At 49.1% G+C, this 242,038-nt stretch overlaps 1 protein-coding gene across 1 annotated transcript; it reads left to right on the top strand.

Annotated features, from left to right (window-relative positions):
* Window positions 1-17,733: 17,733 nt before the first annotated feature.
* On the top strand, window positions 17,734-227,758 carry LOC139239227 (cation channel sperm-associated auxiliary subunit gamma-like). Its single transcript, XM_070867911.1, has 8 exons — window positions 17,734-17,759; window positions 127,081-127,228; window positions 142,151-142,280; window positions 157,447-157,540; window positions 159,777-159,932; window positions 207,961-208,132; window positions 221,547-221,684; window positions 227,200-227,758. Exons 2-8 carry the CDS (start codon window positions 127,123-127,125, stop codon window positions 227,274-227,276), a joined length of 873 nt encoding a protein of 290 aa, XP_070724012.1. The 5' UTR covers window positions 17,734-17,759; window positions 127,081-127,122; the 3' UTR covers window positions 227,277-227,758.
* The last annotated feature ends 14,280 nt before the right edge of the window (window positions 227,759-242,038 follow it).

The raw sequence follows: 242,038 nt of genomic DNA, 5'->3' as shown, positions 1-242,038 counted from the left end.
GCAAAATAAAGCAGCTGAACAATTCGATGCAAACTTAGTCTCGTCTAGAGTCAACTTGGGCTGCCATTAGAGAGATTGAAGAAATACATGTGCAAGTGATAGATATCTTGCTCAGTTGATGAAGGGGTTTCATTTTTCCATCTGAGTCCCACAGTGTGAGCCAGTTCCCCTAAAAGTAAAATATTTATGGAGAGTGACAGACTAGTCCTCCCAATGCTTCAAAACCCCTTTTCTAGTCCTGGACTGCAGATGCTTTCTCCTTCTCAGACTGCCTTCTGCCTTTCCCATTCCCAGCTATCATCTTTCTCAAAACCAAGATTGTATTCTCAGTAGGCCATGTTCACTGGACTACCCCTAATGCTCCCAGACCATTCCTTCCTATCGTTAGTGCTCTGAGTCCACGTCCGCTCATCCAGTGAGTTCAGATTCCTGGCTATTCTCATTGTTCCCAGATCCCAATGCTGATCCCCAGTGCTGATAAGTTTCCCTTGGAATAGAGCTAGGCATAAAACTCCTGTAATAAACATAGTGAGAGAGGAGGTATTCAGGGGTTAAGCAGCTTTGAAAGTAGATAAGTCCCCAGGCCCGGATGAAATGCATCCCAGGTTGTTGAGCGAAGTAAAAGAGGAAGTAGCAGAGGCCTTGACCATCACTTTTCAGTCCTCTTTGGATTTGGGCATGGTGCCGGAGAACTGGAGGACTGTTAATGTGGTAGCCTTGTTTAAGAAGGAAGAAAGGGATAGGCCGAGTAATTCCAAGCCTGGATGCATTTCATCGGAGACTGGAGACTTATTACTTTCAAAGTGCGTAACCCCAGAATACCTCATCATCCTAACCTACCTGGAGTTGCTATTAAGAAATTAAAGCAAGGAAAATTAGGGACAGTCAGCACATTGGATCTGGGAAAATTCAGGAAATCAATGGATGAGGGTAGTTGTGTACTGTTATGTAAGTATGTAAGACTTACCACTAGGGGCACACCTGTGGGAGACCTAAGGGTCACCTGTGCATCCTGGGCAAGCAGGTAATCCACCATGCTGCTTCCCCACTCTGGAGTCTGAATAAAGAGACCAAGGTCACAACAGTTTGAGCTTACAATACAGTCTTGTGGGGTTATTCTGAACACAACACTTACGATGTAGTGTATATGGACTTTAGCAAAGTGTTTGATAAGGTCCCACATGTTAGACTAGTCACGAAGGTTAAAGCCTATGGTATCCAGGGCAAAGTGACAAGTTGGATCCAAAATTGGCTCAGAGGTAGAAAACAAAGGGTTGATGGATGTTTTTGTGACTGGAAGGATGTTTCCAGTGGGGTTCCGCAGGGCTCAGTACTGGGTCCCTTGCTTTTTGTGGTATACATCAATGATCAGAATGAGCAGCGTGCGGCAGAAGGGCCCGGAAGTCGGCGTGGTCCCGGCCTGCAAGACCGCCAGCAGGCTGGGGCCATTAGAGGGAGCAGCGCGTGCTGCTATAGGAGGACGACGGCTGACTGCAGTGCGGGTAGGTACAGCAGGATCGGCGAGGTCAGGGCGAAGGAGCGGTAAGAGTTCGTAGAAGGATGTGATTGCGGCCCAGGAGAGGCGAGAGTTCGGGGCTCAGAATAGCTGAGGGCCCAGGGGCAGCCTAGACTGTGATATGTGTGCGCGCTAGGTCCGTGCAGCAGGGCAGGTCTCCAGTCGTCCTGGTTAATCCTTGCCACTAGACCAAGACCTAGCTCTGTTAAGCCCGTGTGGTGACTGGTGTGCAGCGGCCACCACACGTTAAAAAAATCCACGCACAGGAATCTTCCATGCTTCAAGATGTAGTTCAGGATCCAGAATATTCGGTCTTTCATTGAAACACCTGTGAACTCATCCTTTTTCGGCGTGGAAGCAAATTATCCTTGTTTCAAAGGACTGCCTATGATGAGATTTGAATATAGGAATTATGATTAAGAAGTTTGCAGCTGACACTAAAATTGTCTTGTGTGGTTGATAATGAAGAGGAAAGTCATGGATTGCAGGAGGATTTCAATCTACTGGGCAGAACAGTGGTAAATGGAATTTAATTCACAGGAGTGTGAAGTAATTTACTTGGGGAGGGCGATTAAGGAAAGGTTATACACATTAAACGATAGGCCACTTAGAAATGAAGATGAACAAAGGGACCTTGGAGTGCATGTTCACAGATCCCTGAAAGTAGCAGGCCAGGTGGATAAGGTGGTTAAGAAGACATAAGGAATGCTTGTCTTTATTGGCCGAGGCATAGAATTCAAGGTTATGCTTAAAGTGTATAATACTCTGGTTAGGTCACTGCCAACTGCATGCATTCTGGTCACCGTATTATAGGAAGGATGCGATTGCACTAGAGAGGGTGCAGAGGAGATTTACTAGAATGCTGCCTGGAATGGAGAATTTAACTATGAGGTCAGATTGGATAGGTTGGGTTTGTTCTCATTGGAACAGAGGATGCTGAGAGGAGACCTCTTTGAGGTGTATAACATTTTGAAGGGCCTGGATATAGTGGATAGCAAGGGTCTACTTCCCTTGGAGGGGTCGATTACGAGGGAGCATAGGTTTTAAGGTGGTTGGAGGCAGGTTCAGAGGGGATTTGAGGGGAAGCTTCTTCACGCAAAGGCTTGTGGGAGTCTGGAACTCACTGCCTGGAAGGGTAATGGATGCAGAAACCCTCACTACATTTAAAAGGTGCTTGGATGGGCACTTGAAGTGCCGTAACCTGCAGGGTCACGGACCTAGAGCTGGTAAGTGGGATTAAACTGGATAACCTCTTAGTGGCTGGTGCAGATATGATGGTAAGTACTGCAGGGAATCGAATATGGCCAGGGTGATCTCCTGGACTAGTTTCATTTGCCTGGATGAGTCGGAGAGGAATTTTCCCAGATTTTTTTCCCCAATTGGCCTGGGTTTTAAATGTTCTTTTGCCTCTCCTATTTATAGTGGAACAGATCCATAGAAGTGTATCAACATTTTTTTTATTCAAATACAATTGTCCACATTTGTCACTCTAGCTACCCTATGGCCAGTAGACGGTGCTGTTATACTTTCCTCTAATCTTCCAACATCAAGCATACTTCTCTACATAGGGCTCCCAACTATGACACAGAACTCAAACCAACATTTTTTGTTGTTGAAATACTTTTCTTCACTGCTAAAATAATTTTTTTAATGTTTTACTAAGATTAGTATCATTTTGGAGTCTTTTTTTGCTTTCATTGTTTCTACATAGTTGGTCAGGACATTTTGGGCAAGTGCTCTGGTATTGCCTTTTTTGATATGTGCACAAGGGTTTCTCAGTGCAAATCCCGCTTTCCTTAGATGTTTTTGAAGGAAGAAGAGGAGCAGTTCCACTGACAGACAAGTATATCTACCTGGCAATGACCATACTATTCAGGTTCCAAGTCAGCAGACAGTCAGATAGAATCATAGAAATTTACAGCACAGAAGGAGTCCATTTCCGCTCTTCGTGTCTGTACCGGCTGACCAAGAGCTATCCAGCTCCTATTTCTTATGTTCTTAACGTTTCCAGCTCTTGGTCCATAGCCCTGTAGGTTATGACATTTTAAGTGCACATCCAAGTATTTTTTAATTGTGGTGAGGGTTTCTGCCTCTACCACCCTTTCAGGCAGTGAGTTCCAGACCCCCACTACCCTCTAGGTGAAGACATTTCCCCTCATATCTCCTCTAAACTTCCCCCCCAATTTCTTTAAATCTATGACCCCTGGTTGTTGACCCTTCTGCCAAGAGAAACAGGTCCTTCCTATCCACTCTATCCAGGCCCCTCATAATTTTATACACTTCAATCAGGGCTCCCCTTAGCCTCCTCTGTTCCAATGAAAACAGACCCAGCATCTCCAATCTTTCCTCATAGCCAAAATTCTTTAGTCCAGACCACATTCTTGTACATCTCCTCTGCACTCTTTCCAGTGCAATTATCTTTCCTGTAATGTGGTGACCAAAACTGCACACATTACTCCAGCTGCGGCCAACCCAGTGTTTTATTCAGTTGAAGCATAATGCGCTTGCTCTTGTATTCCATGCCTCGACTAATAAAGGCAAGTATTCCATATACCTTCTGAACCACTTAGCTACCTGGCTAGCTACCTTCAGGGCTCTGTGGACCTGAACTCCAAGGTCCCTTTGTTTCTCTACACTTTTCAGTGTCGTTCCATTTAATGTATTCCCTTGCCTTGTTAGACCTCCCCAAATGCATTACCTCACACTTAGCCGGATTGAATTCCATTTGCCACTGTTCTGCCCACCTGACCAGTACATTGATATCTTTATGCAGTCCGCAGCTTTCTTCATTATCAGCCACACAGCCTATTTTAGTGCCATCTGCAATCTTCTTAATCATACCCCCAACATTTAAGTCCAAGTCATTGATACATACCACGAAAAGCAAGGGACCCAGCACTGAGTCCTGCGGAACCCCAATGGATATAGCCTTCCAGTCACAAAAGCACCCATCAACCATTACCCTTTGCTTCCTGCCTCTAAGCCAATTTTGGATCCAACTTGCCACTTTGCCCTGGATACCATGAGCTTTTACTTTTGTGACCAGTCTGCCATGTGGGACCTCATCAAAAAGTTTTGTTAAAATCCATATAAAATCCAATAATTTTCCCATCACTGAGGTTAGGCTGACTGGCATGTAATTATTCAGTCCATTCCTTTCTCCCTTTGTAGGTAGATATGAGTTTGCCGGAATCTGAAAGGACAAATGCAATGTTCATTCAGATCCTCTTACCTTTCCTGCCTTTCAAAATGCTGCAATTCTGTCCTCTAGGGGATGGTACATTGAATGGCAAGCAAAGCCAATGTCCTTGATAGCGCCTCAGCTGAACCATTTTACTTCACGGTCATCATTTGGCTGAAACTTAGAAATATAGAAATTAGGTGCAGGAGCAGGCCATTTGGCCCTTCGAGCCTGCACCACCATTCAATAAGATCATGGCTGAACCTCAGTACCTCTTTCCTGCTTTCTCTCCATACCCCTTGATCCCATGGGCCATATTTAACTTCCTTTTGAATATATCTAACGAACTGGCCTCAACAACTTTCTGCAGGCAAATGCATGGCAGGTTAACCACTCTCTGAGTAAAGAAGTTTCTCCTCATCTCGGTCCTAAATGGCTTACCCCTTATTTTTAGACTGTGACCCCTGGTTCTGGAACTCCAGCAACGGGAACATTCTTCTTGCCTCTAACCTGTCCAATCCCATCAGAATTTTATATGTTTCTATGAGATCCCCTCTTATTCTTCTAAACTCCAGTGGATACTAGCCCAGTTGATCCAGTCTTTCCTCATATGTCAGTCCTGCCATCCCAGGAATCAATCTGGTGAACTTTTGCTGTACTCCCTCAATAGCAAGAATGTCCTTCCTCAGATTAAGGGACCAAAACTGAACACAATATTCCAGGTGTGGCCTCACCAAGGCTCTATACAACTGCAGTAAGACCTCCCTGCTACTATATTCAAATCCTCTAGCTATGAAGGCCAACATGCCATTTGCCGCCTTCACCGCCTGCTGTACCTGCATGCCAAACTTCAATGACTGATGTACCATGACATCCAGGTCTCGTTGCACCTCCCTTTTCCTAATCTGTCACTATTCAGATAATATTCTGTCTTCCTATTTTTGCTACCAAAGTGGATAACCTCACATTTATCCACATTATACTGCATCTGCCATGCATTTGCCCGCTCACCTAACCTGTCCAAGTCATCCTGCAGTCTCTTAGCATCCTCCTCACAGCTCACACCGCCACCCAGCTTAGTGTCATCTGCAAACTTGGAGATATTGAATTCAATTCCTTCATATAAATCATTGATGTATATTGTAAATAGCTGGGGTCCCAGCACTGAACCCTGCGGCACGCCACTGGTCACTGCCTGCCATTCTGAAAAGGACCCGTTTATTCCGACTCTCTGCTTCCTGTCTGCCAACCAGTTCTCTATCCACGTCAATTTATTACCCCCAATACCATGTGCTTTAATTTTGCACACTAATCTCTTGTGTGGGACCTTGTCAAAAGCCTTTTGAAAGTCCAAATACACCACATCCACTGGTTCTCCCTTGTCCACTCTAGTTACATCCTCAAAAAATTCTAGAAGATTTGTCAAGCATGATTTCCCGTTCATAAATCTATGCTGACTTAGACCGATTCTGTCACCGCTTTCCAAAAGTGCTGCTATTTCATCTTTAATAATTGATTCCAACATTTTCCCCACCAGCGATGTCAGGCTAACCGGTCTATAATTCCCCCGTTTTCTCTCTGTGTGGTGTTATATTAGCTACCCTCCAATCCATCGGAACTGATCCAGAGTCAATAGAACGCTGGAAAATGATCACCAATGCATCCACTATTTCTAGGGCCACTTCCTTAAGTAATCTGGGATGCAGCCTATCGGGCGCTGGGGATTTATCGGCCTTCAATCCTATCAATTTCCCTAACAATTTCCTGACTAATAAGGATTTCCTTCAATTCCTTCTTTTCGCTAGACCCGCGAACCCCGAGTATTTCAGGAAGGTTATTTGCGTCTTCCTTAGTGAAGACAGATCCAAAGTATTTGTTCAATTGGTCTGCCATTTCTTTGTTCCCCATTATAAATTCACTTGATTCTGTCTGCAAAGGACCTACGTTGGTCTTCACTAATCTTTTTCTCCTCACATAGCTATAGAAGCTTTTGCAGTCAGTTTTTATGTACCCTGTAAGCTTCCTCTCATACTTCATTTTCCCCCTCCTAATTAGACCCTTTGTGCTCCTCTGCTGAATTATAAATTTCTCCCAGTCCTCAGGTTTGCTGCTTTTTCTCGCCAATTTATATGCCTCTTCCTTGGATTTAACACTATCCCTAATTTCCCTTGTTAGCCACGGTTGAACCACCTTCCCCTTTTTATTTTTTTACTCCAGACAGGGATGTACAATTGTTGAAGTTCATCCATATGATCTGTAAATATCTGCTACTGCCTATCCACTATCAACCCTTTAAGTATCATTTGCCAGTCTATTCTAGCCAATTCACGTCTCATACCATCGAAGTTACCTTTCCTTAAGTTCAGGACCCTAGTCTCTGAATTAACACTGTCACTCTCCCATCTTAATAAAGAATTCTACCATATTATGGTCACTCTTCCCCAGGGGACCTCGCACAACAAGATTGCTAATTAGTCCTCTCTCACTACACAATATCCAGTCTAGGATGGCCAGCTCTCAAGTTGGTTCCTCGACATATTGGTCTAGAAAGCCATCCCTAATACACTCCAGGAAATCCTCCTCCGCCGCATTGCTACCAACTTGGTTAACCCAATCTATATGTAGATTAAAGTTGCCCATTATAACTGATGTACCTTTATTGCACATATCCCTAATTTCTTGTTTGATGCCATTCCCAACCTCGACTACGGTTTGGTGGTCTGTACACAACTCCCACTAGCGTTTTCTGCCCTTTGGTATTCTGCAGCTCTACCCATACAGATTCCACATCATCCAAGCTAATGTCCTTTCTTACTATCGCGTTAATTTCCTCTTTAACTAGCAACGCTACCTCGTCTCCTTTTCCTTTCTGTCTATCCTTCCTGAATGTCGAACACCCCTGGATTTTGAGTTCCCAGCCTTGGTCACCCTGGAGCCATGTCTCCGTAATCCCAATTATATCAAAATCGTTAAAATAGCTGCCTACGCAGTTGGTTCATCCACCTTATTATGAATACTCCTCGCATTGATGCACAGAGCCGTCAGGCTTGTCTTTTAACACTCTTTGTCCCTTTAGAATTTTGCTGTAATGTGGCCCTTTTTGATTTTTGCCTTGAGTTTCTCTGCCCTCCACTTTTACTATTCTCCTTTCTATCTTGCTTCTGCCCCCATTTTATTTCCCTCTGTCTTCCTGCAAAGGTTCCCATCCCCCTGCCATATTAGTTTAACCCCTCCTCAACAGCACTAGCAAACACTCCCCCTTGGACATTGGTTCCGGTCCTGCCCAGGTGCAGACCGTCCAGTTTGTACTGGTCCCACCTCCCCCAAAACCGGTACCAATGTCCCAGGAATTTGAATCCCTCCCTCTTGCACCACTCCTCAAGCCACGTATTCATCTGAGCTATCCTGCGATTCCTACTCTGACCATCACGTGGCACTGGTAGCAATCCTGAGATTACTACCTTTGAGCTCCTACTTTTTAATTTACTCCTAGCTCCCTAAATTCACCTTGTCGGACCTCATCCCGCTTTTTACCTATATCATTGGTACCTATATGCACCACGACAACTGGCTGTTCACCTTCCCCCTTCAGAATGCCCTGCAGCCGCTCCGAGACATCCTTGACCATTGCACCAGGGAGGCAACATACCATCCTGGAGTCTCGGTTGCAACCGCAGAAACGCCTATCTAACGCCCTTACAATAGAATCCCCTATCACTATAGCTCTTCCACTCTTTTTCCTGCCCTCTTGTGCAGCAGAGCCACCCACGGTGCCATGAACTTAGCTGCTGCTGCCTTCCCCTGGTGAGCCATCTCCCCCGACAATATCCAAAGTGGTATATCTGTTTTGGAGGGAGATGACCGCAGGGGACTCCTGCACTACCTTCCTACTCCTGCTCTGCCTGATGGTCACCCATCCCCTATCTGCCTTTATAACCTTTACCTGTGGTGTGACAACTCACTGAACGTGCTATCCACTACGTCCTCAGCATCGCGCATGCTCCAGAGTGAATCCATCCGCAGCTCCAGTGCCATCATGCGGTCTAGCAGTTCTCAGTTCTGTGACCAGCCACAAAAGGAAAATGTTTTGAGTGGTTTGGTATGGGACCTGATTACACCAAGTCTCCATCCCTTTTTATGCCTACTCTTCCTTGCTCCTGTCAGAATTTCTGGTGGATCTGGGTGCAGACACATATTATGTTTGTACACAAATGTCCAGGTGTAGTATGATGTAATGAAACATATTTACGCTATAAAAACGCAGGGCATTGGCCATTTGGGATGCCTGTGCATTTCTGGTGTTTGGCATTGCTAAGGGTCCAAGAGGAAATTTAACAGGCCAGTTTTCTCAAGACAATCAAATTGTCTACGTGCAGGAAAGTTCATGTTGCCAGCAATTGGCTTTTGCAAAACATTATTCTGAAAAGGATTTTTTTGCAAAAGTTGAAATCTAAAGTTAAAAATCTTACGCCTGCATGTATTTCCTGGCAAATTTTGGCATTATAAATTCTTGTGTTTATATTTATGATGTAAACTGCCTTTGCAAACTTAGGCCATAATTGTACACTCCTTCCAGTGGACGTACTGCAATACATAAAAAATGACAGAATTTATGCCTTTGCGATGAGGCCTGCGTATCAAGTGTTCCCTGTACCTAACCTCACGTCCTCTGAAAACTACCCTTGACTTCCTCTGTGCATCATCATCATAGGCAATCCCTCGGAATTGAGGAAGACTTGCTTCCACTCTGAGCCTGAGTTCTTAGGCGGCTGTACAGTCCAATACGAGAATCACACTCTCTGTCACAGGTGGGACAGACAGTGGTTGAAGGAAAGGGTGGGCGGGGATGTCTGGTTTGCCGCACGCTCCTTCTGCTGCTTGCGCTTGCTTTCTGCATGTTCTTGCGACGAGACTCGAGGTGCTCAGCGCCCTCCCGGATGCACTTCCTCCACTCAGGGCGGTCTTTGGCCAGGGACTCCCAGGTGTCAGTGGGGATGTCACACTTTATCAGGGAGGCTTTGAGGGTGTCCTTGTAACGTTTCCGCTGCCCACCTTTGGCTCGTTTGCCGTGGACGAGTTCAGAGTAGAGCGCTTGCTTTGGGAGTCTCATGTCTGGCATGCGAACTATGTGGCCTGCCCAGCGGAGCTGATCAAGTGTGGTCAGTGCTTCAATACTGGGGATGTTGGCCTGGACGAGGACGCTAATGTTGGTGTGTCTGTCCTCCCAGGGGAATTGTAGGATCTTGCGGAGACATCGTTGGTGGTATTTCTCCAGTGACTTGAGGCGTCTACTGAACATGGTCGACATCTCTGATCCATACGGGAGAGCTGGTAGACCATGAGCTTGGTGACAATTTTGAGAGCTTGGTCTTCAAACACTCTTTTCCTCAGGTGGCCGAAGGCTACACTGGCGCACTGGAGGCGGTGTTGGATCCCGTCATGTTGATAGGAGGCTCCCGAGATGAGGGAAGTGGTCCAGGGCCACGCCGTGGATCTTGATGATTGGGGGGCAGTGCTGTGCAGCGAGGACAGCCTAGTGGAGAACCTTTGTCTTACTGATGTTTAGCGTAAGGCCCATGCTTTTTGTACGTCTCAGTAATCGACTATGTCCTGGAGTTCAGCCTCTGTGTGCACAGACACAGGTGTCGTCCGCGTACTGTAGCTTGGACCTGGCCTGGAGACAGCGAAGGTTGAATAGGTTCCCACTGGTTCTGTAGTTTAGTTTCACTCTAGCGGAAGCTTGTCGACTGTGCGATGGAGCATGGCAGCAAGGAACATTGAGAAGAGGGTTGGGGCGTTGACGCAGCCTTGCTTGACCCCAGTCCAAACGTGGATTGGGTCTGTGATGGATCCGTTGGTAAGGATCATGGTCTGCATGTCGTCGTGGATGTTATGTATTAATGCTTGGGGGTCACCAGACACCAGAGGCGCCGAGGTCGGAGGTTATCAGGCTGTACGCTTGTGGCATGTGTGCTTGGTCACCTGTATATAAGCTGGGTGTGTTTGTCATGCTGGCACTCTTGGGCTGGAATAAAGATGGATCAGGTTGCACCTGAGTGAGTTTACAGTAACCAGACTCTTGAGTCATTACAATTGGCGACGAGGTAATTTACGAACCTTTGCATGCACACTGGACACTGTTGGAATCCTGGAGAGATTCGTGGAGGGCGAGGATTGGGTGGATTTTGTGACCGTCTGCATCAGTATTTTATGACCAACGGCATGGAGGCGGAGACAGAGGCCTATGCAGTTAAGCGCAGGGCAGTTCTCCTCACTGTTTGTGGTCCGAAAATTTACAGCCTCATGAAGAATCTTCTCTCGCCTGTACGTCCGGCGGAAAAAGGGTACGAGGAATCGTGTACGTTGGGTAACCATCTGAAGCCACAAAAGGGGATCATCATATCACGCTACCGTTTCTACATGCATGTTCGTGCTGAGGGCCAGGACGTGTCAGGATTTGTCGTCGACCTGCGACATCTTGCTGAGCATTGTAAGTTTGGGAACGTGTTGGAAGACATGCTTCGTGATATGCATCAGCTATGATGCGATCCTCCGGAAGCTGTTGGCTGCAGAGACAGTGGATTTGAAAAAGGCCTAGGCATGCATGACAACGGGTGATAATTTGAGGCAGATCTCTGACTAGTCGGAGTTCCACGGCAAATACTGTAAACAATTTTCGTGCAGAGCTGCTTATGCGAAACCGCTGCTCAGAGCCCGCCAACTGTTTCGAACCAGATTTCTCCCTGGCATTGGCATTGTGGGGGCAATCATCAGCCTCATCAGTGTCGATTTCGACAATACCCATGCAATGGATGTTCGAAAGTGGGGCATCTTCACAGGATGTGTCCACAACGGAGCAAGCATGGTGCGGCTCACCACGTGGTTGATGAGGACCAGTTCAGTGATGGCCCAGATACGCAACCTGAGGAGGAAGTGAATGGACTGTATTCGTTCCTGAGCAGGAACCAGCTGATAGTCGTTAATGTGAAGCTGAATGGCATGCCTGTATCAATGGAGCTGGACATGGGTGCGAGCCAGTTGATGATGAGCCAAAGGGCATTCAACAAGCTGTGGGACACTAAGGCTACGAAACCGAAGCTGAGTCCAGTCAATGCCAGGTTGCGTACTTACACTTCGGCAGTGCAACAATCGAGGTGTCATATGATGGTGTGGTTCACGAGCTACCCTTATGGACGTCCCAAGTAATGGTCCAACACTGTTCGGCAGGAATTGGCTCGGGAAATTCAAGCTGAACTGGAATGATGTCAAGATGATGTCTTCGGTGGATGATACTTCGTGTGCTCAAGTATTGAAAAAGTTTCCTTCTTTGTTTGATCCGGGCATTGGTAATTTTACGGGAGCCAAGGTGCAGATTCACCTGGACTCCAATACAAGGCCTGTCTATCACAAAGCTCGGTCTGTTCCATAAATGATGAGGGAGAAGGTTGAAATTGAGCTTGACAGACTCCAGCATGAAGGGATCATATCACCGGTCGAGTTTAACGAGTGGGTTAGTCCTATTGTTCCTGTGTTGAAGAGTGATGGCACTGTCAGGATTTGTGGAGACTACAAGGTTACAATTAACCGATTTTCGAAATAGGATCAGTATCCGTTACCGAGGGCTGATGACCTGTTTGCCATGCTAGCTGGTGGAAAGTCGTTGACGAACTGGATCCAGGAGCTTGTTGACACTTCGAAGAAACTCACCTGAATCAACACCCAAAAAGGACTGTTCGTCTATAACAGGTATCCTTTTGGGACTAGTTCGGCTGCAGCCCTATTTCAGAGGAATATGGAGAGTTTACTGAAGTCCATTCCTAAAACAGTCGTGTTTCAAGATGACGGTCTGGTCACAGGTCGCGACACTGCTGAACATCTGAACAATCTTGAAGTTCTACAACGTCTGGACAAACGCTTGAAGTGTGTATTCATGGGACCTGAAGTTGAATTCCTCGGGAGGAAGATTACTGCTGATGGTTCGAAAAGCGAGGCCATCAAAAATGCACTCAGGCCTCAGAATGTGACCGAGCTGAGTTCGTTCCTTGGGCTACTCAACTACTTTGGTAATTTCTTACCCAGATTGAGCACTTTACTAGAGCCACTGCATGTGTTACTAAGAAAAGTCGACAACTGGGTCTGGGGTGTGTCTCAAGATAGAGCCTTTGAGAAAGCCAAGAATCTGCTTTGTTCAAAGAAGTTGCTTGTTCATTATGATCCGTGTAAGCGTCTTGTGGTGGCCTGTGATGCTTCATCATATTGGGTTGGCTGCATACTCCAACAAGCAAATGAATCGGGCAAGCTACAACCTGTTGCATATGCTTCGAGAAATCTGTCTAAAGCGGAAAGAGCTTGCAGTATGGTAGAGAAAGAAGCTTTGGACTGTGTGTATAGGGGAAAAAAAATTCACCTGCACCTGTTTGGTCTTCGTTTTGAACTAGAAACAGATCACAAGCCACTCATTTCATTGTTTGCGGAAAACAAAAGTATTAATACCAATACGTCGTCCTGCATTCAAAGGTGGGAGCTGACATTGTCTGCCTATGATTGCGTCATCTGTCATAGACCTGGTACTGAGAATTGTGCCGATGCACTGAGTCGTCTACCCGTACCCACAACTGAGATGGAGACGCCTCAACCTGCAGATCGAATGTTAGTAATGGATGCTTTTGAGAGTGAAGGAACCCCTGTCACTGCTCAACAAGTTAGGATCTGGACCAGCCATGACCCTATTTTATCGGTTGTGAAACGGTGTGTACTCAGGGTGATTGGTCTGCCACTATGGAGATGTGCGAGGAGACCAAACCGTACAACCATCGCAAGGATGAGCTGTCCATTCAGTCAGACTATTTACTGTGGGGAATCGTGTAATCATGCCTTAGAAAGGTAGATAAAAATTTGTACGTGAACTTCATAGCACTCACACTGGTATTGTCATGATGAAATCCATTGCTAGGTCTCATGTATGGTCTGGAATTGACTCTGATCTGGAATCATGCGTGCATCAGTGCAATACTTGCATGCAGATTAGTAAAGTACCAGTGGAATCTCCGCTGAGCCTTTGGTCATAGCCATCCAAACCATAGTCGAGGATCCACATTGATTTTGCGGGCACGTTCCTAGGAAAGATGTATTTTGTTGTAGTAGACGCATATTCTAAGTGGATAGAATGTGTTATTATGTCATCCAGCACATCTACAGCTACCATTGAGAGCCTTCGTATCATGTTTGCTGCTCATGGTTTGCCTGATATTGTTGTGAGCGACAACGGATCTTGCTTCACAAGTCTTGAGTTCCAGGAGTTCATAAAACTCAATGGCATCAGACATATGAGATCAGCTCCATTCAAGCCTGCTTCTAATGGTCAACCAGAGCGAGCCGTTCAACCGATCAAGCAAAGTATGAAATGTGTAACTCAGGGCTCATTGCAGAGACGGTTGTCATGTATATTGCTCAGATACAGGTCAAGACCTTAATACGCTTACTGGGGTTCCTCCTGCTGATTTACTGATTAAGAGAAATCTCAAGACCAGGCTTTCTCTTATTCATCCTGATTTGAATGATTGTTGAAAACAGATGTCAAAGTTAGCAATGGTGTCATGATCGTGTTGCTGTGTCACGTGACATCTTGGTCAATGATCCGGTTTACGTACTGAACTATGGTCAAGTCCAAAGTGGATCACCGGCACTGTTACATACAAGGAGGGTAACAGAGTGTTTATTGTCATGTTCAAGAATGGGCAAACATGCAGGAAACATCTTGACCAGGTGATAGAGAATTCAAACAGGCTGCATTCAGACAGGCTGTGAGAATACACAGACTTCCCAGTCAGAGCTGCTATGTGATTGGGAGCATGTTGCATTAAGTCATCAATCAACTTGACATTTTAGGACTTTTGGTAGCGAGCTAATTAAAGGTTAACAGAATATCAATTGAGCCAATAAAGTCAAAGAAGGCGCGTTCTTTTCTGTAAACTGATCAGGTATATGAACAGCCATTTTGACCATGTGTTCTCAGTAAGACAAAGGAACTGGCAATCGGCCAGAAGCTTGTTGCTGCTGCCAGAATAAAAGTTATGTTAAAACTACAATCGGAATTCACATTTCATTGAAAATTAAGAGATCTAACACCAGGTTAAACTGTGGCACACTGATGAACTGGAACCGAGTGAGGAAGATGCAGTCAGTGACCAACCGACCATTGTTCACTCATCAGAGCATTCTGCTGACATTCCTGACTCTGAACCTTCAGTCTCTGATGTGTTCATGACGAATCTCATCAGATTGGCTACTCAGCCCTCAGTCTCAATGGACTCAGAACGCTCGCCCAGAGCCAAAGCTGAACTGAGACGATCAACTCGTGCGAGGAAAGCCCCAGACCGTCTTAATTTGTCTTAAAAGACTGTTAAGACTTTAAAAGGGGGATGTTGTTATGTATTAATGCTTGGGGTCACCAGACACCAGAGGGCGCCAAGGTCGGAGGTCATCAGGCTGTACGCTTGTGTGCTTGGTCACCTGTATATAAGCTGGATGTCTTTGTCACGCTGGCACTCTTGGGCTGGAATAATGATGGATCAGGTTGCACCTGAGTGAGTTTACAGTAGCCAGACTCGTGAGTCATTACAGTGAGCAGGTGAAGGATGGTGACGTACTTTTGGGGGCATCCGAAACAGAGGAGGACACTTCTCATCTCTCTCATCTGGAGGGAGGAGAACATGCTGGGAGATCTCAGAGATGTGATTGTGACCATCTTTAAAAAAGGGGCCAAGTCCGACTGCGGCAACTACAGAGGAATCTCCCTGCTATCAGCCACTGGGAAAGTCGTCGCTAGAGTCCTCCTCAACCGTCTTCTCCCTGTGGCCAAGGAACTCCTCCCGGAGTCACAGTGTGGATTTCGTCTATTCCGAGGCACAGCGGATAGGATTTTTGCAGCGTGACAGTTGCAGGAAAAATGCAGGGAGCAGTGCCAGCCCTTATACATGGCCTTTTTCGACCTTACAAAGGCCTTTGACACTGTCAACCGCGAGGGTCCTGTGTGTAACACCACAGAAAACTGACTAAAATATTAGCTGCCTTTACAAAGACTACTAACATTTCTATCCCTGATTGCATGTTCCTCCCCCGACCCCCACTTCCCAGTGATTTGTGAACACTAGGCCCAATATGAGCCAGGAGCTGTCCATGCTACATAAATATAGCTGACCAGCAAAATCAGGTGAGGACAGCACCATAATGCACTGCCTGACTAACATTCAATTAAAATATCGATCCTTCAGTGTCCAAACCCAACATTATAAGTTTGGGACTTGTCTTACATATTCTCATGGACACAGCAGTGCTGGTTACTCACATTAGCAGTGTGAGCATCTTGCATTTAGGGGTGTGCCTGTACTTCCCAATATGTAACTGTAAGATAAGTTAGCCGAGAGGTATGAAAATAGGTCTTCTTTGGGATCTGAAATGGATGTAATATTCTTTGTATTTACTTTCATGTGCATCTTCGAAGCTTTTTAAAGGCGGACTTTGAAAATACTTGGTGAGATGAGGCTAGGTTATGAACCGTGAAGTCTTTATTTTAATTTTTTTTACAATTAGCAAGTGAACATACAGAGCAACATATATGATTGGACTCTTTTAATTCAATCAGTATAATTTGTCTTTGTGTACTAATACAAAATAATTAACATGCTACGCTTCCCCTCATCAGTGGGTTGCCTTGCTTGACTTAAACAGAATGACTTCTAACTACCCTTGTGCATTCTAACCTAAACCTGGAAGAAAGCCTGCCCAGCAGATTTCTTTATTAAAAACCTAACTGATAAAATGTCTTTCAATGCTTATCTTTTTGATCTCAACTGTTCACAACTAGAGGGGATGGCATATCAGACAACCCCTGCTGAGCGCCTTGGCACCAGGGACTTCCCAGTGAGTTTATCGATTACTGAGATAGGTTGATTGCTTATTGTTTTCCGTCTTTGGCGAAACTTGCTTATTCGCATTTTAATGACCTTTTACATGTGTTTTTTTTAAACTTTAAAAGGCCAACATTTAGATGTAACTCTTTTCCAAATCTTTTCTATGAAAAAATTTGTCAAACGTCCTGAACCGTGAATTTTGCACGTGAACTTAAGATATCAGAAGGCCTCAGCAGGCTAAATAGCACTAATGCATATAATTTAGATTTGCATGCGTGAGGCCTGAAGATTAATTAGTTTGGATTTACTGAGAAGTACTAAAAGTGCAAAAGCAGCTTTAGGGCACATACCACAATTGCACATCATTAAAGCTAATGTGAGCATGTAATGAAGTTGCAGTAATTTTGACTCTTAGATATCCTAGAGTGGCAGATTAAAAATGTGTAGGTGTATCCCCTGCACATATTAACACAACTTCATGGACCCTATATGAAAGACAGTGCCAGATGCTCAAAGAAAAATTATGCTAGTATTGCAGATGTTTTATTTGAACATAGCAACAGAAGTAATTGCTAATAAGTCAACAAATGCAGAAAAATTAAGAAAACTAAGATAGACAGAAATCTGATGACTTCAGAGAGCCCAATTTGCAGGTGAAGGCATTTCTGTTTTCACAAGCATTGACTTTTATAAAATTGCTGTGTTGTACAATCTTGTTGATTTTTATTTTTTGTGACTCTACTTTCTGAATGTTCTGCATATTAGAATAGTGCTGACTTACTTGCATCACGATCTACAAAAAATAAAAACTTACTGTAGAATGCATATTCTCCTTGTAAACTAATGTATTTGTTTGTTTTTATCTGTCCAGAACTTAAACACATAATCATCCCTCTTGATTCTACTGAAATTCTTACTAAATGCAATGATCCAAGTAAAACTGGTGTGTTTGGAAAAGGTTACTGATTTGTTTTAAGATTTGTAACTTCATAGCCCTGTATCTATTTGTAACTTAATAAATGCTCTATTGGACAATCAGCAATTTGTTAATGTGATGTAGCTCACACAATTTAACCACGTTTTCTTTTACTTTCAGCAATATTACGCTTTCCCTTATTTCATTAAGCTAACCTTATCCTGTGAAATAAAGGTACAGTGGCCATTTTTTTATTGTAGTAGAACAACATGCATTTATATAGCGTCTTTAACATAGTAAAACATCCCAAGACGCTCCATAGAAGCTCTAGCAAGCATAATTTGATACTGAGACACATACGGAGATACTAGGACAGATAACCAAAAGCTTGGTCAAAGTGGTAGGCTTTAAAGAGCATCATAAAAGAGGAGAGATGTTTAGGGGAGCATTCCAGAGCTGAAAGCACGGCTGCCACTGGTGGAGCGATTAAAATAGGGATTGTGCAAGGGGCCAGAATTGGAGGAGCGCAGAGATCACTGAGGGTTGTAGGGCTGGAGGAGATTATAGAGATAGGGAGGGGTGAGGCCATGAAGAGATTTGAAAACAAGGAAGAGAATTTTAAATTGAGGCGCTTCTGGACTGGGAACCAAATGATGGGTGAATGGGACTTTGTGTGAGTTAAGATACTGACAGCAGAGTTTCGGATGAGTTCAAGTTTGTGGAGGATGGAAGTTGGGACGCTGGCCAAGAGCGCTTTGGAATAGTCAAGTCTAGAAGTAACAAAGGCATGGATATGAGCAGATGAGCTGAGGCGGGGGCAGTCGGGTGATAATACAGAGGTGGAAGAAGGCGGTCTTGGTGACGGCATGCAGATGTGGTCAGAAGCTCTTCTCCGGATCAAATACGGCACCAAGGTTACAAACTGTGGTTCAGCCTCTGACAGATGTCAGGGTGAGGGATGGATTCGGTGGCTAGGGAACAGAGTTAGTAGCAGGGGCCAAAGACAATATTTAGTTGGACATCTTCCCAATATTAAGTTGGAGGAAATTTCTTCTCGTCCAGTACTGGATACTGGACAAGCTGTCTGACAATTTAGAGACAGTGGAGGGTTGAGAGAAGTAGTGGTGAGGTTGAGCTGGGTGTTGTCAGTGTACGTGCGGAACTTGACATATTTTTGGATGATGTTGTTATTGAGGGACAGTGTGTAGATAAGCAATAGAAGGTGGCCAAGGATAGATCTTTACATGACTCCAGAGGTAACGGCACAAGAGCAGGAAGAAGAGCCATTGCATGTCCGGCTCTGACTGGATAGATAAGAATGGAACCAGGCGAGAGCAGTCCCACCCAGCTGGATGATGGAGGAGAGGATGTTAAAGGAAGATGGTGTAGTCAGTTGTGTTATAGACTGCAGACAGATCGAGTAGGCTAAGGAGGGATAGTTTACCATGATCATAGACACATAGGATGTCATTTGTGACTTTGATGAGGGCCGTTTCGGTACTGTGGCAAGGTTGTTATGATTCAAACATGGAGTTCCGGGAAATATGAACATGGATTTGGGAGGCAACAGAAAATTCAAGGACTTGGAATGGATAGGGAGGTTGGAGATGGGATGGTAACAAGGATAGAGGGGCCAAAGGTATTTTTTTTTGAGGCGAGTGATGATGATAGTACCTGAGAAGAGGGAACTATTAACAATATCGGCTAACTTGGGAGCCAGGAAGTGAAGTTGGGTGGTTAACAGTTTGGTTGGAGTAGGTTTGAGGGAGCAGGAGGTGGCTTTCAAGGACAAGATGATCTTGGGGGCTTGAGGGCTAATTCAGGGCGAGGGAATAGGTGAACCTTAGAGGAAGTTTGGCCCGGTGGGCTAGGGCAAAGGGGAAGCAGCAGAGGCAGCTGAATGGATGGTCTCAATCGTGGTGACAAAAAGCCCATGAGCTCCTTGCACTTGTTGTTAGAGAGTGGAGGAGGCAAGAGAGAGGAGTTTAAGAAGTCGGTTCGTAGTGGAGAAAAGAAGTATAATATAATAGCTTGTAACTAGAAGAAAACTGTTGACATTAGTTAGATTGAATTTTAGGTCATTGCATTTTTTGCTGAAGCTGTATACTAATATCAGGCCATGGCTCAGTTGGTAGCAACCTCACTTCTATCAGGAGGTTGTGGGCTTAAGTCCCACTCCAGAGACTTGAGAACAAAATTCTAGGCTATCACTCCAGTACTGAGGGAGTGCTGTGCTGTAGAGGTGCTGTCTTTCAGATGAGATATTAAACCGAGGCTCCGTTTGCTGTCTCAGGTGGATATAAAAGATCCCGTAGCACAATTTTGAGCAACGGCAGAGGAATTATCCCTGGTGCCCTTGACAATATTTATCCCTCAATCAACATTATTAAAATAGGTCATTATCACATTGCTGTTTATGGGATCTTTCTGTGCACAAATTGGCTGCTGCGTTTCCTACATTACAATAGTACACCTCAAAAGTACTTCATTGGTTGTAAAGCACTTTGGGATGTCCTAAGGTCATGCATTTATCTAGCGTCTTTCAAGTCTTTTACCATTAGAACAAGAAAATGTGTGGGAAAATTCACTGGTTGTGTGCTCTAAGCAGGGTGTCGTAATGTCAGGAAGTAGCCCTATTCCTAACTTTCATTACCTACATTTCTGTTTAGTTTACATTTTGACTCAAAACCTTAATTTGCTGCAGAGAAGATAATTAATTATGGCCCGTAATTTGCGATCAGCGTCGCAATTATGGCCGCTGGCCCTGAAGGAAGCTGCCCACAGTTTGCCTTTTTCGACATTCAATTGATTGCAGTGCTGTGAATAGGGGATAGGGGATTCCTAAGGCGATGCTGCAGTGATGCCAACAAGTTGTCTAAGCAGCCTATCATATTAAAGAATGCTTTATGCGGAGCTCCTTCATGGTAAACGAGCCAAAGGTGGGCAGCGGAAGCGTTACAAGAACACCCTCAAAGCCTCCCTGGTAAAGTGCGACATCACCACTGACACCTGGCCAAAGACGGCCCGAGGTGGAGAAAGTGCATCTGGGTGGGCGTTGAGTTCTTCGAGTCTCGACGCAAAGAGCGTGAAGAGGTCAAGCACAGACAGCGGAAGGAGCGCGCGGCAAACCAGCCCCACCCACCCGTTCCCTCGACGAATATCTGTCCCACCTGTGCCAGAGTCTGTGGCTCTCATATTGGACTGTTCAGCCACCAGAGAACTCACTTTGGGAGTGGAAGCAAGTCTTCCTCGATTCCGAGGGACTGCCTATGATGCTGGTGATGAAAACACCAGTTACACCTATACCAACAAGGTTTAACATTTAATGGGGTATTTAACAGTAATATTACTGCAGAAAAGCTCAAGTTTTTGTCAGTTCCAATGATTTCACTGATTACTAGCTGTGCAGGGGAGTGTTTCCACAGATAGTCTGTTGGAGCAGTGAAAGACTGACCACAACTTTAGGAATTACACATTTAGATGCCATTGCGCTGAAGTTGCAGTCAGTTTCAGGAGTAATGACGGCAAGCGCTGACAATTTTGCCGTCATTACCCACCACAAGTTCCGGGCCATGATCTTTGGATGTGAACTGCTGCCCAGTTTTATTGGGGCTAGCATTGACCCATCTGCAAGCTTCTAGAACCTTGAAATTAGACCCCACATTATTTGGAGATGTTGGTGTCTCAAAGAAAGGATATGTATTTACTTGGGCCTTGAACTTGGTGCACTCACTGCCCGTTGCCGCCAACTGACGACGAGTTTTTTTTGGGCGGTCTCCCCTCAGTGCCAGTTTCTTCTAGGCCTCCCACTGGCGGGAGGGGAGGACTGCTGGCAACCGTCCGCTGGCATGTCAGTGTCCTCCCGCCCACCAAGCTGCCAGTTTGCTCCGGGCGGGAGTCAGCGGCAGCAGGGGGAAGGACTGCTGCATGGAGGCAGGTCTAACCCCAACGGTAAGTATGAAGACCTGCAAAAACAAGTTAGTAAACTTCTTTTATTTATTTTTTTTACAGTGATTCAGGTGGATGGGGTCCCCTGAAGGTTTTCCAGTGGTTTTTTTTGTGTATAAATTTTTAATTTTAGCTGTTCTCCCTCCCTGGGCCCGACTCAATCCTCGGCGGCACTTTGGCGAGGATTGCATTTGCTGCTGAGATTGGGAGCTCCCGCCCGCTGCCACCTACATTCAAAAGTCATTTTTTTGCTGCCAGGCGGTCTTTGCAGATCTTTTTGAGGAATCTCCCGGCCAAAGTACCGCCAGGTCTCTCGGCAGTCCTTTGGGCAGGCCTTAGCTTTGACCAAGTTCAGGCCCTTGGAGTTGAGTAGGAATTTTATGCATTTTCCTTTTCATAGAGGGAAGAGAGGGGTGCCTATTCTATTCTGGAAATTCCTTCATATACTGTGTTGCAGTTGTAGAAAGATATTTTAAAAATGTTCGGAATGAGTTGCTGATTGGCTCTGTTTATGCTCCAATGGCTTTCCATTTCAACTGACTTTGAAACTTAGTTAGTTTGGCAGTCTCCCCATAATTATAGGAGGGGTATTGGAATTTGGTCATGGACAATTAGCTGGATTGCTTTATTCCCAGCCTGCAATTAAACTTCATTTCCTCTATTCTCATTGGTCTATAAGAGGACATGGATGTGTTGGGCTCTTGAGTTCCTGCATTCCACTGACCAAACAGAATGGCTATCCACTTAGCCCCATTCTCCTGACTTTTTCCCATTCTGTTTTTCATTTTTCTTTTTCAAATATTTTCCATTTGTCCTTGGAAAACTATTCTGGATTCTGCTTCTACTGTTGCTGGTGGGGCATTCCAAATGTGTAAAAAAAAATGTTCAACCTTTCTTTCCATTCATTTAGTGATGTATTTATGCTTTCTAGTTGCAAATCACCTGATTTACCTTATTAGAATCCTTCATAATTTGGAAGACATCTATCCGACATCTTCCTTGTTCAAATGAATCAGTGTGATCTTTGTGTGAGCAGGATTGATGCCATTTTTGATTGGCATTAGAATTGATTTTATTAGTATTTCTTACCATTACCTAGTTTGCATAGTTCCTCATATGTGAGATGATATCTTATTGATGGCAATTTGGTGAAGAATTGATTAAATATTAACATTTTGAGATTGACATTTTTCTGCATTTGAATGGCCAGTCTAATTGAGTTGTCACACAATAGGATACAGAAAAGGTAGGGATTGAGACTGCATTATATTTTTTTGACAATGGGGCCGATGCATTAGGACCACTATGTATTGAGCATTAGCTATGCCTGCAGGGCTATAATCTGACCTCTCCCCTTGATGTGAGGTCATCTAATTGAAATATTTAAATGGCACTTCCAGCTCTAACCACATGATGTACCGAAAGAATGCTGAGGCCATGGATGATTTAACAGGTATCAGAAGCTTATAAAGCACGGGTAGCTGCTTTTTCTTCTCAAAAAAACACTTGCTGGAAAAAGGCTCAATTTACAGATCGAACGTTGGAGGCCATTGTGCAAAAGGGTGACTATGTGTGATGGAGGTGGCCATCCATCAATGCAGACCTTTCTTTGTTTTTTTTCAGGCCTCTGGAAGTGCCCAGTGCAAAGAGGAAGAGTCTGAAACGCTTAATACACTCTAGCCACCACAGAAAGTTTGCCTTAGTTACTATAGAAATGAGCTTTGTGCAGTCTCTGTGTGTTGACGATGCTTGGGGTCCACTATGGGTGCTAATTAGGACTTGCACATCAGCACATGATGATGTAAGACATCTGTGTCCATTGTGCATTGTGATTCTTGCCCCACAAATCGATTTATTGGCCTCTATTTCTCTCAACTGTCAAATTTAATTTAATCCCAATTTCAATTTTAATCCTATTGCATTGTTCCAGCTTGATATTTTCAAATCTATATCCTACCAGCCTAATACTGCTAAACTTCTGTTTGGAATTACAGAAGTTGGGAGATAAAGCAAGCCATAACAACAATTCACTTTTCACACTTCTTAATCAGAGATATTTAAGCCATGTAGTGTTAGAAAGCAATATTCCTTCTGATTACTGAAATAGAGCTGAAGGAGTCATCCTTCACTCGGTTACCTCAGCTTTGCTCTAGAATTATGCTTTGATACTCATCATCATCATCATCATCATAGGCAGTCCCTCAGAATCGAGGAGGACTTGCTTCCACTCCCAAAGTGAGTTCTTTGATGGCTGAAAGTCCGATACGAGAACCACAGACCCTGTTACAGGTGGGACAGACATTCGTCGGGGGAAGGGGTTGTTAGGGCTGGTTTGCCACACGCTCCTTCCGCTGCCTGCGCCTGACCTCTTCATGCTCCTTGTGTCGAGACTCAAAGAGCTCAACGCCCTCCCGGATGGACTTTCTCCATCTCGGGTGGTCTGCGGCCAGGGTCTCCCAGGTGTCAGTGGTGATGTCGCACTTTACTAGGGAGGCTTTGAGGATGTCCTGATAACGTTTCCGCTGTTCTCCTTTGGCTCGTTCACCATGAAGGAGCGCCGCATAAAGCATTTGCTTAGGGAAATGGCATGCGTACTATATGGCCTGCCCAGCAAAGCTGATCGAATGTGGTCAGTGCTTCAATTCTGGGGATGTTAGCCTGGTCGAGGACACTGATGTTGGTGCGCCTGTCCTCCCAGGGGATTTGCAGGATCTTACGGAGACATCATTGGTGATATATCTCCAGCGACTTGAGGTGCCTTCTGTACATCGTCCATGCCTCAGACCCATACAGGAGGGCGGATGTTATTATAGCCCTGTAGACCATGAGTTTGGTGGTAGATTTGAGGGCCTGGTCTTCAAACACTCTTTTCCTCAGGCAGCTGAAGGCTGCGCTGGCGCACTGGAGGCGATGCTGAATCTCCGCATCAATGTCTGCCTTTGTTGATAAGAGGCTCCTGAGATATGGGAAATGGTCCACGTTGTCCAGGGCCGCGTAGTGGATCTTGATGATTGGAGGGCAGTGCTGTGCAGCGGTGACAGGCTGGTGAAGGACCTTTGTCTTATGGATGTTAAACATAAGGCCCATGCTTTCATATGCCTCAGTGAATACATTGACTATATCCTGGAGTTCAGCCTCTGAATGTGCGCAGACGCAGGCATCATCCGCATACTGCAGATCAATGACAGAGGTTGGGGTGATCTTGGACCTGACCTGGAGACGGCGTAGGTTAAACAGCTTCCCACTGGTTTTGTAGTTTAGTTCCACTCCAGCAGGGAGCTTGTTGATTGTGAGGTGGAGCATGGCGGCGAGGAAGATTGAGAAGAGGGTTGGAGCGATAACGCAGCCCTGTTTGAACCCGGTCTGGACGTGGATTGGGTCAGTAATGGATCCGTTGGTAAGGATCACGGCCTGCATGTCATTGTGAAGCAGGCGAAGAATGTTGACAAACTTTTGGGGGCATCCGAAATGTAGAAGGACGCTCCATAGACCCTCATGGTTGACAGTGTCAAAGGCCTTTATAAGATCGAAAAAGGCCATGTTTAAGGGCTGGCGCTGCTCCCTGCATTTTTCCTGCAACTGGCGCGCTGCAAAGATCATGTCTGTTGTGCCCCGTAGGGGACGAAATCCTCATTGTGATTCTGAGAGGAGCTCCTCGGCTACAGGAAGAAGATGGTTGAGGAGAACTCTAGCGACAACTTTCCGAGTGGCTGAAAGCGGGTAGATTTCCCTGTAGTTGCCGCAGTCGGACTTGTCCCCCTTTTTAAAAATGGTCACAATCACTGCATCTCTGAGATCTCCCGGCATGCTCTCCTCCCTCCAGATGAGAGACTTGAGGCCATGTATCCACGCCAACAGCGCCTCTCCGCCATATTTTAGCGCCTCAGCAGGGATTCCATCTGCACCTGTAGCCTTGTAATTCTTAAGCTGTTTTATGGCTTTGCCAACCTCGTGCAACGTTGGAGTTTCACTGAGTTGGTGGCGGGTGGCATGCTGCGGGATGGAATCGAAAACACTCGAGTCAAAGGCAGAGTCTCGATTGAGGAGATCTTCAAAATGCTCCTTCCATCGAGCCCTGACAGCCTAGGTGTCCTTGATGAGTGTTTCCCCGTTCTTGGCCAGGAGTGAGGTGGGGCCTTGGGAGTTTGGACCGTAGGCTGCCTTAACTGCCGTGAAAAACCCTCGCATATCGTGGCTGTCGGCCAGTTGTTCTATCTCCTGTGCTTTCTCCATCCACCACCTGTTCTTTAGGTCCCCAGTTTTTTGTTGGACCTGAGCCTTGAGCCGTCTGTATGTTATTTTGCAGCTCCCGAGTTGGACTGTTGGTTGAAGCTCAGAATGCTTTGCACTTGCGATCTATTCGTTCTTCAATCTCCTGATCATTTTCATCAAACCAGTCCTGATGTTTTCTGGTTGAGTGACCAAGTGTCTCTTCACAGGCACTGGTTATGGAGGCCTGGAGGGCAGACCAAGGCTATGGGGATTCAGCATCTCAAGGCACGCCAGATTGGCTGTGAGGCGCTGGCTGTATAGGGCTCTCTTAGCTGGGTCTCTAAGTGCCCCAGCATTAACTTTTTTGCAGAACTGCTTCTGCTGTCCCCTCTGTTTTGGGGCAATGTTAATGTTGATGATGGATCGGATTAGGCGGTGGTCCGTCCAGCAGTCATCAGCTCCTGTCATGGTGCGGGTGATGCGCACATCCTTGCGATCCCTGGCTCGGACGATGACGTAGTCAAGCAGGTGCCAGTGTTTGGAACGAGGGTGTTGCCACGATGCCTTGTATTTGTCCCTCTGGCGGAATACTGTGTTGGTAATGAGGAGTTCATGTTCTAGACATTTTGTCAGGAGTAGGGTACCGCTTTGATACTGGGTTGAGACTCAGGAGCACATGTTGTCAACATAGCTAGTACCACATAAAACCTCAAACTGATTAAGTGTTGGTAATTTGAGAATTCATTGCACTACGCATAGTTAACTGAAGTGCCTCTGTTTTGGGCCCGTGTCCCTGATTTTAACAATTTGCAGGTTGAAACATATCTTTCACACACAAAAGCATTTATCTGAGCAGCAACCTTAAAAATAAAGGGTGGAAGGTCACGGAAGCTGTCTCAAAGGACGTCCTTTGCTCCAATATCTTCTGCTTGAATATTATGCTATTGAGACTGAAGTGAGTTCTCTGCTGGTCCAAATTGAAATTCACTGAGCATGTTGAAATAGATGGGATGTTTATTGGCACAATGGTATGAAAATTAGAATTGAATAATGCAATCATGGTCATTTGCAGCCTCACATTGGGTTTTACATCATCCATTTTAAGATCATTAAGCAGCTTTAAAGCCATAATGAACGTTGTAAAAAGTAGAATACAGCCTCACTTTAGATGATTCGAGCATTTATTTTGCTCGTAATCTCTTATTGATTCCTACTAATAGAGACCTTTTATACCTGCTAGTTTTTTTTCAAAAAAAAGTTGGATGAAACGATTACTTAGGGTAAATTATAGTGATTCAAGAACTATATATTTAAAATTGCAATTGTTTTTTTGGTTTGCGCATATGATGCGGATTTTAGTTGAGGCAAATCCCAGATTCAATGAATAATAACTTGAGGTAGTGAGCACCAAATGGATGATGACAGCCATGCTTTCATATTCATGTAGCACAATAAGAAGCATAGCGAAACCAATTAAAGACATAAAAGTGACACAGAGAACTTGTGACTAGCTGAGATGATGGGGGAGTGGGTAAGACATAGAAATGGAAACATGAGGAGCTGGCACAGTGAAGCAGGCTCTGGGGGCTTAGGAGAAGAAAAGAGCAGGTCCACAGCAAGAGTGCAGACTGCTCAACACCACTATTCTGACGAAGGGTTCCCAGCTCAAGCAACAGCCCATCTCTTCATCCCCCGAAATACCAAAACACCCATCCCACCTTGCTAGCATTTCATGCCCTGGAGAAAGTGAAAACCAAAGTTAACTTCTGAAGTTATTAGTCATTATTAAGGCCAGAGGTTTACGAAGTGCCCAGTAGAATGTTAGTGATATTTCTTGATCTTACATTGAACTCCATATGAACAATGCAAAAAGCCAAAGATGGAGAGCTAAAAGTCAAATGGAATGGGAAATTGAAGTGGCAATGCACAGAGAACTTGGGTTGTACTTGTGAACAGAATAGACATGTTTGACAATACAGTCACCTAATCTGCATCTGGTCTCCACAATGCAGAGGAGGCCACACCACGGGCAATGAACCTTAACTTTAGCTCCTACTTTCTCTACAGCAGGAGGTGTTGGATAATTTATGATAAGTGTGTTGGAGTTTCAAGATGGGGGGAAGAGATAGGTTGAGGCTTGAAGTAGGAAATCTTCAGCAGAACACTGTGCTGGCAGGCTAATTTTCCACCGTTTGTGTCAGCCTGCTTTTTTTCTTCGAAATTCCTGGAGCCTCGTCTGCTTTGCCAGCTTTTCCTATTTTAATTTCTATCCCTCTGCATCCATTGTCTTAGCTGTACACACGCTCTCTTGTGTCTCTTTTATATGCCGTTAATTTATCTCATTACGCTTGCTATTGTCACATGTTAATATCACATCATACATTTAACCATTTCTTTTTTTCCATTTACGCATTTTACAGTTCATTTTACTTCTCCCTCTCTCACATGTATGCTTCCCCTCTTTCTTTAGTTCTGTTCCTTTTTAAATGCTGTTCATCTGTATTTTTTTCCAGTTCTGATGAAGGGCCTGAATCGTTAACTTGCCTGTTCTACTCAACAGATGCTAACTGAGTGCTGTGTGTTTGCAGTATTTTACTGTTTCTGTTTCATATTTATGTCTCTGCAGTTTGGTTTTGGTTTAATTTTGTGATCCTAATCCTCAAATACTATGCCTAAAGGTAGTCCTGATTGAGCAAGACAAAACTTGTAAAAACCTTAAAAGAATTCTCACCCCATCCTCCTCATCTCCCAGTAATTTCCCAGATTAGTTACCTATCCTGCATATAAGGGTAATATGATAAAAAGGAAAGGACAAACCACAACAATAAAGATAGTTGTCCAAAATGGTCACAGTCATATATAAAGAGTTGACTCCAGAGGAATGCCAGGATTTGGAACAGGGCAGGGAGAGGAGGACGGAACTCATGCCCCAAAAACTTAGAGGAACACATGTCCCCCTCATTTCCCTCCCATTAATCGCACCATTGTAAACAGATCTCTTGCTGTGAAATATAGAAAATAGGAGCAGTAGTAGGCCATTCGGTCCCTCGAGTCTGCACCGCCATTCAATATGATCATGGCTGATCCTCTATCTCAACACCATATTCCTGCTTTTTCCCCATACCCCTTGATATCTTTTTTTCTAGAAACCTTATCTATCCCCTCTTAAATATATTCAGTGACTTGGCCTCCAAAGCCTTCTGTGGTAGAGAATTCCATAGGTTCACCACCCTGAGAGAAAAAATTTCTCCTCATCTCAGTCCTGAATTTTCTACTCCGTATCCTGAGACTGTGACCGCTTGTTCTAGACTTGCCAGCCAGGGGAAATATCCTTCCCGCATCCAGTCTATCCAACCCAGTCAGAATTTTATATGTTTCAATGAGATCCCCTCTCATTCTTCTAAACTCCAGTGAATACAGGCCTAGTTGACCCAATCTCTTCTCATACGACAATCCTGCCATTCCAGGAATCAGTCTGGTGAACCTTCGCTGCACTCCCTCTATGACGAGTATATCCTTCCTTAGATAAGGAGACCAAAACTGCACACAATACTCCAGATGCGGTCTCACCAAGGCCCTGTATAACTGTAGGTAAGACATCCTTGCTCCTGTACTTACATCCTCTTGCCATGAAGACCAACATACCATTTGCCTTCCTAACTGCTTGCTGCACCTGCATGTTTGCTTTCTGTTGTGTATGCAATAACTGTTAGACTGAGTACTGTTTAACTCCAAGAGGTATGACCTTGGCTCTCCTTTATTAAGGCCCAACGTGCGTGATACACAAAATGGCTGGCCTTTTATACTTGGGCTGCACACACGTGCGTGCAGCACAATGGCTTCCAACAGTGACGGCATCTAGTGGCTAGTGATCCCAAAAGTACATACATGACAATACTCCCCTCTGAGATATTAACACCGCCTTTTACAAATTGAGACGGTCCGGTGTTTTACGCTCCCAGGTTGACCGTCTCAGTTCAACTTCAGCCTTGGGTGAGTGTTCAGAGTCTGTTGTGACTGGTGGCTGGGTGGCTGACCTGCTGGGAGTGGCAATGGCCATGTCAGGGATTGAAAGTCCAATTTCATTGAACATGTCAGTGATTGAAAGTCCCGCTTCACTGATGACCACTGAGTCCTCTGCTGACTGGGGGTGGGTAGGTTGGTTGGTCGTCGATTGTCTCTTCCTCCAACTGTTCCAGTTCGTCTGTGTGCCGCAGGTTTGTCTGATGCATATGTTTCCTGCATGTTTGCCCATTTTTAAGCTTGACAGTAAATACTCAGTTGCCTTCCTTGGCCATGACAGTATCAGCGATCCACTTGGGTCCCTGAACATAATTCAGAACATATACAGAATCATTTACAGAAATATCGCGTGACACAGCTGCGCGATCGTGATACCCTTGCTGAATTTATCTTCTGTATTCAACATGATTATTCAAGTTAGGGTGTACAAGAGATAGCTTGGTCTTAAGACCTCACCATCATTAGTTCAGCAGGCGAGACCCCGTTAAGCGTGTGTGGTCTTGTCCTTTAACTCGGCAGTATGCATAACAGACGGGTCTGCAGTGACCCTTGGGTTACTCACTTCATACTCTTGCTTTATGATTTGGATAGTGGTATACTCATAATAAAGGATGAAACTGAGTACTGTGTACAATGAGCAAGTGTGACCTTGACTCCTTTAATAAGACTCCAGAGTGCAGGTACCTCGTGGGTGGCCTGCTTATATACCGTGCTCCCATGGGATGCTGGGATCCCTTGGGACTCCAACAGGTAGGCCCTCTGGTGGTAGTGTAATACAGGTTACAAGGGGTTAAATACATAACATCACTCCCCTGTGAAATCAACAATACTCTTATTTACAAAGTGAGAAGATCTGGGGCTTTTCGCTCCCTTGTTGATTGTCTCGGTACAAATGTGGGTGCAGGTGAGTTGGTTAGTTCTTCACTGGGCTGTTGGGTATCCGGCCTTGCTGGGCTGCTGGGGATGGTGAGTTCAGCTTCGTAGTCAGCCATGATGTCAGTTGCTATGTGTGTGTGTTGGCGGGTCAAAGTTGGTGGTGTCTTCTTCGGGTTGTTCGTAGCTGTTAGTGAACCGCAATTTGATTTGGTCCAAATGTTTTCTGTGCACTTGTCTATTGGCCAATTTGACCTGAAACACACTACTCCCCTCTTTGGCTGTGACCGTGCCAGCGAGCCATTTGGGACCATGTCCATAATTGAGCACAAAAACAGCATCATTTTGGATCCAGGCAGAGGCATTGGTGTTAATCCCTTTGCTCTCAGAGAACAGCGATATGAGTGGCTTGTGGTCAGTTTCAAGTTCAAACTTGAGGCCAAATAAGTACTGGTTCATTTTTTTTTACCCCGTAAACGCACGCTGGAGCCTCTTTTTCAATCATGCTGCAGGCCTTTTCGGCCTTGGACAAACTCCTGGAACCATAAGTGACCGGTTGGAAGATCCCCGATTCGTTAGCCTGAGTGTTTATCCCAGGTTGGAAATTACCAAAATAGTTAAGGAGTCCCAGGAACGAACCGAGCTCCGTCACGTTCTGTGGTCTCGGCACGTTCTTCTTGATGGCCTCCGTCTTGGCGTCGGTGGGTCTGATGCCGTCTGCCGCGATTCTTCTTCCCAAGAACAGAGGTCCTATGAGACAAATTTAAGGAGCGAGGAGCTAAATTTAAAAAGTAGGACCTCAAAAGTAGTAATCTCGGGATTGCTACCAGTGCCACGTGCTAGTCAGAGTAGGAATCGCAGGATAGCTCAGATGAATATGTGGCTTGAGCAGTGGTGCAGCAGGGAGGGATTCAAATTCCTGGAGCATTTGAACCGGTTCTGGGGGAGGTGGGACCAGTACAAAGCGGACGGTCTGCACCGAGGCAGGACTGGAACCAATGTCCTAGGGGGAGTGTTTGCTAGTGCTGTTGAGGAGGAGTTAAACTAATATGGCAGGGGGATGGGAACCAATGCAGAGGGAGACAGAGGGAAACAAAATGGAGACACAAGCAAAAGACAGAAAGGAGATGAGTACAAGTGGAGGGCAGAGAAACCCAAGGCAAAAAACAAAAAGGGCCACTGTACAGCAAAATTCTAAAGGGTCAAAGTGTAATAAAAAGGCAAGCCTGAAAGCTCGGTGCCTCAATGAGAGGAGTATTCGGAACCCAGGAGAGGGCTCTGAGCTAGTTAGAGTGGGTGAGAGCTCAGATGAACAGGATCCCAAGAAAGAATGCAAAAGGCAGGAGGCAACAGAGCAGAGTAGCACTGGGGTAAGTGTAAACCACAAGGTGATAGGAAGGGACAATATGTATGATTATAAAGGGGCTGCAGGAGGGGTCAAAACTAAAAGTCATGGTTTAAAAACTAGTATTAAAACACTCTACCGAAACGCACGCAGCATTCGAAATAAAGTAAATGAATTGACGGCACAAATCATTACAAATGGGTATGATTTGGTGGCCATTACAGAAACGTGGTTGCAGGTGGCCAAGTCTGGGAATTAAACATACAGGGGTATCTGACAATTCGGAAAGATAGATAAGGAAAAGGAGGTGGGGTAGCTTTGTTAAAAAAGGATGATATCAGGGCAGTTGTGAGAGACGATATTGGCTCGAATGAACAAAATGTTGAATCATTGTGGGTGGAGATTAGAGATAGTAAGGGGAAAAAGTCACTGGTGGGCATAGTTTATAGGCCCCCAAATAATAACTTCATGGAGGGGCGGACAATAATCAAGGGAATAATGGAGGCATGTGAAAAAGGAACGGCAGTAATCATGGGGGATTTTAATCTACATATCGATTGGTCAAATCAAATCGCACAGGGTAGCCTTGAGGAGGAATTCATAGAATGCATACGGGATTGTTTCTTCGAACAGTATGTTACAGAAGCTACAAGGGAGCAAGCTATCTTAGATCTGGTTCTGTGTAATGAGACAGGAATAATAAACGATCTCCTAGTAAAAGATCCTCTCTGAGTGATCACAGTATGGTTGAATTTGTAATACAGATTGAGGGTGAGGAAGTAGTGTCTCAAACGAGCGTACCATGCTTAAACAAAGGGGACTACAGTGGGATGAGGGCAGAGTTGGCTAAAGTAGACTGGGAACACAGACTAAACGGTGGCACAATTGAGGAACAGTGGAGGACTTTTAAGGAGCTCTTTCAAAGTGCTCAACAAAAATATATTCCAGTGAAAAAGAAGGGCGGTAAAAGAAGGGATAACCAGCCGTGGATAACCAAGGAACTAAAGGAGAGTATCAAATTAAAAACCAATGCGTATAAGGTGGCCAAGGTTAGTGGGAAACTAGAAGATTGGGAAAGTTTTAAACGACAGCAAAGAATGACTAAGAAAGCAATAAAGAAAGGAAAGATAGATTACGAAAGTAAACTTGTGCAAAACATAAAAACAGATAGTAAAAGCTTTTACCGATATATAAAATGGAAAAGAGTGACTAAAGTAAATGTTGTTCCCTTAGAAGATGAGAAAGGGGATTTAATAATGGGAAATGTGGAAATGGCTGAGACCTGAAACAATTATTTTGCTTCGGTCTTCACAGTGCAAGACACAAAAATCATGCCAAAAATTGCTGGTCATGGGAATGTGGGAAGGGAGGACCTTGAGATAATCACTATCACTAGGCAGGTAGTGCTGGACAGGCTAATGGGACTCAAGGTAGACAAGTCCCCTGGTCCTGATGAAATGCATCCCAGGGTATTAAAAGAGATGGCGGAAGTTATAGCAGATGCATTTGTTATAATCTACCAAAATTCTCTGGACTCTGGGGAGGTACCAGCGGATTGGAGAGCAGCTAATGTAACGCCTCTGTTTAAAAAAGGGGACAGACAAAAGGCAGGTAACTATAGGCTGGTTAGTTTAACATCTGTAGTGGAGTAAATGCTTGAAGCTATCATTAAGGAAGAAATAGCGGGACATCTAGATAGGAATAGTGCAATGAAGCAGAAGGGGATTCATGAAGGGGAAATCATGTTTAACTAATTTACTGGAATTCTTTGAGGATATAACGAGCATGGTGGATAGAGGTGTACCGATGAATGTGGTGTATTTAGATTTCCTAAAGGCATTCGATAAGGTGCCACACAAAAGGTTACTGCAGAAAATAAAGGTACGCGGAGTCAGAGGAAATGTATTAGCATGGATAGAGAATTGGCTGGCGAACAGAAAACAGAGAGTCAGGATAAATGGGTCCTTTTCGGGTTGGAAATCGGTGGTTAGTGGTGTGCCACAGGGATCGGTGCTGAGATCACAACTGTTTATAATATACATAGATAACCTGGAAGAGAGGACAGAGTGTAGTGTAACAAAATTTGCAGATGACACAAAGATTAGTGGGAAAGCGGGTTGTGTAGAGGACACAGAGAGGCTGCAAAGAGATTTAGATAGGTTCAGCGAATGGGCTAAGATTTGGCAGATGGAATACAATGTCGGAAAATGTGAGGTCATCCACCTTGGGAAAAAACAACAGTAAAAGGGAATATTATTTGAATGGGGAGAAATTACAACATGCTGCGGTGCAGAGGGACCTGGGGGGTCCTTGTGCATGAAACTCTTTTAGAGTCTACCTGCAAAACATAAAACATTTATCCGTGCCACCCGACCTGGATGACACACCAGACATTTACAAGGCCCTTTTTTTTTTTGGTTTTTTTTGGGCACTAAAACCAAATTTTTTCCTTTTTCCAGTGCCCCTTATAAAAAGGAGAGGGGGACACTAAAAGCACCGGCAATTAAAGCAAATTAAACTTTAAAACGTAAAATCAAATTAAAATTTGGTTGCCGGGCGTGATGATGCACTCCAGTCCCTCCGGTGCCCACCTCTCGCGGAAGGCCGCGAGCGTACCGGTGGACACCGCGTGCTCCATCTCCAGGGACACCCTGGCTCGGATGTAAGAGCGGAAGAGAGGCAGGCAGTCAGGTTGAACGACCCCCTCGACCGCCCGCTGCCTGGACCGGCTGATGGCACACTTGGCCGTGCCCAGGAGCAGTCCTACGAGGAGGCCTTCGGACCGACCCGCTCCCCTCCGCACAGGGTGCCCAAAGATCAGGAGAGTGGGACTGAAGTGCAGCCAGAATTTCAGGAGCAGCCCCTTCAAATAATAAAACAGGGGCTGCAACCTTGTGCATTCCATAAAAACATGGAACACGGACTCTTCCAGACCGCAGAAATTGCAGGCGGCCTGGGAGTCCGTGAACCGGCTTAAAAATTTGTTGCACGGCACTGCTCCGTGCACCACACTCCAGGCCAAGTCCCCAATAGTGGGAGGACCCCTGCGTAGAGTGCCCTCCATCGGGGACCCCCGCCTCCTCCGGACGGCAAGATGGTACGCCATGGCGTGTCCGGACGGCCGGCGAGGATGGCAAAGTTGAGAGTGTGCAGGAGCAGCCCGTACAGGAAACCCCTCCGCGCGGAACTGAAAGGCACGGAGAGGATTTCCCCGAGGCGGCTCAAGTTGTGAGGCGCCGGCCCCCGAGGGAGGTTCCAGGGTTTGGGGCCGATGAGGAATTCCGTCCGGACGGGGGTCAGTTCGGACGGGATCTCCCCACGTGCTTGAGCCTCCTCGATGCACCTAACGGAGTCGGGGCCCAGAGCTGTTTTTAGCGACTCGATGGCATCGGCCGCGTGGCGGATGTTGGCAGAATTTAGGCGCCGTGCCAGCGTGTCTGGCGCCATCCAGCCCGCTCCTCCGCCATCGAGCAGGTCCCTGACCCTGGTCACCTCACCAGCCACAGCCCTCTCTTCCGACCGCCACATAAAACCTCGGCCGTGGAGGTACGGATTCCCGAGCAGCGGTTCCTGCAGGACGGCCGCCACTCCAGCCGGCGGAGAGCTGCGCTTGGTGGAGACTTTGTTCCAGACCCTGATGAGTTCCCTGTAAAAGACAGGCAGCTCCCGGAGGGCGGTCCTGGCACCCCCCAAGTTCACAAACAGGAGCTGCGTAATGAGGTCGCGCTGCTGGCGGAAGAAATACCTCGCCAGAGCACACCACCTAGGAGGGGGCTCGACGTAAAGGTATCTCTGCAGGGTCTGAAGACGGAAAGTCGCGAGCTGGACGCTGACGCACACCAACGACTGACCGCCCTCCTCAAGCGGGAGACTCAAGACCGCGGCAGAGACCCAGTGCTTCCTGTTGTTCCAGAAGAAGTCCACCAGCTTCTTCTGTATCTTGGCGACAAACGCAGGGGGAGGGGTCAAAGTGACCAGCCGGTACCACAACATTGCGGCCACCAGCTGGTTTATGACTAGCGCTCGACCCCTGTAGGACAGCACTCGGAGCAGTCCTGTCCAGCGCCCTTGGCGAGCGGCGACCTTGGCCTCCAGCTCCTGCCAGTTCGCCGGCCAGGCTCCCTCGTCGGGGCTAAGGTAGACTCCCAGATAGAGGAGATGGGTCGTGCTCCAGGCAAAAGGCCTGAGCTCCTCCGGCAGGGAGTCCACCCGCCACTGACCCACCAGGAGTCCGGAACATTTCTCCCAGTTGATCCTGGCGGAGGACGCGGCCGAGTAAATCTCCTGGCACTCACGCATCCTCCGCAGGTCAGCGGGATCCTCTACCGCGAGGAGCACGTCATCGGCGTAAGTCGAGAGGACGACCTCCACGCCCGGCCCTTGCAGAGCCAGTCCCGTCAACCTCGTCCGCAAGAGGCGCAGGAAAGGCTCCACGCAAACGGCGTATAACTGGCCGGACATGGGGCATCCCTGGCACACCCCTCTCCTAAAGCGAAGGGGCGCCGTCAAGGACCCGTTAACCTTAATCAGACACTCCGTGGCGGCGTACAAAAGTCGGATCCGGGCGACGAAATGCGTCCCGAACCCGAAAGCGCGCAGAGTTCCGAGTAGATAGTCGTGATCCACCCTGTCGAACGCCTTCTCTTGGTCGAGGGATAGGAAGGCGACCGACAGACCAGCCTCCTGGGAGCAATGGATGAGGTCCCGGACCAGATGGATGTTATCGTGGATTGTCCGGCCCGGAACCGTGTAGGACTGGTCGGGGTGGATCATGTGGTCCAGCACGGCACCAAGGCGAGCAGACATCGCCCTGGCGAAGATTTTGTAGTCCGTGCTGAGGAGGGAGACCGGGCGCCAGTTCTTAAGGAGGCGGAGATCGCCCTTCTTAGGCAGCAGGAGGATGACTGCCCTGCGCCAAGAGAGGGGCATCTCCCCGGTCGCCAGACTTTCCCCCAGGACCCGCGCGTAGTCGCTCCCCAGGACGTCCCAGAACGCCCTGTGGAACTCCACGGTCAGCCCGTCCAGCCCCGGGGATTTTCCCCTCGAGAGCCGGGCGAGGGCACCGGTCAGCTCCGCCAGGCTTAGCGGAGCTTCCAGATTTTCGGCGCCCTCCAGGCCGACCTTCGGCAGGTCCTCCCACAAAACTCTACGCGCTTCCTCGCTGGACGGATCCGGAGAGAACTGAGCCCCGTAATATTCACGGGCCCTGTTGTTGACGCCCTCCGGATCCGAGACGAGAGAGCCGTCGTCGGCCAGCAGCGTCAAGAGCTGCTTACGGACACTCTGCCTTTTTTCCAGCGAGTAGAAGAAGGGGGAGCCGCGGTCCAGATCCCGCAGGAACCGGATCCGCGACCTCACGAACGCGCCTCGGGACCCGACGAGCTGCAGGTCCTTCAGCGCGGCCGCCTTCGCTTCGTACACCGTCCGCAGGGCCGGGTCCTGGACGACTTGACCGAGACGGGCTTCCAGGTCGAGCACCTCTTTTTCTAGGCGCCCGACTCTGGCCGCCCGCCTCTTGGTCGACCCCCTCGCGTACTCTTGACAGAAGACGCGGACGTGAGCCTTGCCCACGTCCCACCATAGCCTCAAGGAGGGGAAGCCCCCCTGCTTCCTTCTCCAGTCGGACCAGAATCAACGGAACGAGTCCTGGAACCGCACGTCCTCCAGCAGCCGGTTGTTAAAGTGCCAGTACGCGGACCCCGTCCTCGCGCGGAGCGAAGCGAGCTCCGCCCACACCAGGTGGTGGTCCGAACACGGCACCGGCCGCATGGAGGCCGCCGGGACGCAGGAAACGTACGCCCGAGACACGTAAAGGCGGTCGACTCTAGACCATCCAACTCCAGGCCTCACCCAAGTAAAGGCGCTGGAGTCGGGGTGGAGATTTCGCCAGACGTCCACCAAGTCGAAGGACCCGACCAGGTCCCTCAACTTCTCCATCGCCGTCATGCACTGCGGGGCACCGGAGCGGTCCCTCGCCTCGAGGGTGCAGTTAAAATCCCCCCCGAGGACAATGCAGTCGCCGACGTCGACGGAGCCAAGAAGAGCGGACACCTCTTCAAAGAAGCGCGTCTGCTGCGGGCCGGGATGAGGGGCGTACACGTTCACGAGATGGAGCGGCACGTCCCCCAGGCGAACCGTTACGTGCAGCAAGCGGCCTGGCACGGGCTCCTCGACCCCCAAGATCTCCGGCTGAAAATGCGTGCCCAGCAAGATGGCCACCCCACTAGAAATGGCGGTGAGGTGGCTCATGCGGACCTCTCCTTGCCATTCCAGGAGCCACGTGGCTTCGTCTCCCGGAACGGTGTGGGTTTCTTGCAGGAAGCACACCGCATATTTCCCCTCCCGCAGGAGCGAAAAATTGTCAAATCTACGGCGTGCCCCTCTGCCGCCGTTGATGTTGAGGCTGGCTATGGTTATCTTCATGGCAAAAGCATAGTGCAACCTCTACCTTAACCTATTGTGGGGGAGGGAGCGGAGTCTTTTGTTGAACTCCGCTCCCTCCGCAGCCCAGCGAGGAGTCCCTCGAGCTCGCGCAGCTCAAGGTGCTGCTCCTTTGTCAAGGGCCCGCCCGCGGCCAAGGTTTTAACGGCGGCGCGGACGGACCCCTTGATCAGCTCCGGCTCGGACCATTTTTCCAGGGCCAGTCGGGCTTGGTCGCGGCGACCCCGGCTCTGGGCCAAAAAGTCCCGGAGTTCCTTTGCAGGAATGAGGAGGGCCTCAGCGACGGCCGCGAGCAGATCCACCGCCTCCCTGGCGGTGGTCTCTAGTTCTTCTCCCGCGTCCCCCACCGAGTCCCCGTCCTCCTCCGGGAGGTGGCCGCCAGCAGCCGGCCCATCGACCGCACAAGGTACGGCAAATGAACCGGCCGCTCCAACCGGCCCTGGCTCTGCCCCGATCCCACCCCCAGGATCGTCGGCAGAGGAGTCCCCACTGGGCTCTTTTAAAAATGGTGCTGGGTCGGGAAATGACAGCGGAAGGGGTTCCCCCTCCGCCCCAGGAACCGGAGAACAAGGAGAGACCCGGCCATAGGAGATCCCCAGGCTCCCCAAGTGCTCCAGCTCCAAAGTAAGAGGCGAGGGTGGGTGTTCCTCCCCCTCCCCGCTGCCAACCCCCGGCCCAGCATCTACAGTTTCATTAAAAACAGTAAATTGTGTTTCTGCCGGGTCGAGCGTCTCCCGGGGGAAGTTGGGTATTGGCTGGGCGGGCTCAGGTTCGGCCTTTTCGGCCTCGCCCGCCTCAGTCCCCGGGACGCCCGGCCCGGCGGCTACGCATTCCTCCGCGGTCCCCACGCCCCCCACGACAGGCAGATCTTCCACTCCATCCCCGGGAGGCAGAGGCTGGGCAGCCTCAACTGTTTCACCCTCCCCGGGGACAGACTCCTCCCGCCTACGGCGCTGCTTGGGGGCGCTGGTTGGGGACGCGGGACACGCGGCGGGCACCAACTCCTCCACGGAGGGATGTTGTTCCCCCTCCGTCTCATCGGAGCCGTGCCTCCTTTTGTTCCTGGGGGCGCGCGGAGGCAGGGAGACCCCCATGTCTGCCGAGGCCTCCCGCTCCGCCCCCCCCTTTTCCTTTTCTTGCCCGCGCCCGGGCCCCTCTGTGGTGTTGTTCAAGGGCTCGGGCACGGGCTCGGGGCACCACGCGCTCGCCGGTGACTGGGTTGGGCTGAGCGCGGTGGTCAAATTATCTGGCGCACCGAGGGGACCCGCCTCTAGATGTTTTGCCTTCTTCCGCGCCTTCTTTCCGGTCGGACGCTCTCCCTCCCCCCCGCCGGAGGCCCTGAAAACAAAGGCCTCCGTCGATGCCCGCGCACCCATGGCTCCCGGCACGCGGACGCAACTAGGGGGAGGTGTGGCGGCGGCGCCAGCCTTGGCCGCCTTCGGTGGTTTGGCGGCCTTGGAGGCGGGGCAGTTCTTACGAACATGCCCCACCTCCCTGCAGGCATGGCACCGCACGCCGTCCGACGTCCAGAAGACGCGGTAGGCAGTCCCCTCGTGCACCACATTAAAATTCCCCTCCGTCGTGTCCTCCCGCGCCAGCCGGACAAAGAGCTGGCGGCGGAAGGAGAACACGTGGCGCAGGCTGTTCTCCCTGAGGCCGAGCGGTATGGGGTTGATCCCCGACCTTACCTCCCCCAGTTGGTGTAGGTGAGGGAGGAGGAGCTCAGCGGGAACAAAGGGCGGGACGTTTGAAATGATGACCCTCTGCGCGGTGGCCTCGAGAGGGTCCACCGGCAGGAACGTCCCGCCCACCGTGAGCCCCTTTTCAAGGGCCAGGGACACCGCCCGCTCCGACCCCAGGAAGAACACGGCCTTCCCAGACATCTTGGAGGCTGCGACAATGGCCGAGGGGCCGACTACCCCAGCCATCGCCCGCACGCACTCCTCGATGGTCATTGTGGGGTGAGTGTAGCTCTTGACCCCGTGTTTCTTGGTTATTAGTTTGAATGGTGGCAGGGCAGCAGGTGGCGCAGGAGGTGCCGTGGAAGCGGTTGCCACCTGCGCATACGTCCTTGCTGGCCCTGCCACCGGCGTGGATGGGGTCGCCATCACGGGGTCCCTTTAAGGGCTACACCCACCCCAAAGTCACAGGCCTCAATGGTCTTTAATGGCCTCGTATATTAACTGAGCAGAGGAGCCCTTAACGAGGCACCTCTCCCCTCGTTGACAATTGGGGAGAGGCCTTGCTCCCTCTGCTCAGTTGTCTTAATTGGGTTTTGTTTTTTAAAATTAGGAAGAAAAGGGGCCTCAGAGAGAGAGGGGAGAAACAGAGGGTAACGGAGAAAGAGAGAGGGGGGTGGGAAGGGGGGGGGGCTGCGAGGGCAGGTCTCCCCTCGCAGCTGTGGGTGGGTGCACTCCCCAGATGGCAAAACACACAAAAAACGCAGTCTACACAAAAAACACAGTCTTCCTTGTGCATGAATTCCTTGTGCATGAAACTCTTTTGAGTTTATCTGCAAAACATAAAAACATTAAACGGTGCCACCCGACCTGGGTGACACAGCAGACATTTTCAAGGCCCCTTTTTTTTTTTTTTTTTTTGGTTTTTTTTTGGGGCGCTAAAATCAAATTTTCCCAGTGCCCCCTATAAAAGGGGAGGGGGACACTAAAAGCACCGGCAATTAAAACAAATTAAACTTTAAAACGTAAAATCAAATTAAAATTTGGTTGCCGGGCGTGATGATGCACTCCAGTCCCTCCGGTGCCCACCTCTCGCGGAAGGCCGCGAGCGTACCGGTGGACACCGCGTGCTCCATCTCCAAGGACACCCTGGACCGGATGTAAGAGCGGAAGAGAGGCAGGCAGTCAGGTTGAACGACCCCCTCGACCGCCCGCTGCCTGGACCGGCTGATGGCACCCTTGGCCGTGCCCAGGAGCAGTCCTACGAGGAGGCCTTCGGACCTACCCGCTCCCCTCCGCACAGGGTGCCCAAAGATCAGGAGAGTGGGACTGAAGTGCAGCCAGAATTTCAGGAGCAGCCCCTTCAAATAGTGGAACAGGGGCTGCAACCTTGTGCACTCCATAAAAACATGGAACACGGACTCCTCCAGACCGCAGAAATTGCAGGCGGCCTGGGAGTCCGTGAACCGGCTTAAAAATTTGTTGCACGGCACTGCTCCATGCACCACCCTCCAGGCCAAGTCCCCGATGAATAGTGGGAGGACCCCTGCGTAGAGTGCCCTCCATCGGGGACCCCCGCCTCCTCCGGATGGCAAGATGGTACGCCATGGCGTGTCCGGACGGCCGGCGAGGATGGCAAAGTTGAGGGTGTGCAGGAGCAGTCCGTACAGGAAACCCCTCCGCGCGGAACTGAAAGGCACGGAGGGGATTTCCCGGAGGCGGCTCAAGTTGTGAGGCGCCGGCCCCCGAGGGAGGTTCCGGGGTTTGGCGCCGATGAGGAATTCCGTCCGGACGGGGGTCAGTTCGGACGGGATCTCCCCACGTGCTTGAGCCTCCTCGATGCACCTAACGGAGTCAGGGCCCAGAGCTGTTTTTAGCGACTCGATGGCTTCGGCCGCGTGGCGGACGTTGGCAGAATTTAGGCGCCGCGCCAGCGTGTCTGGCGCCATCCAGCCCGCTCCTCCGCCATCGAGCAGGTCCCTGACCCTGGTCACCTCACCAGCCACAGCCCTCTCTTCCGACCGCCACATAAAGCCTCGGCTGTGGAGGTACGGATTCCCGAGCAGCGGTTCCTGCAGGACGGCCGCCACTCCAGCCGGCGGAGAGCTGCGCTTGGTGGAGACTTTGTTCCAGACCCTGAAGAGTTCCCTGTAAAAGACAGGCAGCTCCCGGAGGGCGGTCCTGGCACCCCCCAAGTTCACAAACAGGAGCTGCGTGTCATAATTGAGGTCGAGCTGCTGGCGGAAGAAATACCTCGCCAGAGCACACCACCTAGGAGGGGGCTCGACGTAAAGGTATCTCTGCAGGGTCTGAAGACGGAAAGTCGCGAGCTGGGCGCTGACGCACACCAACGACTGACCGCCCTCCTCAAGCGGGAGACTCAAGACCGCGGCAGAGACCCAGTGCTTCCTGTTGTTCCAGAAGAAGTCCACCAGCTTCTTCTGTATCTTGGCGACAAACGCAGGGGGAGGGGTCAAAGTGACCAGCCGGTACCACAGCATTGCGGCCACCAGCTGGTTTATGACTAGCGCTCGACCCCTGTAGGACAGCACTCGGAGCAGTCCTGTCCAGCGCCCTAGGCGAGCGGCGACCTTGGCCTCCAGCTCCTGCCAGTTCGCCGGCCAGGCTCCCTCGTCGGGGCTAAGGTAGACTCCCAGATAGAGGAGATGGGTCGTGCTCCAGGCAAAAGGCCTGAGCTCCTCCGGCAGGGAGTCCACCCGCCACTGACCCACCAGGAGTCCGGAACATTTCTCCCAGTTGATCCTGGCGGAGGACGCGGCCGAGTAAATCTCCTGGCACTCACGCATCCTCCGCAGGTCAGCGGGATCCTCTACCGCGAGGAGCACGTCATCGGCGTAAGCCGAGAGGACGACCTCCACGCCCGGCCCTTGCAGAGCCAGTCCCGTCAACCTCGTCCGCAAGAGGCGCAGGAAAGGCTCCACGCAAACAGCGTATAACTGGCCGGACATGGGGCATCCCTGGCGCACCCCTCTCCTAAAGCGAAGGGGCGCCGTCAAGGACCCGTTAACCTTAATCAGACACTCCGCGGCGGCGTACAAAAGTCGGATCCGGGCGACGAAATGCGTCCCGAACCCGAAAGCGCGCAGAGTTCCGAGCAGATAGTCGTGATCCACCCTGTCGAACGCCTTCTCTTGGTCGAGGGATAGGAAGGCGACCGACAGACCAGCCTCCTGGGAACAATGGATGAGGTCCCGGACCAGATGGATGTTGTCGTGGATTGTCCGGCCCGGGACCGTGTATGACTGGTCGGGGTGGATCATGTGGTCCAGCACGGCACCAAGGCGAGCAGACATCGCCCTGGCGAAAATTTTGTAGTCCGTGCTGAGGAGGGAGACCGGGCGCCAGTTCTTAAGGAGGCGGAGATCGCCCTTCTTAGGCAGCAGGACGATGACTGCCCTGCGCCAAGAGAGGGGCATCTCCCCGGTCGCCAGACTTTCCCCCAGGACCCGCGCGTAGTCGCTCCCCAGGACGTCCCAGAACGCCCTGTGGAACTCCACGGTCAGCCCGTCCAGCCCCGGGGATTTTCCCCTCGAGAGCCGGGTGAGGGCACCGGTCAGCTCCGCCAGGCTTAGCGGAGCTTCCAGATTTTCGGCGCCCTCCGGGCCGACCTTCGGCAGGTCCTCCCACAAAACTCTACGCGCTTCCTCGCTGGACGGATCCGGAGAGAACAGAGCCCCGTAATATTCACGGACCCTGTTGTTGACGCCCTCCGGATCCGAGACGAGAGAGCCGTCGTCGGCCAGCAGCGTCAAGAGCTGCTTACGGACACTCTGCCTTTTTTCCAGCGAGTAGAAGAAGGGGGAGCCGCGGTCCAGATCCCGCAGGAACCGGATCCGCGACCTCACGAACGCGCCTCGGGACCCGACGAGCTGCAGGTCCTTCAGCGCGGCCTTCTTCGCTTCGTACACCGTCCGCAGGGCCGGGTCCTGGACGACTTGACCGAGACGGGCTTCCAGGTCGAGCACCTCTTTTTCTAGGCGCCCGACTCTGGCCGCCCGCTTCTTGGTCGACCCCCTCGCGTACTCTTGACAGAAGACGCGGACGTGAGCCTTGCCCACGTCCCACCATAGCCTCAAGGAGGGGAAGCCCCCCTGCTTCCTTCTCCAGTCGGACCAGAATCGACGGAACGAGTCCTGGAACCGCACGTCCTCCAGCAGCCGGTTGTTAAAGTGCCAGTACGCGGACCCCGTCCTCGCGCGGAGCGAAGCGAGCTCCGCCCACACCAGGTGGTGGTCCGAACACGGCACCGGCCGCATGGAGGCCGCCGGGACGCAGGAAACGTACGCCCGAGACACGTAAAGGCGGGGTGGAGATTTCGCCAGACGTCCACCAAGTCGAAGGACCCGACCAGGTCCCTCAACTTCTCCATCGCCGTCATGCACTGCGGGGCACCGGAGCGGTCCCTCGCCTCGAGGGTGCAGTTAAAATCCCCCCCGAGGACAATGCAGTCGCCGACGTCGACGGAGCCAAGAAGAGCGGACACCTCTTCAAAGAAGCGCGTTTGCTGCGGGCCGGGATGAGGGGCGTACACGTTCACGAGATGGAGCGGCACGTCCCCCAGGCGAACCGTTACGTGCAGCAAGCGGCCTGGCACGGGCTCCTCGACCCCCAAGATCTCCGGCTGAAAATGCGGGCCCAGCAAGATGGCCACCCCACTAGAAATGGCGGTGAGGTGGCTCATGCGGACCTCTCCTTGCCATTCCAGGAGCCACGTGGCTTCGTCTCCCGGAACGGTGTGGGTTTCTTGCAGGAAGCACACCGCATATTTCCCCTCCCGCAGGAGCGAAAAATTGTCAAATCTACGGCGTGCCCCTCTGCCGCCGTTGATGTTGAGGCTGGCTATGGTTATCTTCATGGCAAAAGCATAGTGCAACCTCTACCTTAACCTATTGTGGGGGAGGGAGCGGAGTCTTTTGTTGAACTCCGCTCCCTCCGCAGCCCAGCGAGGAGTCCCTCGAGCTCGCGCAGCTCAAGGTGCTGCTCCTTTGTCAAGGGCCCGCCCGCGGCCAAAGTTTTGACGGCGGCGCGGACGGACCCCTTGATCAGTTCCGGCTCGGACCATTTTTCCAGGGCCAGTCGGGCTTGGTCGCGGCGACCCCGGCTCTGGGCCAAAAAGTCCCGGAGTTCCTTTGCAGGAATGAGGAGGGCCTCAGCGGCGGCCGCGAGCAGATCCACCGCCTCCCTGGCGGTGGTCTCTAGTTCTTCTCCCGCGTCCCCCACCGAGTCCCCGTCGTCCTCCGGGAGGTGGCCGCCAGCAGCCGGCCCATCGACCGCACAAGGTACGGCAAATGAACCGGCCGCTCCAACCGGCCCTGGCTCTGCCCCGATCCCACCCCCAGGATCGTCGGCAGAGGAGTCCCCACTGGGCTCTTTTAAAATTGGTGCTGGGTCGGGAAATGACAGCGGAAGGGGTTCCCCCTCCGCCCCAGGAACCGGGGAACAAGGAGAGACCCGGCCATAGGAAATCCCCAGGCCCTCCAAGTGCACCAGCTCCAAAGTAAGGGGCGAGGGTGGGTGTTCCTCCCCCTCCCCGCTGCCACCCCCCGGCCCAGCATCTACAGTGTCATAATTATTTGTTTGTATTTCCGCCGGGTCGAGCGACTCCCGGGGGAAGTTGGGTATTGGCTGGGCGGGCTCAGGTTCGGCCTTTTCGGCCCCGCCCGCCTCAGTCCCCGGGACGCCCGGCCCGGCGGCTACGCATTCCTCCGCGGTCCCCACGCCCCCCACGACAGGCAGATCTTCCACGCCCTCCCCAGGAGGCAGCGGCTGGGCAGCCTCGACTGCCTCACCCTCCCCGGGGAAAGACTCCTCGCGCCTGCAGCGCAATTTGGGGGCGCTGGTGGGGGACGCGGGACACGCGGCGGACACCGCCTCCTCCGCGGAGGGATTTTGTTCCCCCTCCGCCTCATTGGGGCGGTGCCTCTTTTTGTTCCTGGGGGCGCGCGGAGTCAGGGAGACCTCCATGTCTGCCGAGGCCTCCCGCTCCGCCCCCCCCTTTTCCTTTTCTTGCCCGCGCCTGGGCCCCTCTGTGGTGTTATTCAAGGGCACGGGCTCGGGGCACCCCGCGCTCGCCGGTGACTGGGTTGGGCTGAGCGCGGTGGTCAGACTTTCCGGCGCACCGAGGGGACCCAACTCTAGATGTTTCTCCTTCTTCCGCGCCTTCTTTCCGCTCGGACGCTCTCCCTCCCCCCCGCCGGAGGCCCTGAAAACAAAGGCCTCCGACGATGCCCGCGCACCCATGGCTCCCGGCACGCGGACGCAACTAGGGGGAGGGGTGGCGGCGGCGCCAGCCATGGCCGCCTTCGGTGGTTTGGCGGCCTTGGAGGCGGGGCAGTTCTTGCGAACGTGCCCCACCTCCCTGCAGGCATGGCACCGCACGCCGTCCGACGTCCAGAAGACGCGGTAGGCAGTCCCCTCGTGCACCACATTAAAGTGCCCTTCTGTCACGTCCTCCCGCGCCAGCCGGACAAAGAGCTGGCGGCGGAAGGAGAACACGTGGCGCAGGCTGTTCTCCCTGAGGCCGAGCGGTATGGGGTTGATCCCCGACCTTACCTCCCCCAGTTGGTGTAGGTGAGGGAGGAGGAGCTCAGCGGAAACAAAGGGCGGGACGTTTGACACGATGACCCTCTGCGCGGTGGCCTCGAGAGGGTCCACCGGCAGGAACGTCCCGCCCACCGTGAGCCCCTTTTCAAGGGCCAGGGACACCGCCCGCTCCGATCCCAGGAAGAACACGGCCTTCCCAGACATCTTGGAGGCTGCGACAATGGCCGAGGGGCCGACTACCCCAGCCATCGCCCGCACGCACTCCTCGATGCTCATTGTGGGGTGAGTGTAGCTCTTGACCCCGTGTTTCTTGGTTATTAGTTTGAATGGTGGCAGGGCAGCAGGTGGCGCAGGAGGTGCCGTGGATGTAGACACCGCCTGCGCATACGTCCTTGCTGGCCCTGCCACCGGCGTGGATGGGGTCGCCATCACGGGGTCCCTTTAAGGGCTACACCCACCCCAAAGTCACAGGCCTTAATGGTCTTTAATGGCCTCGTGTATTTACTGAGCAGAGGAGCCCTTAACGAGGCACCTCTCCCCTCGTTGACAATTGGGGAGAGGCCTTGCTCCCTCTGCTCAGTTGTCTTAATGGGTTTTGTTTTTTTAAAAAATAGGAAGGAAAGGGTTCTCAGAGAGAGAGGGGAGAAACAGAGGGTAACGGAGAAAGAGAGAGGGGGGTGGGAAGGAGGGGGGGGCTGCGAGGGCAGGTCTCCCCTCGCAGCTGTGGGTGGGTGCACTCCCCAGATGGCAAAACACAAAAGTCTTTGGGGTGGTCTTCAGGTGGGGGGAGAAGATGTCTTCACCTGGGGTAGCTGGAGCCACCAGGCACTCTTAACGATCCTTAATTGGGTGATTAATGAAAATCTTCAGCCTGGTAGCTCCAGCTGTCCCAGGCTAGGCAAATGTGGGGGGTGGGGGGGGTTCCAATTGTGGGGGGGGGCCTAGTTGTAAGCACGGCCCCCACGCACACTACCACACACACACACACCCCCCGCGATGTTCCGGCCCTCAGTGGTCTTCTTTCCTCCCCCCACCGAAACAACAAAGTCTGTTTGGGGAAATGCACCCACACCCACCTGTAGAAATGTAGAGTCTCCCTCCTTCCACACCGGATGTTGTTGTGGTTTTTCCCCCTCTCTCCAACTCCTTGCAGAAATGGTAAAGATGTTTAAAGTTTTCTTTTTTCCTCCTCTCCCTCTGGGTTAAAGTGGTGGTGAAGCCCCTTTCTTCCTTCTTTTCCTGGGCTGGTCTCAGGGCTCTGCAGGCAGGAGCTCAAGTTGATGGCTGCTTCCCTCACTGCTCACAGCTCCAACTGAGCAGGACACGCCTCCACTCCTCCACAATTGGTCCTTGTGCATGAAACTCTTTTGAGTTTATCTGCAAAACATAAAGACATTAAACGGTGCCACCCGACCTGGGTGACACTCCAGACATTTACAAGGCCCTTTTTTTCCCCCCATTTTTTGTTTTTTTTTGTGTTTTTTCTTTTTTTTTTTGTTTTTTTTTGGGCACTAAAATCACAATTTTTCCCCAGTGCCCCCTATAAAAGGGAAGGGGACACTAAAAGCACCGGCAATTAAAACAAATTAACTTTAAAACGTAAAATCAAATTAAAATTTGGTTGCCGGGCGTGATGATGCACTCCAGTCCCTCCGGTGCCCACCTCTCGCGGAAGGCCGCGAGCGTACCGGTGGACACCGCGTGCTCCATCTCCAAGGACACCCTGGATCGGATGTAAGAGCGGAAGAGAGGCAGGCAGTCAGGTTGAACGACCCCCTCGACCGCCCGCTGCCTGGACCGGCTGATGGCACCCTTGGCCGTGCCCAGGAGCAGTCCTACGAGGAGGCCTTCGGACCTACCCGCTCCCCTCCGCACAGGGTGCCCAAAGATCAGGAGAGTGGGACTGAAGTGCAGCCAGAATTTCAGGAGCAGCCCCTTCAAATAGTGGAACAGGGGCTGCAACCTTGTGCATTCAATAAAAACATGGAACACGGACTCCTCCAGACCGCAGAAATTGCAGGCGGCCTGGGAGTCCGTGAACCGGCTTAAAAATTTGTTGCACGGCACTGCTCCGTGCACCACCCTCCAGGCCAAGTCCCCGATGAATAGTGGGAGGACCCCTGCGTAGAGTGCCCTCCATCGGGGACCCCCGCCTCCTCCGGACGGCAAGATGGTACGCCATGGCGTGTCCGGACAGCCGGCGAGGATGGCAAAGTTGAGGGTGTGCAGGAGCAGCCCGTACAGGAAACCCCTCCGCGCGGAACTGAAAGGCACGGAGGGGATTTCCCCGAGGCGGCTCAAGTTGTGAGGCGCCGGCCCCCGAGGGAGGTTCCGGGGTTTGGCGCCGATGAGGAATTCCGTCCGGACGGGGGTCAGTTCGGACGGGATCTCCCCACGTGCTTGAGCCTCCTCGATACACCTAACGGAGTCAGGGCCCAGAGCTGTTTTTAGCGACTCGATGGCATCGGCCGCGCGGCGGACGTTGGCAGAATTTAGGCGCCGCGCCAGCGTGACTGGCGCCATCCAGCCCGCTCCTCCGCCATCGAGCAGGTCCCTGACCCTGGTCACCTCACCAGCCACAGCCCTCTCTTCCGACCGCCACATAAAGCCTCGGCCGTGGAGGTACGGATTCCCGAGCAGCGGTTCCTGCAGGACGGCCGCCACTCCAGCCGGCGGAGAGCTGCGCTTGGTGGAGACTTTGTTCCAGACCCTGAAGAGTTCCCTGTAAAAGACAGGCAGCTCCCGGAGGGCGGTCCTGGCACCCCCCAAGTTCACAAACAGGAGCTGCGTGTCATAATTGAGGTCGAGCTGCTGGCGGAAGAAATACCTCGCCAGAGCACACCACCTAGGAGGGGGCTCGACGTAAAGGTATCTCTGCAGGGTCTGAAGACGGAAAGTCGCGAGCTGGGCGCTGACGCACACCAACGACTGACCGCCCTCCTCAAGCGGGAGACTCAAGACCGCGGCAGAGACCCAGTGCTTCCTGTTGTTCCAGAAGAAGTCCACCAGCTTCTTCTGTATCTTGGCGACAAACGCAGGGGGAGGGGTCAAAGTGACCAGCCGGTACCACAGCATTGCGGCCACCAGCTGGTTTATGACTAGCGCTCGACCCCTGTAGGACAGCACTCGGAGCAGTCCTGTCCAGCGCCCTAGGCGAGCGGCGACCTTGGCCTCCAGCTCCTGCCAGTTCGCCGGCCAGGTTCCCTCGTCGGGGCTAAGGTAGACTCCCAGATAGAGGAGATGGGTCGTGCTCCAGGCAAAAGGCCTGAGCTCCTCCGGCAGGGAGTCCACCCGCCACTGACCCACCAGGAGTCCGGAACATTTCTCCCAGTTGATCCTGGCGGAGGACGCGGCCGAGTAAATCTCCTGGCACTCACGCATCCTCCGCAGGTCAGCGGGATCCTCTACCGCGAGGAGCACGTCATCGGCGTAAGCCGAGAGGACGACCTCCACGCCCGGCCCTTGCAGAGCCAGTCCCGTCAACCTCGTCCGCAAGAGGCGCAGGAAAGGCTCCACGCAAACGGCGTATAACTGGCCGGACATGGGGCATCCCTGGCGCACCCCTCTCCTAAAACGAAGGGGCGCCGTCAAGGACCCGTTAACCTTAATCAGACACTCCGCGGCGGCGTACAAAAGTCGGATCCGGGCGACGAAATGCGTCCCGAACCCGAAAGCGCGCAGAGTTCCGAGCAGATAGTCGTGATCCACCCTGTCGAACGCCTTCTCTTGGTCGAGGGATAGGAAGGCGACCGACAGACCAGCCTCCTGGGAGCAATGGATGAGGTCCCGGACCAGATGGATGTTGTCGTGGATCGTCCGGCCCGGGACCGTGTATGACTGGTCGGGGTGGATCATGTGGTCCAGCACGGCACCAAGGCGAGCAGACATCGCCCTGGCGAAAATTTTGTAGTCCGTGCTGAGGAGGGAGACCGGGCGCCAGTTCTTAAGGAGGCGGAGATCGCCCTTCTTAGGCAGCAGGACGATGACTGCCCTGCGCCAAGAGAGGGGCATCTCCCCGGTCGCCAGACTTTCCCCCAGGACCCGCGCGTAGTCGCTCCCCAGGACGTCCCAGAACGCCCTGTGGAACTCCACGGTCAGCCCGTCCAGCCCCGGGGATTTTCCCCTCGAGAGCCGGGCGAGGGCACCGGTCAGCTCCGCCAGGCTTAGCGGAGCTTCCAGATTTTCGGCGCCCTCCGGGCCGACCTTCGGCAGGTCCTCCCACAAAACTCTACGCGCTTCCTCGCTGGACGGATCCGGAGAGAACAGAGCCCCGTAATATTCACGGACCCTGTTGTTGACGCCCTCCGGATCCGAGACGAGAGAGCCGTCGTCGGCCAGCAGCGTCAAGAGCTGCTTACGGACACTCTGCCTTTTTTCCAGCGAGTAGAAGAAGGGGGAGCCGCGGTCCAGATCCCGCAGGAACCGGATCCGCGACCTCACGAACGCGCCTCGGGACCCGACGAGCTGCAGGTCCTTCAGCGCGGCCTTCTTCGCTTCGTACACCGTCCGCAGGGCCGGGTCCTGGACGACTTGACCGAGACGGGCTTCCAGGTCGAGCACCTCTTTTTCTAGGCGCCCGACTCTGGCCGCCCGCCTCTTGGTCGACCCCCTCGCGTACTCTTGACAGAAGACGCGGACGTGAGCCTTGCCCACGTCCCACCATAGCCTCAAGGAGGGGAAGCCCCCCTGCTTCCTTCTCCAGTCGGACCAGAATCGACGGAACGAGTCCTGGAACCGCACGTCCTCCAGCAGCCGGTTGTTAAAGTGCCAGTACGCGGACCCCGTCCTCGCGCGGAGCGAAGCGAGCTCCGCCCACACCAGGTGGTGGTCCGAACACAGCACCGGCCGCATGGAGGCCGCCGGGACGCAGGAAACGTACGCCCGAGACACGTAAAGGCGGTCGACTCTAGACCATCCAACTCCAGGCCTCACCCAAGTAAAGGCGCTGGAGTCGGGGTGGAGATTTCGCCAGACGTCCACCAAGTCGAAGGACCCGACCAGGTCCCTCAACTTCTCCATCGCCGTCATGCACTGCGGGGCACCGGAGCGGTCCCTCGCCTCGAGGGTGCAGTTAAAATCCCCCCCGAGGACAATGCAGTCGCCGACGTCGACGGAGCCAAGAAGAGCGGACACCTCTTCAAAGAAGCGCGTTTGCTGTGGGCCGGGATGAGGGGCGTACACGTTCACGAGATGGAGCGGCACGTCCCCCAGGCGAACCGTTACGTGCAGCAAGCGGCCTGGCACGGGCTCCTCGACCCCCAAGATCTCCGGCTGAAAATGCGGGCCCAGCAAGATGGCCACCCCACTAGAAATGGCGGTGAGGTGGCTCATGCGGACCTCTCCTTGCCATTCCAGGAGCCACGTGGCTTCGTCTCCCGGAACGGTGTGGGTTTCTTGCAGGAAGCACACCGCATATTTCCCCTCCCGCAGGAGCGAAAAATTGTCAAATCTACGGCGTGCCCCTCTGCCGCCGTTGATGTTGAGGCTGGCTATGGTTATCTTCATGGCAAAAGCATAGTGCAACCTCTACCTTAACCTATTGTGGGGGAGGGAGCGGAGTCTTTTGTTGAACTCCGCTCCCTCCGCAGCCCAGCGAGGAGTCCCTCGAGCTCGCGCAGCTCAAGGTGCTGCTCCTTTGTCAAGGGCCCGCCCGCGGCCAAGGTTTTAACGGCGGCGCGGACGGACCCCTTGATCAGCTCTGGCTCGGACCATTTTTCCAGGGCCAGTCGGGCTTGGTCGCGGCGACCCCGGCTCTGGGCCAAAAAGTCCCGGAGTTCCTTTGCAGGAACGAGGAGGGCCTCAGCGGCGGCCGCGAGCAGATCCACCGCCTCACTGGCGGTGGTCTCTAGGTCTTCACCCGCGTCCCCCACCGAGTCCCCGTCCTCCTCCGGGAGGTGGCCGCCAGCAGCCAGCCCATCGACCGCACAAGGTACGGCAAATGAACCGGCCGCTCCAACCGGCCCTGGCACTGCCCCGATCCCACCCCCAGGATCGTCGGCAGAGGAGTCCCCACTGGGCTCTTTTAAAAATGGTGCTGGGTCGGGAAATGACAGCGGAAGGGGTTCCCCCTCCGCCCCAGGAACCGGAGAACAAGGAGAGACCCGGCCATAGGAAATCCCCAGGCCCTCCAAGTGCTCCAGCTCCAAAGTAAGGGGCGAGGGTGGGTGTTCCTCCCCCTCCCCGCTGCCACCCCCCGGCCCAGCATCTACAGTGTCATAATTATTTGTTTGTATTTCTGCCGGGTCGAGCGACTCCCGGGGGAAGTTGGATAATAGCTGGGCGGGCTCAGGTTCGGCCTTTTCGGCCCCGCCCGCCTCGGTCCCCGGGACGCTCGACCCGGCGGCTACGCATTCTTCCACTGGCCCCACGCCCCCCACGACAGGCAGATCTTCCACGCCCTCCCCAGGAGGCAGCGGCTGGGCAGCCTCGACTGCCTCACCCTCCCCGGGGAAAGACTCCTCGCGCCTGCAGCGCAATTTGGGGGCGCTGGTGGGGGACGCGGGACACGCGGCGGGCACCGCCTCCTCCGCGGAGGGATGTTGTTCCCCCTCCGCCTCATTGGGGCGGTGCCTCTTTTTGTTCCTGGGGGCGCGCGGAGTCAGGGAGACCTCCATGTCTGCCGAGGCCTCCCGCTCCGCCCCCCCCTTTTCCTTTTCTTGCCCGCGCCTGGGCCCCTCTGTGGTGTTATTCAAGGGCCCGGGCACGGGCTCGGGGCACCCCGCGCTCGCCGGTGACTGGGTTGGGCTGAGCGCGGTGGTCAAACTTTCCGGCGCACCAAGGGGACCCGCCTCTAGATGTTTCTCCTTCTTCCGCGCCTTCTTTCCGCTCGGACGCTCTCCCTCCCCCCCGCCGGAGGCCCTGAAAACAAAGGCCTCCGACGATGCCCGCGCACCCATGGCTCCCGGCACGCGGACGCAACTAGGGGGAGGGGTGGCGGCGGCGCCAGCTATGGCCGCCTTCGGTGGTTTGGCGGCCTTGGAGGCGGGGCAGTTCTTATGAACGTGCCCCACCTCCCTGCAGGCATGGCACCGCACGCCGTCCGACGTCCAGAAGACGCGGTAGGCAGTCCCCTCGTGCACCATATTAAAGTGCCCTTCTGTCATGTCCTCCCGCGCCAGCCGGACAAAGAGCTGGCGGCGGAAGGAGAACACGTGGCGCAGGCTGTTCTCCCTGAGGCCGAGCGGTATGGGGTTGATCCCCGACCTTACCTCCCCCAGTTGGTGTAGGTGAGGGAGGAGGAGCTCAGCGGAAACAAAGGGCGGGACGTTTGACACGATGACCCTCTGCGCGGTGGCCTCGAGAGGGTCCACCGGCAGGAACGTCCCGCCCACCGTGAGCCCCTTTTCAAGGGCCAGGGACACCGCCCGCTCCGACCCCAGGAAGAACACGGCCTTCCCAGACATCTTGGAGGCTGCGACAATGGCCGAGGGGCCGACTACCCCAGCCATCGCCCGCACGCACTCCTCGATGGTCATTGTGGGGTGAGTGTAGCTCTTGACCCCGTGTTTTTTGGTTATTAGTTTGAATGGTGGCAGGGCAGCAGGTGGCGCAGGAGGTGCCGTGGATGTAGACACCGCCTGCGCATACGTCCTTGCTGGCCCTGCCACCGGCGTGGATGGGGTCGCCATCACGGGGTCCCTTTAAGGGCTACACCCACCCCAAAGTCACAGGCCTTAATGGTCTTAATTGGCCTCGTAAATTAACTGAGCAGAGGAGCCCTTAACGAGGTACCTCTCCCCTAGTTGGCAATTGGGGAGAGGCCTTGCTCCCTCTGCTCAGTTGTCTTAATTGTTTTTTTTTGTAAATTTGGAAGGAAGAGGCCTCAGAGAGAGAGGGGAGAAACAGAGTAGCAGAGAAAGAGAGAGGGGGTGGGAAGGGGGTGGAGGGGGGGACTGCGAGGGCAGGTCTCCCCTCGCAGCTGTGGGTGGGTGCACTCCCCAGATGGCAAAACACAAAAGTCTTTGGGGTGGTCTTCAGGTGGGGGGAGAAGATGTCTTCACCTGGGGTAGCTGGAGCCACCAGGCACACAATCCTTAACGATCTTTAATAGGATGATTAAGAAAAACAACAATCTTCAGCCTGGTAGCTCCAGCTATCCCAGGCTAGGCAAATGTGGGGGGTGGGGGGGGTTCCAATTGTGGGGGGGGCCCAGTTGTAAGCAAGGCCCCCACACACACTACCACACACACACACACCCCCCGCGATGTTCCGGCCCTCAGTGGTCTTCTTTCCTCCCCCCACCGATACAACAAAGTCTGTTTGGGGAAATGCACCCACACCCACCTGTAGAATGTAGAGTCTCCCTCCTTCCACACTGGATGTTGTTTGTCTTTTCCCCCTCTCTCCAACTCCTTGCAGAATGGTAAAAAGATGTTAAAAGAGTTTTCTGCTTTTTCCTCCTCTCCCTCTGGGTAAAGTTGAAGGTGAAGCCCCTTCCTTCCTTCTCTTCCTGGGCTGGTCTCAGGGCTCTCCAGGCAGGAGCTCAAGTTGCTAGCAGCTCCACTCACTGCTCACAGCTCCAACTGAGCAGGACACGCCTCCACTCCTCCACAATTGGTCCTTGTGCATGAAACTCTTTTAGGAGTCTACCTGCAAAACATAAACAACATTAAACTGTGCCACCCGACCTGGGTGACACAGCAGACATTTTCAAGCCCCTTTTTTTTTTTTGGTTTTTGGTTTTTTTTTTGGGGCGCTAAAATCAAATTTTTCCAGTGCCCCCTAAAAAAGGAGAGGGGGACACTAAAAACACCGGCAATTAAAACAAATTAAACTTTAAAACGTAAAATCAAATTAAAATTTGGTTGCCGGGCGTGATGATGCACTCCAGTCCCTCCGGTGCCCACCTCTCGCGGAAGGCCGCGAGCGTACCGGTGGACACCGCGTGCTCCATCTCCAAGGACACCCTGGACCGGATGTAAGAGCGGAAGAGAGGCAGGCAGTCAGGTTGAACGACCCCCTCGACCGCCCGCTGCCTGGACCGGCTGATGGCACCCTTGGCCGTGCCCAGGAGCAGTCCTACGAGGAGGCCTTCGGACCTACCCGCTCCCCTCCGCACAGGGTGCCCAAAGATCAGGAGAGTGGGACTGAAGTGCAGCCAGAATTTCAGGAGCAGCCCCTTCAAATAGTGGAACAGGGGCTGCAACCTTGTGCACTCCATAAAAACATGGAACACGGACTCCTCCAGACCGCAGAAATTGCAGGCGGCCTGGGAGTCCGTGAACCGGCTTAAAAATTTGTTGCACGGCACTGCTCCGTGCACCACCCTCCAGGCCAAGTCCCCGATGAATAGTGGGAGGACCCCTGCGTAGAGTGCCCTCCATCGGGGACCCCCGCCTCCTCCGGACGGCAAGATGGTACGCCATGGCGTGTCCGGACGGCCGGCGAGGATGGCAAAGTTGAGGGTGTGCAGGAGCAGCCCGTACAGGAAACCCCTCCGCGCGGAACTGAAAGGCACGGAGGGGATTTCCCCGAGGCGGCTCAAGTTGTGAGGCGCCGGCCCCCGAGGGAGGTTCCGGGGTTTGGCGCCGATGAGGAATTCCGTCCGGACGGGGGTCAGTTCGGACGGGATCTCCCCACGTGCCTGAGCCTCCTCGATACACCTAACGGAGTCAGGGCCCAGAGCTGTTTTTAGCGACTCGATGGCATCGGCCGCGTGGCGGACGTTGGCAGAATTTAGGCGCCGCGCCAGCGTGACTGGCGCCATCCAGCCCGCTCCTCCGCCATCGAGCAGGTCCCTGACCCTGGTCACCTCACCAGCCACAGCCCTCTCTTCCGACCGCCACATAAAGCCTCGGCCGTGGAGGTACGGATTCCCGAGCAGCGGTTCCTGCAGGACGGCCGCTACTCCAGCCGGTGGAGAGCTGCGCTTGGTGGAGACTTTGTTCCAGACCCTGATGAGTTCCCTGTAAAAGACAGGCAGCTCCCGGAGGGCGGTCCTGGCACCCCCCAAGTTCACAAACAGGAGCTGCGTGTCATAATTGAGGTCGAGCTGCTGGCGGAAGAAATACCTCGCCAGAGCACACCACCTAGGAGGGGGCTCGACGTAAAGGTATCTCTGCAGGGTCTGAAGACGGAAAGTCGCGAGCTGGGCGCTGACGCACACCAACGACTGACCGCCCTCCTCAAGCGGGAGACTCAAGACCGCGGCAGAGACCCAGTGCTTCCTGTTGTTCCAGAAGAAGTCCACCAGCTTCTTCTGTATCTTGGCGACAAACGCAGGGGGAGGGGTCAAAGTGACCAGCCGGTACCACAGCATTGCGGCCACCAGCTGGTTTATGACTAGCGCTCGACCCCTGTAGGACAGCACTCGGAGCAGTCCTGTCCAGCGCCCTAGGCGAGCGGCGACCTTGGCCTCCAGCTCCTGCCAGTTCGCCGGCCAGGCTCCCTCGTCGGGGCTAAGGTAGACTCCCAGATAGAGGAGATGGGTCGTGCTCCAGGCAAAAGGCCTGAGCTCCTCCGGCAGGGAGTCCACCCGCCACTGACCCACCAGGAGTCCGGAACATTTCTCCCAGTTGATCCTGGCGGAGGACGCGGCCGAGTAAATCTCCTGGCACTCACGCATCCTCCGCAGGTCAGCGGGATCCTCTACCGCGAGGAGCACGTCATCGGCGTAAGCCGAGAGGACGACCTCCACGCCCGGCCCTTGCAGAGCCAGTCCCGTCAACCTCGTCCGCAAGAGGCGCAGGAAAGGCTCCACGCAAACGGCGTATAACTGGCCGGACATGGGGCATCCCTGGCGCACCCCTCTCCTAAAGCGAAGGGGCGCCGTCAAGGACCCGTTAACCTTAATCAGACACTCCGCGGCGGCGTACAAAAGTCGGATCCGGGCGACGAAATGCGTCCCGAACCCGAAAGCGCGCAGAGTTCCGAGCAGATAGTCGTGATCCACCCTGTCGAACGCCTTCTCTTGGTCGAGGGATAGGAAGGCGACCGACAGACCAGCCTCCTGGGAACAATGGATGAGGTCCCGGACCAGATGGATGTTATCGTGGATTGTCCGGCCCGGGACCGTGTATGACTGGTCGGGGTGGATCATGTGGTCCAGCACGGCACCAAGGCGAGCAGACATCGCCCTGGCGAAGATTTTGTAGTCCGTGCTGAGGAGGGAGACCGGGCGCCAGTTCTTAAGGAGGCGGAGATCGCCCTTCTTAGGCAGCAGGACGATGACTGCCCTGCGCCAAGAGAGGGGCATCTCCCCGGTCGCCAGACTTTCCCCCAGGACCCGCGCGTAGTCGCTCCCCAGGACGTCCCAGAACGCCCTGTGGAACTCCACGGTCAGCCCGTCCAGCCCCGGGGATTTTCCCCTCGAGAGCCGGGCGAGGGCACCGGTCAGCTCCGCCAGGCTTAGCGGAGCTTCCAGATTTTCGGCGCCCTCCGGGCTGACCTTCGGCAGGTCCTCCCACAAAACTCTACGCGCTTCCTCGCTGGACGGATCCGGAGAGAACAGAGCCCCGTAATATTCACGGACCCTGTTGTTGACGCCCTCCGGATCCGAGACGAGAGAGCCGTCGTCGGCCAGCAGCGTCAAGAGCTGCTTACGGACACTCTGCCTTTTTTCCAGCGAGTAGAAGAAGGGGGAGCCGCGGTCCAGATCCCGCAGGAACCGGATCCGCGACCTCACGAACGCGCCTCGGGACCCGACGAGCTGCAGGTCCTTCAGCGCGGCCTTCTTCGCTTCGTACACCGTCCGCAGGGCCGGGTCCTGGACGACTTGACCGAGACGGGCTTCCAGGTCGAGCACCTCTTTTTCTAGGCGCCCGACTCTGGCCGCCCGCCTCTTGGTCGACCCCCTCGCGTACTCTTGACAGAAGACGCGGACGTGAGCCTTGCCCACGTCCCACCATAGCCTCAAGGAGGGGAAGCCCCCCTGCTTCCTTCTCCAGTCGGACCAGAATCGACGGAGCGAGTCCTGGAACCGCACGTCCTCCAGCAGCCGGTTGTTAAAGTGCCAGTACGCGGACCCCGTCCTCGCGCGGAGCGAAGCGAGCTCCGCCCACACCAGGTGGTGGTCCGAACACGGCACCGGCCGCATGGAGGCCGCCGGGACGCAGGAAACGTACGCCCGAGACACGTAAAGGCGGTCGACTCTAGACCATCCAACTCCAGGCCTCACCCAAGTAAAGGCGCTGGAGTCGGGGTGGAGATTTCGCCAGACGTCCACCAAGTCGAAGGACCCGACCAGGTCCCTCAACTTCTCCATCGCCGTCATGCACTGCGGGGCACCGGAGCGGTCCCTCGCCTCGAGGGTGCAGTTAAAATCCCCCCCGAGGACAATGCAGTCGCCGACGTCGACGGAGCCAAGAAGAGCGGACACCTCTTCAAAGAAGCGCGTTTGCTGCGGGCCGGGATGAGGGGCGTACACGCTCACGAGATGGAGCGGCACGTCCCCCAGGCGAACCGTTACGTGCAGCAAGCGGCCTGGCACGGGCTCCTCGACCCCCAAGATCTCCGGCTGAAAATGCGGGCCCAGCAAGATGGCCACCCCACTAGAAATGGCGGTGAGGTGGCTCATGCGGACCTCTCCTTGCCATTCCAGGAGCCACGTGGCTTCGTCTCCCGGAACGGTGTGGGTTTCTTGCAGGAAGCACACCGCATATTTCCCCTCCCGCAGGAGCGAAAAATTGTCAAATCTACGGCGTGCCCCTCTGCCGCCGTTGATGTTGAGGCTGGCTATGGTTATCTTCATGACAAAAGCATAGTGCAACCTCTACCTTAACCTATTGTGGGGGAGGGAGCGGAGTCTTTTGTTGAACTCCGCTCCCTCCGCAGCCCAGCGAGGAGTCCCTCGAGCTCGCGCAGCTCAAGGTGCTGCTCCTTTGTCAAGGGCCCGCCCGCGGCCAAGGTTTTAACGGCGGCGCGGACGGACCCCTTGATCAGCTCCGGCTCGGACCATTTTTCCAGGGCCAGTCGGGCTTGGTCGCGGCGACCCCGGCTCTGGGCCAAAAAGTCCCGGAGTTCCTTTGCAGGAACGAGGAGGGCCTCAGCGGCGGCCGCGAGCAGATCCACCGCCTCCCTGGCGGTGGTCTCTAGGTCTTCACCCGCGTCCCCCACCGAGTCCCCGTCCTCCTCCGGGAGGTGGCCGCCAGCAGCCGGCCCATCGACCGCACAAGGTACGGCAAATGAACCGGCCGCTCCAACCGGCCCTGGCACTGCCCCGATCCCACCCCCAGGATCGTCGGCAGAGGAGTCCCCACTGGGCTCTTTTAAAAATGGTGCTGGGTCGGGAAATGACAGCGGAAGGGGTTCCCCCTCCGCCCCAGGAACCGGAGAACAAGGAGAGACCCGGCCATAGGAAATCCCCAGGCCCTCCAAGTGCTCCAGCTCCAAAGTAAGGGGCGAGGGTGGGTGTTCCTCCCCCTCCCCGCTGCCACCCCCCGGCCCAGCATCTACAGTGTCATAATTATTTAATTGTTTTTCTGCCGGGTCGAGCGACTCCCGGGGGAAGTTGGATAATAGCTGGGCGGGCTCAGGTTCGGCCTTTTCGGCCTCGCCCGCCTCAGTCCCCGGGACGCCCGGCCCGGCGGCTACGCATTCCTCCGCGGTCCCCACGCCCCCCACGACAGGCAGATCTTCCACTCCATCCCCGGGAGGCAGAGGCTGGGCAGCCTCAACTGTCTCACCCTCCCCGGGGAAAGACTCCTCGCGCCTGCAGCGCAATTTGGGGGCGCTGGTGGGGGACGCGGGACACGCGGCGGGCACCGCCTCCTCCGCGGAGGGATGTTGTTCCCCCTCCGCCTCATTGGGGCGGTGCCTCTTTTTGTTCCTGGGGGCGCGCGGAGTCAGGGAGACCTCCATGTCTGCCGAGGCCTCCCGCTCCGCCCCCCCCTTTTCCTTTTCTTGCCCGCGCCTGGGCCCCTCTGTGGTGGTATTCAAGGGCCCGGGCACGGGCTCGGGGCACCCCGCGCTCGCCGGTGACTGGGTTGGGCTGAGCGCGGTGGTCAGACTTTCCGGCGCACCGAGGGGACCCGCCTCTAGATGTTTCTCCTTCTTCCGCGCCTTCTTTCCGCTCGGACGCTCTCCCTCCCCCCCGCCGGAGGCCCTGAAAACAAAGGCCTCCGACGATGCCCGCGCACCTATGGCTCCCGGCACGCGGACGCAACTAGGGGGAGGGGTGGCGGCAGCGCCAGCCTTGGCCGCCTTCGGTGGTTTGGCGGCCTTGGAGGCGGGGCAGTTCTTGCGAACATGCCCCACCTCCCTGCAGGCATGGCACCGCACGCCGTCCGACGTCCAGAAGACGCGGTAGGCAGTCCCCTCGTGCACCACATTAAAATCTCCCTCCGTCGTGTCCTCCCGCGCCAGCCGGACAAAGAGCTGGCGGCGGAAGGAGAACACGTGGCGCAGGCTGCTCTCCCTGAGACCGAGCGGTATGGGGTTGATCCCTGACCTTACCTCCCCCAGTTGTTGTAGGTGAGGGAGGAGGAGCTCAGCGGAAACAAAGGGCGGGACGTTTGAAATGATGACCCTCTGCGCGGTGGCCTCGAGAGGGTCCACCGGCAGGAACGTCCCGCCCACCGTGAGCCCCTTTTCAAGGGCCAGGGACACCGCCCGCTCCGACCCCAGGAAGAACACGGCCTTCCCAGACATCTTGGAGGCTGCGACAATGGCCGAGGGGCCGACTACCCCAGCCATCGCCCGCACGCACTCCTCAATGCTCATTGTGGGGTGAGTGTAGCTCTTGACCCCGTGTTTCCTGGTTATAAGTCTGAACGGTGGCAGGGCAGCGGGTGGCGCAGGAGGTGCCGTGGATGTGGACACCGCCTGCGCATACGTCCTTGCTGGCCCTGCCACCGGCGTGGATGGGGTCGCCATCACGGGGTCCCTTTAAGGGCTACACCCACCCCAAAGTCACAGGCCTTAATGGTCTTTAATGGCCTCTTATGTTAACTGAGCAGAGGAGCCCTTAACGAGGCACCTCTCCCCTCGTTGACAATTGGGGAGAGGCCTTGCTCCCTCTGCTCAGTTGTCTTAATTGGTTTTTTTTTTATTAATTTGGAAGGAAAGGGTTCTCAGAGAGAGAGGGGAGAAACAGAGGGTAACGGAGAAAGAGAGAGAGGGGTGGGAAGGGGGGGGGCTGCGAGGGCAGGTCTCCCCTCGCAGCTGTGGGTGGGTGCACTCCCCAGATGGCAAAACACAAAAGTCTTTGGGGTGGTCTTCAGGTGGGGGGAGAAGATGTCTTCACCTGGGGTAGCTGGAGCCACCAGGCACTCCTAACGATCTTCAATAGGGTGATTAATGACTCTTCAGCCTGGTAGCTCCAGCTATCCCAGGCTAGGCAAATGTGGGGGGTGGGGAGGGTTCCAATTGTGGGGGGGGGCCTAGTTGTAAGCACGGCCCCCACGCACACTACCACACACACACACACCCCCCGCGATGTTCCGGCCCTCAGTGGTCTTCTTTCCTCCCCCCACCGATACAACAAAGTCTTTTTGGGAAATGCACCCACACCCACCTGTAGAATGTAGAGTCTCCCTCCTTCCACACTGGTTGGTTGTTGTGGTTTTTCCCCCTCTCTCCAACTCCTTGCAGAATGGTAAAGATGTTCAAAGAGTTTTCTGCTTTTTCCTCCTCTCCCTCTGGTTAGAAGTTGAAGGTGAAGCCCCTTCCTTCCTTCTCTTCCTGGGCTGGTCTCAGGGCTCTCCAGGCAGGAGCTCAAGTTGCTAGCAGCTCCACTCACTGCTCACAGCTCCAACTGAGCAGGACACGCCTCCACTCCTCCACAATTGGTCCTTGTGCATGAAACTCTTTTAGAGTCTACCTGCGAAAACATAAACATTAAACTGTGCCACCCAACCTGGGTGACACTCCAGACATTTACAAGGCCCATTTTTTTCCCCCCTTTTTTTGTGTTTTTTTTTTGTTTTTTCTTTTTTTTTTTTTTTTTTTTTTTTGGGCACTAAAATCACAATTTTTCCCCAGTGCCCCCTATAAAAGGGAAGGGGACACTAAAAGCACCGGCAATTAAAACAAATTAACTTTAAAACGTAAAATCAAATTAAAATTTGGTTGCCGGGCGTGATGATGCACTCCAGTCCCTCCGGTGCCCACCTCTCGCGGAAGGCCGCGAGCGTACCGGTGGACACCGCGTGCTCCATCTCCAAGGACACCCTGGACCGGATGTAAGAGCGGAAGAGAGGCAGGCAGTCAGGTTGAACGACCCCCTCGACCGCCCGCTGCCTGGACCGGCTGATGGCACCCTTGGCCGTGCCCAGGAGCAGTCCTACGAGGAGGCCTTCGGACCTACCCGCTCCCCTCCGCACAGGGTGCCCAAAGATCAGGAGAGTGGGACTGAAGTGCAGCCAGAATTTCAGGAGCAGCCCCTTCAAATAATGGAACAGGGGCTGCAACCTTGTGCACTCAATAAAAACATGGAACACGGACTCCTCCAGACCGCAGAAATTGCAGGCGGCCTGGGAGTCCGTGAACCGGCTTAAAAATTTGTTGCACGGCACTGCTCCGTGCACCACCCTCCAGGCCAAGTCCCCGATGAATAGTGGGAGGACCCCTGCGTAGAGTGCCCTCCATCGGGGACCCCCGCCTCCTCCGGACGGCAAGATGGTGCGCCATGGCGTGTCCGGACGGCCGGCGAGGATGGCAAAGTTGAGGGTGTGCAGGAGCAGCCCGTACAGGAAACCCCTCCGCGCGGAACTGAAAGGCACGGAGGGGATTTCCCCGAGGCGGCTCAAGTTGTGAGGCGCCGGCCCCCGAGGGAGGTTCCGGGGTTTGGCGCCGATGAGGAATTCCGTCCGGACGGGGGTCAGTTCGGACGGGATCTCCCCACGTGCTTGAGCCTCCTCGATACACCTAACGGAGTCAGGGCCCAGAGCTGTTTTTAGCGACTCGATGGCATCGGCCGCGCGGCGGACGTTGGCAGAATTTAGGCGCCGCGCCAGCGTGACTGGCGCCATCCAGCCCGCTCCTCCGCCATCGAGCAGGTCCCTGACCCTGGTCACCTCACCAGCCACAGCCCTCTCTTCCGACCGCCACATGAAGCCTCGGCCGTGGAGGTACGGATTCCCGAGCAGCGGCTCCTGCAGGACGGCCGCCACTCCAGCCGGCGGAGAGCTGCGCTTGGTGGAGACTTTGTTCCAGACCCTGATGAGTTCCCTGTAAAAGACAGGCAGCTCCCGGAGGGCGGTCCTGGCACCCCCCAAGTTCACAAACAGGAGCTGCGTGTCATAATTGAGGTCGAGCTGCTGGCGGAAGAAATACCTCGCCAGAGCACACCACCTAGGAGGGGGCTCGACGTAAAGGTATCTCTGCAGGGTCTGAAGACGGAAAGTCGCGAGCTGGGCGCTGACGCACACCAACGACTGACCGCCCTCCTCAAGCGGGAGACTCAAGACCGCGACAGAGACCCAGTGCTTCCTGTTGTTCCAGAAGAAGTCCACCAGCTTCTTCTGTATCTTGGCGACAAACGCAGGGGGAGGGGTCAAAGTGACCAGCCGGTACCACAGCATTGCGGCCACCAGCTGGTTTATGACTAGCGCTCGACCCCTGTAGGACAGCACTCTGAGCAGTCCTGTCCAGCGCCCTAGGCGAGCGGCGACCTTGGCCTCCAGCTCCTGCCAGTTCGCCGGCCAGGCTTCCTCGTCGGGGCTAAGGTAGACTCCCAGATAGAGGAGATGGGTCGTGCTCCAGGCAAAAGGCCTGAGCTCCTCCGGCAGGGAGTCCACCCGCCACTGACCCACCAGGAGTCCGGAACATTTCTCCCAGTTGATCCTGGCGGAGGACGCGGCCGAGTAAATCTCCTGGCACTCACGCATCCTCCGCAGGTCAGCGGGATCCTCTACCGCGAGGAGCACGTCATCGGCGTAAGCCGAGAGGACGACCTCCACGCCCGGCCCTTGCAGAGCCAGTCCCGTCAACCTCGTCCGCAAGAGGCGCAGGAAAGGCTCCACGCAAACGGCGTATAACTGGCCGGACATGGGGCATCCCTGGCGCACCCCTCTCCTAAAGCGAAGGGGCGCCGTCAAGGACCCGTTAACCTTAATCAGACACTCCGCGGCGGCGTACAAAAGTCGGATCCGGGCGACGAAATGCGTCCCGAACCCGAAAGCGCGCAGAGTTCCGAGCAGATAGTCGTGATCCACCCTGTCGAACGCCTTCTCTTGGTCGAGGGATAGGAAGGCGACCGACAGACCAGCCTCCTGGGAACAATGGATGAGGTCCCGGACCAGATGGATGTTGTCGTGGATTGTCCGGCCCGGGACCGTGTATGACTGGTCGGGGTGGATCATGTGGTCCAGCACGGCACCAAGGCGAGCAGACATCGCCCTGGCGAAGATTTTGTAGTCCGTGCTGAGGAGGGAGACCGGGCGCCAGTTCTTAAGGAGGCGGAGATCGCCCTTCTTAGGCAGCAGGACGATGACTGCCCTGCGCCAAGAGAGGGGCATCTCCCCGGTCGCCAGACTTTCCCCCAGGACCCGCGCGTAGTCGCCCCCCAGGACGTCCCAGAACGCCCTGTGGAACTCCACGGTCAGCCCGTCCAGCCCCGGGGATTTTCCCCTCGAGAGCCGGGCGAGGGCACCGGTCAGCTCCGCCAGGCTTAGCGGAGCTTCCAGATTTTCGGCGCCCTCCGGGCCGACCTTCGGCAGGTCCTCCCACAAAACTCTACGCGCTTCCTCGCTGGACGGATCCGGAGAGAACAGAGCCCCGTAATATTCACGGACCCTGTTGTTGACGCCCTCCGGATCCGAGACGAGAGAGCCGTCGTCGGCCAGCAGCGTCAAGAGCTGCTTACGGACACTCTGCCTTTTTTCCAGCGAGTAGAAGAAGGGGGAGCCGCGGTCCAGATCCCGCAGGAACCGGATCCGCGACCTCACGAACGCGCCTCGGGACCCGACGAGCTGCAGGTCCTTCAGCGCGGCCTTCTTCGCTTCGTACACCGTCCGCAGGGCCGGGTCCTGGACGACTTGACCGAGACGGGCTTCCAGGTCGAGCACCTCTTTTTCTAGGCGCCCGACTCTGGCCGCCCGCCTCTTGGTCGACCCCCTCGCGTACTCTTGACAGAAGACGCGGACGTGAGCCTTGCCCACGTCCCACCATAGCCTCAAGGAGGGGAAGCCCCCCTGCTTCCTTCTCCAGTCGGACCAGAATCGACGGAACGAGTCCTGGAACCGCACGTCCTCCAGCAGCCGGTTGTTAAAGTGCCAGTACGCGGACCCCGCCCTCGCGCGGAGCGAAGCGAGCTCCGCCCACACCAGGTGGTGGTCCGAACACGGCACCGGCCGCATGGAGGCCGCCGGGACGCAGGAAACGTACGCCCGAGACACGTAAAGGCGGTCGACTCTAGACCATCCAACTCCAGGCCTCACCCAAGTAAAGGCGCTGGAGTCGGGGTGGAGATTTCGCCAGACGTCCACCAAGTCGAAGGACCCGACCAGGTCCCTCAACTTCTCCATCGCCGTCATGCACTGCGGGGCACCGGAGCGGTCCCTCGCCTCGAGGGTGCAGTTAAAATCCCCCCCGAGGACAATGCAGTCGCCGACGTCGACGGAGCCAAGAAGAGCGGACACCTCTTCAAAGAAGCGCGTCTGCTGCGGGCCGGGATGAGGGGCGTACACGTTCACGAGATGGAGCGGCACGTCCCCCAGGCGAACCGTTACGTGCAGCAAGCGGCCTGGCACGGGCTCCTCGACCCCCAAGATCTCCGGCTGAAAATGCGGGCCCAGCAAGATGGCCACCCCACTAGAAATGGCGGTGAGGTGGCTCATGCGGACCTCTCCTTGCCATTCCAGGAGCCACGTGGCTTCGTCTCCCGGAACGGTGTGGGTTTCTTGCAGGAAGCACACCGCATATTTCCCCTCCCGCAGGAGCGAAAAATTGTCAAATCTACGGCGTGCCCCTCTGCCGCCGTTGATGTTGAGGCTGGCTATGGTTATCTTCATGGCAAAAGCATAGTGCAACCTCTACCTTAACCTATTGTGGGGGAGGGAGCGGAGTCTTTTGTTGAACTCCGCTCCCTCCGCAGCCCAGCGAGGAGTCCCTCGAGCTCGCGCAGCTCAAGGTGCTGCTCCTTTGTCAAGGGCCCGCCCGCAGCCAAGGTTTTAACGGCGGCGCGGACGGACCCCTTGATCAGCTCCGGCTCGGACCATTTTTCCAGGGCCAGTCGGGCTTGGTCGCGGCGACCCCGGCTCTGGGCCAAAAAGTCCCGGAGTTCCTTTGCAGGAACGAGGAGGGCCTCAGCGGCGGCCGCGAGCAGATCCACCGCCTCCCTGGCGGTGGTCTCTAGGTCTTCACCCGCGTCCCCCACCGAGTCCCCGTCCTCCTCCGGGAGGTGGCCGCCAGCAGCCGGCCCATCGACCGCACAAGGTACGGCAAATGAACCGGCCGCTCCAACCGGCCCTGGCACTGCCCCGATCCCACCCCCAGGATCGTCGGCAGAGGAGTCCCCACTGGGCTCTTTTAAAAATGGTGCCGGGTCGGGAAATGACAGCGGAAGGGGTTCCCCCTCCGCCCCAGGAACCGGAGAACAAGGAGAGACCCGGCCATAGGAAATCCCCAGGCCCTCCAAGTGCTCCAGCTCCAAAGTAAGGGGCGAGGGTGGGTGTTCCTCCCCCTCCCCGCTGCCACCCCCCGGCCCAGCATCTACAGTATCATTAAAATCAATTGTTTCATTCTCTGCCGGGTCGAGCAAATCCCGGGGTAAGTTGTGTATTGGCTGGGCGGGCTCAGGTTCGGCCTTTTCGGCCCCGCCCGCCTCGGTCCCCGGGACGCTCGACCCGGCGGCTACGCATTCTTCCACTGGCCCCACGCCCCCCACGACAGGCAGATCTTCCACGCCCTCCCCAGGAGGCAGCGGCTGGGCAGCCTCGACTGCCTCACCCTCCCCGGGGAAAGACTCCTCGCGCCTGCAGCGCAATTTGGGGGCGCTGGTGGGGGACGCGGGACACGCGGCGGGCACCGCCTCCTCCGCGGAGGGATGTTGTTCCCCCTCCGCCTCATTGGGGCGGTGCCTCTTTTTGTTCCTGGGGGCGCGCGGAGTCAGGGAGACCTCCATGTCTGCCGAGGCCTCCCGCTCCGCCCCCCCCTTTTCCTTTTCTTGCCCGCGCCTGGGCCCCTCTGTGGTGTTATTCAAGGGCCCGGGCACGGGCTCGGGGCACCCCGCGCTCGCCGGTGACTGGGTTGGGCTGAGCGCGGTGGTCAGACTTTCCGGCGCACCGAGGGGACCCGCCTCTAGATGTTTTTCCTTCTTCCGCGCCTTCTTTCCGCTCGGACGCTCTCCCTCCCCCCCGCCGGAGGCCCTGAAAACAAAGGCCTCCGACGATGCCCGCGCACCCATGGCTCCCGGCACGCGGACGCAACTAGGGGGAGGGGTGGCGGCGGCGCCAGCTATGGCCGCCTTCGGTGGTTTGGCGGCCTTGGAGGCGGGGCAGTTCTTGCGAACGTGCCCCACCTCCCTGCAGGCATGGCACCGCACGCCGTCCGACGTCCAGAAGACGCGGTAGGCAGTCCCCTCGTGCACCACATTAAAGTGCCCTTCTGTCAGGTCCTCCCGCGCCAGCCGGACAAAGAGCTGGCGGCGGAAGGAGAACACGTGGCGCAGGCTGTTCTCCCTGAGGCCGAGCGGTATGGGGTTGATCCCCGACCTTACCTCCCCCAGTTGGTGTAGGTGAGGGAGGAGGAGCTCAGCGGAAACAAAGGGCGGGACGTTTGACACGATGACCCTCTGCGCGGTGGCCTCGAGAGGGTCCACCGGCAGGAACGTCCCGCCCACCGTGAGCCCCTTTTCAAGGGCCAGGGACACCGCCCGCTCCGACCCCAGGAAGAACACGGCCTTCCCAGACATCTTGGAGGCTGCGACAATGGCCGAGGGGCCGACTACCCCAGCCATCGCCCGCACGCACTCCTCGATGGTCATTGTGGGGTGAGTGTAGCTCTTGACCCCGTGTTTTTTCGTAATTAACCTAAATGGTGGCAGGGCAGCGGGTGGCGCAGGAGGGGCCGTGGAAGCGGTTGCCACCTGCGCATACGTCCTTGCTGGCCCTGCCACCGGCGTGGATGGGGTCGCCATCACGGGGTCCCTTTAAGGGCTACACCCACCCCAAAGTCACAGGCCTTAATGGTCTTAATTGGCCTCTTGTATAATGACTGAGCAGAGGAGCCCTTAATGAGGCACACCTCTCCCCTAGTTGGCAATTGGGGAGGGGCCTTGCTCCCTCTGCTCAGTTGTCTTAAATTGTTTGTTTTTTAAATTAAATTTGGAAGGAAGGGCTCTCAGAGAGAGAGGGGAGAAACAGAGTAACAGAGAAAAGAGAGAGGGGGGTGGGAAGGGGGGGGGGCTGCGAGGGCAGGTCTCTCGTCGCAGCTGTGGGTGGGTGCACTCCCCAGATGGCAAAACACAAAAGTCTTTGAGGTGGTCTTCAGGTGGGGGGAGAAGATGTCTTCACCTGGGGTAGCTGGAGCCACCAGGCACTCCTAACGATCTTTAATTGGATGATTAATGAAAATCTTCAGCCTGGTAGCTCCAGCTATCCCAGGCTAGGCAATTGGGGGTGGGGGGGGTTTCAATTGTGGGGGGGGCCTAGTTGTAAGCACGGCCCCCACGCACACTACCACACACACACACACACACCCCCCGCGATGTTCCGGCCCTCAGTGGTCTTCTTTCCTCCCCCCACCGATACAACAAAGTCTGTTTTTGGGGAAATGCACCCACACCCACCTGTAGAGTAGTTGAGTCTCCCTCCTTCCACACTGGATGTTGTTGGTGGTTTTTCCCCCTCTCTCCAACTCTTTGCAGAATGGTAAAGTTGATGAAAGATTTCTGCTTTCTCCTCCTCTCCCTCTGGTTAAAGTTGTGGTGAAGCCCCTTCCTTCCTTCTCTTCCTGGGCTGGTCTCAGGGCTCTCCAGGCAGGAGCTCAAGTTGCTAGCAGCTCCACTCACTGCTCACAGCTCCAACTGAGCAGGACACGCCTCCACTCCTCCACAATTGGTCCTTGTGCATGAAACTCTTTTGAGTTTATCTGCGAAAACATAAAACTTTAAAGAGTGTCACCCGACCTGGGTGACACTCCAGGCATTTACAAGGCCCTTTTTTTTCCCCCCCTTTTTTTGTTTTTTTTTTTGTGTTTTTCTTTTTTTGGTTTTTTTTTTTGGGCACTAAAATCACAATTTTTCCCCAGTGCCCCCTATAAAAGGGAAGGGGACACTAAAAGCACCGGCAATTAAAACAAATTAAACTTTAAAACGTAAAATCAAATTAAAATTTGGTTGCCGGGCGTGATGATGCACTCCAGTCCCTCCGGTGCCCACCTCTCGCGGAAGGCCGCGAGCGTACCGGTGGACACCGCGTGCTCCATCTCCAAGGACACCCTGGACCGGATGTAAGAGCGGAAGAGAGGCAGGCAGTCAGGTTGAACGACCCCCTCGACCGCCCGCTGCCTGGACCGGCTGATGGCACCCTTGGCCGTGCCCAGGAGCAGTCCTACGAGGAGGCCTTCGGACCTACCCGCTCCCCTCCGCACAGGGTGCCCAAAGATCAGGAGGGTGGGACTGAAGTGCAGCCAGAATTTCAGGAGCAGCCCCTTCAAATAATGGAACAGGGGCTGCAACCTCGTGCACTCAATAAAAACATGGAACACGGACTCCTCCAGACCGCAGAAATTGCAGGCGGCCTGGGAGTCCGTGAACCGGCTTAAAAATTTGTTGCACGGCACTGCTCCGTGCACCACCCTCCAGGCCAAGTCCCCGATGAATAGTGGGAGGACCCCTGCGTAGAGGGCCCTCCATCGGGGACCCCCGCCTCCTCCGGACGGCAAGATGGTACGCCATGGCGTGTCCGGACGGCCGGCGAGGATGGCAAAGTTGAGGGTGTGCAGGAGCAGCCCGTACAGGAAACCCCTCCGCGCGGAACTGAAAGGCACGGAGGGGATTTCCCCGAGGCGGCTCAAGTTGTGAGGCGCCGGCCCCCGAGGGAGGTTCCGGGGTTTGGCGCCGATGAGGAATTCCGTCCGGACGGGGGTCAGTTCGGACGGGATCTCCCCACGTGCTTGAGCCTCCTCGATACACCTAACGGAGTCAGGGCCCAGAGCTGTTTTTAGCGACTCGATGGCATCGGCCGCGCGGCGGACGTTGGCAGAATTTAGGCGCCGCGCCAGCGTGACTGGCGCCATCCAGCCCGCTCCTCCGCCATCGAGCAGGTCCCTGACCCTGGTCACCTCACCAGCCACAGCCCTCTCTTCCGACCGCCACATGAAGCCTCGGCCGTGGAGGTACGGATTCCCGAGCAGCGGTTCCTGCAGGACGGCCGCCACTCCAGCCGGCGGAGAGCTGCGCTTGGTGGAGACTTTGTTCCAGACCCTGATGAGTTCCCTGTAAAAGACAGGCAGCTCCCGGAGGGCGGTCCTGGCACCCCCCAAGTTCACAAACAGGAGCTGCGTGTCATAATTGAGGTCGAGCTGCTGGCGGAAGAAATACCTCGCCAGAGCACACCACCTAGGAGGGGGCTCGACGTAAAGGTATCTCTGCAGGGTCTGAAGACGGAAAGTCGCGAGCTGGGCGCTGACGCACACCAACGACTGACCGCCCTCCTCAAGCGGGAGACTCAAGACCGCGACAGAGACCCAGTGCTTCCTGTTGTTCCAGAAGAAGTCCACCAGCTTCTTCTGTATCTTGGCGACAAACGCAGGGGGAGGGGTCAAAGTGACCAGCCGGTACCACAGCATTGCGGCCACCAGCTGGTTTATGACTAGCGCTCGACCCCTGTAGGACAGCACTCGGAGCAGTCCTGTCCAGCGCCCTAGGCGAGCGGCGACCTTGGCCTCCAGCTCCTGCCAGTTCGCCGGCCAGGCTTCCTCGTCGGGGCTAAGGTAGACTCCCAGATAGAGGAGATGGGTCGTGCTCCAGGCAAAAGGCCTGAGCTCCTCCGGCAGGGAGTCCACCCGCCACTGACCCACCAGGAGTCCGGAACATTTCTCCCAGTTGATCCTGGCGGAGGACGCGGCCGAGTAAATCTCCTGGCACTCACGCATCCTCCGCAGGTCAGCGGGATCCTCTACCGCGAGGAGCACGTCATCGGCGTAAGCCGAGAGGACGACCTCCACGCCCGGCCCTTGCAGAGCCAGTCCCGTCAACCTCGTCCGCAAGAGGCGCAGGAAAGGCTCCACGCAAACGGCGTATAACTGGCCGGACATGGGGCATCCCTGGCGCACCCCTCTCCTAAAGCGAAGGGGCGCCGTCAAGGACCCGTTAACCTTAATCAGACACTCCGCGGCGGCGTACAAAAGTCGGATCCGGGCGACGAAATGCGTCCCGAACCCGAAAGCGCGCAGAGTTCCGAGCAGATAGTCATGATCCACCCTGTCGAACGCCTTCTCTTGGTCGAGGGATAGGAAGGCGACCGACAGACCAGCCTCCTGGGAGCAATGGATGAGGTCCCGGACCAGATGGATGTTGTCGTGGATTGTCCGGCCCGGGACCGTGTATGACTGGTCGGGGTGGATCATGTGGTCCAGCACGGCACCAAGGCGAGCAGACATCGCCCTGGCGAAGATTTTGTAGTCCGTGCTGAGGAGGGAGACCGGGCGCCAGTTCTTAAGGAGGCGGAGATCGCCCTTCTTAGGCAGCAGGACGATGACTGCCCTGCGCCAAGAGAGGGGCATCTCCCCGGTCGCCAGACTTTCCCCCAGGACCCGCGCGTAGTCGCCCCCCAGGACGTCCCAGAACGCCCTGTGGAACTCCACGGTCAGCCCGTCCAGCCCCGGGGATTTTCCCCTCGAGAGCCGGGCGAGGGCACCGGTCAGCTCCGCCAGGCTTAGCGGAGCTTCCAGATTTTCGGCGCCCTCCGGGCCGACCTTCGGCAGGTCCTCCCACAAAACTCTACGCGCTTCCTCGCTGGACGGATCCGGAGAGAACAGAGCCCCGTAATATTCACGGACCCTGTTGTTGACGCCCTCCGGATCCGAGACGAGAGAGCCGTCGTCGGCCAGCAGCGTCAAGAGCTGCTTACGGACACTCTGCCTTTTTTCCAGCGAGTAGAAGAAGGGGGAGCCGCGGTCCAGATCCCGCAGGAACCGGATCCGCGACCTCACGAACGCGCCTCGGGACCCGACGAGCTGCAGGTCCTTCAGCGCGGCCTTCTTCGCTTCGTGCACCGTCCGCAGGGCCGGGTCCTGGACGACTTGACCGAGACGGGCTTCCAGGTCGAGCACCTCTTTTTCTAGGCGCCCGACTCTGGCCGCCCGCCTCTTGGTCGACCCCCTCGCGTACTCTTGACAGAAGACGCGGACGTGAGCCTTGCCCACGTCCCACCATAGCCTCAAGGAGGGGAAGCCCCCCTGCTTCCTTCTCCAGTCGGACCAGAATCGACGGAACGAGTCCTGGAACCGCACGTCCTCCAGCAGCCGGTTGTTAAAGTGCCAGTACGCGGACCCCGTCCTCGCGCGGAGCGAAGCGAGCTCCGCCCACACCAGGTGGTGGTCCGAGCACGGCACCGGCCGCATGGAGGCCGCCGGGACGCAGGAAACGTACGCCCGAGACACGTAAAGGCGGTCGACTCTAGACCATCCAACTCCAGGCCTCACCCAAGTAAAGGCGCTGGAGTCGGGGTGGAGATTTCGCCAGACGTCCACCAAGTCGAAGGACCCGACCAGGTCCCTCAACTTCTCCATCGCCGTCATGCACTGCGGGGCACCGGAGCGGTCCCTCGCCTCGAGGGTGCAGTTAAAATCCCCCCCGAGGACAATGCAGTCGCCGACGTCGACGGAGCCAAGAAGAGCGGACACCTCTTCAAAGAAGCGCGTCTGCTGCGGGCCGGGATGAGGGGCGTACACGTTCACGAGATGGAGCGGCACGTCCCCCAGGCGAACCGTTACGTGCAGCAAGCGGCCTGGCACGGGCTCCTCGACCCCCAAGATCTCCGGCTGAAAATGCGGGCCCAGCAAGATGGCCACCCCACTTGAAATGGCGGTGAGGTGGCTCATGCGGACCTCTCCTTGCCATTCCAGGAGCCACGTGGCTTCGTCTCCCGGAACGGTGTGGGTTTCTTGCAGGAAGCACACCGCATATTTCCCCTCCCGCAGGAGCGAAAAATTGTCAAATCTACGGCGTGCCCCTCTGCCGCCGTTGATGTTGAGGCTGGCTATGGTTATCTTCATGGCAAAAGCATAGTGCAACCTCTACCTTAACCTATTGTGGGGGAGGGAGCGAAGTCTTTTGTTGAACTCCGCTCCCTCCGCAGCCCAGCGAGGAGTCCCTCGAGCTCGCGCAGCTCAAGGTGCTGCTCCTTTGTCAAGGGCCCGCCCGCGGCCAAGGTTTTAACGGCGGCGCGGACGGACCCCTTGATCAGCTCCGGCTCGGACCATTTTTCCAGGGCCAGTCGGGCTTGGTCGCGGCGACCCCGGCTCTGGGCCAAAAAGTCCCGGAGTTCCTTTGCAGGAACGAGGAGGGCCTCAGCGGCGGCCGCGAGCAGATCCACCGCCTCCCTGGCGGTGGTCTCTAGGTCTTCACCCGCGTCCCCCACCGAGTCCCCGTCCTCCTCCGGGAGGTGGCCGCCAGCAGCCGGCCCATCGACCGCACAAGGTACGGCAAATGAACCGGCCGCTCCAACCGGCCCTGGCACTGCCCCGATCCCACCCCCAGGATCGTCGGCAGAGGAGTCCCCACTGGGCTCTTTTAAAAATGGTGCCGGGTCGGGAAATGACAGCGGAAGGGGTTCCCCCTCCGCCCCAGGAACCGGAGAACAAGGAGAGACCCGGCCATAGGAAATCCCCAGGCCCTCCAAGTGCTCCAGCTCCAAAGTAAGGGGCGAGGGTGGGTGTTCCTCCCCCTCCCCGCTGCCACCCCCCGGCCCAGCATCTACAGTATCATTAAAATCAATTGTTTCATTCTCTGCCGGGTCGAGCAAATCCCGGGGTAAGTTGTGTATTGGCTGGGCGGGCTCAGGTTCGGCCTTTTCGGCCCCGCCCGCCTCGGTCCCCGGGACGCTCGACCCGGCGGCTACGCATTCTTCCACTGGCCCCACGCCCCCCACGACAGGCAGATCTTCCACGCCCTCCCCAGGAGGCAGCGGCTGGGCAGCCTCGACTGCCTCACCCTCCCCGGGGAAAGACTCCTCGCGCCTGCAGCGCAATTTGGGGGCGCTGGTGGGGGACGCGGGACACGCGGCGGGCACCGCCTCCTCCGCGGAGGGATGTTGTTCCCCCTCCGCCTCATTGGGGCGGTGCCTCTTTTTGTTCCTGGGGGCGCGCGGAGTCAGGGAGACCTCCATGTCTGCCGAGGCCTCCCGCTCCGCCCCCCCCTTTTCCTTTTCTTGCCCGCGCCTGGGCCCCTCTGTGGTGTTATTCAAGGGCCCGGGCACGGGCTCGGGGCACCCCGCGCTCGCCGGTGACTGGGTTGGGCTGAGCGCGGTGGTCAGACTTTCCGGCGCACCGAGGGGACCCGCCTCTAGATGTTTTTCCTTCTTCCGCGCCTTCTTTCCGCTCGGACGCTCTCCCTCCCCCCCGCCGGAGGCCCTGAAAACAAAGGCCTCCGACGATGCCCGCGCACCCATGGCTCCCGGCACGCGGACGCAACTAGGGGGAGGGGTGGCGGCGGCGCCAGCTATGGCCGCCTTCGGTGGTTTGGCGGCCTTGGAGGCGGGGCAGTTCTTGCGAACGTGCCCCACCTCCCTGCAGGCATGGCACCGCACGCCGTCCGACGTCCAGAAGACGCGGTAGGCAGTCCCCTCGTGCACCACATTAAAGTGCCCTTCTGTCAGGTCCTCCCGCGCCAGCCGGACAAAGAGCTGGCGGCGGAAGGAGAACACGTGGCGCAGGCTGTTCTCCCTGAGGCCGAGCGGTATGGGGTTGATCCCCGACCTTACCTCCCCCAGTTGGTGTAGGTGAGGGAGGAGGAGCTCAGCGGAAACAAAGGGCGGGACGTTTGACACGATGACCCTCTGCGCGGTGGCCTCGAGAGGGTCCACCGGCAGGAACGTCCCGCCCACCGTGAGCCCCTTTTCAAGGGCCAGGGACACCGCCCGCTCCGACCCCAGGAAGAACACGGCCTTCCCAGACATCTTGGAGGCTGCGACAATGGCCGAGGGGCCGACTACCCCAGCCATCGCCCGCACGCACTCCTCGATGGTCATTGTGGGGTGAGTGTAGCTCTTGACCCCGTGTTTTTTCGTAATTAACCTAAATGGTGGCAGGGCAGCGGGTGGCGCAGGAGGGGCCGTGGAAGCGGTTGCCACCTGCGCATACGTCCTTGCTGGCCCTGCCACCGGCGTGGATGGGGTCGCCATCACGGGGTCCCTTTAAGGGCTACACCCACCCCAAAGTCACAGGCCTTAATGGTCTTAATTGGCCTCTTGTATAATGACTGAGCAGAGGAGCCCTTAATGAGGCACACCTCTCCCCTAGTTGGCAATTGGGGAGGGGCCTTGCTCCCTCTGCTCAGTTGTCTTAAATTGTTTGTTTTTTAAATTAAATTTGGAAGGAAGGGCTCTCAGAGAGAGAGGGGAGAAACAGAGTAACAGAGAAAAGAGAGAGGGGGGTGGGAAGGGGGGGGGGCTGCGAGGGCAGGTCTCTCGTCGCAGCTGTGGGTGGGTGCACTCCCCAGATGGCAAAACACAAAAGTCTTTGAGGTGGTCTTCAGGTGGGGGGAGAAGATGTCTTCACCTGGGGTAGCTGGAGCCACCAGGCACTCCTAACGATCTTTAATTGGATGATTAATGAAAATCTTCAGCCTGGTAGCTCCAGCTATCCCAGGCTAGGCAATTGGGGGTGGGGGGGGTTTCAATTGTGGGGGGGGCCTAGTTGTAAGCACGGCCCCCACGCACACTACCACACACACACACACACACCCCCCGCGATGTTCCGGCCCTCAGTGGTCTTCTTTCCTCCCCCCACCGATACAACAAAGTCTGTTTTTGGGGAAATGCACCCACACCCACCTGTAGAGTAGTTGAGTCTCCCTCCTTCCACACTGGATGTTGTTGGTGGTTTTTCCCCCTCTCTCCAACTCTTTGCAGAATGGTAAAGTTGATGAAAGATTTCTGCTTTCTCCTCCTCTCCCTCTGGTTAAAGTTGTGGTGAAGCCCCTTCCTTCCTTCTCTTCCTGGGCTGGTCTCAGGGCTCTCCAGGCAGGAGCTCAAGTTGCTAGCAGCTCCACTCACTGCTCACAGCTCCAACTGAGCAGGACACGCCTCCACTCCTCCACAATTGGTCCTTGTGCATGAATTCCAAAAGTTAGTTTGCAGGTGCAGCAGGTAATCAGGAAGGCGAATGGAATGTTGGCCTTCATTGCGAGAGGGATGGAGTACAAAAGCAGGGAGGTCCTGCTGCAACTGTACAGGGTATTGGTGAGGCCGCATCTGGAGTACTGCGTGCAGTTTTGGTCACCTTAAGGAAGGATATACTAGCTTTGGAGGGGGTACAGAGACGATTCACTAGGCTGATACCAGAGATGAGGGGGTTACCTTATGATAGATTGAGTAGACTGGGTCTTTACTCCTTGGAGTTCAGAAGGATGAGGGGTGACCTTTTAGAAACATTTAAAATAATGAAAACGATAGACAAGATAGAGGCAGAGAGGTTCTTTTCACTGATCGGGGAGACTAGAACTAGGGGGCACAGCCTCAAAATATGGGGGAGCCAATTTAAAACCAAGTTGAGAAGGCATTCCTTCTCCCAGAGGGTTGTGAATCTGTGGAATTCTCTGCCCAGGGAAGCAGTTGAGGCTTAGCTCATTGAATGTATTCAAATCACAGATAGATATTTAACCAATAAGTGAATTAAGGGTTATGGGGAGCGGGCGGGTAAGTGGAGCTAAGTCCACGGCCAGATCAGCCATGATCTTTTTGAATGGCGGAGCAGGCTCGAGGGGCTAGATGGCCTACTCCTGTTCCTAATTCTTACGTTCTTATAACTCGACCACCTGCGCAGGAAAATACACTTCGAGCGTTTCAACCTGAGCCCCACGCGATCCAATCGACTAAGAACTTCTTCCAGATTCATTAAGTGCTCAGTGGTGTCCCGACCTGTAACCAGTATTTGGTCCTGGAAAACCACGGTGCGAGAAACCGACTTTAGCAGGCTCTCCAAGTTCCGTTGGAAAATTGTCGCGGCCAACCGAATCCCGAACGGGCATCTGTTATAGATGAACAGAAGTTTGTGCGTGTTGATGCAGGTGAGGCTTTTCGAAGAATCCTCCAGCTCCTGCATCATGTAGGCCGAGGTCAGATCCAGCTTGGTGAATGTCTTCCCTCCAGCCAGGGTCGCAAATAGGTCTTCTGCCTTGGGTAGTGGGTACTGGTCCTGTAGCGAAAAATGGTTAATCGTTACTTTATAGTCCCCACAAATTCTGACCGTGCCGTCCTCTTTAAGTACCGGTGGCCCACTCATTGAATTCCACCGGTGCGATGATGCCTTCTCACTGCAGCCTGGCCAGCTCAATTTCCAATTTCTCACATATCATGTACGGTACCGCCCGTGCCTTGTGGTGAATGGCTCGCGTACTGGGAACCAAATGGATCTGCACTTTTGCCCCTGAGAAGCTTCCAATGCCTGGCTCGAACAACGATGGGAACTTGCACAGAACCTGGGCACATGAGGCGTCGTTGACAGAAGAAAGTGCTCGGATGTCGTCCCAGTTCCAGTGGATTTTTCCCAGCCAGCTTCTGCCAAACAATGTGGGGCCATCCCCTGGCACAATCCACAGCGGGAGTTCGTGTACTGCTCCATCATAGGAGACTTTGACTTCTACACTACCAATTACAGGGATTAGTTCCTTGGTGTAAGTCCTTAGTTTTGGTGTGAATGGGGCTGAGATTGGGCCTGTGTGGCCTTTTTGCCCCACAGCCTGTCGAAGGCCTTTTTATTCATTATGGGCTGACTTGCACCCATGTCCAGTTCCATAGATACTGGAATTCCGTTCAGTTCAACTTTCAACATTATTGGTGGACATTTCGTAGTGAATGTGTGTACCCCGTACACTTCTGCCTCCTCAGTACGAGTCTCCAATTCAGCCTGATCCATAGTGGATCGACTTTCCTCTGCAAAATGGTGGTTTGCAGCTTGCCTGCACATTCGCTGGAGGTGTCCCATTGTTCTGCAATCGTTGCACGCATATGCTTGAAGCTGTATTGATGGGGCCGATCATCACCTCCACAGCGCCAATTAGGTGTTAACTGCCTCGCATTAACGATTGATGGCAGACTCTGGGTCATATGAGGTCGGGCAGCAGCAGCCGGCGTGTACGTTCTGCCATGTATATTTCTGCTTGAAACTGACGTTACTTTATGCACAGTATTTGCCGAAACTTTTTTACTCTGCGAAATCTGTTTGGTGTTGGTGGACATAAATGCCAGGGCTATCGTTATGGCTTTACTTCGATTCGGAGTTTCTACAGTCAACAGTTTGCAAAGGATTGCCTCCTATGCCCAGTACAATAAAGTCTCTAAGCATTTGTTCTAGGAATCCTTCAAATTCACAATGTCCTGTGAGGCACATTAGTTCGGCGACATAGCTCACCAATTCCTGGCCCTCCAATCATTGACACGTGTAGAACCGATATCTCTCCATTAAAACGCTTTCCTTAGGATTTAGGTGCCCCAGGACCAGCGTACACAATTCCTCATAGGATTTCTCTGTTGGTTTTGCCGGAGCTAAGAGATTCCTCATGAGGCCATAGGTTGTTGCCCCACAGACTGGCGGATCGCCCTTAGTTTGGCAGCATTCTTATCCCCTTCCAGCTTGTTGGCCACGAAGTATTCGTCGAGTCTTTCCATCCCCTTCTGAGAACTTCTCCAGGATACCAACTGTTTTGTTGCATTTTCGCACGGTTGTTGTTACCTCGTCGCCAATTCGTACACTCATAATAAAGGATGAAGCTGAGTACTGTGTACAATGAGCAAGTGTGACCTTAGCTCCTTTAATAAGACTCCAGAGGGTAGGTACCTCATGGCTGGCCTGCTTATATACCGTGCTCCCAAGGGATGCTGGGATCACTTGGGACTCCCAACAGATAGGCCCTCTGATGGTCATGTAATACAGGTTACAAGGGGTTAAATACAAAACTGGCAGCACGTTCTGCTTGCCCATTGGATGCAAGTTTGAACGGTGCTGACCTTACATGTTTGATACCATTGAGTTTCATGAACTCTTCAAAATCCTGACCGGTGAAGCACGATCCGTTGTTGCTAACAACGTCAGGCAGACCATGTGTCGCGAACATGACACTGAGATTCTCAATGGTAGCTGTGGATGTGCTGGATGACATGATTATACACTGTTTTAAAAAAAAAAAAAAAATCTTCCCCAGGAAGGGACCTGCAAAGTCGATGTGGATCCTGGACCATGTTTCGACGGCCACGACCACAGACTCAGCGGAGATTCCGCTGGTGTTTTGCTGAGCTGCATGCAAGTGGGCACTGATGCACACATGATTCCAGCTCAGAGTCAATTCCCGGCCACCATACATGAGACCTGGCAATGGCTTTCATCATTACAATGCCGGGATGTGTGCTATGCAGCTCACGTACAAATTTCTCTCTCCCTTTCTTGGGCATAACAACACGATTGCCCCACAGTATACAATCCAACTGAATAGACAGTTCATCTTTGCGACGAATGTAAGGTTTGGTCTCCTCGCACATTTGCTTGGGTATGGCAGACCAATCACCTTTGAGGATGCAACTCTTCACCACTGATAAAATACGGTCCTGGCTGGTCCCGGTCTTAACTTGTTGAGCCATGACAGTGGTTCCTTCACTCTCAAAAGCATCCATAATTAACAATAGGTCCGCCAGTTGTGGCGTTTCCACCTCCAGTGTGGGCAACGGCAACCGGCTCAATATATCGGCACAATTCTCTGTACCAGGTCTGTGGCGAATGACATAATCATAAGCGGATAATGTGAACGCCCACCTCTGGATGCGTAATGAAGCATTGGTATTGATACCTTTTATTATGTCTTGTATAAAGAATATGACAAGATACTGTGAGCTCAAAGTAACGTGTGACCGTAGTCCTTTATTCAGGTCTCCAGAGTGCCTCTCCAGCCTTTGAGGCCTCCTTTATGTACAGGTGCTCCCAAGGGAACTCTCAATCACTTGGGACTCCAGGGGATGAGCCCTCTGGTGGTTAAAGAAGTTATTTACAGGTTTACATATATAACAACACCCGCCCCCCCAAAGTCAGTAGTGCAACTATTTACAATGTGAGTTGATCTGGAGCCTTCCTTTCCCTGGTTGATCATCTCGGTGCAAATGCTGGTTTTGGTGAGTCGTTTGGGCCCTCGCTGGGCTGCTGCGCAGCTGGCCTTGCCATGATGCTGGGTGTGGTGAGTCCTGCTGGGCTGTTGCAGGTGATGGGTTCTGCTTTGTGGTCAACTGCTGGGTCGGTTGCCACTTGTGTGTGTTGGAGAGTCGAAAAAGGTGGAGTCTATTGTGGATTGTTCTGGATAGTCAGTGAATCTGAGTTTGAGTTTGGTTTGGTCCAAGTCTTTCCTGCAAGTGAGTCCATTTGAAAGTTTGACCTGAAACACCCTACTCCCCTCTTTGGCCATGACAGTGCCGGGAAGCCACTTGGGACTTGTCCATAGTTTAACACAAATACAGGATCATTAATCTCAATTTCGTGTGACACATTTGCCCTTTTCATGAGCAGTTCAGCAGGGAGAACCCCAGTGAGCGAGTAACTAAGCAGTACTCGGGATAGGCGAGTCTGCACTGAGCCTTCAGTTATCCCCTTCAAGCTCTGCTTGATTGTTTGCACTGCTTGCTCTGCCTGACCATTGGACGCTAGTTTGAACGGGGCAGAAGTGACATGTTTGATCCCATTGCGGGTCATGAACTCTTTGAACTCGGCACTGGTGAAGTACGGCCCATTGTCACTCACAAGGACACCAGGCAGGCCGTGGGTGGCAAACATGGCCCGCAGGCTTTCAATGGTGGCAACGGATGTGCTTGCCAACACTATGTCACATTCAATCCATTTGGAGTAGGCATCTACAACCACAAGGAATATTTTTCCGAAGAATGGGCCTGCATAGTCGACATGGAACTTGGACCACAGTTTGGAAGGCCAGGACCATAAATTCACTGGCACCCTGGGTGCATTGCTTAACTGAGAACATGTGTTACATTTGTGCGCGCAGGACTCTTAAGTCTGCACGATACCGGGCCACACCACATCTGGCTATATCGCCGCCTTCATTACAATGCCTGGGTGGGTGCTGTGGACGCCACTAATGAAAGACTCCCTATACTTTTTTGGCACCACCACCCGATTACCCCATAGAAGGCAGTCTGCCTGTATGGACATTTCATCTTTGCACCGCTGGTATGGTTTTATTTCTTCCTGCATCTCTAACTGGACACTAGACCAACTTTCGTGGAGCACACAGTTTTTTACTAAGGACAGTAAGGGGTCCTGGCTCTTCCAGGTGCTAATCTGTCGGGCGCTAACAGGTGATTGCTCACTCTCGAATGTTTCCATTATCATAACTAAATCTGCGGGCTGTGCCATCTCCACCCCTGTGGTGGACAATGGCAGCCCACTGAGAGCATTGGCACAGTTTTCTGTGGCGGATGGCGTAGTTGTATGCGGACTACAGAGCGTCCATCTCTGGATGCGGACCGATGCATTCGTATTTATTCCCTTACTTTCAGAAAAGAGGGATACAAGTGGCTTATGGTTGGTTTCCAATTTAAATTTGAGCTCAAACAGATATTGATGTATTTTCTTTACCCCATAAACACACGCTAAAGCTTTTTCGATCATGCTGTAGGCCCTCTCAGCCTTAGACAGACTTCTGGATGCATTAGCAACCGGTTGCAATTTCCCAGATTCATTAGCTTTTTGCAGTACACACCCGACACCGTATGACGACGCATCACGTGCTAGTACCAAACACTTACATGGATCATACAACACAAGCAATTTGTTTGAGCAAAACAGTTTCCCAGCTTCTCAAAGGTTTCTTGGCTTTTACCCCATACCCATTCATCTCCTTTATGCAGTAAAGAACGCAGTGGTTCTAAACATGTGCTAAGACCCGGTAAGAAGTTACCAAAGTAGTTCTGGTGTCCGAGGAACGACCGCAGCTCCATCACATTCTGTGGTCTCGGTGTGTTCTTTATTGCCTCCGTTTTCGAATCGGTGGGCCTGATGCCGTTCACCATGATTCTTTTCCCCAGGAACTCCACTTCAGGTGCCAGGAAAATGCACTTCGAACGTTTTAACCTGAGCCCCATACGATTAAGTCGACTTAGAACCTCCTCCAGATTCTGCAGGTGCTCGACGGTGTCCCGACCTGTAACCAAGATGTCGCCCTGGAAGACTACAATGCGCGGGACCAACTTCAGCAAGCTTTCCATGTTACCCTGGAATATCGCCGCGGCTGATCGAATCCCAAACAGGCATCTGTTGTAAATGAAGAGACCTTTGTGCATGTTGATGCAGGTGAGGCCCTTCGATGATTCCGTCAGCTCCTGCATCATGTAGGCTGAGGTCAAGTCCAGCTTCATGAACGTTTTTCCTCCCGCCAGCGGCGCAAAAAGGTCGTCAGCTTTTGGTAGCGGGTATTGATCCTGCAGGGAGAAACGATTGATAGTTACTTTGTAATCACCACAGATTCTGATGGTGCCGTCTTCCTTGAGGACGAGAACAATCGGATTGGCCCACTCGTTGAATTCAATCCGCGAAATGATGCCCTCTCGTTGTTGCAGCAGGTCCAGCTCGATCTCCACCCTCTCTCTCATCATGTACAGTAACGCTCTCGCCTTGTGATGGATGGGTCGCGCCCCCGGAATCCTATGGATCTGCACTTTTACTCCTTGAAACTTCCCGATATCCGGTTCGAACAGCGAGGGGAACTTGTTTAAGACCTGGGCACATGAAGTCATCGACTGACGAGAGCGCTCGGACGTTGTCCCAGTTCCAGCGTATCTTTCCCAGCTTGCTCTTGCCGAACAGCGTGGGGCCATCGCCCGGTACCACCCAGAGTGGTAATTTGTGCACCACTCCATCGTAGGAGACCTTTACGATAGCACTGCCGATTATGGGGATCAAATCCTTTGTCACCGGCAGTCCATTTAATTCAACCTTCAGCATTATCGGGAGACACTTTGTGGTAAATGTGTGCACCCCATATACCTCAGTCTGAGGATCTTGTTCGCGTGATCCCCCGTGGATCTGTCCTCCTTTGCAACATGGTGGTTTGCAAGATTAGCAGGGTTTGCAGCTCGCCTGCATATACATTGTTCCACAGCCCTTGCAAAAGTATCCTCTGAGGTGGCATGAATGGAAGCGATGATCACCTCCGCAGCGCCAACAAGGTGTTAATGGCCTTGCATTCACCACCCTTGATGGTGGACTCTGAGACATTTGCAGACGTGCAGTTGCAGGCATGTGAGTCCTGCCCTTTACGTTACGATTCGAAAACAACATTACGTTGTTCACAGTATTTCCAACAGCACTCGTGTGCTGAGAGATTTGTTTGGTATTGTCACTGGTGGTGATGAACGCCTGGGCTATCGCTATGGTTTTACTCAAGGTTGGGGTCTCTACAGTCAAAAGTTTGCGAAGTATTACTTCATGGCCAAAGCCAAGTACAAAGAAGGTCCTGAGCATGTGCTCCAAGTGTCCTTCAAATTCGCAATGTCCTGCAAGGTACCTTAGCTTGGCGACGTAACTCGCCACTTTCTGGCCTTCAGACCTCTTGTACATGTAGAACTGGTACCTCGCCATCAGAATGCTTTCCTTCGGGTTTAGATGCTCCCAGACCAGTGTACATAAATCATCGTATGACTTCTCTATGGGTTTCGCTGGAGCAAGCAGGTTTTTCATGAGGTCATACCTTGGTGCCCCACAAACGGTGAGGAGGATCGCCCTTCATTTGGCAGTGTTCACTTCTTCCAGCTCGTTGGCAACGAAGTATTGGTCGAGTCGCTCCCTGAAGGTTTCCCAATCATCTCCCTCTGAAAATTTCTCCAGGATGCCCACAGTTCTCCGTATTGTTGCGGTGGGGTTCATTATCTGTATCTTGTCGCCAGTTGTTATGTCTTGCATAAAGAATCTGACCAGATGCTGTGAGCTCAAAGTAACGTGTGACCGTAGTCCTTTATTCAGGTCTCCAGAGTGCCTCTCCAGCCTGTGAGGCCTCCTTATGTACAAATGCTCCCAAGGGATTTGTGGGATCCATTGGCACTCCAGGGGAAGAGCCTTCTGGTGGTTAAACAAGGTATTTACAAGTTTACATATACAACACCTTTGTTTTCAGAGAACAGTGAAATGAGCTGCTTGTGATCTGTTTCTGGTTCAAACTGAAGACCAAATGGGTACTGATGCATCTTTTTACCCCCATACACACAGGCTAGTGCTTCTTTCTCTAACATGCTGTATGCTCTGTCCGCTTTCGACAAACTTTTTGAAGCATACGCGACTGGTTGAAGTTTACCCGACTCATTAGCTTGTTGGAGTACGCAACCAATTCCATATGACAAAGCATCACAGGCCAATACTAAACGTTTACATGGGTCATAATGTACCAGCAGCTTGTTAGAGCAAAGCAGATTAGTGGCTTTCTCAAAAGCTCTGCCTTGAGACGCACCCAACACTCAGTTGTTGTGTTTCCTTAGCAGCATGTGCAGTGGTTCTAATAAGGTGTTCAATTTAGGTAGCAGATTACCGAAGAAGTTGAGTAGACCCTGGAACGAATGCAGCTCCCTCACATTGTGCGGCTTGCATGCATTCTTGATAAGCTTGGTTTTCGTGTCCATGAGCCTTTTGCCGTCAGCAGTAATTTTCCTTCCCAGGAATTCGACCTCTGGTGCCATGAAGACGCACTTTGAGCGTTTCAATCTGAGTCCCTCTTTGTCCAGACGATGTAGAACCTCTTCCAGGTTGTTCAGACGTTCCTCGGAGTCACGACCTGTGATCAGGATGTCATCTTTGAACACGGCAGTTCTGGGAACGGACTTCAGTACACTCTCCATGTTCTTCTGAAATATTGCTGCAGCCAAGCGAATACCAAAGGGGCACCTGTGAAAAATAAACTGTCCTTTATGCATGTTAATGCACGTAAGTCTCTTCGACGTCTTGACCAGCCCATGTGTCATGTAGGCCGACGTCAAGTCCATTTTGGTGAACGACTTCCCCCCCCCCCCCCCCTGGCTAGTGTTGCAAACAAGTCATCAGCTTTCGGTAATGGGTGCTGATCTTGTTTCGAAACCCCTGTTGATCATGCCCTTGTAGTCTCCACAGATTCTGACTGTGTCATTACTTTTCAGCACAGGAACAATGGGGCTGGCCCATTCATTAAATTCAGCCGGTGATATGATCCCTTCACGCTGGAGTCTCTCCAGTTCGATTTTGACCTTCTCCCTCATCATATACAGAATTACCCGAGCTTTATGATGGACGGGTCTTGCATCCGAGTCCACGTGGATCTGCACCTTGGCTCCCGCGAAGTTGCCGATGCCTGGTTCGAACAGCAAGGGGACCTTGCCCAGTACTTGGGCACATGTATCTTTTTCCAACGACAATGCCTGGATTAGGTTCCAATCACATCTGATTTTTTTCAAGCCAGTTCCTGCCGAACAGTGTTGGGCCATTGCCTGAGACAATCCATAGTGTTAACTCGTGAACCGCACCGTCATACGACACTTTAATTGTGACACTGCCAATCACCGTTATGAGTTCTTTGGTATACGTGCACAACTTGGCATTGACTGGACTCAGCCTAGGCCTCACAGCCTTAGTATCACACAGCTTATTGAATGCCCTCTGGCTCGCCCACGTGTCCAGTTCCATCGATACCGGCACCCCATTAAATTTCACGTTGATCATTATCGGTTTGCTCTTAGTTAGGAACAATTACAGTCCATCTCGGATTGCGTATCCGGATCCATGTTAGTCTGACCATCATCCTCCACGTGGTGTGTCGTAGCACGCTTGCTCATCTGACACTTGCGCTGGAGATGCCCCACTCTCAGACAGCCTTTGCAACTATATTGCTTAAATTGGCACTGCTGGTGCTGGTGATTTCCGCCACAAAGCCAACACGGAGAAATCGTATGCATTCCCGCTGGTCCTGCCATGTGCCGCTCTGCTGAACACTGAATCAATCATATTTACAGTACAGGAGTGTCTCCCAAAAGTTCACCACCTAGTGGTTAATGTTCTCACGGTGTACAACTTAGGTCAGTTTATACATGGGTTACAATGACAGTTGAATACATGACATCACCTGCCCCCGCAAAGTCTTATTGGGATCACAGGTCAAGTCTCTCTGGTGGTTTACACTCCCTTGTAGAGCGCCTGAGTTGGGGCTCCTGTTGTTGGGCGCTGGCCTGAGTGTCTGCTGTTTGGGGTGCCTCAGGCCTGTACGGACTGCCCACAGTGACTGGGCTCTCCTCCACTTGGTTCCGGTGTTTGGTCACCTGTGGTGGAGTGAACTCGACATCGTGTTCTTCCTCTGCTTCTTCCATGAGGTTGCTGAACCTCCTTTTTGTTTCATCCGCGTGTTTGCGGCAGATTTGTCCATTGGTAAGTTTAACTACCAGAATCTCATTCCCCTCTTTGGCAATCACAGTGCCTGCAAGCCTTTTGGGCCCTGCAGCGTAGCTGAGGACAAAGTCAGGGTCATTGACATCAATACATCTCTCCCTCGCGCCTGCTCTCAACAATTTCTTTCATGGTGGGGTGTATAAGGGATAACCTGGTTTTGTGCGTCCTTTTCATTAGCAGTTCTGCGGGTGGAACCCCTGTGAGCGAGTATGGTTGGGATCTATTGGCCAACAGGAGGCGTGATAAGCAGCTTTGTAGGGAACCCCCTTGGATTCTGAGCATCCCCTGTTTGATTATCTGCACTGCTCGTTCCACCTGGCTGTTTGAGGCTGGCTTGAACGGTGCCGTTCTGACATGGTTAATACCATTTCCTGCCATGAAGTCCTGGAATTCAATGCCTGTAAAGCACGGGCCATTGTCGCTGACCAATACGTCCGGTAGACCATGGGCAGCGAACATTGCCCGTAGACTTTCTACCATGGCAGAGGATGTGCTTGAATTAAGAATGTCACACTCGATCCATTTGGAGCAAGCGTCTACTACAACCAACAAAATTTTTCCCATGAAAGGACCTGCGTAGTCCACATGGATGCGTGACCATGGCTTGGCGGGCTAAGGGAGGCTTCCCTGGACGCATTGCCCAGCTGGTCACACGTGTTGCACCTGCGAACACAAAGTTCCAGGTCTGCATCTATCCCTGGCCACCAAACATGTGACCTGGCAATTGCCTTCATCATGACGATGCTCAGGAGCTCATTGTGGAGTTCTCTGATGAACACCTCTCTGCTCATCTGGGGCATGACTACTCGGTTTCCTCATAGTAGGCAATCAGCCTGAATCGAGAGTTCATCCTTGGGCCTGTCAAATGGTTTAAATTCCTCAGGGCATGCCCCAAACATGGCTGCCCAGTCCCCATTCAGGACACATTTCTTGACTAAAGACAGTAACGGGTCTCTATTTGTCCAGACTTTGATCTGACGGGCTGTCACGAGTGAACCTTCGTTTTCGAAAACTTCCAACAGCCATGACCATCTCAGCAACATGCTCGGTTTCCCCCTCGGTGGTGGCTAGTGGGAGCCTGCTGAGTGCATTGGCGCAGCTTTCAGTGCCCGGTCTGTGCCGAATAGTATAGTCATAGGCGGCTAACATGAGTGCCCAACTCTGTATGCGGGCCGATGCATTTGCATTTATGGCCTTGTCGGCCAAAAGGGACATTGTCATGTATCTTACATTATTATATATAACTGTATCCTAACATGCTATACATGACTGTAATAAGATATGACCTGTAACCACCAGCATACCTTACCAGCAGGGGTGCACTTGCAAGTGACAGGTATATAAGGACAGGTCTCAGGCAAGTGCAGCATTCCAGAGCTGTGAAATAAAGGTGCAGCTCCAGAGTGACCTTGACTTCACGACCTGCCTCGTGTGAATCTGTACTGAGGGGACAGGACTTTACAGTGGCGACGAGTTACGGGATTACAGAATCCACAGAATGGCGAACGGATCAGATGAAAAGTACAATGCGGGAGACAATTGGGAGGACTTTATAGAAAGGCTCCAGCAAAGCTTTGTAACCAAAGACTGGTTGGGCGACGATAAGGCAGACAAAAGAAGAGCCCATCTCTTGACCAGCTGTGGCTCGAAAACATACGTTTTAATGAAGGATCTGTTGCCACCCGAGAAACCAGCAAGCAAGTCGTTTGAAGAATTGAGCACAGTAAGAGACCACCTGAAGCCAGTGAGCAGCCTACACATGGCCAGACACAGGTTTTACAACTACAGACGCTGTGTGGGCCAGAGCATACCCGACTTCGTGGCGGAACTTCGGAGGTTGGCTAGTTTATGTGACTTCTCCGATGAACTGAGGAGAGAAAGGCTGAGAGACTTTTTCATTGAAGAAATAGGCCACCCAGGCATATTCCGAAAGCTCATAGAGACCAAGAATCTGACCTTAGAGGCAGCAGCACTGGTTGCACAGACATTCTTGGTAGGGGAAGAAGAAACGAGGTTGATTTACAATGCAGGTACGACAACTAACGAAATATCAGAACAAGAAGTTCACAGCACTAAACAAGCTGCTACCCCCACACACAGACAAAACCGGGAGAACAGGCTCTCGACAGCAGGCAGAAGCCATCAAGGGCCACAGGAACGGCCGTTCACATCTCATCAACCCACAATGCGAGCAATCGACTACAAACTGAGAGAAGCTCAAGAGAGTTCAGCCAGACGCAGCTCATTCTTTGGGAACACTTTGAACAATGGAACAGGTCTGTGCTGGAGGTGCGGGGGTGGGCACTCGTCAAGGGGATGTCGATTTCAGCAGGCTGTTCGCAGAAATTGTGAATATACAGGGCATTTGGCCCGCATGTGCAAAAAAAGCGGCAGCTCGGCTGGAATACAAATCGGATGGGTCGGAAAGCGGACCAGAAGATGGTGGGGACAGTACCCGGGACACCGACGTACAGCGAGTCAACACGATCCATGGCCGCTGCTCCTACAACAGGACGCCTCCTATAATGATGAGGGTCCTACTCAACGGGATATCTGTCAACATGGAGCTGGATACTGGAGCGAGTCAATCTCTCATGGGCACTCAACAATTTGAACAACTGTGGCCGCATAAAAGAGACACACCAAAACTCACAAGGGTCGACACCAAACTAAGGACCTATACCAAAGAAATCGTACCAGTCCTCGGCAGTGCCATGCTCTCTGTCACACACAAAGAGACAGTGAACCGACTTCCCCTGTGCATTATCCCTGGAGACCCCCCAGCACTGCTGGGGAGAGAAGCTGGTTGGCAAAACTAAACTGGAAATGGGATGATGTCCATGCCATGTCATTAGAGGAATGGACCTCCTGCTCAACAGTTCTAAAGCGATTTGAACATCTCTTTCAGCCAGGTGTGGGCACTTTCAAAGGGGCCAAAGTCAAAATCTACATCACACAGGATGCTAGACCGGTCCATCATAAGGCCAGACCTGTACCCTATGTGATGAGGGAAAAGATTGAACACGAACTAGACAGGCTTCTGCGGGAAGGCATTATATCACCTGTGGAATTTAGCGACTGGGCAAGTCCCGTCGTCCCAGTCATGAAGCCTGATGGATCCGTACGAATCTGTGGGGACTACAAATCTACCATAAACAGAGTCTCCCTACAGGACCAGTACCCGCTGCCCAGAGTGGAGGACTTATTTGCCACATTGGCTGGAGGTAAACTTTTCTCAAAATTAGACCTCACATCTGCGTATATGACGCAAGAATTGACCGAAGAATCCAAGCTACTCACCACCATCAACACACATCGAGGCCTTTTCATGTCCAATCGATGCCCATTCGGCATCAGATCGGTAGCTGCCATATTCCAGCGCAACATGGAGAGTTTGCTCAAGTCCATCCCGGGAACGGTTATATTTCAAGACGACATACTTATCACGGGCAGGGACACCGACTCCCATCTCCGTAATTTGGAGGAAATACTAAAGCGATTGGATTGGGTAGGCCTACGAGTCAAGAAATCCAAGTGCCTGTTTCTCGCACCCGAGGTTGAATTTTTGGGCAGAAGGATTGCCGCTGATGGAATCCGCCCAACAGAGTCCAAAACAGAAGCAATTCGCCTGGCACCCAGGCCCTGGAATGTCTGAGAACTGCGTGCCTTTCTCAGGCTACTCAAATACTTTGGGAACTTTATGCAGAACTTAAGCACGCTGCTGGAGCCTCTCCACGTGCTACTCAGGAAGGGATGCGATTGGTTTTGGGGGGACGCCCAGGAACGCGCCTTCAATAAGGCACGCAACCTTCTGTGTTCCAACAGTGTTTTGACTTTCTTTGACCCAGGTAAAAAGCTAGTTCTCACATGCGATGCGTCAGCGTATGGGGTCGGGTGCGCTTTGCAACATGTCAATAGTGCGGGCAAATTACAACCCATAGCTTATGCCTCCAAGTTACTTTCGCGGGCGGAACGCGGGTACGAAATGGTAGAGAAGGAGGCGCTCGCGTGCGTGTGCGGTGTCAAAAAGATGCACCAATACCTTTTCGGGGCCAAGTTCGCGTTAGAAACCGACCACAAGCCCCTCACGTCCCTCCTATCCGAGAGCAAGGCAATAAACTGCCACGCCTCGGCGTGAATTCAACTGTGGGCACTGATGCTGGCGTACAACTGTGCCGACGTGCTCAGCGGGCTACCCCTGGCGACCACGGAAGGGTCTGACGAACAGTACTGTGAGATAGTCATGGCAATCAATGTCTTTGCATCCACAGGTTCGCCCATGAGGGCTCGCCAAATCAGAGCCTGGACGGCCAGCAACCCCACGTTATCCTTCGTAAAAAGATGTATCCTAACCGGTGACTGGGCAGAGGCTCACGATGCCTGCCCCGAGGAATTAAAACCCTTTCATAGGCGCATGCATGAGCTATCACTACAAGCAGACTGCCTGATGTGGGGCAGCCGAGTAGTCATGCCTCTGCGAGGCAGAGAGGCATTTGTCCGGGAGCTCCACCGCGAGCACCCGGGGATCGTTCTCATGAAGGCCAAAGCCAGATCCCACGTCTGGTGGCCTGATATTGACGCAGACTTGGAGCTCTGCATCCGAAGGTGCACCGTTTGTGCCCAACTCAGCAATGCCCCCAGGGAGGTTCCACTGAGCCCCTGGCTCTGGCCTACCAAACCGTGGTCATGGGTGCACGTAGACTATGTGGGCCCATTCATGGGCAAAATGTTCCTCGTAGTTGTAGATGCATTTTCAAAGTGGATCGAATGCACCATTTTTAAACTCGAGCACAACCTCCACCACTGTGGAGAGCCTCGCAACCATGTTTGCAACGCACGGAATCCCTGACATATTGGTCAGTGACAATGGTCCGTGCTTCACCACCGCAGAATTCCAAGACTTTATAATTGACCACGGCATAAATCACGTCAAGACGGCACCGTTCAAGCCGGCCTCCAACGGCCAGGCGGAGAGAGCAGTGCAAATCTTTAAACAAGGCATGCTTAAAATCCAAGGCCCCACGCTCACGCTGCAGGGTCGCCTGTCGCGACTGCTGCTGGCATACAGATCTCGTCCGCACTCACTGACTGGGATCCCCCTGCGCAACTGTTGATGAAAAGGACTTTTAAAAACAAGGCTCTCATTAATCCTCCCAGACATGCACAAAATCGTTGAGGCAAAGCGCCGTAAGCTGACTGAGTACCATGACAGAAATTCGAGGGGGAGATGGAATGAGATAGGGGGCAAAGTGTTTGTACTTAACTATGGCAGGGGTCCCAAATGGCTTGCAGGGACAGTTACGGGCAAGGAAGGAAACAGGCTACTGGTAGTACAAATGGACAATGGCAAAACCTGCCGGAGGCACGTAGACCAAGTCAAAAGCAGATTTACGAACAACACTGCGGAACCAGAGGCAGACTACAATATGGAACTCGCACCACACCTGGTGGACAGACAGAGGGAACAACATGAGGAAAGGGCAAACCCAACAGACAGCCCAGGCGAGTCAACAACCATCACACCAATTGAAACAGACAGCCCAGGCGAGATACCAGCAACCAAACCCAAAGAAAAACAGACCCCAAGGCAAACAACTGAACCACAACTCAGACGCTCCACGCGAGAGTGTAGACCACCTGAGAGACTGAACCTATAAAGACAATAAGACCTTGGGGGGAGGGTGATGTCATGTATCTTACATTATTATATATAACTGTATCCTAACATGCTATACATGACTAATAAGATATGATCTGTAACCACCAGCATACCTTACCACCAGGGGTGCACTTGCAAGTGATAGGTATATAAGGACAGGTCTCAGGCAAGTGCAGCATTCCAGAGCTGTGAAATAAAGGTGCAGATCCAGAGTGACCTTGACTTCACTACATGCCTTGTGTGAATCTGTACTGAAGGGACAGGACTTTACAGACATTAGGAGTTTGTGATTTGTCTCCAGCTCAAATCTCCTGCCAAACAGGTACTGGTGCTTCCTTTTCTACCTGTAGCCCCTTTCTGCCTGGGACAGACTTCTGGAGGCATAAGCTAACGGCTGTAACTGACCCTTGGCATTGACATGTTGCAACACACACCCGACCCCATAGGACGATGCATCGCACGTTAAAACAAGTTTCTTACATGGGTCATATAGCGTTAACATTGTTAGAGCAGGCAATTTGTTATGCTCCATCAAAAGCCCTTTCCTGGCTGTCCCCACAGACCCAATCGCGACCTTTGCGTAGGAGCACGTGTAGCGGTTCTAACAGCGTGCTCAATTTGGGAAGAAAGTTACCAAAATAGTTCAGGAGCCCCAGGAACGAACGCATATCTGTGGATCGCTTCCTTTTGGGTGCTCTCTGGATCGCTTCTGTTTTGGAAGCAGTAGGTCTGATCCCTTCTGTTGCTACCATCATCCCCAGGAATTCTACCTCTGGAGCTAGGAAGGTGCACTTCGCCTTTTTCAGTCGCAGCCCTACCTGGTTCAGTCTGCGTAACACCTCCTTCAGGTTGTGGAGGTGTTCAGTATCGCAACGCATGATGAGGATGTCGTCTTGAAAAACCACCATCTTTGGAATCGACTTGAGGAGGCTTTCCATATTTCGTTGAAAGGTAGCGGCGGCTGAGCGAATCCCGAACGGACATCTGTTGTACTCAAACAACCCCTTGTGTGTCGTGATGGTGGTCAGCTTCTTCAACTCACTTGCCAGCTCCTGGGTCGTGTAAGCTGAGGTCAGGTCCAATTTTGAAAAAAGTTTGCCACCGGATAGCGCCACAAAGAGGCCCTCCGCTCTTGGTAGCGGGTACTGGTCTTGGAGTGACACACGATTGAAAAAGGCTGAATTTGCAGATTTTGCAGGTATATTGCTGATACCTGCAAGGTCTGGCTGGGTGTTTGCCTCCACACCTCCAACATGAGCCGTTGTTGGAAACAAAAGGTCCATTACCAGTCAATCGTCTCTGACTGTCCTTAAGCGCACCATTGACGGGTGTTGATGGCCCCATTGTCCCTTGCGATGGCATGAATCGCCATTCAGCTCGCCATTGTCTCTGTTGAATTCCCCCTTTGGGTTCAACTACATGCTCAGGCATGTCCGATTGCCCCTGCCTGCCTGGAGAACTGTGTCCCGCGTGAACAATGTTGACTCCCTGTCCGTTTGCTGCATTTAAGCCAAGAATTTTATCAAGCATCACTCTGATCGCTTCCTCCCCTGAGATAAATGTCTGGGCCATCAAAGCTGCCATTTCCAGGGTCAAGTCTTTGGTCTCAATCAGTTTCCTGAAAACCCCAAAAGTCTGGCAGCATCTCCGCTCTGCATGCATCTGGGAACTTACATAGGCTCGCCAGTCACCGGAAGGCTGCCACGAAGTCTGGAACGCTTTGCCCTTCTCGCTGGTGCGTGTAAAACTGCCATGTGCATGCTGCTCGCCAGTTTAAAGTGTTCCCCGATCAACTTACTGAGCTCTTCAAAAGTCTTGTCCGCCGGCTTCTCTGGCGCTAGAAGATGCTTCATCAGAGAGTACGTCCTGGATCACAAACCGTCAGAAGATGAGCCCTGCGTTTGTCGGCTGAATCCTGTCCCAACCATTCCTTGGTGACGAAACTTTGCTATAGTCTCTCAGTAAAAACGTCCCAATCATCACCAACACAGTACCTGTCGTCTGTGCTGCTTGTGGCCATGCTCGCATGGTTTAAATCCCAGTTTCTCGTCGCAAATAATATGTCCTTATTATACAGTATAAATGCACATGAGGCCCATACTTGAGAGAAGGTCACTCTGTGACCAGTAACCTTTATTAGCCAGCACTGAAGTGATGAAGGTGGGTGGAGCTTCCCCTTTTGTACCTGAAAGTCCAGGTTAGGCGTGTCTCCCACAAGCTCACCACCTAGTGGTCAATGTTCTCACAGTGAACAACTTAGGTCAGTTTATACATGGGTTACAATGACAGTTGAATACATGACAGTCTCCACTGCCAGCAGGATCACCTCATGGTTGATGCCGATTACAAAGAAGTCCCGCAGCATTTCTGCCAACACGGTCCCTCTAGACGTCTCAGGTCGGCAACGAATTCCGCCGCATCGCGTTCTGCCCCTTTGAGCGAATGTGCGTGTAAAATCTGTATCTCGAGATGATGATGCCTTCGTCTGGCTTAAGGTGCTCCTGTACCAGTGTACACAATTCTACATATGTCTTCTTGTTGGACTCACAGGCAGGAGTAGATTCTTTATCAGACCATAAAGTTTTGGACCACAAACCGTGAGGAACACCGCCCAGCGCCGATCTACGTCGCCGACCTCCTCCATTTTGTTGGCCACGAAGAACTGGCTCAAACGGCTCACAAAGTCTGCCCAATCTTCTCCTTCCACAAATCGCTCCAACAATCCAATTGTGCTCATTTTTGAATGCAAAGGTTCTTGTTGCCTCGTTGCCAAATGTTGTGTATACATTAACTGTTAGACTGAGTACTGTTTAACTCCAAGAGGTATGACCTTGGCTCTGCTTTTTTAAGGCCCAAAATGTCTAATATACAAAATGGCTGGCCTTTTATACTTGGGGGCTGCACACACATGCGTGCAGCCCAATGGCCTCCAACAGTGACGCCATCTAGTGGCTAGTGATCCCAAAAGTACATACATGACACTTTCAATGACTAGTGTACAAGGACACCCAGGTCCCGCCCTTTGTATATCGACACTTCCCAAGCCATCACCATTTAAATAACACTTTGAATAGTGTGACTCTTTCCTCAGGAAGAGAGAAGACTAAGGGAAGATCTTTAAAATTATGAAAGGTTGCTGTATTGTTGAATCTTAATTGTGAAGGCTGAACTCATGCAGTATAGTTAATTTCCCAGGATACAGCAGTACCATTCAGTCAGCTGGTGTATCGAATATATTCAGCTTCGAGCAATTTCTGCTTAGTTGTATTTCAGAATTACTTGGAAAAAAAGCTGGAGAACAAATTTTGAAAGCTTTACACATGTACAATTTTCCTTGCCTGTTCTAGTCGTTTTACTAATTACATGCCTATTGTAGATTTTCTTTTGCCTTTTATAGACTTCAGAAAGTGTATTAAGCTGAGAGAGACTGGGATCAGAAACTGAGAAGAAGGTGTATGTATGTGAAAGATAGCAACAGATACTATTATAATTTTTTTTTTTAAATCTTCAGTTGGATTTTGAAGCCAAATAATTATCTCCTGTTTTTTTTTTGACAGTAAGAATTGATAAATGCTAATTGCTTACAGCTCTGACACAAAGGGATTGATTTTAACCTCATCTCTGTGCGGTGGGAATGGTGTGGAAGGGCCGGGGGTCCCAAAGCATTCCTGCATGCTACCATCTTAACTGAACTTGAATTACGCCCGGGAGGCCTCTCATAATTTTACACATCTCAATCAGGTCTCCCTTAGCCGCCTCTATTCCAAAGAAAACATACCCAGCATCTCCAATCTTTCCTCATAGCCAAAATTCTCCAGTCCAGGCAACATCCTTGTAATTCACCTTTTCCAGTGCAATCACATCATTCCTGTAATGTGGTGACCAGAACTGCAAACAGTACTCCAGCTGCGGCCTAACCAGTGTTTTATACAATTCAAGCATAATCTCCTTGCTTTTGTATTTCATGCCTCGACTAATAAAGGCAAGTATTCCATATGCCTTCTTTAACCACCTTATCTACCTGAGCTGCTGCCTTCAGGGATCTGTGTATCTACACTCCAAGGTCCCTTTGTTCCTCTACACTTTTCAGTGTCGTACCATTTAATACATATTCCCTTGCCTTGTTAGACCTCCCCAAATGCATTGCCTCACACTTATCCGGATTGAATTCCATTTGCCACTGTTCTGCCCACCTGACCATTACATTGATATCCTCCTGCAGTCCGCAGCATTCTTCTTCATTATCAACCACACAGCCTATTTTAGAGTCATCTGCAAACTTCTTAATCATACCCCAACATTTAAGTCCAAGTCATTGATATATACCACAAAAAGCAAGGGACCCAGCACTGAGCCCTGCGGACCCCCACTGGATAAAGCCTTCCAGTCACAAAAACACCCATCAACCATTATCCTTTGCTTCCTGCCTCCGAGCCAATTTTGCATCCAACTTGCCACTTTGCCCTGAATCCCATGAGCTATTACTTTCGTGACCAGTCTGCCATGTGGGACCTCATCAAAAGCTTTGCTAAAATCCATATACACTGCATCATTCGTACTGCCCTCATCGACCCTCCTGGTTACCTCCTCGAAAAATTCAATCAAGTTAGTCAGACACGACCTTCTCATGACAGATCCATGCTGACTGTCCTTGACTAATCCATGTCTGTCCAAATTGAGATTTATCCTGTCCCTCAGGATTTTTTTCAATAATTTTCCCACTACTGAGGGAGCTGTAATTACTCGGTCTATCCCTTTCTCCCTTTTTAAACAAAGGTGTAACATTAGTAGTCCTCCAGTCCTCTGGCACCACACATGTAGCCAGAGAGGATTGTAAAATGATGGTCGGAGCCTCTGCTATTTTCTCTTGATTCTCTTAACAGCCTGGTTACATTTCATCCGGGCCTGGGGATTTATCCACTTTCAATGCTGCTAAGCTCCTTAATACTTCCTCTCTCACTATCTATGTTTATCTCATCTCATACTTCACAATCCTCCTCCCTCATTGCAAAGTCTGCATCGCCTCTCTCGCTTGTGAAAACGGATGCAAAGTATTCATTAAGAATCCTACCCATGTCTTCCGCCTCCACATACAGATTTCCTTTATGGTCTCTAATAGGCCCCACTTTTTCTCTTGTTATCCTCTTGCTCAATGTATTTATAAAACATCTTTAGGTTTTCCCTGATTTTACTTGCCAACATTCTTTCATGCTCTCTCTTTGCTTTCCTGATATCTTTTTTAATTGCACCTCTGCACTTCTTATACTCCTCTAGAGTTTCTGCAGTGTTGAGTTCTCGATATCTGTCATAAGTTTCCCTTTTTTTCTTTATCTTACCCTGTATGTCACTTGACATCCAGGGGCCTCTCAATTTGTTAGCCCCACTTTTTTTTTAAGGGAACATACTTGCTCTGTACCCTCAGGATCTCCTCCTTGAATGCCTTCCACTGCTCTGATGCTGATTTATCATCAGGTAGCCGTTTCCAGTCCACTTTGGCCAAATCCCATCTCAGCTCATCAAAATTGACTTTACCCCAATTGAGAACTTTTATTCCTGGTCCCCCTTTGTCCTTTTCCATAACTACCCTAAATGCTCTTCCACTGATACCCCTTCCACCTGCCCCTCTTCATTCCCCAAAACCAAGTCCACAACCCCCCCTCCCTTGTTGGGCTTGTTACATACTGGCTAAAGAAGTTCTCCTGAATGCATTTTAGGAATTCCGCACCTTCTATACCACTCACACTACCTTTTTCCCAGTTAATATTAGGGTAGTTCAAATCCCCCACTATTACAGCTCTCTAGTTTTTGCACTTCACAGCAATTTGCCCACATATTTGTTCTTCTAACTCCCTCTGACTGCTTGGGGGTCTATAGTACACTCCCAGTAGTGTGATCGCCCCTTTTTTGTTCTTTAATTCAACCCATCTGGCCTCATTTGATGACCCCTCTAACATATCATTCCTTCTCACAGCTGTAATTGTTTCTTTAATCAATACTGCGACCCCCCCCTCCTTTTTTACCCCACTCTCTATCCCGTCTAAAAACTGTGTAACCAGGAATGTTGCGCTGCCATACCTGACCTTTCAGCCAGGAAGGACATTCTTGCTATTGAGGGAGTGCAGCGAAGGTTCACCAGACTGATTCCCGGGATGGCGGGATTGACATATCAAGAAAGACTGGATCAACTGGGCTTGTATTCACTGGAGTTCAGAAGAATGAGAGAGGACCTCATAGAAACGTTTAAAATTCTGACGGGTTTAGACAGGTTAGATGCAGGAAGAATGTTCCCAATGTTGGGGAAGTTCAGAACCAGGGGTCACAGTCTAAGGATAAGGGGTGAGCCATTTAGGACTGAGATGAGGAGAAACTTCTTCACCCAGAGAGTGGTGAACCTGTGGAATTCTCTACCACAGAAAGTTGTTGAGGCCAATTCACTTAAAATATTCAAAAAGGAGTTAGACATAGTCCTTGGATCAAGGGGTATAGCGAGAAAGCAGGAATGGGGTACTGAGGTTGCATGTTCAGCCATCAACTCATTGAATGGCGGTGCAGGCTCGAAGGGCCAAATGGCCTACTCCTGCACCTATTTTCTATGTCTCAGTAATAGCTATAACATTGTACTCCTAAGTGTCAATCTGTGCTTTCAGCTCATCTGCCTTATATTGCTTGCATTGAAGTATATACTATTTAGTATTGCCAAAATCCCCTGTTCGCTATCTTTTAGCCCTTGTTTCCTCTGTCTTCCAAATTCACTTTCTACTTCTACTTCTCGACTGCCCAATTCCAGCTTTGCTTCTCTCCCCACTATTCTCCGGTTCCCATCCCCCTGACAAGTGAGTTTAAATGCTCCCCAACAGCACTAGCAAAACCTCCCGCAAGGATGCAGGTCCCGGCTCTGTTGAGATGCAACGCATTCAGCTTGTACAGGTCCCACCTCCCCCAGAAATGGTCCCAATCCCACAGGAATCTAAAACCTTCCTGCCTGCACCATCTCTCCAGCCATGCATGCATCTTCTCTATCCTTCTATTTCTATACTCACTAGCACATGGCACTGTCAGTAATCTGGAGATTACTACCTTTTGAGCTCCTGCTCTTTAATCTCACTCCCAACTCCCTAAACTCTGCCTGCATACCTCTTTCTACCGATGTCAATGGTACCGATATGGACCATGACCTCTGGCTATTCTCCCATTCCCCCCAGAATGTCTTGCAGCTGCTCCGTGACGTCCTTCATCCTGGATTCACATCTATGGCCACAGAAACGTCTGCTCCCCTGACTATTGCTCTTGCATTCTTCTTCCCCCCCACCCCACGCCCCCCATGTGCAGCTGAGCCACCTGTGGTGCCGTGGACTTGGTTCTGGCTGCACTCCCCAGAGGCACCATCACCCCCTCCAGTACTCAGAACAGAATATTGGCTGGAGAGCGAGATCGATTTGGGAGACTCCTGCACTACCTGCCGAGTACTCCTCTTCTGTCTGGTGGTTACCCACTGTTGTCCTGGACTTCCCACGTGCCACAGGATGTGCACTCCATGGGACTGATCTACCGTGCCATGCCTCTGGGTGGCCAGAGGATTGGGAAACTTTTAAAAGCCAGAAAGGAACTACTAAAAAAAATAATAGAGGGAAGACAGATTATGAAAGTAAACTAGCACGAAATATAAAAACAGATAGTAAGAGTTTCTACAGGTACATAAAAAGGAAACGAGTGGCTAAAGTAAATGTTGGTTCCCAAGAGGATGAGACTGGGGAACTAATAATGGGGGAAAAGGGAAATGGCAAAGACTTTGAACAACATTTTTGGGACTAAAGGCAGACAAGTCCCCTGGAGCTGATGGCTTCCATCCTAGGGTTCTAAAAGAAGTGACTGCAGAGATAGTGGATGCATTGGTTGTATGCTACCAAAGTTCTCTGGATTCTGGGGAGGTCCTAGCGGATTGGAAAACCGCAAATGTAACGCCCCTATTTAAAGAACGAGGCAGACAGAAAGCAGGAAAGTATAGACTGGTTAGCCTAACAAATCGTTGTGAAAATGCTGGAGTCTATTATTAAGGAAGCAGTAACAGGACATTTGGAAAAGCATAATTTAGTCAAGCAGAATCAGCATGGTTTTATGAAAGGGAAATCATGTTTGGCAAATTTGCTTGAAGACAAATATAGGTCCCTTGCAGTCAGAATCAGGTAAATTTATAATGGGTAACAAAGAAATGGCAGACCAATTGAAGAAATACTTTGGTTCTGTCTTCACGAAGGAAGACACAAATAACGTTCCGGACATACGAGGGGACCGAGGGTCTAGCGAGAAGGAGGAACTGAAGGAAATCCTTATTAGTCAGGAAATTGAGATAGGGAAATTGATGGAATTGAAGGCCGATAAATCCCCGGGACCTGATAGTCTGCATCCCAAAGTATTAAGGAAGTGGCCCTAGAAATAATGGATGCATTAGTGATCATTTTCCAACAGTCTGTCGACTCTGGGTCAGTTCCTATGGACTGGAGGGTAGCGAATGTAATACCACTTTTTAAAAAAGGAGGGAGAGAGAAAATGGGGAATTATAGACCGGTTAGCCTGACATCAGTAGTGAGGAAAATGTTGGAATCAATTATTAAAGATGAAATAGCAGCGCATTTGGAAAGTAGTGACAGGATCGGTCCAAGTCCACATGGATTTATGAAAGGGAAATCATGCTTAACAAATCTTGTAGAATTTTTTGAGGATGTAACTAGTAGAGTGGACAAGGGAGAACCAGTGGATGTGGTGTATTTGGACTTTCAAAAGGCTTTTGACAAGGTCCCACACAAGAAATTGTATTCAAAATTAAAGCACATGGTATTGGGGGTAATGTATTAATGTGGATAAAGAACTGGTTGGCAGACAGGAAGCAGAGAGTCGGGATAAACGGGTCCTTTTCAGAATGGCAGGCAGTGACTTGTGAGGTGCCGCAGGGCTCAGTGCTGGGACCCCAGCCATTTACAATATATATCAGTGATTTACATGAAGGAATTGAGAGTAATATCTCCAAATTTGCAGATGACACTAAGCTGGGTGGCGGTGTGAACTGTGAGGAGGATGCTAAGAGGCTGCAGGGTGACTTGGATAGGTTAGGTGAGTGGGCAAATGCATGGCAGATGCAGTACAATGTGAATAAATGTGAAGTTATCCACTTTGGTGGCAAAATATTAAGGCAGACTATTATCTGAATGGCAGCAGATTAGGAAAATGGGAGGTGCAATGAGACCTTGGTGTCATGGTACATCAGTCATTGAAGGTTGGCATGCAGGTGCAGCAGGCGGTGAAGAAGGCCAATGGCATGTTGGCTTTCATAGCTAGGGGATTTGAGTATAGGTGCAGGGAGGTCTTGCTGCAGCTGTACAAAGCCTTGGCGAGGCCTCACCTGGAATATTGTGTTCAGTTTTGGTCTCCTAATCTGAGGAAGGACGTTCTTGCTATTGAGGGAGTGCAGCGAATGTTCACCAGACTGATTCCCGGGATGGCAGAAACATAGAAACATAGAAAATAGGTGCAGGAGTAGGCCATTCGGCCCTTCTAGCCTGCACCGCCATTCAATGAGTTCATGGCTGAACATTCAACTTCAGTACCCCATTCCTGCTTTCTCGCCATACCCCTTGATCCCCCTAGCAGTAAGGACCTCATCTAACTCCTTTTTGAATATATTTAGTGAATTGGCCTCAACAACTTTCTGTGGTAGAGAATTCCACAGGTTCACCACTCTCTGGGTGAAGAAGTTCCTCCGCATCTCGGTCCTAAATGGCTTACCCCTTATCCTTAGACTGTGACCCCTGGTTCTGGACTTCCCCAACATTGGGAACATTCTTCCTGCATCTAACCTGTCTAACCCCGTCAGAATTTTATATGTTTCTATGAGGTCCCCTCTCATTCTTCTGAACTCCAGTGAATACAAGCCCAGTTGATCCAGTCTTTCTTGATAGGTCAGTCCCGCCATCCCGGGAATCAGTCTGGTGAACCTTCGCTGCACTCCCTCAATAGCAAGAATGTCCTTCCTCAGGTTAGGAGACCAAAACTGTACACAATACTCCAGGTGTGGCCTCACCAATGCCCTGTACAACTGTAGCAACACCTCCCTGCCCCTGTACTCAAATCCCCTTGCTATGAAGGCCAACATGCCATTTGCTTTCTTAACCGCCTGCTGCACCTGCATGCCAACCTTCAATGACTGATGTACCATGACACCCAGGTCTCTTTGCACCTCCCCTTTTCCTAATCTGTCACCATTCAGATAATAGTCTGTCTCTCTGTTTTTACCACCAAAGTGGATAACCTCACATTTATCCACATTATACTTCATCTGCCATGCATTTGCCCATTCACCTAACCTATCCAAGTCGCTCTGCAGCCTCACAGCATCCTCCTCGCAGCTCACACCGCCACCCAACTTAGTGTCATCCGCAAACTTGGAGATACTACATTCAATCCCCTCATCTAAATCATTAATGTACAGTGTAAACAGCTGGGGCCCCAGCACAGAACCCTGCGGTACCCCACTAGTCACTGCCTGCCATTCTGAAAAGTACCCATTTACTCCTACTCTTTGCTTCCTGTCTGACAACCAGTTCTCAATCCATGTCAGTACACTACCCCCAATCCCATGTGCTCTAACTTTGCACATCAATCTCTTGTGTGGGACCTTGTCGAACGCCTTCTGAAAGTCCAAATATACCACATCAACTGGTTCTCCCTTATCCACTCTACTGGAAACATCCTCAAAAAATTCCAGAAGATTTGTCAAGCATGATTTCCCTTTCACAAATCCATGCTGACTTGGACCTATCATGTCACCTCTTTCCAAATGCACTGCTATGACATCCTTAATAATTGATTCCATCATTTTACCCACTACCGATGTCAGGCTGACCGGTCTATAATTCCCTGTTTTCTCTCTCCCTCCTTTTTTAAAAAGTGGGGTTACATTGGCTACCCTCCACTCCATAGGAACTGATCCAGAGTCAATGGAATGTTGGAAAATGACTGTCAACGCATCCACTATTTCCAAGGCCACCTCCTTAAGTACTCTGGGATGCAGTCCATCAGGCCCTGGGGATTTATCGGCCTTCAATCCCATCAATTTCCCCAACACAATTTCCCGGCTAATAAGGATTTCCCTCAGTTCCTCCTCCTTACTAGACCCCCCGACCCCTTTTATAACCGGAAGGTTGTTCGTGTCCTCCTTCGTGAATACCGAACCAAAGTACTTGTTCAATTGGTCCGCCATTTCTTTGTTCCCCGTTATGACTTCCCCTGATTCTGACTGCAGGGGACCTACGTTTGTCTTTACTAACCTTTTTCTCTTTACATATCTATAGAAACTTTTGCAATCCGTCTTAATGTTCCCTGCAAGCTTCTTCTCATACTCCATTTTCCCTGCCCTAATCAAACCCTTTGTCCTCCTCTGCTGAGTTCTAAATTTCTCCCAGTCCCCAGGTTCGCTGCTATTTCTGGCCAATTTGTATGCCACTTCCTTGGCTTTAATACTATCCCTGATTTCCCTTGATAGCCACGGTTGAGCCACCTTCCCTTTTTTATTTCTATGCCAGACAGGAATGTACAATTGTTGTAGTTCATCCATGCGGTCTCTAAATGTCTGCCATTGCCCATCCACAGTCAACCCCTTAAGTATCATTCGCCAATCCATCTCAGCCAATTCACGCCTCATACCTTCAAAGTTAGCCTTCTTTAAGTTCTGGACCATGGTCTCTGAATTAACTGTTTCATTCTCCATCCTAATGCAGAATTCCACCATATTATGGTCACTCTTCCCCAAGGGGCCTCGCACAACGAGATTGCTAATTAATCCTTTCTCATTACATAACACCCAGTCTAAGATGGCCTCCCCCCGAGTTGGTTCCTCGACATATTGGTCTAAAAAACCATCCCTTATGCACTCCAGAAAATCCTCCTCCACCGTATTGCTTCCAGTTTGGTTAGCCCAATCTATGTGCATATTAAAGTCACCCATTATAACTGCTGCACCTTTATTGCACGCACCCCTAATTTCCTGTTTGATGCCCTCCCCAACATCACTACTACTGTTTGGAGGTCTGTACACAACTCCCACTAACGTTTTTTGCCCTTTGGTGTTCTGCAGCTCTACCCATATAGATTCCACATCATCCAAGCTAATGTCCTTCCTAACTATTGCCTTAATCTCCTCCTTAACCAGCAATGCTACCCCACCTCCTTTTCCTTTTATTCTATCCTTCCTGAATGTTGAATACCCCTGGATGTTGAGTTCCCAGCCCTGCTCATCCTGGAGCCACGTCTCCGTAATCCCAATCACATCATATTTGTTAACATCTATTTGCACAGTTAATTCATCCACCTTATTGCGGATACTCCTTGCATTAAGACACAAAGCCTTTAGGCTTGTTTTTTTAACACCCTCTATCCTTTTAGAATTTTGCTGTACAATGGCCCTTTTTGTTCTTTGCCTTGGGTTTCTCTGCCCTCCACTTTTCCTCATCTCCTTTCTGTCTTTTGTTTTTGCCTCCTTTTTGTTTCCCTCTATCTCCCTGCATTGGTTCCCATCCCCCTGCCATATTAGTTTAACTCCTCCCCAACAGCACTAGCAAACACTCCCCCGAGGACATTGGTTCCGATTCTGCCCAGGTGCAGACCGTCCGGATTGTACTGGTCCCACCTCCCCCAGAACCGGTTCCAATGCCCCAGGAATTTGAATCCCTCCCTGCTGCACCATTGCTCAAGCCACGTATTCATCTGAGCTATCCTGCGATTCCTACTCTGACTAGCACGTGGCACTGGTAGCAATCCCGAGATTACTACTTTTGAGGTCCTACTTTTTAATTTAGCTCCTAGCTCCTTAAATTCATTTCGTAGGAACTCATCCCTTTTTTTACCTATGTCATTGGTACCAACGTGCACCACGACAACTGGCTGTTCTCCCTCCCTTTTTAGAATGTCCTCCACCCGCTCCGAGACATCTTTGACCCTTGCACCAGGGAGGCAACATACCATCCTGGAGTCTCGGTTGCGGCCGCAGAAACGCCTATCTATTCCCCTTACAATTGAATCCCCTATCACTATCACTCTTCCACTCTTTTTCCTGCCCTCCTGTGCAACAGAGCCAGCCACGGTGCCATGAACTTGGCTGCTGCTGCCCTCCCCTGATGAGTCATCCCCCTCAACAGTACTCAAAGCGGTGTATCTGTTTTGCAGGGGGATGACCACAGGGGACCCCTGCACTACCTTCCTTGCACTACTCTTCCTGCTGGTCTTCCATTCCCTCGCTGGCTGTGGACCCTTCTCCTGCAGTAAGACCAACTCGCTACACGTGATACTCACGTCATTCTCAGCATCGTGGATGCTCCAGAGTGAATCCACCTTCAGGACTGACATATGAGGAGAGACTGGATCGACTGGGCCTGTATTGACTGGAGTTTAGAAGAATGAAGGGGATCTCATAGAAACAAATAAAATTCTGATGTGACTGGACAGGTTTGATGCAAGAAGAATGTTCCCGATGTTGGGGGAGTCCAGAACCAGGGGTCGCAGTCTAAGAATAAGGAGTAAGCCATTTAGGACCGAGATGAGGAGAAACATCTTCATTCAGTGTTGTTAACCTGTGGAATTCTCTTCCGCAGAGAGTTGTTGATGCCAGTTCGTTCGATATATTCAAGAGGGAGTTGGATATGGCTCTTATGGCTAAAGGGATCAAGGGGTATAGAAAAAAAGCAGGAAAGGGGTACTGAGGTGAATGGTCAGCCATGATCTTATTGAATGGTGGTGCAGGCTCGAAGGACCGAATGGCCTACTCCTGCACCTATTTTCTATGTTTTTGTGAGGATGTAATGGGCAGGGTGGATAAGGGAGAACCAGTGGATGTGGTGTATTTGGATTTCCAGAAGGCATTCGATAAGGTGCCACATAAAAGATTACTGCACAAGATAAAAGTTCACGGGTTTGGGGTAATATATTAGCATGGATTGAGGATTAGCCAACTAACAGAAAACAGAGAGTCGGGATAAACGGGTCATTTACTAGTGAGGTGCCTCAGGGATCGGTGCTGGGGCCTCAACTATTTACAGTCTATATTAATGACTTGGATGAAGGGACAGAGTGTAAAGTAGCCAAATTTGCTGATGATACAAAGGTGATGGGAAACCAAATTGTGAGGAGGACACAAAGATCTGCAAAGGGATATAGACAGGCTAAGATGGGCAAATATTTGGCAGATGGAGTATAAGGTAGAAAAATGTGAAGTTATCCACTTTGACAAAAAATTGAAAAGCAAATTATAATTTAAATGGAGAAAAATTGCAAAATGCTTCCGTGCAGAGGGACCTGGGGGTCCTTGTGCATAAAACACAAAAGGTTAGTATGCAGGTACAGCAAGTAATCACGAAGGCAAATGGAATGTTGGCCTTTATTGCAAGTGGGATAGAGTATAAAATCAGAGAAGTGCTGCTACAACTGTACAAGGTATTGGTGAGGTCACAACTGGAGTACTGCATGCAGTTTTGGTCTCTGTATTTAAGGAAGAATATACTTGCATTGAAGATTGTTCGGAGAAGGTTTACTAGGTTGATTCCGGAGATGACGAGGTTGACTTATGAAGATAGGTTGAGTAGGTTGGGACTATACTCATTGGAATTCAGAAGAATGAGAGGGCTGGACAAGTTGGATGCAGAGAGTATATTTCCACTCGTAGGGGAAACTAAAACTAGGGGACATAGTCTCAGAATAAGGGGCCGCCCATTTAAAACTGAGATGAGGAGGAATTTCTTCTATGAGGGTTGTAAATCTGTGGAATTCTCTGCCCCTGAGAGCTGTCGAAGCTGGGTCATTGAATATATTTAAGGCGGAGATGGACAGATTTTTGATCAATAGGGGAATAAAGGTTTTGAGGAGCCGGCAAGGAAGTGGAACTGAGTCTATGATCAGATCTGCCATGATATTAAATGACAGAGCAGGTTCGAGTGGTCGAATGGCCTACTCCTGCTTCTATTTCTTATGTCCTTGTGTTAACAGACTTTCTTCTCCCTCTTCTCCGAATGGCCAGTCTTTCCAAATTCCCAAATAAACCACTCTGTTTAAGTGCACTCCGTTTAAGACCACTCTGTGCAGACCAGGTTGGGCAGCATGAATACAAGACAGGTAAGAGAGAGACCATATTCTCTGACTTACTGTATACAATGCCATAGGAGATTGATCAGTTTAGGTAAACTTGATGGGTGATTGTTATGGTATTGTTTAGCAACCCAGAGATCATGGTCCCGATATTAACGGCAAGACGAAATGGGTGCGGGGGAACCCGATTGTGGCTGAAGAAGCTAGCAAGGCATCTTAACAGCAGGTCCACATTTAAATAATTCTATACAGTCTCTCGCCCGACAGCCGGCCCAATTGACTGCTTGGCCGCAGGCAGGAGCAGAAATTTAGTGACAGGAAACATCAAACAAGGACCTGTGGGAACGATCCCCGGCAGTCTATTGGTGGGGAAAGCCTCAGGCTGCGATCAGAACGGCGGGAGAAAGAAGGATGTCCATGAGAGGGAAGACTGCTGATGGTAGCATTCGGGAAGGTGCAGCCTGCTGATGGCAGCGATCAGGCGCGTGGGAGGAGAAAGGCTGAGTCGTGATTGGAAGGGGGTGAGTAGGGGGAGAGTGATGATTGCAGTGGGTCAGAACTGATGGTAGTGATGGGGAAGTCGCGACGGTGAGGCCGATGACTTCCTTGTGAAACCTGGTGGGTGCACTTTTGCTCCTCGTAGTCCACAAGGAGCTTAAACCAGGTTTTAAAACTTACCTGTGCCTCTTCTGGCCAGTTTGCTGCTCCTCCATGTTGGTGCTGAAGGGCAATAGACTGTACAGGACTTCATCTATGTTTGAGATTCAAAATAAGTCCTGACCCTGACAACATCACTGGGCCACGACTTGCATTTTAAGTAGGCCCCTGCTGTCTTTTAACTGGAGCCTTGTCCAGAGCCTGAAGCACTGCCGTAAATAATACGGCAATCGATAATGCAGTTGGGTTGTTCGATTCTGATATTTTAAGCACCTGGACCCTCTCCCGCCCACCAGAGGAAGGGGGTTTAAAATCGAGTCCCACAAATCTGAGAAATTGAATTCAATAAATCTGGTAATATATGGTCTAGTACCAGGAAAAATGGCCAGGAAAGCTGCTGAATTGTCATAAAAATCCAACTAGTTCATTAAGGTCATTTTAAGAAAAGAATCTACCCTATCTGACATATATGTGATTCCAGTCCCACAATATGTGGTTGACTGTTAATGGCCTCTCAAGTAAAGCTATTCCTATGAAACAGATTTGTCTTTTATTTCTCTTATTGTTCTATCAGCAATGAGATCTGTGTTGATCAGGAGAAGACTCGGGCAATCCTAGCCTAGCTACTGCTACAAAAATAACAACTTGTATTTATATAATGCCTTTAACATAGTAAAACATCCCAAGGCGCATCACAGGAGTATTGAGATTTTAAAAAATTGACACCGAGCCACATAAGTAGAAATTAGCGCAGATGATCAAAAGCTTGGTCAAAGAGATAGGTTTTAAGAAGCGTCCTGAAGGAGGAAGGAGAGTTAGAGAGATGAAGACGTTTAGCCAGGGAGTTCCAGAGCTTGGGACTAGGCAACAGAAGGCACGGCCACCAATAAATCAGGGATGCTCAAGAGGGAAGAATTAGAGGAACGCCGACATCTCTGGGTGGGGTGAGTTGTGTGGCTGGAGGAGATTTAAAGCTAGGGAGGGCCGAGGCCATGGAAATAAAGAAGAGATTTTTGAAATCGAGGCGTTGCTTAACCGGAAGCCAATGTAGGTCAGCGAGCACAAGGGTGAAGGGTGAGCAGAACTTGGTGTGAGTTATTTGGAGTGAGTTAAGACACGGGCAGCCGGGTTTTAGATCACCTGTAGTTTACGTAGGGTAGAACGTGGGAGGGCAGCCAGGAGTGCGTTGGAATAGTCAAGTCTAGAGGTAACAAAGACACGGATGAGCGGAGACGGGCGATGTTACGGAGGTGGAAATAGGCGGTCTTAGTTATGCTGCGGATATGTGGTCGAAAGCTCATTTCAGGGTCAAATATGACACCAAGGTTGCGAATAGTCTGGTTCAGCCTCCGACAAGTTGGGGTGAGGGATGGAGTCAGTGGCTAGGGAATGGAGTTTGTGGGAGAAACCGAAAACAATGGCTTCGGCCTTCCCAATATTCAATTGGAGAAAATGTCTGCTCATCCAGAACTGGATGTCAAACAAGCAGTCTGTGACAATTTAGAGACGGTGGAGTGGGTCGAGAGAAGTGCTATTGAGGTAGAGCTGGGTTTCATCAGCGTAGATATGGAAACTGATGCTGTGTTTTTGGATGATGTCGCCAAGGGGCAACATGTAAATGAGAAATGCGAGGGGACCAAGGATAGATCCTTGGGCAACTCCAGAGATAACGATGTGGGGGCAGGAAGGGAAGCCGATGATTCTCTAACTACGATTAGATAGGTAATAATGGTACTTAAGAACATAAGAATTAGGAGCAGGAGTAGGCTATTCGGCCCTTCGAGCCTGCTCAGCCATTCAATGAGATCATGGCTGAGCTACCGCAATCCACTTTCCTGCACTATTCCCATTTCCCTTGATTTCCTTGAACCAGGCAAGGGTAGTCCCATCCAGTTGGATGATGATGAAGAGGCAATGGAGAGTGTCAAAGGCTGCAGTCAAGTCAAGAAGGACAAGGAGGGATAGATTGCCTTTGTCACAGTCACAAAGGATGCAATTTGTGACTTTGATGAGAGATGTTTTGGTACTGTGTCAGGCGCGGAAACCGATTGGAGAGATTCAAACATGGAATTGTGTTATGTATGTAATAACTCGATAGACTGAATACTGTAAACTCACTCAGGTGCAAACCTGGCTCAACTTTAATCGGGCCCAAAATGTCCGCATTACATGGTGGTTTCCTTTATATACCTGGCCCGCGCTCACGTGCGTACAGCCCAATGACCTCCGACAGTGGTGCCCCCTAGTGGCTAGTAACCCAAGTATACATACATGACAACATCCACGTTCAAGATCTTAGTATCAGTCTTTTTACAAGTTAAGATGGTCCGGGGCTTTGCACTCACGAATTGATTGTCTCAGTTCAACTCCAGTTCTGGGCAAGCATTCTGAGTCTGTTATGACTGGGGGCTGGGTAGCCAATCTGATGGGAGTGGCAATGACCATGTCATATCGAAAGTCCAGATTCATTGATGACGGCGGAGTCCTCTGATGAATGAATATAGGTTGGTTGGTCACTGATCGTATCTTCCTCAACTTGTTCCAGTTCATCCGTGTGCTGCAGTTTTATCTGATCAAAATGTTTCCTGCATGTTTGCCCATTCTTGAGGCTGACAATAAACACTCTTTTACCTTCCTTGGCTATAACAATACCGGCGACCCACTTGGGACCTTGACCATAATTTAGCACATACACAGGATCGTTAACAGAAATGTCGCGTGACACAGCAGCATAATCATGATACCACTGCTGATTTTGACGTCTGTTTTCAACACGATCGTTCAAGTCAGGATGGACAAGAGAGAGCTTGGTCTTGAGACCTCTCTTCATCAATAGTTCAGCAGGGGAGACCCCGGTAAGCGTATGGGGTCTTGTCCTGTAACTAAACAATGTGCATGACAAGCGAGTCTGCAGTGAACCCTAAGTTACACGTTTCATATTCTGCTTGATTGTTTGGACAGCACATTCTGTTTTACCATTCGAAGCAGGTTTGAATGGTGCTGACCTCACATGTTTAATACCATTGAGTTTCATGAACTCTTGAAACTCCAGACTTGTGAAGCAAGATCCGTTGTCGCTCACAATGATGTCAGGCAGACCATGAGTAGCAAACATGACACAAAGATTCTCGATGGTAGCTGTGGATGTACTGGATGACATGATTATACATTCTATCCACTTGGAATATTCATCCACCATGACAAAAACATCTTATTCAGGAAGGGACCCGCAAAGTCGATGTGGATCCTCGACCATGGTTTGGATGGCCACGACCACAGACTCAGCAGAGATTCCGCTGGCACTTTGCTTAGCTGCATGCAAGTGTTGCACTGATGCACACATGATTCCAGATCAGAGTCAATTCCAGGCCACCACATGTGAGACCTGGCGATGGCTTTCATCATGACAATACCGGAATGAGTGCTGTGTAGATCACGTACAAATTTCTCTCTGCCTTTCTTAGGCATAACAACACGATTACCCCAAAGTAAACAATCTGAATGGATAATTTGTCTTTGCAACGGTTGTATGGTTTTGTCTCCTCGCACATTTCCATAGGTATAGCAGACAATCACCACTAAGGACACAACGTTTTACAACCGATAAAATCGGGTCCTGTCTGGTCCAGGTCCTAACTTGTTGAGCAGTGACAGGGGTTCCTTCACTCAAAAGCATCCATAACTAACAGTAGATCTGCAGGTTGTGGCGTCTCCACCGCCGGTGTGGGCAAAGGCAGATGGCTCAGTGCATTGGCACAATTCTCGGTGCCAGGTCTATGGCGAATGACATAATCATAGGCAGATAATGTCAGCGCCTACCTCTGGATGCAGGACAATGCATTGGTATTGAACCTTTGTTTTCCGAAAACAATAAAATGAGTGGCTTGTGATCAGTTTCGAGTTCAAATCAAAGACCAAACAGGTACTGATGCATCTTTTTATCCCCATACATGCAGGCTAAAGTTTCTTTTTCTACCATATGCTGTAGGCTCTTTCCGCCTTTGACAATCTTTTCGAAGCATACACAACAGGTTGTTGTTTACCCGACTCATTAGCTTGTTGGAGCACACTGCCAACCCCATATGATGAAGCATCACAGGCCAATAGACGCTTACACGGATCATAATGTACCAGCAACTTGTTAGAGCAAAGCAGATTTGTAGCTTTCTTGAAAGCTCTATCTTGAGACACACCCCAAACCCAGTTGTCGCCTTTTCCGAGCAGTATGTGTAGTGGCTCTAATAAAGTGCTCAGTCTAGGTAAGAAATTACTGAAGTAGTTGAGTAGACCAAGGAACGGACGCAGCTCCGTCACATTCTGAGGCCTGGGTGCGTTTTTGATGGCCTTGGTTTTTGAGTCCGTAGGCCTGATCAGCAGCAATCTTCCTCCCCAGAAATTTGACTTCTGGTGCCATGAAGACGCTCTTTGAACGTTTCAGCTCGAGTCCCATTTTGTTTAGACGATGTAGAACCTCTTCAAGGTTGTTCAGGTGTTCAGCAGTGTCACGGCCTGTGACCAGAATGTCATCTTGAAACACAATGGACTTCAGTAGATTCTCCATGTTCCTCTGAAATATGGCTGCAGCTGAGCGAATTCCAAAAGGACACCTGTTGTAGATAAACAGTTCTTTATGAGTGTTGAAGTATGTAAGTTTCTTTGACGTGTCGATGAGCTCCTGTGTCATGTAGGCCGACGTCAGATCCAGTTTAGTGAACGACTTCCCACCGGCTGGCGTTGCAAACAGGTCATCAGCCTTTGGTAATGGGTACTGATCTTGTTTTGCAAATCGGCTGATCGTAACCTTGTAGTCTCCACAAATCCTGACAGTGCCATCACTCTTCAACACAGGAACAATGGAACTGGCCCATTCATTAAATTCGACTGGTGATATGACCTCTTCACAATAGAGTTTGTTCAGCTCAATTTCGATCTTCTCCCTCATCATGTATGGAATAGCCCGAGCTTTGTGATGGACGGGTCTTGCACCCGAGCCCAGGTGAATCTGCACCTTGGCTCCCGTGAAATTGCCGATGCCTGGTTCAAACAACGAAGGACTTGAGCAGACGAAATGTCATCCATCGATGACAACGCTTTGATATTGTTCCCATTCCATTTGATTGTTTTCGAGCCAATTCCTGCCGAACAGCGTTGGACTATTTCGTGGAACGATCCATAACGGTCGATCATGAACCACATTATCATACAACACCTTGACTACTGCACTGCCAGTCAGCGGTATGAGTTCTTTGGTGTAAGTAGACTGGACTCAGCTTAGCTTCACAGCTTGGTGTCCCACAACTTGTCGAATGTCGTTTGGCTCATTATCGACTGACTTGCACTCGTGTCCAATTCCATCGATACCGGCACACCATTTAGTTTCACATTAACCATTATTGGTTGGCTCTTTGTCAGGAACAAATACAGTCCATACACTTCCTCGGGTATGTCAGGTTGCATATCCAGGTCCGCGCTGGACTGGTCGTCATCATCCACGTGGTGAGTCGCAGCACACTTGGTCAGTTGTGGACACATTCGCTGAAGATGCCCCACTTTCGAACAGCCTTTACAGATGTACTGTTTAAAACGACACTGATGATGCCGATGATTGCCCCCACAATGCCAACAGGGTGAAATCGGATTCGTGCCCGTTGCCAAACTTTGAGCAGCTACAAGTTTTGCATACGCAGTCAAGTAGGCCCTGCCATAAGCAGCTCTGCCATACGACGACGCAATCTTGTTTACAGTACTTGCCGTGGAGCTCCGACCCTTTGATGATATCGGCCTTAAGTTATCATCCATCGCCATGCATGCCTGGGCAATAGCGATGGCCTTGCTCAAATCCAGCATCTCAATAACTTCTGGAGGATCACCTCGTGGTTGATTCCTATTACGAAGAAATCTCGCATCATGTCTCCCAATACGTCTTCGAACTTACATGGCCCAGCAAGACGTCTTAGGTCAGCGATGAATTCCGACACATCCTAGTTCTCAGAACGAACATGTGTGAGATAATGATGCCTTCTTTTGGTTTGAGATGGTCATGTACCAGAGCACACAATTCCTCATCGTCCTTGTCCGTTGGACGTGCAGGCGAGCGGAGATTTTTTGAGGCCATAGATTTTCGGACCGCAAACAGTGAGGGAAAACCGCCCTGCGCCTAACTGCGTCAGTAGCTTCCTCCATTTTGTTGGCCATGAAGTACTGGTCCAGGCGATCGATAAAATCCAACCAGTCCTCTCCCTCCACGAATCTCTCCAGAATTCCAATGGTGCTCATTTTGCACGTGAAGGTTCTTGAGTTACATTGTCGCCAAATGTTATGTATGTATAATACTGAATACTGTAAACTCACTCGGGTGCAAACCTGGTTCAACTTTATTTGGGCCCAAAGTGGCCATATTACATGGTGGCTTCCTCAATATACCTGACCCGCGCACACGTGCGTACAGCCCAATGCCCTTGACAGTGGCGCCCCCTGGTGGCTAGTAACCCCAAACATGACAAATTGCAACAAAGCTGGGCATGCATTTGTGAGGTGACAACACATTCAAGGACTTTGGAGAGGAAAGGGAGATTGGAGATTGGACGGTAGTTTGCAAGGATGGAGGGATCGAGGATTGTTTTTTTGAGGACAAGGGTGATGACGGCAGATTTGAGGGCGTGGGGACAGAACCTGAGAGAATGGTTAACTATGTCAGCTAACATGGGAGCCAGGAAAGGAAATTGGGTGGTCATCAGTTTGGTGGGAATAGGATAAATGGAGCAGGAATTGGGCCTCATGGACAAGATGAGCCCAGAAAGGTCATGAGGGGAGATCAAAGAGAAGCGGGAGAAAGATGTGAGGTCAGGGCTAGGGCAAGGGGAATACTTAGAGGATGTTTGGCCTGGTGGGCTAGGGGAAGGAAGGGAAGAGGCAGAGGAAGCCGAATAGATGGTCTCAATCTTGGAGGCAAAGAAGTCCATGAATCCTCACACTTATTGTCGGAGGTGTGGGTGGAGACTGGGGAGGGGGATTTAAAAAGGCGTTAGCACTGGAGAATAGAAGCCGGGATTTATCTTTACATTCCAGAATGATTCTGGAATAGCGAGCGATTTTGGTAGACGAGAGCAGGACCCGATAGTGCTTTATGTGGAAAAGCAGTATCTGGCGATGAATGGCTAAACCAGTTGTTCGCCATATCCATTCAAGTCTGTGTCCTTTGGACTTAAGGGAGCGAAGATCAGGGCTGTATCGGGGGTAACGGTCAGGGTGAGAGAGTAATCGTTTTAACAGGGACTAGGGTATCAAAGGTGGTGTGGAAGGTGTGATAGAGCAAATTGGTAGCTGCAGAAATGTCCTCATCAACATCTGGGGTCTGATGCCCAATTTACCAGAGCTGTCCCACAGAATACTCAAGAACAGCCTGGCACAGTCATTTTTAATAATTCATATCTATCATCCAGCATTCTGGACTCCTCTATTATTATCCATCCCACCAGCAGAATGACCCACCTGAGATAGGGCCAAAGTATATGCAGTTGGGTGGGCATGACCCAGGAAGTTCACAACATTGACTCTAGAGATCATGGCATTGCATACTGTTAGGTCAAGCAAGGCTCAGGAAAGCTCCTGCTGATTACTCTTGCCACTATTCTCTCTTCAACTGACAAATCCCCAGGGCCTGGTGGACTGCATCCCAGAGTACTTAAGGAGGTGGCCTTGGAAATAGCGGATGCATTGACAGTCATTTTCCAACATTCCATTGACTCTGGATCAGTTCCTATCAAGTGGAGGGTAGCCAATGTAACCCCACTTTTTAAAAAAGGAGGGAGAGAGAAAACAGGGAATTATAGACCAGTCAGCCTGACATCGGTAGTGGGTAAAATGATGGAATCAATTATTAAGGATGTCATAGCAGCGCATTTGGAAAGAGGTGACATGATGGGTCCAAGTCAGCATGGATTTGTGAAAGGGAAATCATGCTTGACAAATCTTCTGGAATTTTTTGAGGATGTTTCCAGCAGAGTGGACAAGGGAGAACCAGTTGATATGGTATATTTGGACTTTCAGAAGGCTTTCGACAAGGTCCCACACAAGAGATTAATGTGCAAAGTTAAAGCACATGGGATTGGGTGTAGTGTGCTGACATGGATTGAGAACTGGTTGTCAGACAGGAAGCAAAGAGTAGGAGTAAATGGAGACTGTTCAGAATGGCAGGCAGTGACTAGTGGGGTACCGCAAGGTTCTGTGCTGGGGCCCCAGCTGCTGACACTGTACATTAATGATTTATACAAGGGGATTAAATGTAGTATCTCCAAATTTGCAGATGACACTAAGTTGGGTGGCAGTGTGAGCTGCGAGGAGGATGCTATGAGGCTGCAGAGCGACTTGGATAGGTTAGGTGAGTGGGCAAATGCATGGCAGATGAAGTATAATGTGGATAAATGTGAGGTTATCCACTTTGGTGGTAAAAACAGAGAGACAGACTATTATCTGAATGCTGACAGATTAGGAAAAGGGGAGGTGCAACGAGACCTGGGTGTCATGGTACATCAGTCATTGAAGGTTGGTATGCAGGTACAGCAGGCGGTTAAGAAAGCAAATGGCATGTTGGCCTTCATAGCGAGGGGATTTGAGTACAGAGGCAGGAAGGTGTTGCTACAGTTGTACAGGGCCTTGGTGAGGCCACACCTGGAGTATTGTGTACAGTTTTGATCTCCTAACTTGAGGAAGGACATTCTTGCTATTGAGGGAGTGCAGCAAAGGTTCACCAGACTGATTCCCGGGATGGTGGGACTGACATATCAAGAAAGACTGGATCAATTGGGCTTGTATTCACTGGAGTTCAGAAGAATGAGAGGGGACCTCATAGAAACGTTTAAAATTCTGACGGGTTTAGACAGGTTAGATGCAGGAAGAATGTTCCCAATGTTGGGGAAGTCCAGAACCAGGGGTCACAGTCGAAGGATAAGGGGTAAGCCATTTAGGACCGAGATGAGGAGAAACTTCTTCACCTAGAGAGTGGTGAACCTGTGGAATTCTCGACCACAGAAAGTTGTTGAAGCCAATTCACTAAATATATTCAAAAAGGAGTTAGATGAAGTCCTTACTCCTAGGGGGATCAAGGGGTATGGTGAGAAAGCAGGAATGGGGTACTGAAGTTGCATGTTCAGCCATGAACTCATTGAATGGCGGTGCAGGCTAGAAGGGCCGAATGGCCTACTCCTGCACCTATTTTCTATGTCTATGTTTCTAAATCTCTACTGCTCCATGTTGAATACCACATCGAGGAAGCACGGAGGATAGGAAGGACACAGAATGTACTTTGGATGGGGATCCATCTAGAGTGACTCAATAGTACCACAATTAACCAACTTGGCCAAGTTCTGAAGGATTATAGCTGCCAGTCTGGGACTGCATCAGGTGGTGAAGAAACCAACATGAAAAAATAACATGGCTGACTTATCCTCATCATAGTGCTCAACAAAAATATATTCTAGTGAAAAAGAAGGGCGGTAAGAGAAGGGATAACCAGCCGTGGATAACCAAGGAAATAAAGGAGAATATCAAATTAAAAACCAATGCGTATAAGATGGCCAAGGTTAGTGGGAAAATAGAAGATTGGGAACATTTTAAACGACAGCAAAGAATGACTAAGAAAGCAATAAAGAAAGGAAAGATAGATTACGAAGGTAAACTTGCGCAAAACATAAAAACGGATAGTAAAAACTTTTGCAGATATATAAAACGGAAAAGAGTGACTAAAGTAAATGTTGGTCCCTTAGAAGATGAGAAGGGGGATTTAATAATGGGAAATGTGGAAATGGCTGAGACCTTAAACAATTATTTTGCTTCGGTCTTCACAGTGGGAGACACAAAAACCATGCCAAAAATTGCTGGTCACGGGAATGTGGGAAGGGAGGATCTTGAGCCAATCACTCGGGGGGTAGTGCTGGACAGGCTAAAGGGACTCAAGGTAGACAAGTCCCCAGGTCCTGATGAAATGCATCCCAGGGTATTAAAAGAGATGGCGGAAGTTATAGCAGATGCATTCGTTATAATCTACCAAAATTCTCTGGACTCTGGGAAGGTACCATCGGATTGGAAAGCAGCTAATATAATGCCTCTGTTTAAAAAAGGGGGCAGGCAAAAGGCAGGTAACTATAGGCCGTTTAGTTTAACATCTGTAGTGGGGAAAATGCTTGAAACTATCATTAAGGAAGAAATAGCGGGACATCTAGATACGAATAGTGCAATCAAGCAGACGCAGCATGGATTCATGAAGGGGAAATCATGTTTAACTAATTTACTGGAATTCTTTGAGGATATAACGAGCATGGTGGATCGAAGTGTACCGATGGATGTGGTGTATTTAGATTTCCAAAAGGCATTCGATAAGGTGCCACACAAAAGGTTACTGCAGAAGATAAAGGTACGCGGAGTCAGAGGAAATGTATTAGCATGGATAGAGAATTGGCTGGCTAACAGAAAGCAGAGAGTCGGGATAAATGGATCCTTTTCAGTTGGAAATCGGTGGTTAGTGGTGTGCCACAGGGATTGGTGCTGGGACCACAACTGTTTACAATATACATAGATGACCTGGAAGAGGGGACAGAGTGTAGTGTAACAAAATTTGCAGATGACACAAAGATTAGTGGGAAAGCGGGTTGTGTAGAGGACACAGAAAGGCTGCAAAGAGATTTAGATAGGTTAAGCGAATGGGCTAATGTTTGGCAGACGGAATACAATGTCGGAAAGTGTGAGGTCATCCACCTTGGGCAAAAAACAGTAAAAGGGAATATTATTTGAATGGGGAGAAATTACAACGTGCTGCTATGCAGAGGAACCTGGGGGTCCTTGTGCATGAATCCCCAAAAATTAGTTTGCAGGTGCAGCAGGTAATCAGGAAGGCGAATGGAATGTTGGCCTTCATTGCGAGAGGGATGGAGTACAAAAGCAGGGAGGTCCTTCTGCAACTGTATAGGGTATTGGTGAGGCCGCACCTGGAGTACTGCGTGCAGTTTTGGTCACCTTAATTAAGGAAGGATATACTAGCTTTGGAGGGGGTACAGAGACGATTCACTTGGCTGATTCCGGAGATGAGGGGGTTACCTTATGATAATAGATTGAGTAGACTGGGTCTTTACTTGTTGGAGTTCAGAAAGATGAGGGCTGATCTTATGGAAACATTTAAAATAATGAAAGGGATAGACAAGATAGAGGCAGAGAGGTTGTTTCCACTGGTCGGGGAGACTAGAACTCGAGGGCACAGCCTCAAAATACGGGGGAGCCAATTTAAAACCGAGTTGAGAAGGAATTTCTTCTCCCAGAGGGTTGTGAATCTGTGGAATTCTCTGCCAAGGAAGCAGTTGAGGCTAGCTCATTGAATGTATTCAAGTCACAGATGGATAGATTTTTAACCAATAAGGGAATTAATGGTTATGGGGAGCAGGCGGGTAAGTGGAGCTGAGTCCACGGCCATATCAGCCATGATCTTGTTGAATGGCGGAGCAGGCTCGAGGGGCTAGATGGCCTACTCCTGTTCCTAATTCTTATGTAACCTAGATCTCAAAGATGTCTGTCGATGATAGTGATAAAAATGACCACCGCACAGTCATTATGAAGTTTTGTCCTTATGGTGAAGACACTATCCATCGTGTAGTGTGACACTACGACTGCAGTAAGTGAGATAAATTAAGGACAGATCTAGCAGTCCAGAACTGGGCATCCATGAGACACTGTCGACCATTAGCAGCAGCAGAATTAAATACTGTCACAATCTAATCTCAGGGCTTGACACATCCATTGAACTGGGAGATCAACCCTGATTCAAGTATGAGTGTAGAAGGGTGTGCCAGGAGCACCAACAGGCATACCTTACAATGAAACACCAATCTACTGAAGCTGCAACATAGGGTTATCTCTATGCTAAACACCAAAAGTGGCAAGTTTATAAACCTAACTAAGTGGTCCAGTCCCACAGTGAGTGGATCCAAGCAAAGCACTGTAACCCTACCACATGCAATTGAGAATGGTGGTGGACAATCGTGCAGCTAATGGGAGACGAAGGCTCCATGAACTTACCCGGCCACAACCATGGGGAACCCAGCACATCAGTTGAACAGACAAGTGCTAAATGTTTGCAAGCATCTTCAGCCAAAAGCATCACCTCCCCTGAGATCCTCAACTTCATAGACGCCTATGTCTAGCCAACTGAGTTCTCCACATAACATTAAGAATCGCTGAGTAAACTGGACACAGTAAAATCTATTGAGCTCTGTTAACACCCCTACTGTAGTGATGAGATAATCTGCACAGCAGAACTTGCCATCCCCCTAGCCAAGCTATTCCAGTCCACTTATGACATTGGCATTTATTCAACAGTGAAAATTGCTTTTATCCACAAACAGCAGGATAAATCTAACCTGGCCTCCTAATCTGAGGAAGGACATTCTTGCTATTGAGGGAGTGCAGCGGAGGTTCACCAGACTGATTCCTGGGATGGCAGGACTGACGTATGAGGAGAGACTGGATCGACTGGGCCTATATTCACTGGAGTTTAGAAGGATGAGAGGGGATCTGATAGAAACATATAAAATTCTGACGGGACTGGACAGGTTTGATGTGGGAAGAATGTTCCCGATGTTGGGGAAGTCCAGAACCAGGGGACATAGTCTTAGGATAAGGTGTAAGCCATTTAGGACTGAGATGAGGAGGAACTTCTTCACTCAGAGAGTTGTTAACTTATGGAATTCTCTACCGCAGAGAGTTGTTGATGCCGGTTCATTGGATATATTCAAGATGGAGTTAGATATGGTCCTTGCGGCTAAAGAAACCAAGGGGTATGGAGAAAAAGCAGGAACGGGGTACTGAAGGAATGATCAGCCATGATCTTATTGAATGGTGGTGCAGGCTCGAAGGGCCGGATGGCCTACTACTCCACCTATTTTCTATGTTTCTGGCCAATTACTGCACTGGCTACTTCCTCCTAATCATTAGCAAAGTGGTGGAAGAAGTAATCAATTGTGCCATCAAGCCACACATACAGTAACCTGCTAGCCAACACTTAGTCAAGCTTCATCAGAACCACTTGGTCCTTACTTTATCACAGTCTTGATCCAGATATGGACGGAAGAGCTAAATGCCAAAGGAGAGGTGAGAGTAGCTGCTCTTCACATTATAGCAACCTTTGAGCAAGTATAGCAGCAAAGAGCTTTAACAAAGCTATGGTCAATAAGAAAATCTCTCCAGTGGCTGGAGTCACTTATACCGGACATATTGAAACATGGTTGTAATTTTTGGTGGCCAGTCATCACTGCAGGCATTACTCAAGGCAGCATCTTCGTCCCAACAATAAAAAGTCCAACCGCCTACCCCGACTTTCAATGACTAAAACATCGGCAAGTTCTCTTACCACCATCATGCCCACCCAACTGCATATACGTTGACCCTACCTCTGGTGGATTACCATTACTATTAACTAGAAGTTTAACTGGACCAGCCATAGCAACCGTGGTTACAAGATCAGGGAAAAGGCAAGATACTCTGCGATGAAGGACTCACTTCTCTACCCATCATAATCTCTGCACCATCTGCAAGACTTACTTAATGATGTGCGAAGGAATATCTGGTCGCCTAGATGGGTACAGCTGCAACTACACTCAACAGGGTTAACACCATCCAAGACAAACTATGATGCTTAATTTGCATTCCTCCTACTGAACTTGATATCCACCCCCTTCCCTGCTGTACTATCTTTTGGATGTACTGCAGCAACTCACTAAGCTTGCTTCAACAGCACCTCCCAGCCCTATGATTGCTTCAACAGAAGGTTAAAACCGGCAATCTCATTTGGAATATCACCTCTGTCGCATACCATCCTGATTGGACATAAATCACCATTCCTTCATCGTTTGGTTAAAATCTAGAATTCACTGCTTAACAACATTGTGGGAGCACCATCAGCACACAAGGATTGTAGCGGTTCAGGTAGAAAGCCTACCTCCACCTTCTCTGGGATGTTCAGTAAATATGATCTTGCCAGTGTTGCTTACATCTTAAACAAATTGAAAATTTTCCTAACCTGTATTGACTACATTGGTGACTTCCCTCAATGCATTTGGTACCTATGCTTTTACTGGAGGGTGGCTTTCAATCCAAAATTAGTCACTAGTCTTTGGGCACTTGTCTTCATTCTTCAGTGGCAAACGAAGCAATATTGCCTCCATATGTCTGCTGTGCCAATTTGAGCAATTAGGCATTTTTTCTGTCACCACATTTTCTACCTTTTTCAGTGAGCTGCAGGCCTCTAAAATATGCTGCATCATTGGATTTTGTAATTCGCAGCAAAGTGAGTTACAGGCTAAACTCTGAGCAAGCTTGTAGCCAAGTCAAATTAGATGACTGGTCATATCATAAAATCTGGTGCCACCTGGCCCATGCTACAGGTGTAGGTCTTTGTACTTTGAGCTTTTGCTTCTGTGCAATTATAATTTTTGAAATAAATTTAATTACTAGTTTCAGTCTAAATGATATAGTCCGACAAAGTGCCTTTTCTGCCTTTTTGGATTAGACAGTGTTTTCAAGTTTGTTTGGGCAGTCTGTTATTTCCAGTACGAATTATCAATCCTGTGGCATGCTACTCTGATGACGTGCATAAATGTGTGCGCTTTGGCTCTTGGAGATGTGGGTCTACTTATGGTAGCTGCTGTTTTCTGTGAACATGGATAAATAAATTGGGTGCAAGTTCCAATTTGCAGCAGTGGTTATGTCCAAATTCAGTTCCACTCGATGTATTCTTGCCATATTTTCTACTCGTCTTTAAATAAAAATCGATTGTTAGATCTCTTGCTTCTTATAGTGAGGGCATAACCATTTTGTGTGATTTCCTAAATGCAGCAACATACACCAATAGTTGGGTGAAACAGTTTTTAGCTTTATTATTGGTCTTTTCGGACTAGAACTTCCACTTGCTGGCTGCATGTTTCTTGCCTTGGATGAAGAGATCCCTAGCTCCATGTAAAGCAAGCAGTGATGTAGCCCTTGAGGCTTGATGCTATCCTCTGCTGAAAGAATAAACTTCAGCAAGAACCACAAATCCATCCTGGGAGCAAGAGGGAGAAAAGCGAACGATTTTAATTATGTAAATAACCAAGCAAATTGAGAGAGAATTTGGTGATCGAACAAAGAAGAATTATGTACAACATAATTCTAAAAGGACAAAGAGTGTTATAAAAACAAGCCTGAAGGCTCTGTGTTTCAATGCAAGGAGCATTCGTAATAAGGTGGATGAATTAACTGCGCAGATAGCTGTTAATGGATATGATGTAATTGGGATTACAGAGACATGACTCCAGGGTGACCAAGGCTGGGAACTCAACATCCAGGGGTATTCAATATTCAGGAAAGGAAAAGGAGGTGGGGTAGCGTTGCTGGTTAAAGAGGAGATTAACGCAATAGAAGGGAAAGACATTAGCTTGGATGATGTGGACTCTGTATGGGTAGAGCTGTGGAACACCAAAGGGCAGAAAACGCTAGTGGGAGTTGTGTACAGACCACCAAACAGTGGTAGTGAGGTTGGGGATGGCATCAAACAGGAAATTAGGAATGCGTGCAATAAAGGTATAGCAGTTATCATGGGTGACTTTAATCTACATATAGATTGGGCTAACTAAACTGGTAGCAATATGATGGAGGAGGATTTCCTGGAATGTATAAGGGATGGTTTCCTAGACCAATATGTCGAACCAACTAAAAAGCAGGCCATCCTAGACTGGGTCTTGTGTAATGAGAGAAATTAATTAACAATCTTGTGCGAGGCCCCTTGGGGAAGAGTGACCATAATATGGTAGAATTCTTCATTAAGATGGAGAGTGACACAGTTAATTCAGAGACTAAGGTCCTGAACTTAAAGAAAGGTAACTTCGATGGTATGAGACGTGAATTGGCTAGGATAGACTGGCGAATCATACTTAAAGGGTTGACGGTCGATAGGCAATGGCAGACATTTAAAGATCACATGGATGAACTTCAACAATTCTACATCCCTGTCTGTGTAAAAATAAAACAGGAAGGTGGCTCAACCGTGGCTAACAAGGGAAATTAGGGATCGTGTTAAATCCAAGGAAGAGGCATATAAATTGACCAAAAAAGTAGCAAACCTGAGGACTGGCAGAAATTTAGAATTCAGCAGAGGAGGACAAAAGGTTTAATTAGGAGGGGGGAAATAGAGTATGAGAGGAAGCTTGCTGGGAACATAAAAACTGTTTGCAAAAGCTTCTATAGATATATGAAGAGAAAACGATTAGTGAAGACAAATGTAGGTCCCTTGCAGTCAGAATCAGGTGAATTTATAATGGGGAACAAAGAAATGGCAGACCAATTGAACAAATACTTTGGTTCTGTCTTCACAAAAGAAGACACAAATAACCTTCCGGAAATACTTCGGGGACCGAGGGTCAAGCAAAAAGGAGGAATTGAAGGAAATCCTTATTAGTCAGGAAATTGTGTTCGGGAAATTGATGGGATTGAAGGCCGATAAATCCCCAGGGCCTGATAGTCTGCATCCCAGAGTACTTAAGGAAGTGGCCCTAGAAATAGTGGACGCATTGGTGATCATTTTCCAACATTCTATAAACTCTGAATCAGTTCCTATAGATTGGAGGGTAGCTAATGTAACCCCACTTTTTAAAAAAGGAGGGAGAGAGAAAACGGAATTATAGACGGGTTAACCTGACATCGGTAGTGGGGAAAATGTTGGAATCAATTATTAAAGACGTAATAGCAGCGCATTTGGAAAGCAGTGACAGGATTGGTCCAAGTCAGCATGGATTTATGAAAGGGAAATCATGCTTGATAAGTCTTCAAGAATTTTTTGAGATGTAACTAGTAGAGTGGGCAAGGGAGAACCAGTGGATGTGGTGTATTTGGACTTTCAAAAGGCTTTTGACAAGGTCCCACACAAGAGATTAGTGTGCAAAATTAAAGCACATGGTATTAGGGGTAATGTATTGACATGGATAGAGAACTGGTTGGCAGACAGGAAGCAAAGAGTCGGGGTAAACGGGTCCTTTTCAGAATGGCAGGCAGTAACTAGTGGGGTACCGCAAGGTTCAGTGCTGGGCCCCAGCTATTTACAATATACATTAATGATTTGGACGAAGGAATTGAATGTAATATCTACAAGTTTGCAGATGACACTAAGCTGGGTGGCAGTGTGAGCTATGAGGAGGATGCTAAGAGGCTACAGGGTGACTTGGACAGGTTAGGTGAGTGGGCAAATGCATGGCAGATGCAGTATAATGTAGATAAATGTGGGGTTATCCACTTTGGTGGCAAAAGCAGGAAGGCAGAATATCTAAATGGTGACAGATCAGGAAAAGGGGAGGTGCAACGAAACCTGGGTTCATGGTACATCAGTCATTGAAAGTTGGCATGCAGGTGCAGCAGGCGGTGAAGAAGGCAAATGGCATGTTGGTCTTCATAGCGAGAGGATTTGAATATAGAGCAGGGAGGTCTTACTGCATTTGTACAGGGCCTTGGTGAAGCCACACCTTGAATATTGTGTACAGTTTTAGTCTCCTAATCTGAGGAAGGACATTCTTGCTATTGAGGGAGTGCAGCGAAGGTTCACCAGACTAATTCCCGGGATGGCAGGACTGACATATGAAGAAAGACTGGATCGACAAGGAATTTAGAAGAATAAGAGGGGATCTGATAGAAACACATAAAGTTCTGACGGGATTGGACAGGTTAGATGCAGGCAGAATGTTCCCGATGTTGGGGAAGTCCAGAACCAGGAGTCACAGTCTAAGGATAAGGGGTAAGCCATTTAGGACTTATTCACTCAAAGAATTGTGAACAAATGGCATTCTCTCCCACAGAAAAATTGTTGAGGCCAGTTCGTTAGATATATTCAAAAGGGAGTTAGATGTGACCCGTACAGCTAAAGGGATCAAGGAGTATGGAGAGAAAGCAGGAATGGGATACTGAAGTTGCATGATCAGCCATGATCATATTGAATGGTGGTGCAGGCTCGACAGCCGAATGGCCTACTCCTGCACCTATTTTCTATGTTTCTAAATACTTGCATCATTAGGAAGTACTGCAAATCCTCCATGGGAGTTCGAGCAAAAACTTGTTTATGCGGTGTTAATTTTTGGAAATATGTTTTGGGGAGGGAAGAGCAGTTAGTTACATTTCCAGCAAGTTTTGTAAAGTGAGAGATCAGTAGTGTTGCCAATATATCTGAGGTCTTCATCTTTTGATATTAAATGCATGCAATTTTTTAACCTTCTTAGTCATTCGTACTTAATTAAATGTGCTGTATTACAGCAATGTGAACCAAAGTGTTACTGGTAAGCATCAAAAGCTATACTTAGCTTGTTGACTGACTGACGAACTCCAGAGGAGTTTGCATTCTAATGTGTGCATTCTAATGTGTGCTTGGCATAAAATTGTTTTTTTTTAAGTTGTATTTGATTTCAGTTCCACTCATTCATAACCTGTAGCTTCTTGTTTTGGATCAACTTCTTCCCTTTTCTGTTCATATGATAGGAAGATGAAGTAATAGCTGCTCGATCTGCATACCTTCAGGGAATGCATCCGATTATGAATATAATGTTTCAGCAACCTGTGCATTCAGTTTACAATTTGCCAGAATTATTGGCGATTACCACAATAGCAGTACCAGTGGCTGACAATGGTGAGTGTGCTGTATTAATGTCTCAAGCAGGTATATGAGAAGGAGGTGTAACAAAATTGAAAGAAATAGAACACTTCTGGCCACAATTGTTCAAACATATTTGGATATAGAAGTTGTGCCAGAGGACTGGAGGGTTGCCAGTCTAATTTCTCTGTTCAAAAAGGAAGAGTGGGATAAACCAGGTAAATATAGACCTGGTTAGCTTAAAATCGGTAATGGGTAAGCTTCTAGAGGTCATAATACGGAATAAAATTAGTATTGACTGGAAAAGATTTGAGTTAATTAAGGACAGTCAATATAAGTTTGTAAAAAAACAAGTGGTTTCTGACAATGTTAATTGCATTCTTTGAGAAACTGATGAAGTGTATTATTAAAGGAAATGCTATGGGCATTACGTATATATGAATTTTCTGAAGTTATTTGATATGGTACTGAATAGGAGGTTTCTGATCAAATTAACGGAAACAGTATTAAAGGAGTGTGGCAGCATGGATAGCAAGATGGCTAAAGGACCGAAAATAGTGGTTAATGGATGATTTTAGAATAGAGGGATGTAAACTAGTGTCCTTATAGACCAATATATAAATGACCTCTCCGATGAAAATCCCGCCAAAAGTACGTCGGCGGTCCTTTGGGCGATATTTGGTTGGGCGGAGGCCTTCATCAATTTTGGCCTGTAGAACAGAGACGTTAAGATGCATAAATTAAGTAAATATAATTACAGCATAGAACAGGCCATTCGACCCAACTGGTCTGTGCCCAATGTTTACACTGACCTCGAGCCTCCTCCCATTCTAATTGCCTCTTCTCATCCTGCCTCCCACCCCCAATCCTGTATTCCATTCTCCCTTGTATATGTATCAAGCCTCCTGCTATTTTCTTTAACCACCCCATGTTTGAGCATGTTCCACATTCTCACCACTCTCTGGTAAATAAATTCCTCCTTAATTCTCTATTTGATCTGTTGCTAGTTATCATATTTATACCTCCTTTTTCTGAATTCACCCACAAGTGGAAAACAGTTTATACACCTCGACCCTATCGAATCCCATCTTAACTTTAAAGACCTCTATCAGGTCTCCTTTGATCTCTTTACTAGAGAAAAGAGCCTCCGTTTGTTCAATCTTTCCTCTCAATTCTAGGAACATCCTTGTAAATCTTCCCTGCACGTTCTCCAATGCTTCAGTGTCCTTTTTATAGTATGGAGATCAAAACTGTACACAATACTCCCAAGTCTGGTCTAACCAAAATTCTTTGTACATATAGGGCTAGAACCTGCACTCTTTCTGCATGCTTAACGCCCACTTAACGCCCATTTTATCGCTGAAATGACGTATAACGGCCATATAGCCACTAAATGGAAACCGACGGGCATTTTTCAGAAATTTATTGGCGAGCGTTATTTTCCCCATGTGCTTAACGCTGGGAAAAAATAATACCGCCCGCCCACTTTTTGGGGGCGGAATCAGAACGGGCGAAATCAACGTTCATAATATTGCCCAGCGTTAATTTCCACACTGATTAAACGTCGAGATTCAATAATACCGCCCACCCACTTTTTTTTGTCGTAAAGAGCATATTTACCGAAACTAACGGACATGAGATCGCCCAGCGTCACTTTCACCACCTCGCACACATATCGCTTACAATATCGCTCGCCCAAAAAAACGGCCAGAAAAAGTGGAACTAACCGGAACGAATCACAACGTTATGGACACCATGTTCTACATCACATGTCCCATCCTTTAAAAGGCTGCTGTGCTTCAACCTCAGGAGAGTTTGGATGTACTCTGGAGGTTGGAGTTGATGTGAACAACTGTACAAACATCTTGACCATACTGTGACCAATTGGAATTGAATAGGTGTCTTCGATGGGACATTCATTGTTTGTGATCAATCGGTGGAAAACAGAGTTACTGCAATGGGGCCTGTCCTTTCTCACCCTCTCGATGACCAATTACATACAGCAGACTCGAGATCGCCGAAGGTACGCTCCACACATTATGTGCCCAATGTAAGACATGCCAGACTGATGAGGAGGACCAGACATTACACCCCCTCCCCTCCCCCCCGCAAGTACAGGGAGAAGCAGTCTTACCTCGACTTGCCCAACACCACCTTTCTTAGGAGACTGCGCTTCCACAAAGAGGTTATCACTGAGGTATGCCAGCTGATAAGGGGAGATCTGCAGCCTGCCAGCACCGTCAGTACTACACTGTCTATTGAGGTCAACGTCACCGCGGTATTGTCGTTCTACACCTCGGGTTCTTTTCAGGCCACAGCTGGCAACATTTGCGGACTGTCTCAGCATGCCACACATTGCTGCATTAAGCAGGTTACTGAAGCCCTGTATGCAGGCAGGAGAGACTTGATCAGCTTCCCGATGACCAGAGAGGCACAGAGAGGGCTCTAGGATTCTCCAGAATTGTAAACTTCCCCAAGGTGCAGGGATCAATAGACTACGCACATCGCGATGTGGGCAACTTTTCAGGATGCAGAGGTTTTCAGGAACTGCAACGGATTCCACTCCCTGAATGTCCAACTGGTTGTTGATCACCAGCAAATTATACTGGCAGTGAATGCTCAATTTCCGGGCAGCATCCATGATGCTCACATCCTGCGTGAGAGCACTGTATCGGACTTGTTTAACAATCAGCCACAAAGTCAATGCTGGATGCTTGGTGACGAAGGATATGGCCTCACCACAGATGGACCCCCCTGCTTGACACACACACCGAAGCCGAGAGACGATACAACGAGAGCCACAGAGCCACTCGCAATATTGTGGAGAAAACCATTGGAGTGCTTAAGCAGCACTTTAGATGCCTGGACCACTCGGGAGGCGACCTCCAATACCACCCTCAGCAGGTAGCTCAATTCATGGTGGTGTGCTCCATGCTGCACAATTTGGCTATCAGGAGGGGACAAGAATTGCCTGATGAGCCTGGCGGTCCACCTCACCAGAGAGAGGACGAGGAGGCGGACGCTGACATCGACCCAGACAATCAGGCTGACGTTGAAGCCACGCCCCCGCCCCCCTGTAGACCACATGAGAGGGCCCGTGGTGGCATGATAGCTGCAAGAGCCTTACATCAGGAGCTCATCAATGATCGCATTGCCTGAAAGAGCGTTGGTGTTATTTACAAGGTTGACACACTGCTGCCTGTGCAGATCATACATCAGTGGTGGGCATCACCTTGGTGACAATTAAAGTTTACTTTGATTGAAGTTAAGTCATTATACCCTTTGATAAGGAATCACCAGAGTGTAACGGTGCAGCTATCTGAGCCAATGCACAACAAGGTTTTGTTAAATAAAAAAAATGATCGAACATTTGTCTGAAATCCATCAGTATTTCTGGAAAAACCAATCCTTCCTCCTCCTCACCTCTATCCCTTCCCCTTCCTCTCCTGACTCTAAGCCACCTGGCCGAGGAGGTCCTCAGGCGATGCTTCATTGGGGGGGGGGAGGGTGGGGGGGGAAATGACGACCAAAACGCTGCTTGGATGGATACAGGAGAGAATGGTCTCGAGGTGGGAACGTGCTCCGAGCCAGAAGCAAGATGTTGCTGCTGGCATGGTGTGGTTGGCAATGGGGATGCGGCACCTTGGGGTGCAGTGCCGCACTCCGGGACCACTGGGAGCCCTCTGCCACCAGTGTTCCTGGCTACCACCAGGGCCTCCACCATCCCTTCCATGTTATATCTTATTTGTTGAGCAAATACTCGGTGCCAACTATGTTCTTGGTGTTTAGTAGGCTTTTTGCTGCTGGTGAATCTCCCTCGTGCCTCCCACAACAGCCAATCAAGCACACACCACAGCCACACACGCCCCCTCTCTCTCTGTCTCCTCTTCCGCACATGTAATGATGACCCTTGACCTCCTGAATCGCGGGAGTCGAGCGTTGCCATGCGGTTGTAAGGACGATGACACTTTACGGCAGAAGGTCAGAGAGATTTAACGCTGACGCCCATTTCATATCGCTCGCGGTAACGCCCACTTTAAAAAAATGAAGACTCGGTGCTTTGAGAATGGGCGAGAAGCCGGCGATCTGAAAACCCTTTTTTACTGCCCACGCAGGAAATAACGCCCATTTTTGGGCGATAAGCACAAAAGTGGAAAATATAGCCCAAAGCATTGCCTCGCTACTTTGCATTCTCTTCCTTTAGACATGGGTTTGAGCCTCACCCCAGACCACCCCGGCAAGCGGAGATAAGAGTCTCTGGGTTGCCTTATGCTGCTGCATACAGACGAAAGAAGAACTATAAATAACTCAACAGTCCAGACAAAGGTACCGCTGTCGCTTGTAAGTTTAAGAACTTCTGACCTGCAATCCAAGGATGTCGGGTTGAAAAATTGCCAGGTGCAGAGCAATGATATTGTCATGTATGTCACCATCATGCAACGGTAACCTTCATGTAACTGTAACCTTCATGCAACTCCTGTACACTGTACTTATACCCTAGAAATTCACACCCTGACCACAGAGGGTGAACTTGTGGGAGACACTCCTCACTTGGGTTTCCAGGTATAAAAGGGGAGGTCCCACCCAGGGTCATCACTCCTTGGTCCTGGGATTAAAGGTTAAGGTCACGTAGTGACTGTGTCTGCAGTACATGCCTCGTGTGATTTTGTAGTAAGGGGCTGGGACACCACATTTGGCGATGAGAAATGGGAATCACCGAACCACGAGGATGGCCACCGGTAGCACAGAGGAACGTTACTGTGTGGGTGAGGACTAGGACAACTTCGTGGAGAGACTCCAGCAGAGCTTTGTCATGAAGGACTGGCTGGGAGCGGCAGCGGCTGACAAGTGGAGGGCGCATCTACTGACCAGCTGCGGACCACAGACGTATGCGCTGATGAAAGACCTGCTTGCACCCCAAACGCCGGCAGACAAGTCCTTTGAAGAGCTCAGCCAGCTGATCAGTGAGCATCTCAAGCTGGCGAGTAGCGTACACATGGCCCGGCCCGGCGTCGGGAAGGACAAAACATCTCGGACTTCGTTGCGGACCTGCAGCGCTTGGCCAGTCTCGGTAAGTTCACAGACGCCTGCAGGGGAGAGATGTTGAGGGATTTCTTCATTGAGGGCATTAGTCATGCAAGGATTTTCAGGAAGTTCATAGAGACCAAGGACTTGACTTTAGAAAGAGCGGCATTGATAGCTCAGACCTTCATGACACGGGAAGAAGAGACCAAGCTAAATTACGCGCGCAGCCCTGGTCCCAACGTGGTGATGGACCAGGGGGTTAACATGGTGAACGCTGCTCGGGACCCCGCAGGCAGGCAAGGGCATTTCGAAACCGCCCAGACAGCAACTGACTCGAAGGTGGGCCCGCAACAGGGACAATGGAAAGGGGATCGGCAATTCACGCCATCACGAGAAACAATGCATCCCGCGATGGGACCATTAACACCCACCGTCAGAGAGCTTAGAAACAACCAAATGGGCAATCGGAGAGGAATGACTGGTAACAGTCCTTTTGTTAACAACAATCTTAGCTCATGCTGGAGGTGCAGGTTTCAGAAATATACCTGTACGATTTGTAACGTCAGTGGACACTTGGCCAGGATGTGCAAAAAGGCTGTAGCGAGGCTAATCTGCGAGACAGAGGAACCAGACGAGGGGTCTGCAATGCAGGATGATGCCTGGAGAAAAGCCATGGATGCTGAAGTTCAACGGGTTCATGTGGCTGACATCCACAGCTCATACACTGAAATGCCACCCATGATGATGAAAGTTTTATTGAATGGCATCCCGGTGCTAATGGAGCTGTATACGGGAGCTAGCCAGTCACTTATGAGCGCCCAACAATTTGAGAGACTATGGCCACACAGAGTTAGCAGGCCCAAACTGGAACGCATTGACACGCAGCTACGGACGTACACCAAAGAGATTATCCCAGTGCTAGGCAGTGCAAACTTGGTGGTAACACATAATGGATCGCAGAACCGGCTGCCACTCTGGATAGTCCCGGGAAATGGCCCCGCGCTTTTGGGAAGGAGTTGGCTAGCTGAGATGAACTGGAAATGGGGGGATGTGCACGCCATTTCATCTGTGGAGCGAAGTTCATGCTCACAGGTCCTACAAAAATTCGGGTCACTGTTTCAACCCGGTCGGAACGTTCAAGGGCACCAAAATAGTGATTCGCATCACTCCGGACGCCAGACCAGTGCACCACAAAGCCAGAGCGGTGCCGTATGTGATGCGTGAGAAAATTGAAAGTGAATTGGAAAGGCTGCTCAGAGAGGGCATAATTTCGGCCCTTAAATTCAGCGACTGGGCAAGTCCCATCATTCCTGTCCTTAGAGCAGATGGCTCGGTCAGGATTTGTGGCGACTACAAAGCCACCATCAACCGAGTGTCGCTGCAAAACCAATACCCGCTCCCGAGAGCTGAGGACTTTTTTGCCACGCTGGCAGGTGGCAAGCTGATCACGAAGTTGGATCTCACTTCGGCCTACATGACTCAGGAACTGGCTGAAGAATTTAAGCTTCTCACCACCAACACGATGCACAAGGGATTCTTTATCTACAACAGATGTACGTTTGGCATTCGTTCGGCAGCAGCTATTTTTCAGAGAAACATGGAAAGCTTGCTTAAATCAATCCCCGGAACAATCGTATAACGGGCCGATACACCGAGGAACACATCCACAACCTGGAGGAGGTGCTACGCCGACTGGACCGGGTAGGCTTGTGGCTGAAAAAGGCCAAGTGTGTGTTTTTGGCCCCAGAGGTCGAGTTTTTGGGCAGGAGGGTTGCAGCATACGGGATCCGGCCCACCGAATCTAAAACGTAGGCGATCCGCCGGGCGCCCAGGCCCGGCAACACATCAGAGTTGCGATCATTCCTGGGACTTTTGAACTATTTTGGGAACTTCCTGCCGAACTTAAGCACATTGTTGGAGCTGTTACACATGCTCCTGCATAAAGGTTGTGAATGGCTTTGGGGGGACTGTCAAGAGCGGGCTTTCAATAAGGCAAGGAACCAGCTGTGTTCTAACAAACTGTTGACTTTGTATGACCCTGGTAAAAAACTGGTTTTAACGTGAGATGCATTAGCCTACGGGGTTGGGAGTGTGTTGCAGCAGGGTAATGATGACGGCCAACTCCAACTGGTGGCTTATGCCTCCAGGTCGCTCTCCCAGGCAGAGCGTGGATACGGCATGGTCGAAAAGGAAGTACTCGCTTGTGTTTACGGTTGTAAAAAGATGCACCAGTACCTTTTTGGTAGACGGTTTGAGCTAGAAACGGACCACAAGCCATTAACATCCCTGTTGTCTGACAGCAAGGCTGTCAATGCCAATGCGTCAGCTCACATACAGCGATGGGCTCTCACGCTGGCTGCGTATGACTACACCATACGGCACCGGCCAGGCACCGAAAATTGCGTTGACGTGCTCAGCAGGCTCCCATGGCCACCACTGAGGGGGTGTCGGAGCAAAGCGCTGAGATAGAAGCATAGAAAATAGGTGCAGGAGTAGGCAATTCGGCCTTTCTAGCCTGCACCACCATTCAATGAGTTCATGGCTGAACATGCAACTTCAGTACCCCATTCCTGCTTTCTCGCCATACCCCTTGATCCCCCGAGTAGTAAGGACTTCATCTAACTCCCTTTTGAATATATTTAGTGAATTGGCCTCAACAACTTTCTGTGGTAGAGAATTCCACAGGTTCACCACTCTCTGGGTGAAGAAGTTTCTCCTCATCTCGGTCCTAAATGGCTCACAACCTTATCCATAGAGTGTGACCCCTGGTTCTGGACTTCCCCAACATTAGGAACATTCTTCCTGCATCTAACCTGTCTAAACCCGTCAGAATTTTAAACGTTTCTATGAGGTCCCCTCTCATTCTTCTGAACTCCAGTGAATACAAGCCCAGTTGATCCAGTCTTTCTTGATAGATCAGTCCCACCATCCCGGGAATCAGTCTGGTGAACCTTCGCTGCACTCCCTCAATAGCAAGAATGTCCTTCCTCAAGTTAGGAGACCAAAACTGTACACAATACTCCAGGTGTGGCCTCACCAAGACCCTGTACAACTGTAGCAACACCTCCCTGCCCCTGTACTCAAATCCCCTCGCTATGAAGGCCAACATGCCATTTGCTTTCTTAACCGCCTGCTGTACCTGCATGCCAACCTTCAATGACTGATGTACCATGACACCCAGGTCTCGTTGCACCTCCGCTTTTCCTAATCTGTCAGCATTCAGATAATAGTCTGTCTCTCTGTTTTTACCACCAAAGTGGATAACCTCACATTTATCCACATTATACTTCATCTGCCATGCATTTGCCCACTCGCCTAACCTATCCAAGTCACTCTGCAGCCTCATAGCATCCTCCTCGCAGCTCACACTGCCACCCAACTTCGTGTCATCCGCAAATTTGGAGATACTACATTTAATCCCCTCGTCTAAATCATTAATGTACAGTGTAAACAGCTGGGGCCCCAGCACAGAACCTTGCAGTACCCCACTAGTCACTGCCTGCCATTCTGAAAAGTACCCATTTACTCCTACTCTTTGCTTCCTGTCTGACAACCAGTTCTCAATCCACGTCAGCACACTACCCCAAATCCCATGTGCTTTAACTTTTCACATTAATCTCTTGTGTGGGACCTTGTCAAAAGCCTTCTGAAAGTCCAAATATACTACATCAACTGGTTCTCCCTTGTCCACTCTACTGGAAACATCCTCAAAAAATTCCAGAAGATTTGTCAAGCATGATTTCCCTTTCACAAATCCATGCTGACTTGGACCTAACATGTCACCTCTTTCCAAATGCGCTGCTATGACATCCTTAATAATTGATTCCATTATTTTACCCACTACTGAGGTCAGGCTGACCGGTCTATACTTCCCTGTTTTCTTTCTCCCTCCTTTTTTAAAAAGTAGGGTTACATTGGCTACCCTCCACTCGATAGGAACTGATCCAGAGTCAATGGAATGTTGGAAAATGACTGTCAATGCATCCGCTATTTCCAAGGCCACCTCCTTAAGTACTCTGGGATGCAGTCCATCAGGCCCTGGGGATTTATCGGCCTTCAATCCCATCAATTTCCCCAACACAATTTCCCGACTAATAAGGATTTCCCTCAGTTCCTCCTCCTTACTAGACCCTCTGTCCCCTTTTATATCCGGAAGGTTGTTTGTGTCCTCCTTAGTGAATACCGAACCAAAGTACTTGTTCAATTGGTCTGCCATTTCTTTGTTCCCCGTTATGACTTCCCCTGATTCTGACTGCAGGGAACCTACGTTTCTCTTTGCTAACCTTTTTCTCTTTACATATCTATAGAAACTTTTGCAATCCGTCTTAATGTTCCCTGCAAGCTTTTTCTCGTACTCCATTTTCCCTGCCCTAATCAAACCCTTTGTCCTCCTCTGCTGAGTTCTAAATTTCTCCCAGTCCCCGGGTTCGCTGCTATTTCTGGCCAATTTGTATGCCACTTCCTTGGCTTTAATACTATCCCTGATTTCCCTTGATAGCCACGGTTGAGCCACCTTCCCTTTTTTATTTTTACGCCAGACAATTGTTGTAGTTCATCCATGCGGTCTCTAAGTGTCTGCCATTGCCCATCCACAGTCAACCCCTTAAGTATCATTCGCCAATCTATCCTAGCCAATTCACGCCTCATACCTTCAAAGTTACCCTTCTTTAAGTTCTGGACCATGGTCTCTGAATTAACTGTTTCATTCTCCATCCTAATGCAGAATTCCACCATATTATGGTCACTCTTCCCCAAGGGACCTCGCACAATGAGATTGCTAATTAATCCTCTCTCATTACATAACACCCAGTCTAAGATGGCCTCTCCCCTAGTTGGTTCCTCGACATATTGGTCTAGAAAACCATCCCTTATGCACTCCAGGAAATCCTCCTCCACCGTATTGCTTCCAGTTTGACTAGCCCAATCTATGCATATTAAAGTCACCCATTATAACTGCTGCACCTTTATTGCATGCACCCCTAATTTCCTGTTTGATGCCCTCCCCAACATCACTACTACTGTTTGGAAGTCTGTACACAACTCCTACTAACGTTTTTTGCCCTTTGCTGTTCTGCAGTTCTACCTATGTAGATTCCACATCATCCAAGCTAATGTCCTTCCTAACTATTGCATTAATCTCCTCTTTAACCAGCAATGCTACCCCACCTCCTTTTCCTTTTATTTTATCCTTCCTGAATGTTGAATATCCCTGGATGTTGAGTTCCCAGCCCTGATCATCCTGGAGCCACGTCTCCGTAATCCCAATCACATCATATTTGTTAACATCTATTTGCACAGTTAATTCATCCACCTTATTACGGATACTCCTTGCATTAAGACACAAAGCCTTCAGGCTTGTTTTTTGAATACCCTTTGTCCTTTTAGAATTTTGCTGTACAGTGGCCCTTTTTGTTCTTTTTCTTGAGTTTCTCTGCCCTTCACTTTTCCTCATCTCCTTTCTGTCTTTTGCTTTTGTCTCCTTTTTGTTTCCCTCTGTCTCCCTGCATTGGTTCCCCCATCCCCCTGCCATATTAGTTTAACTCCTCCCCAACAGCACTAGCAAACACTCCCCCTGGTCATGGCCGTTGAGGCTTTTGACACCGCATGCTCCCCCATCACAGCCCGCCAGATCAAACTCTGGACCAACAGAGATCCTCTCCTATCCATGATAAAGAAATGTGTTCTGACTGGGGATTGGGCGCCCGCACATGGGAGGTTAGACCGTTTCAGAGACGGATGGATGAGCTCACCATCCAAGCCGACTGCCTGCTATGGGGCAGCCGGGTAGTCATGCCCCAGAAAGGAAGGGAAGCGTTCATCAGGAAACTCCACAGCGAGCACCCTGGCATCGTGTTAATGAAGGCCATTGCCCGGTCACATGTATGGTGGCCAGGGATTGACTCAGACCTGAACACTGGGTTCGCAGGCGCACGAAGTGTGCCCAGCTGGGCAATGCCCCCAGGGAGGCGCCACTCATCCCGTGGCCCTGGCCCACCAGGCCATGGTCATGTATTGACGTGACCGTTCATGGGAAAAATGTTCTTGATTGTCGTCGATGCATACTCGAAGTGGATCGAGTGCATCATATTGAACTCGTGCACGACATCCATCACTGTGGAGAGTCTGCGAACGGTTTTCGCAACCCACGGCTTGCCGGACATCCTGGTCAGCGACAATGGCCCGTGTTTCACCAGCCATGAATTCCACGAGTTTCTGTCGGGCAATGGTATCAAACACGTCTGGACAGCACCGTTCAAGCCGGCTTCCAATGGCCAGGCGGAACGTGCGGTCCAAGGCATAAAACAGGGCATACTCCGTATCCAAGGACTCTCCCTTCAGTACCGCCTATCGCGCCTCCTGCTGGCCTACAGGTCCCGCCCGCACTCGCTCACGGGAGTCCCGCCAGAGGAACACCTCATGAAACACACGCTTAAAACGCGGCTGTCCCTCATTCACCCAGCCCTGGCAAACATTGTTGAGGGCAAGCGCCAGTCCCAAACCGAGTTCCATGATCGAAACTCAAGGGGGAGGTGTATACAAATGGATGACCCGGTATTTGTTCTTAACCATGCTTTGGGACCCAAGTGGCTTGAGGGCACAGTAATTGGCAAAGAAGGGAATAGGGTCATAGTGGTCAGACTAAACCATGGGCACATATGCCGCAAATACTTGAACCTAGTAAAAAAAAGTTTCAGCATAGACACGGTGGAACCTGAAGAAGAGCATGATATGTCGCCCACACCACTGCCAGTGGACGAGCAACAAGGACATTCCACAGCATGCACAGTCCCTGCGGCCAGCCTGGACAGGCCGGAATCACCTCAGGTGACAGAGACCCATGCCAAGGCTCAGCCACCAGAGCTCCAACTGCGGCGCTCCACGAAAGAGTGTCGACCACCTGAAAGACTTAACCTTTGAAACAAAAAGACGTAAGGGGGGAGGTGATGTCATGTATGTAACCATCATGCAATGGTAACCTTCATGTAACTGTAACCCTCATGCAACTCCTGTGCACTCTACTTATACCCTAGAAATGCACACCCTGACCACAGGGGGCGAACTTGCGGGAGACACTCCTAACCTGGGTTTCCAGGTATAAAAGGGGAGGTCCCACCCAGGGTCATCACTCCTTGGTCCTGGGAATAAAGGTTAAGGTCACTTAGTGACTGTGTCTGCAGTACGTGCCTCGTGTGATTTTGTAGTAAGGTGCTGGGACACCACAGATATTATGTGACTGGTTTAAACATTTAAATAGTGAGGTTGGGGAGCTCCACTGTCCTTCGCATCAGTGTCACTACTTAGGTGTCTTGCACTGGAAAAATCACCCCTTATAAACTTTATTTTAGTAGTCTTCTAAATCTCATAAAAACAGATAGTAAAAGCTTTTACCGATATATAAAACTGAAAAGAGTGACTAAAGTAAATATTGTTCCCTTAGAAGATGAGAAAGGGGATTTAATAATGGGAAATGTGGAAATGGCTGAGACCTTAAACAATTATTTTGCTTCGGTCTTCACAGTGGGAGAAATAAAAACCATGCCAAAAATTGCTGGTCACGGGAATGTGGGAAGGGAGGACCTTGAGACAATCACTATCACTAGGGGTGTAGTGCTGGACAGGCTAATGGATCTCAAGGTAGACAAGTCCCCTGGTCCTGATGAAATGCATCCTAGGGTATTAAAAGAGATGGCGGAAGTTATAGCAGATGCATTCGTTATAATCTACCAAAATTCTCTGGGGAGGTACCATCGGATTGGAAAGCAGCTAATGTAATGCCTCTGTTTAAAAAAGGGGGCAGACAAAAGGCAAGTAACTATAGGCCGGTTAGTTTAACATCTGTAGTGGGGAAAATGCTTGAAGCTATCATTAAGGAAGAAATAGCGGGACATCTGGATAGGAATAGTGCAATCAAGCAAACGCAACATGGATTCATGAAGGGGAAATCATGTTTAACTAATTTACTGGAATTCTTTGAAGATATAACGAGTATGATGGATAGGGGTGTACCGATGGATGTGGTGTATTTAGATTTCCAAAAGGCATTCGATAAGGTGCCACACAAAAGGTTACTGCAGAAGATAAAGGTTCGCGGAATCAGAGGAAATGTATTAGCTTGGATAGAGAATTGGCTGGCTAACAGAAAGCAGAGAGTCAGGATAAATGGGTCCTTTTCGGGTTGGAAATCGGTGGTTAGTGGTGTGCCACAGGGAGGGCTGGGACCACAACTGTTTACAATATACATAGATGACCTGGAAGAGGGGACAGAGTGTAGTCTAACAAAATTTGCAGATGACACAAAGATTAGTGGGAAAGCGGGTTGTGTAGAGGACACAGAGAGGCTGCAAAGAGATTTAGATAGGTTAAGCGAATGGGCTAAGGTTTGGCAGATGGAATACAATGTCGGAAAATGTGAGGTCATCCACCTTGGAAAAAAAAACAGTAAAAGGGAATATTATTTGAATGGGGAGAAATTACAACATGCTGCGGTGCAGAGGGACCTGGGGGTCCTTCTGCATGAATCCCAAAAAGTTAGTTTGCAGGTGCAGCAGGTAATCAGGAAGGCGAATGGAATGTTGGCCTTTATTGCGAGAGGGATGGAGTACAAAAGCAGGGAGGTCCTGCTGCAACTGTACAGGATATTGGTGAGGCCGCACCTGGAGAACTGTGTGCAGTTTTGGTCACCTTACTTAAGGAAGGATATACTAGCTTTGGAGGGGGTACAGAGACGATTCACTTGGCTGATTCCGGAGATGAGGGGGTTACCTTATGATGATAGATTGAGTAGACTGGGTCTTTACTCGTTGGAGTTCAGAAGGATGAGGGGTGATCTTATAGGAACATTTAAAATAATGAAAGAGATAGACAAGATAGAGGCAGAGAGGTTGTTTCCACTGGTCGGGGAGACTAGAACTCGGGGGCATAGCCTCAAAATACGAGGGAGCCAATTTAAAATCGAGTTGAGAAGGAATTTCTTCTCCCAGAGGGTTGTGAATCTGTGGAATTCTCTGCCCAGGGAAGCAGTTGAGGCGAACTCATTGAATGTATTTAAATCACAGATGGATAGATTTTTAACCATTAAGGGAATTAAGGGTTATGGGGAGCGGGTGGGTAAGTGGAGCTGAGTCCATGGCCAGATCAGCCATGATCTTGTTGAATGGGAGAAATAAAAACCATGCCAAAAATTGCAGGCTCGAGGGGCTAGATGACCTACTCCTGTTCCTAATTCTTATGTTCTATGTTCAGCTAGAACTCTGTTTTCACTATTGTGGATGCTTGTCGGATGTTATCATATTACATTGAATGACCTAAACTTCTCCATCAAATGTAATAGTTTGTTACTGGAGGCCCCAAGGTACTAGATAAACTTATATCAAAGCAACAGCCTGCTAAGTGGCTGGGGAGCGTAAGCTCCACTTCTATCACCTCTGACACGAAATCTAATACCTTTGTTAGATTTGTCTACTCATTGCATAACTGCGATTTGGGTATTCTTAGTTTCCTAAGACTATGAAGCCATTTGTATGATTTACAGCCATTGAACACCAGTTAAAAGGATATAAGCGACTTCTAAAAAGAGCTGATATTGGATCTCTACCCCATTTGTCCCATACATTTTTGCTGGAGATCAGGGTGGGCGTGGGTGGGAGCTTCAAAATGATATGCAAATAACACAGGACAGGAGTACTGCCATAATGCCTCCTGTCAGTTCCCTTAGTGCCAGTACAGTGTAACTTACTAATCACGACCAGATACACAAGATTTTCACAAGTGTATGGGAGAGCTCGGTAGTGGACAATGAACCTGGAGTCCCTTAAGCAAGCATTCCTTTGTTGGGGGGAATGATATCGTTGGATTATCTCAAGTCATGTTGTACCAAGGCTTTATGTACCAGATCTACACTATTTTATAGCTTTCTTTTATGTTTTTCTTTAGCAGATACAAAATGTTTGGCTGAGATTTGTGGCGTGGCATGGTTTGTTCCTTTGCCATTCAAGAATGGATCCGTGGTATCTGAAGCACTTATCACAAGCAATAAGATTGGTTTCCCTATACCAGACAAGACGTATGGTGACAAATTCAAAAATTGCCTCTGTTATTTTGTTGAAATATTTATCCAAATAAGTACATTCCATAAGAATGATGGCCATGGAATTATGCTGTGAAATGATGATGTGCAGGCACGTAATGCATTCATGAATTCCTCTCCCTGCTATTTAGCCCTCCACTTATTTTAAACAGATTAGTGCCATCACTAAAACTGAAGGATTTCATTAAAAGCCTTTGGATGTATTATCTCACAGTGTGATTTTAAGGTCAATGGGACTGAAACTGGTAATCGCTAGTAGTGCAAAACGGGCTCATACATAAAAGGCAGCCCTTTTTATACCACGCCCTATTGGATGCTGTAAAAAAAGCTGCTGATTCACTATGAGCCCATTTCACACTACGAGTAAAGAGCAATTTTAACCCCTCTGACTAAAACAAGCACACACATTAAAATGCAATATTATTTTTATTTAATGGGGTAGAAATTCCTTTGAATGCGTTTTTGTGTGAAGAATGGGCGTCACGCTTGGAGCGTGCGCCTGATCACATCAATGGAAAGAAGACCCCAAATTCGTGGAACTGATTAATTTTTTTAAAAAGGCGCTACTCGGAGGTTGTTGAATGAAATGCATTTGTAACACAATTTAATGTCAGGCTGCATCTCTTAAAAAGGGAGATGCACTAAGGCTGCAGGCATCTATCACACAAGATTGTGGAAAATGACGGGCACAGGAGTTTTCGAACACTGCTTTGGAGGTTTTGGTGGAGGAGGTTGGCAGGTGGAGGGGAATTTTCTATCTACCAGGAAGCAGGAAGATTTCTAGGCGAGCTATCTGGTGCAAGTGGGCCGATTGTCTCAGTGCCGGGATTTGTGGCCCCAGAACATGGCTGAAATGTAGGAAGTTCATTGACCTCATGAGAATAGCCAAGGTAAGCTTCCTAATTCATCTATCATTTCTTTATGATTGACCTTGCTCCATCTGTTTCCCCAGCACTACCTTTCCTCCCTTGATTACCAGCACTCTCCTGAAATCACTGCAGCACACTACACTCTGCCGACTGCAGCACTCTGCACCATTTTTTCCTTCACCTCCTCACATCTCTGCCGTTTTGCACAACACTATTGTGCCCTAATAAACTACTCTTAGCACTGACACACTTCATTCTTCCTTGCAGGGCAAGCTGCACACAATAACAGGGAGCAGGTGGCCATATGAGAAGGGCCATGCTCCATCAATGTGCTGTCCTCACTTGAAGAGCAGATCATGAACATTATGGGCAGAGAGGAACATGATATCTAGCAAGGTTGGAGGATGAATCCTCCAGGTTTTCAACCACCTTACATATGATGCATGGCAGATTGCAGCTGTTTTCAGAAGCTACTCATCTATCTCTGCTTACCCCTGCTATCAATTGTTAACTCTTCTCCCTTTCTTACATTTCAGGTCCAGCAGATGCACATAACGCTCGGAGAGGAGAAAGAAGAAGAGGGAAATACTGCAGAACATGAAGCGCACTTGACTGTACACTTGCACACACCAGCTCAGAGACTGGCACTGCACATAGTTCAGATTTTAGGCTACATGGGTCTGCACGTGGAGGTTCACCCAGCATGGGTGTGCATGAACAAGGGTAAAGCGATAGGACAGCTCAGGAAACAGCTTGCCGGAGGGAGAACTTGCATCTTAACCCTGCTGTACAAGGTACAGATGGAGACATTGAAACCATTTAGTCAAACATGGAGCGAGTGGTCACCTCCATAAGCATTGAAGGTAGACCCACTGCTGTGAAACCTCTAGTGACAGCTCTGACATGATAGGCCATTTAGCCCCTCGAACATATCCCATCGTGCAATGAGATCATGGCTGATTGGTGACCTAACTCCATATACCCGCCTTTGCCCCATATTCCTTAATACCTTTGGTTAACAAAAATCTATCAATCAATTAAAATTAATAATTGGCTTAGCATCAATTGCCATTTGCAGAAAAGAGTTCCAAATTTGTACCACCCTTTGTGTGTAAAAATTTTTCCTAATTTAGTCTTGCTCTAATTTTTAAACTATGCTCCCTAGTCCTAGACTCCACAACCAGCGGAAATAGTTTCTATCTACTCTTATCAGTTCCCCTAAATATCTTGATAACTTGGATCAAATCTTAACCTTCTAAATTCCAAGGAATACAACCCTAGTTTGTGTAATCTTTGCTCATAATTTAACCCTTGTGTCCAGGTATTATTCTGGTAAATCTGCGCTGCACTCACTCCAAGGCCAATATGTCCTTCCCAATGTGTGATGCCAGAACTGCTCACAGTGCTCCAGGGGTGGTCTAGCCAGGGCTTTGTATGGTATCCCCTTGTATTCTAGTCCTCTAGATATGAAGGCCAGCATTCCATTAGTCTTTTTGATTATTATTCTGTACCTGTCCATGACATTTTAATGATCTATGTATATGGAACCCCAAGTCTCTTTAGATCTCCACTGTTTCTAGCTTTTCACCATTTAGAAAGTACACTGATATATCCTTTTTCGGTTCAAAGATAACCTCGCATTTGTCTACATTGAAATCCATTTGCCGCGGTTTTTCCCATTTGTTTAATCTATTAATAATTCTGTAATTTTATGCCTCCATGCATAAACTGCTTACAATGCCACCTATCTTTGTGTCATTGGCAAACTTGGATATGTGGCTTTCTATCCCATCATCTAAGTTGTTAGTAAATACAGTGAATAGTTGAGACCCCAACAACTTGCAGGATATCACTAATCACATCCTGCCAATTAGAGTACCTGTCCATTATGCCTACTCTCTTTCCTGCCGCTCAGCCAATTTCCTAGCCAGGTTAATAATTTGCTTTCAATTCCCTGAGCTTCAACTTCAGTTAACTGTCTCTCATGAGGGACTTTATCAAATGCCTTCAGGAAGTTCATACAAATCATATCCATAGACATTCCCCTGTCCACTACTTTAGTCACCTCTTCAAAAAATTCAATTGGTTTGTCAGGCATGACCTACCCTTTCTGGCTCTCTCTGATCAGCTGAAAATGTTCACTTTTTAAAAAATTCGTTACTGGGATGGGGGTGTCGCTGGGAAGGCCAGCATTTATTGCTCATCCTTAATTTCCTTTGAGAAGGAATTGCTGAGTTGACACCTTGAATCGTTGCAGTCCAAGTGGTGAAGGTACTCTCATAGTGCAGTTAGGGAGGGAGTTCCATGATTTTGACCCAGTAACGAAGGAACGGGGATATATTTCCAAGTCAGGATGGTATGTGACTTGGAGGTGATGGTGTTCGTATGCGCCTGCTGCCCTTCTAGGGGGTAGTAAAGGTCGTGGGTTTGGGAGGTGCTGTCGAAGAAGCCATAGCGAGTTGCTGCAGTGCATCTTGGAAATAGTTACACTGCAGACACAGTGCGCCGGTGGAGTGAATGTTTAAGGTCGTGGATAGTGTGCCAATCAAGTGGGCTGCTTTGTCCTGGATGGTATCGAGCTTCTTGAGTGTTGGAACTGCACTCAAGTGGAGAGTATTCCATTACACTTATGCTTTGTAGATGGTGGAAAGACTTTGGGGAGTCAGGAGGTGAAACACTCACTGCAGAATGACCTGCTATTGTAGTCACAATATTTTGTGGATGATCTAGTCAAGTTTCTGGTCAATGGTGACCCCCCAGGACTTTGATGGAGTCACTCTATCCTTAATTATAGATTCTAGTAATTTCCCGATAGCATATGTTAGGCTAGCTGGTTTATAATTCCCTGGTTTCCCTCTTTTACTTTTCTTAAATAACGGAGTGACATGAGCAATTTTCCAATCTAAAGGAACAGTTCCCGAATTGAGAAAACTTTGGAAGATTAGAGTTTGGGCATATGGAAAGTTCTCACCTACTTCCTTTAAATCCATGGTCGTGGGGCTTTTGTCATTCCTTAGTGCCATAATTTTATTCTTTAATGTTATTTTCTTTATGTTAATTTTGGCGAACCCGTTCCTGATTCAATATTAGTTTTCTTGGGATGTCCGGCAAGCTATCCTGTTCCTCGACTGTAAATACTGACGCAAAGTTATTATTCAAAATGTCCACCACTTCCTTATTTTCATTTACAATACCACCATTATTAGTTTTCAAGGAGCCCAAATTATTCTTGACCATCCTCTTTCTTCTAATATAATTGTAAAAAAAAATTGAGGTAATTTTGATATCCTTTCCAAGTTTGTTTACATATTCCCTTTTGGTAGCTCTTACTATCTGTTTTATCACCTTTTGTTGTTATTTGACAAGGTCCCACACAAGAGATTGGTGTGCAAAATTAAAGCACATGGTATTGGGGGTAATGTACTGACGTGGATAGAGAATTAGTTGGCAGACAGGAAGCAGAGTCGGAATAAACGAGTCATTTTCAGAATGGCAGGCAGTGACTAGTGAGGTGCTGCAGGACTCAGTGCTGGGATCCCAGCTATTTACAATATACATTAATGATTTAGATGAAGGAATTGAGTGTAATATGTCCAAGTTTGCAGATGACACTAAGCTGGGTGGCGGTGTGAGCTGTGAGGAGGATGCTAAGAGGCTGCAGGATGACTTGGATAGGTTAGGGGAGTGGGCAAATGCATGGTAGATGCAGTATAATGTGGATAAATGTGAGGTTATCCACTTTGGTAGCAAAAATACGAAGGCAGAATATTATCTGAATGGCAGCAGATTAGGAAAAGGGGAGGTGCAACTAGACCTGGGTGTCATGGTACATCAGTCATTGAAAGTTGGCATGTAGGTACAGCAGGCGGTGAAGAAGGCAAATGGTATGTTGGCCTTCATAGCTAGGAAATTTGAGTATAGGAGCAAGGTGGTCTTATTGCAGTTGTACAGGGCCTTGATGAGGCTTCATCTGGAATATTGTGTTCAGTTTTGGTCTCCTAACCTGAGGAAGGACGTTCTTGCTATTGAGGGAGTGCAGCGAAGGTTCACCAGACTGATTCCCGGGATGGCAGGACTGACATATGAGGAGAAACTGGATCGACTGGGCCTGTATTGACTGGAGTTTAGAAGGATGAGAGGGGATCTCATAGAAACATATAAAATTCTGACGGGACTGGACAGGTTAGATGCGGGAAGAATGTTCCCAATGTTGGGGAAGTCCAGAACCAGGGGACACAATCTAAGGATAAGGGGTAAGCCATTTAGGACTGAGATGAGGAGAAACTTCTTCACTCAGAGTTGTTAACCTGTGGAATTCTCGACCGCAGAGAGTTGTTGATGCCAGTTCATTGGATATATTCAAGAGGGAGTTAGATATGGCCCTTATGGCTAAAGGGATGAAAGGATATGGAGAGAAAGCAGGAAAGGGGTACTGAGGTGAATGATCAGCCATGATCTTATTGAACGGCGGTGCAGGCTCGAATGGTCTACTCCTGCACCTATTTTCTATGTTTCTATTTGTATCTCCCAGTCACCAGGATCTGTACTAGTTTTTGCATTTTTGTATGTATTTCTTTTAGTTTTATGTTGTCCCTTACCTCTTTAGTCATCCATGGCCTTTTTTTTCACAAGTAGAGCACTTGCCCATTAGGGGCTATAAACTGATTCTGTATCACGTGAAATTATGTTTGGGGGACCACACACTAATTATCTGTCATTGTACTCATTAACAGATTTAGCCAGTTTACTGTGGAAAGTCTCCGTCTCATCGCATTGAAGTCAGCCTTACCTCAATCTAGTATTTTAGTAGCTGTTTCAATTTCTTCCTTTCAAATACTATTTTGGACTCAATCATACTATGACAGCTATTAGACAAATGTTCATGTACCATTAGGCTATTAACTAAATCTGGCTCATTGCTCATTACTAAATCTAATATGGCCTTCCCCCTTATTGCTTCTAGAACATATTGTTGCAGAAAACTATCCTGAACACCTTTCTGACATGAGCTAGTTTGCATATCCTAATCTATATGAAAGTTAAAATCCCCCATTAAAACCACTCTGAATGCTACATGCTAGGCTAATATCTGTATTTATACATTCTACTGCTTCGCAACAGCTACCAGGGGGCCTATGCACAACTTTCACTACAGTCTTAAATTATTTTCTAATTCTTAAATCTGCCTGTAGTGTCTCCATTGCTTGCTTACCTCGTTATATCCTCTTATCATTGAAGTGATTTCATCCTTAATCACTCAGCTCAGATAGCTGCTATCTTGGCTCAGGCATCCAGGACTTCTCTGCCTTACAAAGACTGAAAGAAAGTGTGCAGTGTAAAAGCTTCTAGAGCTTCCCAGCATGCTTGCACTCTGTTCTCGTGCAGAGCAGCGGAGTGCTGAGTTCAAGGAAGAAGGCTCCTGCTCTCTTAGAATCATAGCTAGCTCATCACCCTCTCAGCCAGTGCCTGTGTTGGTGCTAGACAGCTAGTTGTCTAGACTGCCTCAGCTGAAGCAGGCTGCAGACATTTCCTCAACTGCCAGAGCTTCTCGAGGTTGCCAACCACAACCATCTTAAATGATCTGTGGAAGTTCAGCAGCCTTCCAGCTTCCAAGCTAAGCCACTGGGGAAGCACCTCATAAGACCAGTCGAATAGGCAAATACATGCACAAGACGGGCACTAATTTGTAGATAGACATCAATCATGTAAGTTTTTGCAAATCAACAGTCGAGTATGTTGAGTAGTGAAGCAAAAGATTTTCTTTTGGCATACCTGTTGGTCTTCAGAATCTTATTGATGTAAGAAGAACAATCTATATTAACGACTTGGAAGAAGGTACCGGGTGTAACATAACCAAGTTTGCTGGCGATACAAAGATGGAAGGAAAAGCAATGTGTGAGGAGGACACAAAAAATCTGCAAAAGGACATTGACAGGCTAAGTGAGTGGGCAAAAATTTGGTAGATGGAGTATAATGTTGAAAAGTGTGAGGTCATGCACTTTGACAGAAAAAAAATCAAAGAGCAAGTTATTATTTAAATGGAGAAAGATTGCAAAGTGCTGCAGTACAGCGGGACCTGGGGGTACTTGTGCATGAATCACAAAAGGTTAGTATGCAGGTACAGCAAGTGATCAGGAAGGCCAATGGAATCTTGGCCTTCATTGCAAAGGGGATGGAATACAAAAGCAGGGAAGTCTTACTACAGTTGTACAGGGTATTGGTGAGGCCATACCTGGAATACCGCGTGCAGTTTTCGTTTCCATATTTATGAAAGGATATACTTGCTTTGGAGGCAATTCAGAGAAGGTTCACTCGATTGATTCCGGGGATGAGGGGGTTGACTTATGAGGAAAGGGTGAGTAGGTTGGCCCTCTACTCATTGGAATTTAGATAAATGAGAGGTGATCTTATTGAAACGTATAAGCTTATGAGGGGGCTTGACAAGATGGATGCAGAGAGGATCCACTGATGGGGGAGACTAGAACTAGAGGGCATAATCTTAGAATAAGGGGCCGCCCATTTAAAACTGAGATGAGGAGAAATTTCTTCTCTCAGGGTTGTAAATCTGGAATTCGCTGCCTCAGAGAGCTGTGGAAGCTGGGACATTGAATAAATTTAAGAAAGAAATAGTTTCTTAAACGATAAGAGAATATGGGGTTATGGGGAGCGGGCAGGAAAGTGGACCTGAGTTCATGATTGGATCAGCCATGATTGTATTAAATGGCGGAGCAGGCTCGAGGGGACGTATGGCCCATTCCTGCTCCTATTTCTTATGTTCTTATAAACGTATAGTTTGATGGTATGAATATGGTGGGTATGAGGAATGGGTCAAATGGAATGAGGGTGTGTTGGTGCTGGGAGCAAGAGAGGGATTGATCTCTTCTCAATAAATTCCTGCCTTACAGCTCGGGAAACGAACTGCTGGGCCGTGCTCTCTTCTTCCTCCAGTTCCTCATCCCCTTCTTCATCTTCCTGCTCTACTACTTCCTCCTCGGGGCTCCAAGGCAACCCCCCTATGAATAGCTATGTTGTGAAGCATGCAAAAAATGAACCTTAAATCTCTTTCTGAGCTGCACTGAAGGACCCTTCCACTTTAGTATGTCAATGGTTTGCTCAAAGCGAACCCTTGTTGATGTATGGCTCTCATTATATCGGAGATTTGCGTCTGTGCCCTGTTTCTGAAAGGTCATAAGCCAGTTGGTTAGAGGATATCCCTTTTATCCCAGAAGCCTTCCTGCCACCCGGGGAACAGAAGGGGTACTGAGAACTAATACAGTATAAAAGTGTTTCGACTACTGCCAGGAAATGAGGATAAAGATTTGCATGACTCACTGATGCAGTGGGTGAAGCCTGAACCTGTGGGTATCCAGCAATGTGGGAAAGTCCCAGTGCTCTTTCTTCTTGCTTATCCGCCTCCTTGGGGAAGGTAATGAACTGTTATACCCTCACAAATATAGTGCACTAGTGACCTACCTGATCACCGTCTGCACAGCAAACTGACTAATGTTGCTGATGTCCTCGAAACCAGTTTGGAAGGAGCCAGAAGCATAAATATTTAGACCCACAGTGACCTTGTCCTAGTTTTGGGCTCAAATGTTCGCTGCAACAGGTGGCACAGGTACGTGATTGTCTCCCTGTTAAAACACAGCTACCTTAAACACTACTATCGTGAGATCCAAATATGATGTTCGTTTCCTGAAGATCCACATGCTGCAAGTCCTCCTACGCCCTTGCCTCCTTCGCCCTCTTCGAGCCTATGCATGTCTTTGCTGCCGTCCTTGCTACTGCTCCTTCTCATTTGGGAGCAGCAAGAGGGTAAACCCAGTAGCATGTCCATGTCCAGCAAGTGTCCAAAAATCAGTGGCACACCGCAAACTCCTATTTAATAGCCAAACAATATCCGAAATTTGGCCTAAAAGCTCCCTAGCAGTCTAAATTGATGAACCAGAGACTTGTCTTAATGGAGGCAAGGATCCCTTTAAACAACGCTTCTGAAAATTGCTCTGGACTGTTGCTGTCATGATGTGCTGGGCAGGTTAAGGAAATGATGTTTGAAGTGTGCACAGACATCATATTTAGGAAATGGCCTTAATTTTGGCACAGGACCCTGTTTATAATATTTAAATTTTGCCTGCATTTGCTCCAGGCGGCTATTGGGGATGCCTATCAAATGGATAGACTAATATAAAGTTGCTTGCACTTCCGATGTGTTATGTCACAAACCTAAATTGGACTTCACGCTGCCCATTCTGGACCCATCGTGCATGACACATCACAATTTCTACCCCATTGCTTTTATTTCTGTGTAGCTTAACCACATTGTTATAATATAATGTTGCAGGTATAAAAATCAACAATCTTTATAGTTTCTATTAGAATTTCGTGGCGACAGTAAAAAAATAACTATTATTAAAAATTACTATTTTAAAATACTTTGTGAATACCGTGTTTAGGTCATAGTTTTTGCCTATTTTCCCCACCAATTTGCTCTCCAGAAGGCGCTGCTGGGGTATGGTTCCAGCAATACATTTCAATTGGTCATTCTTCATCTGTAAACCTTGATTATAAGGTCAACAAGCTAGCTACTCTCATGGCAAACATCACAGCTGAATTTGATCTATTTCCAATTGATTACCATGTGTGTGCTTCCAGTGGGAGGCACAGAACCATTTTCCCCACCCTAACCAAGGACATTGCGCTCAATTGCAGCAATCCAACCACTACCCCGGCTGAGATCAGCTAACTTAGCACCCATAGGGATTGAATCTAGATCTTTCCTGGTCTGTGCACAGCTACATTGGACAGAGTTGCTGAGACATTTGTAGTATTGGATCATTTTTAAATTTGCAGTGCTGTTGACCTGCATGAACTTTAATTACAACAGACTTCATTTTATTATGGAACCCAACCAAGTAGAGAGGAAAAACTCAAAATACACTCGGCTAAATCAAATCAGCAACATCTCAAAGGAGGTTTATACTTTACGGTCATGCTGGTCAAAGACTTGATAGAGCCAAAACATTATAAAAAGATTATAAAAAATTACAATTTTTGTAATGTCACAATACTGACCTTTCAGTCACCATTGAAAAAAGAAGCATTCTTATTAGTGCTTCTACGGCATTTCAGTTTATGCAACAGATGTTACAGCCTTTGCATTGATGTTTTCTGCAAGTTTTCGTAGAAAAGGGCAGATTATGTTCTTCTGTTTAATTTGTTCTCCAGATGCGAACAAAACTGACAAATGCTTTAGCACGAATGCAAACAGCTCAGCAATGAAGGGGCACCCAGGGTCTAGCACACAGCACTTCAGCTTTGTGCAGGGGATCCACACTGCAAGAGAGGTCCTACACCCATAGGGGCCAGGCGGCCCTCCAGAAAGAAGGATGTGGGATCAGATTACGAAGGTTATCCCAGCAGTGTTGGCCCCATGACCTGGCTCCAGTACCCAAAGAAATTTCATGACCTCAGACCACTGGTCAATGTCAGTAAATGCACCACTAGCCTCATATACTTCTCAATGCATGACTCCTCCCCCCTCCAATCACTCATATCAACAATCTGTACCAAACATGAGGAACACCTCCCATTCCTAGTTTCACCTCTTAGGCAGTCCTCCGGAGTTGAGGATGACTTGCTTCCACACTAAAATGAGTTCTAAGGTGACTGCTAAGACCAATGCGAGATCTACAGTCTCTGTCACAGGTGGGGCAGGTGGTGGTTGAAGGGACTGGTGGGTGGGGTGCTTGGTTTGTTGTATGCTCTTCCCGCTGTTTGTGCTTGGCTTCTGCTTGCTCCCGACGAAGAAACTCGCCTTCTCCTCCACTTTGAGCGGTCTTGGGCCGGGGATTCCCAAGAGTTGGTGGGGATGTTATATTTTTTCAAGGAGGTTTTTAGGATGTCCTTGAAGCATTTTCTCTGCCCTCCTGGGACTCGCTTGCTGTGATGATGCTTGGAATAGAGTGCTTGTTTCAGGCATGCGGACAATGTGGCCCATCCATAGGAGCTGATCGAGCGTGGTCAATGCTTCGATGCTGGGGATGTTGGCCTGGGAGAGAACATGGACGTTGGTATGCCTATCCTGCCAATGGATTTTCAGGATTTTTCAGAGGCAGCATTGGTGGTACTTCTCCAGTGCTTTGAGGTGTCTACTGTACATAGTCCATGTATATAGGAGGGTGGGTACCACTATTGCTCTGTAGACCATGAGCTTGGTGCCGGCTTTGAGATCTTGGTCTTCGTGTACTATTTTCCTCAGGCGACTGAAGACTCCACTGACACACTGAAGGCAGTGTTGGACTTCATCATGAAGCTCCTCCCAGAGTCGCAATGCGGATTCCACCCACTAAGGGGCACAACGGACATGATTTTCACCACGCGACAAATCCAAGAAAAATGTAGGAAGCAGCATCATGGCCGCCTTTGACCTCACAAAAGCTTTTGACTCTGTTAACCGTGAGGAATTATGAAGCTTCACCTCACCCCCTTGGAGGAGACGGTGCTGGGGCATGCCTGAGCTCTTAGCCAGCGGCGGGGCTGAACGGGTGCAAGATGCTAGTATCGTCGTACATTATCCACCTTCTCACAGGGCACCTCTTGCTTTCCTGCCCTCTCCACAGCTCCACCCTGTCTCTTCCTTATTTCACACACCCAAGAAATGCAGTCTGTCCAGCCAGTGGATGACGAGGAAAAGGGAGAAGTGAGTGAAGAAGAACAAGGAGAAGGAGGAACACCGTCACTTAATTTAACAATCCCAGCCACCAGCTCCTCAAAGTCCACCAGCAAGGCCATTTGCAGTGTCCCCCACTGAAAGTTAGCAGCCTTCCACCAGCCATGCTGCAGCCACTGGGGTATCATTGTATGACATTAGTAGGATAGGCAATGGCACACAAAAGATAACCATAAGGGTGATGAGTTGATTTCTTGATGTCATATTGAATGGATGTATAAATTTGGATTAGAAAGTTTGCTTTGTGGTGGCTTTTTCAGCATTTTGACCAAGAGAATGCTATGATGGTCAGTAATAGAGGGAAGGTAAAGTGTGGGGACAAATGTTGAAAGGTGAATTGGGGTTGTGGTCACTGGTTCTGTGGGCGGATGATTCCATCCCAGATACCCCGGCCAGAAAGGGGCTGTCTGGATTGCATCCTTCTGCATCCTCTTCTGTGTCTTTTTCTTCCCTCTGCGACCAGAGGCTGTAAATCTGAAAAGAAAGCATAAAATCCTTGAAATACTCAGCATGTCAGGTAGCATCTCGACCTGAGACGTGAACTCTGTGTTCTCTCTCCACAGATGCTGACTGACCTGCTGAGCATTTCCAGCATTTTTTAATCTTCTCAGAGGATTATCTTTTACATCCAAGGCCTTGCAAGCATCCAGCAGTACTCCCTGTAGTCACTGCACATTTTTTAAAAACTTTTAACATGTATTGCACCAAGCCATTACTTCAATAAAATTTTTTAAAATCCAGCCCCAAAAGCTTAAATGCAAACTTATCTGAAAGATCTGTGTGTCTCTAAGGGATGATGACAGCCACTGTGTCAGTCTGCTGAATGCTGGGTTTTCAGAGCGAGCTTAGGGCCCATCGCTAAACTCAGCGCTAAGTTCGAAGTTTGCTGAGGTGATGTTCAGTCGGCATGCATCACCCATTCTGTATTTACATGTCCAGGGCCAGCGCTGCTATGAGCAGTGCCAAGGCCCTCACCAAAATGGCGACTGCTGAGTCCCACCTCCGAGAAGGGCACGAGAGTAGCCTCTGCCATTTTTTGCCAGGACAGCGATGCAAATGTGATGGCGGTAAGTGGCCCAATTTCTTGGCCCATCTCTGATAAGATCTTATTTATCTTTATGGTAGCGTCACCAGAACGCCACCCCCAGCAAATCTGGACTCAACTGCTTAAGATTTAAGGAATAAAATTAATTTATTCAAAATTCTATAAAAATTATTTAGCAAATTAGAATTTTGTGTCGAGTATGCAAGACCCACTAAAATCTGGCAAGATTAATACACAAACACTTTCAAGAGTAACCATTGGGGAAAGATTAGTGTTACAGAACGCAGATGCATTCATTTCATGAACTATTACAGAATCAACATAGTTAATAATCGGGTGGCAGGTAATATTGTTGTACAAGTACAGCAACTGTTCCATACACAGCCTATAGGTTCGCTCATTTCTTCCATGTTCTCCTTCACTGCAAGTGGGACACAGGCGCGACCTTCATAGAAACATAGAAAATAGGAGCAGTAGTAGGCCATTCGGCCCTTCGAGTCTGCAGCGCCATTCAATATGATCATGGCTGATCTGCTATCTCAACACCATATTCCCACATTTTCCTCATACCCCTTGATGCCTTTTGTTTCTAGAAATCTATCTCCCTCTTAAATATATTCAGTGACTTGGCCTCCACAGCCTACTGTGGTAGAGAATTCCACAGGTTCACTACCCTCCTGAGTGAAAATATTTCTCCTCATCTCGGTCCTAAATTTCCTACCCTGTATCCTGAGACTGTGACCCCTTGTTCTAGACTTCACAGCCAGGGGAAACATCCTCCACATATCAGTCTATCCAACCCAGTCAGGCCTCCTGCTGTGCTTCGCACTGGAAAGCGCGATATACCACAAATTCTTCGTACCGCTGATGTTAATTTGCAGGAGCACCAAAATACCGTTGCTGCCTGCATTCTCTTGGCAGGCGGATGTTGGCCTTGGCCGGTGCTGTTACCAGCAGCTTTCCAGTGCACTGGAATTTCTAGGCCCAAAATAGCTACACTTAAGTTTGTTTTACGAAAATCAATGCCAATTATTTTTATTCCTTTTTTCCCCAATGCATAAACCACTAGGAAGGAACGCAAAACTGATCATGCCCTTTGAAGGCCTCTTGTCACCATGCTATCAGACCAAGGATCGTGGAACATAAATCTTGTTTTCTTTTCACTATTGGATCCTTTGCTCATTCTGGTACAAGTAAGGTTCTAGACAGCAATGGCTGCATCAAAGCCAATGCATGAATTGCAAGAATTAACTGAGTATCCATTACACAGTCCTGCTGTCGCTGCCATCCACTTCTTGGGGTAATTTGTTCCTATGCCTTGTGTGCATGAATTTATCTCTTAACTCCCACTGCACGATGGAAAAGTGAAAAATGGCCATTAGACTCATTTCTGGGATTAAAAATCTTTTGCACCGTTCATTTCTTTAAGTGCTGTGCTGATGCATCCAAATATTATACTTCCTTTCTATGACTAATCCCTGTTCTGAATTGGAGTTCGGAACTAATTTTTTGCTTATTTCCTCTGCTGTGCAATTCTGCACAATTTTCTCAGAATAGACCTTTAGCAAGGGACTTCACAGTGTTTAACAAATCCTTGAACAACAACTTTATTTTTTACTAATTTACTTACAATTGTTTGTTTGAGGCTATACTCAGGGCAATAATAACAGTTGAAAAGTACATTGCCGATTTTTTTTTCCAGTCTTGCATGTCTATTGAGCATGATAGAACTTGCATTTATATAGCATCTTTCACATCCTCAGGATGGTGGTGTTGAGAGACAAATGTTGGTTAGGATAACCCTCCTGCTGTTTTTCAGATAATCTTCACAGGATCTTTTACATCTATCTTTGTAGGCAGACTCGATCTCCATTTAACATCTCGTCCAAAAATCAACATCGCTGACAATGTGGTACCCCCCAGTACAGTACTGACAAGTCAGCCTAAATGATGTGCTCAAGAACTAGAGTGGTGCTTAAACTTACAACCTTCTGATATAGGAGTCACCAATCCAAATTAACTCTCTTCTGCTCTGTTATTTAAATTAATACCTATTGTTGTTTGGACTTAGCAAGTTAAGGTACAATGGCCTTGTGATTACAGTACAGGATGAAGAACCCAGAGTTTATGAGTTCAATTCCCACCAGTGCAAATTGGGAAATTTAATTCAATAAATCTGGTCATTTGTGGGCTGTGTCAGATAAAATGAGCACAGAAATTGCTTTTAAAAATTCAACTGTTTCGCCAATGTTCTTCAGGCCTGATGCCTGGCCCACCAACGTTTTGTGCTCTTAAAAGCAATTTTTCTAGTAAAAGCAATTTTGTAGTAATATATTTAAGTTGTTTAGAAATTCGTAGATTTGCTTTCAATGCATGGTTTTACTAAGATGTTTTTTGGTCTCTTTTATTCAGTCAGTATGTGCATTCAGAATAGAAATTGTCATTGCCCTATTGTCATTTTCTTTTGTTGTTTTCTTTTCATGATGCTGTTCTCTCCAGTGTTCTTTTAAATATTGATGGATACTTAAACAGGAAACAATTTTTGGAAAATGGTGATGACCTGAGTATCAAGCAATTTAACATTGGACATGAGGTTAGCAGTATGTGGTTCTTTTCTATGTGCAATCAATAAATTTAGGTGAGCCCAGACAAATGCTACTTGAAGCTGCCTCCTGCTGTGAGCAGGGAAACATGTTGTGATTCATCCAAAGGTAGATTAGCTTAAAGATTGCATACTCATTCAATGCTCAACCCAATTATAAAAGGTGTAATAAATGTTCATCTGAAGAGCATTCTGACAAATAATAATCGTCATAGATTTAAAAGCAATGGACCATATTGCAGCTATCTAATGGGATTTTTGGAAGAGCTAACCAATGAATAAGAATATTCAGTGGATGTAGGAGGATATCTTCCAGTTGGCAGAGTTAATGTACAAGTGGTTAACATACTTATAGTACGTTCCTCTGTGTTGTATTGAGTCAAGCTTTTATTTTAAATGGATTAAAAAAATAATGCACACAGGAATGTAGTATGAGTCCGACTTGAGAGTATATTCTATAATCTATTTGGGTTTTCCTCCTCAGATCTTTACCGTATACTGAGTGGCAAGGGCTGTGCTTTCATGATGGTGAGGTTGTGGAGCATACAACAGACCTTAACAAATCTTGAGACACGCACTGGCAAGTACTGCAGGGCTCCACCAGAGCGGTCCAGGCAGCGAAAGCGGTGTTTCAGCTTGCCAAGGGTCTGCTATTTCAGATTCTATTTCACATTGCTTTCGTTATATGTATGCTGCCCACGTGTGCAAGGGCTGTGCACCGGAGTCATGAGCCAGGTGTTCAGCGGATAGCCCTTGCCACCCAGTAGTCACCTTCTGGTTTGTCGTGATGGCTCAAATCTGGAAGGTACAGAAGACTGCCACAGAATAAAGGCATCATGACTGCTGCCAGGATACTGAGCATTGACCTGCATGATTCGCCGAGTATAGTCGCACACCAGCTGGACATTGAGGGATTGAAATCCTTCTGGTTGCGGTATATCTCTGAATTCACATGCGGTGCCTGCAAAGCGACATGTGTGCAGTCAATGGCACCCTGAACCATGGGGAAGCCTGCTATACCGGCAAAGTCGTGTGCTTGCTCTGCCGGTTGCCTTTCTTGCACTGAAGTAAATATATTCACCTCTCTGCAGACAGAGCCTCAGTAACCACCCTTGTGCAACAGTGCAAGACAAACAAAATAGCGCCTGCTCCAATCTGGATGAGCCCGACGCATAAAAATTCATGGCCATGCTCATCTTCCCAGATGCTGTCCTTGCTCTGCTCTGAGGCTGCATGTCTGCCTGCAACAGCTGGTAGATTTCAGTGAGCACCTCCTTAGTGAAGTGGAGACATCGCATACACTGTTCCTTACTGAGGTTGAGGTAGGAGAATTGCTCCCTGAAGATCGTGGATGGATATGGCCTCCTGCTGAGTGTCCTTCTCCCCATCCGCCTCCTCCCTCTTCAAGCAGCTTGTCCTCCTCTGTGTCCCCACTGCTCATTCTCCCTGCCATGCTACAGGCCAAGGAGGATACAAAGTTGCACCCATTCTAGGAGCAACTTGTCTGTCCAGAACCCTTGAAGTAACTTCCCACACTATTGCCTGAGCAAATCAGAAACCTCAAATAAGATAACCAAACACTTCTACAAAGTCACCAAAGTCAATCAGCAATTAACATGAAAGCAGTTGACAACTTTAAATATAATTTGTGGAGGATCTTTCACGGTGCTGAACACACATTCAGCTGTGCGTGTTTAAAAGAGGTTGTTAGCTGGAGCATTAAGGTCGAAAATAGCAGCGCTGGCGTCAAATCAGAGTTGCATGCTTATTGATGTCACAATCTGCGTACACTGCATACTTCTGGTGCCCATGCTAACTACCTAGCCAAAATGACATCCAGTGCGGCCGCGCCAGAAGTGTATGTACACGGTGCAGATAACATTTTGGACCCAAAACGGCACTATCAATGCCATAAAAACTGGTGCCACGGAGTCGAATTTCACGGCCAGAGACTCCAGTGAGAAAACAGAGCAACAACTGAAGACCTACTCATTGTCACGGGTTTGTGAGTATTGTTGTTTATAGTCGATATTCCTATGTTCTGAAAGCCGGGATTTCTCGTCCCCAGCGGAAAGTACGCACTTCCCTTAAAGGGGAAATCCTTTAGAGTCAAAGAATGAAGCCAATTCTAATGCAGTCTTTCTTACCTGTATAAAGTTTTGGTTAAACTTGGAACAGAGTCTGAAAGTGTTGACTTAAAAGTTCTTCTATTTATGTTTCTTTTTAGGTTGTAGAAATTGGAAATTTAATTCCAATCCCCAATCCATCATCTCCACTCTGGTATTTGATTAATACTAGTCCAGTTCTGATACTCGGAGGAATTACTAATCGTAAGGTTATCCTCTTCACCACCACTGAATTTGATACTTTTCATATTTTGGAGGTGACTTTCAGTTTTATTTGGAACCTTTTAGAAAGTGTACATTACATTATAAATGTATTTAAACAAAAATATTGATATCTAATGGTGAGTGCTCTCAACATTCTAATAGTATTGCACATGTAGGTGGCATCATGCCATCTAAAGTTATATCAACTCAAGCCCTTTATGCCAATTCTAACTACAGTGCTTAACATTTGCCACTAAAGCAGTGACACTAAAGAGTGCATTTCCCATAGATCAACGGACACATTGCTAAAAGGGAAGTTGTCCTCATCTTGGGACACAACAGAAATCCATTTTTCATCTTCCTTCTGCTCGTGTTTTTTGACGAATATCGTGAACTTGGATTTTGGGTCTAGGAGTAGTCATGGATCAGCAGCTGACTGTTTAATGGCAGCATTACCATTGCTACTATGTCTCTCTTCCCCTAGCATTTGTTAAAGGGCTGCCTTGGCTGCTGGTAATTCTGCCAGGTACTGCTGCTGTCTGCTTAGCTACCTTCGTTTGATCACTTGCCAGCTTGCCCACTCATCTGAATTATATCTACCAATAGGAGAGGGAACTTATGGACAGGATAGTAATAGATAGAAAAGCCATACTAAAATGATTAGCATTACTGAAAGCTGGTAAGTCACTTGGTCCGATGAAATGCATCCTGGGTTATTGAAAGACGCAATGGTAGAAATAGCAGAGGCATTGGTCATAATCTTTTAATCCTCATTGAATAGAGGAATAGTGTCAGAGGACTGGAGGATTGCTAATGTTAAACCATTATTTGAGAAAAGGGAGAGGGATAAACGAGGAATACAGGCCAGTCAGCCTAAAATTGATAATGGGGAAGTTATTGCAAACCATTATCAGGTTGGAAAGTCTTGGGTTACTCAAGTAGAGCCAGCATGGATTTGTTGAAAGCAAATCGTGTCTAACGAAGTCTGTCTGAGTTCTGACGAAGAGTCGTCAACCCAAAACATTAACTTTGTTTTTCTCTCCACAGCTGCTGCCTGACCCGCTGAGATTTCCAGCATTCTCTGTTTTTATATCATGTCTGACTAAATTGATTGAATTCTTTAATGAAGTAACAGAGAAGGTTGATCAAGGTAGTGCAGTAGATGTATATATGGACTGTCAGATGGCATTCGACAAAGTGCCATGCAGGAGGCTTATTAAGATGGGAGCCCATGGACTTGAAGGAAAAGCGATATGATAGCTGGTACACTCATAATAAAGGATGAAACTGACTACTGTGTACAATGAGCAAGTGTGACCTTAGCTCCTTTAATAAGACTCCAGAGTGCAGGTATCTCGTGGATGACCTGCTTATATACTGTGCTCCCAAGGAATGCTGGAATCCCTGGGGATTCCAACAGGTGGGCCCTCTAGTGATCAGGTGTCATGCAGGTTAGAATGGGTTAAATACATAACATCACTTTCCGTAAAGTCAACAGTGCTCTTATTTACAAGATGAGACGATCTTGGGCTTTTCGCTCCCTTGTCGATCGTCTAGGTACAAATGCGGGTGTGGGTGGGTTGGTCAGTTCTTTGCTGGGCAGCTGGCTTTGCCAGGCTGCTGGGGATGATGAGTTCGGCTTTGTGGTCAACCATGATGTCAGTTGCAACTTGTGTGTGTGTTGGAGGGTCAAAGTTGGTGGTCTTCTTCGGGTTGTCCGTAGCTGTTAGTGAACTGCAATTTGATTTGGTCCAAATGTTTTCTGTGTATCTGTCCATTGGCCAATTTGACCTGAAACACCCTACTCCCTCCCCTCTTTGGCTGTGACCGTGCCAGCGAGCCATTTAGGACCATGTCCATAATTGAGCACAAACATAGGATCATTGATCTCAGTATCGCGTGACAAATTTGCGCGGTCATGGTACACACTTTGTTGATGTCACTTGGCCTCCACGTGATCATGGAGGGTGGACAAGAGAGAGCCTTATTTTAAGCGCCCTTTTCATGAGCAGCTCGGCTGGGGGAACCCTGGTGAGTGAGTGGGGTCTGGTGCGGTAACTGAGCAGCACTCGGGACAGCCGGGTCTGCAGGGAGCCTTCCAACACATGTTTCAAGCTTTGCTTGATGGTCTGAACTGCCCATTCTGCCTGGCCGTTGGATGCGGGCTTGAACAGGACAGATGTGATGTGTTTGATCCCGTTGCAGGTCATGAATTACTTGAATTCAGCACTGGTGAAGCACGGCCCATTGTTGCTGACTCGGACATCAGGCAAGCCGTGCATGGCAAATATGGCTGGTAGGCTTTCAATAGTGGACGTGCTTACAGACATATTGAGTAAGCGTCCACGACAACCAAAAACATTTTGCCTAGAAATAGGCCCACATTGTCTATGTGGATCCTCGACCACGGTTTGGAGGGCCACGACCACAAACTTAGCAGTGCCCCTCTGGGTGCATTGCTCAGCTGAAAGCAAATGTTGCACTGGCGCATGCATGACTCTAAATCTGAGAAAATGCCAGGCCACCACACATGGGATCTGGCTATGGCTTTCATCATTACGATGCCTGAGTGGGTGCTGTGCCGTTCACATATGAACGTTTCTCTGCCTTTTTTGGGAAAGACCACGTGATTGCCCCACAATAGACAGTCCGCCTGCAGGGACAACTCGTCTTTACGTCTGTGGAACGGGTTCATCGCCTCCTGCATCTCCATTGGGATACCGGACCAGCTCCCATGGAGGACACAGTTTTTTTTACCAAGGACAATAAAGGATCCTGGCTGGTCCAGGTTCTGATCTGGCGGGCGGTAATGGGGGACTTCTCGTTCGCGAATGTCTCCATGACCATGAGCAAGTCCGTTGGCTGTGCCATTTCCACCCCTGTGGTGGGCAGTGACAGCCGACTGAGAGCATCCGCGCAGTTCTCGGTGCCAGGTCTGTGGCGGATTACATCGTTGTAAGCCAACAGCGTCTTTGGATGTGGGCAGAGGCATTGGTATTAATCCCTTTGCTCTCAGAGAACAGTGATATGAGCGGCTTGTGGTCAGTTTCAAGCTCAAACTTGAGGCCAAATAAGTACTGGTGCATTTTCTTCACCCCGTAGACGCAAGAGCCTCTTTTTCAATCATGCTGTAGGCCCTTTTGGCCTTGGTCAAACTCCTGGACGCATAAGCGACCAGTTGTAAAATCCCCGATTCATTAGCCTGTTGTAACACACACCCGACCCCATATGATGACGCATCGCAAGCTAGCACTAATCGTTTATGAGGGTTATATAGGACAAGCAGTTTGTTAGAACACAACGTTTCTGGCTTTCTTAAAGGCAGCCTCTTGTGAAGTCCCCCATACCCAGTCGTCTCCCTTGCGCAGTGGCGCATGTAGGGGTTTTAGCAGGGTGCTTAACCCAGGTAGGAAATTACCAAAGTAGTTAAGGAGTCCCAGGAACGACTGCAGCTCTGTCACGTTCTGTGGTCTCGGCGCGTTCTTGATGGCCTCCGTCTTGGCGTCGGTGGGTCTGATGCCGTCTGCTGCGGTTCTTAAGAACTCGACGTCCTGTGCCAGGAAAACGTACTTCGAGCGTTTCAACCTGAGCCCCACGCGATCCAACCGACTAAGAACCTCTTCCAGATTCTTCAAGTGCTCAATGGTATCCCGACCTGTAACCAATATGTCGTCCTGGAAAACCATGGTGCAAGGAATCGACTTTAGCAGGCTCTCCGTGTTCCGCTAGAAGATAGCTGCAGCCGACCGAATCCTGAACGGGCACCGATTGTAGATGAACAGACCTCTGTGCGTGTTGATGCAAGTGAGGTCTTTTGAAGACTCCTCCAGCTCCTGCATCATGTTACCGAGGTCAGGTCCAGCATAGTGAACGTCTTCCCTTCAGCCAGGATCACAAATAGGTCATCTGCCTTGGGTAGCGGGTACTGATCCTGCAGCGAAAAATGGTTAGTCCCCACAAATTCTAACTGTACTGTCGTCTTTAAGCACCGGGACAATCGGACTGGCCCTGTTGTTGAATTCCTTCTCGTTGCAGCCTATCCAGCTCAATTTCCACTTTTTCACGCATCATATACGGTACCGCCCATACCTTGTGGTGGATGGGTCGTGTAACGGGAACCAAATGGATCTGCACTTTCGCCCCCTAGAAGCTTCCAATGCCTGGCTCAAACAATGATGGGAACTTGCTCAGACCTGGGTACATGAGGCGTTGTCAACGGACAAAAGCGCTCGGATGTCGTCCCAGTTCCAGCGGAATTTTCCCAGCCAGCTTCTGCCAAACAATGTGGGGCCATCCACAGCGGGAGTTCGTGTACTGTTCCGTCATAGGAGACTTTGACTTCTGCACTGCCAATTACAGAGATTAGTTCATTGGTGTAAGACCTTAGTTTGGTGTGAATGGGGCTGAGCTTGGGCCTCTGTGTGCCTTTTTGCCCCACAGCCTGTTGAAGGCCTTTTTACTCATTTATGGATTGACTTGTCCCCGTGTCCAGTTTCATAGATACTGGAATACCATTCACTTCAACTTTCAACATTATTAGTGGACATTTCGTAGTGAATATGTGTACATTTCTGCCTCCTTGGTGCGAGTCTCCAATTCAGCCTGATCCACAGTGGATCGATCGTCCTCTGCACCGTGGTGGTTTGCAGGGTTTGCAGCTCGCTTGCACATTCGCTGGAGATGTCCTATTATTCTGCAACTGTTGCACGCATGGTGCTTAAAGCGGCATTGATGGGGCCGATGATCACCTCCACAGCGCCAACAAGGTGTTAACTGCCTCGCATTACCGATTGATGGCGGACTCTGGGTCAACTGAGGTCAGGCCGCAACAGCTGGCGTGTACGTTCTGCCATGTACATTTCTGCTCGAGACTGATGTTACTTTATGCACAGTACTGGCCAAAACTGCGAAATGTGTTTGGTGTTGTTGCTGGTGAACATAAATGCCTGGGCTATCGTGGCTTTACTTAGATTTTAAGTTTCTACAGTCAACAGTTTGCAAAGGATTGTCTCATGTCCAATGCTCTGAGCATTTGTTCTAGGAACCCCTCAAACTCACAATGTCATGCGAGGTGACTTAGTTCGGCGACATAGCTCGCCACTTCCTGGCCCTCCGATCGTTGACACGTGTAGAACCGTTATCTCGCCATCAAAACGCTTTCCTTAGGATTTAGGTGCTACCGGACCAGCGTACACAATTCTTCGTAGAATTTCTCTGTTGGTTTCGCCAGGGCCAGGAGATTCTTCATGAAGCCATAGATTGTTGCCCCACAGACAGTTAGGAGGATCGCCCTTCGTTTGGTAGCGTTCTCGAACTCTTACAGCTCGTTAGCCACGAAGTATTGTCGAGTCTTTCCACGAAGGCCTCCCAATCGTCCCCTTCTGAAAACTTCTCCAGAATACCGACTGTTCTTTGCATTTTCGCACGGTTGTTCATTACCTCATCATCAATTGGTACACTCATAATAAAGGATGAAACTGAGTACTGTGTACAATGAGCAAGTGTGACCTTGGCTCCTTTAATTAGATTCCAGAATGCAGGTACCTTGCGGGTGGCCTGCTTATATACTGTGCTCCCAAGGGATGCTGGAATCCCTTGGGACTCCCAACAGGCGGGCCCTCTGGTGGTCAGTTGTCATGCAGGTTACAAGGGGTTAAATACTTAACAATAGCTACCATTAGAACAGCCATCCCATTGATCAGTGGGGTTATTGATCCAGGGTCCAATGTAATAGAGATGGCTGGAGTTGATCTGCTGGATAATGCTATCTTTCAGGACAACAGCACATGCCAATCCTCCAGCCTTCCATCTCAACACCATGCCAGTGGAACATAGGAGGCGATACCAGACTGCTGACGAACAAGCTTTGGAGATACAGTGGCAGCTTTCTGCCAGGAGTCAGCTGCCATGAGAGGAGGTCCACCCTCAATCTTGTGACCCTTTTGTAGAACATGAGTAGCCAACCACTTCTTATGATGCTGGCCCTCAAGTTGTACCTAGGAGAAGCACGAGAATAGGTGAAATAAAGTTCTGTTTAGACACTTGAGGCAAGTGCGATGTAAGGAGACAGGTTGGCTTATGTTTGCATTCATTGTACTAAAATAGAATGTGCACTTATATTGTGCTTTGTTATTAGAAACATAGAAAATAGGTGCAGGAGTAGGCCATTCGGCCCTTTGAGCCTGCACCATCATTCAATAAGATCATGGCTGATCATTCACCTCAGTACCCCTTTCCTGCTTTCTTTCCATACCCCTTGATCCCTTTAGCCGTAAGGGCCATATCTAACTCCCTCTTGAATATATCTAACAAACTGGCATCAACAACTCTCTGCGGTAGAGAATTCCACAACTCTCTGAGTGAAGAAGTTTCTCCTCATCTCGGTCCTAAATGGCTTACCCCTTATCCTTAGACTGTGTCCCCTCGTTCTGGACTTCCCCAACATTGGGAACATTCTTCTTGCATCTAACCTGTCCAGTCCCGTCAGAATTTTATATGCTTCTATGAGATCCCCTCTCATCCTTCTACACTCCAGTCAATACAGGCCCAGTCGATCCAGTCTCTCCTCATATGTCAGTCTTGCCATCCGGGAATCAGTCTGGTGAACCTTCGCTGCACTCCCTCAATAGCAAGAACGTCCTTCCTCAGATTAGGAGACCAAAACTGAACACAATATTCATGGAGATTAAAGTCATACAACAAAGGATTAACTTATTTGGTATTCAATGAGATAATGATTACTGCCATGGTCATGTAGCAGTGAAGAGGGCTGATGGGTACTGGATTGAAGGATTGTTCCTTTATTTAAATTTGAGGAAAAGAAATTAAGACACTCGTGTCCAAAGTAGATTGGGTTAAACAGAAGAGAAGACTAAAATGATGCAATGTACTCCGATGCCCCTAGCAGCAGTCACAGAATGAAGGCCATCAAGTTATTTCTCCAGAGCTGCTGGGCCTCTTCCCCTGCAATCTAGGCCTTTTTGTGTGGCGAAGTTGTGCAAGGCACAGCAGGTACAAGTATGCGTGACACATGAGCTGAAGCATACTGCTGTGTCTCCCAATCTGTCTAAGTAGCGGAAGCACCCCTTTTCCGGGTCCGATAGTCCTCTCGTGCCTTGTAGAGCTCTCCTACTCTTTGAGTCACTCTTAATGGAGTCATTATACCAGGGCAGAGGATAGGCTTTGTCACCAATAAACCATCCGTTGACGCGATTTTTGTCCCTGAATACATCTTACCAACTTCCAGCATATCTTAAATTAATGTACATGATCCTTTGCACATCATCACACAATCTGTACATTCAGGGAATGGAAGGCCTTCATGTAGAAGTTGAGGGAGGTTTCTATAGGAGTTCACAAAGCAACATGGGTACTATCTATTGTACCCTGGACATTGGAAAAGCCAGTAGACCTGTAAAACTGGATAGCAGTTTCTCACTGCTGCCTTGCTATGATGCCAAAGAATTTCATTGCTCTCCTGTAAAGTGAATTCTATATTTCCCCAACCCTCTCCCCCAACCAATATGATGCAGATCTCCATGGCTGATAGAAATAACACTGCCATAAAAGTTGATTGGCACAGAGAGACTAATAAAGGCAGATGATCTTGGCTGCAGGTCCTTGGAACAGGAGAAGATTAAAGGGAACATTGCTTGCTCTGCACCTTTAAGGATATGTGTATATGGACACCAAGGTCTCTCTGCTCATCTACACTATTCAAAAAACCGTGCCATTTATAGTATACTGTCTTTCCATAATAGTCCTGCCAAAGTGCATTACTTCACACTTCGCTGCTTTGAGCGCCATCTGCCATGCTCTGTCCATTTCACCATCCTGTCTGTCATCCTGAAGTCTCCAACTACCCTTGTCACTATCAACTACGTTACCAAGTTTTGTATCACCTGCAAACTTTATAATGCTTTCCCCACACATGAGTCTAGTTGGTTGGGCTACATTGTTTGAAATTTGTGAGTTTATGGCCATGGGAAGATGCCAGCCTTCTACCCAGTCCATTAAAGATCTGATAAAGGAGATGTGCCCACGGAGAGTGACCTCCTTATTCTTTTGTAGGGTAGAATATATCTCTTCCCCAAATACAATGTCTTCAAGCAGTCTCTTAGTATGCAGTTTATGAATGAATACTGTTTCTTCAGTTCAGATTGACCTGGGAAAAAATGAAAAAGATGTTTTGTGGCACCAGAAGAAATGCTAAGATAAGAATGTCCTTCCTTCATAGAAGGCATACCTCAATGTTACTGTCGATTTGCTATACTCTCAGTGAGAATAGTTACACTATTATTCCCATGATTGTGCCCTCTCTATTTGAAACAAACCAGATGTCACATTGATATGAAGGGATGGGGGGGCGGGGGAGACACAAAATTTGCTTGCTCTTCACAGTTGTTCATAAAACAGTACCTGCAGGAAAAGTGGCAGGCAAATTACTCTTAAGAAGTCTGGGCCGGAAGGGATGTGCTCAGGTCACACGGATGCTATTTTCACTGGTCAATCACAAGCTAACATGTTCATCAAACTTTTGTTTACAGCCCAACCATAAGGAAAGAATGAGAATATGATGTTATGTATGCAACAAAGGTTCAAATTGAGTACTGTTTAATGAAGCAAAGTACAACCTTGGCTCTGCTTTATTTAGGCCCAAAGTGTCTGACTTACAAAATGGCTGACATTTTACACCATAGCAGCACCATATGCATGCTGCTCAGTGACCGCCAACAATGACACCATCTGGTGGCTACAAACAGCATGTACATACATGACAATACCCTCCTCTGATATCTTATCACAGTCTTTCACAGGTTGAGACAGTCCGGTGCTTTATGCTCCCGGGTTGACTGTCTCAGTTTGATTCCGGCCTTGGGTGAATGTGCGGAGTCTGTTGTGGCTGGTGGAGGATGGCTGACTTGTTGGGGGTGGCAGTGGCCATGTCAGGAATTTCAAGTCCATTTTTATTGAACAAGTCCATGATGGAAATTCTGGGTTCACTGATGACCCTTGAGTCCACTGAAGGCTGATGGTAGGTTGGTTGGTCATCGACGGTTTCTTCGTCCGACTGCTCTGGTTCGTCTGAGTGCCTCAGCTTTGTTTGATCCACGTGCTTCCTGCAAGTTTGCCCATTCTTGAGCTTAATAGCTAATACTCTGTTGTCCTCCTTGGTCATGACTGTACCAGTGATCCATTTGGGACCCTGACCATAATTCAACACATATACAGGGTCATTAACAGAAATCTCGCGTGACACAGTTGCATGATCGTGCTACCCTTGTTGACTGTCTTCTGTATCCAACATGATTACTTAAATCCAGGTGTACAAGAGATAACTTGGTCTGAAGACCTCTTTTCATCATGAGTTCAGGTGAGACCCCTGTGAATGTGTGGGGTCTTGTCCTGTAAGTCAGCAGTATGCAAGACAAGCAGGTCTGCAGTGACCCTTGGGTTACTCTCCTCATGCTTTGCTTGATAATTTGTACTGCACGTGCTGATTGCCCGCTGGATGCAAGCTTGCATGGTGCTTGTTATATATGTGGCCTTGTATTTACTCCATACAGCCACCAGAGGGCTCATCCCCTGGAGTCCCAAGGATCTCATAATCCCTTGGGAGCACAGGTATTTAAGGAGGTTTCACAGGTTGGAGAAGCACTCTGGAGACCTGCAATAAAAGACTAAGGCCACACTTTACTTTGAGCTCACAGTGTTCAGTCTGACTCTTTCTCCATACACAACAGTGCTGACCTTACATGTTTTATGCCATTAAGTTTTACAAACTCCTAAAACTCCTGACTGGTGAAGCACGACCCATTGTCGTTCACCACTATATCAGGCAGACCATGTGTCACGAACATGACATTGAGATTCTCTATGGTTGCCGTAGACTTACTGGATTATGCATTATTATGCATTCTTCGAATAAGCATCCACCACCACCATATTGCCCAGGAAGGGAACGGCAAAATCTACATGGATCCTGGACCAAGGTTTGGCCATGACCACAGACTCAGCGGCGATTCCGCTGGTGCTTTGCTGAGCTGCATTCAGGTGTTGCACTTATGCACGCATGCTTCCAGCTCAGAATCAATTCCTGGCCACCATACGTGGGACCTGGCGATGGCCTTCATCATCACCAGGATGAATGCTGTGTAACTCATGCACAAACTTCTCTCTCCCTTAGGCATTACAACTCGATTGCCCCACAATATGCAATCTGATTGAATACACAATTCGTCCTTGCGACACATGTACGGTTTGGCCTCGCACATTTGCTTAGGTATGGCAGGCCAATCCCCTTTGAGGATGCAACCCTTTACCACCGATAATATCTGGTCCTGGCTGGTCCAGGTCCTAACTTGTTGAGCCGTGACAGGGGTACCTTCACGCTCAAAAGCATCCATGATTAACATTAAATCTGCCGATTGTGGCGTTCCTACCTCCAGTGTGGGCAACGGCAACCAGCTCAAAGCATCAGCACAATTCTCTGTGCCAGGTCTGTGGCGAATGACATAATCATAGGCAGATAATGTCAACTAGACCTGGGTGTCATGGTACATCAGTCATTAAAGGTTGGCATGCAGGTACAGCAGGTGGTTAAGAAAGCAAATGGCATGTTGGCCTTCATAGCAAGGGGATTTGAGTGCAGGGGCAGAGAGGTGTTGGTACAGTTGTACAGGGCCTTGGTGAGGCCACACCTGGAGTATTGTGTACAGTTTTGGTCTCCTAACTTGAGGAAGGACATTCTTGCTATTGAGGGAGTGCAGCGAAGGTTCACCACACTGATTCCCGGGATGGCGGGACTGACCTATCAAGAAAGACTGGATCAACTGGGCTTGTATTCACTGGAGTTCAGAAAAATGAGAGGGGACCTAATAGAAACGTTTAAAATTTTAATGAGTTCAGACAGGTTAGATGCAGGAAGAATGTTCCCAATGTTGGGGAAGTCCAGAACCAGGGGTCACAGTCTAAGGATAAGGGGTAAGCCATTTTGGACCGAGATGAGGAGAAACTTCTTCACCTAGAGAGTGGTGAACCTGTGGCATTCTCTACCACAGAAAGTTGTTGAGGCCAATTAACTAAATATATTCAAAAAGGAATTAGATGAAGTCCTTACTAGGGGGAATCAAGGGGTATGGTGAGAAAGCAGGAAGGGGGTACTGAAGTTGCATGTTCAGCCATGAACTCATTGAATGGTGGTGCAGGCTAGAAGGGCCGAATGGCCTACTCCTGCACCTATTGTCTATGTCTAACTCCCATCTTTGGATGCGGGACGAAATGTTGGTATTGATACCATTGCTCTCGGAAAGCAACAAAATGAGCGGCTTGTGATCGGTCTCTAATTCGAACCTCAGACCAAACAGGTATTAATGCATCTTTTTAACACTACACACACGCTAACACTTCTTTTTCTACCATACTGTAGGCTTTTTCTGCTTTAGCCAAACTTTTGGTTGCATATACGACAGTTTGAAGTTTCCCCGACTCATTGGCTTGTTGTACACGCAACCAATTCCATATGATGTGTCACAGGCCAAAACTAAACATTTACATGGGTCATAATGTACCAGCAGCTTGTTCCAGCAAAGCCGATTGGTGGCTTTCTCGAAAGCTCTGTCTTGCAATGTGCCCCACACCCAGTTGTTGCCTTTTCTCAATAGCATGTACAGTGGTTCAAGTAAGGTGCTCAATTTAGGTAGGAAGTTAAGTTGTTGAGTAGACCCAGGAACGAATGCAGCTCCATCACGTTCTGCGGCTTGGGTGCATTCTTGATAGCTTTGGTTTTCATGTCAGTAGGTCTGATGTCATGAGCGCTGATTTTCCTCCCGAGGAATTCAACCTCCGGTGCCATGAAGAGGCACTTCGTGCTTTTCAGTCTGAGTTCCACTCTGTCCAAACGCAGTAGAGCCTCTTCCAGGTTGTTCACATGTTCCTTAGAGTCACGACCAGTGATCAGGATGTCATCTTGGAACATGATGGTTCTGCGAACGGACTTCAGTAGACTTTCCTTATTTCGCTGGAATATTGCTGCAGCCGAGCGAATTCCAAATGAACACCTGTGGTAATAAACAGTCCTTTGTGCGTGTTAATGCACGTAAGTCTCTTTGACGTCTCGACCAACTCCTGCGTCATATAGGTTGATGTCAAGTTCAGTTTTGTGAATACTTCCCTCTAGCATCGCAAACAAGTCATTAGTCTTCGGTAACGGGTACTGATCTTGTTTCAAAACCCTGTTGATCGTAGCCTCGTAGTCGCCACAGATTCTGACTGCCATCACTTTTCAGCACAGGAACAATGGGGCTGGCCCATTCATTAAATTCGACCAGTGATATGATTCCTTCACGTTGGAGTCGGTCCAACAGTTCAATTTCGACCTTCTGCCTCATGGCACTGCCCGAGCTTTATAATGGATGGGTCTTGCATCTGAGTCAACGTGGATCTGCACCTTGGCTCCCGTGAAGTTGCCGATACCCGGTTCGAACAGCGAGGGGAACTTACTCAATACTTGGGTACATGTATCTTGCTCCGACGACAAAGCCTTTATGTCGTTCCATTCGCATCTGATTTTCTCCAACCAGCTCCTGCCGAGCAGCATTGGGCCATTGCCTGGAACAATCCACAGCGGTAACTCATGAACCGCACCATTATACGACACGTTAATTTGTGCACTGCCAATCACCTTTATCTTTGGTATACGTGCGCAGCTTGGCGTTAACAGGGCTCAGCCTAAGCCTCACAGTCTTAGTATCCCACAGCTTATTAAATGCCCTCTTGTTCATGATCAATTGACTCGCCCCGTGTCCATTTCCAACGATGCCGGTATCCCATTAAGCTTCATATTAATCAAAATTGGTTTACTCTTGGTTATGAAAGAGTACACTTCCTCCTCTGGCATCTCGGATTGTATATCCGCATCCTCGTTAGTCTGACTCTCATCCTCCACATGGTGTGTCACAGCTCGGTTGCTCATCTGCGGACACTTGCGCTGGAGATGCCCCACTCTCAGACAGCCTTTGCAACTATATTGCTTAAATCGGCACTGCTGGTGCCAATGATTTCCCCCACAACGCCAACACGAAGAAGTCGGATACATTCCCTCTGGCGGACTTTGGCAGCCACAGGTTTCGCGAACGCAGCCAGATTGGCCCTGCCATGTGCCACTCTGCCGAACGCTGAATCAATCGCATTTACAGTACTTTCCGAGGTTCGGTTCTTCACCGCTATTTGCTTTAAACTCCTGTCTGTCATCATACATGTTTGAGCGATCTGGTTGTTCCTTTTTAAATCCAACTCCTCCACTGCCAGAAGTTTGCGCAGGATTACCTCGAGCTTGATACTGATAACAAAGAAGTCCCGCAGCATGTCTGTCAACACCGTCCCGAACTTGCACGGTCCCGTTAGACGTCTCAGGTCAGCAACAAATTCCGCCACGCTCTGGCCCTCTGATCGAATATGTGTATAAAACGTGTATCTCAAGATGATGATGCCGTCGTCTGGCTTGAGGTGCTCCCGTACCAATATACACAACTCCTCGTACGTTTTCTCTGTTAGATCACTAGGCATGAGTAGATTCTTTATCAGACCGTATATCTTTGAACTGACACAGTGAGGAACATGGCCCGGCACCGATCTGCATCGTCGACCCTCTTCATTTTGTTGGCCATGAAGTACTGGTTCAAATGGTTCACAAAGCCTGCCCAATCTTCTCCCTCCACGAATCGCTCTAAAAATCCAATCGTGCTCATTTTGCAAACAAAGGTTCTTGTATTCTCGTCACTAAATGTTATGTATGCAATAAATGTTCAAATTGAGTACTGTTTAACTAAGCAAGGTACAACTTTGGCTCTACTTTATTTAGTCCCACAGTGTCTGACTCACAAAATGGCTGGCCTTTTATACCAGAGCAGCACCATATGGATGCTGCTCAGTGGCCTCCAACAATGACACCATCTGGTGGCTACAAACAGCATGTACATACATGACATATGAGGTGGGCCAACTCCACCCAAGCAGCTGACTACATTTGAGGAGTTGGCACTGAGCTTATGTGACAGGGAAACTGCAGAGGGAGTTGTAGAGAGTGATTCTGGAATTCTGCAGGTTAAAATTCAGCTTCCCGAAAAGGCGTCGAGTGGCCGCCACTAGCAAAATTCTCCTTGGGGGCTTCTGCAGCACCCTGTTCCACCCACTTCCGCCGCAGCCTTAAAAGCTGTCAGCGCAGCGCGCACCACCGAAGCCTCGCTGCCCCGGAAGCAAAATGAATTTCAAAAAGTCGGCCTGTCAGTGCCCCGACAGCTTTTTGAGTCAATGCACTGTGCCGGCTCAAGATGGCCAGCAGAGGTGAAACAACTGTTGCATGAATCTCCATTTTTTTTGTGAACAGTTTTTCAGACTTCTGAAAATTTTCTCACTCGCCATTATTGTATCACCATTGAATACTAGTGGCCTCCATCTCAACATCACAGAGGCCTAATTGTGAAGGTTGAACTTGCAGAGGCAATGGACTCAATTCGAGCAGGGGAACGCCTTGTGCACAAAAGCTGCAAGAGAAGGCAGTGCCGTCAGCAACAGCTCCAGAAGCAGCGGGAAAGGGAGCTAGCAGACATGAATGGCTAACATAGAGAAAGGCGTGGAAATGGTGACAGAACTCAAAGTAGAGAGGTTGGCCAGGAAGGACCTGGCGTGAGGAGAAGGGTCAGGTATGCTTTCCCCCCCGCGCCGCCCCCCACCCTCCCCCCCCCCAAACCAGATAGTGGACAAGATACAAAAAAGGCAACATGCAGACAAGGCAGATGCTTGCCTGCTGTAGAGGCTGAGGAGTATGAAGAAGATGAGGGAGAAAGCTGCCATAGGAGGAGCCCAGTATAAAGTTCGGGGGAGAAGGCCCTATCGTGAAAGGATCACAGGCAGCACTTTTCCTTCATGGAGCTCACAGATGACAAATGTCTGCAGGTTCCGATTCAGGAAGAACATCCTCAGGGAACTGCAATCTTCTGCAGCCAGATCTGCAGCCTCGGTCAAGGTTGCGGACTGTAAGGGGAGCTTGGGGTTTGGGTTCGAATCCATACTCCCCGGGCTGCAGTAGTGGGCTGGGGGCCTGGGCTTCCAGTCAGGATTATCCCTCCGGGCTGCCCTTTCCCTCGAGGTTTTGCCTTGTTGGGGTTAAACAGTTTACATTGGTTAATGTGAAACCATTTAACCCAGCGGGGCATCTTGACCGCATATACCATGGGGCTTGCCTTGTCGACAATGCTGTAAGGCCCCATATCTAGTGGCTCAAAGAGTACCCCCTGGCAAAGTTGCGGACCATGACCTGGTTCTCCACCTGCCACTCGTGATGTTTGCTCGGTTCCAGCAGCAATCGGTTGGTCTGATGCTGCTTTACCATGTTAGTGGCCGCCTGCCAATGAATCTGCTTGGGGTGCTCCAACAGACTCTTGGTAAAGCGGTCCCTATTCATCTCAATTACCTGAGCTTCCGTCAGGACCGGGGCAAGTACATGGTGGGGATTCGCATGGCTCTTCCAGTCATGAGCTCGTATGGGAAATACCCCGTGCTTTTCGACTGGCTGGCCCGGATCCCCATCAAAACCAGGGGCAACCTCTCCACCCACCTCTGCGGGGAATCCCCAGTCTCCTTCCTGAGTTTTTCTTTTAAGGTCCTATTCATACGCTCCACTAGCCCCGAGGACTGGGGGTTGTAGGCGACGTGCTACTTCCCCTCAATCCCCAGCACCTTGAGGGTTGCCTGCATAACCTGTCCCGTGAAGTGGCTCCCCTGGTCGGACTCCACGTACTGTGGAAGTCCCCACCTGGAGAATACCTCCCTAACCAATATCCTGGTGGTCCCCGCTGCTGTGACTGTTCGGCAAAGGAAGGCTTCAACCAACTTTGTGAAAGTCCACCAAAACCAGGCAATACCGGTACCCTCCCTTAGCCACAAGTAGGGGCCCTATGTAATCAATTTGTATCGATTGCCATGGTCCTCTACCCTCCTTGCGTGTCCTAGAGACACCTTTCTTTTCTGGGGATCTGGATTATTGGTTGCACAGACAAGACAGTTCGCGCAAAATTCACGAGTCGTCCCGGAGCTGGGGCCACCAGCCGACCTGTTCCACCCGTTGCCAGGTGACCTCCTGTCCGGAGTGTCCAGCTCCAGGGTCTGCGTGGGCCAGCTGAAGGAACTCCCTTTGGTGCTTCAGGGGCACTATCCACTTCTCTCCTTTAAACAACATCTCCCTAACATGGATGCCTGTGCCTCCGTACGATCCTTCGACCTTTTCTCCCGCAGTCAGCTTGTCCATGACGGACTTGAGGTCCGGGGCCAAAGCCACCCCTGCGCCCCCTTGTGTCCCCTGTCCGCCCCGGATAGCTGCTATGAGGCCTGCCTCGAGCGGGTTACACTTGGTTCCCGTTCGGGCTCCCTCTTTGGCCAGATGATCTGCCTTTTGGTTCCCTGCAGCCCTGGGCTCATGTTTGATATGGGCCTTTACTTTGTGAATGGAAATGTCTGCCCCGGTCCCTACTGCCTGCATGATGTGCTGCAGTATAGGTTTTATGGCCAGGGGCTTACCGTCTGCAGATGTATACCCACGACGGGACCAGATGGCTAGGTACTCTGTGCAGGCATTGCAGGTGAACATACTATCTGAACAGATAGTATAGGGCCGTGGGAATTCGTCGGGGTGGGTGACTACATACATGACTGCCGACAGTTCAGCCTGCTGGGCACTCATGGTGGTTGGGAGCTTTATGGCCCTGGCAATGCCTGCCTGGGGATCATAAATCCTGCACCCTGTGAGCCTTTCCCCCGCCACCACCGTGCTGGATCCCCACCCGGAGCCCTATGTCTACATCCCAGACCCCCTCAACGGAGCAACGGTGGGCTTTCCCGGGGTACAGCATGTTGGCTCACACATCCCTTTTATTCTCAAATTCACCTGAGAGAGCATGAGGGTCCAGCGAGCAATACGTGTGCTGCTCACTATCCCATCCTTAATTCTCCCATCCAGCAGCATCTGAGTGTGATTGGGGATACTCCTGTGAACACCCGCGACCGCTTCACAGCCCAGTGGGTGGCCAGCAGATGCCTTTCACAGTTTGAGTAACCCCTCTCAGCCTCAGTGAGGAACCTGAGGAGTAGACCACCGATCTCAGCTGGCCGTGCCGCTGTTGCATCAGCACAGCACTTAAGCTATCCCTGCTGGCTGCTACCTCCAGGAAAAATTCCTTGCCCTCATCTACCGCTCCCAGGGCCGGAGCTTTCTGCAGGTCTTCCTTCAGGCGGGTAAACACTGCATCACAGTCCTCATCCCACTCCCACTTCACGCCTTTGTGCAGGAGCCAGAGTAGGGGGGCTGCAATGGCTGCGTAATCCTCAATGAAGTCCCTGCAGTAACCGGTCAGACCCAGGAACGACCTCACCCCTGTAACTGTAGTCGGAGCCAGTAACTCCTGAACTGCCCTCCTCTTAGCCTCATCAATGGCTCTCTCCCCTGCCCGCACAGTCAGCCCCAGGAATTTTACCTCTGTCTGGCCGATCTGTGCCTTCTTAGGGTTTACTTTAAAACCTTCCTCGTGCAGCAGTCCCAACAGCTCTGCCAGCAGGAGACCATGCTCTTCCTCCAAATCGGAGAAGAGCAGCAGATCGTCCACATACTGGACTAGCTGTCTGGGTCTGCTGAACTCTTTCAGGCAGTTGGCCATACACTGATGAAAAATGCTCAGACTGTTGTGGAAGCCCTGGGGAAGACTGTTCCAGGTATACTGCTGTCCTTTGAATGTAAAGGCAAATTTGTACTGGTCCTCCTGCCGCAGCAGGATGGACCAGAACCCATTCGAGATGTCCAGCACCGTAAAGACGGCTGCGGACGCGGGGATGGCTGCGACTAGGTCGGCTACGGCTGCCACTGTGGGCGCACAGGCAGGGATATTGTTATTGAGGACTCGGTAGTCCACTGTGGTCCTCCAAGAATTGTCCGGTTTCCTAACCAGCCAAAGTGGAGAGTTCACATGTGTGCTATTGGTCTCAACACTCCCTGTCTGACTAGAAATCCCAATGCGACCTCTAGGTCTTCCTCAGCCTCCCTGAGAAAATTATACTGCTTCTGGGGCTGAGATATGGGGTCCCCATCTACTCTGACCTCGACCCCATTTACCCGTCCACAGTCGTGTTTATGCCTGGCAAATGCCGCCAGGTTGGCCCGCACAAAAGCCTGATAGATCATCGGGGTGCCGTCTACCAGAGCGTCGAAGTCATATCCCTCTCTCGGCTTTACAGTGCAGAGGGAACCCTTCCCCTGGTGACCTTCCCCCTCCCTGGTGTCAGCTGTGCCCCACAGACAGTGGTTCCTCAGGTCGACCAGAATTTTCTGGCCGTTGAGGAAATCTGCAGTGGTTTGGAGAAGAAGCCCTCGCGTTCTTCTCCAGTGAAGCAGGCAGTGAAGTGGTTAGGCAGTAGAGAATCCCACTGGATAGGGGTGAGGTGGTCGGGTCGTCTACATGAACCAGGGTGCACGAGGCCCTGTGTCCAGCAGATACTCCCCCCGGACCCACTCAACCCCCATCATGACACGTGGTCTGCTCCACGCATCATAGGTGACCGGGCAGAGGTTCACGGATTCCTTGGGGTCCAGTCATTGGTCTGGGCCTGAGGGACTTCTCCCCCGGTCACGGCTGCGACCTTCCCAGTCTGGGTAAAGAGTGCCTGTGGGGCGGCAAGGCTGGGCACAGCTGGCTTGGGAGGGCTTGTGGCCGCGGGGACTGGGGCTGAGGTTGGGGCCTGTGGACCTCTCTTTTCCTGCCTTGGAGCCCGGCATTCCCTTCTCATGTGCCCTGTCTTCCCGCACCCGTAGCAAACCACCTCTCTGCCTGCCTGCCAATCAGAGCTGGGGCGGATCTCACACACCTTCCCCTTGGTGGGTTTCTCCCCACGCCCCCCCCCCCCCCCCCCCCGATTCTGCCATTGCGAAAATAGAGGGTAAGCTGCCTCAGCACCGTCTGCTCTGTGGCTTGGGGGTCTCTGAAATCGAACCACGGGTTGGCCAGGGCGCGCAACTCTGATAGGCTGTTTGCCACCAGTGCACGCAGCCAGCGACAAAGTCGGTGTGCACCCAGCTGGGTTCAGTCCAAATTACCCCCACTAGCTTCCTCATATACTGGCCACAGTTGATCAGGGAACGCCTGGGGAGTCTCCCCGGGTCTCTGGACAGTGGCCTGTACCCGGTCGAACGGACAGCCGTCGTTCAACCTCATGGCCTCCAGGATATCCTCCTAGAGAGCGGCCACTGTTCGCTGACCCCTCTTGCTCTCAGCAGAGAGAGTCTGACACAGGGCTGGGTCCAGTGAGAACAGGAGCAGTTTGCTCCATTCGGCCTCATCGCAATCATTTATGTCTCCTACCTGCTTTACTTCCATAAAGTGGACAGAGGGGTCTCCTTTTCGGGTAAGTTTATTCATATGGGCCACCATGTGCCGCAGCTGGGAAGCACGTATTTGTTCTGTGGGGGACCCTCAGTCTGACCCACTGCGGGTGGTCCGAATCTACTCTGCCTGATGGGGCACATTGGGGCTGATCCCAGAGGTTTAGATTCCAGCTTTTCACCCTGCCTCTCCTCCGGGATCCCCAATGGGGCTGTGGGAGAGGGCCTGTAGGATTCTTCCTCCCTATCCTCCTCCCCACAGCCTGTTTCACTAGGCTGCCCCTTCCGCACCTCGGCTGGGCTGATAAGGCACACCACTCCTTTACTTGGTGCCTTGCTTTCAGCCCAGGGCTTTTGCCTCAGCTAGGGCCAGAGCTTTGGTGTCAGGCCGGGTGGGGATTTGAGTCTCGGGCACTTCCAGAGCTTTTGCTCCAGCTAGAACAAAGGCTGATTTGGCTTCAGCCAGAGCCAGGGTGAGCCGATCAATTTATTCCTGAAAGGAACCATGATCCGCCTCTGCCCTGCTGTAGCACGCCTGAAGCGCAGCCTGTAGCTGGAGACATAGAAACATAGAAAATAGGTGCAGGAGTAGGCCATTCGGCCCTTCAAGCCTGCACCGCCATTCAATGAGTTCATGGCTGAAGTGCAACTTCAGTACCCCATTCCTGCTTTCTCGCCATACCCCTTGATCCCCCTAGTAGTAAGGACTTCATCTAACTCCTTTTTGAATATATTTAGTGAATTGGCCTCAACAACTTTCTGTGTTACCCTCCCCCAACCTTCCCTGGTTCTGAGCCTGGGCAAGTTCCTCCTGCAGTCCCCTGACGTAACCTTTTTCCTCAGTTACCTGGGACTGAAGGTACTCCCTGTGGTTGCGATAGCTTTCTCCATCCCTCTCTCGTTCCTGCCTCACCCAATTTAAATCTTGATCCAGCTTTTCCCTTTCTTTGCTGGTCTTTACTAGCTCCTCTCTCTGCTCAGCTAACTCTGTCTGCAGGATGTCTACCTGCCTGTCCAAGACCTGTATTTGCTTCTGAAAGCACATCAGCCACACTGCCTTTTCCACTGATCTTTTATGATCTTTACTCTGGGTCCACCTGGTTGCTACGTTCTCAGGCCGTTCGTCCCTCAGCAGCGCCTGCACCCACTTCCTTGAGCAGTTTATCCTTGCTGTAACATACCTAGCAATCCTGCCCTCCATTTTATACTCCTCTCCACCAAGACTGACTGTCTCTTCACCCTCACTCAACGCACGTCCCTTCTTCAAGGTTGCCATTTTAAGGGGAGCTTGGGGTGTGGGTTCGAATCCACAGTCCCCTGGGGTTCTGTACGTGCGATTTGTGAGGATGGGTGAGTAACGAGGCACCAGACACAGTGGGTAAGAGTACAAAATGGCTAATGTTATTTATTTAGAATAGTAAACACCAAGATAGAGGGCATGGGAAGAGGTCTTAAATAGCAGTAATGGCACAACCTCACTCAACAACACGAAAAATCTTGCAACAGGGAAGGGGAAAATAAGAGGTTAAAACATTCCACTCACACACAACCACATCTCCCAGTTACACCCTTCTTACCAATTCCTATCCTAAATTGAGTCTGTGAGGGGGTTTGGGCTTTACTCACAATCCTATCAACTCCGGGGTTCTGGGGGGCACTTATTTCAGCTTGGGGTCCCTCTGCAGGGTGGTCAAGACTGGGAATTAAACATACAGGGGTATCTGACAATGTGGAAGGATAGACAAGAAGGGAAAGGAGGTGGGGTAGCTCTGTTAATAAAGGATGATATCAGGGCAGTTGTGAGAGATGATATTGGCTCTAATGAACAAAATGTTGAATCATTGTGGGTGGAGATTAGAGATAGTAAGGGGAAAAAGTCACTGGTGTGCGTAGTTTAGAGGCCCCCAAATAATAACTTCACGGTGGGGCGGACAATAATCAAGGGAATAATAGAGGCATGTGAAAAAGGAACGGCAGTAATCATGGGGGATTTTAACCTTCATATCGATTGGTCAAATCAAATCGCATGGGGTAACCTGGAGGAGGAATTCATAGAATGCATACGGGATTGTTTCTTAGAACAGTATGTTACAGAACCTACAAGGGAGCAAGCTAACTTAGATCTGGCCCTGTGTAATGAGACAGGAATAATAAACGATCTCCGAGTAAAAGTTCCTCTCGGAATGAGTGATCACAGTATGGTTGAATTTGTAATACAGATTGAGGGTGAGGAAGTAGTGTCTCAAACGAGCGTACTATGCTGAAACAAAGGGGACTACAGTGGGATGAGGGCAGAGTTGGCTAAAGTAGATTGGGAACACAGACTAAATGGTGGCACAATTGAGGAACAGTGGAGGACTTTTAAGGAGTTCTTTCATAGTGCGCAACAAAAATATATTCCAGTGAAAAAGAAGGGCGGTAAGAGAAGGGATAACCAGCCGTGGATAACCAAGGAAATAAAGGAGAGTATCAATTTAAAAAACTATGCATATAAGGTGGCCAAGGTTAGTGGGAAACTAGAAGATTGGGAAAATTTTAAAAGACAGCAAAGAATGACAAAGAAAGCAATAAAGAAAGGAAAGATAGATTACGAAAGTAAACTTGCGCAAAACATAAAAACAGATAGTAAAAGCTTTTACCGATATATAAAATGGAAGAGAGTGATTAAAGTAAATGTTGGTCCCGTAGAAGATGAGAAGGGGGATTTAATAATGGGAAATGTGGAAATGGCTGAGACCTTAAACAATTATTTTGCTTCGGTCTTCACAGTGGGAGACACAAAAACCATGCCAAAAATTGCTGGTCACGGGAATGTGGGAAGGGAGGACCTTGAGATAATCACTATCACTAGGGAGGTAGTGCTGGACAGGCTAATGGGACTCAAGATAGACAAGTCCCCTGGTCCTGATGAAATGCATCCCAGGGTATTAAAAGAGATGGCGGAAGTTATAGCAGATGCATTCGTTATAATTACCAAAATTCTCTGGTCTCTGGGGAGGTACCAGCGGATTGGAAAGCAGCTAATGTAACGCCTCTGTTTAAAAAAGGGGGCAGACAAAAGGCAGGTAACTATAGGCCGGTTAGTTAAACATCTGTAGTGGGGAAAATGCTTGAAGCTATCATTAAGGAAGAAATAGCGGGACATCTAGATAGGAATAGTGCAATCAAGCAGACGCAACATGGATTCATGAAGGGGAAATCATGTTTAACTAATTTCTGAAATTATTTGAGGATATAACGAGCATGGTGGATAGAGGTGTACCGATGGATGTGGTATATTTAGATTTCCAAAAGGCATTCGATAAGGTGCCACACAAAAGGTTACTGCAGAAGATAAAGGTACGCGGAGTCAGAGGAAATGTATTAGCATGGATCGAGAATTGGTTGGCTAACAGAAAGCAGAGAGTCGGGATAAATGGGTCCTTTTCGGGTTGGAAATTGGTGGTTAGTGGTGTGCCACAGGGATCAGTACTGGGACCACAACTGTTTACAATATACATAGATGACCTGGAAGAGGGAACAGAGTGTAGTGTAACAAAATTTGCAGATGACACAAAGATTAGTGGGAAAGCGGGTTGTGTAGAGGACACAGAGGCTGCAAAGAGATTTAGATAGGTTTAGCGAATGGGTGAAGGTTTGGCAGATGGAATACAATGTCGGAAAATGTGAAGTCATCCACCTTGGAAAAAAAAACAGTAAAAGGGAATATTATTTGAATGGGGAGAAATTACAACGTGCTGCGGTGCAGAGGGACCTGGGGGGTCCTTGTGCATGAAACTCTTTTTGGAGTTTATCTGCAAAAACAAAAGACATTAAACCGTGCCACCCTACCTGGGTGACACACCAGACATTTACAAGGCCCTTTTTTTTCCTTTTTTTTGTTTTTTTTGTGTTTTTCTTTTTTTGGGGGTTTTTTTTTGGGCACTAAAATCACAATTTTTCCCCAGTGCCCCTTATAAAAGGGAAGGGGGACACTAAAAGCACCGGCAATTAAAACAAATTAAACTTTAAAACGTAAAATCAAATTAAAATTTGGTTGCCGGGCGTGATGATGCACTCCAGTCCCTCCGGTGCCCACCTCTCGCGGAAGGCCGCGAGCGTACCGGTGGACACCGCGTGCTCCATCTCCAAGGACACCCTGGACCGGATGTAAGAGCGGAAGAGAGGCAGGCAGTCAGGTTGAACGACCCCCTCGACCGCCCGCTGCCTGGACCGGCTGATGGCACCCTTGGCCGTGCCCAGGAGCAGTCCTACGAGGAGGCCTTCGGACCTATCCGCTCCCCTCCGCACAGGGTGCCCAAAGATCAGGCGAGTGGGACTGAAGTGCAGCCAGAATTTCAGGAGCAGCCCCTTCAAATAATGGAACAGGGGCTGCAACCTCGTGCACTCAATAAAAACATGGAACACGGACTCCTCCAGACCGCAGAAATTGCAGGCGGCCTGGGAGTCCGTGAACCGGCTTAAAAATTTATTGCACGGCACTGCTCCGTGCACCACCCTCCAGGCCAAGTCCCCGATGAATAGTGGGAGGACCCCTGCGTAGAGTGCCCTCTATCAGGGACCCCCGCCTCCTCCGGACGGCAGGATGGTACGCCATGGCGTGTCCGGACGGCCGGCGAGGATGGCAAAGTTGAGAGTGTGCAGGAGCAGCCCGTACAGGAAACCCCTCTGCGCGGAACTGAAAAGCACGGAGGGGATTTCCCCGAGGCGGCTCAAGTTGTGAGGCGCCGGCCCCCGAGGGAGGTTCCGGGGTTTGGCGCCGATGAGGAATTCCGTCCGGACGGGATCTCCCCACGTGCTTGAGCCTCCTCGATGCACCTAACAGAGTCAGGGCCCAGAGCTGTTTTTAGCGACTCGATGGCATCGGCCGCGTGGCGGACGTTGGCAGAATTTAGGCGCCGCGCCAGCGTGTCTGGCATCATCCAACCCGCTCCTCCGCCATCGAGCAGGTCCCTGACCCTGGTCACCTCACCAGCCACAGCCCTCTCTTCCGACCACCACATGAAACCTCGGTCGTGGAGGTACGGATTCCCGAGCAGCGGCTCCTGCAGGACGGCCGCCACTCCAGCCGGCGGAGAGCTGCGCTTGATGGAGACTTTGTTCCAGACCCTGATGAGTTCCCTGTAAAAGACAGGCAGCTCCCGGAGGGCGGTCCTGGCACCCCCCAAGTTCACAAACAGGAGCTGCGTGTCATAATTGAGGTCGCGCTGCTGGCGAAAGAAATACCTCGCCAGAGCACACCACCTAGGAGGGGGCTCGACGTAAAGGTATCTCTGCAGGGTCTGAAGACGGAAAGTCGCGAGCTGGGCGCTGACGCACACCAACGACTGACCGCCCTCCTCAAGCGGGAGACTCAAGACCGCAGCAGAGACCCAGTGATTCCTGTTGTTCCAGAAGAAGTCCACCAGCTTCTTCTGTATCTTGGCGACAAACGCAGGGGGAGGGGTCAAAGTGACCAGCCGGTACCACAACATTGCGGCCACCAGCTGGTTTATGACTAGCGCTCGACCCCTGTAGGACAGCACTTGGAGCAGTCCTGTCCAGCGCCCTAGGCGAGCAGCGACCTTGGCCTCCAGCTCCTGCCAGTTCGCCGGCCAGGCTCCCTCGTCGGGGCTAAGGTAGACTCCCAGATAGAGGAGATGGGTCGTGCTCCAGGCAAAAGGCCTGAGCTCCTCCGGCAGGGAGTCCACCCGCCACTGACCCACCAGGAGTCCGGAACATTTCTCCCAGTTGATCCTGGCGGAGGACGCGGCCGAGTAAATCTCCTGGCACTCACGCATCCTCCGCAGGTCAGCGGGATCCTCTACCGCGAGGAGCACGTCATCGGCGTAAGCCGAGAGGACGACCTCCACGCCCGGCCCTTGCAGAGCCAGTCCCGTCAACCTCGTCCGCAAGAGGCGCAGGAAAGGCTCCACGCAAACGGCGTATAACTGGCCGGACATGGGGCATCCCTGGCGCACCCCTCTCCTAAAGCGAAGGGGCGCCATCAAGGACCCGTTAACCTTAATCAGACACTCCGCGGCGGCGTACAAAAGTCGGATCCGGGCGACGAAATGCGTCCCGAACCCGAAAGCGCGCAGAGTTCCGAGCAGATAGTCGTGATCCACCCTGTCGAACGCCTTCTCTTGGTCGAGGGATAGGAAGGCGACCGACAGACCAGCCTCCTGGGAACAATGGATGAGGTCCCGGACCAGATGGATGTTATCGTGGATTGTCCGGCCCGGGACCGTGTAGGACTGGTCGGGGTGGATCATGTGGTCCAGCACGGCACCAAGGCGAGCAGACATCGCCCTGGCGAAGATTTTGTAGTCCGTGCTGAGGAGGGAGACCGGGCACCAGTTCTTAAGGAGGCGGAGATCGCCCTTAGGCAGCAGGACGATGACTGCCCTGCGCCAAGAGAGGGGCATCTCCCCGGTCGCCAGACTTTCCCCCAGGACCCGCGCGTAGTCGCCCCCCAGGACGTCCCAGAACGCCCTGTGGAACTCCACGGTCAGCCCGTCCAGCCCCGGGGATTTTCCCCTCGAGAGCCGGTCGAGGGCACCGGTCAGCTCCGCCAGGCTTAGCGGAGCTTTCAAATTTTCGGCGCCCTCCGGGCTGACCTTCGGCAGGTCCTCCCACAAAACTCTACGCGCTTCCTCGCTGGACGGATCCGGAGAGAACAGAGCCCCGTAATATTCACGGGCCCTGTTGTTGACGCCCTCCGGATCCGAGACGAGAGAGCCGTCGTCGGCCAGCAGCGTCAAGAGCTCCTTGTGCATGAATCCCAAAAAAAAGTTAGTTTGCAGGTGCAACAGGTAATCAGGAAGGTAAATGGAATGTTGGCCTTCATTGCAAGAGGGATGGAGTACAAAAGCAGGGAGGTCCTGCTGCAACTGTACAGGGTATTGGTGAGGCTGCACCTGGAGTACTGCGTGCAGTTTTGGTCACCTTACTTAAGGAAGGATATACTAGCCTTGGAGGGGGTACAGATACGATTCACTTGGCTGATTCCGGAGATGAGGGGGTTACCTTATGATGATAGATTGAGTAGACTGGGTCTTTGCTCGTTGGAGTTCAGAAGGATGAGGGGTGATCTTATAGAAACATTTAAAATAATGAAAGGGATAGACAAGATAGAGGCAGAGAGGTTGTTTCCACTGGTCGGGGAGACTAGAACTAGGGGGCACAGCCTCAAAATACGAGGGAGCCAATTTAAAACCGAGTTGAGAAGGAATTTCTTCTCCCAGAGGGTTGTGAATCTGTTGAATTCTCTGCTCAATGAAGCAGTTGATGCTAGCTCATTGAATGTATTCAAATCACAGATAGATAGATTTTTACCCAATAAGGGAATTAAGGGTTATGGGGAGCGGGCGGGTAAGTAGGGCTGAGTCCACGGCCATATCAGCCATTATCTTTTTGAATGGCGGAGCAGGCTCGAGGGGCTGGATGGCCTTCTCCTGTTCCTAATTCTTATGTTGTTATGTTCTACATTGTTGGTCGGTTCGGTTTTCCTCCTCGATGTTGCGTTGGTTTCTTCTCTTTGCCTTTCGGTTGGCTCCTAAGCAAAAAGCCGCTGGAGTTAAGCACACCTTCGTTAGAGCGAGGGCCCTGTGAAAAGCTGACTCAATTCCCAAAAGCTGACTCCAACCTCCAACGTCTGGTTGGTTTCCTTGCTCAGCTCAGCTGTGGGAAGTCACTGCCACTGCCTGCTGGTTTTCAGTCTCGGTGGCTTCGTCTGCGGAACTGCGGCTTCTTCCTCTGGTGGAGTGAGAGCGAGAGGGAAAGAGAGCTCTGGATACAAGCTCCAAGCTCTCCAACTGCTTCCACACCCTGCTGCTTCTACACCATGCTTCTTCTACACCCCTGGTGGTTCTGTAGGTCCTATAACCAATTTAGTACTTGCCTTTTCTCACTCAAACTCAGTTGGTGGTCCATTGTGAGAGTTTGGGCGGGGAGATAGCTTTGAATATTTAATCAGAAGATGTCACAGATACAGATAGGTGTGAGGAAAGGGGTATTGGTCAGTGCGTATTGGTGCCTAAAAGTCTGCTGGTCCTTTGTTACAGTCCCGGGAGTCAATTAGTTTGGGCCTCCCCTTTGATGGGCCATTACTGCAGTGATTGTCCACTGTCCATATTAATTAGGTAGATGATGGTCCACATTCATTAGGGGTGAGTCATATTTTCAAACTAGGCCGGGTAGTCCCTATTGGTTGAGGATTTCCCCGCTTCAGGCCTGACTCGACCCCTGATTGGCCTGCCAGAATGCACTTTTCCACATTGGCCTGTGCCTCTGTCTCGCTTGTGAGCCAGACTCCACAATGTCTGTATCCGCCCACACGTTTCCCAGCCTGCCTGATCTGAGGGTTTGGTGGCCAAAAGATGTTCATTTAAAATGAATAGAATGATCCCATGTTAGTTTTCTTGTCCTTAGGGTGTTCCAATAAAATGCGGCTGTGGATTTTCGAACCTTACAGGACAGCTCTGGGCGTGGAAACTAAAGTGACCATTGCACTAAGCTTCTATGCAACTGGCTCTTTCCAATCTGCCACTGCAGACATCTCTAACATTTCTCAATTCTCCGCTCATCACTCCAGCCATCATGTTACAGATGCTCTCTACAAGAGAAGGCTCGAATACATTACTTGGTTGATGAGCAGGGAGAAGCAGATGGAGCGACAGTCCGGATTTGTGCCCATTGCGGGGTTCCCCAGGATGCAGGGCGCCATCAACTGCACTCCCGTCGCATTGAGGGCGCCACAAACCAATGTGGAGATGTTCATGAACCGAAAGGGATTCACTCCCTTAACGTGCAGTTGGTGTGTAACCACCAGCACAAGATCATGGCAGTTGATGTCCGGTATCCAGGCAGTAGCCACGATGTTTTCATCCTGTGCCAGACCAGTGTGCCCACCGTTTTTGACCCCAAACCAAGATTGTGGCTGTCTGCTTAATGACAAGGGATATGCACTGTGCACTTGGCTGCTGACTCCCTCTTCGCAACCCCAGGACTGCTGCGCAGCATGCCTATAATGACTTTCATTTCGCCACCAGATGCATAATTGAGCACTGCATTCAGATCCTTAAGCAGAGGTTCTGTTGCCTGGTCTGTTCTGGTGGAGTGTTGCAGTACTCGCCTGAGTGGATCACCCTATTTGTGATCGTCCGCTCCATGCTTCACAATGTGGCATTCATGAGGGACCAGCCACTGGAGGTTAAGACAGCAGAAGCACATCAGGAAGAGGAGGACCTGGATGCGTGTCATCAGCCACCCAGGAGGCGTTGTCACCATCCCAAGGGAAGTGCAGACCCGTCTCATAGTTGTTTGCTTCCAATGAGTTAATGCCCACTTCACCCTTCATCTTTGCTTTTCCATAGCCATCCCAATGAGTCATTTCACACATCATTGCCCACAGTCAAATGATACACCTGCCCAGATATGGGAACACAAAATAAGGATTTATGACAGAATAAAGAAAGGTGCAAAAACCCTACACATAATAATTTCTCCTTGTGCATCTCCTTATAAACACCTCTTACCCAAATGTATTCTACTATGCCGCAATGTCTCCCCTGTGGCTGCCTCATAGGTCTGGGAAGGCTGCCATCTATTATGTGTTGAAGCCACAGAGGAGCAGCGGCCTATAAAGGCCCAGCTGGAGTCCGGGGATTGGCGGCAGTCGAGGAGCAGTGGCCAGGTCAAAAGTAAGAAAGAAGTAAAAAGTAATCGAACGGTGACGTCACAGCCAAGAGGGTAAGTGATTGGATGGTTGAGTGGTGAGTAGTTTCTTTTCTCTTGTTCTTAGCAGTAAGAAACCTTGTCATTGTTGCCAAATTAAGTAATTTAAGGGTTAAGTCATGGCAGGAGAGCCCAAACCCGTATCATGCTCCTCCTGTGCTTTGTGGGAAATCAGGGATACTTCCAGTGTCCCTGATGACTACATGTGCAGGAAGTGTATCCAGTTGCAGCTCCTAACAGACCGCAGTGCGATGCGGAGTTACGCATGGATTCACTCTGGAGCATCCGCGATGCTGAGGATGTCGTGAAAAATACGTTTAGTGAGTTGGTCACACAGGCAGATAGGGAATAGGTGACCGGCAGGAAGAGCAGTGGAAGTAAGGTAGTGCAGGGGTCCCCTGCGGGCATCTCCCTCCAAAACATACACCACCTTGAAAACTGTTGGGGGAGATGACTCATCAGGGGAAGGCAGCAGCAGCCAAGTCCATGGCACCAGGGGTGGTTCTGCTGCACACGAGGGCGGGAAAATGAGTGGGAGAGCTATAGTGATAGGGGATTCTATTGTAAGGGCAATAGATAGGCGTTTCTGTGGCAGCAAACGAGACTCCAGGATGGTATGTTGCCTCCCTGGTGCAAGGGTCAAGGCTGTCTCAGAGCGGCTGCAGCGCATTCTGGAGGGGGAGGGTGAACACCCAGCTGTCGTGGTACATATAGGTACTAATCATATAGGTAAAAAATGGGATGAGGTCCTACAAGCTGAATTTAGGAAGCTCGGAGTTAAATTAAAAAGTAGGACCTCAAAGGTAGTAATCTCAGGATTTATACCAATGCCACATGCTAGTCAGAGTAGGAATGGCTGGATAGTCCAGGTGAATACGTGGCTTGAGAAATGGTGCAAGGGGAAGGGATTCAAATTCCTGGGACATTGGAACCAGTTCTGGGGGAGGTGGGACCAGTACAAACCGGATGGTCTGCACCTGGGCAGGACTGGAACCGATGTCCTAGGCAGAGTGTTTGCTAGTGCTGTTGGGGAGGCTTTAAACTAACAAGGCAGGGGGATGGGAATCTATGCAGGGAGGCAGAGGGAAGTAAAAAGGGGGCAGAAGCAAAAGGTAAGAAGGAGAAAAGCAAGAGAGGAGGGCAGAGAAATCAAGTGCAAAAATCATAAAGGGTCACATGACAACATAATTCTAAAAGGACAAAGAGTGTTAAAAAAAACAAGCCTGAAGACTCTGGGTCTCAATATGAGGAGCATTCATAATAAGGTGGAAGAATTGACTGCTCAGATAGCTGTTAACGGATATGATGTAATTGAGATTATGGAGACATGGCTCCAAGGTAACCAAGGCTGGGAACTCAACATCCAGGGGTATTCAATATTCAGGAAGGACAGACAGGAAGGTAAAGGAGGTGGAGTAGCATTACTGGTTAAAGGGGAGATTAATGCAATATTAACAAAGGACATTAGTGTGGATGATGTGCAATCTAAATGGATAGAGCTGCGAAACACCAAAGGGCAGAAAACATTAGTGGGAGTTGTGTACAGACCATCAAACAATAGTAGGGAGGTTGGGGATGGCATCAAAAAGGAAATTAGGGACGCATGCAATAAGGGTACAGCAGTTATCATGGGTAACTTTAATCTGCATATAGCTTGGGCTAACCAAACTGGTAGCAATACTATGGTGGAGGATTTCCTGGAGGTGTATAAGGGATGGTTTCCTAGACAAATATGTCGAGGAACCAACTAGAGAGCAGGCCATCCTAGACTGGATCTTGTGTAACGAGAGAGGATTAATTATCAATCTGGTCGTGCGGGGCCCCTTGGGGAAGAGTGACCATAATATGGTAGAATTCTTCATTAAGATGGAGAGTGACACAGTTAATTCAGAGACTAGGGTCCTGAACTTAAATAAAGGAAACTTCGATGGTATGAGACGTGAATTGGCTAGAATAGACTGGCAAATGATACTTAAAGGGTTGATGGTGGATAGGCCATGGCAGACATTTAAATATCACATGGATGAACTTCAACAATTGTATATCCCTGTGTGGCGTAAGAATAAAAAAAGGAAGGTGGCTGAACTGTGGCTAACAAGAGAAATTAGGGAAAGTGTTAAATCCAAGGCAGAGACTTATAAATTGGCCAGATAAAGCAGCAAACCTGAGGACTGGGAGAAATTTAGAATTCAGCAGAGGAGAATTAAGGGTTTAATTAGGAGGGGGAAAATAGAGTATGAGAGTAAGCTTGCAGGTAACATAAAAACTGACTGCAAAAGCTTCGATAGATGTGTGAAGAGTAAAAGATTAGTGAAGACTAATGTAGGTCCCTTGCAGTCAGAATCAGGGGAATTCATAACGGGGAACAAGGAAATGGCAGATCAATTGAACAAATACTTTGGTTCTGTCTTCACTGAGGAAGATATGAATAACCTCCCGAATATACTATGGGGCCGAGGGTCTAGCGAGAAGGGGGAACTGAGGGAAATCCTTATTAGTCAGGAAATGGTGTAAGGGAAATTGAAGGGACTGAAGACTGATAAATCCCCAGGGCCTAATAGTCTGCATCCATGAGTACTTAAGGTAGTGGCCCTAGAAATAGTGGATGCATTGGTAGTCATTTTCCATGATTCTATAGTCACTGGTTCAGTTACTATGGATTGGAGGGTAGCTAATGTAACCCCACTTTTTAAAAATGGAGGGAGAGAGAAAACAGGGAATTATAGACCAGTTAGCCGATCATCGGTAGTGGGGAAAATGTTGGAATCAATTATTAAAGATGTAATAGCAGCGCATTTGGAAAGCAGTGACAGGATCCGTCCAAGTCAGCATGGATTTATGAAAGGGAAATCATGCTGGACAAATCTTCTAGTATTTTTTGAGGACGTAACTAGTAGAGTGGATAAGGGAAATCCAGTGGATGTGCATTTGGACTTTCAAAAGGCTTTTGACAAGGTCCCACACAAGAGATTAATGTGCAAAATTCAGAATGGCAGGCAGTGACTAGTGGGGTACCGCAGGGTTCAGTGCTGGGACCCCAGCTATTTACAATATACATTAATGATTTAGACGAAGGAATTGAACGTAATATCTCCAAGTTTGCAGATGACACTAAGCTGGGTGGCAGTGCGAGCTGCGAGGAGGATGCTCGGAGGCTGCAGGGTGACTTGGACAGGTTAGGTGAATGGGCAAATACATGACAGATGCGGTATAATGTGCATAAGTGTGAGATTATCCACTTTGGTTGCAGAAACAGGAAGGCAGATTATTATCTGAATGGTGACAGATTAGTAAAAAGGGAGGTGCAACGAGACCTAGGTGTCATGGTACATCAGTCATTGAAGGTAGGCATGCAGGTACAGCAGGCAGTAAAGAAGACAAATGGCATGCTGGCCTTCATATCGATTTGAGTATAGGAGCAGGGAGGTCTTACTGCAGTTATACAGGGCCTTGGTGAGATCACCCTTGAGTATTGTGTGCAATTTTGGTCTCCGAATCTGAGGAAGGATATTCTTGCTATTGAGGGAGTGCAGCAAAGGTTCACCAGACTGATTCCCGGGATGGCAGGACTGACATGAAGAAAGACGGGATTGACTAGGCTTATATTCACTGGAATTTAGAAGAATGAGAGGGGATCTCGTAGAAACATATAAAATTCTGAAGGGACTGGACAGGTTAGTTGCAAAAAGAATGTTCCCGATGTTGGGGAAGTCCAGAGCCAGGGGTCACTGTCTAAGGATAAGGGGTAAGCCATTTAGGACTGAGATGAGGAGAAACTTCTTCACTCAGAGAATTGTGAACCTGTGGAATGCTCTACTATAGAAAGTTGTTGAGGCCAGTTCATTAGATATATTCAAAAGGCAGTTAGCTGTGGCCCTTACGGCTAAAGGGATCAAGGGGTATAGAGAGAAAGCAGGAATGGGGTACTGAAGTGGCATGATCAGCCATGATCATATTGAGTGATGGTGCAGGCTCGAAGGGCCGAATGGCCTATTCCTGCACCTACTTTCTACGTTTCTTTGTTTGTATGCCCTTCTAGGACACCCTTGACCAGCTCTGGCCCTGGAAGGGCTGGCTAAAGACTGGTTAGTCAGTTGGCCTTGGTTTGGGCGACTCCCTGCTTGTAGGCAATGGTGGAGTGACAGGCCTGGAATCTGGGATGATGTGATCCTGAGCCCGGTGCAGCCCACCACCACCCGCTTCAATGTGTGGGAGCTAAGGTCGGTGCTGTGGCATGACACCAGAAGGACACCCGTGGCCCATTGTGGACCCAGCCACGACGGCAACATTGAAGTTTTGCGTGGCATCCAGCCGAGACTGTATGAGAGCAGCCACAGTGGTAAAGCCACCAGAGATGACAGCAGTAAGACGCTCCTTGGCCTGCTGCCCACAGTGCATAACAGCATTCTGAGCTTCCAGGGCTATGGCCATCCTCTCCAAAGCAGCACTGATACGCTGGTTCACTTGCGCCTGTGTTGTAATGGCAGCTACCAAATCCCCAATGAGTCACGGTATCACAGCTGGATCTGCAAGGTCAATCTGGGAGTTCGCTATCGCCTGCACACTAGCAATGATAGGCTCCAGGGTGTGCACAGAGCTGCCGACAATACGGGAGGTGGACTCTTCCATGCTCCTCACCACTTCCGACAGCCTCTCCGGCATTCTTGCCACTGCCCCCAACATCTGGGAATGCATGAGCTCCACCCTTCTTTCATAAGCCCAACATCGATGGGCTCATCTGTGCCCCCAGATTGATGGAACCTGAGGTTTCCTTTGCTGCAGCCCACTAGGCCCGGTGCAACACTCAGTGCAGATCCCTCTGCTATATCTAACTTATCGGACCACGTACTCCTAGTATCTCAGCTAGCGTGTGTGACTATAGGAAACGGTGCTGCCAGCAGTGTCCCTCTCTTCCTCTGCCTCATCCGACATGGCACCAACAGATGGACTGGCCTCCAGAGTGCCATATTAAGGTGGATGAATTAACTGTGCAAATAGATGTTAACAGATATGATGTGATTGGGATTACAGAAACGTGGCTCCAGGATGATCAGGGCTGGGAACTCAACATCCAAGGGTATTCAACATTCAGGAAGGATAGAATAAAAGTAAAAGGAGGTGGGGTAGCATTGCTGGTTAAAGAGGAGATTAATGCAATAGTTATGATGTGGAATCTATATGGGTAGAGCTGCAGAACACCAAAGGACAAAAAACGTTAGTAGGAGTTGTGTACAGACCTCCAAACAGTTGTAGTGATGTTGGGGAGGGCATCAAACAGGAAATTAGGGGTGCATGCAATAAAGGTGTAGCAGTTATAATGGGTGACTTTAATATGCATATATATTGGGCTAACCAAACTGGAAGCAATATGGTGGAGGAGGATTTCCTGGAGTGCATAAGGGATGGTTTTCGAGACCAATATGTCGAGGAACCAACTAGGGGGGAGGCCATCTTAGACTGGGTGTTGTGTAATGACAGAGGATTAATTAGCAGTCTCGTTGTGTGAGGCCCCTTGAGGAAGAGTGACCATAATATGGTGGAATTCTACATTAGGCTGGAGAATGAAACAGTTAATTCAGAGACCATGGTCCAGAACTTAAAGAAGGGTAACTTTGAAGGTATGAGGCGTGAATTGGCTATGATAGATTGGCGAATGATACTTAAGGGGTTGACAGTGGATGGGCAATGGCAGACATTTAGAGACCGCATGGATGAACTACAACAATTGTACATCCCTGTCTGGCGTGAAAATAAAAAAGAGAAAGTGACTCAACCGTGGCTATCAAGGGAAATCAGGGATAGTATTAAAGCCAAGGAAGTGGCATACAAATTGGCCAGAAATAGCAGCAAACCTGGGGACTGGGAGAAATATAGAACTCAGCAGAGGAAGACAAAGAGTTTGTTTAGGGCAGGGAAAATACAGTACGAGAGGAAGCTTGCAGCGAACATTAAGACGGACTGAAAAAGCTTCTATATATATATATAAAGAGAAAAAGGTTAGTAAAGACAAATGTAGGTCCCCTGCAGTCAGAATCAGGGGAAGTCATAACGGGGAACAAAGAAATGGCAGACCAATTGAACAAGTACTTTGGTTCGGTATTCACTAAGGAGGACACAAACAACCTTCTGGATATAAACAGGGTCAGAGGGTCTAGTAAGAAGGAGGAACTGAGGGAAATCCTTATTAGTTGGGAAATTGAGTTGTGGAAATTGATGGGATTGAAGGCCGATAAATCCCCAGGGCCTGGTGGACTGCATCCCAGAGTACTTAAGGAGGTGGCCTTGGAAATAGCGGATGCATTGACAGTCATTTTCCAACATTCCATAGACTCTGGATCAGTTCCTATGGAGTGGAGGGTAGCCAATGTAACCCCACTTTTTAAAAAAGGAGGGAGAGAGAAAACAGGGAATTATAGACCGGTCAGCCTGACCTCAGTAGTGGGTAAAATGATGGAATCAATTATTAAGGATGTCATAGCAGCGCATTTGGAAAGAGGTGACATGATAGGTCCAAGTCAGCATGGATTTGTGAAAGGGAAATCATGCTTGACAAATCTTCTGGAATTTTTTGAGGATGTTTCCAGTAGAGTGGACAAGGGAGAACCAGTTGATGTGATGTATTTGGACATTCAGAAGGCTTTCGACAAGGTCCCACACAAGAGATTAATGTGCAAAGTTAAAGCACATGGGATTGGGGGTAGTGTGCTGATGTGGATTGAGAACTGGTTGTCAGACAGGAAGCAAAGAGTAGGAGTAAATGGGTACTTTTCAGAATGGCAGGCAGTTAGACTAGTGGGGTACCGCAAGGTTCTGTGCTGGGGCCACAGCTGTTTACATTGTACATTAATGATTTAGACGAGGGGATTAAATGTAGTATCTCCAAATTTGCGGATGACACTAAGTAGGGTGGCAGTGCGAGCTGCGAGGAGGATGCTATGAGGCTGCAGAGTGACTTGGATAGGTTAGGTGAGTGGGCAAATGCATGGCAGATGAAGTATAATGTAGATAAATGTGAGGTTATTCACTTTGGTGGTAAAAACAGAGGCAGACTATTATCTGAATGGTGACAGATTAGGAAAAGGGGAGGTGCAACGAGATCTGGGTGTCATGGTACATCAGTCATTGAAGGTTGACATGCAGGTACAGCAGGCGGTTAAGAAAGCAAATGGCATGTTGGCCTTCATAGCGAGGGGATTTGAGTACAGGGGCAGGGAGGTGTTACTACAGTTGTACAGGGCCTTAGTGAGGCCACACCTGGAGTATTGTGTACAGTTTTGGTCTCCTAATTTGAGGAATGACATTCTTGCTATTGAGGGAGTGCAGCGAAGGTTCACCAGACTGTTTCCCAGGATGGCGGGACCGACATCAAAAAAGACTGGATCAACTGGGCTTGTATTCACTGGAGTTCAGAAGAATGAGAGGGGATCTCATAGAAATGTTTAAAATTCTGACGGGTTTAGACAGGTTAGATGCAGGAAGCATGTTCCCAATGTTGTGGAAGTCCAGAACCAGGGGTCACAGTCTAAGGATAAGGGGTAAGCCATTTAGGACCGAGATGAGGAGAAACGTCTTCATCCAGAGAGTGGTGAACCTGTGGAATTCTCTACCACAGAAAGTTGTTGAGGCCAATTCACTTAATATATTCAAAAAGGAGTTAGATGTCGTCCTTACTACTAGGGGAATCAAGAGGTATGGCGAGAAAGCAGGAATGTGGTACTGAAGTTCAGCCATGAACTCATTGAATCGCGGTGCAGGCTCGAAGGGCTGAATGGCCTACTACTGCTCCTATTTTCTATGTTTCTATGTTTCTAACTGTGACATGAAAGGGAGCCTTCATTGTACAGGCCTCAACAATCAAAAGCTGCTTCAGTGACTATATAGTGAAGGTGGGAAATAAGAGAAGGATGGAGGAGAGGCTCACAGAAGGAAGGCAGCAGTTGGTGGAACAGGTACTCTTTTTCATCAGATGAATGATGTCGTTTATCCTTTTGCGGTATTGGGTGGGGGTGCGGTCATGAATGAAGCTATCTCCCTCCAGGCATTAGTGAAAACTTCCTGAGTTGGTCTGCCTACATCGAGGTACAGGACTCGCCTCCTTCTCTCCACAGCATCCATGAGTGTCTCCAGTTCTGCATCTGAAAATCTGGTTGCCCTCCTTGCTATTAGCCATGGTCTCCACTCAAACACCTTCCCTGCTCAGGGCCTAGCTGCAAACCCTGGCTTTCAAGAAGGTCAGGGACCAGCTGGCTCGTTAGGAGAAAATCAGTCGTAGGTGAATTTTATGGTCCAAATGGCACTTCCCACCCAGACCGCTGCAAACTGCCGATTCCCGCCAGACAATACCGCCGGGCGTCATTTTTTTTTTCAAAACGTTGAATATCGATCGAATTGCTGCCGCAACCATTGCAGTGCGAATGGCGACCAAAAAGCGGTAGGTGCACCCCATTTCAGGCAGACCTGAATTTCGTCCCCCAGATGTTCCTACCCAGCAAGTATCCTCCACTCGCTGTGATCCATCATATTGTCACTGCCTTATCCAATCCTCAACAGGGCCAACGTTCGTTACTCGCCTGCAAGAGGCATTAAAAATGTATTACCTGTTTTGGATGCTATTGTCTGGGGTTTACATTGTAAATCTGGTTGCCTTTGCTTGTAGATCCTTGCTAACCAGAGGCTATGGGAGTGGTGTCACCAGCAGAGGCACTGCACAGAACATTGCAGCAAGTATCCCACTTCACCCTAGCATCAGCACAGCTAACCTGCAATATAGTTGAGTTCAAAGAAGGGCAACTGGGTAAATCAAAACACATGAGCTTGGAGGAACAGCTAGAGGTGGCAAGAAAGCATGCAGAAACTTCTGGCCAGTCCGCACGCTTTCACAGCTTGCTAGTAAAATGGGCAAAGACTTGGTATCTTTCAGAAGGGAGCTAATGCAGGAGCAGAAGACTTTCAAAATGTTAGCACAGTGGCATCTGTCGTAGAATGTGTAGCAGTGCACCTCTGACATCAATGAAGTGCTGCAGCAGGGAGTTGTGCACCAATGTAGAACACCATGGAACAAGTGGCATCTTCATGCTCCTCTGCAGCCGAGACCCAAACATAGCATTAATACGTATTTCAAATGACTTTATTGGTGCCATTGAGAATTTGGTCACTCAACTATGAGAATCTGTCATTGCTGAATGAGACAAACCGAGGGATTGTTTAGAATGAATTGTGATGGTGCATGAAATGTATGTACATAAGCTCTGCCCACCACCAGGGGACACTAGCATCAGAAGTCCTAGCGTCATAGGTACATTCGTGCTGCGCTCGGTATTTAACCTGAACTTCACCTTTGTATCTTGACTTCTGGAAGCCATTAAAGACTGACCAGGTTACTAGTCACTGGCTCACAGTACGGAGTTCATTGTACCATTTCATACACCACAACTGGCGACGAGGCAAATATAAACCGACGCAAAAGTAAGGTGAGCACAGCATGATCGAGTTCTCGAGAGATTCAATGAGGGAGAGGATTGGGTAGATTTCACGTATTGTCTTGACCAGTATTTTGTGGCAAATGACCTAAACAAAGACGAGGATGCAGAGAAGCGCAGGGCAGTTCTTCTCACCATCTGTGGCCCCACTGTTGTGTTCCTAACACAGATGAGACTGCACACAGGGAGGTTAAAGTAACAGTGACCTCAGTCTTTATTAAGACACTCCAGAGTGAGTAACAGGCCTTAGGAGCCGGCTTACATACAGTGCTCCCAAGTGATGCTGGGATCCCTTGGGACTTCAGGGGATGCGCTCCCTGGTGGCGGAACATGGGAGTGCATGCTTTACAGATACACATCACTCCTCCCCAAAGTCAAAGTGAAAACTATTTACAAGGTGAGGCGGTCGGGAGTCTTTCTTTCCCTGGTGGACCGCCTCGGTACAAATGTCTTTCTGGTGTGTTGGCTGTGCCCTCGCTAGGCTGGCGTGTTGTTGGCCCTTCAGGGCTGCTGGGTGAGCCTGGCCTTGCTGGGCTATTGGGCGTGATGGGTTTGATTTCCTGGTCCGGCGTGGTGTCGTTGATCCTTTGGGTGTGTGTTATGGACTCGTAAAAGGTGGTGTCTGCTGTGGGTTGTTCAGGGCAGTCTGTGAACCGCAGCCTCGTTTGGTCCAGGTGCTTTCTGCAAATTTGCCCATTGTCTAGTTTGACTACAAACACCCGACTCCCTTCTTTAGCTATCACTGTGCCCGCGATCCACTTGGGACCATGTCCATAGTTTAGCACATACACAGGGTCATTCAGATCAATTTCCCGTGATACAGTGGCGCAACCATCATTTACATTTTGTTGCTGCCGCCTGTTCTCTACCTGATCATGCAGGTTGGGGTGAACCAGCGAGAGGTTGGTTTTAAGTGTCCTTTTCATGAGTAGCTCAGCCGGAGGCACCCCGGTGAGCGAGTGGGGTCTCGTGCGGTAGCTGAGCAGTACTCGGGACAGGCGGGTTTGGAGTGAGCCTTCTGTGACTCGTTTGAGGCTCTGTTTGATGGTTTGTACTGCCCGCTCTGCCTGCCCATTGGAGGCTGGTTTAAACGGGGCCGAGGTGACATGTTTGATCCCATTGTGGGTCATGAATTCTTTAAATTCGGCACTGGTGAAACATGGCCTCTTGTCAGGCAGGCCGTGGGTGGCAAATATGGCCCTCAGGCTTTCAATGGTGGCGGTGCTTCCCGACATTATTTCACATTCAATCCATTTTGAAAAAGCATCCACCACCACCAGGAACATTTTACTGAGAAACGGGCTCGCATAGTCTGGAGGGCCAGGACCACAAACTTAGTGGTGTCTCTCTGGGTGCGAAGCTCAACTGAGCACACACGCTGCATTGCCGTACACAGTACTCTAAGTCAGAGTCGATACCGGGCCACCATACGTGGGATCTGGCTATCACTTTCATCATTACTATACCTGGGTGTGTGCTGTGGAGATCCAAGATGAACATCTCTCTGCCCTTTTTGGATAGCACTACGCGGTTACCCCACAACAGGCAATTTGCCTGAATGGACAGCTCATCCTTTCGCCACTGGAATGACTTGATTAGCTCTTGCATTTCAACGGGGATGCTGGCCCAGCTCCCACGCAGTACACAGTTTTTTACTAGGGACAGCAGAGGATCTTGGCTGGTCCAAGTCCTAATCTGGCGGGCCGTGACAGGTGATTGATCATTTTCAAACGCTTCCATGACCATTAACAAGTCTGCGGGCTGCGCTACCATAAACAAGTTTGCAGGCTGTGCCATTTCCGCCCCCATGGTGGGCAATGGTAGCCAACTGAGAGCATCCGCACAGTTCTCGGTGCCTGGCCTGTGGCGGATGGTATAGTTATACGCTGATAGCGCGAGTGCCCACCTTTGTATGCGGGCTGAGGCATTAGTATTTATCCCCTTGTTTTCAGTGAACAGAGATATGAGGGACTTGTGATCGGTTTCCAGCTCAAATTTGAGGCCAAACGGGTACTGATGCATTTTTTTACCCCGAACACACATGCCTCTTTCTCAATCATGCTGTCGACCCTCTCGGCCTCCTGGAAGCAGAGGCGACAGGTTGCAACTTCCCCTCAACATTAGCTTGTTGTAATACACACCCGACTCCGTACGACGACATGTCACATGCTAGCACAAGTCTTTTACACGGGTTATACAATACAAGCAGCTTGTTGGAGCATAAACTGTTTCTGGCTTTCTCAAAAGCAATTACTTGGTTTTTTCCCCAGACACAGTTCTCACCTTTACGCAATAACAGATGTAGGGGCTCTAAGAGGGTGCTTAACCCCAGTAGGAAGTTACCAAAATAGTTGAGGAGTCCCAGGAACGACCACAGCTCCGTGACGTTCTGTGGCTTGGGCGCGTTCCTGATCGCTTCTGTCTTGACGTCTGTGGGCCGAATGCCATCCGCCGTGATTTTTCTCTCCAAAAATTCCACTTCTGTTGCCATGAAGACGCATTTTGACCTCTTCAGCCGCAGCCCTACGCGATCCAGTCGCTGGAGGACATCCTCCAGGTTTTGTAGGTGCTCGACGGTGTCCTGACCCATGACCAATATGTCATCCTGAAAAACCACCGTGCGTGGTACCTACTTCAGTAGGTTCTCCATGTTTCTCTGGAAGATTGCTGCAGCCGACCGAATTCCAAACGGGCATCTGTTTTAGATGAACATTCCCTTGTGCGTGTTGATGCAGGTGAGGCCCTTCAAAGACTCCTCCAGCTCCTGCGTCATGTAGGCTGAAGTCAGGTTGAGCTTGGTGAATGTCTTGCCTCCTGCCAGTGTCGCAAACAGGTCGTTTGCCTTAGGTAGTGAGTATTGGTCTTGTAGTAAGAAACAATTCGTAGTTACTTTATAATCGGCGCGAATCCTGACCATGCCATCGCTTTTGAATACTAGAACTCGGGCTGACGCACTCGCTGAATTCCATTGGGGAGATGATGCCCTCGTGTTGCAGCCTGTCCAGCTCGATTTCCACTCTCCCTGTGAGGTATCGCTCGTGCCTTGTGGTGAATGCATCGTGGCTCTGGGACCAAGTGGATCCGCACCTTTGACCCGGAAAAGTTTCCAATGCCTGGCTTAAAAATGGAAGGAAATTTGTTAAGAACCTGGGTACATGAGGCCTCATCAACATGTGATAGCGCTTGGATGTCATCCCAGTTCCAGCGGATTTTGCCCAGCCAGCTCCTTCCAAGCAGTGTGGGGCCATCGGCCGGGACAATCCAGAGTGGCAGTTCGTGCACTGTGTCCCCGTAGGTGACCTTGACCATGGCGCTGCCCAGGACAGTGATAAGCTTTTTGGTGTACATTCTCAGTTTTGTGTCGATGGGGCTCAGGGCTGGTCTGAGTGCCTTGTTGCACCACAGTCCCTCAAACATCTTTTTACTCAAGATGGATTGGCTAGCGCCAGTGTCCAGTTCCATGGCTACGGGCAAGCCATTCAATTTTACGTTTAGCATTATAGGTGGATATTTCGTCAAAAATGTGTGCACCCCATGTACTTCAGCATCTGCCTCCTCTCTCTGAGGCTCAAAATTGCATGGACCAATCTTCCTCTGCCACGTGGTGGTTTGCAGGCTTTGCCAAGCTTGCAGCTCGTCTGCAAGCTCGTTGGAGATGCCCCATTGTTCCACAGCTCTTGCAAACATTCCCATTAAAGCAGCATGAATAGGCTGAATGGAAGTCTCCACAATGCCAACAAGTTGTGAATTGCCTTGCATTCATACTTTGTTGCGGACTCTGAGTAATCTGGGTCACCTGAAGCCTGCTGGCAGTTGCAGACTCGTGGGTTCTGCCCTGTACATTTCTGCTCACAAACACAGTTCCAGTTAATTTATGAACATTGCTAGCACTTGTGTGCTGAGAGATTTGTTTGGTGTTATCACTGGTGGACATAAATGCCTGTGCTATTGCAATGGACTTGCTGAGGGTCGGTGTTTCTACAGTCAAAATTTTTCATAGGATGGTCTCGTGGCCAATGCCTAGTACAAAAAAGTCTCTCAGCATTTGCTCCAGGTAGCCATCAAACTCACATTGTCCTGCAAGTGGCCTTAACTCGGCGACATAGCTTGCCAGTTCCTGACCTTCAGATCGCTGGTATGTATATAACCGATACCTCGCCATCAGCACACTCTCCCTCACGTTAAGATGCTCCTGAAGTAGTGTACACAGCTCCTCATACGACTTATCTGTGGGTTTCACCGGAGCCAGAGGATTCTTCATGAAGCTGTAGGTCGGTGCCCCGCAGACCGTGTGGAGAACCGCTCTCCTTTTTGCAGCGCTTCCTTCTCAGTCCAGCTCGTTGGCTACAAAGTGCTGGTCTAACCATTCGAAATAGGCTTCCCAGTCCTATCCTCCGAGAACTTCTCCAGGATGCCCACAGTTTGTTGCATCTTTGCGTTGGATTCGTGTACTCATCACCAGTTGTTGTGTTCCTAACACAGATGAGACTGCACACAGGGAGTAACAGTGACCTCAGTCTTTATTAAGACAGTCCAGAGTGAGTAACAGGCCTTAGGGGCCGGCTTATATACAGCGCTCCCAAGGGATGCTGGGATCCCTTGGGACTTCAGGGGATGCGCTCCCTTGTGGCAGAACATGGGAGTGCATGCTTTACAGATACACAACATCAGCAAGAATCTGCTTTCACCCACTCTCCCTACAGAAAAGGATTACAAAGAACTGTGTGCTCTAATTTGGGAAGACCTTAAACCCATGGTTGGAATCCTCATATCTAGATATCGCTTCTATACGCATCTTCCTCTAGAAGGTTAGGATGTAGCGACATTTGTTGCCAACCTGAGACGTCTTTCAGGGCCTTGCAAATTTAGGCCTGAGTTGAACGACATGCTGTATGATTTTTTCGTGATTGGGGTCAACTACAAGGCGATCTTAAGTAAGCTGCTGCCTGCGGAGATGCCAGACCTCAGCAAGGTCATCACCATCACCCAGGCTTGCATGTCCATGCAGAAAAGCACGAAGCAGATATTGCGACAAAACAGGAACTCCATGGCAAGTACTGTATACAAACTTGTATCTACGGCCGGCAGAGCTGCACATAGCAGGGCCTACTCAACTGCATCTGGGAACCGCTCAAAGTTCACCATCAAGGGCCTACTCGATTCCGTATACGAGAACGGGAGCCACTCAAAGCCCGCCATCGGGCACAAAACCAAGCTCAACGTGTTGCCGTTTCGGGGGCAATCACCGACGTGTCCGCCGCGGGGCAAGCGAACTGTGATACACCATGTGAAAGATGAGCAATTCAGCGTGGATCTGTTGATGCAGCCCGAGACATTGGAGAGCTCTGAGGAGGAAGTGAATAGCGTATGTGTGTTCCTAACAAAGAGCCAACCGATAATGATGGAGGTAAAATTAAACGTGCAGTTATCCATGGAATTAGACCGGGTGGAGTCAATCGATAATGAGCCAGAGGACTTTTGAAAAGCTGTGGGAGACCAAGGCAGAGAGACTCAAGCTGAGTCTTAAGTTGCGTACCTACACCAAAGAGCTCATACCAGTGATCGGTAATGCCGCAGTAAGAGTGTCATATGAGGGAGCATTTCATGATCTACTGTTGTGGATTATCCCGATCAATGGCTCATCGTTATTCAGCAGGAGTTGGCTCGAGAAAATAAAATGGAAATGGTACGATATCAAAGCTTTGTCATCAGTGGATAATGATTTGTGTGCTTGAGTGCTGAGCAAATTTCTCTCACTGTTTGAACTGGGAATTGGCAGCTTCAAGGGAGCCAAGGTGCAGATTCACCTAGGCCCAGACGCAAGGCCCATCCATCACAAAGTCAGGGCGATCCCGCACATGATGAGAGAAAAAGTCGAGCTCGAATTGGACAAGCTATAATGCGAGGGGGTCATCTCACTAGTCGAATTTCATGAATGGGCCAGTCCTATTGTTCCGGTGTTAAAGAGCAATGGCACGGTCAGGAATTGTGGAGACTACAAGGTCACGATCGACCGAGTTTCGAAACAAGATCAGTACCCGCTACCAAAAGCTGATGACCTGTTTGCAATGCTAGCCGGGGAAAATCGTTCACCAAATTGGATCTAGCGTCAGCCTACATGACACAGGAACTGGTTGAATCATCAAAGAAACTTACGTGCATCAACATGAACAAAGGACTGTTTATTTACGCATTCGTTCGAAGCAGCCATATTTCAGAGAAACATGGAGAGTCTATTGATATCTGTCCCCAGGACCATGATATTCCAAGGTGACATCCTAGTCACAGATCGTGACACCGCCGAACACCTGCACAATCTTGAAGAGGTTCTGCGTTGTCTGGACAAAATGGGGCTCAGGCTGAAACGTTCGAAGTGCGTTTTCATGGCATCAGAGATTGAATTCCTTGGACAAAATCAGGCCGACAATGCGAAAACAAGCCATCAAAAAGGCGCCAAGGCCCCAGAATGTGACGGAGCAGCACTCGTTCCTGGGTCTTCTCAACTACTTTGGTAACTTCTTACCCAAATTGAGCACAGTATTAGAGCCTTTGCACAAGCTGCTCAGGAAAGAAGACGACTGGGTATGGGGTTAACTTCAAGACAGAGCTTTTAAGAAGGCTAGAAATCTGTTGTGTTCCCACAGGCTACGTACTGTATGATCCATGCAAACGTCTACTTTTGACCTGTGATGCATCGTCCTATGGGGTCGGCTGCGTACTCCAGCAAGCCAATGAGTCAGGCAAACTATAACCAGTTGCATATGTGTCTCGAAGCCTGTCCAAGGCGGAAAGAGCCTATGGCATGCGAGAGAAAGAGGCTTTAGCATGTGTTTATGGGATAAAAAAAAGTGCCCCAGTACCTGTTTGGGCTTTGCTTCGAGCTGGAAACCGCTTATATAGTTGTTCTCGGAACATAAAAGTATCAATACTAACACATCGTCCAGCATCCAGAGGTGGGCGCTGACATTATCTGCCTATGATTATGTCATTCGCCATAGACCAGGCACCGACAACTGCACTGATGCATTGAGCTGGTTACCGTTGCCCACACCAGAGGTGGAAACGCCAATGCCCGCAGAGCTACTCATGGTCATGGATGCCTTTGAGAGTGAAGGGTCGCCTGTCACTGCTCAACAAATTAAGACCTGGACTAGCCAGGATCCGACCCTATTGGTTGTAAAACATTGTGTTCTTAACGGAGACTGTTCGACCATCCCCAAGGAAATGGGTGATGAAACCAAACTGTACAGCCATCGCAAAGATGAGCTTTCCATCCAGTCCGACTGTTTACTATGGGGTAATCGTGTTGTAATGCCCAAGAACGGCAGGGCGAGATTTGTACGGGAGTTACATAGTATGCATCCCGATATTGTCATGATGAAGACCATCGCCAGGTCCCATGTTTGGTGGCCTGGCATTGACTCGGACTTAGAGTCATGCGTGCATCAGTGCAGCACCTGCATGCAGTTAAGCAATTCCCCAAAGGAAGCTCCTTCACGGTTTGGAAGTCATGGCCATCCAAACCATGGTCTAGAATCCACATCGACTTTGTGGGCCCCTTCCTCGGTAAAATGTTTTTTGTGGTGGTGGATGCATATGCCAAATGGATAGAATGTGTGATCATGTCATCCAGCACTTCCACTGCCACTATTGAGAACCTGAGAGCCATGTTTGCCACGCATGGCCTGCCAGACATCGTTGTCAGCGTGTTTCACGAGCCTGGAGTTTCAAGAGTTCATGAAACACAATGGCATAAAATATGTGAGGTCAGCCCCATTCAAACCCGCATCCAATGGTCAAACGGAGCGGGCAGTTCAAACCATCAAGCAGAGCCTGAAACGAGTAACTCATGGTTCCTTGCAGACACGCTTGTCACGCATACTGCTCAGTTACAGGACAAGGCCACACATGCTCCCTGGGGTCCCACCTGTGGAACCATTGATGAAGAGAGGCCTCAAAACCAGGCTCTCTCTCGTCCATCCTGAACTTAAAGATCATGTCGAAACCCGACGTCAACACCAGTAATGGTATCACGACCGCGCCACAGTGTCACATGACATATCTGTAAATGATCCAGTATATATACTTAAGCATGGTTAAGGGCCCAAGTGGCTCCCGGGCAATGTTACGGATAAGGAGGGTAACCGGGTGTATATGGTTAAGCTCAAGAATGGGCAGATGTGCAGGAAACACATTGATCAAATCAAGCTAAGACAGACTGATGAACTGGAACAATTGGAAGAAGACACCATGAGCTTAGACGACCAACCAACTCACGTCCAGCCATCAGAAGTACCCACTGTGGTCAACGCCCAACCCACGTCATGAGAAACTCGGAAAGCACTGGGATTGTACCGAGATGGTCAAGCAGGGAGCGAAAGACTCCGGACCGTCTGAACTTGTAATATGGACTTGTGCCAAGAACTGGGTGGGCGGGGAATGATGTAATGTATGTACATAAGGTCTGTCCACCACCAGGGGACACTACCGTCGGAGGCCTAGGGTCATAGGTACACTCATACTGGACCTGGTATATAACCTGAACTTCACCTTTGTATCTTGACTTGTGGAAGCCATTAAAGACTGACCAGGTTACACCTAGTCACTGGCTCACAGTACGGAGTTCATTGTATCATTTCATATACTACAGTGCATGTCGGAGATACACTATGGAAATTGTGGGGTATCTAGCAGGGAAGAGTCCCAACCAGGCTACATTCTTTGAAGGAGAGTGCACAAGTTCGCTCTGCGCCCAGGCCCCTCAAAGAATTGCAGAGTTGTCTGAATGCACAGCTGAACATAGCATCAGTGCATGTGTTGCAGGTACATTTATGACCATGCACTCAGAGGATCCAAGCCACAAGTATCCCAACAATGTCGCAGTTCCTTGTATCAACATGCCAATACTCACTTCTTCCACTTGGAGCACTTTGGCACAAGAGGACAATGGAGAAGCATGGCTATTGACATAGAGCAAATATGAGTATCTGAGAACCATCAATAAATCCATCTATATATCCTAGTTACAAGAGGTTTTTTTTTGGTCGGCGGATTGAAAGTTTCTTGGTATAGGGCAGAACCAAAATAATTTATATGCGGATGGATGCGGCATCTTCATGGGGGTTACAATGGGTGTGCTTTTATTATGGGCCCACAGCTGCACATGGCAAAAGATATCCTTTAATAAAAATAGCTGACAGTCGGTGTTTTACTCCATTCAGCCTTTCAATAGGCCTCTTTTTTTGCATCTTTCTCCTCCTCTTCCTACTGGGCTGCAGATCCCTGGGTCTCTTTTGCCAAATGTTATCTACACCTCTTCTGAATGTGAAATGCATGCAGCATACGGTGATGATCCTGCTCACCTTATCTGGACTGTATAGTAGTATCTCTCCTAACCAGACCAGCATGCCTACAATATGCTCTGTACACTTTAATCATGCTTTATATTTTTTCTATTTTCAGCTGGCCATTGACAACTGTTGGATGGGCTCCCTTAGTTGTCCTCAGGGGTTGTACTCAGCCACTGTGTATGATACCATCGCAACAGAAAGTATGCTGTTTATTCGGCAGAATCAGCTAATGTATTATTTCAAAGGAGATTTCATCTTGCTTCACAATAGTTATCCTGGATCAGGTACTACCATCCGTGACTCAAACTTACATCAGTATTAAGAACATGTGGGACAGGGGAAATGGAGATGGGCTGACTCAGAAGCAAAAAGATTATCCTGATATAGCATAGATTCATATGTTTCCAGCAAATATATGGACAGCAATCTGATATTTTACAAGTCACAAATGGAAATTTGCTCTTCATCTTTACATCTTTCACATACTCCTGGAGTGAGCCTGGCTTACAACTCATACTGGAGGGGAATCAAGAAGGATGATGACCCTTTAAAATGTTTTGGCATCACTGACATTGTGATATCAGGAAAATCATCCATATGATGCCTTCCTTCTCAAGGTGTAAATATAAATACATATCTACTGTGTTAGGGTTGAGATTTATTAACATTGGACTCGATATTAACCGGTGGGCGGGAAGGATGTGGATGCCTGGTAGAGAGCGATGACCGTGGCCAGACTGGAGACTTGGAGGCATTGCCAATTTTAACAGCAGGTTCTCATTTAAATATCTCTTTGTTGACTCTTGACTGATACCAGCCAATTTAAATGCCAAGTCGGTGAGTGGGAGTAGAAATTTATGTCATGTATCTTACATTATTATATATAACTGTATCCTAACATGCTATACATGACTGTAATAAGATATGACCTGTAACCACCAGCATACCTTACCACCAGGGGTGCACTTGTAAGATACAGGTATATAAGGACAGGTCTCAGGCAAGTGCAATAAAGGTGCAGGTCCAGAGTGACCTTGACTTCACTACATGCCTCGTGTGAATCTGTACTGAGGGGACAGGACTTTACAGTGACGACGAGTTATGGGATTACAGAATCCACAGAATAGCGAACAACGGATCAGATGAAAAGTACAATGCGGGAAACAATTGGGAGGACTTTATAGAAAGGCTCCAGCAAAGCTTTGCAACCAAAGACTGGTTAGGCAACGATAAGGCAGACAAGAGAAGAGCCCATCTCTTGACTAGCTGTGACTCGAAAATCATACGCTTTAATGAAGGATCTGTTGGCACCCGAGAAACCAGCAAGCAAGTCATTTGAAGAATTGAACACACTGGTAAGAGACCACCTGAAACCAGCGAGCAGCCTACACATGGCCAGACACAGGTTCTACAACTACAGACGCTGTGTGGGCCAGAGCATACACGACTTCGTGGCGGAACTTCGGAGGTTGGCTAGTTTATGTGAGTTCTCCGATGAACTGAGGAGAGAAATGCTGAGAGACTTTTTCATTGAAGGAATAGGCCACACAGGTATATTCCGAAAGCTCATAGAGACCAAGAACTGACCTTAGAGGCAGCAGCACTGGTTGCACAGACATTCTTGGTAGGGGAAGAAGAAACGAGGTTGATTTACAATGCAGGTACGACAACTAACGAAATATCGGAACAAGAAGTTCACAGCACTAAACAAGCTGCTACCCCCACACACAGACAAAACCGGGAGAACAGGCTCTCGACAGCAGGCAGAAGCCACCAAGGGCCACAGGAACGGCCGTTCACACCGCATCAACCCACAATGCGAGCAATCAACTACAAACTGAGAGAAGCTCAAGAGAGATCAGCCAGACGCAGCTCATTCTTCGGAAACACTTTGAACAATGGAACAGGTCTGTGCTGGAGGTGTGGGGGTGGGCACTCGTCAAGGGTATGTTGATTTCAGCAGGCTGTTCACAGAAATTGTGAATATACAGGACATTTGGCCCGCATGTGCAAAAAAACAACAGCTCGGCTGGTATATGAATCGGATGGGTCGGAAAGCAGACCAGAAGATGGTGGGGACAGTACCCAGGACACCGATGTACAGCGGGCCGCTGCTCCTACAACAGGATGCCTCCTATAATGATGAGGGTCCTACTCAACGGGATATCTGTCAACATGGAGCTGGATACGGGAGAGTCAATCTCTCATGGGCGCTCAACAATTTGAACAACTGTGGCCGCATAAAAGAGACAGACCAAAACTCACAAGGGTCGACACCAAACTAAGGACCTATACCAAAGAAATCGTATCAGTCCTCGGCAGCACCATGCTCTCTGTCACACACAAAGGGACAGTGAACCGACTTCCCCTGTGGATTGTCCCCGGAGACCCCCCAGCGCTGCTGGGGAGAAGCTGGTTGGCAAAACTAAACTGGAAATGTAATGATGTCTATGCCATGTCATTAGAGCAGGACCTCCTGCTCAACAGTTCTAAAGCGATTTCAGCCAGGTGTGGGCACTTTCAAAGGGGCCAAAGTCAAAATCTACATCACACAGGATGCTAGATCGGTCCATCACAAGGACAGAGCTGTACCCTATGTGATGAGGGAAAAGATTGAACACGAACTAGACAGGCTTCTGCAGGAAGGCATTATATCACCTGTGGAATTTAGCGACTGGGCAAGTCCCATCGTCCCAGTCATGAAGCCTGATGGATCCGTACGAATCTGTAGGGACTACAAATCTACCATAAACAGAATCTCCCTACAGGACCAGTACCCGCTGCCCAGAGCGGAGGACTTATTTGCCACATTGGCTGGAGGTAAACTTTTCTCAAAATTAGACCTCACATCTGCGTATATGACGCAAGAATTGACCAAGGAATCCAAGCTACTCACCACCATCAACACACAGAGGCCTTTTCATGTACAATCGATGCCCATTCGGCATCAGGTCGGTAGCTGCCATATTCCAGCGCAACATGGAGAGTCTGCTCAAGTCCATCCCGGGGACGGTTATATTTCAAGACGACATACTTATCACGGGCAGGGATACCGATTCCCATCTCCGTAATTTGGAGGAAGTACTAAAGCGGTTGGATCGGTTGGCCTACGAGTCAAGAAATCCAAGTGCCTGTTTCTCGCACCCGAGGTTGAATTTTTGGGCAGAAGGATTGCCGCTGATGGAATCTGCCCCACAGAGTCCAAAACAAGCAATTCGCCTGGCACCCAGGCCCCGGAATGTCTCAGAACTGCACGCCTTTCTCGGGCTACTCAATTACTTTGGGAATTTTATGCAGAACTTAAGCACGCTGCTGGAGCCTCTCCACGTGCTACTCAGGAAGGGGTGCGATTGGTTTTCGGGGGACGCCCAGGAACGCGCCTTCAATAAGGCACGCAACCTTCTGTGTTCCAACAGTGTTTTGACTTTCTTTGACCCAGATAAAAAGCTAGTTCTCACGTGCGATGCATCAGCGTATGGGGTCGGGTGCGTTTTGCAACATGTCAATAGTGCGGGCACATTACAACCCATAGCTTATGCCTCCAAGTTACTTTCGCGGGCGGAACGCGGGTACGGAATGGTAGAGAAGGAGGCGCTCGCGTGCGTGTACGGTGTCAAAAAGATGCACCAATACCTTTTTGGGGCCAAGTTCGCATTAGAAACCGACCACAAGCCCCTCACGTCCTTCCTATCCGAGAGCAAGGCAATAAACGCCAACGCCTCGGCGTGAATTCAATGGTGGGCACTCATGCTGGTGTCCTACGGCATAAGGCACAGACCAGGCATAGACATCTGTGCCGACGCGCTCAGCAGGCTACCCCTGGCAACCACGGAAGGGTCTGATGAACAGGACTGTGAGATAATCATGGCAATCAATGCCTTTGAGTCCACAGGTTCGCCCATGACGGCTCGCCAAATCAGAGCCTGGACGGCAAGCAACCCCACGTTATCCTTAGTAAAAAGATGTGTCCTAACCGGTGACTGGGCAGAGGCTCGTGATGCCTGCCCCGAGGAATTAAAACCCTTTCACAGGCGCATGCATGAGCTATCACTACAAGCAGACTGCCTGATGTGGGGCAGCCGAGTAGTCATGCCTCTGCGAGGTAGAGAGGCATTTGTCCGGGAGCTCCACCGTGAGCACCCGGGGATCGTTCTCATGAAGGCCAAAGCCAGATCCCATGTCTGGTGGCCTGGTATTGACGCAGACTTGGAGCTCTGCGTCCGAAGGTGCACCATTTGTGCCCAACTCAGCAATGCCCCCAGGAAGGCTCCACTGAGCCCCTGGCCCTGGCCTACCAAACCGTGGTCACATAGACTATGCGGGCCCATTCATGGGCAAAATGTTCCTCATGTAGATGCATTTTCAAAGTGGATCGAATGCACCATTTTAAACTTGAGCACAACCTCCACCACTGTGGAGAGCCTCGCAATCATGTTTGCAACGCATGGAATCCCTGACATATTGGTCAGTGACAATGGTCCGTGCTTCACCAGTGCAGAAATCAAAGACTTTATAATTGACCACGGCATAAATCACGTCAAGATGGCACCGTTCAAGCCAGCCTCCAATGGCCAGGCGGAGAGAGCAGTGCAAATCATTAAACAAGGCATGCCTAAAATCCAAGGTCCCACGCTGCAGGGTCGCCTGTCACGACTGCTGCTGGCTTACAGATCTCGTCCGCACTCACTGACTGGGACCCCCCCCCACGCAACTGTTGATGAAAAGGACTTTAAAAACAAGGTTCTCATTAATCCTCCCAGACATGCACGAAATCGTTGAGGCAAAGCGCCATAAGCTGACTGAGCACCATGACAGAAATTCGAGGGGGAGATGGAATGAGATAGGGGACAAAGTGTTTGTACTAAACTATGGCAGGGGTCCCAAATGGCTTGCAGTGACAGTAACGGGCAAGGAAGGAAACAGGCTACTGATAATACAAATGGACAATGGCAAAACCTGCCGGAGGCATGTAGACCAAGTCAAAAGCAGATTTACCAACAACACTGCGGAACCAGAGGCAGACTACAATGTGGAACTCGCACCACACCTGGTGGACAGACAGAGGGAACAACCTGAGGAAAGACCAATCGGAACAGACAGCCCAGGCTAGATACCAGCAACCATACCCAAAGAAAAACAGACACCAAGGCAAACAACTGAACCACAACTCAGACACTCCACGTGCGAGCGTAGACCACCTGAGAGACTGAACCTACAGACAATAAGACCTTGGGGGAAGGTGATGTCATGTATCTTACATTATTGCATATAACTGTATCCTAACATGCTATACATGACTGTAATAAGATATGACCTGTAACCACCAGCATACCTTACCACCAGGGGTGCACTTGCAAGAGACAGGTATATAAGGACAGGTCTCAGGCAAGTGCAGCATTCCAGAGCTGTGAAATAAAGGTGCAGGTCCAGAGTGACCTTGACTTCACTACATGCCTCGTGTGAATCTGTACTGAGGGGACAGGACTTTACAATTTATCAGCAGCATGCACCCATGGGGATGGTCCCTGGCAGTCAGTGGAAGGATTGCTTTGCATGGGATCGGGGGTTTCAGCGAGATAGGGAGGGATGCTGGGCTGGGGAGGCCCATTAAGGGACCTAGCAGGAGTACTTCTGCTTCTTCTGGCCCCCAAGGAATTCTAAAAGGAGAAGATGTTTAATGCGAATCGTGGCCAGTTAGCACCTTCCGCTTTGGATCTGCTGCCAGGCAGCCAACAGCGTGAGACTTCCCAACGTTACAGTTAATTCTACATCGTGGCACCAATGATGTTAACTCGGCCGCCTTATGTGAGCGACTCGGCAATGGTCTGATTTGGGGCAGTATACATTTAAGTGGACAGGAAGATGGTGAGTTGAAGCCAGAAAGTAGAATTTTTAATTCTAACCCCTCCTACGCACTATTGTGTCTCTGTTACAGCTTTAAAGGTTTTTTTTTAGAGCTACTCATTCTTCGTTGAAGCACATATACAGGGCATTTTTGAATGAATTAGTTCGGTACTAGAACCACTACTTAATATATATTAATTAAATTAATATATTTCTGATGAAGGATCATCGACCTGAAACATCCTCTCTCCATAGATGCTGCCTGACCTCGTGAGTATTTCCTGCATTTTCTGTTTTTATTTCAGATTTCCAGCATCCGCAGTATTTTGCTTTTGTATATATAATAATGAATTGGATTTGAATGTACAGGGCATAGTTTCAAAATTTGTAGATGTCACAAAACAGAGGATAGTGATAGACTTCAAGAGGACATAGTCACGTTGGTGAAATGGGCGAACACGTGGCAGATGAAATTTAACGCGGAAAAGTGTGAAGTGATGTATTTTGGTAGAAAGAACGAGGAGAGGCAATATAAATTAAAGGGTACAATCCTAAAGCGGGTGCATGGACAGAGACCTGGGAGTATATGTGCACAAATCATTGAAGGTGGCAGGGCAGGTTGAGAAAGCCATTAAAAAAGCATACGGGATCCTGGGCTTCATAAATAGAGACGTAATGTACAAAAACAAGGAAGTTATGAACCTTTATAAAACACTGACTCAGCCTCAACTGGAATATTGGCCTGGAAATCCCGGCCTCCCCGGATCCGCACGAAATTTCTATGGACCTGGGAAGACATCGGAAAAGTCGGTTTTCAGCGCACAATGAGGATGCGCTGAAAACCGGCTTTTTCGATCTGTCAAGCGAGGACATTTGCTTGGGCAAAATTGCGGGATTTACGCATATCTTGCCCAGCAATGTCCTCCAAAATTCTTGCGCCTGAAAAAGCAGGCTCATAGCCTGTTTTTACAGGCGTACGTGTTTAAAAACATACATAAACATAATTAAATTAAATTAAATAAACACATTTTATTGTTAAAAACTGCCCATTCAGGTAAATTTATTTCTAACCCGAATAGCAAAACTTTAAAAAAAATCCGAAAAATATTATTTTTTTCTAACTTTAATTTCAATTAATTTTAATTATGTGAGGCCTGTTTTTTATTTTTTATGAGTGTGGATTTGTTTTTTTCCCCATTAATAGCAATGAGAACTCTTAGATATGGAGTTCTCATTGCTATTAATGGAAAAGCTGTGGAATACGTACCTGATTGGCTGAGCAGTCACACGTGACTGCATCTTCTGTGTGGGAACCCTCCGGACAGGAGCGTGCTTCGCAGCACGGGAAGAGAAGGCCTCCTCCACAGAATCCAGGGTGCCTCCAAGACCACCAGGTAAATTCGTAAAAATTCTCTGGTCGGAGGCAATTGTCCGCGGAAAGCCTCCGACCGGAATTTCAGGGCCATTGTGTCCAATTCTGGGCACCGCAGTTTTGGAAGGATGTGAAGAGTGCAGAAATGATTTACGAGAATGGTTCCAGGGATGAGGGCAATTAGGGATGGGCAATAAAGGCTAGCTTTGCCAACGACGCCCTCATCCTGGAATAAATAATAAAAATAAAAATGAGGGACTTCAGTTACGTGGATAGACTAGAGAAGCTGGGGTTGTTCTCCTTGGAGCAGAGAAGGTGGAGAGGAACTGTTCCCATTGGCAGAATAGTTGAGATTTTAGCTGATTGGCAAAAGAACCAAAGGCGACCGGAGGAAAAACGATGGTTCGGATCTGGCATGCACTGCCTGAAAGGGTGGTGGAGACAGACTCAATTGTGGCTTTCAAAATTGGATAAGAACTGGAAGGAAAAAAAATTGCAGGACTACAGGAAACGGGCGGGGGAGTCGGACAAGCTGAAGTGCTGTTGCAGAGAGCCGGCATGGGCTGAATGGCCTCCTTCTGTGCTGTAACCATTCTATGATTCCATTACTCTATGAATTAATTTTTCCCTCCCATGAAGACATGATGTAGTGTCCTACAGACGCATCAGAGAATCTGGGGGTTACCTTTTCTCTCTGTGCAGCCGTCTAGTCATTTACCACCAATTCTGTACAATCCCTCTGATGTGAGCCCTGACTGAATGCAACCTCTCTTGAAGCTGTCAATTTGCTCGTAAACCCAGAAACATTATGGAAATGAGGCCTGGCCTTCCGAGTTTCACAAGGTTGCGGAAGCGCCGCTCGTTTCCGTCATCACACTCTCTGTTCCCGTCACCCACTCAACAAGTGCCAATGATAATGTTGGGACCAATAGCTTGATACAACTGAATCCAAATAGTTTCAGCTGTAACCAGTGAACCAATATGACCTCTTTCTGGAAAATAAGGGTCTTATTACAAATATAGCCACACCTTTTTACATTAATTTCACTTACTAACAGCATCTAAAAGCAACGTCCCTTTGGCCTGTGCACCATACTAATTTTTTGACATTTTGATGCTGTTCCTTTTTAAAATGATCAGCAGGCCTGTTATGTAAGCATGCCAATGATGTACTGTAACAATCGACCTGAATGTACCTTCACCCTGTATATACATAGAAACATAGCATGATTATGTGGATTGTACCAAATCTTGTTGACAATATTAGCATCTTTGTGGCCTGTTGTTTCAAATTCCTCAGCAAAGCTATTTCCAAACAAAGATTACAAAAGCAAAATACAGCAGATGCTGGAAATCTGAAATAAAAACAGAAAATGTTGGAAATACTTAGCAGGTCAAGCAGCATCTGTGGAAAGAGAAACAGAGTTAGCATTTCAGGTCGATGACCTTTCATCAGAACTGGAAAATGTTACAGATCAAACTGGTTTTAAGCAAGTAAAGAGGCTGGGGAAGTGGGGATGTGAAGAAAGAACAAAAGGGAAGGTCTAGGATAGGCTGGAAAGCAGGATAGAGTGAATGACAAAAGTGATGATGATGCAAGGCAAAAGGGGGTAGGATGAGACAGGTAAAGAAACAAATTAAAAACAGAAAATGCTGGAAATCTCAGCAGGCAGGGCAGCATCTGTGGAGAGAAAAACAGAGTTAACGTTTCAGGTCGATGATCTTTCGTCAGGACTGCCGAATGTTCGAAAAGAGTACTGAAAGGGGGAGGGGAAGAAAGAACAAAAGGGAAGATCTGTGATAGGGTGGAAGGCAGAAGTGAATAGAGAGACAAAAGAGATGATGGGCCGAATTGAAATGTTAATGCAAGAAGTTGGAAAGAGGATAGTCTAGATAGGGTGTGAATGGTGGAATAATGACCAGCTGCCATTAAAAACAAAGAGATTAAAAAAACATAAGATCGGTGGGGGGGGGGGGGGGGGGGCGGCTGTGGGGAAGGGAGCCAAATATAGGCAGAGGTTATCAGAAATTATTGTATTCGATGTTGAGTTCAGAAGGGTGTAAACTGCCTAAACGAAAGATGAGGTGCTGTTCCTTGAGCTTCATTGGAACAGTGTATGAAGCCAAGGACAGAGAGGCGAGAGTGGGAGTGAAACAGTAAATTGAAGTGACAGGTGACCGGAAGCTCCAAAGAAAGATTGGTCAACTGATTAGTAGATTTTATTCCCCATAGCTATATTCTTGCCCAAAGAAAACTTTTGGACTGCGTCAAGGATTATTCCATTTGTTCCAAATCTAACAAATGGGCATCCTTGAAGCAAATATAATTCAGAGCATCTATAAAGCTGCAAGTGGAGCAGTCCTCTCACTTCAAAAAAGATTATTTACTAGATTTAGTAGCTTAGGATGATTCGAACTTTGGCCAGATTGTCCTAATGCCTGAAGTCCCTGATTGTCCTGCAAGGACCCTCTCCTCCTCCTCTTAACTTAACTACTTTATTTTGCTTATGATGCCTGGAGGCTGTCAACAATGAAACATATAGATTACCATAGATCTTTTAAATCAGCAATGTACTGCATGTATCCCTCCCATTCTGCCCTCCCTTTAAGGGTTTGCAAAGTTGGGTGCATTGGGCCTTGACCTATTTCTTTGTGGGCTAGTTCAGGTCAAAATGGTATGAAGTCTTGTGGCCATTATACACTTTATATACAGTACAAGAACAGGAAGGATCACACAAGAACAGAAGAAATAGGAGCAGGAGCAGGCCATTTGACACCTTGAGCCTGCTCTGCCATTTAATAAGATCATGGCTGATCTGATCATAGACTCAGTTCCACTTCCCTGCCCACTCCCCATAACCCTTTATTCCCTTATGGCTCAGAAATCTGTCTATCTCCACCTTAAATATATTCAATAACCCAGCCTCCACAGCTCTCTGGGGCAGAGAATTCCACAGATTTACAACCTCTGAGAGAAGAAATTCCTCATCATCTCAGTTTTAAATGGGTGGCTCCTTATCCTGAGACTGTGCTCCCTAGTTTTAGTTTCCCCTATGAGTGGAAATATACTCTCTGCATCTAACTTGTCCAGCCCTCTCATTATCTTATATAGTTGGATAAGATTACCTCTCATTCTTTTGAACTCCAATGAGTATACACCCAACCTACTCAACCTATCTTCATAAGTCAACCCCCTCATCTCCGGAATCAACCTAGTGAACCTTCTCTGAACAGCTTCCAATACAAGTATACCTTTAAATACGGAGACCAAAACTGCACGTAGTACTCCAGGTGTGGCCTCACCAATACCCTGTACAGTTGTAGAAGGACTTCTCTGCTGTTATACTCTATCCCCCTTGCAATAAAGACCAACATTCCATTTGCCTTCCTGATTACTTGCTGTACCTGCATACAAACTTTTTGTGTTTCATACACAAGGACCCCTATGTCCCTCTGTACTGAAACACTTTGCAATTTTTCTCCATTTAAATTATAATTGGCTTTTCTATTTTTTCTGCCAAAGTTGGTAACCTCACATTTTCCTACATTATACTCCATCTGCCAAATTTTTGCCCACTCACTTAGCCTGTCTATATTCTTTTGCAGATTTTTTGTATCCTTCTCACAATTTGCTTTCCCACCCATCTTTGTATCATCAGAAAACTTGGCTACATTACACTCGGTCCCTTCATCCAAGTCATTAATATAGATTGTAAATAGTTGAGGCCCCAGCACCGATCCCTGCAGCACCCCACTAGTTACTGTTTGCCAACCGGAAAATGACCTGTTTATCCCGATTCTCTGTTTTCTGTTAGTTAACCAATCCTCAATCCATGCTAATATATTACCCCCAACCCCATGAACTTTTATCTTGTGCAGTAACCTTTTATGTGACACCTTATCGAATGCCTTCTGGAAATCCAAATACACCACATTCACTGGTTTCCCGTTATCCACCCTGCTCGTTACATCCTCAAAGAACACCAGCAAATTTGTCAAACTTGATTTCCCTTTCACAAAACCATGCTGAGCCTGCTTGATTGAATTATGCTTTTCCAAAGGTCCGGCTACTGCTTCCTTGATTGAATTATGCTTTTCCAAAGGTCCGGCTACTGCTTCCTTAATAATGGACTCTGGCATTTTCCCACCGACAGAGGTTTGTAAGTGGTTTTGTACCTGGTGGCTTCGAATCACCCCTCTTACAATAGTTCAAGACTCCGGAATTATAGTCGTGAGCAGTAATATACAGTCATAGACAGATCTTTTCAGTCTCGACTGTCACAATGCTTTTATTCAATGAAAACACAGCGGCACCCAGTACAAACACATCCTGGTGGTGTAATACAAACACAGTACAACACACAGTCTTAAGTTTTTGCAGTGGATGTTTTCGCCGAATCTTAGTTAGGCTAACCGGTCTATAATTTCCTGCTTTCTGTATGCCTACTTTTTTAAATAGGGGCGTTACATTTGCGGTTTTCCAATCTGCTGGGACCTCCCCAGAATCCAAATAATTTTGGTAGATTACAACCAATGCATCCACTATAGACATAGAAACATAGAAAATAGGTGCAGGAGTAGGCCATTCGGCCCTTCGAGCCTGCATTGCCATTCAATGAGTTCATGGCTGAACATGCAACTTCAGTACCCCATTCCTGCTTTCTCCTTGACCCCCCTAGTAGTAAGGACTACATCTAACTCCTTTTTGAATATATTTAGTGAATTGGCCTCAACAACTTTCTGTGGTAGAGAATTCCACAGTTTCAGCACTCTCTGGGTGAAGAAGTTTCTCCTCATCTCGATCCTAAATGGCTTACCCCTTATCCTTAGACTGTGACCCCTGGTTCTGGACTTCCCCAATCTCTGCAGCCACTTCTTTTACGACCCTAGGATGCAAGCCATCAGGTCCAGGGGACTTGTCCGCCTTTAGTCCCATTATTTTACCAAGTACTACTTCTTTAGTGATAGTGTTTGTATTAAGTTCTTCCCTCCCTATAGCCTCTTGATTATCCACTATTGGGATGCTTTTAGTGTCTTCTACTGTGAAGACCGATACAAATATTTGTTCAATGTCTCTGCCATTTCCCTGATCCCCATTATTAATTCCCCAGTCTCATCCACTAGGGGACCAACATTTATTTACATTAGCCACTCTTTTTCTTTTTATGTACCTGTAGAAACTCTTACTATCTGTTTTTAACGTGTATAACTTCCTGATGTCACGATGTCAGTCCGCAAAAATGTTTTAAAGGATGGTGTTCCTTGTGCTGTCACACTCTAGTAGTGTGTCACGCCTATCTTCATTTTGAATAATGAAAGTATTAATATGGTATTGGTTGGTAATTTTACTTTAAAAAAAAATTAATCAAAAATTGACTGATCTACATACAATAATGGAATGCTTGTCAGCAAGATGGGCAGAGGAAACATTTCAAGGACACACTCGAAGCCTCCCTGATAAAGTGCAACATTCCCACTGACACCTGGGAGTCCCTGGCCAAAGAGCGCCCTAAGTGGAGGAAGAGCATCGGGAGGGCGCTTAGCACCTCGAGTCTCGTCGCCGAGAGCATGCAGAAAACAAGCGCAGGCAGCGGAAGGAGAGTGTGGCAAACCAGACTCTCCACCCACCCTTTCCTGCAACGACTGTCTGTCCCACCTGTGACAGGGACTGTAATTCCCATATTGGACTGTTCAGTCACCTGAGAACTCACTTTTGGAGTGGAAGCAAGTCTTTTTCGATTTCGAGGGACTGCCGATGATGATGACACCAATTGAATCTGAGTTCAGCCGACCAACTGCATGCATTTTGCTTTTTCTTTATTAATTAATAATTGAACTTTTTTAATATTATAGTCAGTAAATATTTTCCACGCACATGGTACCAGTGCATATACTTGTGATCTGCGAACAAATGTTGACATCAATGTTGTCGCTAAAAAGGTCACTATATCTCCAAATAATGACAAACTTTATTATAAACTTGAGGGATGCAGCAATATCATTTTTTATAATCCAGTTGTAATTGTTGTCCCTGACTTTGTTGGGATTTTGACCGGGACCAGGAAAACATTTGTCACAGTGGGGAGTGAAGAAAATGTGAAAAGAAACTCTATATATTTTAATTGAATTTTGTGGGTTACCTCCTGATTTTTTTTCCTGTTTTGCCATCCTTTCTTGAAGGTAATGACTTATGCTCAGGTATAATATGTGGGCATTGGAAGCTGCCATATGCCCCCAAAAAGACCATTCTCTACATATGATACTGTTTAGTGTATGTTGGCAAGTAATTTGCCAGTACAACACTTTGGACCTTCCTGCTCGGTGTGTGTCAGTACCACAGTATGGGTGCATTTACCCACTAAGTCACTGGGAGAGCCCTAACTTTGGTGTTTGAATGAGAAACCATATCATGAATTCTTAAGTTAGCAAAGAAAATATCTTTTAACCTCATTGTCTAATGTATCTCCTTTTATGTTTTGCAGGCAGCTGGCAACGTGTGTTACACAATGTTTGCGTCGCAAAACTGGTTCCAGTGTACCTTACTGCGGGTAATGAAGAAAAGCTGTTTGTTATTGGAGGAGGCAAGCAAAAAGCACTGACCTTCCTTGGCATTATCAAAGGTTTGAAAACTATGTGCATAATAGAACTGATGATGTACAATATTCAAATCCTGTCTTCTACAACTTTGGACATTTTGCTTTGAAAGACCACAAAAATAGATAACTTGGGATGTGTTATTGAAGAACAAAATAATTGGGTAAACCAGAGACAATTGCAAGTGTTTCTGGATGGATAAAGGAAATGCAGCGAATGTGGTTTCTATGGATTTTCAAAAAGCATTTGATAAGGGAACATCCAAAAGTCTGAAGGTGAAGATAGTGACAATGACAGGCTCACCTCCAGACCTGTGAATACCTCTCCACTAGTTACGAGGCTGAAACGAGATGGGTACTGCAGAATAGTGGTTATGGACTCCCAAAGCAAGCGCTCTTCTCGGAACTCCTTCACGGCAAGCGAGCCAAAGGTGGGCAAAGGAAACGTTACAAGGACACCCTCAAAGCCTCCCTGATAAAGTGCAACATCCCCACCGACACTTGGGAGTCCCTGGCCAAAGACCGCCCTAAATGGAGGAAGTGCATCCGGGAGGGTGCTGAGCACCTCGAGTCTCATCGCCGAGAGCATGCAGAAATCAAACGCAGGCAGCGGAAAGAGCATGCGGCAAATCTGTCCCACCCACCCTTTCCCTCAACGACTGTCCCACCCATGACAGGGACTGTGGCTCTCGTATTGGACTGTTCAGCCACCTAAGGACTCATTTTTCTGTGATAGGGTGGAAGGCAGAAGAGATTAATAGACAAAAGGGATGATAGTGCAAAGCAAAGGGAGAGGATAATGGGACAAGTTAAAAAACAAAAGATGAGTCCAGATAGGATGTAAATGGAATAGGCTGAATTATCAACAGCTGCCATGTGAAAAAGAAAACAACAAAAAGAATAGGGGCAGATGTTGAGTCCAGAAGGCTGTAAAGTGCCTAAATGAAAGATGAGGTGCTGTTCCTCGAGCTTGCATTGAGCTTCATTGGAACAGTGTAAGAGGCCGAGGACGGAGAGATCAGAGTGGGGAATTAAAGTGACAGGCGACCAGAAGCTCGGGGTCACGCTTATGGACTAAACGGAGGTGTTCTACAAAGCGGTCACCCAATCTACATTTGGTCTCCCCAATGTAGAGGAGACTACATAGTGAGCAGCGAATACAGTATACTAAATTGAAAGAAGTACAAGTATCTCGCTGTATAACCTGGAAGGAGTGCCCTGGACAAAGGAGGTAAAAGGGCAGGTGTTGCATCTCCTGCGCTTGCACGGAAGGTGCTGTGGTAAATGGCGGGGGTGCTGGGGGTGATTGAGGAGTGTCGCGGAGGAAGCGGTCCCTTCGGAATGCTGAAAGAATCATGCTGGAGGTGGCAGAAATGGGGAGGATAATCCATTGAACGTGGCGGCTGGTGTGTTCACATCTCACCATGGCAGTTAAAACCATAGGTTTTTTAAAAAAATCTAAATGAATTAAATCTAAATATTTAGTGGCCATGAAGCTGTCAGATTGTGGTAAAAACACAACTGGTTAACTTGCCGTCATTACCTGGTCTGGCCTATATATGACTCCAATTCCACATCGACGTGGTTGACTTTTAATTGCCTTCTAAAATAGGCTATCAAACTGTTACAGAAAAGGAGAAGAAGAATTAAACTGGACGGACCACACGGCTTCAACCTAAGCATTGGATTCGTACATTATTGCAGGTACACCCAGCCTCGTTGTTCTCCTCACTAATATCTGGGGGCTGGTGGTGAAGTTGGAAGAGCTATCCCTCAGACTAGTCAAGTAATACTTACAGAATCATATCTATCAGCCAACGTCCAAGAATCCTCCATCTCTAAGGATGTCCTGTCGCACTGCCAGGTCTGACCCACCAGAGATGAGGGTGCAGTGGTATACTGTCAGGTGAAGTGGCTTTGGCAGTCCTCCATTTACTCCAGACCTCATGAAGTCTCATAGCTTCAGTTCAAACATGGTTAAGGGAACTTACTACTGATTACTGCCTACCCCCCTGCCTCCGTACTCCTCCATATTGAATACCACTTGCAGGAAGCCCAGAGTGTAGCTAGGGCACACATGTACTCTACGTGGGGACTTCAATGTCCATCAAGAGTATCACCACGGACCGAACTGGCCGAGGCCTGAAAGTAGTACCACCACTGACCGAGCTGACAGATTCCTGGAGGGGTCGCCCATTTAAAGCGGAGATGAGGAGAAATTTCTTCTCAGTGAGTTGTGAATCTTTGGAATTCTCCACCCCAGAGAGCTGTAGAGACTGAGTCATTGAATATATTCAAGGCTAAGATAGATCCATCCGAAATTGCCCCCAGGCCAGGAGCGGCGGGAACGGGTTTCTGCGTCGTCCGTGTTGCCGTCCCTTTGGGCATGCGCTGACCATCCACCGACCGGCAGTGTCCCGCTTTTGGACTCCCGCGGGAAATTGCTTGCTGGTCGATGCTACTGACAGCTTTCCCCTGTGTGTGCCTATGTGGCACGTCCTTCTTTAAAGTGGAGGGCTCACTGCCGCGATCGGCGTCTTCTTTACATTGTCGGCCGACTGCTAGGTGCCCACTGGTTCGGTTGGGCCACCAACAGGCAGCCCCGCACCCTCTCTTGGGTGCCGGGCTGCTGGCCTCCCTGGCGGCCCAGTGAGTGCCACTGAATTGGCTGCAGAGTTTAACTAAAGGGGAGGGACGTTGTGACGCATCAGCGTGGCGCGGCATGTCTGCGTTGCGCTGATTTCATAAGCGCCTCGCTGACCTGAGACCGCCGGCATCTGCCCCGTTTATCCACTTCTGTCGAGGGCAAAACTGCGTGAAACACCATCGATTGGGGCGGTGGATGCACTAAAAAAAAACGGTCAGTGCGTCCCGTTTGGTGGGGGGGCAATTTCAGTCCCTTCATGTCCTTCCTAAAGTGTGGTACCCAGAATTGGACTCAATACTCTAGCTGGGCCAAACTAGTGTTTTATATAGCTTTAGTATAACTTCCTGGCTTTTGTACTCTATATCTCTAGTAATAAAGCCCAGGATCCCATATGGTTTATTAACTGCTTTGTTAACCTGCCGTACCACCTTCAAGATTTGTGTATTTGACTCGTTCTCGCCAATCTACCTGTCACAGATGCATCTGTCCATAACAGTATTGGGAGGAATGACCACAGCACTGTCCTCATGGAGAGCAAGGGGGAAACGAAGCACTAACTTAAAAAATTTTGATAATTTAGCGCTATGCACAAAGGATTCTGAAGCTCTTTGAAATTGGGCTTTAGCGCCCCAGGTAGGAATAGGAGGCGGTAAATCAAGCGCTAATGACCTCAGTGGGGCGCTACCGAATTTCAGATGACTTGCATTCAGCAATCATCCTTCATCCTACACAGGCTCTTAATGGCGAGTTTCTATCAATGTGCAGATGCTCATTTTCAGCAGCCCCGGAACTGAAGTCGACCTGAGAGCGAAACACCTCAGACTATGGCTACTGCAAATCCAAATCCAAAGGAGAGAGCTTGGCGGCTCACTGACGCTGCATTGGAGGCATTGGTGGCGGCAATGGAGCAAAGGAGGGAAGTGCTGTTCCTGCCAGTGGCAGGAGGCCATTTCCCCAGCTCTTCAGGGCAATGTGGAGGGCAGTGGCACAGGAGGTCTCGGCCAGTAGTGTTATGAAACGCAGGGTAGCCTGACACAGTGCCGTGCCTTGCTCCAGCCCTGCCCCTCTGCCCTCACCGTCTTATGCTTTTAGATCATCATCATCATAGGCAGTCCCTTGAAACGAGGATGACTTGCTTCCATGCCAAAAAAGGATGAGTTCACAGGTGTTTCAATGATGGACCTAATATTCCAGGTCCTCGCAATAATGTATCATGATGGCTGATTGATCCAGCTAGTCAGAAAACTCACCCTCTAATGCTTTCTGTTTGTGTTTGTATTTCGTTCACCTATCAGTGACATCATAGACATAGACATAGACATAGAAAATAGGTGCAGGAGTAGGCCATTCGGCCCTTCGAGCCTGCACCGCCATTCAATAAGATCATGGCTGATCATTCACCTCAGGACTCTTTTCCTGCTTTCTCTCCATACCCCTTGATCCCTTGAGCCATAAGGGCCATATCTAACTCCCTCTTGAATATATCCAATGAACTGGCATCAACGACTCTCTGCGGTAGGGAATTCCACAGGTTAAAAACTCTGAGTGAAGAAGTTTCTCCTCATCTCAGTCCTAAATGGCTTACCCCTTATCCTTAGACTGTGTCTCCTGGTTCTGGACTTCCCCAACATTGGGAACATTCTTCCCGCATCCAATCTGTCCAGTCCCATCAGAATCTTATATGTTTCCATGAGATCCCCTCTCATCCTTCTAAACTCCAGTGTATAAAGGCCCAGTTGATCCAGTCTCTCCTCATATATCAGTCCAGCCATCCCGGAATCAGTCTGATGAAACTTCGCTGCACTCCCTCAATAGCAAGAACGTCCTTCCTCAGATTAGGAGACCAAAACTGAACACAATATTCCAGGTGAGGTCTCACCAAGGCCCTGTACAATGTAGTAAGACCTCGCTGCTCCTATTCTCAAATCCCCTAGCTATGAAGGCCAACATACCATTTACCTTCTTCACCGCCTGCTGTACCTGCATGCCAACTTTCAATGACTGATGAACCATGACACCCAGGTCTCGTTGCACCTCCCCTTTTCCTAATCTGTCACCATTCAGATAATATTCTGCCTTTGTGTTTTTGCCCCCAAAGTTGATAACCTCACATTTATCCACATTATACTGCATCTGCCATGCATTTGCCCACTCACCTAACCTGTCCAAGTCACCCTGCAGCCTCTTAGCATCCTCCTCACACCTCAAACTGCCACCCAGTTTAGTGTCATCTGCAAACTTGGAGATGTTACACTCAATTCCTTCCTCTAAATCATTAATGTATATTGTAAAGAGCTGGGGTCCCAGCACTGAGCCCTGTGGCAATCCACTAGTCACTGCCTGCCATTCTGAAAAGGACCCGTTTATCCCAACTCTCTGCTTCCTGTCTGCCAACCAGTTCTCTATCCACGTCACTACATTACCCCCAATACCATGTGTTTTGATTTTGCACACCAATCTCTTGTGTGGGACCTTGTCAAAAGCCTTTTGAAAGTCCAAATACACCACATCCACTGGTTCTCCCTTGTCCACTCTACTAGTTACATCCTCCAAAAATTCCAGAAGATTTGTCGAACATGATTTCCCTTTCATAAATCCATGCTGACTTGGACCGATCCTGTCACTGCTTTCCAAATGCTCACTGCTTTCCAAATCCACCAATTAAACAACCAGCGGATATTTTAGGTTATCACAGTTCAAACGGGGCCAGATGTGAGCAGTGAATGAATGGCGCTGGCTGTTCATTAGACTTCCACTTGTCCATAGACATTCCATGGGGTTTTGCATGGCAAGTTGCTCTCAGCAGGACATCCAACAGGGCATCTGGGATGTGTTAATTGGTCCAAATGCTGGTGATTAGCAATGGTTTTTGTTTTTAATTTTTCACATTTACAGCTGAACCTCAGATGATTTCCTCGTCCTTTCATTCAATGTATTTTATTGACTCTTCTGGAAATTTAGCACCCGAGTAAGAAATGATCGAGGGCACTTCACTTCCTCTCAGACGGCTGGAAGAAAAGATCCGCGCTCAAAACCGGCCCGCCATCCGCTCAGAATGGAGAGCTTTGCTGATAGTCACAATCCACATTAATTGTGTCTCTGTCCATATTCATTGTGTCACTGAAGAGTGGCTTTGGTTGTAAAGGCGAATTTTATGAATGTGTACTCCTGGCACAGTGTCGTTCTCATCTGAGGCAGATATTGAGTAACAAATTTAATTCTTGGTCTAAATAATCATCCCTAAAATATCTGGTCAAAGTCTTCCAAAACAAGGAGTTTTCAATCATACAATGAAAAACTACCAAGAGATATCAGTGAGCATAGGGTGAATTTATCGCAAGGGATGATCGGGAGAACCCGTGCGGCAATTCTCCACCTTATTCTCCTCTTTAGCATTTATTTGTGATAGCTTAAATATAGAGATTCTTCATTTGTTTTATAATCCTGACTGTGACTTGCTAATCCGTTTAAACTATACCTTGTTTAGATGGAGAAGTGACTTTCGCTTCGATGTTGGACCCTGCAGGCCAAGGAGTGTGTACTATAATAAAAAGTAGGATTCTGAGAGTAATCAATTTATTTTTGAATATAAACCTTTTTTATTCATAATGGTATTTTTTACTCTATCTTCAGTCGGTTCTGTTATTTCTTGTACTTTGATGGTGGACACTAACCTGAAGGATGCACAGACCCTCGGGATCCCTTTTTGCTGTTTTGGTCTGAGACCAGTCACTATAGCCCCACTAAATCCTGACATTTGCCCTGATTTACAAACTGTATAGAAAACCAAGTTGAATTTCACCCTTTAAATATGAGTCTTCTCCTCGTAATCATTCAAACTATTCAGTGTCCAGAGATTCAAGATATGTTTTTCAGGTTTACAAAGCAGTGGGAGTAAACTCCTGAATTTTCCTGGCCAAAAGGGGTCACTTTGCTACCCCTAAACTTCTTTGCACAGTAAATCCCTTTTCTGCAAATGCTTGGAATTTCTTGATAACTGTCCCATTGAATCTTTAACAGAGTCCTGTAATATGTAGCAATTTTTGCTGTTCATGCAACTAATGATTTATAGGGCTAAATTGGGCTGCGCAGCGGCCATTTTTTAGACTCCTACCGTTCAAAAATCGGGTCAAAGATGCACATACACACTTCTGACGAGAAGTGTGCCGGACGCCATCTTGGTAACAGGGTTTACCTGTGTGCACCTAACGATCGCTAGCAGCATGCAGAGCCTGCAGATTATGATGTTCATTAGTGTGCATCGTTCATTTGATGTCAGCGCTGCCATTTTCGCACGCCACTCTCCAGCTCACGCCCTGTCTTAAACTCGCATAGCTGAACACAATGTTAAATAGCATGAAGGATCCCCCACCGGTGCTATTGAAAGGGATTCTGAACTACTGCAAGGTTAGTTTCTGGATTATTTCTTCTGATTGCTAGTGCAATTGTATGCATTTTTTGAGCTTATCTATACTTTCCTAAAGTTTTAGTCCATAGGAACTTGTCTGGCTGGTGCTGAAGTACTTTTTTGTTCATTTTAAAGGCTTGTGCTGAAACAAGTTGCTTTCAGACATGGGTGGCCTAGAAGACTTTTATTGACTTGAGTATGACTGGCAGAATGGAGAGGCCACGCAGAGCAAGGCAAGCTTTTAGAAGAGGGAAGAGAAGACTAATAGCTGAAGGGCACTCAGCTGGAGACCCTCCGCAGAGCATTTGCAGAGAGCAATTTTCTTATCTCGCCTTTCGCAAGGACCGATGCTGGAGACATCTTCGCTTCACAAAAGAATTAATGGCTGAAATCTGCTAACTGCTACAACCACAATTGAAACCTCAAAGCAGGGCAAGGACTGCATTATCTGTAGCTGTCAAGGTGACCGTGACTCTTAATGTTTATGTGTCTGGCTTCTTTCAAGTTGCTGCTGCAACATCTTGCAGCTTGCAGTACACTGCTGCATACAGGAGAACTCTGAGACTCTCTATACACAGAGAAAGCTTCATCGCACTCACTCTTGCCAGAGATAAACAGCCGGAGCGAGCATGAGGGTTTATACCTTTCCCCATGGTGCAGGGTGCCATTAACTGCACTCACATTGCCTTCCGTGGGTCTCATGTGAACTCAGCCTTTTTCCAAACTGAAATGGCTTCCTCTCCCTCACTGTGCAGCTGGTGTGCGACCACAGGCATCTCATCATGCCGGTGAATACATAGAGCAGGCCTATAATGAAAGCCATGCTACCATAAGGAACATTAGAGTGTTCACCATCGACATCCTCAAGCAACGCTTCTGCTGTGGAGGAGCCCTGCAGTACTCAGCTCCTGCAGTACTCAGCTGAGTGGATATCAAGATTTATAGTCGTATGGCTTCAGGTCAAATGTGGGCAAGGAAGCCACAAGACTCCCAAAGCAAGCACTCTACTCGGAACTCCTTCACGGCAAACGAGCGGAAGGTGGGCAGAGGAAACGTTACAAGGACACGCTCAAAGCCTCCCTGATAAAGTGCAACATCCCCACTGACACCTATGCGTCCCCAGCCAAAGACTGCCCTAAGTGGAGGAAGTGCATCCGGGAGGGTGCTGAGCACCTCGAGTCTCATCGCCGAGAGCATGCAAAAATCAAGTGCAGGCAGCGGAAAGAGCATGCGGCAAACCTGTCCCACCCACCCTTTCCCTCAACGACTATCTGTCCCACCTCTGACAGGGACTGTGGTTCCCATATTGGACTTTCAGCCACCTAAGGACTCATTTTTAGAGTGGAAGCAAGTCTTCCTCGATTCTGAGGGACTGCCTATGATGTTGATGGCTGCAGGACCTGGCGACTATGAGGGAACTAAAAGTGGAGGAACACAGAGAAAGGAGGGATATAATGTAGATATTTCATTTCTGCCCAGGCTGTACATGATCAAATAATTCATAAGCGATACGAGTAACCTCAACCACACAATCCCATTCAGCAACAGTCCCAAGCTTATTACCTTTTCTCTATCACTGACCATCATATCATCCTCTTTCTGACAACACAAAAATGAAAACTACCAGAAAATGCACATCCTAATCCAATTTTATAAATTCAATCATGACATAATTCATACAAAATAAACTACTCACTCATGTGCATTCCTTTAGTGCCTGTCTTCTGAGTGCCTTTGCCAAATACTCCTGAGGTGATTCCCCAGTGGCTGTAACACGAGTGATGGAAGGCTGCTTACCTTAAATTGAGCAGACTGCAGATGACCTTGGAGGGCAACCTCGAGCAGCTGTAGGCCTAGAAGGCCCGGCTTCAGGCTGCACCATCTCAGTCTGGGCTGGCTAGCTGACTGGCAACAGCAAGGGCACTGACAGAGTGGTAAGCAACAACACGTTTCGAGTAAGCATGAGACTTTGTAGTGGAGTATACGAAACAGACTTTATTGATATACAGTAAAGGTGATCAGTCTTAACTGCATACAAAGAGGGACTTTACCGGTTTCTGTATCTTTCGAGTACACTCTGACAAACTGTTAAAAACCATGTGATCCTTTATAGATCATATTTTGACCATATCGAAGGAAAATATCTAAATGACGTATCGATTTCCCAAATCCTTTGAATACAGACTATCAATATAAACAACTTGCTCAGAACCATTTCCCTTAAGTGAGGCTTCCTGACGTAACATTTTCTATCATCTTTGACCAATTGTTATCTGTATTAATTTATGTGCAGTGGGCCTTACACGAAACATCCAGAAGACAAAAGTTCTCCACCAATCTGCCGCCGCCACACAGCGCTGCCCCCTGACTATCCATGACGAGGCCTTGGACAACATGGACCATTTTCCATACCTCGCGAGCCTATTGTCAATAAGGGCAGACATCGATGACGAAGTCCAACACCGCCTTCAGTGTGCCAGTGCAGCCTTCGGTCGCCTGAGGAAGAGGGTGTTTGAAGACCAGGACCTCAAACCTGGCACCAAGCTCATGATCTACAGAGCAGTAGTGATACCCGTCTTCCTATATTCTATAGATATGGACTATGTACAGCAGGCATCTCAAAACACTGGAGAAGTACCACTAACGCTGTCTCCGCAAGATCCTGCAAATCCATTGGCAGGATAGGTGTTCTTGCTCAGGCTAACATTCCTGGCATCGAAGCATTGACCACGCTTGATCAGCTCCGATGGATGGGACACATCGTCCGCATGCCCGATACTAGACTCCTAAAGCAAGCGCTACTCAGATCTCCGACACGGCAAGCGAGCCACAGGTGGGCAGCGGAACCACTTCAAGGGCACCCTCAAAGCTGCCTTGATAAAGTACAACGTTCCCACCGACACCTGGGAATCCCTGGCCCAAGACCGCTCAAAATGGATGAGAAGCATCTGGGAAGACGGCGAACACCTCGAATCTCTTCGCCGGGAGCACGTGGAAGCTAAGCGCAAACAGCAGAAGGAGCGCGCGACAATCCAAGCACCCCACCCACCCGTCCCTCCAACCACCGTCTGCCCCACCTGTGACAGAGACTGTAGATCCCACATTGGACTCATCAGTCACCTGGGAACTCATATTAGTGTGGAAGCAAGTTGTCCTCGACTCCGAGGGACTGCCTCAGAAGAAGATGATCTGTATCTAATGGTTACCTTCTTCCTATGTTTATTATCCTAAACTAAGAACATTAATCTTTCATGGGTCCTATCTTAACTAACTTATTCCCTTACACAAGTGCTTTACATTTCAAAAAACAAGCAATGCCTTCTCCTCAGACACTTCAATGTCAAACTGTTTATATCTTGGAAAGCATAACAAAGCAGTCCTTTTACGACACTTCCAGGAAAACCTGTTGCTTTAAGATACAAAGTAGTTCGACTGTTAAACATTTAACTTTTACAATGTCCAACAAGTGGCAGGGGTGGGAGCAGAAATTCTATCATCCTGATTGAGGATTCGTGCTCCATGGAACCACTACCACTCTCCCAGGGTGGCAACTCAGCTGTTCTACTTATCTGTAGGAGAGCAGATTGATGGACTGCTTTGATACCCTGGAAGGCCTTTTGAAAAGTGGTGTCCAGAGCCATGACGGCAGCAGTCTGAGCTTCCACTGTAGCACTAATTGTGCTGTAATGGAAGCTATTGTGCAGCAATGGAAACTGTGACATTGGCCATCAGAGGCTGCATCATCATCCTTTCCACAGGTGTGTTGATGGAGTGGCCACCCATTCCATGGTAGAAAGGATGGGCTTCAAGCTTTGCGCAAAGCCCTGTGCCAAGTTGGAGCTGGACTCCTCCATGCTCCTTGACATTGAGCGCAGGCTTTCTATTGCACCAAGCATTTGATTATGTACACCCATCAGCTTTCTTCTGTAGCCTGGCCCATCAAAGTCCTCATCTCTATGGCAGAATTAGTGTACAACCTCACCTTCTGATGAGCTGTCACCTGTGCTATCCTTTGATACAGGATGTCTCTCCTCCTTTATACCACTTCCACTAAGATCTCTAGTGCATTGCTTGAAAACCTTGGTGCTCGCTCTCTCATATGTTCAGCCATTGCTCAGAGTACAACAGCCCAGATTAACTTTTGAAAAACTCCTCTTTAAATGGTGCAGGTTGCCTTTAAGTATTGCTAGCCACAGCCGCTAACTTGGCCCCTGCTAATGTGCGCAGCCAATGAACAGCGCAGGGAGCTTTGCTGTACGCAGCAATCATTTAAACGTGTAGACACCATCAATTTAACGTGCTGCTTGCTATGCAAAATATGGGCGTGGGTTAATCGTGTATACGATCCATGCCCGTTTTCAGGTGTTAGCCAATTTAACCCCCTATATACCTAATCATCCCTGCAACTTCTACCACTGAGAAAGCTTTGGAAACACCATCACCTACATGTTCCCTTCAAAGTGACACACCCTCCTAACTTGAACAGTTTTTCACTGTTGCTGGGTTAATATCCTGGTATTCCATACCTAACATGGGAGCAGCAGTTCACGAAGAAGGCCCACCAAAACTTTCTCAGGTCAAATGGGGTGGTCAATAAATGCAGTATTGATCTTGGGTGTTGCCCACTAACAAGAACAAATAATAAAAGGATTGTATATTCTCTTCCCCCCCCACCCACCCCACATGAATACCCTTTCTTGGTAGGATACGCCAACAGTGACTGAGGTAAAGGGACATCTGTATAATTTTGCGGTTTGAGCATCCACTGGAAAATCTAGCAATGATGTTTATTCTCCTGACCAAAATCCCTGCAGAACCGCTGAGAGTTTGAGCAAGATGCTGATTCTACCCGAGTTGAACCTGAATTATCATATTTGGGACCACGTGGATGGTTTGGGCATACTTCTTAACCCTCCCAATCATAGCCTGAACTTGGACAGAGTCTTGCCTGAGTAAAGGAGCCCCGTCAATTGTTGATTGAAAAATCCTGTAATCCTAAATCATACAAAACAGAAAAAAGCAATCCTTAAGTGACTGGCCTATTGCAAGACTCATTATTGTAACAGTAAAGCTACCCAACCAATTTGTTCAGCAAACACTAAGAAGTTGATTGCATTTGCCTTTCAGGAGATTGCCTTGTGGTCTGGGTTGCCATTGATCAATTCAAGAATGCAGCTCTTCTTTTGGTGGAAGCCTTATTATCTGATCGTGAAGTTACAACATACTACCTGATATATTATTATTTTGGTATGTGTATTATCATGAAGAGTTTTAATCACTTCATTTTAACTATCAGTGATAAGAAAATGTAGTCCATTGTTCAGCTGAGTGGAACTGCCCTCACCTGCTTCCACTCTTAGCTATCCAGTTGTAGCCAGCAAATCTTTTGCAATGGTTTCTCTTCCCGCCTCCTCATCATTACCTCTGGAGTCCCCCAAGGCTCTGTCCTCTGCCCTGTATTATTTGTCATCTACATGCTGCCCATCAGAAACATCATCCGTCAGTTTCCATTTGTATGGTGATGACACCCAGCTCTACCTCATCACCACGTCTCTCAATCTCTTCACTGAATATGTTAATATCCAGTCCTGGATGAGCCAAAATTTCCTCCAATGGGACATTGGGAAGTCCACTGCCATTGTCTTAGGCTCCCACATAAACTCTGTTAACTCACCACGAATTCCATCCCCCTCCTTGGTCACTGACTCAAGCTGAACCAAGTTGCTCACTACCTCTACATCCTATTTGACCCAAGGCTGAGCTTCTAATCCTTTCCATATCCTTTCCATCACAAAGATCACCTACTTGCACTTCCTTAACATTATCCGTCCTTGTCCCTGTCTCAGCCCATTTGCTGCTGAAAACCTCTCCTTGCTTTTGTTACCTCCATAGTCAATTCCAGGAAAGAACAAAGGAGAAGGTCTGTAATGGGTTGGAACACAGGAGAGATTAAGTGACAAAAGAGATGATGATGCAAGTCAAAAGGAGATGGTAATGGGACAAATAAAGAAACGAAAGATGGGTCTTAGAGGCGGTGTAAATTGGAATAGAGGAATCATTAGCAACAGCTGCCTTCCGAAAAAATGGTGGCAGAGGTTATGATCTGAAACTGTTGAACTCAATGTTGAGTCCGGAAGGCTGTAAAATGCCTCATAGAAAGGTGAGGTGCTGTTCCTCGAGCTTACGTTAAGCTTAATTGGAAAAGAGTAGAAGGCTGAGGACAGAGAGGTCAGAGTGGGAGTGATGCAGAGAATGAAAATGACAGGCAATGGAAAGCTCGGGGTCATGCTTGTGGACTGAACAGAGGTGTTCCACAAAGAGGTCACCCAATCTGAATTTGGTCTCGCCAATGTAGAAGAAGCCGTGTAGTATATAGTATACTAAATTGGAAGTACAAGTAAATCGTTGTTTCACCTGGAGTGAGTGTTTGGGATCATGGACTGTGGCAAGGGAGGAGGTAAACCAGCGGGTGTTGCATCTCCTGCGCTGCATGGGAAGGTGCGGTGGGATGGGGTATAGGTGTTGGGGGTGATAAAGGAATGGACCAAGGTGCCATAGTCGGAGCGGTTCTTTTGGAATGCTGAAACCGGAGAGGAAGGAAAGATGTGTTTTGTGGTGGGATCATGCTTGCGATGGTAGAGGATGATCCGTTGAATGTGGAAGCTGGTGGGGTAGAAGATGAGGGCAAAGAGAGGTTCTGGGAGGGAGTGGAAGGGGAGAGAGAAGAGCAGGAAATGCAACAGACACAGTCAAGTGCCCATTCAACAACAAAGAAGGTGAATCCTCGGTTGAGGAAAAAGGAAAACATATCAGAAGCACATCGTTGGAACAGATGTGAAGGAGACAGAGAAACTGGGAGAATGGAATAGAGTCCTTGCAGGAAGCAGGGTGGGAGGAAGTGAATCATAGTGATACAGTCGGCAAGTGGGGTGCTCAGGCCACAGCACAAATGAAATTCAGACACGGCAATTAGAAAGTCACAGACATACTGGCACCATCTGGTTCTTAAAGAGGAGGGTTGATGATGCACAGGCTCAATCTCATCATTGCAGCCTGTGCACTGGGCCTTGAAGGAGCATCATGGCAGCGCAGAGGTTTCATCAGCGAGCACACCGATTTACTGATGCTGCCCTGGAGTCTCTGGTTGAGGCAGTGGAGAGGCGACAGGCACTGACAGGAGGTCAATTCCCAATGTCTTTTGCAGTATTTGGAGGGAGGTGTCACAGCACGTGTCGGTGAGAAGCATTGTGGGCAGAACTCCCACCCAATGCCGAAAAAAGTTCAATAACTTCACTTGGGTGGTCAGGGTAAGTACATTCTTCAAAGACCTCTACATTGCACCATCTCAACCTGACTATCACACACTATAAACTGCTACATTCCAGCACTCTCACACCAACTGTGCCCTCCTAATGAAAGTCTCATCCACATCTCACACCTGCCATACATTAACACCTAATCAACATATAGTCGCCACATTTGGCAAACACATAGCTGCACACTCACTGGCTCACTTTTTTTTCTTGCAGGCGAAGCTGGCTCAACAGGAGGGAGCAGCTACACACGGGAGGAGGTGAGGCCGACCTGCAGTCCTTGAGCGACCTCGAGGAGCGAGTATTTGCAATTATCGTCCACGAGTTGTGGGCGTGGATGCCGTTTGATAGGCCGACGCCCCTGGGGACAATGACAGTATTTTCATCACCTCTCATTCTTCTATCAAATTGGTAAAGGTAGTCTGGAAGACAAGTTCATGGAATACATTCGGGACAGTTTCCTAAAATAATATTCCTAGATAAGACAGATTTTTGAATGATAAGGGAGTCAAGGGTTATGGGAAGTGTGCAGGGAAGTGGAGTTGATGCCAGGATCAGATCAGCCATAATCTTATTGAATGGCGGAGCAGGCTCGAGGGGCCAAATGGTCTATACCTGCTCCTATTTCATGGAACCAACCAGGGAACAGGCTACTTTAGATCTTGTATTGTTTAATGTGACAGGGTTAATTAGCAATTTCATAGTAAAGGATCCTCTGGGGCAGAGTGATCATAATATGATAGAATTTCACATTACGTTTGAGAGTGACTTGCCCAAGTCCGAAACTAGAGTCTTAAACGTAAATAAAGCAATTATATAGGTATGAAGGGAGAGTTGGCCAAGATAGATTGGAAAAATAGATTATAAGGTATGGCAATAGATAAGTAGTGGCTAGCATTTAAAGAAATATTTCATAATTCTCAACAAAAATACATTCAATTGAGAAACAAAAACTCCACAGGAAAAGTGATCCATCCATGGCGAACTAAAGAAGCTAAAATTCGCATTAGATTTGTTTCAAAAACCAGCAAAGGGTGATTAAAAATGTATAAAAAGGTAAAAAATAAACTAAGCGAAAACTAGCAAGAAATATAAAAACAGATTGTAAGAGCTTCTACAAGTATGTAAAAATACTGGAATCCATTATTAAGGAAGTGGTATTGGGGCACTTTGATAATCATAACATGATTAGACAGAGTCAACATGGTTTTATGAAAGGGAAATCGTGTTTGACAAATTTATTGGAATTTTGTGAGGATATGAATAGTAGGGTAGATGAAGGGGAACCAGTGGATATAGTATATTTGGATTTCCAAAAAGCATTCGATAAGGTGCCACATAAAAGGTTATTACACAACATAAGGGGCTCATGGGATTGGAGGTAATGTATTAGCATGGATAGAGGATTGGTTAACAGAAAACAGAGAGTAGGGATAAACAGGTCTTTTTCAGGTTGGCAACCTGTAACTAGTGAGGTGCTGCAAGTATCAGTGCTGACAATCTACACTAATGATCTAGATGAAGTGACCGAGTGTAATGTATCCAAGTTTGCTGACGATACAAAGCTGGGTGGGGCAGTAAGCGGTAAGGAGAACACAAAACGTCTGCAAAGGGATATAAATAGACTAAGTGAGTGGGCAGTAAGGTGGCAGATGGAGTATAATGTGGAGAAATGTGAAGTTATTCATTTTGGTAGAAAGAATAGAAAAACAGAATATTTTTTAAATGGTGAGAAACCTTTAAATGTTGATGTTCAGAGAGATTTGGGTGTCCTTGTGCAAGAAACACAGAAAGCTAGCACGCAGGTACAGCAAGCAATAAGGAAGGCAAATGGCATGTTTTCCTTTATTGCAAGGGGGTTGGAGTATAAGAGTAAGGAAATCTTGCTACAATTGTACAGGGCCTTAGTGAGACCACACCTGGAGTAGTGTGCAGTTTTGGTCTCTTTATCTAAGGAAGGAAATACTTGCCTTGGAGGTGGTACAACGGAGGTTCACTAGATTGATTCCTGGGATGAGAGGGCTATCTTATGATGAGAGACTGTATAGAATGTGCCTATACTCTCTGGAGTTTAGAAGAATGAGAGGTGATATCTTTGAAACATACAAGATGCTGAGAGATTGTTTTCCCTGGCTGGAGTGTCAAGAACCAGGTGTCACCATCTCAGAATAAGGGGAAGGCCATTTAAGACAGAGATGAGGAGGAATTTCTTCACTCAAAGTGTTGTAAATCTTTGAAATTCTCTGACCCAGAAGGCTGTGGATGCTGAGTCTCTGAATATATTAAAGGCTGAGATAGATAGATTTTTGGAGTCGAGGGGAATCAAAGGATTTGGAGATCGGGCGGGAAAGTGGAATTGAGGTCGACAATCAGCCATGATCTTATTGAATGGCGGAGCAGGCTTGATGGGCCATAGGGCCTACTCCTCCTATTTCTTATGTTATCAGACCATTTCCCCCTCACACCACATGCCATTCCCACTTTACATGTAACTATGCTGTCTCAATTCTTTGCTGCCTTCCTGCTCTCTCCCCAGCACGTAACCACACTTTTCTGCCCTTATGCTTTCAGATAATGAACCAGCAGCCCAGGAGCCTATCCCTTAGCCTTCGAGTGCCAGCGATGCAGCAGAGGAGGAGAAAGGCTCTGTGGCTGTGTCAGACTAGCCAGCTGCCTCTGAGAGTGGGAACACGACATTGGTGGAGGAGACCATGTCCCAGGGGTCTGATGTGGGTGAAGTTCCGTGAGCCAGCGGCATGCAGCAACACCAATGGGAAAGGGAACCTCGGGGGCCAGCTCCCCGGAGGATGAGTTTGCGTGCAAGTTCTGATCAGCATGACTCAGCTGAAGACCTCGATGTTGAGGCTGTGGCCAGACGGTCACTGGCATTGCACAGCAAGCTTATGGGTGCAATGGCAATGGTGCCAGAAAGCATAGATGCACTTGCTATGAGTTTGGAGGAGTCTGCCTCAAGCATTGTACTTGTATCAGAGCACACTTTAGAGTCCATCCTTGGCAGTCTCACACAGAGACCGTGTGCAGCCAAACCTCATGGCGCGTGTCATGGTTGACGTGGCAGCAGCTATTTCAACACAGGTCGAAGCAACGCAATGGCTTAGTGATTTAATGGACTCAGTGCTTGATGTCATCCAAACTCACTCTGTTGTGATGCAGACTCAGTCGGCTCTCATGCAGACTCAGATTGATGCCACACAAGCGCAGGCTGTTGCCATCATCTCACTTTTTCCCTCACCTTCGCTTCTCCCCCCTCCCACCCCAACTGCTCCTCCTTAATTCGGCCCCAGTGGCTGTAACAAGGCTGGTGGAAGGCTGATCACTCTACAACACAGAGACAGCAGATGACCTAGCAGGATGCTCTCGACCAGCTCTGGGCCTGCAACACCTCAGGATGGGCTGGAGTGCAGACAGCGGCAGGTGCAATGGTGAGGTGGCACTGGTGGGAGCCGAAATGCCGTCATCCTGAGAGGACAGCACCTTCCATTTCGACTGACATACTGCCACTCCCCCGGGGTAGAGCCTCAGCATCCAGAGCAATCTGCTGGAGCACAGATTGCTGGCCTGCTTCAGGCTGAGATGCTGAGGCTCTACCCCGGGGGAGTGGCAGTATGTCAGTCGAAATGGAAGGTGCTGTCCTCTCAGGATGACAGCATTTCGGCTCCCACCAGTGCCACCTCACCATTGCACCTGCCGCTGTCTGCACTCCAGCCCATCCTGAGGTGTTGCAGGCCCAGAGCTGGTCGAGAGCATCCTGCTAGGTCATCTGCTGTCTCTGTGTTGTAGAGTGATCAGCCTTCCACCAGCCTTGTTACAGCCACTGGGGCCGAATTAAGGAGGAGCAGTTGGGGTGGGAGGGGGGAGAAGCGAAGGTGAGGGAAAAAGTGAAGAAAGGCCCAATCAGCCAGACTTTCTTTGTGGCTTCTTATGTTTCAAAGAAGAGGGTTGTTTGTAAATATCTTGCTGGTGTTGTTTGCAGGTTGTCATGTTTCAAAGGGGAGGGTTGTTTGTTACATTAAATTTTTAATTTGATGTCTCTGTTTTGGTCATCTTTCTCATCGAACCTTTTAAGGGTGATAGGGCCTGCGACCTGCAGATAGCCATGTCTTTATGATTTCCAATCGCCATCTCAGCGATGAGTGTTTGGAAGTGGTGCCTAATGAGCCACTCATGCACGGCCCTTGCAGCACCCTCATTGTCACCATCCGTGGCTGCTGCTCCTCCTGTACCGCGGCATGCTGAAGGTGATGTACTTCCTTCTCCTACGGTACAGAGTCTCGGTGACCTCCCGGATGCAGCAATGTACAGCAGATTGGCAGATATCCCCTGCTGGTGCCTGAAAGGAGCCGGTAGCATAGAACCTCAGTGCTACTGTCTCCTTAACTGCCATTGCCTGATCCTGATGTGAGGCTGGAGGTCTGGATGCAGGAGGTGGCAGTGCTCTGTGACCACCACTTGCTGAAGCACAGCCTTCTTCGGCACTATTCCTCTGACAGATTAATGCAGGAGAGGTGCTCCCGGAAAACCCTGGAGTAAGACCTCCTGTTGTGACCTCTACGGGCCCTTCTCATGCCTCGGTCCACATTTTCCATATGAGTCCCCGCAGCTGCCGTCTATGAAATAGTTGCCACATGGAATGGTGCAGTGCCAGTGCAGCCCCCATCAATGTAGCAAGGGACGAGGTGCTCCCGGGTTGGTAAATGCTAAGGAAAGTAATTAAACAACCACAGCAAGGCAAGAGTTACAAATTGTGCGTGTATAGTAGCTAGAACTCCCTCTGACTTCGCAATGAGCCGGTTGCTAATCCCTTTAAATAGTGGAGCAGTATCGCTAATAGGAGGTATGAATACCTGTTCTCTGTGGCGTGTTTAGCGCTATGCTTCCCTGCTTCCATGGCAGAACCTGGGGAGAAAAGGATCACCGCAGCCTACCTCTTGGAAAGAAAGAAGATGGAGCCCGAACCATGAGGTGAAGCGCCTGAAGTAAAGATGGCGGCGGCCAGACCATAAGGGGCAGCATTGATGGAGCAACATGTGATGCCGAGCAGCGAACTGAATTGGGGTAAAAATTGCAAGGACCTCTTAAAGGAGACCGGCAACCCATCACAATTAAAGGGACAGTTCCACTCTTTATATAGCGATGCCGGCAATACATATGTAAGAGATGTAACTGACAAATTCAAGTTTGTAAATGTAACTAACCATGATAAGTCGGGCGATTGTGGTTGGAACCAATGTATTGTGAGAGTAAATGAATTGATGATGTACGATGCTGGGATTTACATGCATGCCGACAAAACCAAGGGCAACCTTCCGTCGGAAGCACCCAGGTCCAGTGGGCTACCCGACTAATGTAGCCTGCGCCTCCGGGACCAATGTGATGCCCCAGGGAGTGTGGCCACACACAGAGGGAGCATACCAGCTGCAGGACCAGTGATCAGCGAACGGCAAAGGCACCATTACCGGTACCCTGCCCCTGATCGGCTCTACCTCTCTGGCCACCAGCTAGCCTCTTGCTCCCATCATCAGGGAGGATGGGAGCAAGAGGCTAGCATCCTCCAGCTTTCCCAACGGGACCTGGGTTCACCAGGCTCCCACTATCGCTGAAGGGCAGCAAGGATACACCGCAGCCCTCAAAGGAGGACAGGGAGGCCACACACTCCTGTGGCTCTGCCCACCACTAGGCAATGGCAAAGGCCCTGAGACTCAGCCAGGTGAGCCCACAGTCCGGTCACTCTGAAACTAGCGTCCTCACCCACCTGCACCAACACAACCCAGGGGCAAGACTGTGATACCACGTATGTACCTTACCTGTAAAATGTACTTGTTCCACTACTGCTAACTCCAAACAGTGTTGAAATTAATCCCATGTTTTTTTGTTTTTTCTTTCTTTCTGTACATGTATGCAAATGCAGGTATTGAGCCACTCACATGATCTATGTATGGGGGGAGGGGGGTGGTGGAAATGGATGTATGTAGCCATGGACACACATGGATCA

This window comes from Pristiophorus japonicus, chromosome 26 (genome assembly GCF_044704955.1).
Source record: "Pristiophorus japonicus isolate sPriJap1 chromosome 26, sPriJap1.hap1, whole genome shotgun sequence".
NCBI lineage: Eukaryota > Metazoa > Chordata > Chondrichthyes > Pristiophoridae > Pristiophorus > Pristiophorus japonicus.
The sequence above is the reverse complement of the archived record's forward strand: the minus strand, read 5'-3'. Positions and strand labels throughout refer to the sequence as shown.

Coding starts and splice junctions, on each gene's coding strand:
- LOC139239227 (XM_070867911.1), top strand. CDS start 127,123: ATGCATCCGATTATGAATATAATGTTTCAGCAACCTGTGCATTCAGTT. Junction 159,933..207,960: donor ATACTTTTCATATTTTGGAG/GTGACTTTCAGT, acceptor TTCTATTTTCAG/CTGGCCATTGACAACTGTTG. Junction 208,133..221,546: donor CAATAGTTATCCTGGATCAG/GTACTACCATCC, acceptor TATGTTTTGCAG/GCAGCTGGCAACGTGTGTTA.